Raw genomic sequence first — 277,723 nt, forward strand, 5'->3', positions numbered from 1 at the left:
CTCTTTAACCTCCCCCCACCCCGAGGGAGGAACAACCTTGGCAGGCCACAGAGGAAGACAGTGCAGCCAGTCTGATGAGATAGCCAGTCTGATAAGCTAGGGTCAGATGGAAGGGGGGAGGGGCATAGGAGGAGAAGAGGGAGGGTAGGATTGGGAGAGAATGAGGGAAGGAGCTACAGCTGGGATACAAGGTAAATAAACTGTAATTAATATAAAAAATAATTTTTTTAAAAGATGCAAAAGAGATACGGCTACAGCCCAGTGTTGGTGGTACACACCCTTAATCCCAGCACTATGGAGAGGGAGGCAGGTGGATTTCTGTGAGTTCAAGCCTGGCCTGGTCTACAAAGGGAATTCTGAGCCAGCCAGGGCTGTTCCACAAATAAACACTGTCTCAAAATAAAAAGCAAACAAATAAGGGCTATGGAGCAAAGCCCTGTTTCAGAGATAGAGAGGTAAGATTTTTTTTTAATAGTTTCTTTTTAAATCCCGTATGCATTTTTTTTTTCATTTAAAAAATAAAAAAGTAAAACTGTGGGACTAGAGAGCTGGCTCAGTGGTTTAGAGCATTGTCTGCTCTTCCAGAGGATCTGGATTCAATTCTCAGCACCCACATGGCTGTTCACAACTGCCTGTAACTTTAGTTCCAGGGGATCTGACACCCTCACACCAACGCACATAAAATTAAATAAATTATAAAAACAAAGAAAAAGAAAAGCAAAACTGTACAAAATAGGTACGGTGCTTTATTAATTTTGGAGTCAAGGGGTGATGAGCTCAAATGATTGTTTCCCTCTGCCAAGGAAAGCGACCCAGATTTCCGTGCAAGACTTCAAGACCTGCCAGGGTCTTCACCTAACCCACCTTTACTTACCTATCACTGTCATATCACTACACCCGCTCCCCGTGACAGACACGGCACTATGATGGGTGCCCACCTTACCTAGCATGCTTGAACTCCATCTCCAACCATTTAATTATTTCGGATTCTTCCAGATCTGCCTTAATCCACTTTCAACGGCAAATTTAAGCTGCCTCTGTAACTAAGGCAGTCAGAGGCTGATGTTCACAAAGGTCTGGCTCCCTGGCCATTTATTTTAAAGACCATACACACAGACACACACACACACACCTGCGCCATGTTGCTTACATATAATCTTGTGTGCTACAGTAGCATCTCTGTGAATCAGAGAGCACCAAATCCAGTGGAGAAACTGAGACCCTAGAGCTTAAAGCACTTTCTGGAAATTATGCTAGTTAACGAGAGGATGAGCAAAGTTCCTCGCTTCTTTCTCTTCTTGTTTGTCTTTATGTCACACCGTGCTTTTGCTGGCTACCTGGAAGGACAGACCTCACTCCAACCAGGGGATCACATGAGACACTTAATTCTCGGTAGCCCATTCCAACCAGTTCCGGAGGGTGAAGGCCTGCAGCATCCTGGAGACAAGGAGTACCCTCTGGCCTCCAGCCCGTCATTCCCCGGGATCCCATCCGGTCTCACACATCCTCTCCCCCCTGATGGAGGTGACCGCTGCTGAGCATCCTTCATGGTGAATTGAAAGCCAGGTCCTACGCTGAGTCTGACGGCTCTGCATGAGCCGTTTTTGTCTCTGGTGCCGTGATGGAACCCAGGTAGCACACACGCCAGGGCAGTGCTCTACCACTGAGTATATTTTTACCCCTTAGATGCTCATCGGATTTTTTTTCCCCTCTGAAATCAATGTTTGGATTTAGAAGCCCCGGAACCTGTATCTTTTCAGTATGGAATTCTTCCGTTAGCAACAGTCATTCAAAGCCACAAGCCATTTTGATCAAGTCATACATCTCTAAATAGAAGGAGCTAAGATGTCTACAGTCCACTCTGATTTCTAAGCCATTAAAGCACAGCCAAGGAAATGAAGCCCGACCGCTACCTTTCTTCTTCCTCTCCTCCTCCTCCTTTTCTTCTTTGACCAACAATTGCTATGATCCACACTAATGAGGTAGAATATGTTAGGAACTTTCTTCACTTAACGTTGCTCATTATTAATAAATTTTGCACTGCCAAGTCTAAAGCGAACACTTTGGATTTATGCACCTAACCTAATTACATATGCCGCATGTACGCATTTCATTATTTACTTGACAGATTCATTCCTTGATATCATAAATAATTAAACAAGAATCAAATATTAACAATCAGATACATGTTAATTCTCCTCAAATCTGAAGAAACAAACTATATTTTTTATCTTCAGCTCAACAAGCACTGATTAAAATTTCTTCATTAGGCAAATTTTATAAGCAAAAGTTCTTAATCTACTTTTATTTCATCAAAAATTAAACCTGGAACAAATTATTCCAGGACGACTTCATGAGCAGAAATGAACACAGCAGCCTCTCAGCAAACTGCTAGGTTCATAATCTCTCACTTGCAGGTCTTATGTATGAAACATGAATCGGTGTGTGTTCGTTAATTTTTAGATGCAGTTTTTATTATGCACTGGAAGCCAGTACTAAATTGGCTGCCGGTAGCAACAATCCAGAGATGCTGTACCTTGTCGGGGCAATGGTTTTAACCAGTTGTGTTACAACATGGTTGACTTCCGGGGGACTGTGGGTATGGGCGGCATTGAATGATTTCTGGCTCAGTTTCCCCCAGCTGTTGCTCTTCCTGCTTTCCTGAGCTGCTTTAAGGTCTTTCAGTCATGTGCATCAACATCTTCCTTGATCAAACTACTCTCACATTTTATCTGATTTGCTTTGGCAGAGCACACCATGCAATTTCATCATTTAAGGAATATTAAAGATTCATAGATAGCCACATTACTCAAAATACAAGATTAATGCCAGGCTGACAGGTGTTTGTAAAGATCTGCCTTTTTTTCCCCCTCAGTGCACACACCGTATCTATGTAAGATGTACCTCTGATGTTGCATATTGATCACCCCCTCCTCTTCTCTTTGAGTGCTAAAGAGAGAATATTATGGAATGATTGTCAGGGTCAGTGTGCCTCTCACCTACACGTGTATGATTAATCATTTATGAACTGACTTGAAATATAGCACCAGGAAACCAATGGATGACCATGGCTGCTGCCTAAGGTGACAGATTAGGGGTTTTCAAGGTATGCACCCACACTTTGAGGCTGTTAAAACATCTAAAGAGACACAGACACTCCAAGCGTCAGGGCTAGCTGAATGTATGAAAGACGCACTTTTGCTAGAAGTGCATTTGTCTCTTTCCATCAGGTCCTTTCTACAACATGGAGATTTCCTTTTAAAACTATTTAATCGGGTTGTTAACTCCTTGTGTCCATAAATAGTGCAGTCTAAATCCAAATAGCATGGGAGATAAACAGACAAAGGCCAGCTCTTTCTCCTTGTTCCCCCGGGGTCTTCACACACAGAGGTTGTCCGGGCTGTCTCTCTCCAGACTGTTTTCTCTGTTTGTGCAGGTACAGAGGGGGTGGAGATTGGGTTCCCCTCTGTGCTCAGAAACGGCATGGAACCTGGCATGCTTAATCCTCCCACTCACACAGCGTAGCAATGGATACCCCTGTTTATCAGCTCATCCGCCTGCTGCTCATTTTTAAAGCCAGTGTTCCATTTGAAAGAAGCCTTGTGGCCGGCTGGACTCTACCCTTCCCAATGCATTGCTAAGTGTTTGGGGTTTGTTGTTTGTTTGTTTTTCAAGTACAAATCAGTGCCAGACTGTGACCCCAGCGCTTGAAAGGCTGAGGCAAGAAGATTGGGATTTCAAGGCTAGCCTGAGCTACAGAGCAACACTGTCTAAAGAAAAGAAAAGAAAAGAAAAGAAAAGAAAAGAAAAGAAAAGAAAAGAAAAAAAAAAAAAACAATTGTCATATATACTGAATGTGCATTTATGAATTTGCTGACCTCATGCACTCTGTTAGATCCCTATTAGAGTAATCACTAGGACAATAATTGATTTTTGAAACTCCTTAGCCCATTAATTAGGCAATAATTAAGAAAACCCTTATTTGAGCTTTAAATAATGTATTGTTTCATTAATAGAGGTGCCCATAATATTTAAGCACACTCTAAGGGGATGTAGTTTCAAAAACCTTAATAATAGACAATAATGAGGAAAAAGTTTTCAAGCTTCAGTTTCATTAGCGTTATATGTGAGGAACTCCATGCAAAAGCAAACTGAAGCCTACGTGTTTGCTGCTTTTTTTTTTTTTGTCACCAAACTCCATGTCTGTATCAGTCATATTTAACATCAATATCCAAGGAGCCAGTCTTCATTTCAGCCATGCAACATAAAACTAACACCTTAAACATCTGTTTATAGGAATTGACAACTGTTTAATGCTTTTCAAAACAGACTCAAGGAATTCTAGCTGTGAAAACATTCCATCTAGAAATTCAAGTTAATAACAATGCTGTTATCTTTATTCGAAACCATCACAAGCAAGTATATTTGTAAAATTCTCTGCACTCAAATTGTTTGAAGCCTCCTACCATCGCTGTAGCTGTACCTAGAGTGTCTGTCAAGTTCTATTACCTGAAGAAGAATATGCTTTCAGAAAAGATGCCCTGCATTTGATGACAGGCACTTCCTATCTGCTAGGACTCATAAAAATTGGAACATTGATCATTTCTTGTAGAGATTTGCTTCAGCAAGAAGATAAAGGAAAAACCTTGTTATGCCAAATGACTGACTAGTCAAAAGTAGCCAGGACACTGAAACCTGAAAACTAGTTAATGGTTTGTAACAAGTCAGAAATAAAGACATTCAACCCAGAAAGTGACATTAAGCAGTCCTGGCTGTAAGAGGGAAGAGCAGCCTGTCAGAATCACGCCAGGGCTGTGGTGACAGCTCAACGATAAAATGGGATGACACTGCTTCCTCTCAGCAGGGGCGGCTGCAACAGCTGCCTCCTGGGAGTTTCCATGCACTTCCTCCTAGGAAGCCTTCCCTCTAAAGATGGCAGCAGACCCCTTGGAGGCCTTATTAAAATTCTCTTTCTGTGTTACAAAGTGTGTCACATAAGGCTGTTGACAGTACCCAACAGTTCATTCTTCAAGGAACAATGGAAAGGGGGAGACGCCAGTCACACGCGTCAGGTACCTCAGGGGCTGACAAGCCAGTAGCTTTGCACAGTGGGTTTAGTGGAAGAGGAAATGAGCCTCGGGGAAGGTGGGCCACAACCCCTAAGATGGCAGACAGCATGAATCCAAACAGAAGCGGTAAGGCGCGGGATGAATATTGCCTGCGTAGACCAGCGTCTGTTATATCAGCAAATGAAATTCAGATACTCGATAAAGCCCTCACAGCGTGTGATCCAGCAGCGCGGTTGAGATGGAAAAGAACAGGGCACAGAGGAAAGACAGGAACCAGAGAGCCCAGTGGCTGGTCGAAGATCTCCTTCGTAGGACTCATTTATACGTTCCAAAATAACACTACTGCTGTTCTGTTCTGTTATATGGCTGGGTTCTAGTGTTGATCCATCATTTCATATGTCTATTTAAAACGTTACAATGCCTCTAAACTAATTTCCAACAGAGTAATAGCTGGTAGAACCGTCCCTAAACCATTTCTCTCTTTTTAGGCTGTCCTCAGCATATTTTAAGCTGTATGACAAAATAAACATTTCATAACATTTTTCAGCTAAATTTTTTTTCTACTAATGTCATCTCAAGCAGTGGGAGGTCTATATTTTCCACACAGCAGTGCTACATTTAAAATTATTTCTGCTATAGATTAGCTGTCCCTTAGTGAGCAATGAAAGATAAAATCTTAGCCTCTTTAAGCCCATCTTGTTTGACAGCATGCAATATTTACGTGAAATAAAAAGCAAATATTTGTTCTTTTCATACAAGCTGTCAGCACAAAGTTGGGTTGTTTAGAAACCTGTTCAGACAAACAGAATTGGTTTTTACTACATGATCTATGCTAAAAGGTCACCAACAGGTAACACTGAAGCTTATTTGAAAGAAAAGGAGATTTACCACACATTTGTGGAATCAAAGGTGACTGTGCTGTGCTTTAAATTATCCTTCGTTATTGACAGTTAAAACTGTTTTGTTTGCTCCTTAGGACAGCATAGGTTGGGCTGCTGAGACACCTCAGCGAGTAAAGGCATTTTGCTGTGCAAGTATCGTAATTTGTGTTGAATCCCCAGAACCCAGGTAAAGATGGAAGGAAAGAACCAACTACAGAAAGTTGTCCCTGACCTCCACATGTGTGCCACGGTATGTGTATGTGGGCATGCATTTACACATACCATATACACATACACACTCATTGATAATTTTTTATTTAATTTTTTTTCTCTTAAAAAAAGAAAGCACGGCTTAAAGCTATGTATAGCTTTGCCTAGTGGCGCAGGCCTATAATCCCAGTATTCCGGAGGCAGAGCCAAGGGCTGCATAGCAAGACCCTGTCTTAGAGCCTTCTCCCCACAAACCAGAATGTAAGGGCTTCAGTGTTAACTTTGTGCTTGCCAGAGTCTTGACTTCAGGGGTACCACGAGGATGCAAGTAGAAGAAAAGTTTGCCTCCTTGAAAACAAACAAACAAACAAATGAAAACAAAACAAACAAACAGGTTAAGCTGTTTTGGATCTCTGAGGAGCCTGCTAGCAGCTAATAAAAGCACACCCCTGGCATGAGAGGCTCCCATGGTGTTGTTACCCAGTCAAGGTCACAAAGCCAGCCCAGCTGATTGTGCAAACAAGTTGTGTTTCCTCTCCTCCTCCTCTTCCCTCTCCTCCTCCTCCTCCTCCTCTTCCTTCTCCTTCTCCTCCTCCTCCTCTTCCTCCTCCTTCTTCGGGACTTGCTCATTTCTAAATACACAGGAGCAGGTAGCTGTTCACCCGTCTCATGCTAGGCAATGCCTCAGGCCGGGGGCACCTTTCTCAGGTCCCAGACAGAATAATTTCTGAAGCCACGAGAACAGAGCTTGTTCTGTCCCTGCCCACGGTGTCCCATCTGCTGAACAGACATTTAATCCGCAAACTCCATCTCCAGGAATAACACCTATTGCTATTAACCAGAAAATAGCATTTTTACGAGACTCCCTGGAAAGAGCCCCTGTCAGGGCCGCTCAGGCTACCTCCAAAGACAAGTCCTTGTAATTACTTTCTCCCCTTCGCTGCCCTGTCTGGAGAAAGCAACAAGAGAAGGAGAACCTATTCATTTTCCCCAGATGCCTTCCAAAACGCACATCTGCTTTGCAGGCTGGATCAGAAATTTCATTATCCGTATTTGTATTGGTAATTCACTGCACAAAGAGAACAGGGGCCAGAGGAGGAGAGCGGAGCCTGGGAGCAAACATAGACAGACAATTGTATGTATGCAAATGCTTTCAAATTTCTGCCAGCCAGTCCCTGTGTACAACCAAGCAACCAGGAAGTGAATTCATCTCTCTGACTTCTCTGCTTAGTAAACACGATTGTGATTTTTGAGAGAAATATCAGAAAACCTTGATCTTTCATACATAGGGACAGAATCTGACTCAAAATCTATATCAAAAGTGAATACAAAATAAAATCATGGATTTTTTTTTAAGACGGGAGATAATAAAGCTTCTTTTGAAAACAAGATGTCCTGTGAGGGCTGGGGAGGGGGATGCTCCATGGGGCTTCCCAGCCTGGTTGGCAGAGAACTAAAACGGTGTCACTGGGGTCGTGCGTGTGCACAAACAGCCTTGGCAGAAAGGCTGAGGACAAACCAGAAACATGCACAATAAAAAAAAAAGTCCAAATTCAAACTCATAAATAGAAATGCTCAATCTCAAATAAATACGCAAGACTCAGCATGTATTTTGTTTGTCTTGAAATTGATTATTTCAAATAATAATGGCTACAGACACTTGCAGGACTTTCTTTGGCCTCGCTTTTCTTTCTTCTATCCACTGAAAATGCTTATATGGGTACAGTAACTCAGCTCATCCTTAAAATTACACTTGAGGATCGGGTCACTTGTAGTCCTCTTGCAGGCAAAGAACTGAGGCTCCAACGTTCAGAATTTACTCAGATTTGTATAACCAATAAATAACAAGCCTGTTGTTCAAACTTACCCAAAGGACTTTGAATGTCAAGTGCCACCACAGGGCTAAAGTTTGAGTGTCCCTCCAAACCATGCTGGAATTTGTCTGCCCTAGGAAAGCTTTAGGGGTAGGACCTTAAGATGAGATTAAGTCATTAGAGCAGCAGCCTATGAGTGGATTGAAGCTGCTATCATGGGAGTGAGTCCGTCGGCCCAAGGAAGTGGATTAGTTAGAAATAGCCTCCTAAACTGTGCGTATGGGTCTGCAGTACCTGAATGTGGGGTTATTAAAAAAAAAATGGCAATAGTAAAACAAAACAAAACTCCTGAATGCACAATGACCATCATTAATTTATTAATTATTATTATATTATTAATTAATCAATTTGGTGACCATCATTAACTAAACATGTATAATGAACCCAAGAAGTCTCCAGTAAGGATCGCCTACCTATGTTGTATCTCATGGCATCATGGCAGTCTTGGTGCTGAGAACACAATGTGAGCAAGACAAAGAACATAATTCATTCTGTCCTGTAGTGTGGTCAGATACTTTCATGCGCCTGCCCTCAGACTGGGAGCCCTCGGGACAAGGAGAGTATGTTTACCAATGCATCCCCTGGGCCCACAGCCAGTCCTCTGCAGACACACACTCAGCCAATGACTGTATGGATGAACTGATTCATTAAGCTACTCTAGACTCATTCTTCTGCTCATTTCAAGTTCTAGGACATCTTATCTCTTTAATCACACAAAAATATGCAGCGTCTCAAACCCCAATGGCGGAAGCAGATATGCTGCTTTGTCACTTACACAGCTAGTGACCTTCTCTCCTCTAACTTCGGATTTCACACAGGTGAGAAAGGAGTGCAGCTCTGCTTTCCTAAGTCGCACAGGTTTTCAGTGTTGTTTCCATTCAGCAGATGCTGCATTTGCTAAAAAATGCATAGCACAGGATTCGCTGTGTCCCCTCCGGAGACCTCCGTGTGCAGTGTCACCGTTTGGATTCTACTAGCGTAGGAATGACCTTGGCCTTTCCTTGGGTAATTTAATTTCAATCTAAAGCCCTTTTCAAGCACCGCCATCCTCAAATTTTATAATCCCGGGACTGAGACACCATGCAAGCAGGAGGACTCCACACCAGTCTGCAGCATCCGTGTAAAAAGCTGGCCCTTGGTGGCATGCCTGTAACCCCATCACTGAGACATGCACCCCAGAGTTCACCGGTCAGCCAGCCCAGCCTCCTTGTGAGAGATCAGGGGCAGTCCCTGGACTCAGGAAACAAGGAGCTGGAACGATGGCTCAGCTTGCTCCATCATCACAAGGACCTGAGTACAAACTTCAGCACCCACATAAGAAACGAATAGTCCAGTGCAAGTCTGTAACTCCAGTTTTGAGGCAGGAAGAGACAGAAGGCTCACTGGGGCTTGCCACCTTCCAGCCTAGCCAAGGAACCACATGCCTCAGGTTCAGGGAGAGACCCTGCCTCAAGGGAATGAGTGGGGAGTGACAGAGGACACCCTTCCTCCAGCCTCCATGAGCACACAGTTGCACAGACAAGCACACGTATCCATACAGACAGCAATACACACATACCATCTAGAAATAAATCTCCCCAAAAGAAGATAAAAACAAGACAGACCTCCCCCAAGAAACAACCCAAGATGGACACCTGATTTTCTCCACACGTACACACCCACACATACATACATACAAAAATTCTGTGATCCTAAGACTGGCCTTCTCCCTTTCTTCCTAGGCCTACATCTGACCAACCTTGCTTGTGGCTCCAACGCTGTGGCCATTGGCAGAGTTCTCTGTGGCTAGGTGTGGCCATGTGACAGAGTTCCCATCAAGTCATGGAGAGATGTGTACAATTTCCAGGACATCTGCTTAAAGATGCCTGGGGCTTGATTTTAAATAATTGAGGAAGAGGGTGGGGCATGGGGCATCTTTGAAAGATAGAAATGGTCGATGTGGGTTGGGCACATGTTGTGAGGTATGCTATTACATCATCTCAAATTGTTACTTAAAAAAAAAAAAAACCAACTAAGGAACCAATGAGATGGTTCAGTGAGAAGACCTGGCTTTAATTCCCAGAATCCATATGGTGGGGGGAAAAGAACCACCTTCCACAGGGGTTGTCCTCTGGCCTTCACACATGAGCTGTGGCATACATGTACACAATTGAAGGATGGATGGATGGGTGGATGGGTGGATGGATGGGTGGGTGGATGGATGGATGGGTGGATGGATGGGTGGATGGATGGATGGATGGGTGGATAAGTGAGTGGGTGGATGGATGGGTGGATGGATGTGTGGGTGGGTGGATGGATGAATGAATGGATGGATGATTAGACAGACAGACAGAAAGCAATGGAAGAAAGAAAAAATTAAAAAGCACTTGCCCCATTGTGTTCTTCCTTCCTTCCCACAGGCTGGATAGAGCACTGACTGGACTAACTGTGGAAAGACACACTGAAGACCAGCAGGGCCCCTCCTGCCCCTGGGTGCCGTCTTGGAACCAGGCTTGCCCTCCTGCCCTGGGACAGTTGCCTGAAAGAGAAACTGGTTCATCACCCACGCGAACCATTGGTGTCTCCTAACAGACTCGGGCTCTCCAGTAAGCCAGGCTCCTCGTTTGTTTCCGTTTGATTTAAGCCAGACTCCTTCACTCTAACAGTAGCATAACCCATACACTCTCACCGGCTTTCACCAGACTCCTTCGCTCTAACACTCACCCATACACTATCACCGGCTTTCACCAACCCTGTTCTTTTTTTCTGCCTGTCTTGTGGGCCAGTGCATGTTAGAACACCGTAAATGCTCACTGTGGTCACATATGCTTGACAGCCACTGATTCTCCTAAGGCGACCTTACCGTATTTCTATTGCATGTGTGCAAGTGTGTGTGTGTGTGTGTGTGAGTATAGGCCCGCGGCACACACTTCTGGAGTCGGCGCTTGCCTCACTCCCTGCTGCGGGGGGGCTGTGCTTATTTCTGCGGCTCCCTGTGCACTCTGGCTGTGCTGCCCCTCAGGCTCCTGACTGTTCTGTCCCTGCCTCCCAGCTCGTGATAGCGGCATGCCATTACAGATGTGCACCGCTAACGGTTTAACCCGGTGACCAGCTCCCTGGCCTTATCTTTTACTTTTGTGTTTGTCCGTCTCGAGATAGGATTTCACTCTGTAGTCCAGGCTTGCCTAGAGTTCCCTACCTAGCTGCCACAGCAACCTCAACTTAAACTGCTCTTAGCCAGGCGTTGCGGTTCACACCTGTCCGTAACACCAGTGCCACAGAGACCAAATCAGGAAGATCCACTATGGGTTCAAGGTCAGCCTGGGCTATACAGTGAGTTCCAGGAAAGCCTGGGCTGCAGGGTGTGACCCTGTCTTCAATACAAAACAAGCAAATAAATAAATAAATAAACCGCCCCTGACAAAACTCACTGTTGAAGTACTTCACACAAACATCACATTGGAGCTTGGAGCGTGATTCGTTAACATAGCTGGAGGCAAACTTTTGATTCAGAAAAAAAGATATGTCATAAAACATATCAAAACTAAGGATGAGAGCTGGGAATGTAGAACACTTGCTGAGAGTGCAAAAATACCAAAATGACACACACAAACACCAACAGCAAAGAACAACTTAGGGTGAAATAGTAATGTTGAAAATATTTCAACCAGAAAAAGAAAATGGTTAAGAAAAATTTCAGCTGATCATGGTGGCACATGTCTTCAATCCTGGTACTTGGAGGCGAAGACAGGCAGATCTCTGTGAGTTTGAAACCAATGTAGCGTGTAGTCTGCGTGAGTTCCAGGCCAGCTGGGGCTACATAGTGAGACCCTGCCTCAGAAATAATAGATAGATAAATAGATAGATAGATAGATAGATAGATAGATAGATAGATAAAAAATAGTTGTTCGCTGGAGAGATGGCTTAGCAGTTAAGAATCTGAACTGGCCAGGCAGTGGTGGCACAAATTTTTAATCCCAGGACTTGGGAGGCAGAGGCAGGTAGATTTCTGAGTTCAAGGCCAGCCTGGTCTACAGAGTGAGTTCCAGGACAGCCAGGGCTGTGACACAGAGAGACCTTGTCTCAAAAAAAAAAAAAAAAAAAAAAAAAAAAAGGAGGGTGGGGAAGTTTGTTTTCTCCAACAGAGTGTCACTGGAATGGCAGGCCTCGTGCCCAGGAGCAGCTGGCCAACACACAATAAATTTTATGGTTGTTTTTGTTTTGCTTTGCTTTTGGTGGGATTTTTGTTTAATTATGTTTTATGGGGTTTTTTTTCCTGTCTTATTGGTGTCTTGCACATGGGCTTGCAAGTGTGTGTGTGTGTGTGTGAGTGTGTGTGTGTTTGTGTGTGTGAGTTGGGCAGGTTCAGAAGTGAGGAAGGCCTTGGAGGAGTTGAGAGGAAAACATGATCAATATATATTGTATGAAGAAAGTAAATAATATTTTTTTAAAAGTGTGTACCGCTCTTGCAGAGAACCCACGTTAAGTTCCCAGCACCTAAGTTGGGCATCTGACAACCACCTGTGACTCCAGGTCCAGATGCTGCATCACCTTCTGGGCTAGGCTGACACCGTGCGCATGCGCACATACCACCCTGCGCCCGCCCCAACACACGCGTTCACTAAGAATGAAAACAGCACAGCTGTATTATAAACCGCCCTGTAGCCGGGCAATGGCGTCTGTTTGTTTTCCTCTCTGTAAATTGGGACCAGCTCGACACCGCTTTCAGCATCTGTGCATTCCCGCGTGCTGAGAGGGCAGTCTGTCCACCCTGGCAGCCGCAGGTGCTACACGGAGGCCTGAGGCTGCTCGTGGAGCGCGGGTCACGTGGATGGAAGGCACGTTCCGACAGGATTTCTCATCCTAGTCGTGGGTGCCAGGGATCACGTACTGCATCCGGGCATCCTGATCTCAGGAGCAAACCTGACAGATTTGCAAAGTGGAACGAGGAAATCCGATGCAAGCAATGTTCATTAACCGAAACAAAACGAGCTATCTGGCTGCAGGCTGAACTCTGCTCACTGCCACCGGTCACCTTGCACGTGCATATGTGCATACGCACACGCATGCAACACACATGCAACACAGACTCACAAACATAAACACACAGGGACACACACACACCTTCCACCCTTCCTCCCCCTCAGACCACTCCTAAACTGTGATTGGTCAGGGTTGGAATTACTGTGGGAGTGAATGGGACTGAAGACTGCAAGTCACGCGTGTGCCCTACTGCGAGAGAGAGAGAGAAAGAGAGAGAGAGAGAGAGAGAGAGAGAGAGAGAAACAGGGGTGGCCGAGAAAAGAGGACAGAGCAGAGATGGTGAGGCTGGGGCTGGCGATGTAGGAAAGGGCTGAAAAGCAGCAGCAGCAGCAGCAGCAGCAGATTGGTACGTGCGTGTGTGCGTGTGTGTGTGTGTGTGTGTGTGTGTGTGTGTGTGTGTATTGCACATGTGTGTCTGTGTCTTGTGTGTGCGTGTGTGTTTGTAGAGAAAGACACAGAGGCCAGGCTTTTAAGAAGCTTAAGGGGTTAAGTAAGATTCCATTGCTCAATGCTATTAGATTTTCGCTAAGCTCCTTCAGTGAGTTTTTCTTTTATTTTAATTTATTCATGTTTAATTTTATTTATTTATTTTGTTTTGTTTTGAGAATGCTTCTCTGTGTAGCCCTGGCTGTCCCGGAACTCACTCTGTAGGAACTCACTCTGGCCTCAAGAGATCCACCGGTCTCTCCCTCCCTTGTGGGCCTCTGTGACATGACAGCAGACACTTAGAGAAAATGCTCGCCCGTCCGCATAGCTGAATATTTCAACTCGCCACCTCCTTAGTAAGTGTCCATGTTACCTCATACACAAAAGAGGTGACTCCTCATCAGGGACGGACTGACCTGGCCCAGCAAGAGGTTCCAGAGAAAGACCAAACAATTCTCCTTGGGCAAACAAGAGCAGTCCCACGAAGATTATTGTTTTGACTACAGCGTCAACCTCATGAAATGAAGGACTTCCCGCTTCCCAGAAGGGAATGGAAACAGATGCTCAGGTGGGTTCGTTTGCCCCCAGGATAGCTGGAGATACACACATCCAAGGAGGCTCTACCCAGGGTCTGAGGCCTGCTGCTGCCAGATGCGCCACAGGAGAGGGGCTTCGGGGCTGGCCCACGGGCCCCTGGCTGCTCTGGGAGTCCTCCACCGTGTGCTCTGCCCGCATCAGCTGCGGCGGGCTGGCGACGCGGGAGGAAGAAGGGATCCACGGTGAACCGCGGGCCCCATCTTCCTGCGGCTTCTGCCTGAAGACATGCGTGATCAGGTAACAAAGCAAGCGTACCAGTCCTGAGTGTTTTCAGAAAAACGCCCGGCGATGGGAAGGCGGGGCTACAGAAACAGGGCGCCCCACTTCCAGTGGGTGTGGTCAGAGCCTCAGGACCTCTCGTCCGGGTCATAAATCACTAATAGAAACGGGCCAAGTTCAGGGGCTTCGAGGAGGGCACGGGGGAGTCCTTTGCAAGAAGAGAGATCATACACACCTTAGAGGGACTCCACCTGCGCTGACCACTAGCTCTCACGTGGTCGGCGCCGCCATCTTGGATCTCCCCAGTAGTGTTCTCAAAGAAGCAAAATCAGAATGCTGGTTAAGTGACTGTCCCGGGCGCTCACTTTAAACTTACCCCCATACTCCCTGCCTCTCCAACAGAACCTTGGCTTGAAGGGAATTACTTATGAGACAGAATGCCGTGCTATCTAGACTGGCCTTGAACCCACTCTGTGGCTGAGGATGACTGGATTTCTGCCTCTATTTCCTGAGCATGGGGTTTACAAGGATGCACCGTGGTGACAGAATTGGAAAGGGTACTCTCTCACAGTTCCACCTGTCCCTTGCACCCTGGCCTCAAGCACACCAAGAGGGAATACAAGAGTTTCCGAATTGTTCTGAGAAGAAATCTGAAGTATATAGTTTCAAAGATGTTTAGATTCCCTTCTTCAAATCAGTTTAGGAAAGGGCTGTGCACCATCCCTTCCTGTTTGTGACACACAGATTCACAAGCTATAGCAACATGCAAAAGGCCATGAGAAGTCCTGTAAAGAGTTAAAGTTAAACTTTTCTTATTCCAGTGTGCCTGGAGCACAGCTGGCCATTAAAACCTCCATCCCTTTTATTTCAGGGAAACTTACTTGGGTCCCTCAGACCCAACACTCTAGGGAACATCTGTAGGGCACCCTGTGTGGAGATCCAGAGAGTTAGGAACTATGCTTGAGTACAATCCAGCAGCCAAGCCAGAATCTGGGCTTGTCAAGACTTCCGGGTCAACACTGTCTCTGGTTAACTAGGCCTCAGTCTGTCTGCTCCATAAACGGTATATCCGGAGAGTTGATAGCGTCACAGTTGTCAAATTACACACTCATTCCCCTTTGTTAAAAAAAAAAAAAGTACAAAGACATCCTTCTATGAAATCTGCTATCGTACATAAACTGCAAGCATGTTCACCCACACTATTAATAGCCCGTCAGGTTTGTGCCAGTTGCCCAAGCCTTGATATCAGTTGTTTATCTTCATTGCCAGCCCACTGAAATAATAATACGAATCACAACTGCTAGCGCTGTTCCCGCCCGGTGTGACGGGTAACGTTAATATATTGATGCCGAGTGTTTGTCATTGCGCTTTCATTTCAACGGAGCCAGAGATGAAGAAATCACTCCTTAACGAGGCCATCCCAAACAAATTTCTCACCCAGTACTTCATGGACAGATCAAATCCTATTAGCATTCACTAAAATTCTACGGCACTTGGTTGGAATCAAGACAACAAAACTAACAAAAATTCGGGGCAGGGCGGAGGGGGGAGGTTGGACTAGAAATTGGTTCCTTTTCCCCAAAGATTTATTAACCGTATTTATTCTATTAAAGCATAAGTTTGTTACAGTGGCAGGAATTTTTTAAGGTGACAATTACAAATAAACTTCAAGAGCAGTCAATATTCAACTCTGAGGAGCATTTATGAATCGTAACGCATTAGGAGAGGTCAAGGGGGCTCCTGGCCTAAAAAGTTAAGTATTCCATGTCTCTGCTCAAGATTTGTTTCCAAAGTCTTCCTTATCGGCAGAAGAAGGCAAATGATCCCAGCAAATGTTTTAAATGTGCAGCTTTGCTTATCTCCTGGTATTAATGATGCTTATGGCAGTTGTTGTATTAACCTTATCACACAGAATAGCAATAAGGGAGGCCTAATGTGCAAGAAAGGGGAAAAAAACATTCCGTCTAATCTCGGGGACCTTTTTCTAACCCTAGCAATTTTCTGACTGTCAAGCAGCGTTAAAAAAAGAAAAGAAAAGAAACAAAGAAAATGAAAGTTGGGCTTTTACTGAGTTGTTTTTAAAAATCACAAAGAAGCCCAGATGTTCTCAACGGGTGACTCACTCAACGTGATCCAGCTTGAACAGAACCCAGATTAGATTATCCACTGAACACACAACCCTGGTTTGGTGGGCTCTGCTAAGGAGTGCTGACCAGGAGGCAGGAAGGAAGTCTCCCTCAGGGTTCGGAATTGCTCATCTAAGGACAGGCACCACCAGACCCCCTGACTGCCCCGGAAAGTCCTTCTTGATGCGGTCCTGTCCACACAGAGCAGGTTCCAAGACTCCCTCTTTTAATTCCTCCTTAACTTTGACAACAAAAGAACCTTGACCCCAAGACTCTTCTCTCTTTTATCTCCGGGTACTTGAGAAACAACCCAACTTTAAGATTGAAATTAGTATTTTCTCTCAGTCCCGAGTGCTTGCACTCACCACACACAGCGGCAGGGTGAACTGGGCCCCTTCCACTTCCCATGCCAGGTAATTTTATTTTTCATTATCCCCCTAATGCAGAGCAGGGCCACTGATTACAAAAAAAGCAGTTTGACTCTAGCAATAGGTCTTCTTCAGTAATCTTCACTGTCATGGAAATTCCAGCGGCTACAAGAATAAGAGGCTCAATCCATATTTGCCAGCTCTAATATGAAATCTGTCAGAGCCCAAATTAATGAGTTCCAAATTCCTTACATCACGATAACAGGTTAAGACTGGTCAATTAATTACATAAATCCTTCCCGATTCATTGTGCGTTTGCAGCCCAGGCTGTGTCTTACATTACACCATGACACAAGGCCTTTTGGCTCCTGTTGTTCCGAAGAAAGGCCCCATTTAAGTGGAGGCTGCCTGCCACGGCAAAATGTTAAATGTCACACGTTAAATGTGCACTTTTCGGTAATTGCTTTTGTTAAAAAAAAAAAAAAATTAAAGTACAGAGCTCCTAACACAGCACCGTGCCTGAGGGCTGGGGCTCTGCTGAGCTCCAGCATGGGCAGGTACCTGTGTTCTGGATCCAACAATTCAGACTCTCCTGTTCCCGTGCTTTGCACCAAGAGGCCAGAAGGTTGTTTGTGAGAGTAAACCCAGTTCCCCTAAGATCGATAGAGGCAAAAATAGATGGTTTAAGATTCCCTCTCTGTTCTCTCTCTCCCCCCTCCCTCTCTCTCTCTTCCTCAAAGATTTAAGGTCTGACACCAGCTTCTCCTGTCAGGCACTCAGGGCACTATGAAACGTACAACCCACGGTGGACTAGTTAACTCGAAAAGGAAGGCACATTATACAAGTGTATACGGTACATGTGGAGTTGTCACCAGAGAGGATGCTCCTGATGGCCTTGCTATCTAGACTTGTACCTGATATGCACCTACAGAGGGTAGAATTGAGGATAAGGAGAGCCACAGAGTCGCCCAGTCCAAATGTTTTGATTGGTTAGAAACAAAAACAAAAGTCCAAACGAGCTTGGAGTCACAGCCAGAAAGACCACGACTCCTAGCGCCGTCTCCCCTTCGCCCCAGCGGCTTGCTTTGTGGCCGGATGCAGAGATACCGTTTCCTGAACCATCATCTCACCACAGGCTGGGGTCTGGCGAGCACAGGGCAGCAGATGATGCTAGCTCTGGGCAGAGCCTGCAGGGTACCAGCTGCTCCGTGCTGCCCGACAGCGACCCCGTCCGTCCACCCGTGGCCTTGCACCACCGGTCATCCTCAAGTGACCTGGCTCGGCAGCTTGGGGGACCTGTATCTCTCTCCACGCGAGACACACCAGCTTCACCCAGGACCCAGAAGCACGCGATTCTTGTCGAGAGGCAATCGTCACGCCACCGGGCACAACCGGATCAGACAAGAGAAGGACTTGAGTGTACTGGGTCCCGGCCTGGAAGGTTGCAGGCTCCTGGGGTGCGCGCACAGCCCAGCGTGGGGTCAGCTAAGGCTGGGGCGGACGGAGCCATGTGCACGCTCTGGGCGGGAGGCGTGTGAGGAACAAAGGCCCACGTGCCTCTCCCACCCGCTCCTGGCACGTGTGCGGAGGCTTTGTTTGGTCCTCACTGTCCGGATGCGGGATGCCGGCGGTGCCGGAGGCAGGTGGGCCGTGGCAAATCGCTCTCCACCCTCCCACTCCAAATGGCTTCTCCCCACCCCCCTCACCCGGTTCTGCAGAGCAGTTGCTATGGGTTACCAGGGCGGTTGCCATGGGTTACCGACCGAGAAAGCGGGAGCGTGCGTGGGATGGCGGGAGCGAGCGTGCGGGCTGCTGAGCCGAGGCCCACGGGGGTGGGGGCTGAACTCTAAAGAAGGCCCAGGTAAGAGACGCAAATCCACGCCGTCTGCCACGCAGAGCCTGCCTGCTTCGGCAGCGTCCCCACCGCCCCTTAGCCGAAGGCCGGATGGACTCCGCAGAAATGTTTGTGGCTTAGTTCTTGTCTCTCCCTCTTTTATTTTCTATCTTTCGAAAATAAGCCTTTGGCACTTCCAAGAAAAGGGGTCATAAACTACCAGGGTTTACGTAGCTAAAATAAATTAGTGTCCAATGCACTGTTCTCAACAAGGACCTAAAAGTTTCCAGCAAGAGGGAAATAATTGTTTGACTTAAAAGGGACAATGGTGACTCAGCTGTAAGATGCTTACAGCCAAGAACAAAGCCCCAAATCCGCTGTAAATGTATCAAAATCCAAAGGAATTTTTTCTTTACATGCTAATTTTTTAGCTTCATTTTATGAAAATGTCTGCATCTCTTGCGTTCACTTGCAAAGAAAACTATCATGCCGTCAATGAATGTCAGTTGCCACAACTAAGTTCAGACATTTTATATTTGAAAATGTGCTCATAGCAAATTAAATTATTTTCTTCCAAAACAAAACTGTATTGAAATAAATATTTCCTCTGTGGAAAAGATGCTACATTGTATTTATTCATCGGGTACTAGCTAACCAATTTAAATATTAAGGGGAAGACAATTCAGAAACAGAATAAGCCTTCCTAATTTTTTTGCACTTAAAAAAAAAATTAGGCCTTTCATGGAAAAAAGGCTCGGTCCTGAAAACTTTACTGTACACACTCAACTTATTGATGAATCCTTAAATCACAAACACAAAAAGGCTGATTTCAAAACAACACCCAGCTACCACTGTTGGATGTAACATGGCTAGGCTAAACAGATTTAATTCTTTATGCCATGTAAGAAACTTTATGCTTATACTTCCCTATGTTGAAAATAATGCAAATGACTTGTTTGTGTTAAACTGTTAAACAACATTTGAGGTGGACCTGCAGGGCTCTGGCAGGATACTTCGTATTTTAAGGAATGACAAGTGATTAAGGACAAACATTTGTGGTTTCCCCTAGTGGTTTTTTCAACTGAAAGTTTTAACTAGAATTTAAATCTCTTTTTAGCAAATGAGACTTTAAAGTCTTAAGTAACAGGTTGTCGGCTTTCACTGTCAACGCCTTCAGCTACCTATAAAGCCAGCTTTAAAACGAAAGACACAGGATTGTAATCGTCCAGGTGTACGGGTCTACCCTGGCACAGGATTCTAGAAAAACAGGGTTTGGCTGAATGTCAATCACAAGGCATCCAGAATTAGGATTCCTAAAGCTTAATTCACATTAAAAATAGCACCAAGTGTCCATGTAGTTACATGTGTAGTTTACCTGTTTTCCTACAGACATGAAAATGTAAAACAAAGCAAGTGACCCAAAGTGAGGTTCATCTAAGTATCTCGGCCCCAGTATGAAGCAGCAAGTTCTCAGATGCTGTAACAGTTCAAGCTGAGCAAATCCAACTGCAGCGAGCAGCAAACCAAGTCTTATCAAAGCCCTTCAATAAGACATCGCCAGTAATTGAAAATACACTGAACTTACAGCTAAGTCAGAAGAGATACATTATCTCATGTAAAATAAGTGATCCAACAAAGGGTTTTTTTTTTCATGTTTAATGTGAAAACAATGACCTTGTAAAGTTCACAGAGCAAATATTAAGCATCACTTAATATTAACTTTGATGCCTACATAATGTCATCAAGAAACAATATGATAAACCGGTGGCACATGTATGCTTTTCAGAAATGCTAAAAAACACAAATGTTGTGAATTCATATGCTACTGAGGAGTGGGAACTGCTCTAAAACTTTACATATATACAGCAAGATAAGCAGCTGCTGAATGGTTTTCTTCCTGCAGTAAAATAATGACTATCAGAAAACAGGGTAACAAGATATATGATACAAAATCAAAATATTTACAGAAGTTTACTGTTCAGACAGAACTATAAAACAAACAAACAAAAAAAACGAAGAACTCATTCTTCTTCCAAATTAAATTTTGTTTGTTTTCACCAGTTCTCTGAAACAAGCATTTCAAAAGACAATTCAATAACTTTTCACTAATACAGTAACTCTTAAACACCCAAGTAAAATGGCTGCTTTTTGCAGCAGCTTTTGCACCCGGTGAGAGTAGGAGCCATTCACTGAAAGCAACAAGTTATCCTACTTCAGTGAAAATACCTTCTGTTAGCTCCCAGAGATGAACAAGCTCCATCCTGACTGGAGAGGACTTAGCTAATTATCCCAGGAAAATGCCGCCTCATCTGCAACTAAAGTTCATAGTGGACCCAAAACATCGTATCTTTGAGCCAGTTAAAAAAAAAAAAAAAAAAAGCTATTTTATTCAAATTAACAATCTTCAGGTAGATACCTAAAAAGAAAAGGCTTCTAAACCATGACCATGAGCTCTGACATTAGCCACCTGATTTCCACTCCAAAATTACTGAAATTTTTATGTGTAAAATTCACTCTTGTTAAAAATAAAAAATTAAAAAAAATCTCTAACTTAAAAATAGTGAGGAGCCACGGTGAACAAAAGTTACCTGTTGATTTTTTTTATGCACGTTTTTTTAAAATGTCAGAAGATAAGTCATAAGCTGTGACTGTAATTACACCATAGTAGATGAATGAATGACTTGTTGCCCGAAAGCACATTTAAGCTGATTTGGGACAGTGAGGATGTGTTTCTAAAGCTACATGTGGCAAACTTCAGCGGAATTACGAACACTTCTTCTGGTTCTCCCCCGCCCCCCCCCCCCCCGAGATGTAAACATAATTTTAGTACGTCTCTATTTATAAGACACATTTCCCATTTACCTGTGATATACTGGAAAGCTTAAATACTCTTAAATATTTCAATCAAATACCTAAAAGCAAAGTATTTTCCAGAGTAGGGAAAGTCTCCGCAAATCCAGAGCCGCGGGTCAAAGGGCCAGGCTCCCGGGCCGTGACTGTACCCTGGCTCCAGCCACACACTGCCTTTACAGTAACTTCCTCATTGATACGGAAATAATGCTCTGTCCGGGTTTTGAATGCTACCGGTACACCTAGCTATTTAAAATTCAGTTAAGAGCAACTGGACGGATATATATATCTCCTATAACTCATTTCACTTGGGAGCAGGATCATATTTACAAGTATTATATGGCAATAAAGGGTTGTATAGCATTCACAGATCTTATAGCTTCATACAGAAGCTTGGCTACAATTAAACAACATAAAAATACTAGCACTAATAACCCACCACTTTAAGAATTTAACTACCTACGATAGTGACAGTGGCGTTAGGTAAGAATCTATTGTGAGCAAGCATTCTTTCCCGGCTGGGCACAATTTTGTTCTAATGTGGTAGCCCTAGAATTCCTTCTCAGGACTCCTGCAGAGCTGGGCTCATTTTACATCCATGTGAACTGCTGTCATCACTACTGTGTCCAAGCCCAGAGGATGAACTGGAAAAGAAGAGAGGGGGAAAATAATAAAAAGAGGAAATTGGTTTTCACAACACACTCAAAGCCTGAGTAACAGAGGAGAACTTTAATTATCTCCAGTCACAAAGAGAGACAGGAAATTTGGACTTTTAATTAGCCATTTGGAGTGCAGTTGGATATTTTTTTAGCTAGATAATTTAAACGCGAATAATTCAAGTCTGACTAAATGAAAGTCACATAATCAGAATGCAGATAATTGAATTTCTGCTGCATTCATTAATTCAGTGTGGAGGTGTGTGTGAAGACCACTCTGATGGGCTGTCACAGCTCAATAAAATCTCAGTCAATTAATTTTTTCATTATCTTAGTATTACATCAACAAAAAGCAAAATGTGCATGTCTCTCTATGTGCACGCACACAGACACTATGTGTTATATAAATATGCCCGTTAAAGCACAAAGAAATACCTTTCTGAATCATAGTCTACATCGTTGTCTTTTTTCCCTTCTTTGTCTTCTTCCGGGAACCGTCTATTCATCAAGGCAAACTTGTGAATTGCTTCTTCCACCGAATACTTGGTCTGCCCAGAAACACACGCTTCAATGTCCTCGGAGTTCAGATGGCTCTGCAGGAAGAGGTGGAGGCTGCTGTCGGAAAGCAACAGTGCGTTCTGCAGGACTCTGTGCCAAAATTTAAAAAAAAAAAAAAAAAATGAAAAGGAAAAGAAAGAAAATAACTGATGAGCAGGCACGGGCAGAGGTCGGGTAGAAGACAGGAAACCCTTACAGCTGCCCTGCTGATCTCTCCGCCAGGAGAACTTTGCCCGCTGCTAGGCTCTACCCACTCACGGGATGAAAGCATAATGCTAACTTTTATTCAATTATTTGGACTCTTAGGTGAGTAAAAACATGAGGCTAATGGTTAAGATCATTTGCTGAAAGAATAACTTGAAGGACATTTCTTCAATTTAACCATCTGTTAAGACCATGTGGATTAATTATGGGAATATTCTGCTTATACGGTGATAGAAATTTATTCTACTTTTAAAAATTTATGGCCAACAGCATGTCAGAGCAGCAGTCTTTATTGGGTAAGCTGTCACAAACATCAAAACTCTCAACCACAGTTCAAATTACATGGAAAGTCCAATGGTCTGCTCAGCACACTGTACACTTTAGAACTTTGCTGGTGCCACGCGTACCTAGATACCTGTTGACAGGAGCTGACTGGAAACGTCTGCAAAATCTTCAGCAGCAACGCATATCTATGTTGCCAACACAAGCAACCAAGTAAACCTGACCCCAAGCCATTTTCCCAAGTAAGAGAATTTGGTGCTAAGGACACACTATTCATCCGACAGGACAGACTGAAGTGTGTTATAAAGACAGCACAAATTTCAGCGGAAGCGTCAGAACCAGATGAAGGGTTAAAAACAGACTCCACAGAAGGAATCTCACACGGTCAACCGTGTGCATGTTTTTCTGGAGTGTCATAGAACAGGAAATCAGTATCACCTCACACTTAAATAAAAACTCACGTCCACCCTTTTAGCAAATATTTTTGATAGTTGATATTTAAGTCCTTATTAACAGCTCAATGGTGCTATTACAGGATATCCCGGGGCCAGAACGTAGGCAGTAAAAGGAAGACACTACAACAACCCATGAGCCATTTTGTCTAACATGGGATTTTCTCATGTGGAGAATATGAAAACGAGATCATACATTTCAGATCAAACAAACCTTGCTTTATACCTTACATGCTTAAACAAGCAACAAGAAAAGAAATTCTCTTCTGGCCATTAATGCCAATTCGGTTAAGTACCAAGGGCACCACCACACCATCATACCCTCTTCTTCCAAATAGCACAGCTGTTTCTTGAAGGCAGATGCCGACGAACACGCCAAGTCCCCTTTGCTTCAACAGACTTTTAATCGGAGCTCGAAGGGAAAGGGGCTCTTTAGTAAGAGCAGAAGCAAGACTATCGTGCTTTGCAAAGAGCAAATCACAAGCAAAGGCTCTAAGCGCCTCAGCTCTGCATGTCCTCTGCCCTGGTCCTCCCAGAAGACGGCCACGCTGCACAATAAAGGCTCATTTGCCACGAAGTAAAAGCCTTGGACTGCTCTACAATCTATCTCCCTCATTTACAAATGCTTCCCACTCGTGTCCTTAATAGTTCAAATCAGGAGAGAGTTTTATGACACCAAGGCCCTGAGAAGAGCTCAGACCCTCTGTGAAGCCCAAGCCCAGTGTTCCCTGTGGCCTCCTGTTGGTAGCCACCAGCCAGCAGACATGTGGCTGTTCATAGGATTGTACAGACGGCTCTGTTTCTGCTGGAAATGTGTTTTATTTTCTCTATAAAATAATGGGTGATCTTTAAAATTGATTTTAGATGGTTTGAGGCATTACAGCACAGAAGTAATGTGCACTAATGGCAACGATATTGGACACAAATTCATTTTAGCTTTATTTCACGTCTGAAGCAATTCTGCTGAGCCCTGAACTGCTCACGTGCTGTTATTAACTGGCTGGGTACCTAACACATGGGTACCGCAAACAAAAGTGATCAGAGTCCAGGCTGATGGAGACCTCAAGGCTACTGTCCCTTTTCTTCTGCTATAATTCAATTTCCAATTTGACTGTGCACTGGGCGCCTTGGTTCCCAGTTTTCTGCTGAATACTGCCACCTGGAGGACACAGGGTAAAAAGCGAGAGAACAGGCCTCCAGGTTCAACAGGAGGAGGCCGGTAAAGCGGGGTTGGGAGATAACGCTCATTCACAAGGTGGGGGGGATGGACCAGCATGCATGCTGAGCAGGGGTTTTTTTTGTTGTTGTTTTGTTTTGCTTTAATTTTATTTTTTGTGTCTTGATAGCCAATCTTACAGCTGCCAGGTCTGCTCAGGTATGAATTTGAAAGAAACAAAGAAAAAAACTACTTAAAGGTCTATTCATATTTTCATTTTGTGGTCAGATATCTTAGGAGTCCGGAGTGGTGGAACTCCCCTACAGTCCCAGCCCTTAGGAAGCTGAGGCAGGAAAATCAGGAGTTCCGGGCTAGCCAGAACACCACTGTGAGACCATCTCAAATAATACCAATAATAGCAATAATAACAGTATTAAAAATAATATGTTAAATCTTTTTAACTTTAAGAAATGGAACCTTTGGAAGGAATGGAGGGCATCAGTGCCCCCCCCCCGGGACATTTGTGTTCTTACCTATCACAGGTGCCTACCACCATCTTGCCAAAATCCTTTGCTTTCTTTGGTCATATTTGTGCCACATTTTCCACCAACAAATCAATCTGATTATAGAAAAGAATCAACTTCAAGCTTACTACAGAGAGTAATCTGTAAAACAATAAACTGTAATTGTTAGAAGCCTCCATAAAAATAAATGTATAGGGTAGGAGGCGCTTGGGAGGCAGAGGCAGGCAGAGCTCTGAGTTCAAGGCCAGCCTGGTCTACAGAGTGCATTTTAGGACAACCAAACCCACATACTGAGACCAGCTCAAAAGAAAAAAGAAAAAATTAAATAAATAAATTATTAAATGCATATTATTTTCAAGCCTTTACAGCAGGAGTTTCACATACCAGCCTACAGAATTTTAAAGAAATTTTAAAAAGCGTATTTACAATGCAAGTCAGAAGTTGCTCCCAGCCCCACAGTAACTATGCTAGACAAAGCAAGGCCTGCTTTTCCTCCAAACTGGACACAGTGACGTCCGGTTTCCCCTAACGGTATCTTATTAAGCGTGTTGTATCGTGGTTCAGTGGAAGACCAATAAAGCACACAAAACCATTTAATTCTACCAATGCCCTGGCTCTACGGAAGCGCCCGTATAATGACAACCCCCCGCCCTGCCGCCCACATCTGGGTGGCGTGGCTTGAGGTTGGAAAGTTACCTCAGCCTATTCACTTCTTACCAAGAGAGAAATAAGTTCAACCTACGAATTTTCATTGAAAAATATTCATAATCTATGCTGTAGTGCCCTCTATTGAACAGAAAGATTTATGAAAGAGTTGTGTGTATCATGTGTTTGTGTGTATCGTGTTTGTGTGTGTGTGTGTGTGTGTGTGTATCTGTGTGCATGCCTGTGTGTACGTGCCTTCTGTTCAAAACACTAAACTTTCCCACCATCGTCAGGTGTGGCGGTGCACACCCAGCATCTGAAAAGCAGAGGCAAGAAGATGAGAAGTTTGGGGTCACCTTATACTGGTAGTTCAGGGTCAACCCGGGCTGTCCCAAAACAACAAAGAGAAGTGGATAAAAAAATCACGCAAAAGCACAGCGGAAGGCCTGTCTGCGGGTGTGTATGCTATTGCGGAGATGGCTCCCGTTGGTAGCGATTAAACCGAAGACGTCAGGAGCGGTTTCTAGCACAGCTGGAGACGTGCCCTAACCTGTAGCTTCATGTCTCTGTTGCTATTATAAGAGCTTACAATTTAGAATCAGGAGAAAGACTGCACGGAGAACACAGCAGTCACAAGGGAAGAGGAGTACTGGAAAAGCCCACGGTCACAGAGGCCAGTTCAGCAGGCGGCCACCGCTTGGCTGATCACAAACAGCCATCCCCGGAACACGGGACCTCCGCCGCCCTCCAGTCTGTACAGCTGAGACGCCTCCCGCCTGCCGAGACCGGAAGGGACAGCGACAAGGCACCCACCATGTCAAGCGTGGGCGAGACCAACACATGATCTTCCAGCCAGTCAGAGAAGCAAGCCTCCAATTCCTCCGCGAGGGGAATTGGAATATGCCTGAATATGCATTGTGCCCTTATTAAGTACATATTATTACACAGATGACCTTAAAATGAAATTTTCATTTTACATTATGCACACGTACATATGCAGAGACATTCCGCTTTGATGGAATTTTTAACAACCTCAAAATTTACATTAAAAATGAAAAAAAAAATTAGATACACGCTTACAGCCCCGTAAACCAGGGCGTGTCTCATTTTAACGCTATCAATCCCAGGCCTCCCACCCAGCGAGGGACCGGCCTCGGATGGATGGCCCAGTGGTGCCTCCGAGGATGCCAAGGTGAGGCCGGGCAAAGGGCTGCCCCAGGTGGCTCAGGGCTGAAGGCAGGAGGGACGCCGGGAGGTGGGAGAGGCATGGGTGGTTTCCACGCATGCCCAACCCAGAATAAACAGGAGAGCTGTGCCGGGGAATGGGCACAGAAAGGAGGGCTCAGGCCCTGGGCCCAGCCCAAAGCCAACTCCATGGCTCGGTGGGGGTGCGAGCGGGACACGGCGCGAAGCTCGGAGACCGGAAGACGTCCTGCGGAAGTCTGTTGCCGCCTCCCCGCCGCCAGGCTTGGCTACAAACACCTCTACCCACCCTTATTTTTCCTTTTAACTTTTAAATTAGTGCTCTTCGGTTTATTCTGTGAGTTGGCAGAGACTGACGCTCGCGGGCCGCAGTGGAGGGAACGCTATCAGGGGAAAGCGGTCTGCTCCGTGACCCTCGGATGAAAATCAATAGCCAGGGTTTTTCTCAGTTTAAGGCTTGCTTATTTTTACTGTTTGTGTATGAGTGTTTGGTCTGTATACAGGTATGTGCGCCACGTGTATGCCTGGGGCCCAGGGAGGCTGGGCCTGGGCTTTGAGCCCCTTGGAACTAGGGTTTCAGAGGTCGTGAGCCACCATATAGGTGCTGGGAACTGAACCGGGACCTCTGGAAGATCAGTACATGCCCTGACTACCGAACCATCCCTCCAGCTCCCAGATCAAATTTTAACTAGTTCAGACACAGCACCAAGAGCTCCCAGTGAGACGGGACGCTTCTAGAGAGTAACAGCTTAGAAGCTCTCTGCTCAGTCCTGTCCTAGGTCTGTGCCCATGGCCCTGGCACACAGTGGTGGGGTGACGGCTCGGCACACGCAGATCCTTTCCAAGCAGGTAACTATCTGACCCACACAACGACCAGCGAGCAAGGACACCAGGGCACTGGCTGCACCCCTCCACTCCACAGACAACCAAAGGAATTAAAGGCCTCCAAGGACTCCGAGTTCCATAGCTCGGGAAATACCAAGAGCCAGGACTGATGGGAGATTAGACCCAAGTTCTTTGAGCTCTCTCGGGAGGATGCTCTTCCCTCTGACTTACGTGTCTAACAATGAACGCAGAGCCAAAGGGTACCCAACACCTCTGCAGACGTTGGCACACTAACGGTGGGAGCACCAGTGATTAAAAACAGTGCAGGAGCAGAGCCAGCACGGAGGCACACACCTGTGATCCCAGCCATCTGGGCAGGTGACCAGGAGTTCAGGGTCAGACTCAAGTACATGGTGGGTTTGAGGCCACTCTAGAGAGCCTGAGAGCCCATCTCAAAAGACCAGCTAGAGCGGCATGATCAGTGCCCTGCATTTACCTAAATCAACACAGGTGCTTGCTGTCCCCGAACCTGCAACCGCCCAGGGGCTCCCCGCTGCTAGCCAGGCTGTGGCATTCATCTGCTCCTGCCCAAACCTCCCAGGTGGTGGCCAGGCTGAGGCTTCCCTGGGGATAGCATCTGGACTGGAGACTGCTCTGAAGACATGAGCTAGATCCTAAGGAAAAAGCCATCAGCCACCTGTGCGCCTCAGAGACGGTAATCAACAGAGCAGCAGGGAAAAATCAGAAAAGTCCTGACCGGCTCTTTGCTGTGACACACTCGTGACACCACAGAGGACATTGCTAAGATGTTTTCAGAGGACGCAGCTCAACAAATGGCTATACCCCATACAGCCATTTACATACGTATATATGTGTGTATGTGTGTACACCCCATATACCCCACAAATGGGGTTCCCCTGAGTTCTTCATAGCGATGTCCCTAGTGTCTGTCTTCCCCTGCCTTCACTCAGTACACAAGCTTCCAGGTTTCTGCATGTCCCTGTGACCTCTTTGAAGGAAAGGCACCGTGTTGATCTGACAGAAATAAATATTAATATTCGTGTGCATACTTAATACCCAGGCCCTTCATAAGCGAGCCATATGGGGGAAAAGCAGCATATTATTTCAGACCAGCTCGACGTCCTACCTAGTGAACTCAAACAGATCATTTCAGATCCCAAAGCCACTGGAAGAATGGACACTAGGGGCCCTGCCTCTAACTGGTACCCACCTGACTCCGCCGACTCCCTTGTCTAGAATATGGGAAAGGAAGCTCACGGCTATTACAGCCCCAAGCTATAACAGCACTAAAATAGTAGTAATGCTCAGCACTCGGAAATTAGGTTGGCAGACACCGCTGTGCCTTCCACTCTTTAGCCTACTTAACTGTCTCAGTCCTCACTGTCCCCGTTTTATAGACGGCACAACAAAGGCACAGAAAAAGGAAAAGATTTGCCTGACTCCCAGCTAGTAAAGTGGCAGAACCAGAACTTGAAGCCCAGAAGCCTAGCATCGGAATCTGTGTGCGGGCCAGTGCGGAACAGCCCTCCTCTCCCGGCCTTCCAGAGAGCCAGTGAGACAAAGGGGGTCCTAGTGGTGTGGACTCAGGCAGCTCTTGGGGAACTGTGGCCCATCACAGAAGCCTACAGAGACTACTCAGACGACAGGCACTTGACGAAGGACCCCCCGCGAGGAAGAACGAAGCCCTTCAGCCAGAGAAGAGCCTTCAAGGCCCTGATACACACGATCCTGGCTGGGCAGTACTTAATGCTGTAACTGAAGCCAGTTCAAGACAAGTGCTTCCTGCAAATAATAAGGCACACTTACTTCCTGGAAAATATTACCCCTGTCAGCCAGACTCCCGAGTAACTTGTTTCTGCTTTACTTTTGTTGCTATTTGCACTGGGTTGGTTGTCGTTACTGTTATTTGGGGGTATTTGTTTGTTGCATTTGTTTGACAAAGACTGGCCTGGGCCCGGCATTCACTGCAAAGCCTCAAATTCACAGAAGTCCTCCTGCCACCGCAACCTCATGAGTTCTTCCATTAAAAGTGTGAGCTGCCACCGTATTTCCTTCACTCTTGAGAGCCCCTGTGTTGATTCTCCGATCCAGTCATCCATTGTTTCCAGAATGCTCTGTTCACATCTGTACCATTAAATATCAACCACAAGATGGCGCCCGAATACAGGATATGAATGCACGTGGTCCTCAGCCTCAGAGATGCAGCTCCAACCCAGGCTCCCTCTCCCCACATCCCCAGCCCGGGTACAGACCCTTACTCACTTTCTGAGGAAATCTTCCAAGCCCTGGCGGCGCTGGTCGACATGCTGGCGGTTGTTCATGTTGAAAAACAGGTTTTTAGACGGAAGCTCTGGCACTTGTCTGATGAGAAAGAAAAAAGTCAATCACCGAATCAAGGTGCACGGTAATGACCTTCACACAGCTATCACCTAACTGTTGAAGCAGAACGGTGACAAAGGAAAATCTGTCCTTAAACACTTCTGGGGCCGTTCACGACCGGCACCCATAAAAGGTGGATTTTAAATTCAGATGTAGTGGGCACAGAACTGACTAGAGGAAGCAAGCCTATACCCTGTTCTTAACTCGTGCACCTTTTTTTTTCTTTTAACTGGTGCACCTTAATACCATCAACTTCCAGTTCCAGACTGTCACGACGGGCTCTCGGTAATTTAAACTACGAATCACTTACACCAGCAACGCGTTGCTTTGGAGCCTCTGCCTCAGCCACACGAATTCTCGGTACCTTCTTCGTACACAAGACGTTTTCATCGTAAAACACATGCTGTTGGTCTGCACAGAAAGAGAAGAGCATGGGCCTCACCCAAGGGAAGCAGCGCCTTCTTTTATGTCCATAACTCATAAGGCGACCCCCCCTCCCTCTATAGGTAGGATGAAAACATGAAACGAGCGGTTCCGTTTATGTGGGCACGGCAAAACCTTACCTGTAACTCGTCGGTCTCAGCCCTTCATGAAGAAGCCACAGGGACATGAATGAGCAGTGTCAGCCCTGGGCCAGCATGGCCAAACCCTGACCACAGTCCTGAAGGGGGCCTGTGCTCTCCCGACTACAAGCATTGTTCCAAAGGTGGGTCATTAAGAAATAAATTCTGGGGGGCACAGTAGCCCACAGCATCACCTCAGACTCAGGCTGCTCAAAACCAGCCTAGGCTACACAGTGAGACCCTAACTACACACACACACACACACACACACACACACACACACACCCTAAAATGTAAAATGCTTAGGGGCAGCCACTGCGTTTTCAACACCACCCCAAAGCTTTTGCGGCCCAGAGCTGACTCGCCACAGCCCTCCCCAAGGCATTGCAGATGTGGGCATCTCAAGCTGGGTGTCACCAGTCCCTGGGAATCCTGAAGTCGCTGCTCACCTAGACATTTTCTCAGCCCACTAGACAATGACAGGAGGAAGGCGGCCTGGGTCAGGGACACGGGTGGGGTTCGGCGGCATCCCCCGTGACGGGCAGACATAGACGGCAACCCCTGGTTCTCCCCCAGGAAAATGACGTCAGCTCTAGTTGCCCCGAGCTGGGGGAACAGGGCGGATATGAAGATGGACAGAAAGCACCTGGCGAGCGTGGTCAAGACTATTCGTTACCAGCTGTGTGTCTCCCTGCAGCAGCCCTGAGACGGTCTTGGGGGAAAACAGGCCCAGAGTCCCCAGCCGAGCCTAAGCCACAGTGTCACTCCCGTGGGTAAAACGCACAGCTGACAAACATCTGCATCTGGCCACCTCAGCTGAGTGAGCTGGCTCACACCTATAACCTAAGGACTCGGGAGGCTGGGGCAGGAGGAGTGCCACCTGTCTGGGGCCAGTCTGGGCTACAGAGGAAGATCCTGTCTAAACTCTCAACCACCCCTACAAACAAACAAACACACAAAAACCTCTATGCATTTTAAATGAACATCTACTTCGTAATCATTACATTCCTAAATGAAAAGTTAACTTTTGCTACTAAGATTCATATTATTTCAAAAAACCTATCCTGCCAATGAAGTTCAGCCATTTTCTTGGAAATCTGAAGGACTGTGTGCAATAGTTCATAAGCAGTCCCCACGAAACACAGGGCAACATTCCCGGATGCGGAGAGGTGAAGACTCACCTGCCAAGGCCAGGGCACAACATGCAGCCACTCACGCTGCTACCAAAACAGAACCTACAGGAGCCACCAACTTCAAAGCTGCGGTACAACTTCAAAGCACGCCACTGCTGACTCCAGTGCACCCCTTGGGGACGGAGGCAGGCTCGGTCACAGTGGAGTTAGGGCCCTAACAAGGCCCAAGCAGGCATCCTCCTGGCACTGCCTCCTCAGAGAGTACCAGGACACCGCAGGGCCTCACTGCCTGTGCAGGCTGGAACCATTTAAACCCACTTTCCCGGAGGCTCACGATCACCACGGGCGTTGGTAACAAAAATCCACCTGATACTGAAACCAGCATAAAGTCCATTTGTGAGTCCTTCAACCACAGGGTGGGGTGAGGAGAAGATACTCGGGGGACCAGCCAGCTCCGACATCTGCTGGTTTATAACCCCAAATACATACGGGCATTCCACACTCACCCCGTACCACTGCCCATGAGGTTCATCTGAACAGATTCCCAGCTGAGGCCCTCAGAGCCAGCTAACGGAGGCTCGCCAAAAGCCTCATTCTTTCACCCACTTTGAACTGTATGCCACAGGAGCAGGTCTACACTAGAGCAGGCTCAGTTCCTCATGCCTGTCTCTGCCTCCACCAAGTCACAATTTACTCATCGACATCTGACTGTTACTTCAGAGAAACACCACCAAAACGTTATGGCTCATGAGACCAAGTGGATTTCAGAATTCCTATCATGCGATTTATTAGCACAGAATAATCTATATTTCATCATCTCCTGAAAATAAGCAAAAGTCATGATGCCCTCAAGTACATGATGAGGGCTCACCAACATTCTGAGACAGTTAAAGGGCAATTAAATAATTTCATTTTGTTTCAAATGTTTTGGGTTTTTTTTTTGGGGGGGGGGGGGCGGGGGGTGGTCAGGGATTGTAACAGGTTCTCATATAGACCAAGCTGGCCCTGAACTCACTATATAGCTGAGGATCACCTTGAGCTCCTGATCCTCCTGCCTGCCTCTCCCCGACGTGCTGGGATCACAGGTATCACCGCCATATCTGGTTCAAATGCCTATTCCTTTTTTAAAATATTTATTCACTTAACTTCCTGTTTATGTCTATGTACCACAAACACACAGAAGCCTGGGAAATTCAGAAGAGGGCTGGAACCCCTAAAATGAGGTTACAGCTGCTGTGAGCTGCCATGCGGGTGCTGGGACCTGAACTCTCCGGTCCTGAGCAAAAGCAGAAAATACTCTTAACTGCTGAGCCATCTCTCCAGCCCAGATGCCTGTTGTTATAAGCCCATAATTTTGCACACAGAATGCATCTTCGGTGTGAGCTTTTGAGTAAAACAAAAGCAAAATAACAACAACAATGGCTCAGAGAGAAAAAGGAGGGAGAGGCAGTTCAGAGTTTTTTACGTAGAGTATTTTCTAAACTGGGGACTCCTGAAAGAAAAGGTTTTAGAGCGGTGTTCAGACCTGCCAGGCCACAGGGAATGGTGACCACATGCTACTTCACCGTGTGTGACCACATGCTACTTCACCGTGTCGGGTACCTCAGATCCCTGCGTCAGATACGGCCCCAGATACACCAGATCTGGACTAAGTGAGACAAGAGTTAGAAGCCAGCAAACTGCAGGGTCTGAGGCCAGTCCGCCCACAGCAGCTGCCCCGGGCATTTCCAGGAGGCCCCATGCAGGACAGGCTTGCTGACCTTGTTCACCGTGAGCACAGCAGGCTCCGCCCCACACAGGCACGTGGGAAGCTTGCAGGGGGGGGGGGAGGGGGACAGGATGTCTCCTCTAGCTGCTTACTCTTTGTGCTAATGACTCAAAATCTAGACTAAGGCAAACTAATTGTACATATTCATTTCCATAGTTCTGGTTCTCCATATAAGATAGTTACAACAAAGTATAAAGGCACATATGAATAAAAATGCTCCAGTGAGACCCACCACCACGGGTTAATTTAAAATGGCTACTAATATATTTCTTTTCCCCCAAAAGTCCATGTCCCCTCAAAGCTTACTATTTACCAAATCATGTTACCTCGAAATATAGTATCACAAAGAAATACCACTAATACTTTTTAAGATACTTTTTAACCACTAATGTTTAAAGTATTCACACCTTCATAAGTAAAGGTGATAAACACTGAAATATTAATACTTTTAAACAAGTACAGTATGAGCTTCAAATAAGCAATTCTTCAACTTCAAGAATCATCTTACTGCTTCATTTGTGATACAAACTTAGCTGGGATTATCCCAATTCAGTTCTTTGAATTATGGAGAATTTTTTTTTTTTTTTTTAGTTCTTAGTATCATTATGTCATATAAAATGTTCACCACCTAAAATCCCGTTTCCTAATGGCCGTGTACTTACGTGAATACAGATCTCATAGTCGATGTAAGAGTGCCAAAAGTCCTCCTTCTGAATCCTGGGGTCCCGGACCCAGACGCTTACAAACTCCTGTAAGGGCATTGGGAACAAAGCACAGTGTCAGGATTATGGAAAAGGCTGGCAGGAGCTGGAAGGGCAGAACCAGAACTACCAGCCAGGATGCTCAACGCCCCTTGGAAAACAAGAAGTAGACATCGTGAATCAGATGTCACTGGAGTCCAGAAAATACTTCACCACAGATGGAAATTTTTAAATAATGCGAAACGGAGCAGAGTGCTGATGGAAAGTGTTACAGGTATCTAAAGAGGATCAAGAAGATACATTCTAAAGCAGGTTCTTCATACTCATTCCTGAAAAATAAGTTGCCCTTTGTCTCAGCTTTTCAACGCAGCAGCTGCTTATATCATCTCAAATATCTATGACCTGTCGAGCAAATTGCTTTCTAGGCCACAAATAAAGAAGCGGAACAAAGGTTGGGTGAAAAGCAAGTACCAGGGGTTGAAACTGTCTAGCCTAACACACGCCATCTTTCTCAGCTTTTCTATTTTTAAATGTATTTTCTATACAGCAAACCATTTCACCTTCATCTTTGTGTTATGAGTAAAAGAGATGTTTGGGGGCTTGTGTGTGTGTGTGTGTGTGTGTGTGTTTTGTTTTGTTGTTGCTTTTTACACAGGTGTGCACTGCACACCTGTAATCCCAGCACTTGGGAGGTAGAGGCAGGAAACACGCCATGAACCCCAGCACAGGCTTAGCCACAGAGCAAGAGCCTGAATCAAAAACAGCACACACACACACACACACACACACACACACACACACACATTATAAAGTAAATACACAAAAATGACATTGTGGACAATTCTGTTTGTTTTTAAAGATAGTAAGAGTAAGAGGAGCTGCAGAGATGGCTCGGCAGTTAAGAGCATTTACTGCTGCTCTTCCAGAGGACCAGGGTTCATTTCCTAGCACCCACAGGGTAACTCCAATTCCTAGGGGATCTGTCACCCGCTTCTGGCCTTCCTGGGCACTGCTTTTATGTGGTACATAGATATACATGCAGGAAAAACACCCATACAAATGAATATTTTTATTTTTTTAAATATTCAAAACAGAAGAAGAAGGCAGGCCATGGGTTTCCACAGATCGATAGACCTACATGCTGTTGTGCAGATAATAAACAAGATGTTTTCTTCAGGCCCTAAGATATTTTTCAAAAGCAGAAAAGCAGTCCACGTTCCCTGAAGGCAGCATTGTACCCAGCACGTCTTGTCTTCATGGTAGCATGCCTCTCTCCCTGCACTGGAGACTGTCTCACTGCATGTCCTCAGGACCTAGGGACTATGAGCACATGTACCCAGGAGGCTCATTTTTAAAGGTTTTCGCTGTAGTTCTCCCCCTGGGACACAGTCTCACTCTGTAGCCCAGGCTGGCCAAGAACTATGTATAGATAGCTGAAGCTAGCTTTGAACTCAGCAATCTTCCTGCCTCTCCAGAGTCAGCATTTAGGTCTAAGCCATCACATCCTGCCACCTTTGTCTCCTGAGACAGGTGCTTCTCATGTGATCTGGGCTGGCCTCAAACTCATGATTCACCCTGCCTCTATCTCTCATTTTAAAAATCATTTCAGAGACAGTCTAAAAATCAGGTAAGAATATAACAAAGCACACATTTTCCCCGTAAAATTTGTTTATTAATTTACTTATTCTATGTTGTGTGTGTTAAATTGATATTCCTGTGGTACTTCACATATTTGCAGGATTTATTAGTTGGGAAGGGATTTTATTTTTAATTATATATTGGGAGCGAGATGTGTGAAGAAACTGCAGGTGCCCTCAGAGGCCAGAAGGCAGCAGATCCCCTGGAGACAGAGTTACAGGTGTGTCTCTGTGTATTTGATTGTTAATTGCTTAACTGTCCGTGAGCTAAACGTGAACAGATTCTGCTACTGTCAATGCTATTGAGGAATCTCCTGTCTCCGTGTTGTGTGAAAATTATTCCCCAATCATCTCCGATTGGTTAATAAAGCATCTAAAGAGCCAAGGACTAGGCAGAGGAGACTGTAGGACAGACTTCCGTTCCCAGTCTGGGGGTCCCAGGTGGAGGAGAGAGAGGGAGGGGAGAAGAACTGCATGGGCCATGAGGAGTCGCCATGAGGACAAAGATGGAGCGGAGGCAGCCAGGGCAAGGCCAGAGGTAACAGGTCATGTGGCTGGGAAGTAGGCCAGATTAGCATAGATGGGTTAGAATACATCAATTATCTGCCCAGTTATAGTGCTTAAAGATTATTAATAAATGTAACAGGTCTCCATCTCATTATCGGGGAGCTAGAGAGAGCATGGAAAAAAACTTTAATTCAATACATAGATACATACATACACACATACATACATACATATCTTAGACACATACATACAAATAATCATGCTTAGCTGGTGTAAAGAAGCCTCCACTAATATTTCAAAGCCTGTCTTTCACCTGAAAGTTCACTCCTGTGATTTTAGAAGAAATTATAACAGTGTCACTGACCCTCAAAAGTAGTGCTCTCCATGGCACTGGGACTGTGCCTCGTGGAGGACTACGGGATGTCTGAGTCACCATGTCCTGTGGAAGCCACGTTCCCACGGAGGGGGTTGGCAGCATCGGTTTTCCATGGAAGAGGCGCACATTCTCAGATGAGCTGGACAAAAGCTAAGCGTTTCCAGCCACTCAGTGTCACACGCTGGCAGGAGACGGAAAACATGTGCCTGCTATTGAACTGGAGGATCCTCGCACATCGTAAAACAAACGAGGAAACGGGCCATGGCTTCCCCTATCTATAATCCCAGCACCTGGGAGGCAGAGGCATAGGCAGGCGGATCTCTGCGAGTTCAAGGACAGTCCAGTCTAGAGAGTGAGTTCCAGAACAGTCAGGGCTACACAGAGAAAGCCTGTCTCAGCAGAAAAAAAAATAAACAAAAAACAACACATACACACACACCCCAAGGAATAAAAAATAAATAAATCTAAGCCAGGCCTAGCCATACACACCCATAATTTTAGCACTCAGGGGGATGAGGCACAATCACCTCAAATGTAAGGCTAACCTGGTCTACATGGTGAGTCCCAGGCCAGCCAGGACTGCATAGTGAGACTTTGTCTCAAATCACCATCATCAATGGCCCTTCCTTCCTTCCAAGTCAGGATCTTACTATGTAACCCAGACTAGCTTTGACCCCTGACTCAATCCTCCCCCCAACAAACCTTTTTTAAGGAAAAAAAAAAAAAAAAAAAGCCTGATTATGGAACTTAGTAGCAAAAACCCAACAGTGTAGTTTAGTTCTTTGGCAAAAAAATGGTCGAAAGGTTGAACTGCACTTGTGAGAACGGGTCCTTCCCGGTATGTGCAAAGGGAGAGCACAGTGACCAGCTTTTGAGGAAGCCTCTCTTCCTGTCGGCAGGCTGGAACCTAATCTTTGCCTGCAGAAGGGCACATTCCAAAGCCGGGCCAGAAGACAGAAGCGCGTTTTAAATTTTGTGCACCCAGAATTCACTGCGGCCCTACGCCTCTACATCATTCTTTCAGCACTGAAAGTCTTCACCCTGACTGACCTGGTGCTGGAGACCTCAGGGGAGAGGGAACCTTAATAACAGAACTGCCTCCGTGAGACTGGCCTGTAGGTACATTTTCTTGATTGACTGACTATGGGCGACACTACCCCCTGGGCAGGAGGACTGGGCTGATTATGAAAGGCAACTGAGGAAGAACAAGGGAACAAGCCAGTGCTGGCCTACGATCTTGGGAGTGGTGGAAGAAATAAACCTTCTTCTCTCTAAACTGGTTTTGGTCAGTGTTTTTGGCTTTTTTTCTTTGTTTTATCACAGCCACGTGAACCAAACTAGAACAGCTGTGGTGCTAACCCTCACCATTCTTCCGTGGGTGGTAGGCTTGTGTCCGCTCCCTACTCCTAGCTATGTTGCTGCCTCCCTGCAAGCCATACCTGGTTGCTGCTCTTTACAGACTTACTTCTGGTCTAGGGTGACCTCATCTCCACCCCCGCATCCCCCTACACACACAAAACCACCCACGTGGGCTGCTGGTTCCTAACATTTCATTCCAGTACTGGCACCTTTGTACTGTGCTGAGCCCCACCCTGATCCACAGGAAGCCCCGTGAGTACCAGATGCCCAAGCTCCCACACCATTCTGTCCCCTCAGCTCAGTACACAGCATCACACCAGTCCCAGCCAGACCCAGTTCCTAAGCCCAGACTTCTCTGACCCACTGCTCCAGCATACACTGGTCCACGCTATCAGACTTTCTTCTTCTGTACCTACATCCTCCCCTTCACGACATTCCCCCCATGCTACCCCTCACCCCACAAAAGACAGAGCCTCCTGGGATGCAAAGCTAAAGAAACCCATGAGGATGGTGGGGGAGACCGACCCAGAGGGGACAGGAGCTCCACAAGGAGACCAACAAAGCTAAAAAATCTGGGCCCAGAAGGGTCTGGACCACGAATGGAGAGGACCTAGACCCCCTGCTCAGATGTAGTACACAGACAGCTCAGTCTCCATGGGGGGGTTCCCTAGTAAGGGGAGCAGGGGCTGTCTCTGACATGAACTCAGTTGCCTGCTCTTTGATCACTTCCCCCTGGAGATTCGACCTTGCCAGGCCACAGAGGAAGAAGATCCAGGCAGTCCTGACAAGCTAGGAACAGATGGCAGGGGAGGAGGGCTCCCTGTTTCAGGGGACTAGGGGAGGGAGATAGGGGGGAACAAGGAGGGAGGGTGAGACTGGGAGGAGATGAGGGAGGAGAATATAAAATGAATAAATTGTAAAAAATAAAAATAAAAAAATAGTAAAGAAAGAAACCCATTCTTCTCTATAAAAAAAAAAAAACCAAAAAAAGGAATGTACAAGGCTCAGCTTTCCAGCTGTTACGTAAGTGGTGACCACAGCTGTGGTGAACAGACGGCATTATGGCTGCCTAAGGTTGCCCACGGAGCTCCAAGGTTTCAAGCGTGTGTGGCGTCTTGATCACACTGCTGTTCCTGCCTAGATTACCAAAGCCAGGCCATTTCTTTTTATTTCTTTATGTTTCCTACCCCAAATCCCACTCCCTTGGTTTTTAGAGGCAGGGTTTCTCTGTAACAGAGCCCTCTGGCTGTCCTGGTCTCTCTTTGTAGACCAGACTGGCCTTGAACTCACAGAGATCCACCTGCCTCTGCCTCCTGAGTGCTGTATTAAAGGGATTAGAGGCACACGCTGGCCCGTTCTCTCTTTTTGTTCCATAATCCAAGCATTTTGCAAATACAGCTTGTCAGCACTCCTCAGATTCTCCTGGAGTGACTTATGTGTCTGTCCTCAGAGTGTGTCCTGGGAGTACCTCCTGCTCCCTGACTCTCAGAACTGCACACGGGCCTCCTCTCCTGGATCCTACAACAGGCAACTTGGGCTGGCTTTCAAGATGCCACCTCCAGTGGTCCAGAGGTCCAGAGGTCTGCTACCTCCAGACCCCAGACATCAGTCGCCCATCAGAGAGCACTTGCAGAAATGAGCAGATTGCCTTCGGGGGGATAAACTACATTAAACTTGAGCTGGAGTAAAAACCTCTTCCACCCTGGCCTCCTGGACACCACTTATCTTTGCTAAGTTAGTTCACAGATGGCCTCAAGTTTATCTTAATTTACCAATCCCATCCTCAGAGGATCTGCCAATTAACCGCAGAAGGCGGCCAGCACAGCATTTAAGATCTATGAGAACAAACTGTCTTCAAGCACCCTAAAGAATTTCAGAAATGCCTATTTACATAGAAATAATCGAAAATCATTCTGATGCCCTCAGTAACTTCATCCCCTAAGACTTGTGCTGGGCCACAATTTGTTAGCCTCGTTGGAGTTAAAATATGTACTCGAATGTAATAAAATGCATTTATTTTAAAATATTCCCTAATACGGACGGACCTCTCCTCCCCCACCCTGTAATTAGTAGGAATTAGTGAAGTTTCAACACACTTCCAGCCCCGAAAAGCGCACACAAACCGCCGAGATTCACCTATAATCTCTTAATTGGACACATCCCTCACGGCCTGGCCACCATCCTTCACAGGGATGCTGACAGGCTGTCTGCCACAGCGGACAGCCCCATGTCCCATACCTGGAATCATATGGATTTCCTATGGAAATGGCTTCCAAAGGCGCTGTTAGTCAATTTAATAACCTTATTAAACACTTTAATGACTTCTTGGGCCTAATGACTACATCTACTATGAAAGGAAACGCCAGGAGGAGTAGAATTAAAAATTTAAAATAACTGCTCCTTACTGTACTCCATGAGAAAACAGGCCATAACATCTGTGAAATGATTTTCATGGCCCCTGTTCCTCCCTGACCCCTGACCCTGGTTCAACCTTATCTGCCTGCCCTGTTCCCCTAACAGTTGGGTAATATTACCCCAATATTACAGATAAGAGAAGCTTAAGCAACTGGCCCAAAAGTCAGATGACCAGCAAGACCGGGTTGTTTGTAACTGGGATTTGCCTCTTGTCCAAAGCCTGGTCTCTAGCGGTATGATGTCACTGTGTCCTCTTCCAGTGGGGTAACTAAATGGCGGTTCTGCTCCAGCCATCACTCCCACCCAGGATGACACATGTCTGGTCATCTTGTCTCCTTTAGGCTCCTTTAAGCCTGTGGCACTTTCATAGACTTCCCTTGTTTTTGACGACCATGACGACACTGGGAACGTGTTGGGGCCTTTGTGGATCTTCCTCAGTCAGGGTTTATCTGGTGTTTGTCTCGGGACGAGACTGGGGTTCTATGTGTTTGGAAGGAAAAACACAAGAGATAAAGGTTCATCTTTAATCACATCAAAGGCATATGCTGTCACTGGGACTCTTCGATGCTCTTTGATAACCTGGCTGAGGCAGTGACTGGCAGATTTTTTGATCATAAACATACCATTTCTTGTCTGTTAATAAACTGTGAAGATAAATTTATGCTAATTTTTTCCAGTCACTTCTAATTTAGTTGTAGCTGGCCAAGTGGTTCTAATAATTAAAATGTATTAGAATGCTAACCTGAAAGAGTGGAATGCTAAACTATAAATTCTACATGGTCTCCATTTTCTAAAACTACACACACATAAGTGTATGAGAGGGATGAAAAGGAATAGCCCAAGCTTCTGACTTTTTCCTTAGGACTTATATCCTATAGTCAACAAATCTTTTCAAATATGGGAGATGGAAATAAAATCTTTCTTTGAGACTCAGACAGAATGAGACAGAGGCCTCAAGTGACTGTCACACAAACAGGCTCAGAATAATAGCAACACTCATCGGAACCTTCGGTGTGAGGGAAGACTGATACACCAGGCTGCTTTGCTTTCCTAACTGAAACTATACTATTTTTTTTATATATTTATTTTATTGCTAATGGGTGTTTTGCCAGAATATATGTCTGTGTACCACATGCTTGCTTGGTGTAGGAAAAAGGCCAGAAGAGGGCATTGGTCCCCTAGAATTGGAATTACAGGAAGTTGTGGGCTGCCATGTAGGTACTAAGATTCAAATCTGGGTCCCCGGGAAGGCCGAGCTATCTCTCCAACCATTGCATGCCAGCGGCCGAGAATAAGAAGAAAGGGGAAGGAACATGCAAGGAAGAGAGAAGAGAGTAAAATCTAGGTTTAAGTGAATGCTTAAAGGGCTCAGGGTCACGAGACAGAAGGCGCTAGTCTCAATTTTTTTTTGGTGACATTCCTTAATTTAAACCCTAGTCAGTTTCCAATCAGGACCCAGTATCAAAAGCCACACCCCTGTGCTGTCAGGCTGCAGGTGCAGCTCTGTGGTGCAGGGCCACGTTTGCCAGGCCTGGCACTGCAAGCACACGGCAGAAACAGAATACCAAACCCAGTGCAGCGGAGCACACCTGTAATTTCCAGCACTTGAGAGGCCCAGGGAAGAGAATCACTGCGCATTTGGGGCCTCTCTAAGCTACACAGTGAGTGGCAAAGGCAGCCTGGCTTTTTTTGTTTTGGTTTGGTTTTTTGTTTTGTTTTGTTGTTTGTTTTTCTCAAGACCGAATCTCTCTGTGTAGCCCCGGCTATCCTGGAACTCACTCTATAGACCAGGCTGGCCTCATAGAGATCTGCCTGCATCTGCCTCTCAAGTGCTAGGACTAAAGGCATGCGTGGCTACCACCCTTTCTTAGAGTGAGTCCAAAATGTCCCCACTGGTGAGTGTAGATTAAACATGTCCATTCATCCGTTCATTAAAGCTACTCATCCAAAATGGCAACCGATCCCTCCCATCTCCGTAGCACTCTTTCTTCCATGGTGATGGGGTCCTGGTGGTGTGTGGAACTGTCTTGGGACACTTAGGCTTGCCCTATTCTGGGTATTCTGTGACAAAAACACTCAAGCCAGGTATCGTGGCACAAACCTTTAATCCTAGCACTCAGCAGGCAGAGGCAAGTTCAGGTTTCTGTGAACCTAAACACATGTTCAAGGCTAACCTGGTCTACATAGAGAGTTCCAGGCCAGCAAAGGCTACATACTGAGGCCCTGTCTCAAAAAGCCAAAAGAATAAAAATAAAGAACTCATTCAATCCCAGTACTCGAGAGGCAGAGACAGGCAGATCTCTGTGAGCTTGAGACCAGCCTGCTCTACAAAGCAAGTTCAGGACAGCCAAGGCTACACATAGAAACCCTGTCTCAAAAAACCAAAATAAAAATAAAAAGAACTCACTTAAGTGTCAACAACTGGTTGACACTGTTATTCCCCAATGTGAAGTAAAGATGCTTTGAAGAAGAACATTATCTTTACGATGTAAGTCGTTAAAGCAGCGGCTCTCAGCCTTCCTGATGCTGCAACCCTTTAATATAGTTCCTCATGTTGTGGTGATCCCTAGCCACAAAATCATTCCGTTATTCATAGCTGCAATTCTGCTACTGTTCTGAATCATCATGTAAATATCTGTCAGGCAGAATACCTGATATGCGACCCCTGTGAGAGGGGGGTCTTGACCCACAGGTCACAGGGAGAGTGCAGCTCTCATGATCCAGGAAGTAGAGCTATACACACGTGTATACATACACACAGCTACGAAGAAAAGAGCCTCATCCCCTGGCTGAGGTGCTCCGGTTCCAGCAGCACCTGAGCCAGCATTTGCATGGGGAACAACAGCCCAAAAGTGTCAAGAAGAGGATGTGAGTCTCCAGGAAACAGTCTGCGTCCTGAGAGGAGGAGCTTTGCCCCTTCAGAAAACAGTTTCCCAAGGCAGGGGACAAAGGTCCTCAGTGCTGTGCAGAAATCACACTAGTCCTCCCCAGCATTAGAATATAAAAAGGGCAAAAACGCCTGACTCCACAAAGATGCTGTCTGAAATGTGTCCCCTGTCACACCCACCTGCCTTTCCATTTGGATTCTGGGTTCTGTCTCATTAAACACAAGGGTTGATTCAGTTGGGTCTGTCTAATTATTCTTATTAAAATATGTAACCATAATATTTTAATTGTAAATTAAAGTTGCATGCATGAATGAGTTGAATTCATTTTAATTTTACAATGGCCCAATGCCAAGGCCTTTTTATAGGAACCATCCATCAGCTGAGCTACTGCTCTCCTGGGAATTCAAACCAGTGTGCAAATGGAACACATTTCACTAACAGGAGAGACTCTCGCTCCTTCTCTCCTCTGGCTAGATTTATTGTGGTAATAAAGCTGCTTCGACAAGAGAGACTACATTTCCCAAATCTTAAAAAAAAAAAATTACCAAACCTCAAAGTTGGCCAGCTCTAGCTGGCAATGTCACTCCTGGACATCTGCACCCTGAACAAAGATGGCAAGTAGGTCTTAATCCACACGCCAATCCCATGATTGCTATCTATAATGGCTGCTATCTATGGGCACCAACTGGTAAGTGCTTATACAATCACTGGTCTAGCTTCTTAGACAACCAGTGGTTCTGCATTTGACCTTTGCATGTGTGATTAGGGGGATCTTGACTTTCATTAAACTACATACAGCCTTCACTAGGCTCTATAGACTTTTTTAACTCTAGCTAACCTTGATTGTAGGGTATTCTTGGGATGATCAAGGAGATGAAAATACCTTTTTGTTTGTTCAGTTGGCTGGTTGGTTCATTGTGCAGCTCTGCCTCTCCTGGAACTCACTCTGTAGACCAAACTGGCCTCAAACTCAAAGATCAGACTGTGTAGACCAGAGGCTGATCCAATCAAGAGATCGGACTGCCTCTGCTTCCTGAGTACCGGGATCAAAGGCGTGTGTGACAATGGCTGCCCAGTGAAAACACCTCTTAAAATGAGGCTGTTGGAAGTCTGTTTTTGATTCCCCACTGAGGCCTGAAGGAATAGAAGGTATCAGCCTTCATCAACAATGTATGGAAGCAAGGGAAGGGCTGAAGCCAGGAAGGAAGGCACTACTAGAAACAGCCCAGGAGCCAACTGCACAGAGCTATCGAGACTTCAAAATAAGCTCAGAAGCAGGGAGCAAGAAGTGGCCTGGAGTTGAGGAAAATCGTCTGGAAAAAAGACTTTGGTCCTGCAGGTACCTAGAAGCCAAGTGCAGGAATGCTAGTTGAGCCCTTGTCCATGCGGAGAACAGCCAGAGGTTCCACTCTAGCGCACATGGGATCTCAGCCCTGTATTTTTATTTCTTGCTGACAGCTGCCAAGCTAAACCCTTGAACACTGTATCCCCACCTATTTGCAGTGTGGTTTTTCCCTCTTTCACTGAAGAAACTGCCATTTTTAAATTCACTAATGACATAAGACTGTATGTAACCACTTATGGGAAAGGACATTTTCCAGTTCGCTGATACTTCATCTTTGTACAGCTGGTGTGATGGCTGAGACTGAGCGTCAGCTTCACGCATGGAACCTCCAGGCATGCCTGTGAGGGATTATCTTGACTAGGTTAATTGAGGTGGAAGTCTCACCCGAAACATGGGTGTCACCATTCCCTAGGCTTGGGTCCTTGGCTTCATAAAAAGAACAAAGGTGAACATGAGGCCTCATAACTCTCTGCTTCCTGACTATGGGTGCAACACAATCAGCTGTCTCAGCTGCTGCCACCACGGTTTCCCCTACCACGACAGAGCCTGGGAAGACAGCCCCGCTTATAAAGCGTTTGTCGTGCAAGGATAAGGTCCTGTGTTTGATCCTCAGGATCCACATAAAAAGCAGGCCATGCTGGCCTGCATCTGCAATCCCAGACAGGAGGACTGCGGGGGCTCGGTGGCCAGCCAGTCCAACCTAACTGATAGACCCCAGATAGCAGAGACAGATTCCTAATATACAAGCCAGACAGCCCAAGGTTGACCTCTGGCCTCCACACACATGCGCATGTACCCACACACGCACCGGTGCACACACACAACTGGAAAGAAGCTTCACTTCTTCACAGTGCATCTACAGTGAGCTACACAGTGCCTCTCTACCAGAGATACACAGACTTTTTTATTTTTAAGATTTATTTATTTACTACGTATATAATGTTCTGCCTGCATGTATACCTGCAGGCCAGAAGAGGGCACCAGATCTCACTACAGATGATTATGAGCCGCCACGTGGTTTCTGGGAATTGAACTCAGGACCTCTAGAAGAACAGCCAGTGCCCTTAACCTCTGAGCTATCTCTCCAGCCCTTGTACACAGACTTTTTTCTTGGCCATTCTCCCCTAAATGATATAACTATTACCATGGCACTTACATGGCATTTAGCATTATAAGTCTTCTAGAGTATATGGGAGTGTATGGAAGGCTGGACACGGGAAGGGAGAAGCAGAAGGATCGGGAGATTCAAGTCCTGGTCTTGGCTGCATAGTGAGTTCAAAGCCAGCCTGGAATCCTGACTTAAAAGGGTGACTAAATAAAGTTCGTACATACCTGAAAAAACTGGGCAGGTTACACGCAAATACTGCACCATTTTACATGATGGGCTTGAGCATCCTGAGATGCTCTGGTATCATCCGAGGGGGATAACTTCCTAGAACCAATCCCCCGAGGGTAGCGAAGGACAGCTGAATTAGCCCTACCCCAGATGGTAGCCTGGAAAACTGGGCTTTGGAGTCCTGTAAGTCTAGGATGCAGTCAGGAAAAGGAAGTCTGGCTTGAGTTGTATGGGAAACAAACAAAAAAATCAAAACAACAACAAAACAGAGCTCTAAAAGGCAACAAACAGGTCAGGCTGAAACTAACAGCAGACACTTTTCCTGGGTCCCTAGTCAAAGCTGGGATTGTCCAGGGATGAGTCGGCAGGCAAGCAGAGTGTAAAGAGATGCTCAGGCCAAGGGCGAGAGGCAGAACAGGAAGAGTTCTGGCTCTGGGAGCCCGTGTTTCAGACACATGAATGGGTGGAAGCATGCGCCTGCTGCGGCCTAGTCACAGAACCAGGGCGCAACTAGAGTGGGGACAGGGAACGTCTGCCTTCCTCCAGCCCTCTTCCGAGATGTCACCAGTTTCCAGTTACTTCCTGGACCAATCTGTAATGAGGCAGAATTCATGGGTTGCTAACCTTCAGCTTTTCAGCCCAGACTGTCCCTAAATGAAGAGGTAGTGACTTACCCCTTTCTGTTGCTCTGGAAACATCTTCGGCTCAGGACACGATCAACCTGAAAAATAAGGTATCAATGCTGGTGACATCAAACATTCATTCTAGAGTCCCCCCTATTCCCCAGACTCTTCAACTCGTGAAACTGAATCTTTCATTCACAACTTCCCAGTCCCCTCCCTCCAGCCCTGTAGGAACAGCAGATGATTCAGATGTGATGTGTGGTCAAGACAGACAGAACCCTTAGACGAGGGTGGAGCTCACGTGTGGCTGCCTAAAAGACATTCCTACCCCAGGTCCTGTGAATGTGGCTTTATTTGGAAAGACAATTAAGAGTGCACAGGTGGGCTGGAGAGATGGCTCAGAGGGAGAGAGGGAGAGAGAGAGGGAGGGGGAGAGAGAGAGAGAGAGAGAGAGAGAGAGAGAGAGAGAGAGAACCCTGTTCTGCTTCATTTCTCTAACAGGGCAGAACTGTGGGGCTTTTTGTGTAGTTCCACTCTGAAGGAGGGCTGACATCCTCACTGCATGTAGCTGAGGAGTTAAATTACACTTGCCCAAGGCCTTGAAAGGAAGAAAAGTATCATTTCAACTCAAGCCCATCTGTTTTCCCAACTCTAGTGCCTGACCCTGGCTCCACGATGATGTGATAGAGATAAATGGGTCAGAGGTCAGGCCTTCAACCCAGCCTGACTTTCACTCACCCACACATTAAGTACGGATAGGATAGGTTCGTACCTAACCTTAGAGCGGAAAGGGCCTTTTTAAGACACAGGGAGAAAAGAGTGGGTGTTATTATTAAAGAAACAAGTCTTCTCTCTTTTATTGGCTGATTTATAGAGATACAGGTGACAGCTTAGTCAGGAAGGTGCTCGCAAGCATGAGGTCCTCAGGCTGATCCATAGCACTAACATAAAAAGCCAGGTAGGATGGCATGCATTGACAGTCCCAGCTCTGGGAAGGTAAAAACAGTCAGAGCCCCTGCGGAGCAGAGAAAGAGGGGGGAGGGAGACTATGAATGAGAAACCTCCAACAAACCCTTGACCTTAACTCCCTTGTGGATGTGGGGCCAGGTCCCAAGAGCTGGGTGCCTGAGGCTAGGGACAAAGGGGCACAAACACGCCGTTCCACTGCTGCCCTCCATGTCTCCCCATCTTGCCCCGACACCGTCTCCTCCAACATGCACCATCCACTCTTCAACAACACTGTTGTATTCATCATGAATTGACTCCCAGGAGACAACTGTATCGGTCATTATAATTCTGCCTGCAGCAAGGTCGTTGCTATAATCTAGATCTTAAGCAGCTACCAAAGCCCCATGTGTTCAAAGCCCCACGTGTTCAAAGCCCCATGTGTTGAAAGCCCAGCTCCAAGTCTATGTGTTTTCTGAAGTGCTAGATCTTCAGGAGATAGGAATTAGTTCAAGGAAAACAATCACTGGAGGCACCTCGACCCCAGTCCTTTGTGTCCCTACACTTCCAGCTTGATTCAGTGTCACATGCCCCAAAAGCCACAGGACAGTCAACCATGGACCTACAGCTCTGAAAACACGGACCAAAACAAACTTCACCTACATGTAAGGTTGCCAGCAATGATAAAAAGCTGAACAACAAAACCATTTTATTTAAAAAAAAAGTTATATTAATGAATATTAAAAAAAAAAAAAGCATGTGGCAGGAAGGTCCCTGTGGGACAGGATGCTTATAATGGGTTGGGAAACAGACTGGGCCAGTCTCAAGGTTATCTAAGAAAGTAAGGGGCTGCTTCCACGGCATCAGAGGGCTACGATGGCTTGACGTCCTCAGAAACTTCTCACTCTCAGAATGAAACCTCCTTACCCCAACACCCAGGGGTTGAGAAGCACTTCCTCCAGAGAGCACCCAGAAGGGAAAGCTGTGCTGCGCCTACACTGGACCTGACCAGCTCACTGCCCAGCAGAGGCTGTTCACGCAGCAGTTAACTGTGGCACTGTGCTAGGAAATGCCTCTAACAATGAGGGCTCCTAAGCTACCCATGATACAACGCAGAGGCAACGGGTGCTTGCAGCGGAGCTGGCGGAGCTGGTGTTTGACGACCTAGGAAAGTGCAAAATCAGCAGGAAGACTGAGAAGCCAGTAATTAATACAGGCACATGAGAATTTAAATCTGTGGTTTTTCTAGGAAAAAAAAAAAAAAAAAGGACAAGACATCTGGAAAGATGGCTCAGCAGTTAGCAGTGTCATTTGCTCCTGCAAAGGACACGGGTTCGATTCCCAGCACCCATGCCTGGTAGCTCACAACCATCTTTTGGGATTGTAAACTCCAATTCCACAGGTCAGACGCCCTCTTCCGGACCCTGCAGACACTGATGCACACACAGACAACCAGGCACACACACATCCGAATGAATAAAATAAATTTACCACAAGGTTAAATAGACAAGTCAAATAATGAAAACTGTTTATGACGTGTGTGACAAAAGATGAACACATCACTTCGTGAAATGCTCTAATGAGACTCTGCCCAAGAATATTTCTGTCAAAAGGTGAGCAACGGTTTTCAACATTCAACCCATAAAACTAAAACCAAAAGACACTTAAATACAATTTACAGAACACCTCTGATCTCCTACTAGGCTCAACAGACCGATCACACCAGAACACCGTTCCCCTACCCAGTGCCAAGCAGTCAATGAACTTTGGAATGGACACCAACGACTCACAAGCCTCTTTACGCAAGATGAGCAAGCCCATTCTGTTTTCACCAGCGAGGAAGCGATCAGTCTACTGCCTGCTCCTCGTTCCCGCCTCTTGCAACACGTTTCTTCCTTCAGCCCTTCCTCGGGTTTGCCAGTTTACCCTCTCAGCTCATCGGGGCTCATCGTCTGGCTGTACATGTGCACGGTGCCAGGAACTGCACTCAGCATCCTACAAGTGCCAGGCAGGTGTTCCACTAACGGAGCAATGGCTCATCCCTCATCTACTCTTTAAGTAATATACCCCCTACTTAATAATAATAATAATAAGATATTTTTGAAAATATAATTCACACACACAGGTTTCCGCTTCTGAGTATACACTTAATTTTATTATGTTTTCTTTTATGCATATGGGTGCTTTGCCTGCATGTATGTCTGCACACTACATGCCTGCCTGCCGCCCTGAGAGGTCAGAAGAGGGTGGCGGATCCCATGGAACTGGAGTTGCAGACGCTTGTGCTCCAGGATGTGGGTGCTGGGAATCAAAACCAGGTCTTCCGGAAGAGCAGCCAGTGCTCTTAACCAATGGTCCATCGCTCCAGGCTCTGGTTATGTACTTTTAAATAAACTGAAAGTAGGCTGGGTGGTGGTGGCTCACACCTTTAATCCCAGCACTCAGGGAGGCAGAGACAGGTGGATCGCTGTCAGTTCAGGGCCAGCCTGGTCTACAAAGCCAGTCCAGGACAGCCAGGGTTACACAGAGAAACCCTGTCTTGAAAAACCAAAATAATAATTTAAAAGGAAAAAACAAAACAAAACAAACAAACCTGAAAGTAGGATCTCAAGGAGATATTTATACACACGTTTATAGCAGAATTATTCACAAGGCTAAAAAGCAATTAAAGTGTCTGTCTATGGATGCATGAACCAATACGCAAAATGCTACCACATAGATGAACCTTACAGACAGCACGCTAATTGAAACACTTGCTCACAAAAGACGATTCCACCTGTATGAGGCTGTGTGTGTGCAATGTATGTGTGAGTACGTATGTACGTGTGGGTGCACCCCGACACCCAGCTGTTGGTGGGCAGAGGTCGACGTGGAGCTCCTCTATTCCCTTCATACTTCTAGAGACAGACTGGCCAGCCAGTAGGTTCCAGGGCTCCTCTTGTCTTTGGCCCCCGACCCTGCATGGGTGTTACAACCACGTGTCACCACACCGGACTTATTACGTGGGTGGTGGCGATCCAAACTCGGGTCCCCAAGTGTGCACGGCCAGCACTTCAGCAGCTGAGCTGCTGCCCACCCCCTCCTGCGCAGCTCAGCTCGTAACCTGGTCAACAGAAACAGGAAGTAGGCGGGGCCGGCGAGCGAGGCGGAAATGGCACCCTCTTGTTCTGTGGACGGGGTTTCGGTTCTGCCAGACAGAAAAAACTGGAGGGGCGTGGCACACGAGGTAACTTCAACACCCACGACTGAGCTGGGTGTGCACGAGGACGAGGAGTTTCACGTGACACGCTTCCTATCACAGGCACCAGATACCACGGCTGTCCCTTTTCAGTTAAAGATCTGGTGCTGGAGAGACAGGTCAGTGGGTAAGAGCACTGGTGGCTCGTCCTGATTCCCAGCACGCTCAAGGTGGCTCACCGCGTTCTGGAACACCAGTTTCATGAGCTCTGACACCCGCCTCTGGTCTCTTCCAGCATCAAGCACCCACAGGGGCTCAAAGACATACATGCAGGCAAAAATCCACAGACTTAAAAACTTTTAAGAAAAATCAAAGTAGAGATCTGACAATAATATTCACTACTGACAAGAATCATTAGAAATGCAGGTTCAATACTACTCGTAGGAATAGCTACGTCAACAACACGAAAAATAATGAGGCCCAAGCAGGGTGTGGCTACGTACACCTGTTATCCCAGCACGTAGAGGTCTGAGGCAGGAGGATCATGAGTTCAAGAAGGGTCTGAGCTACAGAATGAGACCATGTCTCAAATGCATTCTAAAATGACAATTGAAACTTGTACTTCGAAAGTATGTATAAATTGTGTACGTTCTTTAACTGAATGAACTGACCTCAGAAAACTCAATCTGAATAGCTCAAGGCAATTTGTGCAGAGTGTATGCACACCAACCGATATCCCCAATGTGGTTTCCCTGAAACAGTACATCCTAGCACCGGGGAGGCTAGGACAGGTAGACTGATGCAAGCTCAAGGCCAGCCTGGGTTACGATGTGAGACCCTGTCTCAAAAATCAATAAAAAATAAAATAAAGCCAGGCCATGGTGATGCACACCTTTAATCCCAGCACTCAAGAGGCAGAGGCAGGCAGAGCTCTGTGAGGGCAGCCTGGTCTACAGGACAAGTTCCAGGACAGCGAAGGGTACACAGGAAAACCCTGTCTCGAAAAACGAAAATAAATAAATAAATTTTATAAATAAATAAACAGGCAAATAGCAAGGCATGGTGGCACAGACCTTTAATCCCAGCACTGAGGAGGCAGAAGCAGGCAGATCTCTGAGTTCAAAGCCAGCCTGGTCTACACGGTTCCAGGCTGACTAGGGGTACACAGTGAGACTCTTCTAGGAAAAAAAAAAATGGGGTTGGAGAAATGGCTCAATGATGGTTTGATTTCATGGTGGCAAACAAATCGTCTGTAACTCTAGTGCCAGGCAGGGGCTCCAATGCCCTCTTCTGACCTGTGTGCTCCAGGTAGGCTCAGAGTACACATTCATGCACGCAGGCAAAACACGCATACACATAAAATAAACAAGTCTTTCAAAATTAAACTACAGGGATGAGAAGGATGGCTCAACACATAAACATGCTCACCACCAAGCATGACAACCTAAATTCAATCCCCTGGACCGAAACGGTGTGAAAGCCGACTCTCCTCAAGTAATCCTATGACCAAAACATACACAGCGTTATGGCACACTCAAACATACACACAAATGGAATCATTTTCAAAACATAAGTAAACGTCCATAATCAAATTAGGGAAAAATGAGTTACAGTACAGTTACATAACAGACCACCTCATAACCGTTATAAATGATGTTATTAATGAACATTTAATATGTGGTACCTTTGCCTGTAATCGCAGCACTCGGAAAACTGAGGCAGAAATATCTGAGTTTGAGGCCAGCTTGGGTTACATGAGCTCTAGACCAACCAGGCCAATGTATGAGACCCTGTCCCAAAATAAAAGGCAGGGGAAGTAAGGCTCAGGATGGTCCAGTGGTACAGCATTTGCCTAACATGAATGAAAGGCCCCAGGCTCTATCGATACAACCACCAGAGAGAGAAAATAGGAGAATATAGAACAGAATGTTTGGACCTACCAGGCAGCACTCAGTGACTTTTTCAAAGTATGTGTTTGTTTCTTATTTCCTTAAAACTGGATCTTATGTGACCAAGTTATCACTTCTGGGCAGAGGGCTACCAACTCAAGCACATCTCCACAGCTATATTGTTACTTTTAAAATGTTACACTCAGGAGCGGTAAGAGGATCTCTCAAGGTCAACCTGGGCTACCATCACTACCACCTGCCCTCCAAAACCGTCTAAGACTGGAGCTGGGAAGCATGGCATGTGCCTTTAATCCCAGCACTTCGGAGGCTATCTCTGTGAGTTTGAGGCCAGCCTGTTCTACAGAGTGAGTTCCAGGGCAGCCAAGGCTACACAGAGAAACCCTAACTCACAAAAACAAACAAACGAGCTTGTCAATTGTAAACACACAAATACAAAGAACTAAGTCAGCTTCTCTTTTCTGTGCTCCCCTGCTTTTTCTAATTTAAAGTTTTAAATTACTGCTGACTTCTTACACTCATGTGCTCAAGAACACTAGATATTTCATAGTTTCCTGAGGAGCAGTTTTCTCCCTGCTGTCTCCGCCCTCTGCACTGGACTCCTCCTCTGCTGAAGAGTTCAAGTTAGCCTGGGTATAGTTAGCCTGAGTATTACTCCATTTTGAAATAAAGAGCCATCTTGACTGGCAGCTGAATTCAGGTGCCAGGAAATATCACAGAATGTGCACCTGCCAGAAAACAAAGTTAACTCTCCTAGCAACAGCCTCCAGGAAATATAACAGAATAAATGCTTCATAGAAAATAGAGACAAACTCCCTGGCAATAATCAATGGGAATTGGATGGGAATCTGGTGGGAGAATTCTCCCCAGTGTTTCAGATATAGTTTAGAAGAATAGCCATTGTGATTATATGCCTTAGCCATTGTGATTATGTGCCTCAGAAAAGGTCACCCCACCCTGCTACACTTCACCCAATTCTGTAACGCCAAGGCTTGTGGCCCCCCTGCTCGTTGCCATGGAAACCCCCTACTCACAGACTTTCCCTTTAAAAACCCTGTTAATTCAGAGCTTGAGGTCCCACTTCTCTACTGCTGCATCAGTGAGACTTGGGTCCCAAGTTCAATCACTCTCTTAATAAAGCTCTCTTGCTATTGCATTGAGTCCTCTCCTGGTGGTCTCTGACAGTCCCGTGAACTTGGCATTACACTGTGCCCACACAAGCACTCTCCCACACAGGTGGGGGCTCTGAGGGGGAGGGACCTGTCTGGAGCTGCTTTACCTTAATGCTACTTTTGTTGCAGCATCAAGGATGAGTGTTGGACTCCAGAGAAGGCAGCCCACAGCCTGGGCGGCCTCTGGTACCACCCAGTGGATAATGATAGCTCCCTCCCTGCGTTTGAACCAGGAAACCCTGGAGCACCACTTGGAAGCACTTAGGGAACAAAAGCTGGGAGGTGATTAAAGAAAACTGCAGAGGTAAGGACAGCCCATCTAAAGGGCTCAGGTCAACTGTGAAAAGGATGCAGAGGAAAGGTACTGAAGCTGTCTGAAAGCAGTACTGAGTCAGGAGTTTACCAGTGTGTGGTTCCAAGTCCGACACAGGGACTTTCCCATGCTAAACTGGCGATCTACAGTTTAGTCTGAGCCACTGCTCTATTGCTGCGAACAGACACCATGACCAAGGCCACTTACAAAGAAAGCAGGGTATGGTGGTTGTAGTGGTGGCCCACGCCTTTAATTCCAGCACTTGGCAGGCTCGGGAGGATCTCCGAGTTTGAGGCCAGCCTGATCTACGGAGTGAGTTGAGGACAGCCAGGGCTACACAGAAAAGCCCTGTCTCAAAAGCACTAACTGGGCTTGCTTACAGTTTCAGTTAGTCCTCAGTCATCAAGGCAGGAAGCATGGTGGCAGGCAGGCATGGCGCAGTAGCTTACAGCTTACATCTTGTCGGCAAGATGGAGGCAGAGAGCAAGAGGCTTGATAGCGGTTTCTGAAACCTCAAAGCTCATCCCCAGTGACACACCTCCTCCAACAAGGTCACATATCCCAATCTTTCCTAAACAGCTCACTGACTTGGAACCAAATATTCACATATGTGAACCTATGGGGACCACTTTTATTCAAACCGCCACAACTTTGAAAGGTTATTTGTATGAAAAAAATGAACAAAAGTACTAACGTTCAAATCTCTACAACATGTGCTAGAGGTTAAATTTATGGTGCTAAACATGGCCAAATTTAGGGTTTTAAGCTAGGGAACAACAACAACAAAAAAAAATTTACTTCACAATTATTTTGACAATGTTCTAGTTGGAACTGGGCGCAGATATACAGGCTGAGGGTTGGGCCTCTGAGAGGGAGAGGAAGGCAGGAAGGCAGGCAGGCTGGCTGGCTGGCTGACTGGCTGGCTAGGAAGAGCACAGAAAAGCCAGGGCGGTCACCAGAGCAGGCGTGCAGGCAATGAGGATGCTCCAAGAATGGTGACATCCTCACTCAGAAACAGAACCCCACCCACCTCCCAGATCGAAAGTACCACATCCCCCTTCCCAGTGCTAGCAGGGCTCCCTCTGTTATGATTTGTTTGAGCTACACTTGTTTGTTTCTGTTTTAGAACAGCCCGTAAGAGCAGCAGTGATAGCGCATGCCTGTAACCCCACTCTTCAGGAGGCTGAGGCAGGAGGACGATGCCTGCCTCAAGCTGGCCTGGGCTACCGAGTGAGACCCAATCTCAAAAGTAAGCAAGTAAATAAAAAGAGGGGTAACTGACTGAAAGTGAGGTGTGTGGAGTTCTCTAGCGCCCTTCCACACCAAGGGTCTCACCGCACATGCAAGCTTAGCACTTGGAAGTAGAGGGAGATCAGGAGCTTCATAGTAAGCCCCAGGCAAGCATTGACGGCGTGAGACTCAAAATAAAATGAAATAAAAAATAAACTAAAAATAGAAAGAAAAAAAAAACATACTTTCAGAACTAACAGACACAACCCTTAAAACGTAAAAGAAAATCAGCACTCGGATGATGGGAGGGTCAGGAGTTCAAAGTCAGCCTCAGCTACATGAGACACTGTTGCAACAGCGCTTCCTTGCCCCACAAAAAGAAAGTTAAAGGAAATTTAAATGAGTAGAAGCCATCCTATGTTCATGGCTCAGAGCACAGACGAAAGGCTGCCTGTCTGCTGATGGACACTCTCACTAATCCCAAGTGACTTCTTTCTTCAAATGACTTTCTGAGCTGAGTGTGGTGGCTGACACCCATAATCCTAGCACTACATTTATAATCCCAGCATCTAAGTGTCTGAGGCAGGATGACGACTGTAAGTTTGAGGACAGTCTCAGCTATATCCTGAGTTTCAGGCCAGCCTAGATTATCCCATATTAAAAAAAAATAAAAAATAAAATAAAAAATCTTTTTACTTGCTGACAAGAGACCAGATCTAGTACAGTCAAAACAACCCTGAAAATGATCTAGGTGGGAGGCTCCTACTTCCTGATTCCCAGACTAACTACAGAGCCACAGCCCTGTTAACAGTGGTACAGGCACACGGACAAATGGAGTAGGTACATGGATCAAACAAGCGGGACATAGAGCCCCAAAGTAAGCCTATACTTGTGCTCAAAGGATTGTTGACAGGTACACGGGCTGCTTTTCTCAACTTGACACAAGCCAGAGTCATCTGAGATGAAGGCATGAGTGAGAAAATGCCTCTAGCAGACTGGCCCCTGGGCAAGGCTGTCGAGGAGTTTCTTGATTAATGATTGAGGCAGAAGGGATGGCACTGTCTTTGAGCAAATGGTCCTGGGCTCTACAAGAAAGCAGGTTGTGCAGGCCACAGGAGCAAGCCAGGAAGCAGCACCCCTCCATGGCCTCTGCTTCAGGTTTCTGTCCTGTAGTACTTTGGGCAAGGCAAAAGAATGTCACCTTCTGTCATGTATTAAACTCAACTCCAAAAGTCTAGGAATGTAGTTCAGTGTCAGAGTGCTTGCCTGGCAAGCAAAAGATCTAGAGGTTAATCCCCAGTGTGTTAAATTTTTTTTTCTTTTTTTTTCTTTTTTTTATTATTTTTTTTCATCAGTTACATTTTATTAACTCTGTATCCCAGCCGTGTCCCGATCCCTCATTCCCTCCCAGTCCCTCCCTCCCTCCCTCATCTCCACCGTGCCCCTTTCCAAGTCCACTGATGGGGGGGACCTCCTCCCCATTCATCTGATCCTGTTTTACCAGGTATCTTCTAAAATTTTAAACCTATTAGGAAAAAAATAAAAAGGGAGTGAATTCCCATGGCAAAGCATTTCCAGGAAAGCCTGTTACAGCATGGATGCGGTGTCCCTTTATTGGTCAGAGAGATGTTCTCCTGAGGTACGCCCATGGCCAGGGGTCAAAGTGTAGACTTTACATGAGGGTATAAGGAATTTCGACTCAGGGTGGCCTTTTCTTTTCTTTTCTTCAGTGTTTTGGGCAACGGCCTAGATATCATTACCAGTTTCCAGAATGCTCAAGGCCCTCACTTCCAGCCTACAGTTGGCTGCTCAGAACAGTCAAGGCACTAAGTTGTCAGTCAAGACACAGACACTGGATGAATCAGGTAAATTCACTTTACCTTCTGAATGGCTTACAGTCTTACACACACCTGTCTCGTGTGCAATGTCCCCTGAGCTGGTAGGAACGGTTGTGAAACACTGCAAACAGCTTCCACACCAAAAGTAAAAACAGGAACCTCTTACAAGACCTAAGACCACAACTTTGTAAGGGGTTTCAGGATTGAAGCAAGATTCCTAGAAACTCTGTAATCCCTTCCTTCCCTGATCCCATGCGCCATCCGGCACCAGGAGTCCCCTCGGCGCCTGCCACAGCCCCTCCTGCCTTCTGGGCCACCAGCCACCTGTCCCCTGCACGGACAGCTGACCAAATCCGACCATTTCCTAAGTCTACAACGCCCTCCACCGTCTGTGCCCCTCACCCCATGGCACACACTTTAAATAGTTTCAGTTTTAAAAGACTAACTGCGTTTTTAACGATGCAATTACCCTTTAAAGTACCGTACACTTGTGTGTGGACACGTGCGGGCACCCCGGTACACACACGGAGGACAGCTTTCAGAAGTGGGTTCTTCCCTGGAGATTTAACGCAGGAGGTCCAGGCTTGAAGCAGGCACCTTAGCCCACCCATATCTCCATCTCAGGAGCCCCTGATTTTATTTATTCACACACACACACACACACACACACACACACACTGATTTTGTTTCAAATGTGACCTAAATGTGTCCTCCGGATGCCTCGCTACTAGCAAGCTATGCCCAAGTTGAATATAAACCTGCATTTGACAAATGTTAGGAGGAAATATGGGTCAAAAGAGAGAACCAAGCTAGTCAGGATGGCAGACACCTTTGATCCCAGCACTCAGGGAGACAGAGGTAGGCAGATCTCTGTGAGTTCAAGGCCAGCCTGGTCTACAGAGTGAGTTCCAGGATAGCCAAGGCTACACGGGGCAACCCTGTCTCAAAAAAAACAAAAAGAGAGGAAGGGAGGGGAGAAAGAGAGAAAGAGAGGGATGAGAGAGAGAACCAGCCATTAACCTTTTACAGTATTTTGGGAAAAAGGCAGATTGCAAGCCTGTGAGGTCCTCTAAATGACCCTGGGCATCTTGAGCATGTTGTGACCTACAGGCGTGGGAGAGCCACCACGAAATGTGAGAGCTGGGCTGTGCTGCACTGGGATGCCAAGGCAGGGAGGCCTACGCAGCTTCAACTCTCAGCCAGATTAAACTCATCTTCTGAAGCAACTGTATCTGACACTTTTCAAGGTACCAAAAGACAAACAGAAAGAGAGACAGAAAAAAAAAAAAACTTTCCTATTTTGCGACAGGAAACAGGAAATCTATAACTTAAGCTGGCTTGAAACTCTCCCCAGGAGAGCCTTAGTGATCCTTCTACCTCAGAGTCTCAAGTGCTAGGAGTACAGGTTTGGACCACCACACCCGATTTAGAACAAGCTACCCCAAATGGCACTCAGGATCGTAACTCTCGGGATTTTTAATTAAACTGTGTGTAGTTATTGTGTGTTCGAGCAAGTGAGTATGTGCGGATAGGCAAGTGCCACAGTGCATGTGTGGAGGTCAAAGGACAGCCTGCAGGAGTAGGATCTCTTCTTGTATCCTGTAGGCATTGACCTCTGGTACCCGCGTGGCTACAGGTACCTTTAACTGGAAATCTCTCTGGCCAAATAACTCAGTTTTTCAGAGACCACAGCAAGATGGGAAAGGGAAAACATGCATTAAATGTTTTATTATTAGTTTTTGTATTAAACTATTTTATAAAGCTAAAGGACTCAATTAAATTAAAATTAATTAAAAGGGCTTTCCTTTAGCCAAGACTGGTGGTCCAAGCCTTTAATTTTAGCCACCAGGAAACAAGAGGAAGACAGACTGTCAAGACTCAAAGCCAGCCTAAGCTTCGTCTCAACATCCTGTCTCAAAATGAAAAATAAAAAAAAGTAACCAGGCAAAAGAGATGGATCAGTTGTTAAGAGTATTGCTCTTCCGGAGGATCCAAAAGTTCAATTCCCAGCACCCACTCTCAGGCAGCTCCAGTAACTCTTAAAGGAATCTAATCAGGCCTGCATCACATGCACAAACCTACACACAGATACTACACACATATGCACAATTGAAAAACAAAAAATTATATAAGCTGAGTGATGGTGGTGCACTCATTTAATCCCAGCACTCGGGAGGCAGAGGCAGAGGCAGAGGCAGGCAGAGCTCTGAGTTTGAGGCCAGCCTAGTATACAGAGCAAGTTCCAGGACAGCCAGAGCTGTCCTCTCAAACTAGCCGGGTGTGGTGGCGCATGCCTGTAGTCCCCGCACTCTGGGAAGCAGAAGCAGGTGGATCTCTGTGAGTTCGAGGCCAGCCCAGTCTACAAATGAAGTCCAGGACAGCCAAGGCAACACAGAGAAACCCTCTCTCAAACAAAACAAAAAAACAGGGGGCTGGAGAGATGGCTAAGAACAGGTTAAGAACACTGGCTGTTCTTCCAAAGGTCCTAAGCTCAATTCCCACCAACCACAGAGTGGCTCACAACCACCTAGTGATATCTGGTGTTCTCTTCCTGTGCACAAGGCACATGTGCAGGCAGAATGCTGTGTAAATAATAAATAAATAAATCGAAAGAAAGAAAGGAAGGAAGGAAGGAAGGAAGGAAGGAAGGAAGGAAGGAAGGAAGGAGCAGCCAGTCAGTGGTGGCACACTTCTTTAACCACAGCAGAGGTAGAGGACAGCCAATGCTACCTAGAGAAACCTGTCTCAGGAGCAGAGCAGGAGTTCAGCTGAGCACTGTGCTCAGTGAGGTGCAGCTAGGCAGAACCCAGAATGGCTACTCGTGCGCACCTACGTCAGAGAACGACACTTCGTGTCGGCGGGTGGGCTGCTCTTCCCGTTCCCCGCCTCATGGATGTCTCCCTGGCTCCACCTTTACAGTTGCTTCTTCTTTCAAACTACAGGGTTTACCACAAATGTCTGTGCTTTACACACTCTTGTCCTTACTAGTGGGCATTTCAGGTATCTCTCAGCCTCGTAGGCTATTTGTTTTGTTCTCTCTGTAACAAGAGCCCTGGCTTCCTGCAGACTCCCGAGCTCTCAGAGATCCGCCTGCTTCTGCCTCCCTGAGCGCTGGGTTGCAGGCGTGCGTCACCGCACCCGGCTGCTTTGTAGGTTATAAACAGGGATGAATGGGGGTGTGGCTCAATGGCAGAGCACCTGCCTAGGGTGCACAAGGCATTGGTTAAAACTCAACTGCCTCTAAAAAAACAAAAACAAAAACAAAACTCAATCGAAAAACAGGGCTGCAGTGAACATCCCTCGGGGCAGCTCTGGGCCCTGGCTGGCTTCTGAAGCCTTCTCTCTTAGACATGGTGATTCTGGTCCAGGTTACATAGTGGCTGGTGAGATGGCTTAGTGGTTAAAAACACTTGAGCTCTAGACTGCTGACGCTGCCTTCTGAGGTGGCCTGTCTGAGGGGCACTGTGTCATCCGCTTTAGCACAGAGCGCTGAGCCCTGTGTCCCGGCAGAGGCATTCCTGGAGGATGATGGCCCCACCCCCGCCCCACCCTACCCCGCTCTGGTCTTATTTATCTTCAGGGACAGGCTCCCTAGGGGCCAGAAGTCCTTCAGGTAGACTGGCCAATATTCCTTGGATCTAAGATGGCTGCCAAAGTGACCACCAGGCAACCTCTCACTTCTTTTCTTTCTTTTTGCTTTTTGGTTTGGTTTGGTTTGGTTTGGTTTGGTTTAGCTTCTCCATGCATGCAACCCTGGCTGTCCTGAAACTCACTCTGTGTAAACCAAGCTAGCTATGAACTCACAGAGATCCACCTGCCGCTGCCTCCTGGGTGCTGGGATTAGAGGGATGTGCCACCACAGCCCGGCTCTCTCCTGTCTTTCTAACTCTGTACTTGATAAATGACACAGAGTGCTACAGCAGCTGACAACTGCCATGACAGCAACTGCAGAGAAGGAAGGAAAGAAGGAAGGAAGGAAGGAAGGAAGGAAGGAAAGATGAGAAAGGTCCAGAAAATCTGTACTCCACCCCCGGAAAAGATAGGATGCCCCCCCCCCTTTGTTAGCCAATTCATCCCCCTCGTTGCCCTCAAAGGTGGACAGACTGATGCGGGGGCCTCTAGCCCACACCTCCTATTCTTAGCCAAGAATAGACGTCTCCTTCACTGCTCGGTTGCTGTCACGGGTTACATGATCCGGGGAGGGAAAGGAAAGACTCAGTTGTGAGAAGAGGACTCATAACGTGATATATACACTCAGATGCTTACATATGCAAAGATGCAAATGTATGCATACAGCAGGATGTGTGCCAGCGTCAACAGAACCAGGGAATTATACCCTCCTAGAGTATCAAAACTTTCAAACGCCAACGTTACTTCTGTAAGTTAAAAATGTCATTACGTAGTGGCTGGCGAGATGGCTCAGTGGTTAAAACACTTGCCCCTGTTCCAGGAGACCCGCGTTTGAGCCAAGCACTCACGTGGCAGCTCACAATTACTCTGTGAAGTCCAGTCAGGGGGATCCAACGCCCTCTCCTGACACCTGTGGGCGCTGCATGCACACAGGGCACAGGCTTACTCGCAGGCAAGACACTCATACACGTAAAATAAAAATAAGTAACAGACATCGGTCAGCACTGTGCTGAGCGTGCCCGTGAGCACTCTCTCTCTCACCTCTCTCAACTGCTCGGAGTGGCTCGTTCAAGGTCACCAGCTCATCCATAGACGTCTAACCCTCTGTAACAGTTTTGCACTATTCACCCTCAGGCTGCTGGTTCTGCCCACTAACCCAGTGGAGCCTTCCCAACAAGGAGGCTCCGATGGTAGGGAGACTGAACCTGGAGTCCAATCTCCAGGAGAGAACTCCTACTCGTGTGTTCTCACCGCCACATGTATGCTGTGGTGTGTGCACTGCCCCTCCAAACAAAAAGAAATAAAATGCAATCTTGCTGTTGTTGGAAAGGTTCTCTCTGCATACTCCTGGCTGTATTGGAACTTGCTATGTGGACCAGGCTGGCCTCAAACTCACCCTAATCTGCCTCCGCCTCTCAACTGCTGGGATGAAAGGGGCGCGTCACCACGCCCAATCTTCAAGATGCAATTTTTTTAAATTCCGAGATATATTTCCGTTGTATAGCCTCTCGTGGGAGATCTGATCACAATATTTTTAGCCTTATCTGGTAAACACTAAATTACAACCTGCCTCCCACTAACCTATAAAGTCCAAAGAACACAGCTTCTCTCCATCCTTGTGTATTCAGGGATCTCTGCTCGCTTCCTTAGTGTCACACAACGAACTCCCAGTCACATTACACTGACAAAATGGTAGTAGTGAAAGACACTGCTCAGAAGTCACCCCAGAGCCGAGGGACCCAGTATTCACCATACGCTGGCACCCCAAAGCAAATCTCAAAGTATAAACCCTCACAGCGCTGCTGACTGTGGACAGGCAAGTCTGAGGTCTACTCAGCCACCACCCCCGGGACTCCTGCTCAGCGACCCTGGGCCACCTGCTTCACTTCTACCTGCCCAGGAGCCTCACACAGAAAACAGGAGCTGACAGCGGAACCTGCTTCCACAGTCCCTGGGCAGCAGACAAATGGACTCAAGAACACCTCAGGCTAAAAAGTCTTCCTATTAAGAAGCACGTGCAATTACCACTGCTAATGTCTGTTATTAGGTTTAAAAAAAAAAATACGGAACCACAGGCAGTAAAGGGCTGAGGAGCTGGGGCCTGCTTTTCCTCTGATCACTTAATCCACAGCTATTGTTTAAAAGATGAGGTCACTGCACCAGTGAATCATGCTTCCCAGCAATCACTGCAATTCTGGGTAACCCTGGACATGTGACTGTAGGTATATTCACTTAACCCAGCCAGGGGTCCCACAGGTATCACCTGCTCACGGAAACAGGGCTCCATTTGTTTACTCCAGGTACAATGCCAAACAGAATAACCGGATGTAAATAGCAAAATCTCAAATTGGACAGCTTCAATTCTAAAACACCCAAGAGAAAAAACATCCTTCTTCACAAACTCATTTGATTTGTTATGCCTACTAGCTATCTTGGAATTAAAATATTATCAAGTATTTTGTGCTTTTAAAAAGTTATAGAACTGCTGGAGAAATGGCTCAGAGGTTAAAAGCACTGGCTGCTAGGTCCTGAGTTCAATTCCCATCATCCACATATGGTGGTTCATAACCATCTGTAACGAGATCTGACGCCCTTTTCTGGCATTCATGTAGGCAGAACACTACATACATCATAAATAAACAAACAAATAAATAAATTCTTTTTTTAAGTTGTATTAAAGGGGGGCTGGAGAGAAGGCTCAGTGGTTAAGAGCATACACTGCTTCCACAGAAGCTGCATCTATTCACAGCACCCACAGCGGTTGGCTCCCGACAACCCCCTGTAACTCCAGCTCCTAGAGTGTGGCCTCTGGCCTCCTCAGGAACCACCAAATGCACACCTACACAGTCACCCTAGGGAGCTCCACCTGGAACTCGACACGCAGACTAGGCTAACCACAACCTTGTAATGATCCTCCTGCTGCCGAGTGCCGGGGCTACAAGTCTGAGGCACCATGCCTGGCTACAGACTAGACTCCTCAGTGCACACTAGCCCGTTCTGCATTTACACACCGATGATTCACTCCTCCACAATCCAGTTAGCGCTTCTGCTTGAAGTGCTCTCCCAATCGGGGCTGTTCACTCTTTTCATCGAATATGGCTTCTTAATATTTGGCTGTTTTAATCTGAGAGCCACCCTCCAGCCCCCACCCCACCATCCCCTCAGCCCCCCTCTCCCCACTCACCCCCACCTCCTATCTTTTAGGCAAACGGAGTCCATGGGCTTTGCCTGTGACAACAGGCTATGAAAGTGAAAGCAGATGCAACTAGGGGAAGCTTCAGAAGGGAAAAAAAAAAAAAACTGGTTTCTCTTCCAGGATCCTGGTTGGGTTCCCAGTACAGGTGCCCAGTGGCTTACAACAACCTGTAACTCCAGCTACAAAGGAGAAGAAGCCGTCCTCTGGCCTCCACAGGCACCACCACACAAGACATGCACTCACACACACAAACAGAATAAAAACAAATCTAAAAAAAAAAGAAAAAAAGGAAGGAAAGAAAGAAAGCCGGGCATGGTGGCGCATACCTTCAATCCCAGCACTCAGGGAGGCAGAGGCAGGTGGATCTCTGTGGATTCCAGGCCAGCCTGGTTCTACAGAGCAAGTCCAGGGCTGTTACACAGAAAAACCCTGTGTTGAAAAAACAAACAAACAAACAAACAAAAAAGGAAAGGAGGAAGAAAGGGAAAGGGAGGGAAGGATGGAGGGGGAGGGGAAAAGAGAGAGGGAGGGGAAGGATGAATGGAAAGTGAGGGAGGAAGGAAGAGAGAGATGGCCCAGTGGTTAAGAGCACTTGATGCTCCTCCAAAGGACCTGAGTTCATTTCCCAGCACCCACTCCAGTGTCTCACAACTGCCTGCAATTCCAAGGGATCCTCCCAGAGTGCCTGCCCTCATGTGCACATACCCACACAAATAAATTAAAATAAAATCAATCGTTTTTAAAAACCATTATTAAACTCAGCGCTCCCTCACAACAGGCCACTACGACGAGGAAATGGCTTTGCCATATGCAAGGTTTTCAGACCAGTGTATCTTAAACAAGCCCCCCAGAATCACCACACAGTCGCTCAATCACACACCAAAAACACCCAGCGAGCCAAGGCACCAAGCCGCTCCCAGGATGGGCTCTGAAAACGCATCCGAGGAAACAAGCCCCTCTGTCTAACAAAGCAAAGAGAAAGTTGAATGTCTACCTCTCAGGAGTTCTTAGGGGCTCTGGGCTTGCCCTTCAGTCTGAGGACAGACTGGACATCCCGGGGTATTTTGTTCTTTCACAGTGTACCCGCCTGAGCCTGAGAAGAGGAAGAAGGCGGGGGCAAGCAGGGGGTGGGGCTTGTTCCAGGAATGACGAGGCAAAAACAACCTTAGACACACTGCTTTCATTTGGCTGATGCCTAATGGCTTAACTCTTAATGGCTGGCAATTGTCCTATTCCTCTGAATGTTCTTCCCACTCCAAGGCAGCTCCTCGGAGGCCTCCTCCACTGGCTAAACAGCTATGCAAAGTGAGAAGGCGCAAATGCTTGACACAGAAAGTGTTTCTGGTAAAGGTGAGCAACAGCCCTGGGCGAAAGACATCAGGTCAGAGATCCTGCTGACATCAAGTACACTTCATTGTTCACAATGTGGTTCCTGGGCTAAAAGGCTTAAGAGGATTAATCTCATGTTAACTGTTCCTCCCCATTTAAAAAAAAAAAGCAGTCAGGGCCAGGCAGGTGGCACAAGACTTTAACCCCAGCAGAGGCAAGCAGGTCTCTGTGAGTATATGAACTCAAGGCCAGCTTGGTGTCCACTGTGAGACCCATTTCAAAAATTAATAGTCAGAGATGGGCACAGTGGCCCATCCTTGCCATCCCAGAACTTGGGATATAGAGGCAAGAAGAGGTGGAGTTCAAGGACATCCTTTGCTTCAAAGTTAAGGCCAGCCTGGGCCACATAAGACCCCGTGTCAAAGTAAGAACACGAGGCTGGAGAGTTAGCTCAGTGGTTAAGAGCACTGGCTGCTCTTCCAGGAGACCCAGGTTCAACTCCCAGAACGAGGATGGCAGCTCACAACTGTCTGTATCTCAGTTCCAGGGGATCTGATACCTTTTTCAGCACCAGTCACACACTGTGGCACACACACACACAAAATAAAAATAAGTACATCTTTAAAAATGAAAAGAGAAACCAAGTAGGTACCATATGCTGAGCAGTGTTCTCCTTAGCCCTCAAGGGGAGACGAAGAATGAGAAACACCAGTATCCCCATAATGTTGCCGTAGACCAGTCTCACCCAACTTAGCGACTTAAACAGCAGAGATTCCTTTTCGCACTAAGTCACCGTTGGACATGGGGCTCTCCAAGCTGAAAAATCTAAGTGTCCACAGGTGCCACAAGGCCTGAGGTCATTTCTCCCTCTGTGCAGTCAGGAAAGCTTGCCGGCTTTCAAGGACACATCTGGATAGCCCAGAATAGGACCAGCAAGATGGCTCAGCAGATACAGGCAACTTCTGCCAAAGCCTGCTAACCTGAGTTCGATCCCTGGGACCTACTACTTTGGAAAGTTATCCTCAGACCTCTGCACACATGAAATGTGACTTGCTCCTTGAGCTCCTGCTGCTGAGACCCACCTGATGGACTGTGACCTAGAACTGATGCTGATCAGGCTAGGGCTGACAGAAGAATCAGCTACCGTTAACAAGAGCTCAGCATCACTGAAGGGAAACCTTCTATGCTTCATCGGAACAAGAGAGAATTACTTCCTGAGGTCAGCCCACAAAGGCTCATACAGCTGGTCCAAGACTACACCTTGAGCTGAACTTGACAACGTTAACAGTCATGTGTATTTCTGGCTTTGAAGGGCTCAGAGAGAGCAGCTGAGGCTTGACTCAAGGCAGGGCCAGAGTCTTTCAGTGAGGGCCTGAGGGGCTACTGATAAAGATGGATCTCTAGCTGCTATGGAAATGCCAAGACCATAGGACATCCACCTAGGACAGCTACAGATATGGGATGGAGATGGCCTAAGAGACAGACTTTGGGTGCTGTGGATGGCAGAGGTGGAGGATTACAAGCCTCAAGGAGGCCAGGCACTGAGTTCCAGGATTTTAATTTACACTGCTGGATTTTGGTTTTGCTTTGCTATGACTGTTTTTATGCTCTGGCTCTTCCTCATCCTGGCCCATGTACACAGCACCTTCACACTCACACAAAGTACAGTAATAATTTGTACTTTTTTAAAAAATCAGGGTTTTTTGGCCAGGCATGGTGATGTACGCCTTTGATCTCAGCACTTGGATAGCAGAGATAGGTAGATCTCTGAGTTCTAGGCCAGCCTGGGTCTGCAGAGCAAGTTCCAAGCCAGCCAGAGCTACATGGTGAGACCTCATCTCAAAAAAAGAAAAAAAGAAAAGGAAACAAATTAAGTTTCTTAACATAGGCACATCCTATAAAGACAGGCTTTTTCCAACTAAGTAAATGGATTCATATGGTTCAGGAATGAAAACCTGCCTGAGATTTTTTTTTTTTTCTAACCTGTAGTTACCCTACAGGAGCATAAATGATAGGTTATTTATAAGAGCATGGGCAACTTATAAGTAACCACAACAGTAAAACAATGTCCCTCTTACCTACCTCCAGAGACCAGAGAGGCAATGTATGAAGACAGATATGGTGGTCATGCCAGTCACCACAGCACTTAGAAAAGAGGCAGGAGAACCAGAAACTCACGGCTGCCCTTATTACATTACCAATTACATATTATATAAAATAATATTACGTAAAGTACATACTACAAATTACATACCACACAGACCAGGCTGGCCTCAAACTCACAGCAATCCACCTGCCTCTGTCTCCCTAAGTCCTGGAATTAAAGTCATGCTCCACGCCCAGACTTAGGCCAGTCTGCTTTAACAAAGGAAAATAGAAGTTAATTTTTGAATACAGTGGTCCACTGATGGGTGTGGAACTGATACTTTCCAGCTGGGCCAGTCCCTAGATAGGTGATCACATGACCTGCCCCCCCCGCCCCGGATAGGTGATCACATGACCCACCTGTATCCTCTGATTATGTTGTCCATTAGTCCTGTGTCCCCAGACTACCCAAGAGCTGCCCGAAGGTTGAGCCTTGGTCCCCCTCAGCAGTGAAAGCTGTGGCGCAGGAGAGACACTGGACACTGGAAGACAGTGCAGCCCTGGGAAAGCACCACATCCACCGCCGTCCCAGCTACTCTTTGCTGTCTTTTTACAGCTCCTAATTTACCACATTTAGGGGATGGTGAGATGGCTCAGCAGACAGAAGCCCACACTGCTCTTGCAGAGGACCGGAGTCCAGTTCCCAGAACCCACGCAGGGCAACTCACAACTGCCTTTGACCCCGGGTTCAAGGAGGATGTGATGCTGCTCTCCTCTACAGGCACCTGCACACACAGGCCTGAGCAAGCTTGTGCACATACGCATACACACGCTTTTAAAAGCAGATTCAGCAGACTTGTTTACTTAATGGACAAGTGTTTTGCCTGCACGTATGTGTGTGCACAATGTGCGTGTCTCACTCTTGCAGAGCTCAGAAAGCATCAGATCCCCCGAAACTGGAGTTACGGTCAGCCACCAGCCACCATGTGAGTGTTTGGAACAGAACCCCAGGCCCCCACAAGAACGGCAAGTGCTCGTGGTCTTCATCTAACATCGTAAGAGGGGAGAGCCACACCCTCTTAACATCTCTCCAGCTCCCTCCTATACACCTCGTTTTCTTTAATAATAAAAATATTTTTGATTTAACCCACTTGGAAATGTGACGAAATATGAGTACAAAATGAAAACTCCCCCTACCCCAGCCCTCTAGTTTTTAACACTCTTCTTCTTGGGTCCTTCTTGAGGCGCTCTGTGCATGTGCAAGCAGATACACGTTTATTTAAGACCTTTCCTGCAAATGGTCTTCCTGGGCCTCGTTCCTAACACTTAACAGTGTAGCCTGCACCAGCTACCCACAGCCAGAGAAAGTTGCCCTGCTTTGCAACTGCATTACTACTCTGCCACGAAGATGTACTCTGCCCATTTCACGAGACACGCACTCTTACCAACAGCGCCCAGGGACTACCCTCACAGGTACATCTGAGAAATGAAGATCTACAAGCAGAAATTGTGGGTTCATGGGGTCAGGTGAGCTATTAACCACGACAGATATGTCCCCGCTGCAGACAGTTGACAGCTGAGTTGTCTTCCGAATATTTCCTCCCATGGTAAGTTCCCACATTTTTTCCAGGGAAGCAAAGCAAGTCTGCATGACTGACTTGCTTTAATCATGTTTATCCGTGGCTTTCGTGTGGAGGTCAGAAGACAACTCATGGGAGTCAGTTCTCTCCTTCCATCACGTGGCTCCCGGAAGACTGAACTCAGGTCATCAGGCTTGGTGGCAAACATTCACCTGCTGAGTCAGCCTGCCAGATCTACTTACGTAAAAGTTGGGGGGGGGGGAAGGTGTTTGTTTTGGTTTCGAGGGGGAATATTTTTTTTTTTTAAATATGTCCACTGCCAACCTCCTTCTGCTATACTTAGGAACCACTAATTTCTTTGCATGGATTGTTTGGATCCTTTCGCCATTTTTGTTGAGGTATTCAGGATGACCTTGAACTCTTGATCCTCCTGGCTCAACCTCTCCAGTGCCCACACAACAGGCCTGCTTCACAAGTGTGGCTCTCAGCTATCTTCCTCAGAGTGCTTGTTCTTTTCTTAGCTGATTTGTAGGGTTTTTTTTTTTTTCTATTAACTGACCCTTAATCAAGAGTATGAACTACAAATACATTTTCCTGGCTTGCAGGGATTTGTCTTTTTGTGGGTTTACTGTTTGTTTAAGTAAGGAGTTTTATTTATCACTCTATTCTTTATGGCTCCCACCACACACAGAAAGGCCGATTCTGTCCTAAATTTACAGGAATGTTTCCCTCTGAGTCTCCTAGAGAGAAGCCAGCTATGAATGACATTCCACCATGCTCATAAGCTACAGCTTACCCTAATATGCTCCCAGACATAATGTATGGGGAAAATGACTTTGTTCATAGAGCATCTAGGTTGGTCTTCAGGCAGGCTGTGCAAGCAAGCCTTACCTGTCCTGCTGTAAAAGAGGCACGGAGCTCTCACACAAGCCCCATGTGTTTGCTCTTCCCTCCCGGTTCTGCACGGCCTCTCTTACCACACACACAACATCCCCAAACACTAGACTCTGGGAGGGATCTAAGGCAGGAGGTATATAAATCACAAAGACCCAATGCCCCACACTGCAACTGTTGCCCAAGCACCTCATGCCTCTCCAGTCTATCTACCATGAAAACCCTGCCCAAGCTCCCTTCCAGAGGTAGGTCTTATCTGTGGGAGCCCTGAAAGCCACACCCCTGGAAGCCCCGAAACTATGCCTACCTCTTAACTTGTGCACATGCCCCATGCCATTTCCACCCATCTCAGTCCTCAACCTTCCTCCTACCAAAAGCCTTCTGTGCTTCCTATGCCTTTGACAACACCCCCCACCCCCCTTCCCAGACCACATTCACCACAAAGGCTCTTTCCCATTCCTCAGACAGGTCTATCCACCACCTCAGAGAGGCAATGCCTCATTTTATTAAACCTTACCTTTATTGCAGTTGGTATTGTTTTAACCATTAATTTATTTCTGTGTTTATTATCTGTCATCTCAAAAGTTCCCAGAGGCCGGGGGCCTTGTCCAAATCACTTATGCTTTAAAACCCAGAATTCACTTAGCAGGGTGCCTGGCAAAGAGTCAGTAGTCAATAAATTCCGGCTACATTGAACATGACTGAATGCGGTCCAGAAAATTCCATTTCTGCTTGCATCAAGTTTCTGAAAAGCCCCACCACCTGGGATAGAAAAGTGGACATAGGAACAGTATGGCAGCCTGACAGCCTCCCATGCCAGCTTGCCTCCCACATTCATGGTTAACCCTTCATCACGTGATGAGAGAAAGCATATCCCCAGCACCGCTTTAGGCTCATGTCCATAAAGAACACACTGAAACTGTAGGCAAGCCCACAATTAAATGCTTTCTTCTATAAGCGCTCCTTTGGTCACGGTGTCTCTCCACAGCAATAGACCACTAGCTAAGACAATGGAGGAAGGAGAGACATTTTTCTCAATGTTCTACGCCATTGGTAAGGTGCTCACAGTCCTGGAAATGACCCTCACCTATGCTTCTGTACATAACCCATCAAAGTACAAGAGGGAAGAGTTTGGAAAGAGAAGATCAGCAGGAGGGGTCAAGAGACAGTCGTGGGAAAGAATATGATCAAATACACTACATAATAAGCCCTTGTAAGCATCATACATGGCTAACATACATTAACATGACATCTTTTAAAAAGAGAAAAGGGGGTGGCTAAAGATGTGTCTATTAGCTAGGAAAATGTGAAAAGCCCTGAGTTAGATCCCAAGCACCACACAAATGGGGCATGGTGGTCCATACCCATTAATCCACCACTCTGGAGGTAGAAGCAGGAAGATTAGAAATGCCGCGGTCAGCTATGTAATGATTTCAGGCCATTCTGGGCTGGAGAAGACCCTGTATCAGAAAAAGAAAGGCCGGCAGGAAGGCAGGCTGGTGGCCAGCTGCATTACAATCCAGGCCTTTAATCCCAGCGCCTGGGATGAAAAGACAGGCGGATCTCCGGGAGTTCCGGGACAGCTTGGTCTACACAGCAAGTTCAAAGGCAGCCAGGACTACTTAGAGAGCCCGTCTCAAAACAAAAGAGGGATGGTAGTGAAGAGGGAGCTCAGGAGCACTGGCTGCTCCTTTGGAGGATCCTGGTTCGGTTTCCATCATCCACATGGTGACTCAGCAGCTGTAACACCAGTCCCAGGGGATCCAATGCCGTTTTCTGGCCTTGGTGGGCACTGCATGCATGTGGTCCGCAGGCATACATGAAGGCCTACATGCAGACAAAATACCCACACACAGCACATTATATATATATATATATTTTTTTTCTAGTTAACCTTTTCTATTTAAAAAGAAAAGGAAAGAAAAAAAGTGGGTTGGTGGGAGGGAAAAAGGAAAGAAAAAGAAAACATGAAGCAGACATAGTGGCTCATGTCTGAAATCTGAGCATTTAGGAGGCAAAGGCAGAAGACCAGTTCAAGTTGAGGGCCAGTCTGGTCTACACGTCAAGACCCTTTCTCAAAAATGGATGGTGGGAAAAAAGTAAAGGTTGGGCTAGGGGTGTGGCTCAGTGGCAAACACTTGCTTGGAATGTCAAGGCCCGAGGTTCAATACTGAGCACAATAAATAAGCAAATAATATAATTTTACAAGCAATCAAACATAATTTATTATTTGAAGCCTATAACATGCACTAGCTTGTTGGATTCCCAGGCAGCACACAAGTTACACACCATTATTACCTTAATTTTTAAACTACAGATGTGAGCGTCGGTTTGGTAAGTGAAGAAGCTAGATCCATGGCCAGATGGACTCAGAAAATCCCTCATCCTCACCACATGGGAATCCTACAACCCACAGGCTCCCTAAACTTGATCTTCAGATATAAATGCTTAAAGAGAGGCACAGTGATATACACCAAGAACCCTAGCACATGGTTGTACAGCCTGGGCTACACAGAGAAACTCTATCAAAGAGGAAGAGGAGGAAAAGTTTGAGATAAGGGGAGGGGATAGAGGAAAGGAAGAGTGGAAGGATGGAGAGCAAGGAGGCTTCAGAGACAGCCAGGAATAGGAAATATCAGCCTAAACTGTGGATTATTAGCAAATATTCACATGCCTCAGGATAAGAGGCAGGTCAAATTCTGTCCATATAAGAAGCTGGAAAAGCCAACATCTAAATTGGACACCCTCATCCTCAGAGAGGCAGTAACCCATGTCACAACTGTTCAGGGTCATTAGCTATGAATTGGGAAGGATAACCAGTCAACCTACTGCGTAATCACTGAGATTTGCTCCCAATAAGTGACAATGCCTGGCCTAAGTCCCAAAGATGCTAAGATAAAAACAGGTCACCCGTGAAGCAAAGCTCACGGTACCAAAAGATGCAGCACCAACAGGAAGGAGGAAAATGGAGAGAGAGGACTGTTCCAAGAGAAGGCAGGAGCCAGGTAGCCCCGCCTTTAATCCCCAGCACTCAGGAGACAGAGGCAGGTGGATCTCTCTAAGTTGAAGGCCAGCCTGGTCTACACATCCAGTTCAAAAACAGCCAGTGCTACATAACAGACAGTCCCTGGAGAGAGAGGGTCTCTCTCTTGAAACTGTGTCTTGATGCTGAAAAAGAACAAGTGGGAAAAACAGGTCCAGCCTGGGGTTCTTAAGGAGGTACAAGGCAGTTGGCCAGATAGCTTGAAGAGTAAAGACATTTTTCCATGCAAGCCCAGTGGCCTGTGTTCAATCCAGAACACACATAACGGTGAAAGGGGAAAACAGATCTCACAAAAGTGTTTCAACCTATGGCGTATGTGCACACTTATACAGACACACACATATGCAAGCACATGAGCACACATATTAACAATAAAATAAATATCTTGGAGGCTGGAGAGATGGCTCGGAGGTTAAGAGCACTAGCTGTTCTTCAAAGGTCCTGAGTTCAATTCCCAGCAACCACACTGTGGCTCATAACCATCTACAGTGAGATCTGGTGCCCTCCTCTGGTGCGCAGGCACACATGCAGAAATAAAAAATAAATATTTTCTAAAAATAACATAAATATCCTAAAGCAGCAACATTCTGGGCGAATGTGAAGACGCAGCTCCTGTGGGCATGTACTGGTGGGATACAGCTAGGGGCATGTCACAATGGCTGTAATGGGCATTTCAGGACAGGAGAAATCCTAAGTTACTGGAGTTTTACCCTGCTACAAGGCAGAGGCGCCAGGTCCGACACCACCCCCATACCCAAATTCAAGGCTTAAGTCCTTTCACATCCTGCAGACACCTGTACAAACCCTCCTATAGAACAATCTCTCAACGGGTTTTCTGGGATTTTGAGTTTGGACCCAGGCTGGCTGCAAACTCACCACATAGGCAAGGGTGACCTTAAATTCCTGATCAACTGCCGGGGTCACAGGTGTGGGACGCTGCATCCGGTTTTGTTTCTTATGACAGCTGCCACAGCCTCCACACACAGCTTCAGTTCACACAGGCATGTATGGAAAAATAAATCAAATTTAAAAAGAAAGAAAAAGAAATGAAGACTACTAGGGACAGGGAGGAAAGGGAGCATCTCAGGGGAGGTGGGGGTGAATAGGATCAAAGTACACTGTATGAGGTTCTCAACGAATTAGTAAAAGCTTTTACAAAAGGAAATAAAGGCCGCTAAGTAACTGGAAGAACTTGGAGAGAGGACAGGATGGAAAAAGGAAGTCAGGTGACTCAAAGACCAGTGACTGGAAGAAGGCTGGTGTCACAGGCAGCATGAGGAGGCTGCAGAGGGGACCTTCTGCTCTGAGATCAGAGAAGGCACACCTCAAGAGCAAGCCAGCATACAGGAGGACACTTAGCATCCCTGCTTAGACCATATCCTTGGAAAGGGAGAGGTGGGGCTGGGAGAGGCGGCTCACGCCTGTAATTCCAGCTCTTTAGAAACCACCAAAGGAAGGTTTTCTCAAATTCAAGAGCAGCTTCGCTGATAACAAGGTGAGTTCTACAACATCCTGAGCTCCAGACAGAGATACTGCCTTAAAATCACAAGATGAAAAAGTATCACAAAAGAAAATAGGACTGCAACACATATGCGATCACCAACTTTTACACTGGCCACGGATACCAACAGCTAGTGCTGAGAAAAGATTCGGTGGCCTGAGAAACCAAAAGCGAGCAGGAATTACAAATGACCTCCTTAAACAAATTCAAACCACCCACAGAATACTGCTCCAGTGTGATAAACGGACCAGCAAGAAGGAAGGTTTGCCTGGCGAACCAGGTGATGGCCTGGTGAGTGAGCAGGGTGCTCCTACACTCAGCCAGGGATATAGTAAATGGGGGGTGAGGCTGTTCACTGCCAAACTCCGGCTGAACCTTCACATTCCGCCCGTGGACAAGGGAAATCGTTTAATATCTCTGTGCCTCAGTTTCCTTACCTATAAAATCAGGCCAACTGCGCTCTTCATGGATCTGCTGTAAAGATGCAGTGAGAAACTATGGAGGCTAAGTGCCCGACACTAAGCCAGCTCCCATCACTAGTCACTTGGTCTTTTAAAAATAATTTTCCTTCAGGTATCCTCTGTGTCAGATAACAAGGTTTAGAAGGTTTTCAATTAATATGTCCTGAGGTTCACAGGCAAGTGTGAAGCATCCATCACGGCCGTCACCTTAGTCAGATCACTAACTCTTAGACATCCAAGGCCTGGCCTGGATCAAGAAGTCTAGCGTAAAACACATGGAAAGTTCTAGAAGGAGGCGAAATGCTAATCCAAGGGCATCCATCTGTTTGCGGGCTCAAATCTGCCAAGATCTCAAAACAGAGGTCATAGGTTTTCACAGTTTTCCACCATCGCTCAAACATCAGAGAAATGAACTGACCATAAAAAAAGTCAACAATGGCCAGCACCAGGATTCAAATCATGACCCTGATTCCCCATGAGAGAGGCCAGAAGGAGCTTCCCAACACCTCATCACTGCTAGGCAAACATAAAAGGTGCAAGCTAGTTACTCCTTCTGAGACCCACACTGCAGCCTTCCAACCTGAGCAGAGCCCCAGCCTCCTCACACAGCAGGAGCAGCTGCCTCCCCACCTCCTTCAAAGCATTCTACTCCCTGCTCTGCCAGTAAGAGTCACAACTGAATCGTAGCGCCACAGAGAACTCCTGGTATGCCACCCTGTGACTTCATGGAGTATGAGTTCCCTACATACGAAGCCCTGTGTTCTGCCCTGTGCATTAACCATGTAAGTTAGTGCTCACAGAAAGGAACTGGGGGATGGCAAAGATGACTCAGCAGATAAAGGAGCTTGGTAAGAAACTTCATACCCAGCATGCCTGATGACCAGAATTCAATCTCTGAGATGCACAGGTGGAAGGAAGGAGAGAATTCCCACAAGTTGTCCTCCGCCCGTAACACTTGCCTGCCGGGGCACACATGCACACACAAATAAGCACACACAATGCTGGCACATATGCCATGTCTTAGTTACTGTTCTGCTGACCAAGGCAACTTATAAAAGAAAATACTCAGGGGCTTGAGAGAAGGCTCAGTGGTGAGGAGCATTGGTTGCTCATCCAGGAGACCCAGGTTCAATTACCAGCACCCACACAGTGGCTCACAACTGGCGGTAACTCCAGTTTCAGAGGATTCATCCCTTCCTCTGGCCTCCAAAGACACCAAGCACACATGTGGTAGACAGGTTATATGCATGCATACATACATATATAATATATATATATATATATATATATATATATATAATGCAGACAAAACACTCATGCACATAAAAAACAAAAATAAATTGTTTGTTTGTGTAGCTTTGGCTATCCTGGACTCAATTTATAGACCAGGCTTGCCTCGAATTCACAAGAGATCCACCTGCCTCTGCCTCCCTGATTGCTGGGATTACAGGCATGTACCACGGGGCTCAGCTCAAAAATAAATCTTTAAAAGAAGAAAAAAAAGCTCTTAGTTTGGCTTATGGTGTCAGAGGGTGATAGTCCACGATGACAGAGCAAAGGGAGAATGGAGAGCTCCCATCTTGGTCCACAACCACCAGGCAGAGAGGAAGAACACTGGGAATCACAAGTCTTTAGAAACCACCACACCCACCTCCAGGGGCACACCTCCTCCAACAAGGCCACACCTTCTAGTCCTTCCCAAACAGTTCCACCAGCTAGAGGCCAAGTATTCAAGTCTATGAGCCTACAGCGGCCATTCTCATTCGAACACCCGGAATGCCTTTACATACACATAATAAAGAAGGAAAGAAAACTACAAAAATGAGGGAGGAACCGGGTGGTGTCCACAGTTACAGAGCAAAGGTGATGGAACTCAGGGAGGCAGGAAGAAAGAGAGGGACCCGGAGCTACAAAGGTGGCTTCTCTTTTAACCTAGGAGAGTCAGTCGACTGACAAAGCCTAGAGTAGGGATAAATTTCCCCGTCAGTGAGGAAGGGGCTAAGTGTGTGAAACGAAATGTCTGAGAGGGCCGACAAGATAGTCTAGCAGTTAACACCTCTTGCCACTAAGCCCAAAGACCTGAATTCAATCTCTGGGACCCACATAATGAAAGAAGAGAGCCAACCTCAACAAGCTGTCCTCTGACCTCCACACCAGCATGTCATGGCCCCCAGGCATACACACATACACGCACACACAAATGTTATTTAAATTTTTTTTTAATGTTTGAAAACCACAGATCTAGAGAGATAGTGTAGACACTGTAGACACTGAAGAAGGACGCATTGGGGATGGGGGGGGGCTGAGAGAAGTAGAGGATCGGGCTGGAATGAAGCACAAGAGGCCACAGAAGCAGAGGGCAACAGAAGGACCCGGAACCAAAATGCAGTCGGAGAAAGACTGAAAGCATGGTGAGTGCTGAGCAGAAAGCCACGTGTGGTCAGTGCCAGGCCAGCCACATGAGGCACATGTAAACGGATCCCAGGAAGAGGCTGAGAAGGGACCCAGGAGCCTTGCAGCCCCCGGGAGACAGGGGCTGTGTGCTTGAATCTCAGGTTCCAAGCAGCTCTCTCTCGGCAGCCTGCCTCATCCTCAGGCATGCTCCCATTGCTACTACCAACGCCAAAGGTCCCCCTTCCCACACCAGCAACAGCACAAAGGGTAGAATGGACTGCTGTGAATCCTGAGAAACAGCAACAAAGCCCTTCAAAGCCAGCTGTGATCTGCCAAAATTCTCCCTCTCTACTGACCTGAGCTGAGGAGAGCCCAGATCTCCTCAACTGAGGAGTGTTGCCTCAACCTCCTTTCCCTTTGCCATCTTTTGTAAGCATAGATACATATGGAGCCCAACCTGGCCCCAAACTCAAGATCTCTCTGCTTCAGGAAGTGCTGGATCACAGGCATATGCCCCCATGCTGGATAAACTCTGTGACTCTGTGACTGTGTGTGTGTGTGTGTGTGTGTGTGTGTGTGTGTGTGTGACTGGAGTTAAAGACCAGTCAGAACAACCCCATGTGGGTGCAGAACCTAGGTACCCATAACCACTGAGCCACTTCCCTGCCCCAACCTCTGAACAATTCTGTCAGACCTTGCCTCTGAAAGCAAGCACGGCAGCAGGAATAGGCCAGCAGACAGCTGGGGTTCAAATCCTCTCTTCATTTGTTCAATCTCTCTCTGTCACAGGCAGTAACAATTCCCACATCACAAGATTAAATAACATAAACCAAAGTGTCCAGGGCAGTGTGAATATCTCTCCCACCACCTTCGTAAATCGTCTCATCATGCCAAACAAGCATCGGATGTTTTCGGAAGGAAGAAAGCTCCGTCATACCCCTTGGTCGTGGCAAAGTCGGCCTCTGTCCTTTGGTGTCCCCTTCGACCCCCTCATCCCCTTTTCTATCTTTCTACCCCCTCCCTAATCAACAAGGGCCCCAGACTTCCTTTCTTTCCGCTGTGAGCTGACCCGTCCTCGTTTGTGACTTACGGCTTATGACTGGCTACCTTCACAAGCTGAAGGGATGTACGCAGTGCACAGATGTGCTTGCAGGTCCATGGTGCAAGTGGCAGCGTGCTGAAGGCCTGGAAGGGGATGGAGCATGCACATCACGTGGCAGGCGGGACACTGAAGAGCAGTGCAGAGGTCAGCCCCGGGCTCTCAGAACAACCTTCCCACAGGAGATTTAACTCAGGGTCTGGGGAGGACTTCCTCTGATCCCCTTTAAGAACAGGGGCCCCCAGTAACCTAAGGACTTCCACTGGGCAAGTTTTACAGCCTATCATGGGTTCATACTGGGGACAAGCCTTTAATCACCCGGGAGACAAGCAACAGCCATGATACAGCCAACTGATTCAATATTAACGCTGACAGATCAACCAAATCTACTACGAATATTCAACTTGATTCCAAAAGCAGAACGGAAGGAGGCTGGAAGAACCTGCCCCTTGAGGAACAGGACTGGTAGTGGGAACAGACCTGGACTAGAAGCTGAATTCTTTGCAAATTCATGTGTTTTAGTTACTGATAAATCATTAACTCAATAATGTATTCAACAATCTTATCAAAATCATAGCATTATCAACAAAACAAAATTACCTTTCATTATTCAAGATTTGGGTGTGGAGGCACAGAACTATAACCCCAGCACTTGGGAGGTGGAAATAGGGGGAACAGGAGTTCAAAGCCAGTCTCAACTGCATCAAATTAAAATACATATATATGTAAACCGTGTGTGTGTCTGTGTGTGTGTGTGTGTGTGTTAGACCAGAGAGATGGCTTAGTGTCTGCTGCAAAGCCTGGAGGCCCGAGTTCATTACTCAGATCCACAGGATGGAAGGAGAGACATGGCTCCGGAAGTTGTCCTCTGATTTCCATTTACGTGCCAGGGCACATGCAAACCCACATATGAATGTACACACACAAGAAAGGAAGGAAGGAAGGTGTAATAAAAATACAAATACAGCTGGGCTCAGTGGTGCACACCTGTAACCCTAGCACTCTGGGAGGCAGAGGCAGGCAGATCTTTGTGAGTTCAAGGCCAGCCTGGTCTATAAAGTGAGTCCAGGACAACCAAAGCTACACAGAGAAATCCTGTCTTGCAAAACAAAATAAAACAACAACAAAAATACACAAAATACAAAAAGGAAAGCTTCAGGGCCAGTAAGATGGCTCAGCAAGTAAAGTGTTTGCTCCCAACCCTGACAGCCTGAGTTCAATCCCCAGCACCCACGGCTGTACCACAGCAAGCCCTCACAAGTGCATCCTGAAAGAGAAAACAATATTAAAGCTGAGAAGGCAGGGCCTGGCATGCATGCGTCCTAAATACCGTTACTTTTTTATAGAAACCTGCAACACATTTGCTTGGAGTTTAAAACTGCAAGCTGAGTTTAGATAAAGCCTTAACACCTGGCTGCCTTAGTTTCCCCAGATGGAAGCTGAGGAAAATAACAAAACCGGCTCACTGAGCTTGTCATATGACTTAGTAAGACTACCACATAAAGCTCGAATTTCCTTACTTTGCCATTCTGGGGATCAAATCCAGGTCCAGGCAAGTGCAAGATCACAGTTCTACACCCAGTCCACTCATCCCCCTTACCTTTTCCTCCTTTTTTGAGACGGGGTTTCTCTGTACAGCCCTGGCTGTCCTGGAACTAGCTCTGTAGACCAGGTTGACCTCAGACACCCTCCTGCCTCTGTCTCCTGAGTGCTGGAATTAAAGGTGTACGGCACCATCAATGGCCAGAAAAACCCCCTTTCAATGGGCGGGTGGTAGCACAGCCTGTAATCCCAGCATTTGAGAGTTCAAGGCCATCCTCATCTGTATTTTATAGCAGTTCATGTCTGTGATCGAAGCAGGTGGGAAAATCAGGAGCCCACTGCAAGTTAGAGACCAGCCTGCACTATAGGAGACACTTCTCAAAAGAGAAAACAGAGAGAGAATCGGGCTATCATGGTGACACATTTAATCTCAGCATTGGGGAGGCAGAGGCAAACGGATCTACATATTCCAGGACAGCTGTTTTGTTATTTTTGAGACAAAACGCATGAGGCTACGGATGGCCTCAAACACCTGATCCACTTGCTTGCACCTCCCAAGTGTTAGGATTACAGACACACACCACCATGCCTGACTCTGTCAGCAATAATTTAACAAGCAAACAAGGGCACCGGATTTCAACTCAGAAGGGTCGAAACCAAAAGCTGTGGCTATCTGCACAGTCCTATATAGCTAATGCATAGTCCTATACAGCCTCCGGCTGGAACAACGTACGGAGAGCCTCCGAGTTAACTCATGCCTATTCCATTACTAAGAAAAAGACCTTTGGTGATAACGGCCCTAAAAATCTGGGGGACTCTGTCTCCCATCACCTTAACCAAGGCCTTTTTTTTTTATAGGCTGGACCCTATTCTCAAGCAGTAATCTGCCTTTCACAACTGATTGTTACATCACAGCCCTGATACTAAAAGAGGAAAGAGAAACCAATTCCCCCAAGGGCTTAACTCAGAATGAAAGTAGTGCCTTGCCAGGGCTGAAAAAAAAATGAGAGCAAGCATGCTCTAGCTAGAGGAGTGCCCTAGCGGAACAGAAAGGCTTTAATAACTAGCATGTTGAAAAGAAGGACGGTCCTTATTTCTGCTTTCCAGACACCGATCTCGGAAGGTCTTCGTAGAAGCGATATAGAAGGAAGCCCGGAGCAGTGGAGAGAAAAGCATGACGGCCCAGAGACCGTGACCCCACCCGACCATCACCGGCACACCTCTCTGTACCAGTTGGGCCCACTTCTGTAACCAAGAATGCACGGGCAGAAGAACCCAGGTGGATGGTCGGTTAACTAGAAGTAGCTGCTAATGAAGTCCTTCACGTCTCCACACAGTCCCTTCTAAATATATCGACATTTATGTCGTTCTTCGGAAGTCGGTCACTCTCAACTCTACGGCTACTCCTTTAAAAATAAGTAAACGCGGGCTGGGGTGCAGCTCAGTGGTAAGGTGCCTGATAACATGCTCAAGACCATGGCTCCATTCCCAGGACCAGAAAGGAGGGAGACACGGAGAGGTCGGGTGAGACCAGAATGACGGTCCCGGTAGCATCCTTGCCTTGGGGCCAGGAATCAAGCGAAGTCATGAGGACTCCTCAACCTAGCCCAGAGATGGGCCAATGGTTGGAGGAGTCCCCTAATACGCCCAGCCCCCTTCCGGCCACGCCCACAAAGCCCACTCCCAGGACGAGAGGGATTTTCACCCACCCCTCCCACCGGGTGCCTGCCGCTCCACCCTCCCGGACCTTGGTTTCCCGGTCGCAAAATGAAAGGGTTGATGGAGATCACGCAAAACCTCCCTCTGCTCTCAGTTTCTAATTCATCTCTCTCCACGCGCTTGTGGCTTGCGGAAACAGACATCGCGTGACCGTCCCCTTAACAATCCCTGTAATTTTAGCAAAGTGTGATGCGTCCAAAACCGATAAGCAGGCTGTTGCTTCCCCGTGTCATCAAACCCGAACATCATCGGCGTGGGTTTCCTCCGCGGCCTTTTCCATCAATCCCACAATCCCATGAAGGGAAGAAAAAAAAAAAAAAAAAAAAAAAAAAAAAAACACCTTTTCTGCTTCCCTGTCTGCCCCTCCCAACCTCTAAACTCAAAGGTGGCCGGCCTCGCATTCGGGGGTCCCGGGGATGGGGATCCCGCCCTCGCCAGCATCTCCTGGTCCCCGGCCGGGCTGAGCTGGTGCTGGAGCGGCCGCGGCGCCCGCCGCCCGGCTCCCTCCCTGCGGCTCCGCTTACTCACGCGCGGTCCTGGGCGGCAGCGCCGGGCCGGGAGCTCCGCGGAGTTTGCTGACTCAAGGCGCGGCGGCGGCGGCGGCGAGCGGCCAGGAGCGCACCCGAGGAGCGCAGCCCCGCGTCCGGCGCACGCAGCGCCCCGCCCCGCCCTGCGCGCCCGCCGCCCCCGCCCCGCGCCGCTGCGGGCCTCTTGCGGGAAAGGGGGAACAGCCACCCAGAGGGTAGGTCTTTCTAGCCAGCGGTGAGGAGGAATCAGGATGGGGGAGGTCGAGATCAGACAGGCGTTACTCGGTGTTAACAGCGGGATCTCGATGGAGGGCCTGTGACTGCTCTAAAAAATGTTTTTAACTTCTCTGTAATTTCTTAAAAAAAAAAAAAAAATGCACATTTCCTAAAGACCATTTGGGCTGGATCTCACCCACCTGTGTGCTTGGGTTACCTCAATGGTTCGGACTGGGCAGATGGCCCAGCGTTACTAGCACTTTTTGCCCTTACAGGTGGACCTGGTTCCCAGCACTCACGCCGCAGCTCCCACCTGCCTATAACTCCAGTTCACGGGCCTCTTCTGTCCAGGCACCCACTTGGTGCACATACATAGAAACAGGCAAAACATTAATTAAATAAAAAGAATAAATCTAAGTACAAAAAAAAGAAAAAAGAAAAGAAAAGAAAGAAAGAGAAGAAAGAAGAGAAAACCTGGTACCATCTAGGAGCCTCCAGGAAATGTCCGTGTCTGTATTCCACAGCTACACTAATGTGCTGAACAAAATTTACCAATGTCTTATCTTGGGCTTGTATCTCTGACCTAAAATTGCACCTAAGCGATAACGTATGCAACCATTGCTTGCTTTTGTTACCTTCACATCCTTGTCTGAGTGACATTCATTGCCCGGAAAACAAAATACGATATATCTGAGATCCTGAGTGCCTGCTAAGTCCAGACTAACCAAGAACGTGAGTTCTGTGTTTGATGGAGCTCGCTGTGTAGACCTAAAAAAAAAATAAACAAATCCTAAATTAACAACAGAACCAAGGTGGGCACCAACACAGTACATACACAGCCATGCAAGTAAAATACCCATCACATAAAATAAAATAAACAAATCTTAAATTAAGAAGTGTGTTTTGGTCTAATTCAGCAGTGTGGCAACTGCATCACTTTTCTGGGTGAAGAATCATAATTTACAACCTGAATTCAAGGAACTGTTACAGCCACCTTTTAAAGGCTGTGATATTCTTGTTAAAGTATCAGTGAAAGCCAGAAAAGTTTGCACTCTATTGTAGCTAAGAAACACTGGGCCTGAGCCGGGCATGGTGGTGCATGCCTTTAACTTAGCACAGAGGGGGGCAGAGGCAGGCAGATATATCTCTGTGCATTAGAGGCCAGACAAGAAACCTTGTCATGAAAACCAAAAAGAAAAAAGAAAGAAAGAAAAAGAATAAAAAAGAAAGACAGACAGACTGGGCCTGGTGTGCACACCTTTAATTTCAGCACTCAGGAGGCAGAGGCAGGTACATTTCTGTGAATCCAAGGCCAGCCTGGTCTATAGAGGCGATTCCAGGAAAGCCAGGGCTAGATAGAAAGACCCTGTCTCAAAAAACATAAAATGAATAAAGCTAGAAAAAAGGACAGCCTGCTGGGGGCCGAAGATGGCTCAGTGGTTAAGAGCACTGTCTGTTCTTCCAGCCCAAGTACACGTTTTTAAGTAAACAGTTTGCTGATAAAAATGACCATAAAAATGTTTTTTTGTTGTTGTTGTTTTTCATTTTTTGTTTTGGGGGGTTGGTTGGTTGGTGGGTTGGTTTTTTAAGACAGGGCTTCTTTGTATAACAAAGCCTTGGCTCTCCTGGACTCACTTTGTATGAATGCTGGGATTAAAGGCATGGGCCACCTGGCCATATAGAGACGTTCTTAAGAAAACAATACAAAAACTTTACTGTGAGAGCACTTATCACTAGAGGCTGAGAATTGAGGATGTGATCTTTATACAGTTCAAGCCTACGCTGTCACTGTATTGTTTTAAGGAATCTGGGCACATTTCAAGTCTGTGTTCAAGTAATGTTTACAAGAATTTGCCTCTACGGAATAGTCACTTGCATTGTTCTTTAACTGTTTAATTTGATAGATGATTTTAAGTTACAGTGTGCTAGTATACAGTATTGGAGTACAACAGAAATTTTTTTCTGTTTGTTTTGTTTTGTTTTTGAGACAGCCTCATTATGTAGCTCTGGCTGTTCTGGAACTCACTCCGTAGACCAGGATGACCTCAAACTCAAAGAGATCCACCTGCCTCTGCCTTGCAAGTCCTGGAATTAAAGACTTATGCCACTATGCCCAACGTTTGGCAACAGAATTTAAGATTTACAACATTTGTGAAGCTAGAGCATGGCATTGTGAGAACTGAAACACTCATAATCTCAGCGTTCAGGAGGCAAAAGCAGAAGCTGGAAGCCAGCATGGTCTCAATGCTGTATTAGGTACCAACTTCTGTCTTAGTTACTTTTCTATCTCTTTGATAAGACACCTTAACTAAGGCAACTTACAGAAAAAGAAGATTCTATTGGGCTTACAGTTTGGGATCATCTTGGTAGGGAGAAATGGCAGCAGGCAAGCAGGAATGGTGCTAGAGCAGTAGCTAAGAGCTCCTCTTATTCCAGAACTGCAAGGCATAGAGAACCTACTGGGAATGTTGTCAGCTTTTGAAACCTCAAAGCCCACCCCAAGTGACATACCTCCTCCCAAAAGGCCACACCTCCTAATCCTTCCCAAACAGTTCCACCCACCCAGGGACCCAGCATTCAAATATGTGAGCCTGTGGAGGCCATTCTCATTTAAAGCAACACACACACACACACACACTCAAAAGATAAGTAAAATAAAATTTAAATCTAAATAAGCATGCTGCTAAACTTGTAACCTAAAAAATAAAACTTGTGGGGCTAGAGAAATGGTTCAGTGGTTAAGAGCACTTGCTACTTGTCCAGAGGACCCAAGTTTGGTTCCCAGCACAACCTGTGGGAAGACCACAATTGCCTATAACTCCAGCTCCAGGGGATCCAGCACCCTCCTCTGGTCTCTTTAGACACCCACACAGGTAGCATATAAATACACAGACAGACATACACATAAATAAAAAATAAGACTTTTAAACTTGTAACCACAATAAATGTAATAAAATAAAACAGCATCAAAATAGTATTTTCTGCACACAAAATTACTCTGGCATTAAGAAATTCACATTGAGGCTTAACCTCTGAGGGATGACTCAGAGGTTAAGAGCACTGCCTGTTCTTCCAAAGGTCCTGAGTTCAATTCCCAGCAACCACATGGTGGCTCACAGCCATCTATAATGAGATCTGGAGCCCTCTTCAGGCCTGCATGCATACATGCAGACAGAATACCGTATAAATAATAATAAATAAGTCTTTAAAAAAGGAAAAGAAAAAGAAATTCACATCAACAATCATTATCACATTCCTCTGTGTGTGATTGCTGCGTGCTGGGGACACAAAGTATTTTTACATCTGTGTTGATGGGTATTTTCTCAACTCTGTATTCATTTCCTTCTTATATTTGTGCAGCTGTATCCCCGATAAGCCTTCACTCCACTTTTCACCTACCCAATTCCACCCAGAAGGTGACTGTTAGGGGATTCAAATCCTGCCTTTCCCCTATTTACTTCAGGGTCATGGCAAAAATAACTTAAGCCTTCCAGGTTTGTTTCCCCTTTTGAAAGGGAGGTGGCAAACACAGAACTGGGTGCATGGTCATTTTTGCCCTTGTGATTCTTAGTCTCTGTTTTCTGTCTATGTGCCGAGGTGCATGCGTGTGCACACATATGTGGAGACCAGCAGACGACGCCAGGTGCCGTATTTCTCGGGGTTCTCTAAAGGAACAAAACTGATAGAACTTACACATGACTTCTGAGATTCAGTTACAGCTGTAGCCCGTCCCACAGTGGCTTTCTCAAAGCAGAAAGGCCGAGACTCCAGTTGTTCATTTCCCCGGGGCTAGATGTCTTGGCAGTCAGGTGCTGGGGTCCTGGGGGATTCCCAGAGAGCTGCTGTCTTAGTTAGGGTTACCATCGCTGTGGTGGAACACTGTGAACAAGGCAATTCATAAAAGAAAGCAGTTAACGGGGGGCTTGCTAAGTTTCATAGGGTTACTGCATGACCATCGCAGCAGGGATCGCGGTGGCAGCCAGATGGCACGCACTAGAGTGTGGCTTGAGAGCTCACTTCTGATCCGCAGGGAGAGAGACCTGGCCTGGTGTGGACTTTTAAAACTTCAGCCCCCTCCCCCGGCTTCCTATCTTCTCCAACAAGGCCATACCTCCTCATCCTTCCTAAACAGTCTACTAGCTGAAAAACAAATACTCGAAAACATGATCCTACGTGGGCCATTCTCATTGAAACCACCATAGCAGCTTGTCTTCCGTTTATGTCAGGATCCCAAAGAAGTTAGTTCTAACACAGGTAACACACTGTCTCAGCAGCAGGATAGATGAACCTGCCAGCAAGAGCGAGGACAAATAGGCAAAAAGCAAAATCTTCCTTCTTCTGTGTCCTTTTACGTGGACTGCCGCCAGAGGTGTGGCCCAGACTCAGGGTGGGCCTTCCCAACTCAACTACTCCAGTCAAGAAAATCCCTCACAGGCACGCAAGCTGGTTGAGTTTTAGTTGATTCTACATGCAGTAACTTTGCCAGCAGAGATAGCCATCACTGGTGTCATTTCTCAAGAGCTGGCCACCTTTTGATTTTCTTTCTTTCTTTTTCTGAAGCAGGGTCTCTCGGTGCTCTAGAGCTTGGCAAGTAGGCTAGGCTGTCTGGGCAGTGGGCTCCCGGGAACCACCTATCTCCCTAATACCAGCAAAAACAGTGTACATCTTTGCCACAGTGAACATCTTTTATCTATGTGGACTCTGGGAGCCAGCTCAGTCCTCACACTTGTAAGGCAAAGCTGAGCTATTTCCCCAGCCCTGTTGTTCTGATTTTTGAAACAAGGTCTCAATATGTATCCCAGGCTGACCTTGAACTCATCAAGTAGTTCAGGCTGGTCATCAGCTTGAAGGGGTGCTCCTGACTCAGACTCCCAAATGCTGGAATTTTAGCAATGTGCCACAGTGCTGAGCTCATTTTAACTGAGCATAACTTTATCCTCTAGTCTCTTACATCTTTTGGCCAAATGCACTAGATACATGACAGAAAGCCACCTCTGTTTTGCCTCCGTTTATTCTGTCTCTGAAAACTTGCAAAATCTGTAAGGCAGCAAAAAACAAAAACTGTCCTGCTATGGTGGTACATGACTTTAATCCTACCACTGGGGAGGCAGAGGCAGGCAAGAGTTCCATGAGTCAGAGACTAACTTGGTCTACATAGCGAGCTCTAGGCCATCCAAGGCTACATAGTGAGACCCTATCTCAGTGGTCCTCAACCTGTGGGTCGGGACCCCTTTGGCAACCCACTATCTCCAAAAATATTTACATTATGATTTATACCAGTAGCAAACTTATGGTTTTGAAGTAGCAACGAAATAATTTTATGGCTGGGAGTCACCACAACATGAGGAACCGTATTTAAGGGTCACAACATTAGGAAGGTTGAAAACCACTGCCCTAACTCAAAACAAAAGCCTCGTCCCTTCAAACAATAGGAGGGTTCAGAGGAGCAGACGCCACCTCTTCAAGCAAGCTTTGCATTATCAAAATTAAAATTTATATTTATTTATTTTTGTTGGTTTGTTTGTTTTAGACAGGGCTTCTCTGTGTAGCCCTGGCTATCCTGGAACAGCCTCTGTAGATCAGGCTGGCCTCACAGAGATCTGCCCACCTCTGTCTCCCGGGGTGTTGAAATTAAAGGCGTGTGCCACCATGCCCACATTATTTATTTATTCTTTTGAGGGGGTTGGGATTGTAAACACAATACCCTATTCACTTTTATTTTATGTGGCAGGGTCTCATGTGGCCCAGGCTGGCTCCTGCTAGCCCTGTAGCTTAGGATAACCTTGAGATCCTTCCAAGTGCTGTGATCACTGACTTATGCCCAGCTAAAAACAGTTCGTTTTAGAAGTCAAGGCCTGTGAGATAAATAAACGTTAGTTGAAGTGACAAATTCGATGCAATTATCACAAACTAAAAATTAAAAAATAACAAACTCGTTAGTTAAAACTGACAAAGACAAGCAAGGAGCAGAGGCTCCTGCCATTAATTCCTTAATTTGCAAGCAGAGGCCGGCTAGTCTGTATGAGCTCAAAGGACAGTTTGGTCCACATAATGAGTTCCAGGATAGCCAGAGCTACATGGAAAGACCCTGTGTCAAACAAACAAACAAAAACTGGCCAAAAACAAGTTCAGTGTTACTGAAAAAATCTCAGACATAACCCTTTAATTCTTGTACCTTTGAAATCAGTTGCAGTGTGGTATAATTAGTACCAACAAAGCATAAACAAAGTCTGGCAGAGAAGCCTTTTTCTCTGAGGCAGGGGTGGTTGGAATGAGAACGGCCCTCACAGGCCCCTGTGTTTAACTGTTTTTGTTTTGTTTTTTGAGACAGCCCTGGCTGTCCCGGAACTTGCTTTGTAAACTAGGCTCGTCTTGAACTCACAGGGATCTGCCTGCCTCTGCCTATTCAAGGATAAAAACTCTATGAAGACACAGAATTCTTTTTTTTGTTGGTATTTATTTATTTACTTACTTTTAGCAAAAAGGTCTCACTGTGTATGCCTGCATGGCCTGGAACTTGTTATGTAAACCAGGTTGGCCTTGAACTTGAGAGACCAAAAGGATTAAAAATCAGTGGCTATTATTTTAAAGTTTAAAGCACAAGCCTGAACAGAGGCCAGCAAAGGGAGATAGGTCCAGCCACCTTCTGGGAAGAACTAACCTTAATGCCTTGAGGGGAAGAACTAGCTTTACTGCATTCTTTCCTGCCCACTAGTTATATAGTTGCTAGGAAACTGGCCCATCCCCCTAGGAAGGGATGCCAGACCATTAATGGTTTGGGGGCTTTCCTGTAGCCAATCAATTCAAAATGCAACATCTCCTTTTGTGTTTCAACCAATAGATGCTTGCCAGGCAGGAATCCCCCTGCTTTGGGCGTGCTGGAAGGGACCAGAATCTTTAAATCACCCAACTAACTTGAGCACAGGGCTCTCGGCTCTCACTGTTTCTGAGGTGTGGGGGGAGGGGGTGAGTCCAAGTTGCAGCTTGTAATAAAAAGATCCTCATGTGTTTTTCAATGGACTCGACTCCTGGTGGTGGTCTTTGGGGTCTCACAAATCAGGCACAACAAACTCCTAGAGATCTACCAGATTTTGCCTCCTGAGTGCTAAGAGTAAAGGCATGTGCCACCACATGCAATCACAGAACTGTTATAAACAAAGGTGAGAAGTTAAGGCTTGATGTGATGCACATTTGCTATGGAAACTGAGGCAGAAGGATCAGGAGTTCAACTTCCAGGCTTACTGTTTGGTTACTTAGTGAATTTATGACCAGTTCAGGCTACTGGGGAACCTCAAAACAAGACAGTACACGGAAATAAAGATAAATCTTAAAACAGAACTTGAAATCAAGAACATTCTGTGCAGATCTTTCTAGAATCTTATCTTTTAGGTCTCTTACATAATTCAGTAACTTCTTTGCAGTTTACTATTCTTTGTCCATAGAGTGAATAAGTAACTGACTCCAACTATGTCTCTGGACCTTCAGAGCCTATAGAGACTCCTGTGCAGTTACAAACTTGCTTGCTTATTTGTTTTTGAGACAGGACTTCACTAGCCCAGAGGAACCTTGAATTTGTTAAATAGCTAAGGATGACTTAGAACTTAATCCTCCGACTTCCGCTTTCTGAATCCTGACATTATAGGTGCGGGCCATGCTTGGCCTTCATTTGTATGGGTATATAAGATGGCTTATCGAGTAAAGCTGCTTTCTGCCAATCTTTATGAGTTCAATCCCTGGGACCTACATAATGGACGAAGAGAACCACCTCCTGCAAGCTGTCCTCCAACCTCCACACTTCTGTTGGTGGAAAGGCATGTAAACACATAAATGTAATAATAAACACATAAATCTGTAGTGAACATTTTGGCTTATTAAAAAACCCAGTTATGTTAGGTGAATATGTTTTTGTTTTAATCCCAGGTGTGGAATATGAGGTTGCTTCAGATTGTCCACAGCTGTGAACTATGACTGTCTCATGCTCTGGCAGGAGCATGGTTTGGCCAGCTGCAGATAGTTTATGTTTGGAATTCTGGGGACCCTTGAAAGGGTATAAACCCGAGAGGAGCCAGGGATGCTCTGAAGAAGAAGGAGGAGGAGGAGGAGGAGGTTACTGCTGCTGGTGGTTCATCCTGCTCCTACGTTTGTTACAGTTGGTTTGCTGGACTGCTGGATATCCTGATGACAAAGATTGGACCTGCCCCAAGGAACTACTTCCCTATTCAGTAGGAAGTAACCTATAGAGGTCTACGCACTGCCACCCCCTTACCCTCCACCCCTTTCTAACCTTCTTTCTCTCCTACCTATTGTGGAGGGGTTGGAAGGGATTTGGGTGGACAGGGTTGGAAGGGAGGTAGAGGTATAAGAACCCAATAAAATAGATTTTTAAAAGATGCCTGTGTAAATCTGAACGCATAATATACATTGTTGGTATTGTGTTCTAAGTTTACCATTGTTCATTCACATGCTGAGTTCTCTACCCCACTGTCTGGTTTCAATCCCAACATTGCATTGTGATGCTTATTCTAAGCATCACCAGTCTCAAGTTTGTGTAAACATGCTTACTTTACCATTTGTTCTCTGTATTGCCAATAAAATAACCAGCCAATGCTGAGCAAGGGAGAGAAGAGGGTGGGACATCCTGGTCCAGTGGGGAGGAGAAAGAAGCAAGTGGGAGGAGGGTCGAGAAGAGAGATCTGAGAGGAGAGGACCTGGAAACACCAGGGGAGATGAACCGGACCTAAGATATGACTAAAAGAAAGTATAATGTGGGAAATCTAAATGGGAGAAAGCTATGCGGGCTTGGAGGTTTAGGATGGAGTAATTATTGCCCAGTACTGTGCTCTAGGTTAATTAAATACATCCTATGCAGGAGCCTGCCAGCAGAGTCAAATGGTTCTTGAGTCAGGAATGAGGATTGAAAGAAAAATTAATAAACCAACACATAATACATGGGACCTTTCCAAGAGGCTCTAGTAGAAGCTAGATGCTAGATGCCTTGTTTTATTCCAGACTCCTTTTTAAGTCAGAGCAAAAGCACCTTAGTACAATAAATGAATTCACAAGGAAGTCAAACAAAAGGCGTGACCCTGACAAGAGATCCCACCTCCTGTCTCAAACAAAAGGAGGTGGACTTGGCATCTTCTCACCGACTCCAGTGAAGGCGAGGCTGAAAGCAGTCTTTCCGCTGAGATCTAAATACCAAAGCAGCCTAGCAGACCAGTGGCTCCCAATAATCCAAGTCTCTGTGTGGTGATTTAGGTATGCAGCTGGTTTAGGGATAACCACTGTTTAACTAACAATAACTCAATAACAAATATTAATAACCATCAACAACACCTGCATGACACACACCACAGACATACACCACACACACCACACACACCACACATACACATACACCATACATACAATCAAAAAAAAATTGTTATTTACCTACCCTCCCTGAGCCTTGACTTTTTTTTTCCTTTTTTGTTGGTTTTAGTATTCATTTCACAGAGTTGGTGATGCTCTGCATGACCTTGGGTTTAATACGGAAGCATCTGCCACTGAACCAAACCTCAGCCAAAGCTTGGATTTTACAGGTTGCGTTACTGTCCTTCTACAGCCTGCCCTTTCTTTCCAGCCTCTCTGGTTCCCAGTTCTCTGGTCCTCCACACCACCTGACCCTAAGAGAGGGAGTCAGCTTGTTATCCTTGGCGCCGCCCCTGCTGTGACTGGACAAAGATCCCTGAGATCTTGTTCAGGAATCCTTGGGTTTTCCAACAATAGTCTTGTTCCTTATCTCTAAGTCACCCATTGTTTCAGCTTGCAAAACTCCTCAGGCCAGGCCTTTGCCACTCCCCACCTCACCAAAAGAGAATTTTTGTTAAAGCCCAAAAGCCCATTCCAAGCTCACAGGTTCCCAGGGCCCTGGCGGGTCGGAAAATGAAGTCCTCCCAGATGGGGCTGAGAAGGCCAGGCAGTGCTCCACCATGGCAAATTCTCTCACAGGAGCCCCACTATATGCTCAAATAAAGGTTCTCACCTGGCATGTCCAGCAAAATAGCTCAGTGGCCAAAGGTTCTTGCCACCAAGCCTGATGACCTGAGTTCAATCCCTTGAACCCTCATGATAGAAGAAGAGAACTGATTCCCATGATGTACTTCCATGGAGCACATGCGCATTCACACCCGCACACACGCTCACACACACAGACAAATAAATAAATAAATGATAATATGTTCTGTTGTTGCTGGGTTTTTCGAGACAGTTTCTCTATGTAGCCTTGGCTGTCCTAGAACTTACTCTGTGGATCTGACTGGCCTGGAACTCACAGAGATCCACCTGCCTTTGCCTCTTAATGGCTGTCAGGAACACTAGTTCTCTCTGGAATGGTTTTCAGAATGCTTGCAGTAGGGTGCAACAGCGCCCTCTTCTGAGATATCCCCTTCAGCTCGGCGTTACAAAGGGTGAAAAGTCCAAACTAAGGAATAAAGAGAATTGTTCAAGCTAGAAAAACGCACTGAAGCTGGAATTTGAAAGAGCAGACAATGTCCCAGGCCAGGTCCACGTAGGAGAGAGCCATAGGAATCCAGCAGCAGGTTCCCTTAAAGCTAAGTCTGAGGGTTACTATCGCTATGATGAAATATCATGACCAAAAAGCAAGCTTAGGAGGAAAGGGTTTATTTGGTTTACACTTCCACACCACTGTTCATCACTAAAGGAAAACTGGAGGCAGGAGTTGATGCAGAGGCCATGGAGGGGTGCTGTTTTCAGACTTGCTCCTCGTGGCTTGCTCAGCCTGCTTTCTTTTAGAACAAGGACCACCAGCCCACTCTACCCGCAATGGGCTGGGCCTTGCCCATGGATCCCTAATTAAGAAAATGCCCTCCAGGCTTTCCTACAGCCTGATCTTATAGAGGCGTGATCTCGGTTGAGGCTCCCTCCTCTCAGATGACTTCAGCCTATGACAAGTTGACATAAAACTGTCCTGTTCACTGTGGTTCTTTTCTCCCTGGCCCCCTGGCTGCAGAGGTGAGCTAATCCAACCAAACTGATTCTTTCCCACTTTCTAATCTTTTTACGCCTTTAATTCCAGCACTACGGGAGGCAGAGGCAGGCCGCTCCCTGTGAGTTTGAGGCCAGCCTGGTCTATAAAGAGAGCCCAGGACATCCAAGGCTACACAGAGAAACCCTGTCTCAAAAAAACAAAAAAGCAAAACAACAAAAAAGGAATTAAAATGTATCCAGAAAGCCTTGTGCAAGGGTGGAGAAGAGTTGCAAGCCCTGGAGTGAGCCAGAGGTGGCGCTGTCCCCTGAGGAACCTGCTTACCCTGCCTGGTAATTCATCTCACCACTGAGCCTGCACCCCGCCAGAGAACCTTTCATCTAGAAATCACAACACAAGCAATGCAGAAAGAAGCTGAGGGCTACTCTCTCCCCAGTTCTAAATTCTAAATAAAAACCATCTCTTGCTTAACCAATTCCCATCTCCAGTTTTTCAGGAAAGCAACAAAAACTCAAATCTGGTTAGATCCAGGAAGAAAATGATATCCCAGACTCTGTGAGACCCTTTTGGTTCCTTCCATCCATGCAGGGCCAGAGGAAATGACAGAGTTTATGCAGGGACCAAATATGAGTGACCGTGGCTTGAGAACAGTCAGCAGATCACAAGTGTCACGATCCAACACGGTTGCAGTGTCACAGGTATGTACAGTTACAGAACAAAGCAGTCACAAATGAATGTGCTTCTCAAAATTAGTGAGAACACCAGGCAAGCAAGTTATAATAAAGGGGCGGGGGGAATCCCTACCATAGCTTTGAGTATAGTAAAAGAAGGTCTCTACCATCGATTTGAGACACTATCTGTCACTGTTCTTGGCTTTGGGGTTGGTGAAAAGCAGTGGTCTAATATAGCCCAAAATATTTCAGCTGATCTTAGGTCACACAGAGTTGGGCAATAAGCAGCTATGCAGAGATCAAAGATTGCTCAAGAAAATTTGTCTCTGCAGCTGCGACATTCCAAACCTGCACAGTCCTGAAGTTCTAATCAGTCATCTCTGTAGATCCATTAACATAAGTGTGGCTTCCCTCCCAACCCCTCTCTCTGGGACACTCAGTTCATACTCAGCTGGGAGGCAGAGAGAAAGTGAAGCTGTGTTTAAGTTGTGGGACTGGCCCCCACACTCAGGACTAGCCACAGTGGACCGCTAAGGCACGATAACACTTAAGGGGTTGCCTGGGAAGGTGACCGCTTTGGTAGAGTGCTTGAGTAACAGGCAGGATGCCCAGGTTTTTGTCCTTGAGTACATAAACTGGGCATGGTGGTGCAGGCTCTTAATCCCAGCACTCAAAAGGCAAAGGCAGGCTGATTTCTATGAGTTTGAGGTTAGTGAGTTCTAAGGGCTGCACAGTGAGACTTGGTTTCAAAAAGAAAGAATAAATAAAAAGACAACATCCCCGAAAGCTCTGGATCAAAGGGCACAGAGCAGGATCTAGACTCTGCAGTTTTATATTCCTTCTGGGTGATTGCGGTAGACAGCCAGACATGAGAACCATCAATTTAGCCGGCTGTGGGGCTCACGTCTCTAATCCTAAAGCAGGATCAAAAGACATGGAAAATTAGGGGAACTCAGGAGTTGGGGGAAGGAGTCTGACTGAAGGCTCTCAGCGACCAAGACCCAAGAGCGCTACACAGCTGTCAGCACTGGCCTCCAGCTGTCCAGCAGAGATGTAGTACTTCCTTCAGCATGGAAATATTTTCAAATAACAATGCTAGATTAGCCACAAAGTCTACTCAGGATCAGAGCCTGCGTGACCTTGAAGAAGACCATACTGTTTTGTTTTCTTTTCTTTTATTTTTTTCCTGCATTTTCTGGGAATCTCAAAAGCAAGACTAAAACCTCTTTTACAATTAAAAAAAAAAAAAAAAGTCTGAGTTTAACCCAGCATGCCTTGCGGCCTAGGGCTTTACCTTATCTGCAACTCCGTTCCTGCAAAGTAGATAATTGCTTCCGGCTAGGTGTGCAAGAATTTTTCTCTTCGGTGAAGTCAAGAATTCCATCTTCACCTAAGTAGAGCGATCTCAGGAAGAGGGGTGGCCAGGGGGCTCTTCAGGCTGCTGCAGGAGCTGTGTCTCAGGCCCGCACCCTGCAGCCATTAATAATCCCAACACCACACCGGAGAGCCTGAGGCAGCTGGTGGAAGGTGGAAGAGAGAGAACTGTCTCAGCTCTGAGGCTAGCCTAGGCTACAGAGTGAGATCCAGTCTTGTAGGCTTAGGTTTTTCACCAAACCTATTCTATTTAGGTCCTAAACGCTTCTACCTCCTTTCCACTCACTGACCAGAGGTAGGGGAGAAAGGAGGTTATGGGTAATAGAAGTAGTTCTTTGGGATGAGTCCACTCCTTGTTGTCCAGACACCAGCAGTCCAGTCCAAAGGCCAACACCAAGCAGCAGCACAAATCGGCACGACTCGGAAAATCGGGACAAGTCAGTGAAAGCTGAAAGGCTCAGGTGGATTGCCCCGAGAAATTCTCTGGAATGTTTCTCTCTGCAAAGTCAAGTGTCAAGCATGAAGATCAGCACAGGGATGTCTCGCTGTCCCTGTGCTTCTCCTCTCCTCAGAGTCAACCCAACAGGTATTCTCAGCTGGCCAAGGTCACGCCCCTTACAAAAGAGAGCTTGCAGCAAAACAGGCGATGCTCTCTCACAAGCCGGCTTCTACCAAAATATCACATGACTCAACTGAGTCTTCCAAGAAAACAGAAACTTCCACTTTACAGTCTTAAGATAAAGAAATAGGTAGGTCTATAGGAACAGCAAAGGCAGCAGGGTGCTTTCCATGCAAGCTTGAGAACCTGAGTTTCATCCCCAGCACCCATGTAAAAAATAAAATAAAATAAAATTAAATTAAATAAAAAACAAAAACAAACACACAAAGCAGACAGGATGGCATGTACCTGGAGTCCCAGACTCAGAGGTAGAGATGATGGACCCTGGCTAGCAGCTTAGCCTACTTGGCAAGTTCCCAGCTAATGAGAGACTCTGTCCCAAAAACAAAACAAGGGGCTGGAGACAGGGCTTAGTGATTTAGTGCACTGGCTGCTCTTTCGGAGGACCGGGGTTTGATTCCTAGCACGCGTATGGCAGCTCACAACCGTCTGTAACTCCAGTCCCAGAGGATCTGATGCCCTCCTATGGCCTCCACGGGCACTGCATGAACCTAGTACACAGATAGACACGCAGCCGAAACACCCATACATATAAAAACAGAAAAACGAACAAATAGATGAAAAAAGAAAATTTAACAGCCTGCCCACAAAAGCAAGGTGGATGGAAGGATCTCTGGAGTTGATCCTTGCCCTCCACAACAATGTATACATACTTGCACACATGCCTATATCCTCACTATATCCACATAAACACACACAGACAGAAAACAAAACAAAACAAAACAAAAACTACTCATATATTGGATAACATGGAAATATTTATGTTAAGTTTAAAACATGACAAAACTATGCATAATGATAATTAAATTTTTACTAAAATATATATAGAATCACACACATATATATATGTATATATATTCTACAAAATTATACATACATAAGGATGGAGTGTTGGCTCAACAGTTAATAACGCACAAAATTGAAAAAAAAGTAAATCTTTCAAAAGTCAAACATACAAGCCAGGTTTAATGGCATATACCTTTAATCACAGAAGTAGGTAGATCTCTGTAAGTTTGAGGCCAGCCTGGTCTACATAATGAGCTGAAGACCACCCAGGCTACATAGTGAGATTCTGTTTCAAAGAAGTGAAACAAAATAAAATAAAAAGTAAAGCACAACCAAAAACAAATAAAAATACCCTGGGGTGGGGGGGTGTCTACTAGGTCCAAAGTGGATTCCCAAAACAGCAGTGCCAGGGTCAAAGTTCTAAACAGAAGGACTCTGGCTGAGTAAGCAGGAGATTGTTATTAGGAAAACAGCAGGCTAAACTCAGCACTCCTCAGGAATCTCAAAAGCCAGGTTTCTATTTGCCAAGAAAACTGCTGCCTCCCTTCTCTGCCCCAAGGGCATCTAGTTCCTGATTAATCTGAACAGCCTGTGTCAGACCAAAGACTCTGCCCTGCTAACTGTCTATTTGTACTTTCTAACAAGTACAAATCTATTTGTACTTTGTAACAAGTTGCTGTTCTGCATCCCGGAGGGCACCCACAGTGTGTTTCCCCAGGAAACTTTTTTTGTTTGTTTTGTTGTTTTTGTTTTTTGAGCTAGGGTTTTGTTTTGATATTTGTTTGTTTGTTTGCTTGTTTTTTGTTTTGTTTTTTCCTACATAGCCCTGGCTGTCCTGGAGCTCACCCTGTAGACCAGGCTGGCCTCAAACTCACAGAGATCCATCTGCCTCTGAGTGCTGAGATTATAGGCGAGCACCACCACCCCAGCCCCAGGAAACTTTTTTTTCTAACCGTGACAGAGACCAGGCTTTTATTTTGTTGCATTGTGCCATAGTTTAGATTCTAAATATCTTCCAAACGTTGGTGTTCAAGGTTTTGTCTCTAGTTTGTAGGCTCTCGAAGGTGGTGAAACTGAGACAGACAAGCATAGGAGACGGTTAGCACCCCAGGACCCTCATTTTGTTCTGAGTTATGTGAGCTCTGCCCCTTGCAGAAATGCTTGTTTTAACATACCCTAGTACCTTTACCTGCACACACTACGCACGCACCGCACTGCAAACAGTGCAGCGTAGCAGCCTCCTTGAGACCGGACCTATATCAGGCTCTTCATACTCTAGATCTCTGAACAGTAGTATAAGTTTCCCACTCTTGGCAGCGATTAACTTTAGGCAGTTTCTATTCAAATATATGCCCAATGTGTTCCAGGAAAAAGAAAAGAAGGGCTGAGTCAGCCCAAACAGGTTTGGAGGACATGTCCAGCTCGTCCCTCAAGTAAGTAACCTTTCAGAGAGTGCTCCTTAGTCAACCTCTGTTGTTATAATGAAAGAAAAATCCCAATCATTCAAATTTACCAATAAAGACTCAGGAACCATGTGGTGGGGTGAAAACCTACTAGCTCAGAGAGGTAGAGAAAGCACCCTACTCAGTTCACATCCCAGAAGGAAAAGGCAAAAAACCCCTTCTTCTTCTCCATGCTGTCTTAAATACCCTTCTATTCACTGTCCCTCCTTTCTGTTTACTCCCTGTCAGCTGTTTGCTTGCTATGCCTCTTTTCTAGGATCAAGTTTATTTTATCTTGTTTGCTTTGTAGAAAGCTCTTAGATTAAAGGTCTGTGCTAGGGTGAGCCAAAACTACAAGTACTTGTTTACAGTAAATAGAAGCTCTTGGGTTAAGGGTGTGTGTCAAGGCTGAGCCATACCAAACAAGAAACAGGTTCTTACATTTCACAATCTCAGGGTTCACAATGGGATCAAATATTTTACAATATTTTCCCCTTTTAGTCTAAATAAAAGACCTTTTCTCTAACATCAAATAAATTATATACTATTGGGTAAAAATGACATTCTCAGTGTCTAGTCCATATGTATTTAGCAACTTTGAGGAAGGTACTCTACTATCTATTCTGTCTTGGTGTGTTAAAAAATCTGTACCTAACTCAATTTCTATCATGACTTGCATAATTACCAATCAGAAAACATCTTTTTCATTTCCAACCAAAAAATATCTTTTTAGACCTAAAACATCTTCTTAAATACTGAAGAACTAAGCTTAATTGAAAGCCTATATGTGAAATTTACCAAAAAAGACTCAGGAGCCATCTTATGATGAACTCAGAAATATCTAACCTTAGCCCAATGGTGGGTAACAGAACCCTTGAGAACCTAGTTGAAAGTCTTAAAGTTACTGGGGGTATGCCCTTAAAAGGACAATCAGTCCCCTAACCCCTTTTTTGTTTTGAAAAATTATTATTATTATTATTGTCTCACTATGTGTGTAGCTGTGGCTGGACTGAAGCTAGATATATAGATCAGGCTGGGCTTGAACTCTAAGATCCATCTGCCTCTGACTCCCAACTGTTGATATTAAAGAATATACCACCATGCCAAGCCAATAGTTTATTTCATTTTTTGTGTATGAGTTTTTATCCCTACATATGCCTACACATGTGTGCCTGGTGCCCCCAGAGACCAGAAGAATGCATCAGATAACCTGGAGCCAGACTTACAGATGGTTGTGGGTTACCACATGTGTGCTGAGACTCAAACCTGGGTCATTTGTGTTAGATTTCTTCATACAGAGTTGGAAGACAGAAAGAGGCGGAGTCAACTGTAATCACGTAGAAATCTTGTTTTCTGACCCACTGTGCCTCCCAGTGAGCCCAAAACAAGGACCAAAACCTCAAAACAGTGAGCTAAAATAGACTTCCCAGCACATAACGTGGCAGCTCACAAATGTGGGGTACCCAACAGAGAAGACTGCTTGGGCACGGGCTTAAGCCAATAGAAAGTCTTTATTAGCCAGCTGGTGACTGTCGCTGAGTGTTTGGGATCCCTGTGTAGCCCCAAGACTCTCAGGGTGAGCTTTTAAGCATAAAAATCATGTCCTGGGTCAACAAATTGCAATTAACAAGAACAGTTAGCCAGAAGCAAAACTACAGAAGCTAAAACACAAGGTTAGCACATTCAGAGACTTTTCCAGGACTGTGGATTCTGACGGATTAGGCCTTTGTTTTAGTTTTTGAGGGTGGTTGGTCTACCTGCTCAGTTTTATGGCCAGCATGGCACTTCCATCGCAGAGTCAGCTGTGCTAAGGGCTAGGGGCCTACTAAGGTCTGGGGCTGTTACAACAACCACCCACTTTAACTATTTATGTGTGTTCTGCCTACATGCATGTCTCTGCGTCTTGGGCTGTGTGTGCATGGTGCCCAGGGAGGGTATCAGATTTCCTGGGACTAGAGACATAGGTGATTGTGAGTCACCATGTGGGCTCTGAAAATTAAATCTGAGTTTTCTAGGAAGAGTAGCCAGTGCTTTTAACCACTGAGCTATTTCTCCAGCCCTAACCTTGGATTTCTAATCTTCCTCCCTACCAAGTGCTACGATTTTAGCAGTACACCACTGTTGTAGTAGGAGATTAATATTTACTATTTATACAGGATTCTGCCTGCAAGCCATCATGTGGTTTCTGGGAATTGAACTCAGGACCTTTGGAAGAGCAGCTAGCACTCTTAACCTCTGAGCCATCTCTCCAGGGCCCTAATATTTACTAATGATTATCTTTTAGTAATGCTGCTGTTAGTCCTAAACAGCTGTATAACCAAATCACCACACACAGACTGGGTTTATTTAGTTAACCTAGAACACAATGCTGGGCAATAGTTACTCTCTCCTAAACCTCCAAGCCCTCATAGTTTCCTAACATTTAAATTTCCCACATTATACTTGCTTTTAGTGATATATTAGGTCCAGTCCATCTCCCCACGCTGTTCCAAGATCTCTCTTCCAGCTCTCTCTCCTAACTCTCCTCTCTCCCCTTCTCTCCCACTCATTTCCTGCCCTCTGGCTCCTCCCCTCTTTCCTGTCCTCTGGCTCCTCCCTTTGCACAACATTGTGGCTAGTTGTTTTATTTTGGCCTGTTTACACACAGTTGAGACAGGATACTCAGAGTAAGTATCGCAATGCAAAATCCAGATTGAAACCAGAGAGTGGGGGAGAGAAATCAGCATTTGAATGAACAAGGGTAAGGTGTATACATTTTAAAAGAACATTATACCAACACACCACCTTGCTCTATTTATGCAGTAGTGGGGATTGAACTGAAGGCTTCATGAATGCTGAACTAGCACCCTCCATGTCACATTAGCTATATCCCGAGGCTCAGAGTTTAAGATATCTCTCTCTCTTTCTTTCTTTTTTTTGTTTTTTGTTTTTCAAGACAGGATTTCTCTGTTGTGCAGAGCTGCTTGCTTGGCAAGCTGCTTTGTTATTGAGTATTCAGGAAAAAAAATCAAAAGCAAACAAACAAACAAAAAAACCCACAGCCTTTACCTTGAAACAAGAGATAAGCAGGATGTTTTGCCAAGTTCCTTTAGTGTGTTCATGTGACCTTGGACCATTTCTGCTATACAGAGAGGTGGTCTGCGAAAACAAGTCTGACTGCTTCATGAATCCCTTCCTTGTATTGATGTGACTCGTTTTGCTTTTCGTATGAAAAAGAGCTGTTGAATAAAGTCAGGGCTTCAGTATTCACTGACAGTCCTCTCAAGCTGACCCCTTGTGTCTTGCTTTATATCTTTCAATCCCACTCCCCACTCAGGTACTGTTCAACTTTCCAGGTGGGCTCTGTGTAGCCTTGGCTGTCCTGGACTCACTCTGTAGACCAGGATGGCCATGAATTTACAGAGATCCGCCTGCCTCTCTCTCCCCAAGTGCTAGGATTACAGGTAGGCATGTACCACCATGACCAGCTAGAGTTTAGGCTCTCAAACCATATTTTTTTAGATAATAACAGTTTATCAGGGTAATGGTTTTCTTTGCATTCATTTAGGTTTTCTTTAATTCCTTCCAGATCTTTCATTCAATTTACTCTTAGGGTCTCTATTTTCTTATGTCTAATGATATTGCCCAAGCTGGCAGAAATGAATTATTCTAAAGAGACCATTGAAATAAAGGACCCTCGGGAATTAAACTCTCCCCAGGAATCTCCTACTGGGAAAAGAAATAGCAGAATCCCTGGGAGCAGCCAGAGGAGGGGCTTGTCTCCTGCAGAAATATCTTAGAATTGATCAGATGACCCTGCAGGAAAGACTGGGACAATAGCAGTCCACACACCTTGCTGGGCTATTTAGTTATGGATATTTCTTACTTTCTATTTAAACCCTGCCCTCACATCACAGGACTATGCCCTGCCTCCACACACTCCCAAACCTTTCCACACTTGCACAAAGTCTTGCACAAGTAATCATTGCTCTTATGAGTTGGTGGATGCAGCAGCCATGCTGTGGTCAGAAGCCAGAATTCCGTACCACTCCCCCTTTTCCTTCAGTCTTTGTTATTATTAATTTAAAATTATGCATCTGTTGTGAGAGGAGTGTGCTTTTGAACACAAGTGCCCTGAAGCTGGAGTTACAGGTGACTGTAAGCCACCTAATGTGGGCAGCAAGAGCTCTTAACAGACCTCCTTCCTCAACTCTTTTTTTTTTTTTTTTTTTTGAGACAGGGTTTCTCTGTGTAGCCTTGGCTGTCCCAGACTTGCTTTGTAAACCATGCTGACCTTGAACTCACAAAGATCTGTGTGCCTTTGCCTACCTGAGTCCTGGGATTACAGGTGTATACCACCACACCCAGCTAAAATTTTTTTCTTTTCTTTCTTTTTCTTTTTTTTTGGGGGGGGTCAGTTTGAGACAAGGTTTCTCTATGTAGTCCTGGCTGTCCTAGAACTAGCTCTGTAGACCAGGCTGGCCTCAAACTCACAGAGATCTGCTTGACTCTGCCTCCCAAGTGCTAGGCTTAAAGGAATGTGCCACCTTTCCTAGCCTTCTTGGTGGTTTGAATAAGAATGGCCACCATAGGTTCATGTATGTGAATGCTTAGTCATCAGGGAGGAGCACTATTTGAGAAGGATTAGGAGGTGTGGCCTTGTTGGAGTATGTGCGGCCTTGTTGGTGGGCTTGGAGCTTTCAGAAGCTCATGTTAGGCTCACTTCTCTGTCTTTTCTTCCTCTGTCTCTCCCCTTATTCTCTCTCTCTGCCCACAGATCAGGATGTAGCTCTCAGCAACTGCTGCAGTGCCTGTCTGCATGCTGCTATTCTTCCTGCTATCATGATAATGGACTAAACCTCTGAAACAGTAAGCCAGCCCCCAGGTAAAATATTTTATTTTATAAGAGTCTGGGGAGTCCCTGCAAGCCCTGGTAGAGAAATGATCCAAATAGGGTGAGAGGGAAACTCAGTTCAGCATGACTTAGCTGGTACTGGTTTAAACTTCTGGAGTCTGACACCATATCAGTTTATTTAGACATATTTAACTCTAGTACAATTTTGGAAAAAGAGTTTCTGTTATCAATTATCCCAATCCCATGTGCACAATGAAGCTTAAGGCATGGCTACAACAAAACTCCTTTGCAAAACACATGATCTGTACCACAAAGATGTGTTTTATAGCTTAAGGGCCTTGGGGAGGATCTGACATCACCGTGCTATAAAGCACATTTGCCTGTCCCCTAAGGGTGGGAAAGATAAAGGTTTAGGTGGGGAGAGTCAAGGGTAAACATTGGGGGGGGGGGCTGGTCTTACAGGTAGCAAGGGTCATCAAGCCATTAACAACATCCACCCCAGCCTTCTGGTGGGGAACAGGCACACCTTCCTCCACTGGGGAGAGGACCCTGCATGATTTCTTGTTGGTTTCTTGAGCACTTGCCCGTGCCTTCTACAAGAGGTGTCTTGGTCTTAGTGTCTCTTAAAAACAACAGAACACTGACTAAGACACTTTTTTTTTTTCGGTGATTGTGAAAGTTAGCTTTAATTGTCAGCTTGGCACAATCCCTAGAATCATCTGGGAAAAGAACCTTACTGAAAGCTTGTCCACGCTGATCTGATCTGTGGGAATGTCTGGGGAGGGAGGTCATCTTGACTGCCTTATCGATGGGGGAAGGCCCACCCTAAATGTGGTGAACCTTATGGTAGCATCCCGGGTGAAGGGACCCAGAAGAAGCAAAGCTTTATGGTATTTTTTTCTGGGCCTTCACTCCAGCTGGTGAGTGAACTCATTTGCTGCCGCTCATTCCCCTTCACTCCCGCTGGGGAGCTCATTTGCTGCTGCTGCTGTGGTCACCAATTTCTTCACTGATACAAAAAGCTTCTGGTTGTCAACTTGGACCTGTGGCTCTCCAGGAATTCTCCAGGCCTAGGGCTACAGAGGCCCCCAGGTTTGTTGTAGACTGAGCAACTACTAAGTGCTCAGCCTCTCCAATGTAAAATAACTATCATTGGTTTACATACTCCTGGATTATATTGACCATATTGTGTTGAAGGAGGAAATAAAGTAAAAAAAAAAAAATGAAGGGAGAAAACTGAACTGTAGATTACCTAGAGCAAACCATTACTGACATCCATCTCGGGAAACAGATGCCTGTAATTATGTTTTACAGGAAGGAAAAAAAAAATGCCCTAACCTCAGCATTCTATCTGCTTCTGTGAACATGCCTGACCACAAGAAAGAGATGGTTCATTTTGATCTTAGTCCTGATAGAACCCTCTAAAGCTGATAGAAAGTTAAGCCTTCCAGTGATGAAGTAGTTAAAAGTAGTGCAGGAAAACAAAAGCAAAAACAAAACAGAACCCTCTGTGTGGTTGCTTAGAACTCCAGAGACAACTCCACTGAGCTGTCCCCGTAATAAACTTTTCCTTCCTCCACTCTGGTTCCGGTGCCTGTTTCAGTGTGGAGGCTTCCCCGCTCCAGTTTCCTGAAACAGTATAAGGCAGCTTGATAACTCCTCATTTAATACATACTCGTGTTGTTAGTTCCATTTCTCTAGAGAGCCCTAACCGGTGCAGGTACAGTGACGTCACCCAGCCTTGGCAGGGTGATGTACCTGTCCCGCTTAGGGCTGCACATTCGTCCCCTGGTCACTTACTCTCAGAACTTTGACTAGTTACGAGTCTCTGCAGTAACCGCCCCTGCCCAAGAAGCTTCCTGACCAAAACTGTTGGCGGCGCCAGTCTACGAGCAGGAACACAAATACCCAGGAGGCTGGGTCGATGGGCACAGCATCTCCACTTAACAACAGTGGTGCCTTCCCTCCAAGGGTGTGTGGCCTCCTTACCGTGCTGTATGCTACTATCCTTTCACACTCAAAAATATTTTTCAGGGTTTAAAGTGTGTGTGTGTGTGTGTGTGTGTGTGTGTGTGTGTGTGCAAGCGTATGTCATGTGTGTTCTCAGCTCAGAGAGGTCAGAAGAGGGCACCAGGGTTCCCTAGATCTCTAGTTACAGGTAATTTCACTGAATCCTCTCTGTAGACTCTATGTTTTTCACTTGTTAAAAATTACACTTACTGGCCTGGTGGGGATCTGAGTGCTGGGATTAAAGATATGCACTCAGCTTAAAAAAAAAAAAGACCAAGGGGGGTTCTCATCATGTAAAAGCTCTTGTCTCCAACCTTTGTCAAACCTGGAACCAACTCGGTAGAAGGATAGAACCACCTCTTTGACCTTCCCATTCGTGCTGTGGCTCATGTACCTCTCCCCCAAACAAACAGACAAATAACAAATAGAACAAGAAGGTAAAAATGTTTTCAATTTTTGTTAACAAAATTTATTTTTACGTGTGTGTGTGTGTGTCTGTGTCTGTGTGTGATCATGTGCACGTGAGGTCAGGCAGCCGCAGACTTCACCAGAGGACGTTAGCTCCCCTGGAGCAGGTGTTGGAGGCAGTTGTGAGCTGCCAGGTAGGAGTGCACTACATGATCAGTGTATGCTCTTAACCACCGAGCCGTTTCTCCAGTGATAGAGTGCCCTGGTTGTAATTGCACGGGACTCCTGTGCAATTGTCACCCCAGAGAGGAATGTCTGATAGCCTGTCTCATCTCAGGCAAACGACTTCTGGAAAAAGAGTCTGCAGGAGAGTCCTCGTCCCCTACAGCCCCAACAGTTTCCTCACCCTGGTTCTTCCTCACCCCACCCCACCCCCACCCCCACCCCACCCCCGGCTGCCCTCTTTGGTTTTCCGTGGGAGAGAGGCTGCCCTTGGCTGCGTACACTAATACACACACTCCCGTCTGTCGAAAGCCAGACTCTGATCTCTCTCTACCTCTGTCTCTTGACTTTTAAAAAACAATACATATTTTATGTGCACGAATGTTTCACCCGAGTGGATGTGTGTGACACATGCCTGGTGTCCCCCAAGGCCAGAAGAGGTGTCAGAGGCCCTGGAATTGGAGCTACAGACAATTGTGAGCTGCTGTTTGGGTGCTGGATCCAAATCTGGGTCCTCTACAAGAACAGCGAGTTCTCTTTCCCGCACAGCCATCTCTCCAGCGCCCTCCACAGATAGAAGGCTCCATCTGTCAATGGAAACTTCTGAAAAGATGCTGTGTCTGCAGAGACTCGTGGGCTGATAGACTGTGGAGTTATTGCAACGTTCCAGGTCCAAGGACCAATTGCCTTATCTTGGGCTACATTCTGGGCCTCTGGAAGAGCCATAGCTTGCCCTCCACTGTGTGGGAACTAACAATTTGTGATAATAGATAAACGCCCGTTTGGTTTGGATTCTGTTAACTTAGCAGACCACTAGGCTCTGCCAAACCAAAAACTAAGAAATGTCCTCAGATAGCATCTTGAGCCTATACGAAAGCTCCTTTCATCTCACGGAACCCATCTCTCTGATTCACCCACTAATGTACTTTAAGCTTGCTTTGATTTATTACTTTCTTTATTATGTAAAACTATAAAGACTTCATGAAACTGCTTATACATTAGAATGAGTAATTTGGGGTAAGCCAAATATCTGTACGCCAGGGCCACGATCACACAACACGACTCCAGAATAAACTATCTCTCATTACCTACGAGATGATAGCTGGGGTTTTCATGTTGACAATACCTAAGATTCCTTTACGATTTGATGCTTGTGCTGTATAGCTGTGGTGACTGGGTGTCTGCTCCGCATAGGAGACAGAGACAATACATGATCCATTCCATCCATGTTCATGTTCTGACAGGCCTAGCTCATGCAGGAAGGAGCTAGGCCTGAGGTATCAGTGAGATCACTTTGGATTTGGGGCATGAACATTTTTAGGTGTTGTTAAATTGACTTATTTTTCCCCTTTGATGACTCTTCTCCTGCATGTCAAACAGCCGAACAGGAGCGTGGTATTACAATCAACAATTCCATGGAGATCTGAGGACTGCGAGTATTATGTGATTACCATTGGTGTGTAGGATACAGGCTCAATCCAAAGCATGACCGCAGATTTCTCTCAGGCTCGTTTGCTGTCCCCATTGCTGGTGGTGGTGGTGGTGAATCTGAAGTTGGTATCCAAGAATGGGCAGGCCCATGTGACCCGGCAAGTTTCTAGTTGGAGCTGGGATAATCAATTGGATCCAAGGGCTAATGTGCTTTGTCTCAAGGAATGAAAAACCATCCATAGAGATTGAAGGCTAGTGTAACATACTGTACCACTATGCCAACTGCATTGCTTTGATTTGTTTTTTAAGACTCTCACTATGTAGCCCAGGCTGGCCTCCAACTCATAGTAACCTTCCAGTTATGTTGCTCATGTAGTAGGATTGCAGGCAAGCATGTGCCACTCTGCCCAGCTGATGAGCAAAACTTTAAAAGGGTGTCCATGTTAGAAGAGATGTTGAGAAACAAGAATTTTTCATACTCTTTGGGAGAGGTAAACCATCATTTCTGTGGATAATCTAGGCACATGCAACAAAACTATACTTGTGCTTATCCTTAGTCTCAGTATTTTCATTTCTGGGAACTGAAGGAAAAACTAATTGCATATGCATAGATGAATACACAAATATTAAACATAGCTCCAAGTAATAATAATTGATTATTGACAACTCACATAACTTATACCATATGTGTGCACACCTTTAATCTCAGCGCTTGGTAGGTAGAGGCAAGTGGATCTTTGTGAGTTTAAGGTCAGCCTGGTCTATAAACTGAGTTCCAGGACAGCCAGGGCTACAGAGAAACCCTGTCTCAACTCCCCCCCCAACAACAACAAAAAAAAAACAAACAACCAATCTATTGCTGTGATGAAACAAACACCATGACCAAAAAGAAAGTTAGTTGAAAAAGATTTATTTGTCTTATATTTCCACATCATAGTCCATAGTGAAGAACATCAGGACAGAAACTCAAACAGGGCAGGGACCTAGGGGCAGAAGCTGGTGCAGAGGCCATAAGAGGGGTGCTGCTTACTGCCTTGGTCCCTATGGATTGCTGAGCCTGCTTTCTTCCTTCCTTCCTTCCTTCCTTCCTTCCTTCCTTCCTTCCTTCCTTCCTTCCTTCCTTCCTTCCTTCCTTCTCCCTCCCTCCCTCCCTCCCTCCCTCCCTCCCTCCCTCCCTCCCTCCTTCCCTCCCTCCCTCCCTCCCTCCCTCCCTTCTTCCTTATTATTTATTTTTTTCCAAAACCGGGTTCTCTGTGGAGCCCTGGATGTCTTGGAGCTCACTGTATAGATCTGCCTGTTCCTACCTCCCTTGTGCTGGTATTAAAGGTGTGTACCTCATACACACCTCTCCCCACCCCTGCTCAGCCCACTTTCTGATAGAATCTAGGACCATAGGCTAAAGGATGGCATCACCCGCAACAGATTGAACCCTCCCCCACCAATCAGTAATAAGAAAATGCCGTATAGGCTTGCCTATAGACAGATTTTATGGAGCCATTTTATGGAGGGTTGATTTTTTCAGGACAGGGTTTCTCTGTGTAACTGGCTGTTTTGGACTCTCTCTGTAGACTAGGCTAGCCTCAAACTCAGTGATCTGCCTGCTTCTGTCTCCCAGAGACAGGTGTGGGCCACCACACCCGGCTTAGCCTATTTTATTTTTTTAAAATTGGGTTGCTTGTTTAGGGTTTAGTTTTCAAATTCTTTGTGTATTCTAGAAATTAGTTGGTCAGTCCCGGTCTGTTTCTGCTCTAAAGTTGTCCAGATTCTAGGCTGGACTGGAATAAATGAAGCTTAGCCCGGTAGGTGAGTCTCTAGGACCTCGGAGGGGAGAAACAGCCTTCTCCAAGACCCAACACAGTTTTCAGTGAAACAGCTCTCATTTATTGAGGGGAGGGGCTTTATAAACATTGGGAAGTGGCAGGGGTTTTCAGGGTGAGTGTACATCATTGGCTGGGGCTGAGGTGCTGGGAATGCTCCATTTGCATAAAGAGGAATTCTTATAAGGAAATAGAAAGTTTTAACCCCAAACCTGACCACCAGGCTTCGTGACTACCTCAAGGGTGTCAGAGGTGGGGGTCACAAGGCTACGTGGACTAGGGCATGTTCAAAAACAAAACAAACAAAACCAGATACCTAGGCTACATAGCTAGGCTCTTCTCTGGCTTATAGTTTAAAATAACCCATTATATTAATCTATCTTCTACCAGGTGGCTGGCTACCTGAGCTCAAGCACCATCTTCGTCCTATCTTGCTGGCTGACTCTCTCACCTGGCTCTATCCCAGAATCCCTTCTGCCCACTGGAAATCCAACCTGTTTTCTCACTCAGCCATAGGCCATAGGTGGTGGTTGTTCTTTAATCGATAGGTGTTGCATCCATACAATACACAAGAAATTCCTTCCACAAGCACTACCACTAGACAGCTGCTCTCAGATTGTAGAAGAACCTGAGTATTTTTTTTTAAATGCGCGTTCCTTTTATTTATTTACTAGTTTACAGTGCTGAGAACTGAACCGAGGGACTCATGTTTGCTAGTCAAACACTCTACCACTAAGCTATAACCCCAGCCCCTGAACCTGAGTATTCTAAGCATGAGTCAGTAAGCAACATTCCTCCATGATTTCTGCTTCAGCTCACTGATGGACTGTGACCTGCAAACTGAAAAAAAAAAACAAAACAACAAAATCCTTTCTTCCCTAAGTGTTTTTGCTGTGACGGTGTTTGTCACAGTAACAGAAAGCAAAACCGAATGACAGCTAGTACCCAGCTTTTTTTTTTTTTTTTTTTTTTCCAGAATCATCTTGCTAAAGAGGCTATCTTTTTCTCTGTTAGGTTTTCAGGAAGAAGCAGAGTTCCAGAGAAACTCCAAGTTGAACTGTTCTTCAGGGGAAAAAACCAGGTATGATTTTCAGAAACAAAACTTCAGCCTGCCTAGAACAGAACCTATTCTTTTAAGGTCCTTTAAGAGAATAAGGGGGAGGGCAGGTGTTGTGCCACGGAAAATGGGACCAAGTTTAGTTAACATTATCTAATTTGGCCGAGACAAGTATTTGAAAGTCTCAAGTACATTTCTGGATAAGGGGCATCAGACATGAACAATGGGCTTAGTTCATCTGTCCTACCTGTGGCTCTTTTGTTTATGGCTTTGCTATCTGAAAGAGATCCTTCCCAGGAACAGCTGTGAGACAGAGAAGGACTTGGATATTTGTGAAAGCAGGGAAGGCAGACTGCAGCTGGAGGTGGCCTTGCCAGCTGTTTGCAGCAGCTGAGAGCGGAGAGCGTCCGGGTTCTAACATGCTCCAGGATTTTGTCATCTTTGTCAAATACCAGGTGGTTGCAGCTTCACAGATCTGTATCTGGATCTTCTGTTCCATTTTTTTACTTTTCTGCTTTTGTGTCAGTATCATGTTGCTTTTGTTATTTTGACTCTGTAATATACTTTGAAATCAAGTTTATGGTCATAATTGGAACTATATTATTTATTTTCCTCTTAAAATACATCATTTAGTAAGGCATGATGATACATGTAGTCAGGTCCAAAGGCAACTAATTCTCCAAACTGCAAAAGGCAGTCCAAATATCCAGAAATGGGCTCAACCTGGACTATAGAGGATTTCTGGCAGTCATATAAAGACAGCTCACAAACTTCTGACCCTGGTTCCCAGCTGCCAAATAAGTCCTTTCCTTTACCTCTGCAAGCCAGGCACTGGTGGTGCCTATCAGCATATCGATGTGCATGCTGGCCACCAGGCTTCTTCAGCATCTTCTCGGCCTTCCTCTAAACTCCCTCCAGCTCACAGGATTACTTCCCCCAGCTATCCCTAATCCTTATAGCCCTGCTATTGTTTTCTCTCTGCTTTGCTTTCTCTGTTCTCTATCTGCTGTCTCCCCTCTCTTACATAGCCTTGGCAAGATCCAGTCTGCTGGCCATTTAGTCTACTGTCTTCTCTAGGCTCTTCCAGATACCTCTGGCTGTACTGTTTATACCGAAAATCTTCCCCTTCACTATATGATGGAGCAGTTATGTTTAGACACACATGCCTTTAATCCAGCATTCAAGAAGCTACTATCAAACCTTAACATGAACTCACAAATGATATATATGCTACAACCACTCCCAATAATGCCTGTGTAAGTATTAATTTTTTTTTTTTAACTTGAAGACAAAGAAAAAGTAAAATGTTTTCTCATAATTTTTGGCTATGAGACTGAGTGGTATATTTGAGACAAGTAAATAAAAATGGTGTTTTATCAGAAAAAGAAAAAAAAAAAGAACATTTAAACCTGCTTCTGGTATAGTTTCCTTTTCAGCAAGTCCTGCCTAGTTAAGACCCTAAAAAGATAAATAGGTGTAAGATTAAAGGTCAACTTGATGGGCTTGGAATCAATAGTTCTGTGTGGCTTTATGTGGGAATTAATAAAAAGAACTGAGGGTGAAGACTCTCCCTAGAGTGGGCAGTCCTTCCAACAGTGACCCAGGTATAAAGAAGTCCTAGGTGGGATAGAGAGATGGACAGATCAGCAGTGAGAAATACTTTCTGTGCCTCCAGATAACCTGAGTTCACTTTTCAGCGTCTCCTCCAGGTTACCAAAGTTATTCCCTAAAGGTACTGGCACTCACTGTCCAACATAATTAAAAGCAACATCTTAAAAGACACAAGGTGGGTGGCTGGAGAGATGGCTCAGAGGTTAAGAGCACTGGGTGCTTTTCCAGAGGTCATTGAGTTCAATTCCCAGCAACCACATGGTGGCTTACAACCATCAAAAATGAAATCAGGTGCCCCCTACTGGCGTGCAGGTATACATACAAACACATTATATACATAATAAATAAATCTTAAAAAAAAAAAAGACACAAGGAGGGAGATACAAGGAAAAAGAAATATTGCTTCAGGCTTAGTCTATCCTGCTGCTACCATAACATTCTAGCTTCTCGGGCCTCCCAACATGTACTGAAAAGTGGCTCCCTTCAGCACCAAGAGGGGATGGCTTCCAGCTTCACGAAGCTGAAGGACTGTTGGCCTCTCCATTGTGCAGTCACTGTTTACACTGATTACACAGCACAGACAAAAATAAGTAAATAAACGTGTGTGTATATAATTAAGATGTGTGTTGATATAGGTCTGTGGTCCCAGTACTCATGAGGTAGAAGCAGGACACCAGAAATTTAAGCCTAACCTGTGATATATGAGGTTATATCAAAATAACAAAGCAAAAAAGCCTTTTTTAGCACTTGGAAGGCTGGGAGAAGACTGTTCAAAGACAGCATAAACACAAAGGACCTGACTCAAAAAATAAAATGAACTGTAAACATTACAAATTAAATCAGACAATGACAAAAAAGTCATCACATAAAGGAATATAAAACTATTTATTGACCACTGTTCACCATTATTTACAATAAAGTAAATATACAGTTGGATGACATTCTGATACTACAAAGTTACTTTTCTGGCTCGTTAAACCAGAACCAAATACTGAAAAGATTGATCCTACCAGTAAGGACTGAGTCAGGGTAAAGAAAAAGCATGCAGTCATTAATTGACATTAGCAAATTTTGTTCACTATGTCAGCATGTTTTAAAACTGCTAACATCTCTAACCATGATCCCATTTCCACAGCAAACAGATTCCATGAAACATAACCTTTTAGTACCGATTTCAACTTTCTACAAAGGAATGCTCACCAGAGGAGCCTTTACCACATCCTAGCTGACCTAGATAGAGCTCTGCAGACCAGGCTGGCCTCTAAATCAGAGATCCATCTGCTTCCAGTGTGCAGGGATTAACAGCATGCACCACCACACTCCGCTTAAATCTTGTCATTAAATCATACTATTTTGTCTAAGTCCATTTTCTGAAGGGGCAGTTAGTATGGACAAAATTTTGTAAATAAACTACTGTATTCACATGATAATACAGACATTCTGGTGGTTGCTTTTAAACTATCCAACAAAAACTGTCCAAGGAAGTAGAGAATCTGCTTAATTTGAAAGGTTATAGTTTCAGGAAAATGTTCATAACAATGGAATCTCATCAACTTGTATTTTCATCTCTAGTTCTTTTGAGTATTAAAAAACAAGACAAAAGAAAAAACAGTTACCTAAGTGTTTTATGCATATACACGCATACAAACAAAAAACCATGAATGGTCCTTCCGTGTCCCAGTTAAAAATAAGTTCCAATAGAGTACTGACTGTAAAATCTCCCTAGCATTTAAGAAAAGCTGTTCTTCAAAGCTGAGGAAATACAACATGGTATCAAATATTCTATTGTTAAAGGAAGCAACTACAGAAAGCTCTTATTTGCTCAATGGAATCAGTGCCTTTTGATGCAGAACAAAACCCAAAAATATCCCAACTACTGTCAATACTTTCAAAACCAGCATATCAAACTTGATTTTCATTAGAACGCTATTTTTTCACACTAGTAATTCAAAACCCAAGATCCAGATTTTATATATATATAAATATATATAAAAATGCAAACAATTATTGCGCTTCATCTTCAGGACAAGAATGCCAAGTCAGCCTCTCCTCATAAAAGGCAATGACAATCTGAGGACACTTCATATTCGCCTCCTTTGCCAGCACCAAATCAGCCTCATCTGAGTCCTTCCTGTTGTGAGGAAAAAGAAACTGGTTAACAGTACACATCAAATGAGATCCATTCAATAAATAGTACTACTAGAAGGTTGCATAGTAGCTGTGGTTACCAAACTTCATTCCTATTTATTCATTATTTATTCATTCATTCATTCATTTATTTATTTATATCACAGATCATTCATTTGTATCCCAGCTATAGCTCCCTTCCTCTTTCCCTCCCAACCTCCTTCCAAGTCCACTGATAGGGGAGGTCCTCCTCCCCTTCCATTTGACCCTAGCTTATCAGGTGTCTTCAGGACTGGCTGCAATGTCCTTATCTGTGGCCTAGCAAGGCTGCTCCTCCCTTGGGGGGGGGGGAAGAGAAAGCTCAATGGGCCAGTCATTGAGTTCATTGTCAGAAATAATCCTTGACCCCTTACTAGGGACCCACTTGGGTACTGAGCTACCATGGGCTACATCTGAGCAGGGATTTATATCCATGAATGGTCCTTGGTTGGAGAAACAGTCAAGACCCCTGTGCCCTGATATATTTGGTCCTTGTGGGGCTCCTGTCCCCTGTAGGTCATACTAACCCCCCCTTCTTTCATATGATTCCCTGCACTCTGCCGAAGGTTTGGTTGAGTCTCAGCATCTGCTTTGATACACTGCTAGGTAGAGTCTTTCAGAGGCCCTGTGCTGTAGGCACCTGTCCTGTTACTTGTTTTCTCCTACATCCAATGTCCTTCCCATTTGTCTTTCTAAGTGAGGATTGATCATCTTACCCCAGGTCCTCTTTCTTGTTTATCTTCTTTAGGTGTACAGATTTTAGTATGTTTATCCTATTTTATAGGTCTAGTACCCACTTGTGAGTATATACCGTGTGTCTTTCTGCTCCTAACATACCTCACTCAGGATGATCTTTTCTAGATCCCACCGTTTGCCTGCAAATTTCATGATTTCCTTGTTTTTAATTGCTGAGTAGTATTCCATTGTGTAAAAGTACCACAATTTCTGTATTCATTCCTCCATTGAGGGACATCTGGGTTGTTTCCAGGTTCTGGCTATTACGAATAAACAAACATGCTTGAGTAAAGGTCTTTGTTGTGTACTTGAGCATCTTTTGGATATATGCCTAGGAGTGGAATAGTTGGATCTTGAGGTAGCAGTATTCCTGATTGTCTGAGAAAGAGCCAGATTGATTTCCAAAGTGGTTGTACAAGTTTACATTCCCACCAGCAATGGAAGAGGGTTCCCCTTTCTCCACAACCTCTCCAGCATGTGTTGTCACTTGAGTTTTTGATGGGTGTAAGGTGAAATCTCAGGGTCGTTTTGATTTGCATCTCTCTGATGGCTAAGGATGTTGAGCATCTCTTTATCTGCCATTCTATACTCTTCTACAGAAAATTCTCTGTTTAGCTCCATACCCCATTGGGTTGCTTGAGTTATTGCCTTTTAACTTCTTTGGTTCTTTATATATTCCGGGTATCAGCCCTCCGTCAGATGTAGAGTTGGTCAAGATCCTTTCCCAATCTCTAGGCTGTTGTTTTGTTCTGATAACAGGGTCCTTTGCTTTACAGAAGCTTTTCAGTTTCATGAGGTCTCATTTATTGATTGCTCTTAGAGCCTGCGCTGATGGTGTTCTGTTCAGGAAGTTGTCTCCTGTGCCAATGAATTCTAGGCTCTTCCCCACTTTTTCTTCTAACAGATTTAGTGTATCTAGTTTTACACTGAGGTCTTTGATCCACTTGGACTTTAGTTTTATGCAGGGTGATAAATATGGATCTATTTTAAAAATATGGAACGCTTCACAAATTTGGGTGGTGTCATCCTTGCACAGGGGCCATGCTAATCTCTCTATTGTTCTAGTTTTTAGAATATGTGCTGCAGAAGCAAGCACACTTCATCTCTCAAAAGAGGCTATGCATTTAAGTTCCACTTACTGTGGCAATCCTGCCTCAACCTCTTGAGGGCTAGGATTACAGGCACAAACCACCATGATCAGCTAGTTACTTTCCATCTTATGATGAGAACTAGTTAAGAAACCTTGTTGGGGCTGTTTGTTCTTCCAGAGGTCCTGAGTTTAATTCCCAGCAACCACATGGTGGCTCACAACCATCTATTATGCGATCTGATGTACATGTAGACAGAGCACTCATATACATTTAAATGAGTTTACAAACAAATAAATAAATAGAAACCTTGTATATAACTTTCAAGGAATTAACTTCCTTTGCCCCCAATCCCAGGCCTTTAATCCTCATACTTGGGAAGCAGAGCCAGACAGAACTCTTGAGTTGAGGCCAGCTTGGTCTACATAGAGAACGCCACAACAGACAGGAATACACAGTTAAGACCCTGCGTATCTCCCACCAACCCCAATTACCCTAGTGCACGGGCCTGCGTGCACACTCCCACACCCATCCCTAACCAATGAATGTACCCATCCTTTCATATTTACTTTAAACGGTACTGAGGGCCAGTAAGATGGCTAAGCAGATAAAGACATTTGGCAGGTTCTGAATCACACCCAGGTGGAGAACGGACCCCTCAAAGCTCTCCTAACATGCACCATGGCACACCCACTCCCCTTCCCATTATGCATGCACACACAGCAAAAGTGAAACAAAACAAACAAAAAATCCAGCAAAACTATTACCTTTGCACTTACCATTTCATGAGAAACATTAATTCTCCACTGCTATCTGTGGCACCGATTATTCGTTCAGGATCAAGACCTCTGGCAAAGCCCCTTGGCTTGTCAGCCTGTTTATAGGGGGTTAAGTAATAGACTGAATAAATACTTCCACACAACAAATAACATTAAACATTCTTTATGAAATGCAACTTTCATCAGAACTCCCTACAGTGAGCCAGGAACAAGTATCCAAGTTTGGTAAGAACACCATGCTTAGGGCTGGAGATGTAGTTTTACTGGTAGAGAATTTGTCTAGTATTCAAGAATCCTGGGCTTGGTTCAGCACTTGGTAGCCGGAGGCAGAAACATTAGGAGTTAAGATTAAGCCTGGGTTAGAGAAGACCATTTCTTAATAAAAATAAATAAGATTAAAAAAAAAAATCTTCCTATGTAGCCCACATTAGTCTCAAAGTTTCAACTCTTCTGCTTTAAATCTTAGACTATTAGAACAGTATGCGATAACATACTAAGCAATTACACACTCTTGAAAATTGAATTCTAAAAGCCTATAAACCTAGCACTTTAGAGGTAGTGACAGAGTAAGTTCAAGGCTAGTCTGGGCTATTTATAGTGAAACTTGACCAAGAACCACTCCACCAATGAAAAACAGAAACAAGTAAATAAATATTCAGCCACTTATAATAATCTCAGTACTAAGGAAGACTGTAAGTTTAAGTGTACCCTGGGCCACATCGCAAGATGCCCTAAAAAGTATACATATAAAAAGGCCCCAAGGGACTGAAGAGATGGCTCAGCAGTTAAGAGCACTTGCTCTTATAGAGAACCTGGGTTCAATTTTCAGCACCCACATGATGGCTTACAACCTCCTCTAACTCCAGTTTGGGGACTCCCTCTTCTGACTTCTGTGGTAGCTGCACAAATACATATACTCAGAAGATCCCATACTAACATTTTAAAGAGAATATTAGTTATTATTGCTGCACATGGTGATGCAAGCCTTTAATTCCAGCACTCTGGAGGCAGAGGCAGGTGGATCTCTGAGTTTGAGGTGAGCCTGGTCTATAGAATGAGTTTTAGGACAGCTAGGGCTATACAGAGACCCTTCAAAAAAAAAAAATTAGTTATTAGAGGTCTATTTTGAGTTACATGACTTGTGATTGTCTTTACACATTTCTCCTAAAATATTTCATACATCAGTGATATCACAGCAAGCCACACATGGTGCCATGAAGCCCTGGGATTGATCCAGTACTTGGTAGATGGAGGATAGAGGATCAGGGTGTTAAAGGCTAGCCTGGGCTATACGAAACAGTCTCAAAACATAATTACCTTATTTTGGAGACAAATTCTCTGAAGCCTGAGATAGCTTCAAAGTCTCAAAGCAGTTTTCTTACCTAAGTATGCTGGGATTATAGATATGAACCAGCATGGCCAGCCCGACCTCCTTAGAGTAGACACTATCTCTCACAACATGCTTAACACCCAATAGGTTTGTTTTATCTATATGCATGCTTGTACGTATTTGTATAAAATTTTTGTTTTTTAAAGATAGGTTCTTAATGTAGGCAAGGCTTACTATACAGCTAATGACCTTGAATCCACCTGAGTGTTGGGATTACAGGTGAATGCCAGTCTACCCATTTCCAATCAGTTCTGTACTTAAACTACCATTATTTAGTTTTTTCTTTTGGTGGCATTTACTTTTAAAGTTATAGGTATCTTTTGGAGGGCAGAGAGGGCGTTGAATCCCCTGGAGCTGGAGTTACAGACAATTCTGAGTGCTTACACAGGTGCTAGAAACTGAGCTTGGGGGTTTCTGTAAGAGTAGTCCATGTTCCTTAACTACTAGTACTTGAAATCTGTTATCGTTAAAAAAGATTTATGTGTTTCAGTGTTTTACCTACATGTATGTCTGTGTACCATGTGTCTGCTTGGTGCCTCCGGAATACAAAAAGGTGCTGGATCTTCTGCAATTGGAGTTACCAGACTGTTGTGAGCACCAAGTGGGTGCTGAGAACCAAATGGATTGGTCCTCTGGAAGAGCAGCACGTACTCTTAACTGTTGACCCAGTTCTTGCCCTAAAGTTGTTGATCTTCCCCTTAGTCCCAGATACCACAAAGGGTCTCACTATGTAGACCAGGCTGGTCTGGAACTCAGAGACCTGCCTGCCTCTGCCTCCCCAGTACTGGGACTAAAGCCACGCCCCACACCTGGCTATTTTTCAATTTCTAAAACAAAAAATATTGGTAATTACAGCCTACACAACTCCAGAGTGTAAATATTTAATAATCGAAAATATCAGTAAACTAAAATTACTAGTTTCACATCAGTGTAACCAGGTCAGACTATCTGGGTTAGAATACCAATCTAGCTCTTTAGCTCTGTGGGTTTGGGTTAAGTTAATTAAGCTTTGTGGTTCAGGCTTATTATTTATCAAAGCCAATTAGTACCTATGGCATTGGTTTTTGGTAGTGTTTCAATATAAAGTAGGCCTTTTAGAATACTGCTGGCTTAAGTTCTGCTTCCCTTATACATACACTTTACTTTCAGATCTCCATCCATCTTGTTTTCTCATCTATACAACTGGATCATTACCTAGACTTAACAGCGTTGGCATTAAGATTTAATGTCCTATGTGCAAAGTTATTGATACCTAGTTCAAATGACCACATTTGAAACCCAGTCTTTTACCAATTAAATGTGTGCTGAATGCTTTGAGTATGAGCCTAATTCAGTTCCAACACCTGTCCTCCAATTATCATACTAGGCCAAGAGACAGGGTAAATACAATCTGTTTAAAGGCAAGGGTAGAGGATACCATTTTTGCCACCTGTGCCTGGCTCTGTAAAAGGTTTGTTTGTTTCTTTCTTTTTCTTAACTTGAATTTAAAAGCAATCTAGGGGCTAGAGCAGCTAGATGCATTTGCTCCACTAACAAAGAATCTGAATTCAACTGCCAGCACCTACAATGGTAGCTCACAACCACCTGTAATTTCAGCCCCGAGCTATCTGATATCTTCCTCTACTCTAGCTTCTGGGAACACCAAACATGCATGCGGTACACAGAGCTATGTATATGGAGGGAAAACACCCCACACAAGAAGTGTTCTAGTTTTAGTTGGGCATGATGGCACATGACTTTAATTCCAGCACTTAAGAGGCAAAGGCAGGCAGATTTCTGACTCTGAAGCCAGGCAGAGCTACACTGAGAAACCCTGTCTCTAAAATACCTCTTCTATTCTCCTTTTTAAGTAGAAGTCATAGGAATCATAATGAGTGGTTCAAGGCCACTCTGATACTTGAGACCTTGCCTCAAACCCACCCTTCAAAAGGAAACTAGCCAGAAAGGGGAAAGGACAGGTAGATTAAGTAGAATAAAATATAATGGTAACCATGTATGAAAATAACCACAATGAAACTCATTATTTTGAATGCTAACATAAAGAACAAAATATGAGTAAAAAAAATTCTAGCTAAAAAAGAAGAAAAAAAAAAAGTCAAAGTGATTAAAATTCAAGTTTTATCAACTTCTGACAAGACCCAGTCTAACCAGCAGTACTTTATACTTACAGCATCTCTTTTCTTCTTCGATTTGCTATCATCAGATTCACTGTCAGATAAAGATTTCCTTTTTGTACCATCTTTTTCTTTACCAGCTTTTTGAGAATTAAGAAATGCTTCAATTAATTCTGGACAATCTAAATTTTCTTCTGGTTCCCAAGTATTATCAGCACTGTGTTCAGTTAAAGGAAACAAAAAGTTGATTCAATTAAACATTGTCATTACCTAGACCTGTTTATAACTATCTGGAAAAAGTTTCCATATGACAAACACTAAAACTAGGAGAATAGTAACAGAAAAGAATGCCCTTCTATTTTAAAAACGTCTAAATTCTTAAGTGAGCAATCTGCTATTTTACCCCAAAGGCAGTTGAATACTAATATTTTTCTGTTCCATAAACAGCTTACTTTATGTAACCCTAGTTGGCCTCTAACTTTTTATGTAACCCAGTTCTAATCCTCTGTTTCCACCTCCCAAGTACTGGGATTAAAAAGCATTTTCTCTCACATGCAGCGTACCTGGCACTGGGGAGTAAACCCAAGGACTTGTGCACTCCAGGCAAGCACTCCCCAATTGGTAACATGTACTATAGGCTGTGAACTCTAGTACCAAGATTACAGTGGCTTGGCTGTCCTGGACTCACTCTGTAGGTGCTGGGATTACAGGTGTACACCACCACAGCCCTGGCTGAGATAGTCTCAAATGTATAACATTCATTTTGTGGCTGGTACTTAACTTGCAACACCTAGCCTGCTGTATGGTTTATAAAGCATCAAAACTATTTTTCCCTGGTCTTTTAAAGATACAGCTTCGGGGCTGGAGAGATGGCTCGGTGGTTAAGAGCGGTACGCTTCCAGAGACCTGGGTTCAATTCCCGATACCCACATGGCACCTCACAACTGTTCATAACTTCAAGATCTGACATTCTCACACAGCTATACATGCAGGCTAAACACCAATGCACATAGAATAAAAATAAATTATTAAAAAAAAAAAAAGATACAGCTTCACTATGTAGGCTAGGTTAGCCTCCAACCCTGCTTCAGCTTCCACAATGCTGGGACTACAGATTGTACAATGCTCAGGCCAACTTTTTTTCTTTTTTTTAAGAAAAAAAGGGGGAGCATTTGGAGGAAATAAAAATAAAAAGAAATTTAATTGCAGAGTTCAGTTGTCACTGGAGCAGCCATGCTCACTTAACGCAGCATCCACTCTGCTGCTCATGCAGAGGTAGTAAAGACAGATCAGTGGTCCACAAAGCCTAAAGTAGTCACAAATACGAGGTGGCACCACATGATGTGAGGAATGGTGCCATTAATAGCAGACTTGGCCTACTGATATCTTTCTGACTATAAGATTGGCAAAGTTTAATTTTGGGAGGAGGGCTGATGCCTCATATTTAGTGTTATTTTCAGTATTGTCTTCTGTATTATAAATATGATACAGAGCACGTTAGACTCTTAGCCATAGATACTAAAATTAGTACAATGTTTAATACATTATAATGCTTTAGTGAAAGAACACATTAGTACATGAAGAGAAAAGGATGGGGTAGAGGTGGAAAGGAAAGGAGAATCCATTACAATACACTGTTTAAAAATGTCATAATGAAAAAAAATGTCATCATGACATTTAATCCTTTGCATGCTGGTTTAAAAGTTAATGCTTCAGTGTACTTTAGTTTTCTAAGTTTGACTCATAGCAATAAATTAAACTCTAATATGCTAGGTTTCAACTGCTGCTAATTTTCTTTAAATCTTAACTTTTTAAGGGTATGAACGTTCTTCCTGCAAGTAAGCTCGCATTTGGGATCACATATGTACCTGGTACTTTTAGAGGTTAGAGATGGCACTGGACACCTTGGGATTTGAGTTATGGACAATTATGAGGCACCACGTGGGTGCTGGGAATTGAACCTGGTCCTTCATCAGAACAAATACTCTTAACCACCGAATCATCTCTCCCGACCCCCGAAGACCTAAATAAACCTCAGACAAGACAATTCTGCAATCAAAACTGGCTTCAAACAGATCTCTGGGCAAACTGGTAAGCTATTTCTGCTAACAGTCACGCTGAAGGCTATTCTCAGTATAATAAAGAGTGCTGGCCAAGCACACACAGGATCCCTGGGTTCAACCCCTGGACCACATAAACCGTGTGGTGGTGCATGCCTATGCAGTGGGTGGTGGAGCCAGAAATACCCGAGTTTAAGGTTATCCTTGGCTATAAAGCAAGTTCAAGACCAGCTTGGCATTCCTGAGACCTTGTCTCAACAGAACAAAAAAAGTGAGGCACGTGAACACATATAATTCCAGCACCTGGGAGGAGGAACAGGAGCCCAAGGCTAGCCTGTGCTCCACGAGGCACCCTGGCTCAACATGGCAAAAGCAGAAGAAGTACTGAGGTTTCTTACTCTGTGAACCCCTTCCACTTGAGGAAATACTCCACCTTCCCATTCACTACACGGCGGTCCAGCACTTTCTCTACCACAAATTCTTCAGGCTCTGCCTCTTCAACTTTTTTACTCTTCCCATTCTGTTTCTTTCCCATTTTTTGCTAAAACAAAAGAGAAATTAAGAAAAATTTAAAACTTGAGTACATTTTAAGGCCAAATTGTTTATCTGACACATTTTTTTTACTATTTAACCCTCCAACCCTTTAAACTTTGTGATCAGGGTAGGACACTCCTAGAAAGTCAATACAAAAGCTTTGCTGCACTGATTTACACTTATAACCCAATACCCTTCAACAGCATGACAGAATTACTTTTAAAAAAATATACCACCTGAGAAACAATTTAGAATTTCAGTTTTATTTCCAGGATTCTAGTTTATCAGAATTACCACTCATTTTATCACAACAAAGTGACAAATAACTAGAAAACATTAGATAATGATAGAGAATGGAATAAATATTAGTAGTTGTGGTTTGAGTAAGAACGGCCTCTGTAGGCCATATTACTGGAATGGTTGGTCCCCAGATGGTAGAACTATTTAAGGATTGTGTGGCCTTTTGGACAAGGCATGTCACTGGAGGGGGATGAGACGGTGCTTAGAGGCTTCAAAGTCCAGCGTCATTTCCATTTAGCTCTGCCTTGTGCTTGTGGAGCAAATGCAACCTCTTAGCTACTGCTTCAGTGCTTGCTATACCTGCTGCCATCTTCTCACCAGGATGGTCATGGGACTCACCCTCTTAAACTATAAACCTCAATAAACTCTTCTCTAAGTGGCCTCGGTCATGGTCATTATCACAGCAATAAAAAAGCAACCAAAACTTAAGTGTGATAGTTAAAAACAAACAAACAACAAAACAGCCAAGACAGAGTCACATGTAGCCCAGGGCAGCTTCCAGTTCACTCTGTAGGCAAGAGGAGCCTGAGTAAGCCATCTTCCAAAGCGTGTGCCCCAAGCCTGGGATTTACAGGTGGGACTGACAACACCCCATTAAGTGAGGTACTAAACACAGCAGAATAGATTAGAAACCCAGCTCCAAGACATTCCTCTCCCAGCATCATCAGTTTAAAACCAAGTCCCAAAGATCAAAACTAACTGCAGAATCAACTACAGGATCAACCACGGAGACCGTAATTATCATATATAGCTAATTTTCCTGACCACTCAAATAAACCCAAAATACTGTTACTTTCAAGAGTCCAAAATGCTGGTTTATTTCCTCTAGTGGGAGACAAATTACTTCCTCCCTGGGTTATCAACCTAGAATCTTAACTGGACACCAGCTCAGTTTATTTGAAAAAGGAGCACAAGGCAGGCACGACGAGCAAACTAGTAGCACCCAGGAAATCGAAATTGGCTGTTACCATGGGTCCAGACCTGGGCTATGGAGGAAAACCTTGTCCCAGAAAACAAGAAAAGTGCTTTTTCTTTTTTGGGGAGATGAGTAGGAATAACATTATTTATGAGTTGTTTTGCAGATTTGTTAAAGTGAAACTATGTGTTTTAAAAACCCTGAAATGGTTAATTAGAAAGCAGTCCCCATGTAATACCAAAATAACTGAATAGAGTATGCTCAAATCATCTCATCTCCACAACAGTACTATTTGTCCTTTAAAAATTTTGAGATACTAGCCCAGTCTAGCCTTTAATTTGCTGTGATCCTCCAGACTCAGCCTCACCAGATGCTGAGACTGTATGCATGCATCACCATGCATAAGTTTAAAAAATTCACAGGACTCGAATAAAATCAAAACAAAAAAACCCTTAAAGGCCTAGCCCCTCATACCATCTACCAAATGAAGGATCCACACAGGAAAAATCAGCAGCAACACCTCAAGACCACTAGGATAGTTAAACCCGTCGGAATATAAGGGCATGGAATTTACCAGATGACCTATGCTTTTATCACTTAAGGCTTTAGCCTGTACTTGCTCTTCTATAGAACAGAAAGGCTTCAGATCTAGTCTGCTCTGAAGAGGAGTTGAAGTCATGTATGCTATAATGATGGCACAAATTGGCCAGAACTCAAAGATCAAAACCTATGTTCTGCTTTCCTTAGGCATTAATGCCCGCCTTCATAAGCTTGTGATCAATGTGTCAGAATTATTGTAGAACCATAACTGTAAATGTCTTTTTTTTTTCTTTAAGAAAGGGTTTCTCTGTGTAGCCTTGGCTGTCCTGGACTCACTTTGTAGACCAGGCTGGCCTCTAGCTCTGAGATGAGCCTATCTGCCTCCCTGAGAGGTGAAACTAAAGGTGTGTGCTACCACAGGCCACTTGTGAATTTTATTTTCTTATATGAATCTCTTTCCAGACAGGTTTTGCCATGCAGCCCCGACTACCTAGTATTTTAGAATTGCCTCAAACTCAAGGCAATCTGCTTGCCTCAGCTTCTCACAGGCTGGGATTACAAATATACATACACCTTCAGACCCAGGGTTTCTCTATGTAGACCAGGCTGTCCTTGAACTCACAGAGATCCAGATCACCTGCCTCTGTCTCTGGAGTGCTGGGATTAAAGGTGTGTGCCACCACTGCCTGCCTAACCCAGTTTTAAGCCTTTTAAAAATTTAATTTGACAAAAAATAAACATGGCCTTATAACTGCCTAACTTGCTAGAAAACCTAGAATATAAACATTGGGTTTAGCAATAGTCTGGAAATTGCTTAAAAGAAACAGAAGTGATCTACTGCTTTAGTTCCTAGACATAGTTTGTAATTCTTGATCATGGTATAACACAATGCAGTTGTATCTGGTTCACTCTAAGTACACAATGTATCTTCGAAAATTCTGAATACTTCGTATCTCTACAATTCAGCACAGACTTAAAGGGTAATCAGGCCAATCAACAAGACTGTATTATGGGTGGTGAGCAGCACCTGTGTGGAAATCAGAAACAATCTTGTGAAATCTAGCCACCTCACCATACCCAAACATGCATTTTAAATCTCAAAACAAAAGCATCCAGAGAAAGCTGTACTATGCAGTACTCCTAAGATTAAATTTTTAAAAAATGCACTGTGACCCTTCTTAAGGAAAGCCAAGAACACTTCAAAATTAACAACTCAGTTTTTCTTTGGAGTGCTGTCAAGTGCATGGATGCAATTCACCTGCCTCTGCTGGGATTAAAGGTGCACCCAAATCATGTCCTGACTGATTTATAACTCTCCCAAGCCCCAACAGGGTTTCTCTGCATAGCTGACTGTCCTGTAACTCATTCTGCAGACCAGGCTAGCCTCTAACTCAGGGATGTGCCAGCCTCTGCCTCCTGTGTCAGAATAAAGGTGTGGGCCACCACCACATGGCTTCTTAGTTGTAATTTTTATTTAAAGAAAAAAAAATCCTTCAATTAAATTTCTTACAGGTTTTATGTTTTCACAAACTTACCAATGTAGTTTTATTGGAGGCCATTTTTTTTTTAAATCGGAGATTTGAAGAGCTATTGCAAGAAAAAAATGTAGGAGAGTTAAATTTTCACGACACACAAAAGGCAACTGCAAGTTTTGTGTGGATTTCAACTTGCACATTTCAGGTAAAAATGCAGGGAAGCAGTTCGGAGCTCCTACGCTTTTAGTGTTAACACACCTGAGTATGACAGTGATTCAACCAAGTCAGTAAAGATAACCTTACCAGACGCACTGGTACCTCAGACAACCTTACTTGGTGAGTACTTTTCAATCTAAGTCTTATTTGCAGCAACTTTAATGTTTTATTTTGTATGAAAGACAAGCTTCTGACTATTTAACTTCTATTGGTAAATTACCGTTAAGAATTTTTTTCTCTAGATTTATGAATAGTCCAAGTAGCTCCTCTATAATTCCATCCTGATTTTTTTTCAAAAGCCCTCCCTCATCAATCAAGATGTAAAAAGAAAAACACTGAGATGTCTCAGTACTATTTCCTGGCCATTTGGTGGTGGTGGGGGGGGGAGTATCACTCTCTATAGTCCAGTCGGGGCTTCAACTCCATGCAATCCTCCTGCCTCAAGCCCCTCCAAGTACTGTCCTGATAAAGCTAAAAGGAATTGACCTCCTCCACGGCCGCTCCCCTTCGAAGAGGCCCCCTTCCCTGCTCGATTCCCAAGTCCAGAGGCCCAGGCCGGGAGCCCGCCCCCCACTCGGGAGCGCGGGCCTCGTGGCCAGGGCGTCCGCGGGGGGAAACAAAGGCGGCGGCGGCGGGGGCTCAAGGGCACTGCGCCACGAGTCCGCGCCTCCCCCTCCGGCGGCAGCCACGTAGCGGCGAGCGCGCCCCGGGCCCAGGCCTCGGGCCTCGCGGCTGCACAGCCCTGGCCGCTCGCCCCGCGGGCCCGCCGAGCGGCGGGGGGAGGGGAGGCCCGCGCTTTGTCTGGAGCCTCGGCAGCTGTCCCCCGGCTCCCACCCTCCCGCGCGACACTACGACGTCCCCGGGCAGCGGCGCGGCGGCGCGGCGAGAGGCCCCGCCGGCCTGCCCGCGGCCCCGGGCGGAGCGCGGGGCCCGCAGCCTTCCCCCGCCAGCCCAGGCGCACAGAGCATCCTGACCCCGACCGCCGCGCGCCACAATGGAGAGAGCAAACCACCGACTTCACCGTTCAGACGCCCAGGGCCGCGGATCCTGCAGAGTCTCCCGGCTGCGCGCTACAGCTCAGCCACATCCGAGGGGAGGGGGCGCGCGGGCAGCTCGGCCGAGAGGCGGGGGGGAGGGGAGGCGCCGCCCACGCCCGGGCCGCGCGGGGCCCGCCGGGAACGCGGCCTGCGGGGGGCGGCGCGCGCGCCACTCACCGTCCGCAGCGTGGCGCCCGGGGGGGGTCTCCTGCGGGAGGGGGGCGGCCGGCGGGATTGCGGAGGCCTCGCTCTTTCTCCCCGCGTCGCCCAGCGCGCCAAGCTTGGCTCCGCCCACCTCCTCGCCCGGGGCCTTCGGGGTGGGGGGGCGGAACAGCGGGGTCCCGAGGCCTGGGGCAGCGCGTGTCGGGCTTGGAGCTTCAGGTCCCTCCGGGAGGGGCCGAGCCCGCGCCCCTGGGGCCGGGCACAGGGGTTGGTGTGGCTCGAGCAGCCGGAGATGGGACGGGCGAAGGCGTAGCCGCGGGGAGCGCGCCGGGGCGGAGAGGGCCGGCCGCCTGCGCTGCGGCCCAGGCCCCGCCTGCCGGCGTTAATTTCAAACTGCGCGACCGTTTCTCGGCTCCCTGCGCCGAGGTGGGGGCCGGACCTAGTTGCGGACGTAGCGACACGCCGGCCGCGCGCCCTCCGCAATTCACTGAAGGCAGTTGCGCAAGTGATGTAAAGCAGCCCCGCTATCCCTGAGGGGGGAGGAGCGCGCCCTTGGCGTAAGGGGCGTGTGGCGCCTTCCCGCCATTGGCGGCGGTTAGGACGTTTACGTAACGGCCTGACGTCAGCGGGGACGCGTTAGTGGGGGGAAGGTTCTAGAAAAGCGGCGGTCCCGGCCCCAGCGGCAGTAAGCAGCGGCGCCGGGTCCTGTGTGCAGGTGCTCTGAGCGGCGCAGTTTCTCGAGCGGCGGCTGCTCTCACCCCAGCGTCAGGACGAGTCCCGTGCGTGTGCGTCCGCGGAGGTCTTTCTCATCTCGCTCGGCTGCGGGAAATCGGGCTGAAGCGACTGAGTCCGCGATGGAGGTAACGGGTTTGAAATCAATGAGTTCATGGGAGAGGGCATGGCGAGGCCGCAGGCGCCGCAGTGGAAGCCGGCCGTTCGCCTCGGAGGGCGGGCGGGGGGGAAGCGGCCGCCGGAACGGCGGTTGGCCTCGGGTACGCGGCCGGGGAGCGCCGGCGGAGGCCCGATTGTCCGGGCGCCTTCCCCGCCCTCAGCCGCCGGGCGCCATTTCCCTCGGCCGGGGTGGGGGAGGGGGCCCGGCGGCCGCGGCGCGGCTCGCCCGCTCGGGGCACTCGGGAGCGGGCCGTCGTGGTCCCCGGGCGGTGTGCGCGGGCCCGAGGGCCGGGGCGCTCGCGGCGGAACGTCCGGGCGGCCGGCGGGGCCCCGGAGCCGGCCCGCGGAGCGCCCCTCCCCCCGCCTCCCGGGAACCGGATTCGGCGGCCGCCATTTTCCCGTCTCCTTCCTCGCAGAGGTTTTGCTTCCACCAGCCCTCGGGGCCGCTGGATTGTTCCCTCGACCACCGCGTCCGAGTGGCTAATGACTTCTCTTTCTTTTCGGGACGTTTTCCTACCGCCCCGAGGTGGATTTCGAGTGTTTTGAGCTTGATCTCTAAGAGTCCTGCGCACCTCGTTACAGGCGCTCTGCCTTCCCCTCGATGAAATGGCGCCATTGCGTTGAGGAGCCACACAGAAGAGCGGGGTGGGGGTGCGGGCGCCGCGCGAGCCGCCCTGGCACGGGCCAGGAGAACGTAGTACCGCCAAGGCCCGAGGCGCTTGACGAAGAGCCTTGCCGCCCGGAAACGTTCCGTTTTTCTTAGCCCTTAACTCGTTTAAGGGATTTGTGAGCAGGACCTTCCTCATGGAAAAATCGGGGTGGGGGGGGGGCTCGTCCGTGGTCGTTAGGGATGCTCTGTTACCTTGGGCGGAGATTTTTTTTTTCTTTTATTTTAGGATATGTTTATTATCCTAAAGGATCTTTCTGTTCGCGATTATTTTTAAGGGAAGCTAGGATTTTTGGTTAAACAAACAGCTCCTTAACACGTGGTGGCCATGTTAAGGAAATTGACTTCATAGTTAACGGTTGGTTGAAGCATGAATCAGTGAACATTATCCATGTAGTAGGTACATAAAAACAGTTCTGGGCCACAGTGTCTTGAACTTTGTTATTTGGTTTTTGATTTTTTTTTTTTTTTTTTTTTTTTGCAATCATGGCTGATCATTGATAAGGTTTTAAGTTTGAGGGTTATTGGTTATTTCTTTGACCCTAAGCACCTTTATAAAATAACCTTGTTTATAATCGATAGTGGACGTCGGGTAAGTTTGGAAAAAACTGAGGTAAGTAATGAGCTTTTGCTTTTTGTTGGTGTTATGAAAAAATTTGTAGGTGAATTTTATATTTGCAATTTAGATTTAGGGAGGCGTATTTGCTGACAAGTAGAATTACCTCGAAACTCCATTTGCAGTCATGCTAAGTAATTAAAAAGGCATTTGAAACGTTATTCCGTTACAAACAACGTATTTTGCTCATTTTTATTTTTCTTCAAATTTTGAAACCTAAAAATTGTAATAGACATGAAAGTTGTCTTTTTTTAGAGTATTTTGAAGAACCTTGTAAAGTTTGGATTGAGCAGTAATGAGGTTTTTTTTTTTTTTTTTTTTGTAATTTAAATTTTCTCTTCAGTTTGTTAGGCAATCACAGTAGATCCTGGCTAGTATGATCTAGTTTATGAACGTCTTGATATTTTTGTAGCTTAGTTATTGGTAAGACAGTAATAAACAGTGTGTCTTCACTTGTCCCAAAGTAGTGTTATGCATTACATTAGCTAGCCATTTTCCAAATAGTGAGATAATCAGACTTTTTTACTTAAAATTTTTAAGAGAACCATTTCATCCGTAGTTTATCAGATAGTCACTAAATTGAGCAAGTTAAGCTCCCTTAATAAACAGTAACCTTTAAAAGTGAATTTGGAGTGGTGGATAATGATGTGTGCTTGTTAGATTGTACTCCAGCCTGAAAAATGTATAAGTGCTTGCCACAATCACAATAAACCTTTGGAACTTTACATGGTGATGGCTACAGGACCAAATTTTTCTAAGAAAACTATTTTAAGGTGGTATGTATTATCTGGAGTTTTCAACTTGATGGAGCTTGTTTCAGAGTTGGAGGATTTCCTCCTCCCCCTTGAGATACTTACAATTAACACCAGAGGGGGCAGTTTAAGGAAAAGCAAATATGCCGCTTTCAGAAGCTGAATCCTGAACTGGCAAATTTGGAAACAGGAGCTGCCTTTTTTTTTTTTTTTAAAAACACAGTATGAGTAAAATTCTGTGCTTGGGTTGTAGAATTTAATGAAGAATTTCAAAAGAATTCTTTAATACAGCTTAAGTGACCACAGAGTTGGGTATGATGTTTTTTAAGTCTGATAAGATTAAGATAATTTGTCAATTAAAGTTAGATTAGGTTTTAATGATTTTGAAATTTGTGTAGTTCAGCTGAGGCAATTTTTGGTGTAACACAACTAATATGCAGTTTAACATATGGTTTAAATTTGATGTAAGTTTTTTTTTTCCCCCCCAGAAAACTTTAGAAACTGTTCCTTTGGAGAGGAAAAAGGTACTCTGCCAGCAGGTCACCTCATATTTAAGAATTTAATTTCCTGCATACGAAGAGAAAATGTGAATAAAAATTGAAATGATATTTTCCTTTGCAGAGAGAAAAGGAACAGTTCCGTAAACTCTTTATTGGTGGCTTAAGCTTTGAAACCACAGAAGAAAGTTTGAGAAACTACTATGAGCAATGGGGAAAGCTCACAGACTGTGTGGTACGTTAACTCTGAAAGTCTGGGTGGAGATTGTAGTTCTTATGCATATATTTTGGGTTGTTAATCATATTGAAGAAAGTCAGTGTTAAAGACTTACTGCATAACACATGAAATTAGATGCTAACATCTTCTTTTGGTTTTAAAGGTTATGAGGGATCCTGCAAGCAAAAGATCAAGAGGATTTGGCTTTGTAACTTTCTCATCCATGGCTGAGGTTGATGCTGCCATGGCTGCAAGGCCTCATTCCATTGATGGAAGGGTAGTTGAGCCAAAACGTGCTGTAGCGAGAGAGGTAGGTGAAGCACATTGAATTTTTTTTTTTGTTTTGTTTTGTTTTGTTTTTAAATGATGGCTTTTTTTGAGACTAGCCTCTTTGAACCTATTGCTGTATCTGGAGGAATTTGTCCTAAGACAGGAGTGTTGATTTTGATGTACTGTAAATTATTTATCTGTCAGGGTAACTTTGTCATCTGTTACAGGAGTCTGGAAAACCAGGAGCCCATGTGACTGTGAAGAAGCTGTTTGTTGGTGGAATTAAAGAAGATACTGAGGAACACCATCTTAGAGATTACTTTGAGGAATATGGAAAAATTGATACTATTGAAATAATTACTGATAGACAGTCTGGAAAGAAAAGAGGCTTTGGTTTTGTTACTTTTGATGACCATGATCCTGTGGATAAAATTGTATGTAAGTGTCTCTTGCATGAGGTGTGGTTTGTATATAAAATATGGGATATATTAGTATCTATCCTGTTCGGAATTCCTTGTTAGAAAGTTTTGATAATGGTTGTCAATTTTTTGTTCCAGTGCAAAAATACCACACCATCAATGGTCACAATGCAGAAGTTAGAAAGGCATTGTCTAGACAAGAAATGCAGGAGGTCCAAAGTTCTAGGAGTGGAAGAGGAGGTAACAAATTATATTTATATGTGTTATATATGTATATATGATTGTTTGTCTGAGTGCTTGCTACTAATTAGAACATATGTCCTAGGTAACTTTGGTTTTGGAGATTCTCGTGGTGGCGGTGGCAATTTTGGACCTGGACCAGGAAGCAACTTTAGGGGGGGGTCTGGTAAGTTTGTGTTTTGAGTCTTTTTGAAGGGTGCGATGTACTCAGTTTTTAATAAAATGTTTTTAGATGCAGGCAGACATAAGTAGGGTTTAAGTGACATGCCTTTGGCATCCACTTAGCCTAACACCTAAAAAGCAGTTATGAAAACTTACTGCTTCAGTACTTGGGAACAAGAGGTAGGAGGATTAGAAGGTAAAAGTCATCCTGAGCCATGTACATACATACATGTAGAATTCAAGACTAGGTTAGGCTATGTATGTCTGTCAAAAGATTGAAGCGATAAGATTATTCCTTTTTAAGGTGTTTCTGTTTCAATGAATGATTGTAGTAAGATTTTCCTTAAAATTTGGTGCTAAATACTTCCAGTCCTTCATATTAAGAAAAACATAAATGTGCCTGGTGGTGTACACCTTTAATCCTAACAGCCTGGGAAGCAGAGGCAGGCGGGTCTCTTAAGAGTTGGAGGACAGCCTGGTCTACAAAGTGAGTCCATGACAACCAAGGCTACACAGAGAAGCACTGTCTGAAAAAAACAAAAAAGAAAGAAAAACCATTTTTGCTTTTAAAGTTAAATGAGGCTTTCTGGGTCCAAACCTATGTTTATAAAAGTGACGTTAAGTGGAATTACCATGCCTTGATGTTTTTTTCCCCCATGAATAAACTTGCAACATTTTTGGTCATCCTTATTCTGAGATGCTAGTAGATAGTGTAGAGAAAAATAACTAACTTGGCTTTTTTTTTTCTTTTTGAAACAGATGGATATGGTAGTGGACGTGGATTTGGGGACGGCTATAATGGGTATGGAGGAGGACCTGGAGGTCAGTTTTTTTAGTTTGATTTATGTATCTTAATATATTTAAATAGCATTGTATTTGGTGCTTGATTAGATATGTATATCACTTTTGCTTGTCAGTGTTTGGGTGATAGTGGTTATTTGACTTTAAAAATGTATTTAGAGTTGTTACTAAACAATATGCCTGTATAACTACAGTACAGTGTAAAGTTCCATTTTAGGAGTTTTATATACTTGTTAAAAAGCCAGAGTATTTGAATATGAGGTCATGGTGATAGGGGGTAAATATATTGAGTTGTTAGTGCTGGTGGGTCCCTTAGGTAACATTTTACCTAAAGGACTTACTCAGAGCCTATAAATACTGGTTTTGTTTGTTGTGGCACACGGTCTCTCTGTAGGTAGGCCTGGGTGTCTGTAGACCGGTGTGCTCTAAAATGCAGATCAGCCTGCCAGAGTTTATAAATCTACTGGGATGCTATCCCGTATTTCTTCCTCAAACTACAAACACAAATTTTAAATATTTCCTGGTTCAAAGGAGAGTTGTGCTATTACCTACCGGTTATTGTAAGTTACCTTATGTAGTGGTTTGTACCCTAGATGGTGAATATGTTTAGTCTAGTCTAGAATAGACTTTATGTAGCAAATAATTCATCTTTAAAAGTTATGTGTTTTTGAAAAAAACAAATGAGTGTAATAGACAATTCAAATGGAATTGAGAGATTTAAGCAATTACTTAAAGGCTTATTTTATAATAGGTGGCAATTTTGGAGGTAGCCCTGGTTATGGAGGAGGAAGAGGAGGATATGGTGGTGGAGGACCTGGATATGGCAACCAGGGTGGGGGCTACGGAGGTGGTTATGACAACTATGGAGGAGGTAATAAATTCATCTACAACCTTTATGTTGGAATTTGGATTAGAATTAATGACATTTATTTTTATTGTCAATTAGATGCTTTATAAATTGTAGGATTGTAGATAGGTGTAATACATTTATTTTTGTAGAACATTTGTCCTCAAAGCTAAACATTAGTTTTAGCTCGATGCTTGTGTTTTCCAAAGGTCTGTTAGCTGGTATTTAATTATTTTACAGGGAATTATGGAAGTGGAAATTACAATGATTTTGGAAATTATAACCAGCAACCTTCTAACTATGGTCCAATGAAGAGTGGAAACTTTGGTGGTAGCAGGAACATGGGAGGACCATATGGTGGCGGTAAGATTTTCTAAAGACTTTGAATTCTGCTAGATGGTTTATGGGGGCGGCGGGGGATAGAGGTCAAAATAGTTCAGCAGTCTTTGACAATCTGATAAGTACTGTTAGGTTATTCAGGCAATAATGTTAAGTGTGTTTATTTTTGCTGGTGGTGGGTAGGGATGGCATTGTTTTTAGACAGTATCTATGTAGTCTAAGCTGTCCACCATGCCCAGTTAAGGTAGGTGAAAAAGTTATTACTGCCATTAATCCTGCCAAAGGGGAAATGGAGGCAGAAAGATCACCTTTTCAGGGTTGCCCTTGTCCTTCATATGAAACCATGTCTCAAAATACAGTATTTGCTTTTCATTTAGCTTATTGAGGCTTTTAAAATTTTTGTTCCAATTTTAAGACAATTTTTGTGTTTAATTAAAAGTAGTAAGCTTAAGGTGGGTGTCTGTCACATTTCACATACCTTTAATCCCATCACTCATAGCAAGGCATAGGTTCAAGACTGGATACATGCAATTAAGAGACCCTCTGTCATAAGACCAGAAGAAAACTTAAGTTGCCAACATGTACTAAGCATGTTTTCTTGCTTCTCTCAATCATTGTAGGAAACTATGGTCCTGGAGGAAGTGGAGGAAGTGGGGGCTATGGTGGGAGAAGCAGATACTAAGCTTCTTCCTGCTTACCATGGGTAAGTAGTTTTTGAGTTTTACAATTATTATTATCGTGGGATAACTAGCTGCAGGAGTAAAAGCATTTTAGGATCATGTTAATCTTTCCTTAAAACCTGGGTAGATGGATAATTTCATAACCTATTTTTTTTTACTCTTTACTTCTGTTGAAACAGGCTTCACTGTATAAATAGGAGAGGATGAGAGCCCAGAGGTAACAGAACAGCTTCAGGTTATCGAAATAACAATGTTAAGGAAACTCTTATCTCAGTCATGCATAAATATGCAGTGATATGGCAGAAGACACCAGAGCAGATGCAGAGAGCCATTTTGTGAATGGATTGGATTATTTAATAACATTACCTTACTGTGGAGGAAGGATTGTAAATGCCTTTGAGACAGTTTCTTAGCTTTTTAATTGTTGTTTCTTTCTAGTGGTCTTTGTAAGAGTGTAGAAGCATTCCTTCTTTGATAATGTTAAATTTGTAAGTTTCAGGTGACATGTGAAACCTTTTTTAAGATTTTTCTCAAAAGTTTTGAAAAGCTATTAGCCAGGATCATGGTGTAATAAGACATAACGTTTTTCCTTTAAAAATTTTAAGTGCGTGTGTAGAGTTAAGAAGCTGTTGTACATTTATGATTTAATAAAATAATTCTAAAGGAAATTGTGTAATTATAGACTTTTTATTTTAAATAAGTTAAGGAGTGGGTAGTATAATTAAGGTCCATTGCAAAGCTGTTGTTGTATTTGTGTAAGATAAATGCTGGTCAGATTTTTAAGTGTGTTGTCTGCAATTCATCAGGATTAAATTATCTAGTTAACTGAAGGGATATCTCTGCAAGGAGAAACACCTTTTTAGATCTTTTAGATGCTGCTTCTTCAATGCAAGGAAAGGAAATAACCCCAGCGAGGTACTCTTCAGGGACACAGGTCTAGTACAAGAGAACTCTTGACGACTAAGCTCAGCCAGTCTTAAAAAACTGTGCTGTATCTACAAAGCTTTAACTACAGTAGTTGATAAGGATGCCAACGAAAGCTGAGGGTGTAGAGCAAAGTAGTTCTAAGCTTCAGTTAAACTTCTTTAGGTAAGATCTTATTTACTTTTTCTTTCTTAATTTTCCTCCCTAAAAGATAAACTAATAAACTCTTCAATGGTCTTTCAGTATAGTGGTTCTTACGTAGTTTAACATAGCTATAAATTTGAGTTTAACAATAATAAACTCAAGATAATTTTATAAACCCTGTTTTCCAATCTGTCATTTACTTAAATTATTTTGGTTGTTTTCCCCTTTTTTTTCCTTTCTTTTTTCCCCCCTCCCTCTCCATGAAGATTCAGGTGCTTAACATATCATTTTTTTCCCTGCTGGAATTTTAGCATTGCTATGAACCATGGACAAGTAAATTCTGCTGCCACAAAGACTGTAAAGTGCTTCATTTCAACAGCTGAGGCAAGCCAAGTGATCATTAATAAAGCTTTTCTTGCTTCCTTCAGTGGTGTTGGTAGTAAAATGGTAGGTAAAAGTTAGGCTGCAAGTTCAATAAATGAGCTTTACCTATCACTCCACCCTTGTGTTATTTATTCACCTATTCTGGATCAAGAAGTTTGAGTCAACTAGGAATTTTAAGGCATTGTTTCTTATTTCTTTGTGGTCCTAACTTTACATGCTAATCAGGGACGAGGCTGTGACAGGTTAAGGATAGTGTCTTAACTACATTAGAAATTTCTGTACAAAAACAACCAAACCCTTTTTTGTGTACCCTGTACTAAATAATTGGGTTAAAATGCGGTAGTAAGTTTTTGCCCATTGTCCTGCCCTAAAACACTGTAGGTTGGCTACTGAAATTCCTTTCCTAAAACTGCCCTCTGATTCTCGGCTTTATTGCCTTTTCAAAACTGTGATGTTCAGTGCTTATACACATCAGTGAGTCTGCTTTAATTCTAAAAACACCACTGAGGTTATTTAGGTTCTTTGGACAAACATGATAAACTTCTTCAGATACTTTTTTTTTCCTTTGGCAGGAAGGTGTCTTGCTGCAGGTAACTAATGAAGAAGTGGTCAACCACAGAATCTTCAAGAAATAAGAAATTCTGTACCATCTGAAAGTAGTTCTTGTGGTGCCTTCATTTAAGAAGCACTTTTAAGATAAAAGGGAATGTTTTCTGATTAAAAATTTCATTTAGTACAGGTTCTTGATAAAATTACAAAATGAGTACTGTTTGTAAAAAAAGTAACATCAAATTAGCTAAGGATAATGTGTTATGTTTTAAATTAGGATTTGTGAGTAGACAGAAAAGCTCTATTTTGAGTACAAGTTTTATAAAATAAATACTTTTGTATCCAAATACCTTGGTGTAATGTTTACACAAGTGTGAATCTTGTTCTGTCAACATTCAGTTGTCTACAAGATCGTCATCCCCTTAGATTTTTAAATTAGTTTTTCATAAAACTATACATTTATAGCTTTCATTCTATATTAATAGAGAAATGAGAAGAGGGCATTATTTGCTGTCTTTAATAAAATGCTCATTATGAACTGCATATTGCTACAACTTTCTCTGAACATTAATGGTGGCATTCTGAATCCATGGATTTTAGCCAGGTAGAATGTTTCATGTTAGTTTGCATTTGCAAAACACCAATGATCTTAACAAGTATGAGTTCTACTCCAGTTTGTATTTGTGGATGAATACCAGTGGTTAAACTCAGTTTTGTGGTTTACACTTACTAACCTGGTTTGGTTTTGACAATAAGGTAGTGTGTACAGGTAAGTTAATGGGTAATGAATGTGAGCTGTTAGCAGCTTGAGAATTAGTGTGTATATCAACAATCTGTCCAGATACATGGCTTCCAGTTACCAAAACCGAAAGGTAGAGTGGCAGAGCATACCACTTAGTCACAGCACTTGGGAAATTGGGAGATCAAGGCCATCATGGTCTACATTGGGTCAGCTGCAAAATGAGAGCTCATACCTCAATAAAGGCTTAAAACACTTAAATCTGCATTGCACAAAATAAGGAACATGACAGTAAAGACAATGCTATGAAAAGAATGAACTGATGGTTCTTGGAAGGTATGGTTTTAAGGTACAAAGAAGAGTTTGTTACTGAGGCTTAAACCAGTATGGAAGGATCACTGAAGGCATTTGATTTACCATTGGGTTTTAGTTTGTCCAATCTTGAGTGTTGCATACATTGCTTTTGGATACTCTGGGTCTAGATGGAGTTGCCTGTCTTAGCTGTGCCACTGGGAACTGAACTTGGGTTCTGTGGAACAGTTATTAAAAAATAATTATCTTGGTGATTCTAACAGTGGTGTAAATGACAAGTGGTGTGTAAGTTAATTGATCTGCATTCTGGTAACCAAATGTCATCCTCAGACTGGCAAAAGGACTTTGACCTGAGTTACCAACTCTGAACATTAGGTTTTTATTACAAAAAAAATCACAAAATGGTAACAACTTTGTATATGTGGCTTGGTATATCCAATACATGGTAGGTAGGATTGGCCTGGAATACTATAGTAAGTGGATAACATGAGGGGATAAAACATAAAACACCTTGCTTTATAACTGTCAAGATTTCCTTTAAGGAGTGCAGATCCCAAATGGTCTTGTAGATAATCTTGTGCAAGTAGTGGGAATTTTAACAGATGTGTTAAAGTTTTACTTTAAAAATAACTAGCCAGGTATTCAAAGGGAAATTAAAGGCTACAGAAAAACTGTCGTGAGAGGTGATTATTTTCAGTTTATGGTGTTGTGTATGTCTAGCATATGTGTAATGCTGAGAATCAAGCTTGGGTCCTTGAGAAGAGCAGCCATTGAATGCCTGTTTCTTTTCCATTCCCCATTGCTATAATGCTAATCCTGGTTTTTACTTTCACATGCTAGGAGGGTCCTTTCTCTACCACGGTTGGGTTGTTAGTACAAGTGATTCATACTCATGATGTGTATAGAGCATGGGTTTACATCCCATGTACAAAATGAGGTTTACTGTGAAACTGCATTTAACTGCCACATACACTAATTTCAACCTAAACCTGTTAACATTAAGCCTTACAACATTTAGGAAAAGACTAATTGTTGACTCCTTGCAATCTTACTATAAATGGTGACAGTTCAAATTATAACAAAATCACCTGTTTTAGTGAACTAGAGATAATTTGTTTAATCTGGTTCATGTAAATTTTTTAAACACCTGTGTTTTAAGATGGTAAGCTTAGTAGCTGTTCATCTAACTTAATATTTTAGGTTGGGACGTTATCACTACAGAGTAGTGCTACTGTGTACTGATTCATAAAGCTAGGGTACTTTGGTTTGAAGCTTGACAGTAATTAGCCTTAGAGACATTGTTAAGAAACTGCATTTTATGGACAAACAAGGAAAACTTACTTAGGACTTTGGCTGAAATATTCAAATATAAAATTTATTTTCACACTTTCACAAGTTAAATATTAAAAAAAAAAAACTTAAGAAAAAACTAGGGCTATTTCCACTTAAAGCCGAAAACATCTCAGCTTTTTCAAATGAGCACCTTATCAAAAGGTGACTATAAAAGTTCTGGGAGATAGGTATGAGTTGTAGTGCAGTAATGGTCCATGAAAATGTGTGGATTCCCCAACTTCACAGAAGCATAATCCTCAGTCCTAAACATTTGTCAATTCAAACTTGTAGCCTTAACTAAGTAGCAGTGCTTTTTAAAGCTTGAAGTTTGTAATGGAGGTCACTGGAGCTGTTCAGTTTCTTCTCTCTTTCCTTTTGGGGCTTCCTTTTTATGGCTTGATGGTACCAGTTCTTTGGGTACAATCAAAACAGTTCCATCATGGCTGTACTGAAGTGCATAGTGGTTTGGATTGACTGGCCTACCTTGGTCATCTCTTAACCTACTAAAAACATCATGGTAGAGGTCATGCAGCTTCTGTCTCATTATAATAATAGCTTTATTACGTTGCGCTTGCTCGCTCTTGAGGGCTTCCTTCTTTGCTTGTAAATTACATATATCATCTTCTAGATTTAATATGATGTCTAGTTTACGTTTACGGCAGTTCTGAGCAGCAACTTTATTTTTTCCTCTTCGTCTGATATCACGGATCAGAGAAACTTGCAAGTCTGTCAGATAGTGTCTGCTTAACATGCTGTTAAAAGAGTCAACAGGCATGCGGACAATTTCATCTACAGAAAAGGGAATATGCAGAGCTTTAGCACGTTGTTCATCACGGCTCAAGTTTCTATGTGGGTCATCAAGGCACTCACTGATTTTCTGTGACTTGCCCGACCATGTAAAAGATTGAGGTGTGGGCTCTGGTACACCTGACTGTAAGTGGTAAGTGTGGTCATGAAATACTTGCTGACATTCAAGATCCCCATGAAAGCCAGATACGGTCCTGTGATCCGTGTGACAATGTTTACAGGGTTCTGGGTAGCAGCCTCCCACGGCACCTAAATCATGACAAAGAGACTGAAGGTCACTACTGTAACCTACAGCACCATCACACATGCAGTGAGAAGAATTAGACTTGGTGATGGAGGTGCTATTGTAACTTAATGAGAGCACAGAATCAGAGTCCGGTTCTTCAAAAAGTTGAGAGACTTCCAGTGGACTGAAACCTGTGGCTAATGACATTAGGTTTATTCCATCAAATATATTTGAGTCAAGGTCATACAGGACATCTTGGCTTGTTAGATTCCTCATTTGATTGTCAGTAGGTGGAAGAGACACGGCAGGGATGACTTGCTCAGGGTTGTTATGAGAACTGAACAGAGCTGGTTCTTGTGCCTGTGAAGACCTTGCTGTTGGATCTCTTCTAAAGGTAGTGTTGGGGCACAACAGCATGGCTTCATGAAGATTGACATCATGGCTTATAGCTTGGCTCAAATTTGTGTTATGTGCTAAGGAGTTCACACTCTCATTGACACTGCTCAGAAAAGGTGGAATATCTTCCAGTGAGATGCCCTGAAGAACAAAAGTTATAATTTCAGAAGGAGTTCCATTATTTAGTAAAACCTCACATTTTTTTGTCAAGTTTATCTGCACTAAATGGATATACTATTGACTGAACAACTCCCTGCTTAAGATATAATGTGATCTCAAATCAGAAATGCTGCTGTTCCTAGGGCTAAGAGGTCTTGAATAATCAGGGAATTAAGCTGGCTATTTCAGTTATTAAGCCTTGTAATTTTAGGATACAGATCTCAAAGCATTTGGAGCTGAAATCCACATTGTGAAGGGTCAAGGATAAGCAAGTGAGCAATCTTGAGGAGAGGTTAAAGAGACATTCTACTAGGAAAACAGTTAACACCAGAATGGATGGTCTAAATGTGACAAAATGGCATATGTTTTAATTCTCCAAGTGGTTGTTTCTATGAAAATTAACCCTTTGAGCTTTATAAATGTACTTAGTAAATTGCTATGTCTTCCAAGTAGGATTCCTTAATTTACATAGACATCTGTCAGCTCAAGGTTTGTTTTGTTTTAAGGTTCTTTTTACCTCCAGGGAATGTTCAGGCTGTGATGAAAGCAGTTGAAATAAATCTTCCAGAGAGAAAGATGTATCTGACCAATGTAGATGGCTCTGAATATAAACAGAAAATGATTACCATTAGAAAAACACTGAAATCTTAGAGTTTTTTGTTTTTGTTTGTTTTGAGAGGGCCTTATAAGGCTGGTCTGGAACTTATGGCAATCTTCCTGCCTCAGCCTTTTGTGTGCCAAGAAATCTGGCATGTACCATCACCTCTGGCTCTTATTTTAAGAGTTTTTTTTTCCCCCCAGGAGTCGGGAGGGATTGGGTTTCGAGACAAAGGTCTTTCAGTGTAACAGCCCTGGCTGTCCTGGAACTCGCAGAGATCCACCTTCCTTTGCTTCCCCAGTGTTGTGTGCGCCTGTTACCCAGCTTAAAAGAGTTCATTTTTGCTGAGAGCTATTTTGTCTAAATCTTCTGCTTCAAGGGTTACTAACTATAGACTCATTTTGACTATGTATCTAAGGGTTCTGATTTCTAGCAGACGATTAGTTCTGTTTCCCATTAGCATTTTATGTTAGCAGTTCATATCCCCTTGGACATGGATTTTTGAGGTCTTAATCTCTAGTATCTGCCTTCAAACCTGGTTCCAACCCTTTTGATTTTAGTTCCCAATTAAATTCTAAACTTCATTCTTGTATCACTATTTTAAACTGTCCAGCAAGGACGGAGGAATGGTCCAGACGGTAAAGCCCTCTCTTCTCAGCACAAGTCTGACAACCTGAGTTGGGGCTCCAGAAACCATGTCAAGGTGGAGGCAAGAACAGACTCCACCACATAGTCCTCTGACCTCCTACACATGCCTGGCACACACAAAATAATAGCCACTCAGAAAGCGCTAGGATATCTGTTAGTGGACACAAGAGTCTATTAAAATGTGCTACTCAAGAGAAAGCCTGGAAAACTGGCTCAGCACTTAAAAGACCCTCTTGCAGAGGGTCCAGGTTCAAAACATACGGTGGCTGAAAACCACCTGTAAACTCCTCTTCCAGGGGATCTGAGGCCCTCTTAGGACCTTGGGAGGCATCAGGCAGAGACATACAGGCAGGTAAAACAGCATACATGCAACATTTTTTTCTTTTTCAAAAATGGATATTGCCAGTGGTATTCTGAGAAATACTGCTACTATGGAGGCTGCGGTGGATCACAAGCACACACATTTACACGTTTGAGACTAACTTCGGCCACACAACGTCTCAAGGAGAACAAAGGTAAAATTTGCAGTACACAGTGACCCAGGCCAGGGACATGAGTCTGGTAAGGCATGACAGGGAGTGATAGCACTGCCTACAATCCCAGCATTTGGGAGGATCAGGAATTGGGCTATGTAAGACAAAGTGCCCTGCTTTGGGTGTTTAATATGTTCTGCAAAGTTTGAACCAAACTGCTGTCTTATAGCTCTCTACTTTATCTCCATATGTAACGAGTCTACCATTTCTAATAGTGATTTAGTTACCACAAGTAATTAAGAGAAACTTTCCTTCCTGGAAAGGCCAATGAGGGAATAAAGGGAAAGACACCAACATGTGAGGAGAAATAATAACCATTAGCACGAGGCAATAGAGAATTGCATAGTAAATTAAAGAACAGTAGAAACAGCTTTTTCTTCAGCTGACTGAGGCACTACAGAAGGTGGATTGAAGCATCTTTGTCTTTTGAGATGAGGTCTTAGTAAATTGCCCTGGTTGGCCTTGAGCATTCAGTCATACCTCTGGATCCCAGGTCACTGGGATTATAGGCCTGTACTATGGCTTCTCGATTTTAAGAGTGAAACTAGGCTGATGAGGGTTGAAGCTGGAGAGGTTAGCGAGCAAAAGGCAGGTGTGTTCTTCCTTTCAAAAAGGGGGGGGGGGCAAAAGAAGCACTAAGGAGATCATTTACAGATTGTTAAATGTTCCCTGAGTGAGCAGGTGTCTAGAGACATGTTAGGCAGCCAAAGACCACCCAGATGGGGAGGCATGCCACTGAACCTTCAGAAATCTAAACAGGACCATCTGGGGGCAAATGAAAATGTCTACAGATATGGAACAGTTGCCTATAAATATCCAAAAGTTTTATATATATCCCATCAGTAAGTGAAAGCACTACCTGCTGGGCCCAGTCAAACACCTTCCTAAGCTCTTACTATCCTTGACCCTGGAGGAAATCAGCCTCACCAGCAGGGAGGACAATCTTGTGACCTCAGTGTGATTTGTCAGTTGAGGGTGCAGCAGATGAGGAGGTAGGGTATTGTACTTAAGAGCTGCTAAGCTACTACGACCTGAGAGTGTTTTGGCTTTTGTTCTTGGTAGTGTTCAGGACTGGACTAGGGCCTCATGGTGCTAGGCAATTATTCAACCACTGACCTGTATTCCTAGCCCAACCAGAGAGTTCTTTTTTGTTTTTGTTTGTTTTGTTTTGATTTCACAAGACAGGGTTTCTCTGTGTAGGTAGCCTTGGCTGTCCTGGAGTCTGCCTCCCTGAGTGTTGGAACTAAAGGCTGTGCCACCATGCCCAGCTCCCAGAGGGATTTCTTAATGTGAATTTCTAGAAGCTATGCTCCTGGCCTAGGTTTTACCGTAGTATAAGAACAACTGCGTTCCTAGAAAGAGAAAGGCCAGAAGGGGGTCAAGAGTGGTGGGCAGATAAAGAGAGCACCCTCTAGTTACCGTATCTTGGGCTAGTTCTAGCCCTCGGAATAGCCATTCCTTACGTGGCTATTCAGAACTAACCTGCAACTACCAGATAAAACCTTTTGAGACCTATTCACTTAGCAGACCACTAGCTTCCACCAACCCAAAAGCTCAGCTAGCATCTGGGTGGACCTCTAGAAAAGCTGCCCCCATCTCACTGTACCTGCCTCTCTGATGTACTCATCAAACTTGCCGATATGGAAAAACCTTCGTGAAACTGCTTCCACGTTGGAACATGGAATTAGAAGTAAAGTAAATCTCTGTTCCTGGGCCATGGTCACTCAAAATGACTCCAGAATAAACTCTCTCTTATTCCCTTTAAGATGAGAGCTGTGCTACATCTGTGCAGGGGTTCTAGGTTATCTCCATGAATTGTCCTTAGTTGGAGTATGAGTCTCTGGGAAGTTCCCTGTGTTCAAATTTTCTGGTTCTGTTGCTCTCCTTGTGTGGTTCCCATCCTCTCCAGCTCTTACTATTTCCTACTTCTTACATAAGATTCCATGCACTCTGCCCAACAGTTGGCCATAGTTCAGTGTCCAAGTGGGTTCCATAGTTATGGCAAGAGGGACTGCCTCTGACTTAATCTGATTGGCCTGCTCTTTGATCACCTCCCCCTGAGGGGGGTGCGGCCTTACCAGGCCACAGAAGATGACAATGCAGCCACTCCTGATGTGATCTGATAGACTAAGATCAGAAGGAAGGAGAAGAGGACCTCCCCTATCAGTGGACCTGGGGAGGGGCATGTGTGAAGAAGGGGAAGGGAGGGTGGGATCGGGAAGGGAGGAGAGAGGGGCTTATGGGGGATACAAAGTGAATAAAGTGTAATTGATTAAAAAAAAAAAGATGAGAGCTATGGATTTTACATCAACAATTCCGCAGTCATTTTCTTGGTGTGATGTTACATGGTGATGAGGGCTGTGTAAGGGCCAGGGGATGGGACTCCCCATCATCTAAGGGTTTTCAGGACTGAGCCCCAGACTCCACCTCCCAGAGAAGGCAGGTACTGCAGCTGGTCACGGTGAAAAAACCATCAGGACAAGGATGCACTTCTCAGGTGAAAATGTCATGCGTGTCTGTTAACCACCAGGTCTATGTGGAGCAACTCTGACAGACTTGTGGCTAGGACCTGGGGAAACACTGACTGTAGAGAATCCATCTTCACCCTAGTTCCTGAGGGTCACCCTGTTCAGTCAAGAGAACAGAAAGATACCCTTTAGGAGGAGTCTGGACCTCGCCCTTAGGTGAGGGTAGAGTTAGGAAATGGGCTATTGGACACCAGTGTTTGGCCTGACCCACTGACAGACTGAGGACTTGGGTCTGAGCTATGGAAATTGAGAGAAATGTTTCTAAGGATGGCCCTTCGTTTGATCTCCCAGACCTAGCCAGGCTAGTCTGGATGCCAGCTATCATTTACTCCTTGTCTTAGCACACATAAATAACATACCTGCTAATAAGTTCTGTCTATAACCGGAGAAAATGCTTTGGGCTAATTGCTTTGTAAGTACAACTGCCACATAAAACCTTTTTTTGTTTGTTTTGGTTTTAGCTTTTCGAGACGGTGGTTTCTCAAGATAGTTTCTGTGTCACCTTGGCTATCCTGGACTCCATCCTTGAACTCACAGTGATCCACCGGCCTCTGCTTCCCTGAGTGCTGGGATTAAAGGTGTGCACCACCATGCCTGGCTCACACACAAACTTTTAAATGTGTTTTTATGTCAGTGTATACTTAGACACAGAACCCATCAACAACACAAAGTCCTTATAAAAGGCAAACGGCAAGCCGCCTGAAACCTTCTCACCTGCTTACCTCGTTTCTAGACTCAGTGATCTTCTCTGCTTCCCAGTCAGGTGTGTCTGTCATTTTGGTTTCATCTTTCTTACTCTGTTGTAGTGATTTTGCATGGCTTGACACCCCTTCCTCATTTTCTTCATGCTGGGAACTGTGATCCACAGCTTCACTCTTTTCTTTCAGTAGCTCATTCTCCTGTTTAAAAACAAAAACAAAACACCCCAAAATGTGCTAAGCAGAAAACCATTATCAACAAATATGAAAAATCTTTAGAATGGCATTGTACTTACTGTTGAGTGAAACCCAGTTATCAGCTGAGGCTAGCGCCTCATTAGTCACTATCAAAGAAGCATTCGATTCTAAAACAAAGGACAGTTTTGTGCCCCGCCCCCCTTATGCACTCCTGAGACATCTAGTCTCTATAACCCAAATTGTATATATCTATAAAGCCCCTAAATTGAAATGATGAACAAATTATATTACATTTCAAAATCAATGTTCCCAGCAGGCAGTTTTTATTTAATTCTTAGTTGAAGACAGATCAAAGACATAAGTTGCAAGCAAATACTTATCAAATATAATACACATAAATACATATATGTATGTAGAAAAATCCAGGAAGCAGTATTTTACAAATTATGTATTGTGTTCTCTCTGAAAGGCAGATGGGGTGTGGACAGGCTGGGAAAGGGTTTGATTCACTTTATAGACCAAATGTATACTCCTTTTACAATCAGAAAACTATTTTTATTTTGGCTTAGAGCTTATTTATTTATTTGTTTGTATAGCCTTGACTTGGACTCGCTTTGTAGACCAGGCTGGCCTTGAACTCAGAGATCCACCTGCTTCTGCCTCCCAAATGCTGGGATTACAGGCATTTGCCACCATGCCTGGCTTCACCCCCTCACCTCCTTTGGCTTAGATATTTCATTTTCACTTATTTACCAAGAAGATGTTTGCTTTTAGTTCACTTTCTCTAAGACAGTTTTTTAAGTGGCGAGAGGCTCTTCTAAGCCAGTCAAAGGTTACAGTGGAGGAGGCACCAGCTGCCGACACGTTCCACTATGATACCAAAAGCCTGAGCATAGTTCACTCAACTGTTACATCACTCAAACATCTCTTCTCAATTTCTTTTTCTTTTTGAAACAAAGGTTTCACTCTGAAGAATGGAACTCAGGCTGGCCTTAGCCTTGCTGCAATCTTCTTGTTTCAGCCTTCACCCTCAGCAGTGGGATTACAGACATGAGGCTGCCTCAACCTCTCTTCTCCCCCCTTTCCTTTTATCCATAAGATCTCTCTGTGTAGCCCAAGCTGGTCTTGAACTTGTAGCCCTCTTGTTTAAACCTGCGGAGTATGAGACTTCAGGCACCTGCCACCACTCTCCGGAGCAGTTTTTTCATTTACGGGAGCCTGATGCTAACAGGGATAACCCAAGGTTCCACTTCCTCCAACACACAGAAAGGTTTAAAAAAAAAGTAAATGTCAATAAAACAAACACCGCCGGTGGGGGTGGGGAGCAGGACAGAAAACCAATGTCCCGGTGACACTTGGTTTTCTTGCGCCGTCTCTACCGGTCCAGCTGTACCTCACTCTGAGATTCTCTACTTTCCTTCCAGACACGGAATGTTTTGTCCCCAGGGCAGTGGGTCTCTCCACGAGCACGCTTCTCAGGACACTGATGTTCACAAGTGGCTCCTGCTGCTCTCCTCCTCTCTGTTGTTGTTTCCCACCAATGGGCAATCCCCATTAGCCACCTACTGTGTGCAGGAGCCTCTGACTCCATAACATTTCCCTTGGTCCCTTATCCCCTCCCTTTAGATTCCAACCCATTTTTCTGCACACTTTTATGGGAAAATTCTTCAGGAGTGATCTGCACCCAGTGTGCTCTCTCTCAAATCCATTTCAATGAGGAATTTTGTTCCACTGAAGCGGTGTGCCAGGGTGTTCCGAATCTAAAGGCTCTCCATCCTATGTATTTATTTGTTTATGGTCTGCCCCACTAAACTGGTAGTTTCTCTGTGTGTGAGTGTGTGTGTGTATCTGCACACATGCGCACATGCACATACATGCAGAAGACAGGAAGGTGCTGGGTGTCTTGTTCCCTATCACTCTCTGCTTTATTTCCTCTCCTTGAACCTGGTACTAGGCTAGCAGCCATCAAGCCAAGTCCCCAAATTCCTCCTGTCTCTGTTCTCCATGACACTGGGTAATAGGTACCCAGTGGCTGTGCCCAAATTTTACATGGGAATTTGAATTCAGGTCTTCATGCTTACAGGACAAGCATCCCTGCCCCCTCACAGGGTCTCTCTGTGTAGCACTGGCCATCCTGGAACTCATTCTGTAGACCAGGCTGGCCTCCAATTCATACAGCCTGCCTGCCTCTATCTCCCAAGGACTGGGATTAAGGCATGTGCCACCAACGCCCTGCTAGGACAAGCACTCTCACCTAGCCATCTCCCAGCTCCCAATTTTTTTTCCTTTTTTACTTACTTTATTTTTATCTATACAATCTCTCCATCCATCCATCCGTCTAATTATTTATTGGAGACAGGGTCTCTTTCTTTTATAGCCCTGGCTGTCCTGGAATTCACTCTGTAGACCAGGCTGGCCTTCGAGAGGAAGACATGAACACTATTTTGTCACCATTTTAGGACCAGGCCTGACATTAAAAGAAAAGTCATCAGTCCCAGCAACTAGGCCATAGGTCACCAATTCCAGGAACAAGACCATAAAATCCCCTACCCAAGGAACAGCCTGGAAATAACCACAAGAATGGGAAAACATCTTGTCTCAGGATGGGGCATCTGGCTGGGCAGCCTTGTCTCATCCTGTAGTTAAACATTCATGGCACAGGAATGCTGCCCACTGACCACCTGGACTCAAGCCAGTGAGGAACTGGCCCTTGTAACTTACCTGGCACCCACCAACGAGGTCTTAGATTACCTAACCTTTGCTAGAATTTCCCTAGTTTCCTATAAAAAGGCCTGTGCACCTTTGTCTAGGGTTGCCATTTTGTAAAATGGTTTGACCCCTGCATGCAGGTTTTTGAGAAATAAAACATTCTTGCCAGTTGCATCTGTGAGTGGCGGTCTCTGCTCGGTGGTTTCGGAATTAATAACCTTGAACTCACAGAAATGCACCTGTCTCTGCCTCTACAGTGCTGGGGTCGCCAAGGCTGACACCAACAGTAGTTTCTTGAAGGCAGGGACTCTGTGTGCCTGCTGCCTACTCCAGAGCCTGTCGTTTATTACCCGTTAGCAAATATCTGTTGAAGGCAACTCAAGCACAACCTCCTTAGACTGTGGCAGGAACCCTTCTGTACCATAGCTTAGAGTCTTCCCTAAATTAGGGAGGGAGGGAATAAGGGAGGGAGAAGTCACTGATCACCATTTGTTCTACTGTTCATCTTTTGTCCAGGCAAGGCTTCTTTTGCTAACCCCAAATGTTGGATTCACAACAAAGGCTTATTTTGTTTATAAAGCTGCTGTGGTTGGACAAAATTTCTAAAATCTGTAATGTGTGAGGTAATTCAATATACAAGAACACCCATGCTAATATGTAAACAGAAGTACACGCCCATGACATCACATACAGCACACATAGGCTAGATCAATCCCATACAGAAACTGATCAAAGAAGCAATAGTCTGGGAGGCTCTGTGTGTGTGTGTATACACAGTGTATATGAGTGTGTGTGTGTATACACGTGTGCACCCATCTGTGTGTGAGCGAGTATATGTCTTTTACAGTATGATAGGCTGGTAACCTTCTGGATGATTCAGGAAAGGAGTTAAGTTACAGAAATTCTACATGACCAGAATAGCAGTGCAAGAGGCCAACAGTTGGTTAAAAGCTCTTTCAGGTGGGGCTGGAGCGATGGCTTTGCAGTTAAGGACGCTGGCTGTATACTTCCAGAGGACCTGGGTTCCATCTTAGCACCCCCATGGGGGCTCACAACCATCCATAACTCCCAGGGATCCAACACCCTCTTCTGGCCTCCTAGGGCACTACACACACTTGGTGTACAGACTTACATACAGGCAGAACATCCATACACACAGAGGCAGGGTGAAAGGAAGGCACAGACACACACAACTTTAATTCCAGCACTTGGGAGGGTGAGGCAGGAGGATCTCTATGAGCTCAAGGTCAATCTGCTATATGTACCAAGCTCCAGGCTAGCTAGTGACATTCTATCTCAACCTCCACCCCTCCACCGGAAACAGGAAGAGAAATCCTATCATCTGATGGTCAGTCACAACTCACTGACTAAAGAGCTGAACAAAAGGACAAATCCACTCAAGAATAAAATGACCAAATGAGTGGGACAAAAATATCTCACAGTAGACTATAACTAAACAAAACAAAACGGTGATGCTAAATATAATGAAAAGACATTTAAACAGCCTCAGAGTGTCATTCTGTAGATCAAACCAAAACAACCACAAAAGAACCCCACATCACTACAGAAGCCTGGCAGACACCATCTTAAGAAATGGCCTACTATCATCTATTGACAGACACCATGCCCCCTGCTATGAAGGAAATGATACTTACTCAATCTAATGCTGAGGAGCCATTCCAGAATAAAGGTGTCTGACGTGTGTGATCAGTTAGATGCTACCAGGACATGGGCTCTGAATGCAGCCAGCTAAGACAATGATCCTAGATTCACAATAAACTTGCTCACTTTTTTTTCCCTTCCTCATACAGGGAGGTTTATTTGAGGGAAGGGAAGGGAAGGAGTCAGGGCCTGAGTGAGCCATGAGGGTGGGGAGAGAGCGAGACAGAGAGATAGTGGGAGAGCATAAGAGAAGGGAAAAAGTAAGAAGCAAAATTTCCTTACTTTGGTAACTGGATACAGAAAAAGAAAAATCACTCCTAGGAAACACAAATGTATCCAATATTAAGTAAGAAGTCTGTCGTGCTGGTTCACTCTTTAAATGTGTAAAAAAAGAATTATGTGTTTATGTGTTCTGACAGTTATTAATATACAATAAAATGGGAGATTGTAAAATCTTGGTAAAGGACATTATTCAATATTCTTGCTTAAGTTTCTTTTTGAGATTTTTATTTTATGTGTATGAGTAATTTTGCCTGCATGCGTGTCTGTGCACCATGTGTGTGCAATGCCCACAGAGGCCAGAGGAAGGGACTGGACACCTTGGGATTGTATAGATGGTTGTGAGCTGCCACGTAGGAGCTAAGAATTGAACCCGGGTCCTCTGGAAGAGCAGCCTGTGCTCTTACCCACTGAGCCATCGCTCCAGCACCACCCCACCCCCTTTTCATGCAGACAGGACCTCACTATGTATATGCCTGGCTGTCCCAGAACTTGCTATGGAGACTAGGCTGGCCTGGAACTCGCAGAGATCCACCTGACTCTGCCTCCTGAGTGCTGGGACTAAAGGAATGCACCACCACATTCAGACTTATATTTAGTCTGAAATTATCTTCATTTTTAAAAAATTATTTAATTTTGTTTTATATGCATTAGTGTGAAGGTGTCAGATCCGTTAGAAGTGGCATAACAGACAGTTGTGAGCTGCCGTGTGGGTGCTGGGAATTGAACCCAGGTCCATTTGGAAGAGCAGACAGTGCACTTAACCACTGAGCCATCTCTCCAGCCCCTATCTTTATTTTTATTATTTCCAATTATTTACATTTTGAGGTAAAAGATTACCCTAAAAACGTCTATTCAGCAAAATGACTTGGACAAGGGATTGGCCAGAAGAACGTCTCTTCATCACATTCCAGTGTCCTGGAATCCAAGCACGTGTTTCGGAAGGACTCGGCAGGTCTGCTACAAAGATGCCTCAAGGTAGTTCCAGCCCTACGAACCCGTGAGAATTGCTAATAGGCTGTAGGCCTTCAACACTGCTTTAGGGTGGAAGCCAAGTAGCATTTGTGAAGAGTAAATGAGAGGGGACAACTAATAACTATGCCACCGGACAGGCCATCCTCTCAAGATTCAGTCATGGGAGGAGTGGAGACATGAACCCAAGACAGCACTTTTTGTTCTAAAGATAAGAGATACTAGGGCAGAGGCAGGAGGATTGCCACAAATTCTAGGCCAGCCTGGAGTTTGTACTCAGACCTATTCTCAAAACCACCACCCGCAAAAAGCAGAAACAAAATAAAGGGCTGGAGAGGTTCCTCAGCTGTTAAGGGCACTTGCTGGTCTTGCAGGTGACTCAGCTTTGATTCCTTAAACCCACATTGTGGCCCACACAACCATTTGTAACTCCAGTCGATACCCTTTCCTAGCCTTCGAGGGGACCAGGCACACGCGCGCGCGCACACACACACACAGAGGCAAAACACTCAAATATATAGAATAAAAAAAAATAAAGCAAATCTTTTAGAAGGAGTTTAAAAACACAAAAACATCTGTATAAATAAATACATTGAACTCATAGTCGTAGTCCAAGCAAGACTTGAACTCATGATCTTTTTGCCTTTAGATCCCAAGTACTGGGACACAAGTGTGTATCGCCACACCAGCAGCTATATAAGCTCTGGCAAACAGAAACATCTTGACTGATGCCCACCAGGGCTAGGAATGGTTTCACTTGCACAGCAACAGGTGGTCAACAGGCGTCTTCTCAGAAGATCCCTGTGCATTCATTCATCTCATTGCTGGCGGCAGATAGTTAGGAAGCCAAGAGGTACCGGGATCCTAATAAGTGAGGAAGTCGAGGGATTACCCTGGGTTAGGGGCACACATGAAGATACAGACATCCCGACAGGAAGGACTAGTGATGGCTGTGGGTGACCTGAGGCACCACAGACAGCTGTCTCTCCTGCCCTCATTTAAGATCAGGTCATGCCTTCCCAAGCACCTTCATTCTATGACTGAAAAGGTCAAAGTGGGAAGGGGCAGGGCCGTAACAGCTCAGCGGAACACTGACAGAACAGTGCTGAACTACCCTGCGTTTGGGTGCCCTTTCTAAATGTGAACGATGAACTTAGCCTCAGGGTATGCTTTCCAGGACAGCCCAACAGCTAGCAATTCTGCCCCGGGGCCGGAGAGGAGGAGGTACCCATGGGGAGAGGAGCCCCTGTTACAGTATTTGGATTTACAGAGTGAAAAGAGGCCACTACTATGGGTTGGGTACAAAACCTATCACGGCTTGCAAAACCCAGGGTGACATAGTAGCAGGAGGTTTAGCCACAAGCTGACTGAGGGAAAAGGTCTACCCTGTCCCAGAAGCTGTGTAAACTTAGACTACTTGCTAACCCTCTTTGACCCTCAGTTTCCCGAATTCCGAAATGAAGGGCTATAATGGAATTTGTATTTTAAGTATTCGGGGAAATGCCCCTTCAAACATTTCTCTTTCTCTCTCTCTCTCTCTCTCTCTCTCTCTCTCTCTCTCTCTCTCTCTCTCTCTCAGATTTATTTATATATTTATTATGTAGACAATGTTCTCCCTGCATGCGCACCTGCACGCCAGTAGAGGGCACCAGATCTCATTTTACATGGTTGGGAGCCACCGTGTGGTTGCTGGGAATTGAACTCAGGACCTCTGGAAGAGCAAGCAGTGCTCTTGACCTCTGAGCCATCTCTCCAGCCCCTTCCCCCTTTCATACATTTCAAGACACACGAATCATCCCTTTTATAGCTTCTGACTCGGGAGCCTTGGTAATCTTGCTAACAGTTGCCAAAACAGTCAATTAACGTTCCAAAAGAAATTGGGCAGCTTGGCCATCTCTGCTCCTGCCTTTCCAGCGTCTCAGCTCGCTCTCAGCTGAGGCATAGGGGTGCTGAGAGTGCTTCTGTGTTGGAGGTCTGTGGCCTATGCTCTCATAGCACAGGCCAGTTAACTGTGTCATTGAGTTACATTAAGTCATTTGTGTGTGGGTGAGTTTTACTCTCGTGGGCAGGAACCTCACTATGAAATAAAAAAAAAAAAAAAAGGTTCCATGTGTGTCCTAGGAAGCCAGCATGAATGTGTGTGGGCCTGGGAGGGGCGGGTCACTTTATGTGATTTTTTTTTCAGATGCTGACGCTTGCAGGAAGGCCTGTCCTACCATATCCTGCTCTCTTTCTGTACAAGGAACCATCAGAGCCTCAGTTTGGACCTTCTCACCAGCCTGCCTCCAAAGTCTCATGATTTTCTCTGTGGCACCTAGGTCTTGTCTTGTTGAGCCTTTTCTTTCCTGGTAGGCTATTAGCTTATGCTGCCTGTTCGCCTCTGTCACCCAGGAGAGTTTACAGAGGGAAGGCTTTCTGTATGAGTGATAAGCAGGGTGTGGGGGAGAGAGATGCAAAGTTGGTCTTTTCTCCTGAGGTTTTGCTTTTTCTCTTGTAAGGCCTCTGGAAGCCCCTGTCTGCTGGCAGCTTGGGCTTACTCCACTGTACCGGGTCCGAGGACTGGGTGGAGCTCTTCACTCCTGACCTGCCCTTTGTGAGCAGTTGCGGCTGGCCTAACTGGCCCTTTCATTTTCTCACCTGGGGGAGGAGTGACAAGACCTGCTTTGACTCTGAGGGTTGGGTGAACCTTCAAAGACAAAGAACAGAGCACTGTCTGTGAGTGGGATGACATCAGAGGGAGCTGAGAATCGAGGCCTGTCTCTAGGCTGCAGGCAAGCTGGAGTCATCTGGCCTAGAGAACCAAGAAGCCAGATAAAGACAGCCTGTGTCCTGTTTGGCCTGGGGCTTTTTTAATAGCAGTTTAGAATAATTACAGCTCATGTCTACCACGTTCTCCCTGTAGGTACCATGGCTATTACCTCATTTAAGCTGCCCAGCATCCTGACAAGGTACGTACTGTTAGCATTCCTTCCACAGAGGAGGAAACTGAGGCACAGAAGTCCAACAACTAACCTTCTGTCACACAGTGAGTGAGTGAATGACAAGATTTGCATTTGGCTCTGGGCATTTTCATTCCATTGCCAGCCAGAAGCCTGGTCTGAATTCCTTCCTTCCTTCTTTCTTTTTCTTTTTAAATTTTGGTTTAAAAATAAAATTTAAGCTGAGCGCAGTGGTGTACACCCCTAATTCCAGCACTTAGGAAGCAGAGGCAGGCAGACCTCTGGGTTCTAAGCCAGCCTAGTCTAAAATTTGAGTGCCAAAGCTACAAAGAGAAACCCTATCTCTAAAAACTAAAAGAAAAAGAAATTAAATTAAAATGTAAACTACATAGGGTTGCTCTGTGTAGCCCTGGCTGTCCTGGACTCTCCTCTGTAGACCAGAACAGCCTGGAACTCAGAGATCCACCTGCCTCTGCCTCCCGAATGCTGGGATTAAAGATGTGCACCATCACGGCCTGGCTCTGGGTGCTGATTCTTTTTATTTTTTTTAATTAATTTATTTTTTTATTAATTACAGTTTATTCACTTTGTATCCCAGTTGAAGCCCCCCCTCCCCTCCCAATCTCATCCTTCCTCCCTCTTCTCCTCCCATGCCCCTCCCCCAGTGCACTGATAGGAGAGATCCTCCTCTGCTTCCCTCCGACTGTAGCCTATCAGGTCTCATCAGGACTGGCTGCATTGTCTTCCTCTGTGGCCTGGTAAGGCTGCTCCCTGCTCAGGGGGAGGTGATCAAAGAGCCAGCCACTGAGTTCATGTCAGAGACAGTCCCTGTTCCCATTACTAGGGAACCCACTTGGACACTGAGCTGCCATGGGCTACATCTGTGCAAGGGTTCTAGGTTATCTCCATGCATCGTCCTTGATTGCAGTATCAGTCTCAGAAAAGACTCCTGGGCCAATTTTTTGGTTCTGTTGCTCTCCTTGTGGAGCTCCTGTCTCCTCCAGGTCTTTCTATCTTCCCCTTCTTTCATAAGATTCCCTGCACTCTGGCCAAAGTTGGGCTATGAGCCTCAGTATCTGCTTTGATACCCTGCTGGGTAGAGTCTTTTAGAGGCCCTCTGTGGGCTCCTGTCCTGTTCCCTGTTTTCTCCCTCTTCTGATGTCTGTCACTTTTGTCTTTCTGAATGAGGATTGATCATCTTACCCAGGGTCCTCCTTCTTGTTTAGCTTCTTTAGATGTACAGATTTTATTATGTTTGTCCTATTATATATTATTATATTTATATATTGTATATAAATATATATTATATATATGTCTAATATTCACTTATGAGTGAGTATATATATCCTGTATGTCTTTCTGCTTCTGGGATACCTCACTCAGGATGATCTTTTCTAGTTCCCACCATCTGCCTACAAATTTCATTATTTTCTTGTTTTTAATTCCATTGTATAAATGTACCACAATTTCTGTATCCATTCCTCAGTTGATGGACATCTGGGTTGTTTCCAGATTCTGGCTATTACAAATAAAGCTGCTATGAACATGGTTGAGCAAATGTCCTTGTATACTTAAGCATCTTTTGGATATATGCCTAGGAGTGGTATAGCTGGATCTTGAGGAAGCACTATTCCTAATTGTCTGAGAAAGCGCCAAATTGATTTCCAAAGTGGTTGTAAGAGTTTACATTCCCACCAGCAATGGAGGAGGGTTCCCCTTTCTCCACATCCTCTCTGGCTTGAATTGTCACTTGAGTCTTTGATCTTAGCCATTCTGAGGGATGTAAGGTGAAAGCTCAGGGTCGTTTTGGTTTGCATTTCCTTGACGACCCTTGAGCATTTCCTTAAGTGTTTCTCTGCCATTCGATATTCCTCTATTGACATGTACTGATTCTTTAATGACCCTCCCGATCCACGTGTACATCCCTTAAGCTCCAGACGAGTCAGGACTCATTATGAATTAGACATTCTGGGGGTGGGAAAGAGGTTTGCTTTCCTAGTTCCATTTTCTCAACTTGTAACATACGTTAGAAAGTTTTAGTAGCAAAATGCAAGGTACAGAAATCCACGTCTGCAGGCCCCTGGAGGAGGCTGTGAGCCAGCTAGACAGCATCGGACCCAGGCAGCCAAAGCTAAGACACAAAAGGCCCACATCCAATGTGGGAAGTCCAGTACAAAAACAAAACAAAGCCAACCCAAAACCAGGCCAACTTTCAAACAGAAGCCGTAACATTCAAGACACAAGGACACACGCCCCAACCCCCAAGAGCCATTGCTTTTGCATGCAGCCCCTTAGGCTGAAGTTTACTGGGAGTGTGTGGAGAGGGGTATGTGTGTGGGGGAATATTGTTCCTTTATTGTCTATTTATTTAATGTGAGTTTATCCCAGCCCAACTGGTCCTCAAAATGGCAGCTCTCATGTAGCCCAGGCTGGCCTTAAACTCCTGCTCCTCCTATCTCCACTTCCTGAGTGTTGGGGTACAGGCATGAAGCACGACACGGGCTTTGGAGCTGGTGAACCAGGGCTTCCTGCTAACTAGGCATGCACTCTACCAACCCTCAATTATTCACCTTCAGCACGTCTCTGATCACAGTTTTGGGGACAGGATTTGCAGAGGTGCAGACACATACTCTCAGATATTCACTGTGTCACATGGAGGCACCTGTGTAACCTGTGCCCCAATTATGACAAAAGATGCTTAGCAAAGTTCTCTCCTGTCCCGATAGTTTACTTAAAAAATGATGATATTTAAGCCAGGCGTGGTGGCAGAGGAAGGTGGATCTCTGTGAGGTCGAGGCCAGCCTGGTCTACAGAGTTGAGCTTCAGGACAGCCAGGGCTACACAGAGGAACCCTGTCTCAAAACGAAACAAAACAAAACATGACATTTATTTATTTGTGTATGATTTCATATGGAGGTCAGAGGACAACTTGCAGGAGTCAGTTTTCTCCTTTTACCACAGGGTCCCAGGGATTGAACTCATGTCCTCTGGTTTGCTGGCAGAGGCCTTTCCCTAGGGCACCATCTTTCTGGCCCCTCATCATGAGTGCTAATTTATTTGAAAGCCAGCTCCTCATTTCCCAGCCCATTCCACTTTCATCCAGGGGAATGTTACCTGGAATGTGGGAAATGAAAGGCGTTTGAACTTGGAAACGCCTGCTGGGTCAGCTAACACACTGTTCCTGAGCCTCCTGCTCTCCCACTGCCAGTAAGAGTTCCCCAGCAGGAAAGAAGGCGTTCTGTCTTACTGAGGTTGCCAGCAGTCGCCTGGAGAGGATGATGTTTCCCGGAGACCTGACGTGGTGTCTGTTAAAACACAGGAACCCAGCAGAGCTCTTCCACTTAATCCTCACAAAGACGCTCCAAAAAGGATACAGATATTCTCTTCTCACCAACTCAGAAAGGCAGGTTTACAGGAGAAAACGGGGCTGAAGTGGCTTTACTTGTCTTGTCGAGGAATCCAGCATCCACGGTCTCCAGCGCACACACGCTATTCGCTCCGTAGGAATCGACAGGTGTGGTTATGCCAGCTGACTTGAAGTGTCTTCAGCAAGTGGCCACATCCCATCGGTCACAAGACTTCAGGAGCAACATGGAGGCTTCCAGGAAGGGAAATCCGGCCATAAGCCTGCAGCATCCCGGCCTCTGGTGAGTTGCCCGGGCACTCTACTGTCCTACCGTCTGCATGTGCCAGTCCCTACAACTCTGTGCTGGCCTGATTTGTCTGAGTGTGTGTGTTTATTCATTCATACTCTGCTCATTCCATTTATCCCGACAAAGCCTGGCTGAGAAGATGGGAACCCGGTTCTAGGCCCTGGAGGCTTCCCAAGGCACGGGCACATTCTGCCAGCCACCACCTGCTACCCAACCTAAACAACTGGGGCGCATGCCTCTGCCACCTCCAGCTGCTCAGAGTTGTATGAGCTGTCACTGTCACCGCAGCTGCGTCGGAGGAGCCATTCCACACAAAGCTGCCCTCAATGGGAACGGGCTGTTTTTCCCTTTGGAGTTCCCAAGTGGGTGGGAGACGTGGCTTACGCAATGCTTAGGAACAGCAACCAGTTCTACTCCAGGCAAGGCCGCTAACTTGCTCTGTCAGCTCATGCAGCCCTCAATCTCGACACCTGACCCAATTACAATGACAACTTGAAAGTCTGCTCTTCAGTGACCCCGCACACTTGAGCAGCTGACAGGAAGTGGTCACGGATTTCAGAGCTCGTCTACTTTCTACCTGGTGATCTGGCCTTGAAGGACCCCACAGCTCATGGCAGTCATGGCATCCACCCAGCGCAAGCCTCAGCAGACTGACCCTGTAGACGGTACATGCCGCACTGCACTGTGCTCCTGGTCTTGGGTGGACTGAAGCTGCCACACTCTGGACACTGCAGTCCACAGTAGCTCTGTGTGACAGAAGAAAGGCTACGGGGTGCAGTGTTGGCTCAAGGGAAGGGGAGGTGTTTTGCGGACTGGGTGACAGCTGAGCCCAGCCTGAGGATTTAACAGTGAAAGACACGAGAGGAATGAAAGGCTGGCATTCTGGGCAAAAGATAAGGGACGTAAAAGTGAGCCGGGGATTGTCTGGGGAGAGCAGGGGAAGGAGGTTTGGGCTGGAAAGCAGGTCAGAGGCAACTGATGAGCAGGCTATTAGTTCAGGAAGATCGGTGTCACAGTGGCCACACCTGGGGAGCCTTGAATGACAAAATGTGGACTAGAAGGTAATGATTTGCTGGTGGAGCCTCCTCAGCAGAAGTAGCCCTGGCAGCAGAACAAAGTGTGTGTGTGGGGGGGGGGGACACGACTCTGGAACCCTGCCAGGATGATCGACAGTAGCAAATTCGAAGGCCAGTGGCATACCAGCTCTGCTTAGCCTGACTGGCACCATGTCTACAACCAACCCTGTTAGCACCCATTTTACAGAGACGGTGAAGTGTGCGGCAGGGAGGACATGCATGCAGTGGAGACAATCTGGTCGGCCTGGCTCGGTGCTAGCACTGTGACTCCAAGACTGGCCTCCCTTGACCCCTGTGCCCTGTATACTAGACTCCTACTATGTGAACCAAGCAGCAAGACAAAGTGGGGAATAACTGAACAGATAGAGAGATTTCTCTGCAACCCAGCAACAAAACAGACAACAAAACGACAGCGACAAGGGTTTAAAGTTCTCCTCAGGACACACGCATTGAGTGCTGCCACAAACAGCCCGTACAGAAACTGACTGACTCCGTGTCTAATAGCTCAAGTACAAGCAAGCTGTACACCTGACAGAGGGCGATCGGACTGGTTTAGGTCAAGCTGTCCCCTCCACAGTTCCCTTTAAGTCCTAACTCCTAAGAAGGCAGCCATATTAAACCGCGTCACTGCAGATATAACTGGGTAAAAAGAGAGCCGGGTGGACGCCATGTGACTGCCCTTCCTACAGAAGGGAAACATGGGAAGGGGAAGGGAGGCAGAGACTGACTGCGCAGCAGGAGCCACAGAACACCAGCAGCTCCGGCAAACCACCAAAATGCAGACTCTCCCATCCGTCCTTGGAAGGACTCACTCTACTGATACTCTGCTTTGGACTTCCTGTCTCCCAATAAGTCTCTATGCAAGCGCCCAATCTGTGGGTCTTGTACAATGGCTACGTGTGGGGAGCCGAGACTCAGATGCCACTAGCTGGCGCTGACATCTCGCCCTCAAAACTTAAACCTTCAGGGTGCACGCGCAGATGCGTATACACGCTAAAGATTGCGTGAGCACGCTAAGGATTGCGTAGGCACGCCGGTAAGAGTGAGCAGCCAACCAGGGTATTGACACGTCACAAGGCCGCTAGCATAATGGTCCTAGTCATCAGGCGGGGTAAAAGTAAGCAGCCAGTCAGGGTATTCACACGTCACTCAGGTGCGACCCCAGCTTATATAAACAGCGCCACATCGGGGGTCTCTCTCTCTCCCCTCTTCATCGCGTGACTAATAAAGTTTACTGCGGAAGGATTCCTGTGGTCGCGTGCGTTTCTGCCGGCGAAACATTCACGCGGCGGCTCCCAACATCTGGTGCTGAAACCCGGGAACATTGCTGGGTAAGGAGGGCCCCCTTTAGTGGGGAGGAATTCAGAACCGCAACATTAAGGTTTGTCCTGAAAGACATGTTCGATCTCGACTTATCCCGTTTCTCATTTTGGCTAGCAGAAGCCCTTATGGCCTTCTCTGCTGTGATAGCCGCCATAGCTTTCCTTTTTTTGGTCTCGTGCAAACTCAAGGACTGCCTCGGGAGAAAGAGGAGTAGCAGGAGATTAAGGATAGGGAGGTTGCAAGACAACATGCCAGAATCAGGACATGAGATGAGGTTAAGGGCCCCAATGGATAGAGATAGGGACGTCTCTAAGAAAAAAGACCCTTCTGTGGACGTTAAAGCCACGGAAGAGAGAGGTCAGGGGAAGAACACCCTGGGATTTGAGCAGCTATATCCCTCCGACAGAGAGGATTTGGAGGAAGAAGCAGCCTACTATGAGAGAAAACGATACCATCCGGATGAGCGGCCGTCACTATTATATCAAAAGCAAGGTAGTATGAGGAACAGGAAGGGCGCACTTTCTCAATCGGCCGCTCCGGTTGTCTCCAGTGCTCCCCCATCCTACACTGGGAGGCACTGTCCTGATTCCTTTTTTTCAACAGAAGATAGACACAAGATTTTTCAGACTTTTCCAGTATTTGAAGATGTGGAGGGAGGCCGTGTCCACGTGCCTATAGATTACCCTCTAGTCAAGGAGCTGGCAGAGTCAGTTAATAAGTACGGGGTGGATGCTAATTTCACAATTATGCAGCTTGAGAGGCTAGGCTCTACAGCAATGACCCCAAATGATTGGCAGACTGTAGTGAAAGCTGCCCTCCCTAATATGGGAGTATATTTGGAATGGAAAGCCCTATGGTATGATGCCTGCCAATCCCAAGCTAGGGCTAATGCCAGTGCAGAAGACAATCAACGACACTGGACATTCGAGCTACTAACAGGACAAGGTTCACATGTCCAGCAACAGACAGATTATGATTGGGGAGCGTATGGCCAAATATCCGCTGCTGCCATTAAAGCATGGAAGGCCCTTTCAAAGAAGGGTGGGACCGAGGGCCATTTAACAAAAATTATCCAGGGTCCTCAGGAGTCATTCCCAGAATTTGTGGCCAGAATGACGGATGCAGCAGGCAGGATATTTGGAGACCCGGAAAGGGTCCGGCCAATGATAGAACAGCTGGTGTATGAAAATGCTTCACCAGAATGCAAGGCAGTCATTATCCCCAGAAGGAACAAAGGACTGACAGATTGGATAAAGGTTTGCCGAGGACTAGGAGGCCCGCTTACCAACACCGGGCTGGCGGCAGCTATATTACAGAGCAATAACCGCCCAAGTTCTGAAAACAATAAAGTTTGTTTTAATTGTGGTGAAATGGGTCATTTTAAGAGAGATTGTCATGTGTCTGTGCAAAAGAAAGTTCCTGGGCTTTGCCCTAAGTGTAGAAAAGGCAATCACTGGGCTAATGAATGCCGTTCAATTAGAGATATTCAGGGAAAGCTTATCCAGCATGAGAACCCCCCTGATGAGAGGAATGAAAATATTCCAAAAAACGGATTTCAGGGCCCCAAGTCCCAGGGCCCCAGAAAAAATGGGGCACAAACAGACAGCAGGAGGGCTTATCCAGCTATAGAGCAACCAGAGGATCAGCAGGCCTGGACCTCCGTTCCACCTCCCAATTCTTATTAATGCCACACATGGGGGTGCAACCTGTCCCAGTGGAGTTTAAAGGTCCCCTGCCTGAAGGGAGTGTCGGTCTTATTCTGGGTCGCTCCTCTCTCACTTTAAAAGGACTTATGGTCCATCCTGGAATTTTAGATCAGGATTTTACAGGACAGCTCCAGGTGCTTTGTTCCTGCCCCCAAGGTATATTTTCTATTTCCCCTGGAGATAGGATTGCTCAATTAGTCTTCCTCCCAAGTCTTCACGACTGTTTCCCATCTACCGAAACACCAAGGGGCGCAAGAGGGCTCGGTTCCACAGGAACAGATTTTGCTCATTTGGTAGTTGATCTTAAGACCAGGCCTACCTTACAATTACAGATAGAAGGAAAAGGTTTTACTGGTATTTTGGACACCGGGGCTGATAAAAGCATTATTTCTTCCACCTGGTGGCCTAAGGCGTGGCCTGTTACACAATCGTCCCACTCCTTACAAGGGTTGGGATATGAGGCCAGCCCTGCAGTTAGTTCACGTTCCTTGAGGTGGCAAGCACCGGAAGGTCAAACAGGGAGTTTCATGCCATATGTTCTTCCTCTCCCTGTCAATCTCTGGGGAAGAGATATTTTGCAGGATTTAGGATTAGCATTGACCAACGAATACTCTCAACAGGCAATTGATATAATAAAGGGGATGGGTTATAAGGAAGGAAGAGGCCTTGGAAAACAGGAACAAGGGAGATTGCACCCAATTTCACAGGAAAATAATACAGGAAGACAAGGCCTGGGTTTTCATTAACTGCCATTGGGGGTTCTATACCCATATCTTGGCTCACAGAGGAAGCCATATGGGTTCCCCAATGGCCCCTTTCCTCTGAAAAGCTAGAAGCCGCTACAAGGCTGGTTAAAAAACAGGTACAGCTTGGTCATTTGGAACCATCTACTTCCCCCTGGAATACACCCATTTTTGTTATAAAAAAGAAATCAGGAAAGTGGAGGCTTCTCCATGACCTGAGGGCTATTAATGCACAGATGCGATTATTTGGAACAGTCCAACGAGGCTTGCCTCTGCTCTCAGCCCTACCTAAGCAATGGAGAATTATAATAATAGACATCAGGGATTGTTTTTTCTCCATTCCATTGTGCCCACAAGACAGACAGAGATTTGCCTTTACCCTACCTGCTGTTAATCGCCATGAGCCAGACCAGAGATATCAGTGGACAGTCTTACCTCAAGGCATGGCTAATAGCCCCACCATGTGTCAATTGTATGTGCAGATGGCTCTTGAACCAGTTAGACAGCAATTTCCTTCCTTGTTACTGATTCATTATATGGATGATATTCTCTTGTGCCATGAGAAGTTAGCCATCTTACAAGATGCGTATCCTTTATTGCAAAAGGCCCTGCAACAATGGGGATTGCATATTGCCACTAAAAAAGTCCAAATTTCAGAAGTGGGCTCCTTTCTAGGGACTGTTATTTATCCGGAACAAATAGTTCCTCAAAAAATAAAAATTCGCAGGGATCATTTACGTACCTTAAATGATTTTCAAAAATTATTAGGTGATATAAATTGGCTTAGGCCGTTTTTAAAAATTCCTTCTGCTGAATTAAAGCCCCTATTTGATATTTTAGAAGGGGATGTTCATATTTCTTCACCCAGAGCCTTAACACCGGCTGCAAGCCACGCTCTGCGAGTGGTAGAAAACGCTTTACAGGATGCCCAATTAAAACGTGTAGATGAAACTAAGGCCTTTGACCTGTGTGTCATTAAAACTAAACATTTGCCAACTGCTGTATTATGGCAAGGTGGGCCCTTAGTGTGGGTTCATCCCAATGCCTCTCCTACAAAAATTATTGAATGGTATCCGGATGCAGTCGCTCAACTCGCACTTCGTGGGTTAAAAACAGCCATTACATACTTTGGGAGGGAGCCAAAGTCTTTAATAGTGCCTTATACGGCTCACCAAGTTCAGGTATTAACTGCTACCTCTGATATTTGGGCGGTGCTGGTTACCTCTTTTAGTGGTTCAATTGATAATCATTACCCAAAACATCCTATTTTGCAATTTGCCTTAACTCAGGAGGTAGTCTTCCCGCATGTAACGTCCCAAAAGCCACTTCGGGATGGACTGGTAGTCTATACAGATGGGTCAAAAACAGGAATAGGAGCTTATGTGGTTAATAATAAAGTTATTTCTAAGCAATATCATGAGACCTCGCCTCAAATTGTGGAATGTTTAGTGGTGTTAGAAGTTTTGAAAAAATTTCCAGGTCCCTTAAATATTGTTTCTGATTCTAGTTATGTGGTAAATGCAACCAAAATCTTAGAGGCTGCTGGATTAATTAAAGCGTCTAGCAAGCTTGCAAAAATTTTTCAAAAGATTCAGTTTGCCTTAATTACCAGAAGATACCCTGTTTTTATTACACACATCAGGGCTCATTCCGGTCTACCGGGGCCCATGTCCCGTGAAAACGACCTGGCAGATCGAGCCACAAAGATGATTGCATTTGCCCTCCTTTCAAATTTAGAATTGGCTAAGGAGTTTCATAAAAGATTTCATGTTACAGCTGAGACATTGCGTAATCGATTTAACATAACTAGAAAGAAAGCTAGAGATATTGTTACCCAATGTCAAAATTGCTGTCAGTTCTTACCTGTGCCTCATGTTGGGATTAATCCCAGAGGGATCTGTCCACTACAAGTGTGGCAGATGGATGTCACCCACATTTCATTTTTTGGTAAACTTCAATACTTGCATGTTTCTGTTGATACTTGCTCTGGAGTTATGTTTGCTTCTCCCCTGACTGGAGAAAAGGCAGCCCATGTTATTCAACATTGCCTGGAGGCATGGAGTGCCTGGGGAAAGCCCAAAATTCTAAAAACTGACAATGGGCCAGCCTATACTTCTCAAAAATTTAAACAGTTTTGTCATCAGATGGAAATAACCCATCTCACAGGGCTCCCCTACAACCCCCAAAGCCAGGGCATCATTGAACGTGCTCACCGCACCCTAAAATCCTATTTAATAAAACAAAGGGGAGGAGTCCAGGAGGCTCTGCCCTCAGTGCCACGAGTGACGGTTTCACTGGCACTCTTCACTCTCAATTTTTTAAATCTGGACAGTCAAGGCCATTCGGCTGCTGATCGCCACTGTTCAGGGCCTAACAGGCCCAAAGAGATGATTATATAAAAGGATGTCTTAACTAGACAGTGGAAAGGCCCGGATCCTATTTTAATAAGATCCAGGGGAGCTGTCTGTGTTTTTCCACAGGAAAAAAACAATCCATTCTGGGTACCGGAGCGCCTCACGCGAAAGCTCGTGACAGCTAAAGATGATCTTCCAACAGACACACCTGCTACTGCTAAAAGAATCAAAGACAGCGAGGAGGACCACTAATTCTACTCGAGTGGATTCATTGCCCACAGACTGGCTTTACCCTGGGTTTCTTCTGCCTTTTCTTACTTCAGATTGGGTGGGGGTCGGAATGTTTGGTGTAGCATTGTGTCGTGGCTTAGTGTTTTTTACTCTGGTTGTTCTGCAAACTCTATACCCAAAACAAACGTGACTAGGTCGCAATCGCGCAAGCACTAGCACCCTTGGAACAAGGATCGTCTCCCAAAAATTTGGTTATCCATGTTAAAAAATTAAAACAGACTGTGACACTCAGTCGATGCACCTCAGGGGTTTCACCCATTGCACTGAGTCGATGAGTGATCCAGGTTAATGTTGCCTTTGCCTAAACGGTTATGGTACCTAGACAGGAGGGTGACAGCTCTTGCACTCCCTGGAATTTTATTCCATTGCACGGGAATGAGTGTCACCTCCTTTCTGAGATGTGGTACCTAGACAGGAGGGTGACAGCTCTTGCACTCCCTGGAATTTTATTCCATTGCACGGGAATGAGTGTCACCTCCTTTTAAAAATCTTCTCCCCTAGCCCCTGCACCCAGAGGACTTGTTTCCATTGCACCTGGTGGGGTAAGGGAGTAATCTAAAGCTTTTGATCGCTTACTCCCCAAAGAAGGAGTTTGCTTGATCGAGCTTAGGGCCCTCTTGTACCGTGCTCATAGGCTTTTAGGCAGTTTTCATTTATTTATTTATAACAAAAAGGGAGATGTGGGGAGCCGAGACTCAGATGCCACTAGCTGGCGCTGACATCTCGCCCTCAAAACTTAAACCTTCAGGGTGCACGCGCAGATGCGTATACACGCTAAAGATTGCGTGAGCACGCTAAGGATTGCGTAGGCACGCCGGTAAGAGTGAGCAGCCAACCAGGGTATTGACACGTCACAAGGCCGCTAGCATAATGGTCCTAGTCATCAGGCGGGGTAAAAGTAAGCAGCCAGTCAGGGTATTCACACGTCACTCAGGTGCGACCCCAGCTTATATAAACAGCGCCACATCGGGGGTCTCTCTCTCTCCCCTCTTCATCGCGTGACTAATAAAGTTTACTGCGGAAGGATTCCTGTGGTCGCGTGCGTTTCTGCCGGCGAAACATTCACGCGGCGGCTCCCAACAGCTACGCCGTTCTTTCCTCCTCAAGGGGCCAAGGTATAGCTATACACCGCCCACCAACAGCAAAATGAAAACCCCGCTGTGGAACCGCACCTCCGTGAATGAAGACCAAGCCTTTGCTCCCCGCCTCTGACCAACCGCCTAGGCGTCAGGAGATAGGTACCTTTGATTCTGAAATGGAAACTAAGTTTACTTCAATTCAGAGACGGTCTTTCTCTCCCCATCGTTCTTCGGATGATCCGTGGACCACAGTGATTCTACGAACCAGAGGAACCATCCTACAGAAAGGCAGGACGTTTGGTAGGGTGGCCCACACAGCGGAGGGTTGCTGTCTCGGGAGACACGAGACAACCACAACCAACTCGGTTGCCGACAAAGCTCTCTGAAATGCTGACAGATAGTTAACTCGACAGAACCATTATTTTAATTTTTTGTCATTTTCTCTCATGCATTCGGCTATTTGCTTGCATGTATGTCTGTGTGCAGTGCAATGTCTGGAACCAGACTTACAGATGGTTGTTAGCCACCGTGTGGATGCTAGGACCCTAATCTGGGTCCTCTGCCAGGGCAGCAAATGCTTGCAGTGCCTCAGAGGGAAGAAGAGGGTGTTAGAGTTACCCGGGCCTGGAGTGAGAGACAGTTGTGAGCCCCCACCTGGGAAAGCCAGGTAGCTTTATTTCTTGAGCAGCCACAGTTCCCCGGGCGGAGCACGGGCTCCGCCAGTTCCAAGTGAATGGCCACCATTATAAAAAGGAAGCTGTCAGTTCTGGGGAATTCCAGAGTCTGTTTTCATGATGACTGCCACTCTAAGAAGGGAAATCAAAGCAGTGCTTACTTCTGATACTTTGAAAATCCCCGACTCCAAAATGTTTCTGCATGTGCATAAAAGCTATGAAAAATTATACTCTAAAACCAGAAACGTCCCCCAACTCCAACGTAAGTCACTGGAATTATTGATCAGTTAGCTAAGTCTCCTCTCACATTCCTATGGAGCCTACACTCCGCTCCCTAGTAAGCTGGATGGAAACAAACAAGGCCAGGGGGAAAGAGGCAAATGGGGACAAGCACAGGCTTTAAATGTAGGGAAAGGACAAGTGCCACCCAGGCACCAAGCTGGCACCTCATGCTCGCTTTTCCCATTCACAGCTCACCACCCCTCCAGGAAAACTTCACTTTCCCACTTTTAGTGAGATCCTGGGACTCTGGTGAGTCACATAAGCTACGGAGGAAATGGCGTTAGTTCCCTAGGCTGTCTTCCCCAGAGTCCTGATCCTCATCATGAACGCACAGCCTGCTTTTTATTTTATTAAGATTTTTTAAAAGATGTTATTTATTTTTACCTAATGTGTATGGGTGTTTTGCCTACAGGTCTGTCTGTGTGCATGCAGTGTCCTCAGAGGTCAGAAGAGGGTGTCAGATCTTTCTGGAACTGGAGTTACAGATGGTTGCTAGGCACCATGAGAGTGCTAGGATTCAAACCTGGGTCCTCCACAAGGGCAGCAAAGGCTCCTAACCACTGAGATCTCTAGTTGATAACCTGCCTTTTTTTTTAAAAAAAAAAAAGCAATCCAAGAATCCAAGCCAGGCTTGGTGACACACACTTGTAATCCCAGCATTGAGAAGCTGGGACAAGAGGCCTAAGAGTTCAAGGCCAGCCTGGCCAACAATACTCAATAAAGCTAGCTGTGGAGGTTCATGCCTGTAATCTTAGCACTAGAGAGAGGGCAAAGGGTAAACTTCAAGGCTTCAAGGTCACCCTTGTCTATATAGCAAGTTCAAGACTAACGTGGGACACATGACACCCGACCACAAAACCACCACCACCACTACCACCACCTACCAAACAGACCACAAGCAAACAAACAAATCCAGAACCAGAAAGCAATTGTCTTGGGGCCAGAAGACAGGCTGAGTCAGGGCTGACTCATCCTATCCCAGATGCATTCTTATAGACAGAACTGGAGTACAGCCCACAGTACTTAATTAATATATGAATCTGGGAGACGGAAGACTCTGGAACTCAGTCCACTTCTGGCATTAACCAATGTGTAGATTTAGCCAAGTTCCTTGACCTCCCTTGGGTTTCTTTCCCTTAAGTACAAATCGGACACGTACCGCAACAGTGACCTGGCTCCCAGAGTTCTAAAGGGCTCGGCAACTGATCATTGCTTGATTGAACAGAGCCAAATCTCACTGCTCCCATGGGTCCAGCAGGGACACATGCCAGCCCAGCCAGGAAAGGCACTGCCAAGAGAAGTGTTAGAGGGTGGTGGGAGACTGGAGGAGGTGGACCACAATGGCTTTAAGAAAGAGGGTCTCCAGGTCCTCCTTGTGAGGACTATTGGCTGACCCAGAGGGTAAGAAGAGAAAGATAGCCGGTGTGGAGGTGCAAGCCTGTAATTCCAGCATGTGTGGAGGCTGAGGCAGAAGGATTGCTGTGAGTTCGAGGCCAGCCTGGTCTACAAAGCAAGTCCAGCACAGCCAAGGAGAGAGAGAGAGAGTCTGACACCTGGATTCAGATTCCACTCTCCATCACTAGCCACTTTTGTTACCTTGCAGAAGGTTTTTTTTGTTTGTTTGTTTGTTTTCTTTTTGTTTGGTTGGTTTTGTTCTGTTTTTAAAGACAGGGTTTCTCTGTGTAGCCCTGGCTGTCCTGGAACTTGCTGTGTAACTAGACCTCTGCCTCTGAGTGCTGGGATTAAAGGTGTGCACTACCCTCTCCTGGCTTCCAGTTTCTTACCCTGTGTTTCAGTTCCCAGGCCCTCAGAGCTGCCTCCGAAACGAGCCCACCAGCCTGCATAGGTATCAACCAGGTAATGATGGGAAGAAAGTTCTCAGAAAAGCCTCCCTTTCCCCTTCACAGGCTTGTACACTTAGCTGGATGACATTGGGCTGTGAGAGCGGTGCGGTGCCACCTCGTACAGAATCCACCTTGGAGTTCAAATCCACACTTTACGGGACCAGAGAAGGCAGAGGCGCCCCTCTGGGGGTGACAGCCCTCTCCCTTGGACTTCAGATCTGTGAAGTGGAATGGGGCACGGCTTCCTGTCTGTGCTACACCAACAGGAGCCTACCAAGGCTAACACCGGCCCCCACCCCATTAGTTCCCATCCTTGGGAGGAGGAAGGGATCAAACCAGAAGAACAGTGAATCACCAGCACCTCACTGACCCCTCCAAGAAAGGGTGGAGGAGCCTGTCAGGCAAGTGCCTACACAAACAGGGTGAATCTGAAGAGCCGCAAACAAACCAGTTCAGCCCCATTTTGCACAAGACTGCTGTCACAAAAACAACATCCTACAAACACTTGTGGATTCATTTCAGTTAACATCAAGCTCTGGGCCTAAGGAAACTCCCGGGGAGGCAGGAGCTCTCTAGCTGCAGAGGTCTTTCTGGTTTCAGTTTACAGATCTTGTGGAACCCTTTAAAAACAACAACAAAAAAAGTTCATCTGAAGGGGAGAACCGGCAACCAAAGGACACTGGAGTGCTTTGTGTATGTTAATAAGGGATCTTACACGTTTCCAGTAGGGAGGACTCCCAGGCGAGGAAGTGGATGGTTAAATCACAGAGGGACCAACTGCACTGAACACCGGGGCTCCCCTTACTCCAGGAGCACAACAGTACAACCATAAACAGGCTACAGGTAAGGTTAAATTCAAGACCAGGGCCCTGCCTGAGCGGCGTAGGGTGCGTGGTTCTTCAGAGAGATGCGCGTCTTCTCGGAGACCGGGGCCTCCTCCAGATCTTGCACAGGTTCCCCACCAAGACATCTTTACGAATTCGTGGTACGGATTAAAGATTAAAATGCCACGGTTTGGACAGCACCCTCCCCCTCTCGCTTCCCCATTACCAAACTACCCTCTACAGCCATCAAACACAAGGAAGGGTGTTCTCCGCACGCAAGTGGATTCCATCCACTTTCCCCAAAATCAAATTCCATCTCCTTCATTCAAAAAGAGGTGGGGCAGATTTGTTCCACAACCTACAACTACCTAGGGTAAGCAGAAAGGAGAGAGTGGGTGTGACCCTGTGTAGCCGTCGCGACCCTAGGGCTCCGGCCGGTCCTTCCAAGCCCGGAGGGCGTAGACCTAACACTCGCTCGCGTCCCTTTAGGTTACCTGGCTCCCGCCGGCGTCTCGCACCTGCGCCGTCGGTTCTGCCGCCTTCGCCTCCTCCTCCTCCTCGGCGGCCAGAGGGCTGCTCTGAGCCGCTCGAGGGTCCCCGCCGCCCGCGGGGGGCGCCTGGGCACCGTCTCCCACGGCCGACGAGGCGGCGGTGCCGAGCAGCCCGTGGGCCCCGTCTGCGTCCCCGGTCGCCACGCTGTGCACTAGCCACGCGTCCACGCGGGTGCAGGGGATGAAGGGTACTCCGAGAGCGCGCACTTCGCGCAGCAGCCGGCCCTTGGCAGGCAGCTGGGGGGGACGTCCCCAGCCTCCCGAGGCCGAGAAGAGACTAGAAGCCGAGGCGGGAAGGGTGGGACCGAGTGGGAGCAGCTCTTCCCAAAGTGCGGCGGCCGGCGACGGCAGGCAGAGGTCCAGGTCCACACGGAGGCCGGCCAAACTCAGCAGCAGCGTGAGGTGCAGGAGGCCGCCGCCCGCCCACCACGGCTTCGGGAGCTTCGGGAGCTTCATCTCCCACGGCGCGCCTGGGATGCGGGCGCCCACCCGGCTCGGCGCTGCGGCGGCCGCGGTGGCACCAGCCGGGAAGACAATGGACCGGGGCGTACAAGGGGCGGTCGCAGCTTCACCCCAGCCAGGCACAAAGGCGCTCCCACGGCTGCAGGCACAGTGCCTGGCGCGGCCGGGGACCGGGAGAGGCGGTGGAGGAGGCACCTGCAACGACCCGGCTCTCCGGGCCCGCCCCACTGCTTGGCCACGCCCCACAGCCAAATCCCGCCCCTAGTTAAGCTTCGCCCCGCCCCGAGCCGCAGGCATCGCCCGTGGGACACACCCATGTCTGGCCTGGGCTCCAAGCATTTTTATAGGAGGGGCCTCAAAACGTTTTGGAGTGGATTTGGGGCTCCCGGACGCCTCCGGCAGCCCTGGGGTACCGAGCTCGACCATTCTAGCTAGAGGTGGTAATGGAGGAAAGTTCGGGGAGTTGAGTGGGAAGAGACAGGGTGTGTAAACTAGGGGGAAAGTGGCTGGACAGCTTTCGAGGCAAAAAGCCCATGCGGGGACCACTGCCCAGCACACAGGACCTTGAATTCAGATTGCACCATCACCAGACAGTTTTACGAGTCTGCATGGGCTTCTTAATAACCTGTGTTTCTGTTCCCTTTTCGATAATAAACAAGGATAATAGCACCTCAAACAGGGAATCAGGGAGGTCAGATGAACTACGCAAAACTCAAGAATCATACAGATCCCAAGCCTCCTTTTCAATGAAAGAATATTAGGCAGATGCACGCACGCATATTTCTACACCTTCACAGAATCTACACTCTTTCCCTAGACGGACTCTGCAATTTGCTAGTCTTCCCTCATGGCATCCTTTGCTCCTTACCTGAGAGCTGAGAACAACCAGCTCTATACAGTATCTGTGTGTGTTCAAATCTACCTACCCCAACACTGCTTCCTCACACTCTCTCCGTCTTTCCCAGGAGACCCAGGCAAAGCACCAAGCACGACTGTCAGAGAGTACTGTGTTATCTGTGGGTTGTTTTCCCCCAGCTCCTAAGGGCTGTCCCCCAATACTACATCCTCCGCATACTCAGCTTATGGGAATTAATCTCTCCTCTATCTGTTCTCCCACAGTGCTTTCTCCAGCTGCCAGCATTTCGACACCTGGCGCATTCTACTTTGTGCTTCACGGAGCCTGAGGGTTAGTCTGCTTTGACTATTGTAAATTCTTGAGGGCCAGGAACCTGTTTGGTTCACCTTTGTGCCTGCACAGTACTCAACGTGGGCTTTGCAAGCAGAGATTATTTTTAAAAACATTTTTTAAGACTTATTTATTATTTATACAACATTCTGTCTGCACAGGAGATCTTACTTTAGATGGCGAGCCATCATGTGGTTCCTGGGAACTGAATTTAGGACCTTTGGAAGAACAGTGTTCTTAGCCTCTGAGCCATCTCTCCAGCCTCACAAGCAGAGATTTTTACCCACCCCTTTTCATTTCCTTTGGGGACTCTGGTAGAGAGAGGCCCCAGTGAGGGTTTGTCAGTTAAGAAACTTTGCAAGGCTCCATCTCACGATCTGGCTCTCCCCTGCCCCCACCCCTGGGGGCTATCTAGTGTGACAGAGCTTGTCCAGCAAAAGTCAAAGGAGCAAAAGCAGAGGTTTTTGCTGTTGTTGTTTTGCTTTTGTTTGTTTGTTTGGTTGGTTTGATTTTTTTTTTAAAGGAGGTGCTAGGGATAGAATGCACTGAGCTACATACACACCCAGTCTTTGGGGTTTTTGAGCAGTTTCAATATGTATTCCTAGCTGGCTTCAAATGCTCCAGCCCCCCCCTCCTGCCTCTACCTCCCTCCTACTGTGATTGCCAAGCAGAAGGTGTTTCTACTTTAAGCCTTGAATGACTGTGGATGGGGTGGGGCATGGCGAGGATGAAGAGAAGCAAGACCATATAGAAGTCTTGGGACAGAGCCCTGATCACAGCATTTAGTGTCTGAATAGAGGATTCAGAATGGTCTTGGCTCAGTAAATGTCAGCCATATTGAGCTTTTTATAGAGCGATTTTCTTCCTGGTGTGCTGTTGGAGACTGTGAGGAATATGAAATGGGATGACTGAGTTCAGAAGCTTGTAGCTTGTTTGGGAGCATGTATAGAAATTTGTGAAATTCTTAGAAACCAAGATGACACTTGAGTTCTAAAATATTTTGATGTAAGTGACTTAAGGGTTTCTCTAGGACATGCTGTGAACCAAATGAGAACATAGATGATCCGTTAGCCATGGCAGTAACTTCCTGAGTCTTGTACATAGTTGGTGCTCAAAAACGTTTCTTTTCCTCCTTGGGTTGGGATGTAGCTCAGGTAGTGGAGTTCCTGCCATGCAAGCATAAACCCTGGGTTTATTACATTTGTTTATTTATTCTATGTATGAGTGAGTGAGTGAGTGAGTGTAAGACAACTGGCAAGGGTTGGTTTTCTCCTTCCACTAGGTAGGCCCCAGGGACTGAACTCAGGTTTTCAGATTTGGTGGCAAGCATGTCTTCACCTGGTGAGCCACACCCACTGTCCCAGCTGTGGAGTTGATTCCCAGCAGCACATAGGCATTCAAAGCCAGACTGGGCTACATAATAGTTTGTCTAAAGAAAACAAAACAAAACAAAACAAGATTAAAAAAGTAAATGCCATCAGGAAGTGGTGGCATATGCCTTTAATTCCAGCACTCGGGGCAGAGGCCGGCCTCTGTGTGTTAAAGGCCAATCTGGACTACAGAGTGATTTCTAAGACAGCCAGGGCTATACAGAGAAACCCTGTCTTGAGCCCACGCCCACTCCCCAAAAAGAAAGTGAAAGCCTTTTCTTCATTTGTATGTATGAGGTTACCCTTAAGATAAACTTTGAGGAGACCTGAAGAGAGTAGGGACAGGAAAGCTACTTTCTTCTTTGGTGGTGGTGGTGGTGTGTGTGTGTGTGTGTGTGTGTGTAGCTGGCCTGGAACTGACTATGCAGGGTAGGCTAGCCTTGAATTCAGAGAGATCCAGATCCATCTGCCTCTTCCTCCTGAGAGCTGAGATTAAAGTGTGTGCTGCTACATAGGGCAGGACAGGCATTTTAGAAAGTCACCTGTATTTATAAAATCCTTAAGTCAGTGCCACTCAAAGGATCTGAAAACTCTGATCAGAGGAAGTGTCTCCCCTTGACTTCTTTAGATCAGTTCTGAGACCTTCTCTTTGGGGTACAAATGTCATCTGGTGTTATAATTCCTTTTTTTTCTTTCTTTTTTTTTTTTAACTAATAAGATGGTGGTCGGTCTCTACCTATAATTCAGAGTGCAATGCAAATTCATAGAAACAGCTGCTTAACTTTATTGTTCATAGACTAAACTTGAGAAAAAAAAACTGTACAAGTTCAATGCTGACAACCTTTTCAAAAACTTCTGCTCCATGGTTGGCTGAACCTGCAGGTACCAACATAGGAGGTCGATGACGATGGAATTGAGAGTGTTCCTTCTCCTCAGAGCTCTGTTCAGCAACTCAGCCCATTTTTTAAGTTACAGTTTGTTCATTTGTTAATTCTCTGTGTGTGTGTGTATTGAATCTGATTCTGCTAAGATGGCCAGTTTCGCACTATTGAATCTTCAGTCCAAGAGAATGGCGGGTAGCTCCACAGTCTATAGTGTCATCTTCAGTTTCTCTCTGGAGTGTTTTAAAGTTTCTCTCATAGAAGCTGTCCACTTCCTTGATTAAGTTTATTCTGAGATATTTTTTATTAACTTTTATAAAATAATTTATTAATTTTTATTGTATACACATTGGGGTTTTGCCTGCGTGTTTGTGTGTGTGAGTGTTGGATCCCCAGGAACTGAAGTTACAGACAGTAGTGAGCTGCCATATGGGTGTGAGGGATTACACTCAGGTCCTCTTGAAGAGCAACCAGTGGTCTTAACTGGTGAGCCATCTCACCAGCTCCTTTTTACTGAATTTTGTTTCCCTGATTTCTTCCTCAGTATGTTTGTCATTAGCATACAGGCAAGCTTTTCATTTTCGTATGTTAATTTTACATCCTTCCACTTAGCTGAATGTGTTAGCTCTAAGAGCTTTCTGGTTATTTCTGTAAGGTCTCTTTTGTAACTACATTATTTTTTTTCATATGCTATATTTTGATCATATTTCTCCTCCCCTAAGCTTCCTCAGTTCTTCCCTACTTCCTTATCCATCAAATTCCTGTTATTTCTCTTACCTCAAAACAGAACAAAACCAAAGAAAACAAAACAATAACCAAACTGACAAAAATATTAAACCGTAATAACAACACCGACATCAACAACATACACACAATATAGAGTCTGTTGGTCCAACTGTTTCTAAGCATGAGATGTCCCCTGGAGTATAATCATTACTCCATTGGTAAAAACTTCCAAAAGATATCAATTACAAATGGCTTCTTGGTTAGGGGTGGGGCTTTGTGCCCATTTTCCCTTTTCTGTGCTGGGATTTTGTCTGGTTTGCATTTGTGCAGGCCTTGGGCATACTGCCACAGCCTCTGTGAGGTCTTCTTTGCATCAACACTGTTTGCTGTTTTCTTGGAGTCATTGACCACCTTTGGGTCTTAAGATCCTGATCCTTGAGAGGAGGGGTTTGATAAAGCCATCCCATTTAAGACCGAGTGCTCCAAAAATCTCAGACTGTCCAGTTATGGGTCTGGATTAATTACTATCTGCTGTAAGAAGCTTCTCTGATGAGTGTTGAGCTATATGTTAAACTATGGGGATAGTAATATATCACTAGGAATCATTTTATTGCTATGTTCATTTAGCAGAATAATAATAATAATAGGTTTTCCCCAGGGTCCATGACATAAACTAGTGTTAGATTTTTGGCCTCAATAATGGTTCAGGAACATAGTTCCATCTCATAGAGTGGATCTTAAGTTAAAAAAAAAAGTCATTGGTTGCTCCCATAACATTGGTGCCATTACTGTACCAGTATATCTTGCAGGTTGTAGGTCTGTTTGGTTGTAGGTCTCAGGGTTCATACTTGGGTGAGACTGATGATTACTTTTCTCCTCTAACGTGGTAGTTTGAATAAAAATGGCCCCAGAGTTACTTACATATTTCAGTGCTTAGTTACCTCGGAGTGGCCTATAATGAAGTGGAAATTAAACTACAACAAAATGTTGGTTCTCCTTCAGAGCCATTTGAAGAGCAGCACCCTGTGTGGCCTCCCTGAGCAGGTGGTATCTAAACTGATTGCCAGTGTTTCTGTGCTTTTGATGGTAGGCTGGACCTGGTGTTTGCATCTAGGAAGCAATATAGCAGAAGTGACAGGGTACATTCCCTGAACTCAGAAAGACGCAGCGGTAGCTGTCTTAACTTACCTTTTCTCTGTCTCTTGCTTCTTCCCTCTGGAGCCCTGTTCTGGTGGAAGGAGAAGGCTCACATGGCAAAGCCCTGGTGTCATTGGCCAGCAGACAATGTGAGTCTGAGATCCACCAACAGCCAAGAGAGCTTGGAAGCAGACTCGTCTCTGCTTGAGGCTTGAGATAAGTAAGTGTGGCTTTGCTGACTCTGCTAGTGAGAGAATATGTCTATATTGCATATGGAGTCTGGATTCAGAACTGAGTCTAAGATTATATATGTTTCAAGTATGACATGTGGAAGATGATTTGCTCTATGGCCATTGACATTCACTAAACGCTGTGTTGGAGGGAATGCAGACTAGAAGAAAAACAAGAAGCACACCTGCAGTATTTTTATACAGTAAGTGATAAATCCGATGAGCAATTTATAGCTATGAAGTAACATTACATCAGTGCATTCTATTTCCTCGATGCAACTATCTGGCTTAATCCTATAAATATAAAATGATGACTTGGTATGAAAGGTATTCACCACTTAAAGCACAGACTCGTCTACTGATTGGAGGTAAGCACTCTACTGATAGGGATAAAAACACACAAACAAACAAACAAACAAAAACAGGGCCCAATGGCAATCCTAGATAACAGAAGCAGTGTAGGAGAGCTCCAACAGTGATCTGAGCTCTGCTGCAGCAGCAGGGGCTGGAGAGACCCTGAAATCGACAGGACTTTACAGCATCAGGCTGCCATTTGATAGCCCAGTAACTGAGTGCAGGCAGACAGCCCACAATCTGAGTGCAGGGAGAGACTGGGCTTCTGCCAACAACAGAAAACAAGTTCCAGTTCCCAGGCATGATGGGAGAGGACCTTCTCCTCCTTTCCCTACTTCTACTTTGGCATTGGCAGGAGTGAGGAGACAGCAGCAGCAGCCTTAATTGAGAACACCTTCAGGGGTTGGAGAATGACGTTGCCCCAAGCCAAGAAATGCTGGAAGCCAACAGCATCTGGAAGAGGCAAGGAAGGATCCTTCTCTGGAACTTTCAGAGAGGGTGTAGTCCTGCTGGTACCTTGATCTGGGGTTCTACTCTCTAGAACTGTGTGAGGAAACATTTCTGTTGTCCTAAGTGTCAAAGGCTATGACCACTTATTATGCCCTTCCTAGAAACGGATGCATATTTGCTTTGCATTTCCCTTCTGCTTTGGTTCTGCTCCTGTTATATAAAACTATTCTTATAAAATATTATTCAGCTATGAAAAGAGAAAGATATTCTGTCGTTTGCCATAGCACAGATCAATTTGGAGGACAACACTGAACGGGCTCTCCTGTAGAGAGCCAAACTCACAGATGCCAAGTAGAATGATTCTTACCAGATGCTGGTAGGGGAAGACGGGGAGATGCTCATCAAAGGGACAAATTTTGTGCTGAGATTGCTAAGGCTCTGTGGTGGTCTGAATGAGAATGCCCTCCACAGGCTCGTGTGTTTGGATACCTGGTCCCCATCTGGAATTGTTTGGGAAGGATTAGGGAAATGGCTCTGTTGCAGGAGGTGTGTCACTGTGAGACACACTTTGGGAGTGGAAAAGTTCACGCCATTCAGTTAGCTTTACCTGTCTGCAACTTTTGGATCAAGATGTAAGCTCTCAGCTGTTCCTGCCACCATGCTTTTGTTCCCACATCATGGACTCTTAATTCTCTGAAACCTTCAGCCCCAAATAAGTTGACTCGGCCATTGTCTTAACATAGAAATAGAAAGTAACTTAGAAAGAAGTTGGTTCCTGAGCATAGGCTGTTGCTGTGACAGGCTTGATCATGCTGGGTTTTTGAGGCTTGTGGAAGACATTGGGACTTTTGTTGTGGGTAATTAATATTTATTATTTATTTAACTTTTAGTTAAACACAGTTATTCCTAAACCATCTGTACACCCAAATCACCACACAGAGACTGAGATTAATTTAGTTAACCTAGAGCACAATGCTGGGCAATGATTACTCCATCCTAAGCCCCCAAACCCCCATAGTTTCCTACCATTCACATTTTACCCATTATTATTTGCTTTTAGTCATATCTTAGGCCCCATTCATCTCTCCTCATGGTTCCAAGTCCTGTCCTGCTGATCTCTGCTCCCCGATCTCTCCCACTTGCTTCTCTCTCCTCCCCTCTGGACCAGAATGTCCCACCTTATTCTCTCCATTGCTGGAACAAACAGTGGCATGTTTACACAAACAAATGGTGGCATGCAATGTCCAGATTGAAACCAGATATGGGGTAGAGAAATCAGCACTTGAATGAACAAGGGTAAATTGTATACATTCCATAAGAACATTATATCAACATTTCTCCCTTTAAGTCCAATAAAAGGCTCCTTTTCTTTCAATACAATAATAATTATAAAAGTTATGAAAACTATTAGGTAAGATTTACATGTGCCATGTCCAGTTCACATGCATTTGGCGACTTAGGAGAAAGTACTTGATTATTTATCCTATCTTGACAAGTTTAGAGTTCTATAGCTAAATTAACTTTTATCCTTATTGGTATTACCTATATGAAAACATTTTCTTAAATTCTAAACAACTCAGATGAATGTGGAGGAGGTCCCCCCTATCAGTGGACTTGGAAAGGGGCATGGTGGAGATGAGGGAGGGAGGGAGGGACTGGGAGGGAATGAGGGATCAGGACACAGCTGGGATACAGTTAATAAAATGTAACTGATAAAAAAAATAAAAAAAATCTAAACAACTTAAGCTTAATTGTGGAAATATAACTATTTGGTCTTCAACCCCACTAGAAACTTGAGAAGGAATAAAATTAGTTACTGGAGTAAATAGGAAGTGCATGTTAGCAGCTTCCAAAAAATAAAAAATTGACAGAGACAGTTTGCTGCCTGAACAATCACCCAAAACTCTCTATAATGTTGGAGCATCATCTTCAGCCTTCTGGCTCAGTATATTTGACAGACATCTATATGAAGCAGGAACTATTTAGGACTTGCTTACCCTGTCTTGGCAGAGTTCAGCAGCTGACTTGTCCTGCATTTAAGCTTGCCCATTTTTGGCAGAATTCTGTCTGTCATGAAGTGAAGGTATTTTCTTTGCCCGAGTGGCTTGTTTGCCACATTTGAAGCCATCTCCATATGGAGGTTCTTGGATGCTCATCATCATCTTTGAGGGGAGAGGGTGCTGCCAGGAGATGACCTGTCTCATTGTCAAAGAATTCTTAAAATAATAAAGACACTTTTAAGTGCCATATTCTGTAGGTCTCTGAAATTTCTGAAGACTTACTATCCTTTTATAATCAACCTGTCTATAGAATCATATCTATCTGTTAAACCTAGGATGTATACTCCTGTGATAAATTAGACTAGTGTCTGACATGACTATAAGTTGATTAACTAGCACTTAACTTGCATTACCTAATATCCTAAACAGTTTATAATAGCAGTTTAAAAGTATTGGAAGTGAGGGGCATACGTGAAGAAGGGGGAGGGAGGATGGGATCAGGAGAGGAGGAGGGAGGAGCTTATGGGGAGATACAAAGTGAATAAAGTGTAATTAATAATAAAAAAATAAAAGAATAAAAAAAGTAATAGAAGTATCCTTGAATTTGTATCAATATACTAAAATTTACCAATGTTAAAAATGACCTTATTTGAAAATAACAAATGAAGCCTTAAGTTGAATAGATTCAATAATCTACCTTTGTCTTATTATTCCCATAAGATATTCCTGTATTCCCCTTTCTTTATTTTCAACCCCTTTTCTCCTTATCTAAGAAAGATAGAGAAAAGAAAAAGGAGAAGAAAGAAATCCTTGAGTCTAACCTTGTTTTCTCTCTGAACTAGACCATTTATAATTTATAACCATCTCCCAATGACAATAAACATTCATAGCCACAGAAAACAACCAAAAACCTACCCAACTCCCTTAAAAGAAATTGGATGTCATTCTCATGAATTTTTTCCAGCTGACTTTCTGGACATGCAGAAATCCTGTTAGGGCAACCAAAGGAAATTAGGAAAAATGGTTAATTAATCAAGAATTAGCATTTGTGGTCCAGTCTTTGAATGTTGAGAAATTTCAGGCTTAATAGAAGTCCTGTTTGGAACAGTCTAAAATGCTGAACCAATTGAGATGAGTAGCTTTCTTCAAAGGTCTCTTGGGAGCAGCCTTTGATGAGAAACAGCAATTGAAGCAGGTGAGGCAGGAACAAGCAGAATGCTGGAACATGCAAGATGCTGGAACAGATGTGTCAAAGTCTCAGCATGCTGGAACGAGGATTCTGTCAGGTTTGATCCAGCGTCTCCAGTGTCCAGTCCTTTTGTTCTGTAAACATATAATTTCTCAGAAGCACTATACAGTCCTAAAATTATAAATGTATGAGAGGTACAGGATGAAACTAAACTGTAAACCAATTTTATCTATGCCAATTAAAAGAATGCCATAATGATTTCTGAGGATATTGTAGCCAAGGATTTATTTGCCATGCAGTGTTGAAGTTCTGGCTATGTCTCAGTCAGTTTCAGAGTTGTTCCCAAGGGAAGGGATCATCAATTTATGTTACCTGTTTTTTTTTTTTTTTTTAGTCTTCTTGATTTCTCTCTTCTTGTGTGTGGCCAAGATCTTCAGGTAGTCTTCCTCTGTCATATCTGTTTTTTATTAGTTTTGATGGAACCCATAATTTCTCTTTTCCTGTATGAACATATGCAAAACCTGTTCCCCAGTGTTACACATCCCCTGTTCTCCATTTTTGAATTAGGACCTTTATAAGCTGCTCTAATTCAGCAGTCCTTTCTAAATTCCACTGTCTTAGTAGCTGTGCTACTTATCTCATTTAAACATTTTAAAATTGATAAAGCATTATTTAATCTATTTTGGGGAAATGTTTTATTTCCTTTCTGTTTTATGACCATCTTTTTAAAATTACTGTTAGATATTTTCATAATTGTTTGACCTGTAGGATAAGTTATATCTGTAACAGGTTTCATGTCATAATGTCTAAAATATTACTGAATTCCAATGGATATATATGCTGAAGTACCATCAGGCCCAATTCGCAAAAGCATCTCCAAAACATTCACCATCTCTAACAAATGTTGCTCTCCAGAATTTAAGGCAAAAGCCCACTGGAATTCTGAATATAAATCTATGACGTGGTACACGTATTTCAGTCCTCCAAACTCTGTAAAATGGAGCACACCAGCCACTGTTCCGAGACAAGACTAAAGAGGATCAGCATTTCTACTTTAGCGTATAGACCTTTATCCAGCAATTGAACCTTGACAATAAACATATAATATCCAGTCTGACCAAGTTGGCCTATTGCTGAAGACTTTCTTTTCAGCATTTGTTGGGCTGCCATTTTGCAATATCTTCAAGCCTCTGTGGACTTTTCTCATCTGGAACCACCTCTTTTGGTGTTATTATAAATACCAGATTGGATTGCTCCTAAGGCTCTCTATTTTGATTCAAAGATTACCCCAACCTCTGTTCTATGGCCTTTAATTTAGCATCTATTTTCTCAGTCTCTTCTTTCTCCAAGTCCGTCTTATCCAGATCTCTCCAAAAAAGGATATACAAAATTGAAAACATCAGTGAAAAAACTACTTGTATGCTAAGAGAAACAAACTCAAATGGTATCCAGAAGCACTGTGTCATTGTGTCTTTCTCCATTCTTAACACAGAAAATTTTTAAATCTCAAAACCGTTCCCTAAGGACTTTACTTTCTTAGACCCGCTTCCCCTCTAGACCTTACCAGTTCAGATGCTTGAGGCTTGTCAGTCTGTCTCTGGCTCCTGCTTCCACGGAGAGGTTTTTTGTTTGTTTGTTTGTTTGTTTGTTTTTTCTGCCTCACTCACTGGATCCTGACCCCTTCCTCACTCTGGGAAGTTACTGGGTCCACAATATTTGTTCCTCAGACCACCAAGAACCGCTTCTCAAAGGCATTTTGCTTTCTGCCTTGGCTAGCAAAGTCCAGCTTTGAGAAGCTTCCTCGTTAAAGAGCCACCTTTTTTCTCTATGTAAGGAAACTGCCTCTCTGAGGTTTATAGGTATCAAGTTTTGTTTTTCTGCAGCCTGCTGGAGGCTTTGCTGCTATGTGAGCGCCTTGTTTAGGAACTGCCCTTGCTTTGTTTTTAAGGAACAGAACTAAAAAAACTGCTCTATAGTTTTACTTGTAAGTTCTTGCTAGATTACTGTAACTTCGGCCACATGTTGGTATGCCATTTGTTGTGGGTTGTTAATATTTAATATTGATTTATTTTTTAGTTTAAATACAGTTATTCCTAAACCATCTGTACACCCAAATCACCACACAGAGACTGAGATTAATTTAGTTAACCTAGAGCACAATGCTGGGCAATGATTACTCCATCCTAAACCCCCAAACCCCCATAGTTTCCTACCATTCACATTTTACCCATTATTATTTGCTTTTAGTCATATCTTAGGCCCCATTCATCTCTCCTCATGGTTCCAAGTCCTGTCCTGCTGATCTCTGCTTCCCCGATCTTTCCTACTTGCTTCTCTCTCCTGCCCTCTGGACCAGAATGTCCCACCCTATTCTCTCCATTGCTGGAACAAACAGTGGCATGTTTACACAAACTTGAGACAGGTGGTGCTTAGAATAAGCATCACAATGCAATGTCCAGATTCAAACCAGATAGCGGGGCAGAGAGATCAGCATTTGAATGAACAAGGGTGAATTGTATACATTCCACAAGAACATTATGCCAATGGACTTTGGGCTAGGAAAGCAGTTGAACACTGTAGTTGGGGCTTAATGGGCCATCGCAGTAGGAGCTCGGAAGGCCGTCTTGCTGAGTGCCGTGCAGACTATGGAGGCCCAAGAGGTTCCAGAGGGAAATAGTATTAGCAACTGGACTAGAGACCACTTTTGTGGTGTTTTGGCATTGAATGTGCCTCACTTTCTGCCCTTATCCTAAAAATCTGCTTGAGGCTAAGTTGAAAAGTAACAAACCAATTTCTTTGGCGGAGGAGATTTCAAAACAGCCTAATATTGACTCTCTTGCATGGTTATTAGTAATTTCTCTTATACAAGTCAACCATAAAAAAGGGCAAGCAGGGAAAAAAAAATCCAAAATGTATAGCTAGAAGTAAAAAAGAGCACTCGAAAATGTAATGTCGGAGCCAAGGCTTGTGCTGAAAGAGAGGGTAGAGAAAGGAAAGGCCCCCTCTGAAGTGAAATAAAGGGGGGTAACCTCAGGGCAAGACCCCACCAGCTAATCTTTCGATTCGTAAAAAGGAAACGCCTGAGACAATTTCTGTTCCTAAAATGCAACAAAAGAAGCTTCGGCAAATGTTATTTAAGGGTCCAGGGTCCACCCTAAACAGGCAGTTGAACTTGGCAGCATTGTGCACGTGGTTCTGGCTTTAGAGTCATGAGGGATACATGACTGCAGAGGTTGTGGAATCTACCTCCAGTTACGGAGAGCTGGGAGGCCAGGGGTGTGGCAGGGGAGTCTCTGCACGGAGGCCCAGAAAGGCTGTTGTGCGAAGCTGTGAAGATGGAGCCTGAGTGGCATTCAAGACTGCAGGATGTTGGAGACGCTACAGTGCTGGGTGCAGCCAAAGGGAGCTACACGCAGGAAGTAAAACCAGTCCGAGAGGCAGCAAAGATGGAAGAGTGGAGACATCTTATCCCTCTGACGTCAGACATGGAGCTACATACAGGGTTAGGTGTTTGCCCTGTTGAGTTTCAGTCTTGCTTTGGCCCATTATTTTCTTACTTTTGGAGGCCCCATTTCCTCCATTTTAGAATGGTAATGGATATTCTGTGCCATTGTATGTAGGTACTAGCTTTTATACTATATTTGGTGTTCCTTACTCTCTCCACGTCCCTTCTAACCCCCCAACCGTTGGTAGGAGAAAAAGAAGGTTTGAAGGAACAGGGGACACAGACCTCTTTAGACTTAGTTTCGGCTGGTTAGGGTTGTCAGGTTCTTTGGGAAAATATTAAGATCAGTCATCAGGATGTCTAGCAGTCCAGAAACAGCAAACAGCAAATGCAGCAAGACAAACTAGCAGCCTCCTTCCTCCTCTGTCCATCTACTTGAAGCCCCTTCTTCTCGCCAGCCCTGGTATTTATACTCTCCTAGAATCCTCAGAATTCTGCTAGCTCCAGCTGGCAAAGACCACGCCCCTCTCTGAGCTGCATCTCGAGGCAGTTATCAGCTGTGGACAAACTAAGGCAGTCCCATAGCCCACACTCGGGATTAAAACAAAAGCCTGTTTACATAACTGGGTTTTTAAAGAAATCGAAACTTCCGCTACAATTGTGTGTTAGAAGTATGCAATTTGCTGAATGCGGTAGTGTGCCTGTAATCCCAGCACTGAGGGAGGAAGAGGCAGGTGGATAGCTGTGAGTTTGAGGCCAGCTGGTCTACAAAGCAAGTCCAGGATAGCCAAGGCTACACAGAGAAACCCTCGAAAAACAACAACAACAACAAAAGTATGCAATTTGTGGTTTGCTTTTGGTTTTAGAGATTGCCTTGAGTCTCAGAGGAGACTTCAGACTTCTGAAGTGTGGAGACTGTGAGAGACTAGGTGGAGTTTTGAAACAGGATCAAATGCTTTCCGCATTACGATGTGTCCCGAAACCTAGGGGGATCAGGTAGGAGGATGTGGTGGTTTGAATGAGACTGGACCCCACTGGCTCAGCTGTTTGACTCCTTGATCCCCACTTGGTGGAACTGTTTGGGAAGGATTGGCAGGTGTGGTCTTGTGGCTCTTGTTGGTGGTGTGCCACTTGGGCAGTGCTTCCAGGTTTCAAAAGCCCACACCATTCCTAGTTAGTTTTATCTGTGTCTCCAATGTGGGGATCAAGATGTAGGTTCTCGGCTGTTCCTGCCACCATGCCTGTGTTCAGTATCATGGACGCTATCTGAAATGTAAGCCCCAAATTAAAGACTTTCTAAGCTGCCTGGGTCAGTGTCTTATCATAGCAATAGAAAACCAATGAAGACAAGCTCTAACGGGTAGCGTGGCACAATAGTGGTTATCTTGTAGCTTAATTTTAAGTGTTCACACAGACAGACACACACAGGGGAATGTACACCTCCCCACCCCAATATACACAGTCACAGGTACACTGTTACTCGTTGTGTGAATGGATTTATTAATTATGTTAATGCGGCAACCATTTTACAGTGTATATTTCTATATCAAATGACCATATCATATTCCTTGAATATGCACATTTTTAGTTGCTGGCTGTGTCTCAGTAAAGCCAATATACAAAGGATTGGTCTCCTGAGTAAAGTCTGGGTTACTGTAGGTACCCCCGGGGCAGAGGTTGGGGCAGCCTGGGAGCAAGGCATGGCGGGAGGCTGCTGTCTTGGGAGCTCCGCTGTCAGCACAGGGAAGGCCTGTGCGTGTGCTGTGGTGGTGCTGACAGGTTGGGGCTCTCTGCTCATGACCTGACCCGCAGGTCAGTCGAATAAGACCCTAAGAGAGTGGATAAGAATTGGGGGAACAAGAGACACAAAGAATGGAGACAAGACAGGTTTCTGATCAAGTCTCAATTTACTGAATGTACAATCAGCACTTATATAGCAAAACATCACAAGTAAATCTCACAAATTTGAGTCAACTGGCAAGGGGTCTGAGAATTCGCTCAAGCCTACGCCAAAATTACTATCTGGTTCTCAGAGTTGCACGGAGCTTGCTCTGTAGTTCTCAGGCTCAGAACACCCCGCAGGAAAAGTTGCCAGGGTCAGTCTCCCAGAGGTTGCCAAGGCCAGTCTCTGAGAAACTGAGCTTTAGATAAGACCCGCATCTGCCAAAGCCAGGAAGCAGAATCCCAAACACCAGGCTCCTTCAGTTCTCCACGGCAACAGCCTGTCATCTGATTTACGGGAAAGTCCTAGCTGGCAGAAATATAGTTAGTTAGTAAAGAAAATGGCAATGACCTCTAAAATGGCTAAGCTAGAGACAACCAAAATAGCCATGTCAGAAGCAGCTTCCCACATGCTCAGATGATTGGAACCTTGTCTGTGGGGATTCCTCAGAGAGATCAATCCTTGTCCCTTTCTACTCACTTGCTACAAAGACCAAACAAATGCTACCTCAGGCCACCCTGAAAAATTAATTAAATGCCACCCGTGGCTACTTTCAGAAATAGAAGATGACATTTATTTCCTCCTGGCTGTAGATTGCGCGTTTGGTGTTCTTCACAGACACCACACGGAAAGCAATACGAATTTTCCATGAACTAGAAATCTACCATCCAGGCTGCTTTCTCCTATGTAACATTTGCACATTTATCTATTTATTAGCTTCTAAAACCGGCTTTCATAATAATTAGCCTAAGACAGTCTTGAACTCAACAGTGCTGTTCCCCCCACGCATTTTCTCATTTATTTGTTTGTATTTTATGTGTAAAAGTGTTTTGCCTGTATGTGCTTGATGTGCATGCCTGAGGGAGGCAGTAAGGCATTGGATTCCCTCAAGCTGTAGTTATAGACAGTTGTGAGCTGTCATAGGGTTGCTGGGACTTGAACCTGGGTCCTCTCGAAGAACAGCCACTGCTCCTAACCACTGAGCCATTTTTCCAGTATTTCTGTTTTGCAAGTGCTGAAATGAGAGGTATATGCCACCATGTCCAGCTTTGAATTCTAGAATTTTTCTAAAAAGATGATAATTTTGTTTTGTAACATGTTTTAATTGCAACTTATTTATTGTGTGTGTGTGTGTGTGTGTGCGTGTACGTGTGCGTGTGTGTGGTGTTCATGAGTATGGGTGCATGGATGCAGTGACTGTGGAGGTCAGATACACCGTAGTTGCACTGCTCCCATTATGTGGGAAGCCATCAGCCTTGGTGACAAGTGCCTTTACCCCATCGGTCATTTCAACATCCGAGCATCTTTTTGATGATTCCTTAAAAACAAAAACCTGAAAGTAACAACAGCCCCTATATCAATGCCCTTCTTCATGCCATGATTTTAACATGCTGCCTGTAGGGTTAACAAACGTGCTACTTCCTCCTCCTAGGGAAGGAAACTCAAGCGCGCTTCAAATCACACCAGAAGTGAGCCTCCCTCTCGCCGGGTGTGTCAAGTTGGCATCCACGGACAGCCATCCCAGCCGTTCACCACTCTGTCCCCAAATGATTCTCTCTGTGCAAGGACACGACCCAGCTCTGCCTCTGTGTGTCCCTGGCCAGCTGTGTCCAGCCTGGAGCGCTCTCCCTCCTTGCCTGGGCTCCTGCAGCTCACCCTCAGCTCCCGGGGGCCTGTCTGAAGTTCTGGCCTTTGCCTGGAGTGCACCACGTGAGCATACTGGTTCACCCTGTAAGGCCACAATTTAATGACACCATAGATTTCTCAGCATGTTGGCTTACACCAGGTCATCTCTTTCCTTCAGGCAGCTTAGAGCCTTTCTCCTTTCTCAAAGCCAGGCTCTCTGCCTGCCTGTCTGCTTCCATGTGCACCTATGCTCACACACCCCACTCTTCCCCTCCCCTTCATCCCCTGCTTGATTTTTCTTTCCAGTATGCAGTGTCCTCCAATGGATTATTTCCTTATCTGTCTCTGCCAAATGGGTTACCAACTCCTCAGTCCTGACGCTTTATTTTATGCAAAGACCAATGGTCTCAGAACAATGCCTAGCGTGCAGTAGGTGGTCATCAAGTATTTACTGAAATAATGAATCCAGCTCAAACGGAAAGCCGATGAAATAAAGTTCCCTGTGTACCTCTAAGAGAGGATCAATGTGTTTACATAGTGGCTGAGGTTCTTCTGGATTTCCTGCGTCTTGCTAAACTGGACAAAACATGTGCAGAGACCTGAACACCTTTCTGGAGGCAAGCTGTGCTCTTCCAGCCCGTTCCTGCCTGATGCAGGGGCAGCTGGAGCCTCGGGCCCGGGGCTCTCCCTGAGTCTGGGGTGGCTGCTTTGTCCTGGGGAACAGTGAGATTAAGTGAAGGGCTAAAGGGCAGCAGCTGCGTCTGAGTGATGTGAACCGGGAGGTAATAGCATGGCTGAGCAGAGTTCTGGAGTCGCAAAATACTGCAGAGGCAGATTCCACAGGGGATGGAGTCCCAGGATTCATCAGTTTTCAGGGACTAGCTAGACGACACATGGACAAATTGGAGATTCTACAGGGTAAACATCCCACAGAGTGGTGTACTTACAGAGCTCTGGTCCTGAAAGCTGAAAGCCTGGCGCCTGTCACTCCTGCCCAAGATGACCTCTCCAGTCTTTTTCTAAAGAATCTGAGATTTCTCCAGAGAAGTCCAGGAGGCTAAGACCCTCTCTTGGGACACGTTTCAGCAAAGGAGATGGGCATTGTCGTTTCAGCAAAGGAGATGCCGCTGGTGACATGAGACAGACCCTCATGTACTAATCCTTATGCTTGGCCCTCTGCAGGAGCAGGAAGGTAGGTAGAGGCCACCAAGGCCACACACACACAGGAAATGGCTGCCTTGCCTGAGATACCAGGGCCAAGTCTAGGTACTCACCTTGTGTTGAAACATTCCCTCCTGGAGGAAGAAGAGAGGCTCATTAGGACTCATGAGCACACAAAGGGAGGCTCAGAAAGCTGTAACTTACAAGGTCACAGGGCACTCCCCAAGGTCAGACACCAGCAAATAGCTGCTTCAGGGAGAGGACTCAGGCCTGGCTGAGTTGCCCACAACCTCAGCAGGGAGCTTCAGGGATACAGCCTTTGCGACTTGTCACCCACTCCGGGGTGAGCTTTGTGGGGATTCAGCTGCCTTCTAGTCACGCACACCCTGTGACTCCTGGCCCTTGCTTTTTGTAAGAAAGCTTGAGTTGGGCTTTGGTAGAGCTGCTGTTTTGGCCTGTTGCTGGTCCCCTAGCTGTAATGAGTGAGTAGACCATTGCTCGAGTTTCCTCAGGAAAAGGGACACAGCAGCCACAAGCAGTCAACCTGAGCTGAGAAGTGGCTCTGCCCCAGAAAGAAGTTGCCTTGAGAGAGAGAGCAAAAGGTCACTGTCACACAGGCTGGTAGTATCCAAAGGAAGCGGCCAGCTTAGGGTACACAGGGAGGGAGGCAGTCAGTTGAAAGTCAGAACAAAGCAGTGGGTAATGAAGAGGGGACGCTCTCCTGAGCCAACCTGCTCACGGGTGACCTACTCAAATGTGGGTCCTTACACGCAGCCACCTGGTTCCTGCGCTTGATCTGACTCGCACAGAAGCACTGAGCTGGATTTAGATGGCTCCCCCTGCTGCCACCGGAAGTGAAAGCTGGGAAAGTCTGGCGCCTGGTGCATGGTTTCAGAGGCTCCCGTCCTTTCACCCAGTCAGTGTGGGCCTGTAGCAGGGCAGAGCACACTGGCAGGGAAGCAAAGCTGCCTGTCTCATGGAGGACAGGAGGCAGAGAGCAAAAGGAAAGGGCCGTGGCAAGGACACACCAAGGCAGGTCCCCAGTGATCTTCTTCTTCCCACTAAGCCCCACCTCCTAACATATTCCGCTATGGACCCATCTGTGTACTGATATGGTTGGCAGTCACGTGATCCATTCATGTCTCAGTGCTACCAGATGAGGGTAGAGCCTCCAACACACGAGCTTCTCGGGAAGAGGACTGGGAGGGAGGGGCTTGCTTCATATTCAAACTACATAGACACCGTCTGGAGGACGCCAGGGAAGGAAGAAGAGAACAACCCCATCAGCCCTGTCATCTGATACTTCTGAAGGCTTTCCCCTATAGCACATATTTGAGCTGACAACTGCTTTCTACAGGGTTGCTGGAGAAATGTGTTGGCATACACTTAACATTCCAAGTTTGCCAATTTAAACTACAGCCTTGTACTGTGAGTCCCATGACTGCTGAAAAAAAAAGTTTGAGTTAGTGTACAGCTGCTTTTGGGGTCAACCTGACACAGGCTGGAGTCATTAGATAGGAAGGAACCTCAGCAGAGGAAATGCGTCTGTGAGATCCAGCTGTACGGCGTTTTCTCAATCAGTGATCAAGGGGGGAGGGCCCAGCCCATTGTGGGTGGTGCCATCCCTGGGCTGGTAGTCCCAGATTCTACAAGAAGGCAGGCTGAGCAAGTTAGAGGAGCAAGCTAGGAAACAGCAACCCTCCATGGCCTCTGCATCACTTCCTGCCCTGTTTAAGTCCCTGTCCTGACTTCTTTTGGTGATGAACAGCAACGTGGGGAGTGTAAGCTGAATAAGCCCTTTTCCCCTCAACATGCTTTTTGGTCATGGTGTTTCATCACAGCAATAGAAACCCTAGCCAAGACAGACAGTCACATGACCATGTACGATTTTCATTGATGTAATCACTGCTTAGCAAAGAACTTGCTAGATTTGGGCACTGGGAAACAGCCAGGGACATCAAATATCACATGACTCATAAGGGTCAAAAGTGACTCATAAGCTCACTGTTGATCATTCAGTGAGCTTAAAGTGGCATGTGATTAACTGACTTGTTTTGTGGTCCCTTTTAAAACTCTGTTACTAGGCCGTGCGTGGTGGCATATGCCTCTAATCCCAGCACTCAGGAGCCAGAGGCAGGCAGATCTCTGAATTCGAGACCAGCCTGATCTACAGAGTAGTTCCAGGACAACCAGGGCTACACAGAGAAATCCTGTTTTGAAATAAAACAAGAAGTGTTCTCTCTCTCTCTCTCTCTGTGTGTGTGTGATGTGTGGAGAACAACTTTCTGGAGTTGGTTTTCTCCTTCCTCCATGAGTTCTGGGATTGAACGCAGGTCCTCAGGGCCTCACGGCAAAAACTTTTACCCACTGAGCCATCTCCCTTGTGTCTCTTCTTGTTTATTTTCTTTGGATGGTGCTAAAGGAAATCTGCCTGTGTGTGGCCCTTTATACGGTTCTTATCCAGAACCTATGGAATCCTATAAAATGCAGCAGGACTTTCAGCTGTAGACGGAGTTCTTTCAAGTGCTTGCTAGAGAAAACCTTGAAAAGGTGGCACACCTGTTAATAGGATAAGTAGCAGACGAGGGCCCATCTGGAGGAGGAAAAGAAGACAGGTCGTATGCGTCTGCTCCGAGCAGCTTTTATGAGTGGGATCTGCGGTCGACTTCAGAAGCGGGGCAACCTCAGCCTTGGCAGCAGCCTTAGTACTTCAGGGGCTGCAGCTTGTGTGGAAAGGGCTCGCCTGATTCATGGTGAGATCAAAGTGAGTGACAATTAGAAACTGCACCTCAACTTAAATGTCGGCTGAGAGAGTCTGAGACGGCTGGTGCTGGCAAGGGCCCTACGCGCCCACTCGCCTGCATTTGAATCATGCTCTCAGAGCAGGCAAAGGTGCCCCTTGTTATTCTCTCTGGCTTCCCAAACTTCAGATGTTGGGATCAGCTTTTTGACAGGCTGGTGGTTGAGTCCAGGTTCTCAGAGGGCCAAGCCCACAGGTGTTCACTTGCTTCCGGCTTCTGGTTTCTGAAGTCGCCTTCTTCCCAACCCCAGAACCCCAACCCTGGGGCCTGCTCTCTGAAACTTCCCCCAGTGAATCCAATGTCTATAAGGATGTTTTCTAATATTTGAAGTTAGGGCTCTTGTATCCGCTAATTTACCCTTTTCCTTTTACAGGCTATTTCTGTGAACCTGGCGCCTCCTGATGTTACCCATTTAATCAGGGATGATGGCCTTCCTGGAGAGAAGAGTGGAGTTAACTAGCATCACTGAACTAGAATCTTCCAAACACTCCTGTGGCCCTATTCAGCCTGTTCAGCTGCTCCTCCCTGACAGGGTTTCTAGAGTATCTGGAGGCTTTCCAGGCTCCTTGGGGCTGGCACACTTGCCTCTCCTTACTGTACTTCCTTAAAATTACCGTGCTGGGAGGGATTCATCTAGAGAAGAGGAGACTGGTTGGCACGGCCTGGGCTCTGTTCAGCATCCTCTAGAAACAGGATGTCTCTCGATACTTTAGCCCAGTGATTCACGTTCCATGGGGCCTAAAACACAGGGAAGGTTGTATCTGGGGGTCTCTCAGATGTGGTCCAAGGGGAGCATGTGCAAACAGATTTCATGTACCTCTGGTAGATTTTCCAAGCCCTGGGGGATTGGCTTGCAATAAATTCTGACATTGTTTTGGCCCTTGTTGCCTCGCTGCAAAACAAAATCCTCCTATTGCTTCTGTGGGACTGTTCTGTCTCAAAAAACTGTGATCAGCTGGTAACACAGCAAACCTGTTTCGTATATCCTGGAGCACATATCCTGCTTACACGGGCACCCATTAGCCCATGGCTTCAAACTAGATGTTCAACAAAATAGTGAAATGAGGCATGTAAGTCCGCTAGACCTCTTCCCTGACGATGTCCTTGCAGATGTCTGGGTAAGTTGAGTGATTTACCCCATACTTTGGCTGTAAATTAGCATTTCCTGGACATCTTCTGTAGCCATAAGGTTATTGTGTAATTCAAATGCTGATTTTTGTATCCCCCACCCCCAAACTGGTTGCAATCCTTTTTCTGAGAATCTCAATGTGTAAACACTGCTCTCCAATTGTCCCTTGATATGCCAATAAAGCAGCTTACAGTGGCTGAGCAGGGGAGAAAATAGGGCTGGACTTCCTGCCCTCCAGGGGAGGAGAAATTAGAGAAGGAAGTAAGGGATTCAATCAGAGGCAGAGATTCAGGAGACATCAGAAGAGATGCAACTGAGCAGAGAAAGCCATAAAGTGCAAGAATCTTGGAGATTTATGCCGGGAGGAAGCCAGACTAGCTTAGAGGGTTAAAAATAGAGTAACAACTGCTCAGTTGTTGTTCTGTGAAGCTTGATAAACAAATAATAGTCCCAGTTATTTGGGTGATAAGAGAGAAACTGAGAAACATTTTATAAAAATAACAATCTTCTACAAAATGTTTTTTATATAATATAATATAAAATATCTGTAGCAGTACATATTATCTGTAGCAGGATAATCTTGAAAAACAAGTTGGAATAGTAAAGTTGACCTATCAATTTTATTTTTGGACATGGACTCTTACTATGCAGCCATTCACTCTAAATTGAAACAGTCCCTCTAAGGAGAGATGAGCTTGAAGAAGACATGGAAGTAAAGAAACTCACAGGGCTGTGAAAGGAAAGAAACCATATAAGTCTTAGGTAGCCCTGAAACATACAAGATTAATAAGGCCCTACCACCAAGGTTATGTAAGGGGCAACATTGCTGGGGAAAGGAGACTCTGATTGCTGCAACATCTAGGGCTGCAACTTCTGTGGGTTGTCAGCAATCCTGGCGTGGTCTTTTAGCAATGCAGCAACCGTTGATGCATCTCTGCTCCTGCAAGTAATCTCAGCAAACTCACGGGTTCACGAAGCTAGACGTGGGTGAAATTCTTTTCTTTTTCTCTCTCCTGGGTGCTCTGTCTGAGGTGAATAGATATCTGTGTCTCCCCAGGAAAAGTTCCACAACAACGCTACAAAATTTCTTGCTGGTATGTACCGGGGACATGTAAAAAAATGTTGCTCCTTATATAACCTTGGTGGGAGAGCCCTGTGAATCTTGTATGTTCACGGTAGTGTTGACTGCAGTAGCTATGAAAACAAACAAATGAACAAGTAAAACTCGAGCTATCACAAATGCCTATCAACTGGAAAACCGGTAAGTATATTTTCATTTCTTTCTATTTGATATTTGGCAAAAAAAATTTTTTTTAAATCATTTTAACCGTTGTAAAGTTAAGTGGCACAAAGTATGCACACATTATTATGTGACCACTATAGTCCTCCATCTTTAGGTAAGTTTCCATCTTTAGAACTTCCTTACCTTCCCCACCTGAAACTGCCCATGCAGCAGCAGCTCATCACTCCACTGTCTCTGGCTCCTGGAAGCCTCTGTTTTAATTTTTGAATAATTATCAGCCAGCAGTCTGTGTTGAGCATGGTTCCACCTGACTAAGAGAGAAACTGGTACCAGAGGTGGGGTGTTGTGATAGAAATGATCATGCTGCTTGTCGGAGGAAGATGGATATTGGGATTTTGGATTAGAAAAGCACAACTGCTCTTAAGTGGAGCTTACTGGACCATCCTAGGAGGAGCCTGGGCCGTGGTGCTGATAGCAAGGTAGATTAGGATGGCCCAGCTCAAGAAGTTCCAGAGGAAAGAATGTTTGTAGGTAGCCCAGAGATATTTTGGCAAAAATGTGGCTGCTTTTGGTTGTGTTTTGTTTTGTTTGTTTTTTAAATCCTTGCCCTAAAAATTTACCTCAGGCTAAATTGAAAAGTTTTGGATTAATGGTGTTGATAGAGGAGATATCAAGACAGCCTAATATTGACTGTGTCATGTGGTTTTTAGTGTTTGCTCTTAATGCAGATCTATAATAAAAAAGATCAAGCAGAGAAAGAAAGAATACAAAATGTATAATGTAGTGACTTTTTTTTTTTTCAAGACAAGGTTTCTCTGTGTAGCCTTGGCTGTCCTGGACTTACTTTGTAGACCAGGCTGGTCTCGAACTTGCATCAGTCTGCCTGCCTCTGCCTCCATGAGTGCTGGGATTAAAGGCATGCACCACCACGCCTGGCTGTGTAGTGACATTTTTAAGAATTCTGGAATTCTGGTTTAAAAACACACACACACACAGGCCAGGTACCTGGCAGAGGTGTCCCTGCCCAGAGTGGCCATTGTGGAAGCTGTGAAGGTGAAGCCTAGAGCATGTTGGAGACATCAGAGTTGTGGGATAACTGTCAAGGAAAGCTGCAGAACGGTGGGTGTAACCAGCCTAATGTGGTTCTGAGTTCTGCTCCATCCCTTGGGGTGTCCAGGCACCCGACACTGCGCTGGGAAAGGATGAAGCAGAGTCTGGAACACGTAAGCTCTGCAGGAGCCAGGTTCAGCTGGGAGTGCTGTGGAGAGAAGGTCTTCTCCGAGGATTTTAGCATCACTCCTCTTTAGCTTCGTGCTATCCCAATGAAACAGCAACTCTTAGACCGGTATTTAGTGAAGCAGCTTGTGGCCCTTTTTGAGGTGGACAAGGACTATAAAAACCTTGTGGAGTGGGAAGGGATTAGAGGGTGGGTGCATATCATTGGTTGGGGCTGGGATGCTGGTGATGCTCTCTTTGCATCCAGTTGCCAGGCTACGAGATCACCTCGAGAATTTCAGAGGCATGATTTGACAGCTATGTGTGCCAGGGCATGCAGGCCGAGAACAGGAAGGTAGCAATCCTTAGTCCTCTGATCTTAAGAAAGAGATTTCTGTGGTTTGGCTCCATCTCTACCTCACTCTAGCTCCATGCCAGGTTCCCTGGTGGTACAGACCGCCTGAGGGAGAGAAATGTGTTGCAGTCAACAAGCTGCAAGGAGCTGGAGATCTGTAGAGCCCTTTGATATCAGACATGGAGATGAAGAATTTGAAGTTTGCCCAGCTGGTTTTCAGTCTTGCTTTGGTTCAGAGTTTCCTCACTAAGCTCCCTTTCCTCCCTTTTGGAATGGTAATGTATACCCGGTGCCACTGCATGTTGGAAGTATGTGATTTACTTTTTCAGTTTTATTTTACAGGGGGTTACAGTTAAGAGATTGATGTGAGGCTCAGAAGAGACTTTGAACCTTGGACTTTTAAACAGCGTGGAGATGGTAATAGACTATGGATGAGACTTTTGAAGCTGGACTAAATGCATTTTACACTATGATATGACAACAAGCCTGTGGGAGCCAGGGAGTGGAATGTGGTGGTTTGAATAAGGACCCCTCATCCCCCATAGGCTTGTATATTTGAAACCTTAGTCATCAGAGAATCTTTGATAAGATTAAGGAGGTGTGGCCTTGTTGGGGAAAGTATGTCATTGGGGGTGGGGCTTTGAGGTTTCAAAAGCCCAGGCCAGGCCCAGTCTCTCTCTCTGTCTACAGATCAGGATGTTGCTCCCGGCTATTGCATGATTCTGCACCTGCATGCTGCCGTGCTCCCTGCCGTGAACATCATGGACTAACCCCCTGCAACTGTAAGCAAGCCTCCAGTTAAACGCTTTCTCTTGTGAGAGTTGCCGCAGTCATGGTGTCTCTTCCTAGCAATAAGAACAGTTACTAAGGCAGTGGTCAGCAACACTGAACTTCAGAACAGGGCGTGAGGACTAGGTCAGGTATTTGAAGCGGCTCACACTGAAGAGGGAAAGTCCCCAGTGCCCTTTAGTCAGGAAGCTACTCGTAGGTGTGGATTGAAATTCACACTACGTTAGCCTACACCATAGGCTTCATAGCCCAGAGAACCCGATACTGCCAAACAGAAGCACATGCCCTTCCTCATGTCTAAAGCAGAATGGAGTAAAATTGATTGTCTATAAAATATTTATCAGTGCCAGGCTAGTGCTTGAATTCTAACAGCTCCTGCGGGCTCTCAGATGTCCTCTCTCTGCTTATCTCATTATTGATTAGGCAGAGTTTTCACCTAAGACAATGAGTGTAATGTGTTTACTGTGGTTAATTTACTCACCTTGAAGGAGTAACTTAATTCTTTCGTGATTTTTGTTTTAGAAGTTTTTTTTCCCCAAAGGATGGTATCCACATTTGTTAGATTATTATAATGATGGGTCACAATAATTTGGATGTAGCTGAATAATTTATACCTGTGTTTTCAAGCCTGGCTTGCCCATGAGAATTTCCCACGGAATGTATCCAAATATGAATATTTTATTTAATTATTTAAAGTCTTAAAAAACAGTTCTACCCCAGACTCAGTGACTTGGGGACAGATGAGGAGTTTTGCACTGAAGGATGTTACCTACAGATTCAGGGGCAGCAGTCTTGGTCTGTTGGGTGAGGCTTTGGCAACTACTTACCCTTGCTCCTTTTCTTCATCCTTCTCTTCCTCCCAAGAAAGTTCAAGTTCCCTCTTGTGATAGTTTGAATAAGAATGGCTCCCACAGGCTCATAGATTTGAATGTTTGGTCATTGGGAGTGGAACTATTTTGAAAAGATTAGGAGGGCCTCTTTGGAGGGAGTGTGTCACTGGGAGGTGGGCTTTGAGGTTTCAGAAACCCAAACCAGGCCCAGTAGCATTCTCTGCCGCCTGAGGATTTGGATAGAGAACTCTCAGCTACCACGTCTACCTATCTGCTGCCATGCTCCCCACCATGGAGAAAATGGACTACCCCTGAAACTGTAAGCCAGCCCCTACTAAATGCTTTCTTGGATAAATGTTGCCATGGTCATGATGTCTCTTCACAGCAGTAGGACACAGACTGAGACACCCCTCTACATTAGGAAGGAAGAGCAGAGGAATGAGCCACAAGGTTCGGAGAAGGTTTGGAGCAAAGCTGTTGCTGTGAACCTCTGCTGGACAAGGTTGAAGTCTGACATCCGGATAGGCAAACTGAGCTTGGTCTATTGTGGTAGACCCCCTTTTCTCAGCAGGGTTCCCCACCCCCATGTGGGTGACCCCAGATTTTGTAAGGAGCATCACATAGCCCTCAGGGCAGATTACAGGCCAGACCCTTTCCTGATAAGAAAAGGTCCAGCAAGCATCTGGGAATTCCTGTAAATTCTCCAACCTGTTAAAGAGATCTTAGTTTTCCACAGCGACCTTCGATTGTACTTGGAGATTCCCCTACCCATAGGATAATTAAGTGCTGTGCTCTTCTTGTGATAGGACCCTGCTACTACATATAAAATAGGCACTGTGCCACTGTATGTAAATCAAGTATCCCTGAACCCCTGACCCCGTCGAATCAAACCCTCTCAGTGATTTCAAATAAAGGTGCTGGTTGAGTGCTACATGATACCATCAGCCTTCCATCATGGCCACCTGAGATTCATCATTCCTTCTGGGGGAAGAAGGGCTCCCCCCTCCCTGGGGTTTCATAGCCCTGACCACTGTGATATTCTGAACCTGGGACTTGAGGAGCCATAGCAAGCTTCTGCCCGCCCTTTCAAGAGCCTGTGGAACTGCCTTGGCAGCTTCCCGCTGGACCTGCATCTCACCAGCACTGCCTCTGGCCTGCTGGGCCTGGGCCTCACCAGGCCTGGGTCTCAGCTGCAAACCCACCAGGCATGTGTGTTAGTCCCTTGTTTTTGTTATTACTTTTGTCCCCCTGCCTCAGCTGTTGGAGTAGCTTGTGGCACCGGGCCTTGCTTCTTCCCTTCTTTGCTACTTCCTGGCCATCAGGGAGCTGGGGAGTGGCTCAGCAATTAAAAGCAGGTACTGCTATTACAGAGGACCTGAGTTCAATTCCCAGCACCCACACCCAGCAGCTGATGGAGGCCAGATCTGAAAAACTCTCCTGGGCTCTCTGGGCACACAAACGTACCTGCCTATGCCCACACTACACACAGACACATAAATATAATTAAAAATAAAATCTACTTCCGGGTCACGAGCTGAGTGACTCCACTGAGTGCTTTCCACCACCATGTGTCTGGTCACAGGTCAAAGCAACAGGTCACACGGTAGACTGGTCATGGACTGAAACGTGCAAGACAGAACTAAAATAAACCTTCATGGTTGGTGGGTTGACCACCACAGCTACCTGCTCTCTTGCTCCTGGGTTAGGCACCTGAAGATCTGCCATGTGCAGTGATACCACATGCTTTCTGGCCACAGGACTTAATAGGCATCAGCCCATAAGTGTAACTGATGAGTAGAGACGGAGGTATATTATTCCAACCTTTTTTGAAAGTTTAACTTAATTTAACTTGCATGTAGGCTCAGAGGATTCCTTGGTGCAATTGGTTCTCCTCTTTCTCATTTATATGGGTTTGGGGGATCAAACTCAAGTCATCAGGCAAAGCAAAGAGAAGGCATTGCTTCCTTCACCTCAATGTCACCGAAAAGCATTTTCTTTCCTGGCAAAAGCCTGTTGTCCATCTATTTTGAGATAAGAACCAGTCTGCTTTGACCAAGCCTTTTATGAAGATAAATTAATATATTAGGAAAGACTCCTCTGTGCTGCCAGAAGTAAGTCGCATTTCAGGGGGATGCAGACCACTCCAGCATTATGAAAGGAAAATGGTAACATACAAAACTCCTTTCTGTCCTTCTCAGGCCTCATTTTATAAAGACGCCATGGAAATTGGTTTGGCTTAATTTTTTTTTTAAACATTTATTTTGTGTAAGGGCTGCTTAGGCTGGCCGAAAACTCTCTCTATAGCTGAGGATGACCTTGAACTTCTAATCCTCCTCTTTCCACATCCCAAATGATGGGAAGGTAGGTATGTACCACCATGCCTGGCATCTTGGCTATTCTTTTGGGGGGCGGGGGGAATCACATACTAATTCACAGGTATACAGGGATCTCGGAAATAAAGTTGTCGCCAGCCACTTGCTGTTGTAAAAATGCCCTGATGAACAGACGGATGTTCATTCCACATCCGTCCCGCCACCCACGGGAAGCTATAATTGAAGGGTAGTTTTTGGAAGTGAGGCTTCAGGGAGGCTGTGACAGACAGCCCACATCGCTCCTAGTCCACCAGTTACCAGCAGCCCAGGGCAGCTGTTTCGGGAAGGGCTGTTACTGCTTCTGAATGCCTTTTGGGTGGCATTGTGTTTGTGGTTTTCGTCTACAGGAAAGGATAGTTTTACTTCCTTATCACTGGTCTTCCTTTCTCCTTTAGCTCCCCAGCCCTTTCAGACAGGATCTCACTGTACAGCCTAGCCTGACCTTGAATGCTCAGTCCTCTTGCTTTGGTCTCCTGGGTTCTGGACTGCAGTTGTGCCACTGAGTGTGGCTTCTAGAGCAATGCTGAACAGCAGTGGTGTCTTTTTTTTTTTTTTTTTCTGACTCTTACGGAAAAGCTTCCATTATTTCTCTTTCAAGCATGAAATTAAAAACAAACAAGAGAGAGGTAGCTCAGTGGTTGTTAAGAGCACTGGTCGGTCACCCTTGAAGAGGATCTGACTTCAATTCTCAGTTACTGTATGGTGGCTCTCAGCCATCTGTAACTCCAGTCCCAGGGGACTGTCCTCGCCTCTACAGGCACTGCATCGATGTGGTGCACAGACATACATGCAGAAAGAACACTTAGACACGTAAAACAAAATAAATATTAAAGGACACTCATTAAAAATCTTTTTTTTTTTTTTTGCTTTTTCGAGACAGGGTTTCTCTGTGTAGCCCTGGCTGTCCTGGACTCACTTTGTAGACCCGGGTGGCCTCAAGCTCACAGAGATCTGCCTGTCTCTGCCCCCTGAGTGCTGGGATCAAAGGTGTGTGCCACCACGGCCTGCTTTTCATTAAGTCTTTTAAAAAATAATTTATTTTGTTGTATGTGTACGGGTGCTTTGCCTGGGTGTTTGTGCACCACTTGTGTATCTGGCGCCACGAGGGGCCAGCCGAGGACATTGACTCCCCTGGAACTGGAATTACAGACAGCGGTGAGAAGCCATTCGGCTACTAGGAATCCAACATGGGTCCTCTGGAAGAGCAGCCAGGGTTCTCAACTGCTGAGCATCTCTTCAGCTCCATAAATCTTTTTATTTTTAAAACATAAATGAAGCATTAAATGTTGTCACATGCCTTTTTAAAAAAAATTACATAACTTTTTTTTGCCAGAAATAATTGTTTTTTACATTAAAATTATTCAGAAAGTCCAAGTCATATTGTTGCCCCGAGTCTATGTGCAGAGTTATGGTTGGGGCCGGAGAGACCTTTCAACACGCTTACATACTCTTTCTGAGTCCTGGGGTTGGGTTCTGGCTTCACAATCTCCCTAATTCTAGTTCCCAGAGATCTGATAGCCTCTTCTGGCCTCTGAGCATCCACACACAAGTGGCATATCCTCCCACCCCCAAATTAAAAAAAAATAAATTTAAGAAAAAGTAATGCTTACAACTTTATTTGTAAGATGCCACTCAAGATATCTTGTCTCTTGACAGGGAAACGGTTCAGTGCACTGTAGCGCTTTGATGTGGCTGAAAGCTGTGCAGCTCTTTAAAGAATCGTAACGCGGGTTATTTATACCCAGATTGGTCTGAGGTTTGAGGTCAGGTGAGAATGAAAAGTGCATAGTGCTGTGGTGGCTCTCCGGAGGCAAAGAGGTAGGTGGATCTCTGAGTTTGAGGTCAGCCTGGTTCATAGAGCAAGTTCCAGGACATGCAGGGCTACCCAGGGAAACCCTGCCTCAACAACAACAACAAAGACAATGACAAGTGGGTACAGTGTGTTTCGCACTTGCATAAACAATAAAAGAGGTGTGAATACAGTCGCGCATAAGCGGGAAGATTCTAGAAGCCCAGAGAACACGTCAGCGGTGTATGCTTACCAGCTAGGGATAAAGCTCTACTGCCAGAGAACAAAAGACTCGGCCGATCCTTGGGTGAGGTGGCTTGAGGCCAGCCGCGTCTCCTCTAGAATACCCTCCCAAAGGGTGAGGTGGACCCGGAGGAAAAGACAACGAGCCTTTAATAAAACAGGAGGAGACATCGTGGAGGGTCTAAGCGGGCACACCAGAGAGAACAAGGCGCCAGGTCCCCGAGTCTTCCGCCATCATGGCATGGTTGAAATGGGCATTCCGCCTGGTGCCCGGTGGGGGGGGCCTCGACGTGGCCCACTGTACTCGCCCACTCCCCACAATGCACCAGGGAGGAAGTCATTAGCCGCTCCCGCCGGTGTGGGTATCAGCCTTGCAGTCAGAGGTCGTTTTTGTGGTCAGAAACCCAGGATACGGATTTGAGGGGAGATGAGCTGGCTACGTTTAGGACGGCCAGTTTTCCTGCTACCTTTAGTTTTGGAACAGGGAGGCTCCACTAATCCTGTTTACTGCCACAGATTTACCCTTAGGTGTCGTGGCTGCTTTGGGGACCCAAGTTCCTCTTAGGGTCAGTGGTTAAACACGTTGAGGGTTGAGGGTTGCTTTCAGAAATGTTAGCTTCCTCTTTGAGGTTCCTTTTCTTTCTCAGTCCCCCAATTCCTTGCCAGGCCTAACAGATCTGTGTGTCTGAGATGACTTGCTGCGCGGTTGATAGCAGGTTTGTAGTTCTTGTTTTTCACCACTGCGGGGGAGCCCAGGGCGTCGTGAATGCTAGACAGGTTTACTCTGCCATCGAGCTCCATCCTCAACACTGAAGCTTTTTCTTTTCTCTCTTCCTTTTTTTTTTTTTTTTTTGTTAAAAACGTGTATTTATTCTTCTGTCATTGGATACAAATATAATGATTATGGTTATTTTGGAAGAAAAACACTTAGTTCATGTTGGGTGTTTAAATGCTACCTACTAGGATGCATGAACCTGCACAGGCTGGTTATCCCAGTGCTCCTGAGGCTGAGCTTGCAAGATTTCAAATTTAAAGCAGCATTAGAAACTTAAAGGGGCAAGATGAGTAATATTTTAAAAATATTTTAGATTTAAAAATTTTTACATGTATGAGAGTTTTGCCTTTGTGCCTGTATGTATACCATGTGTGTGCCTCTTCATCCTCAGAAGTTAGGAGCGAGCCTTAGATCTCCTGGAACTGGAGTTCTGAGTCATCTCCATGTGGTGCTGGGAATTGAACTCAGGTCCTCTGTAAGAACAGGCGCTCTCAACCACTGAGCCATCCCTCCTTCACCCAAGGTAAATAATGTTAAATATAATGAATTATGGGCAGAGCCTGTCTTTAGAAGAGTTTTATTCTTTGTTTATTTATTGGCTCATGAAATTGGTTGCTTCACTCCTTTCGTCTGGGCCTTGGCTCCCTGACAGACCCCATTGCTCCTGGAGTTCTTGGGAGCTCCATGTTCCTCTGCAGCAGAAGCTCATAGTCTCTTGCTTCCAGAGCAGCCTATAAGATTGTTTTCTTTTTTAAAAAAAAATAATTTATAATTTATTTTTATTCTGTGCGCACTGGAGTTTTAACTGCATGTATGTCTGTGTGAGGGTGTCAGATTCCCTGGAACTGGAATTACACACAGTGGCAAGCTGCCATGGGGTTGCTGGGAACCGAAGATTCTTTTGGAAGAGCAGCCAGTGCTCTTAACCTCTGAGCCATCTCTCCAGCTCAGTCCATATTTTTTTTCCCTTTTAATAGCAATTGTCTTCTGAATAGAACTCCCAACTACTAGAAGCTTCTTTGATGTTTTATCAGGTGAGACTCTTCCCACCTGGATGAACAATGAGGAAAGAATTTACCGTTAAAGAACCAACCCTCTGGGAGCATACACGTTTGTTCGATGTCACTATTGCGAAGCTTGTAGCAGGGGAAAATGCTCACCGTGTGAGTGAAAATGGGGGACAGACAAGTCATGTGCACACGGCCGATTTGTATTCTGTGAAAGTAACAGGGAAGTGTAACTTGATTAGGCAGGTAGCTGTCTTCCTGTTGCTGTGTTAAAATACTACGGCCCAGAACAACTTGCAGAGGGAAGAGTTCATTTCCGCTCACAGCTCGGAGGGATCAGAGTCTAGTGCGGTGGGGAAGCGTGCCAGCGAGCAGCAGGCATGGCAGCGGAAGCAGGAAGCTGAGAGGTCACGCCTCCCCCACTAGGACAGAGCAGAGGCTGACCTGGAAGCAGTGTAGGGCTTTTACTCTCAAAGCCGGTCCCCCTAGTGACGTACTTCCTCCAGCAAGGCGGCACTAGTTAGGCCTCCTTCATAGCATCGCCCGTGGGGACCAAGAATTCAAATGCCCAAGAATATGGGAAGCATTTCTCATTCGGGCCACCCCAGGAGCGTGTGCCTGTCGACGTACGCTGTGAAAAGAGAGGGGGGAAGGTCTATCATTCTTGAGGTCCACATTATGAAATGTGGACGGGTATTTTGTGTCCTATTAAAGTGTGGAGGCAAGAAGTTCCCTGGTTCCGGGTCACAGGAGGCGACGCAGGAGTTTATGAAATGACTTCGTGTCTGCATTCCAAAGCAAACGAACCCGGTTTCTGCCCCAGCAAGTTTGAGCATGTCATCCTGAGAACTCCACTGGGCGCTTCCTGTTGATTGGCTGCCACATGCTGTGCTTTGGGTTGGTGATGGTCCCTGCAGCTCATTTGTCGTCCTCAGGTTACCTGCCTTGCCTCGGCTCGGTGCAGCCTTCCCCTGGTGATATTTCCTGAAGCTATTCTTTAGGTTGAGGGACAGCCGTACAGCGAGTTAGAGAAGGCTTTAGAAAGCTCTCCCTGAGCGGCCAGGCCCGGACTCTGGGAGATCTGATTGGTCACTATTGGAGAGCACAGTTTCCCCAAGTTGCTGGCCATGTTTCTCTTACCTGCAGCACTGCGGTAAAGAGCGTCAGTTTGTGCACATTAATTACTGCGTATCAGGCCAGAACACAGTGAATGCTGACTTTCTCCGTGTTTTAAGAAAAGAAATAGCGGCTGCAGGTGACATTTGCCCCTCTTCTCAGGGTGTAATTTTACATAGGCAGACATAGCGCGCAGCCCCTTAGAGCTTGCGCTGAGCTGTTTCGTTGAGAGACTGGCCTTGAGCCAGAACAGATCTCCAAGCTCTTAGCAATGGAGCCTTTGAGAACCACTGTAAAATGATGCTTGCCCTTTTCTTTTGGCCAGCTCAGAGAATGACATGATGAAGGGAGGAGTCTGTAGCAGTGAACCTTATTTATTTATTTATCCAGGCTGGGGATTGAACTCATGTCCTTATGCATGCTTTACTCACTGTACCGCTTTAGGGTCTATGGATTTAAAGTTAGAAGGTTTTTTTTTTTTTCTTCTTCCCTGTGTTGCAGAGGAAAGTAGAGCCTGCTGTGCCAGCACCTGTTTGTAAAATTTGAGCCTCAGCTCTGCGAATACATTTCTGTTGTTGATAAGCCTCTCAGCACCTGCTGCTTGATTATAGCGGCCTCAGCTGATAAAGACAGTCAGCCGATCCTTTGCACGATGGCTGGGGGGCTAGACTGAATCAGAAAGCCAGCTGTGCCTTCTCAGGCAGGACTCCAGGCAGGCTAGTTAGCTTCACTACGCCTTAGTTTCCTTGGACTGGAACAGGGATGGAACTCTTTCTGTCACGGTGCTGTTGTTGCGTGAATCAGTGCAAGCGTGTGAGGTGGAGCACTCACTCGTCAGGAAATGCGGTTCTAACAGCACTGCTGAGTTTCAAGGTGGCTCATGGGTTAAGCGCACCGGAAGGTCTTGAAGAGGACCCAGGTTGATCCATGTGGCGGCTCACAACTATCTGTAATTCCTGGCATGGATAAGATGCACGTGCGTATACGTAGACAAAACTCATACACATAAAATAAAAATTAAAAAAATCTTAACCATTAAAAAAGAAAAGTCATTTTAAAAGAAAACAAAACAAAAGCCAGCCTAGTGGGAGGACCAGAGACTTCAGCAGTCCAAGATGACATGCTGCTGAGGCCGCGATGAGTGTCCTCATGATAGTTCTTCTCTTCAGGGAAGAGGGAGAAAGTTCAGAGGAAGCTGGCGGTGAGGTGTCAGCTTGTGTGACAGCAGGGCCACTCACCTCCCCTGCAGCTGAGCCGTGAGCTTGGGAGCTGAGTAGGAAGAATACTATACTGGGATCAGGGACTGCAATGGCTTCTTGTTGGCCTGGGAGAGCGGATCTAACAGCACGGAGCATTCATAGGAAGTCAGGCTAGGGAATATTCAGCAGAGCGGTGAGCGGGGGAAGGGGCAAGGCTCGTGGAGATGAGCCCAGTGTCAGCTCCTTCTGCCTGTATGTCAGCGTTGGGATCCAGGCTTGGATTCCAGACAGTAGCAGAGTCATCAACCAGCATTTTGTGTGTGTGTGTGTGTGTGTGTGTGTGTGTGTGAACTTGAAAAGAGCACACTTTGTTTTTAATAAGAAAAATAATAATCATGGTTGTTTGGATTAAAAGCTAAGCTATGGTCCAGGCAGGTATTTCTAGCCACTTGGGAGGTTAAGGCAGAAATATCACAAGTTTAAGAGTCATCTGGGCGACTTAGATCCTGTCTTAAAATAATAAAAATGTAATTGTAAAAAGTAGGGCTGGACCACACAGTCAATGGTAGAGTGCTCTGGAGGGGGTTAGCCAGGAAAAGGGTTACTGGAAAGGTGTCGTCGATGTGGCCTCCATGTCAAAAACATGCTGTAAGCATGTGCTGGTGTGACGAGTCTGTGTATTAAGGACACTGCATAGCCGACATTACACAAGTTAGTTACACCAGCTTCTCTGGCGGACACGGCTGTCGTCTTGACACTGGTGTCTGGTTGGGTGTGACTGTGGGAGGATATGGGGTCTGGCCAGTTCTATATTGGCCCTGGCCTTGGGGTCCAGGGCTAGTACAGAGGTTGTCTTTGTCTAGAGCGGCCAGTCTTCATAGTCCGGTTCCGTTCTTCCCTTGACAGTCTGAAGTCATGTTTTTAATGAGGCGGCTTGCTCAGCCCGAGACTGTTTTGTTCATTGAGAAAGGCAGCTTCATGGTGTCCTGGAGATTTGTGCTAAGCTTCTAATTGCATAATTGCGAGAATGAGGGATAGAGACTCTCTCTGGTGTTCCTCGGTTGCTAGGCTCACAATTAAAGAACCTTGATGAGTCAGGAGGTTCAGACTCTGGCCCGCGAGCACAGTGGTTCTGTGGTTCCGAGTGCTACAGGGTTCCTTCCAGCTAAGCATGGACTGAGCATCCTAAAGGCTTAGATGTACTTAACTTATTTTGGACCTTTTGTTCCTTATAATGTGATATCATTTGGTTACTAAGTGATAACTAGGTGAATATAGATTTAATCTCTAACTTTACAGGAAAATGTCATTAGAAATTATCCTTAAAGTGAAAACAGCCCCTGCAAAAAAAAAAAAAAAAAAAAAAAAAGCCAGTATGGAACTTTTTCTTTCTTTCTTTCTTTCTTTCTTTCTTTCTTTCTTTCTTTCTTTCTTTCTTTCTTCCTTTCTTCTTTCTTTCTTTCTCTCTCTCTCTTTCCTTCCTTCCTTCTTTTTTTTTTTTTTTTTTAGCTTTTCTCGAGACAGGGTTTCTCTGTGTAGCCTTGACTGTCCTGGACTCACTTTGCAGACCAGGCTGGCCTGGAATTCACAGCAGTTTGCCTGGTTCTGCCTCCCTGAGTGCTGGGATTCTAGGCCTGTGCCACCGTACCCGGCTCGATACGGAACTCTTACTGAGAAGTAACCATTTTCTGGGCATCCACTCACTTGGGTAGCCTGGCGCTCAATAGATATTTATTTCTCAAGGAAGGAAACAAAGGAGTGTGGGAAGCGAAGCCCAGAGAAGATTCTTATGGCTTAGGTCAGTGTGTGGAGGGCAGGGAAGATTTTGTGGGCCTTCCACCCCAAGCCCTGGGGCACCTTTAGGGAATAGTAAGGAGCCAGGATGGCTGGCCTCTGGCTACATGTCTGGAGAGGATGGCCTAATTACAGCCATGGCAGGTAGAGGGTGGGGCCGAAGTCTGGCCATTGGGATTGCATCAGAACCTGGGCCGGCAGCTGGGGCTGGGGTGGGAACGGTCTGGGAAAGCCGCCTGCTGTGGACCAGGTGTGTCAGACAACACAACCCCGTGCTTCATTCCTTCCTAGGCGGTGGGATAGGGTCAGGGTTAGGAGTTTTTCACGAGTCCTCTCATTACCTGCATTTGGTTCGACTGGCAAAAAGTGAACGTTGACCTGTTCGGGGCAAACAGAACCCAATATTCTGAAACTGTCCCAAATAGAGCAAGATGACCTGCGCCCGCAGCTGTGTAGGGTCCCAGCCGTTGCCAAAAGGTCAGGGTTCCTTGTGTTTCCTGGGGAAGCCCTGGGGCCTTCGCCTTAAACAGGCTCTTGAGGTGATTTTGATGTAGGGACACGTGGCCCCTGCCTTAGTCAGTGTCCGTTTAGTTTCTAATCGTGTGAACCCTCAGTTGACCTGGGCTGGCTAAATAAAATGTTGAGGTAATGAATTAGACGGCCAGATTATCTTTATCAGTTGCCTACCGCAAAGGGGCTCTGCTCTGGGACTCAGCAGGAAAGGTAGGTCTCTGTCTCCCTTGCTCTGTGCCCCACATCCAGCGACTGTAATCTTTTTCCTGTAATGACACCTTTCACGGTGCCCCAGTTTTATTCACTGGGTACTTGTATTGGTCTCTCACTCCAAACTCCATGCTGGTATTTGTCTCTTCCTGAGTCTGGAATTTGGATTCCAAGCTGCCCTCAGGACTTGGGTCTCCAGGGATCCTTGCTTGATCCCTGCCATGGAGACCTCCTGAAGCTTAGGGATCCCTGGCTTTTGTGGCACTTTGCTTGCTCTCACTGTGCTGGCCCCAGGGATCTCAGAAGGTCTCTCTCCAGCAGTAGCTGATGGGACGAGGCTGACCTTAAGTCATCCCCATCCTAGCCAGGTGAGAGGCACGCGCAGCCAGGAGAGAAGAGCTGGGAGACAGTCTAGCAACAGCGGTTAAAGACCGCATGAGAAACCTTGCTAATAGTTCTGCAGCTCCGTTTGAATTACTTGAAGGCTGGTTGCTATTTATCTAGCTTTGATAAACATGAGAGACACAAAGGAAGAAGAGACTTGCCCGAGCTGAGCAGCTGCCACCCCTCCCGTCCTGACACCAAGCTGCCCAGTTTGGTGTGGGACTGCAAGCATGCACGATGTCCTTTCCATAAACCCTGTTTCCTGAGGTGACAGGCCCCGACTAGCACAATCATCTACTTACACAACTCCCCTCCCCCACCAGGCTAACCAGAAGTCCAGGCCGCATCACAGCAGTGAGTGAGCTCTACAGGAAGCTTTTCTTGTCCCCAGGTACACGCCCCTCACCTGTGTGGGCTGTGGCCCCAGGAGCTCAGGTGCCTTCATCCGTGCTGAGCTCATCCCATGACCAGCCCTGCCTGCCCCTGAGGGAGCCCAACATTCAGGTTCCACTATAAGATCTTAGATTTTTTTGATGTGCTTTTAGAAAGATTTATTATTTTTATTATTAATTATGTATTTGTGTGACTGAATGTGTGTGTGTGTTTATGTACAGTATCTACCCTCAGAGGCCAGAAGAAGGTATAGAATCTGGAGTTATATACCAGTGGGTGCTGGGAGCTAATTTGAGTTTTCAGCAAGGCCAGTATTTTTTTTTTATACTTTGGAAAGTGATATCACTTCCTAAGTTATTTATTTCTTTATTTAAATTTTTTTTTTTTCCTTGAGACAGAGTATTTCTGCTGTGTAGCCCTTGCTGCCCTGGCACTCCATCTTCTAAGCCAGACTGGTCTCAGACTCAGAGATCTACCTGTCTCTGCCTCCTGAATGCTGCAATTAAAGGCGTGCACCCCCGCCACCTGGACATCTCAGTCTTAATGTCTCATAAAGTGACTGCAGTTAATGTATCTCTGTTGATAAGTTCATCACACATCTTCTCCTGGTTTTTTACCCAGGGGTTTCCTTCATTAGTGTATCCATTTCTCCAGCTGATTGTTCCCCAAGCCAGTGTCTTACCCTACTGTCACAGTTTGCATCCAGAGTGCTGTGACCTTTGCTGGGCTCTTTGGGTTCTTTCCAGCCAGGAGGCAGCATTCAGGGGCTGTTTTCTTGCTGCCTGGGACAGCCACAGAGCCTGGGCTCCTGATTTATCTCAAGTTGGAAGATGACTCCACAGAACATGCTTATGGGTGAGTTAGAATTTAATGTTTATTGATTGTGAACTGAGATGCTGTGAACAGGCCAGTTGCAAGTTTTCTTGAAGGGTATTTTACAATATTTCTTATTATTAAAAAAATAGTTGTGCCGGGTGGTCATTGTGATTTTTGTTGTTGTTGTTGAGACAGGGTTTCTCTGTGTTGTCTTGGCTGCCCTGGACTCACTCTGTAGACCAGGGTAGTCTCCAGACTCACAGAGATCCACCTGCCTCTGCTTCCCTGAGGACAGGGATTACAGGCACGCACCACTGCGCCTGGCTCACAGTGAACGTTTTTAATCCCAGCACTCAGGAGGCAGAGGTAGGCAGATCTCTCAATATGAGACCAACTTGGTCTACACAGTCTGTTCTAGGACAGCCAGGGTTACGTGGAGAAAACATGTCTTCAAAAACAAACAACAAAAAGAAAGAGGTTGCAAAAATAAAAAATAACCAGAAGCCAGCATACAAAAAAAAAAAAAAAAAAAGTCTAAGAGGCCTGCCTGCTGTCATACAGGAGAGGTAGGCAGAGGCACACAGAGAGCCCCCCCCCACAGTGTTTCATGGCCCAACTGCAGCAGGAGCCACCATGATGTGCAAGTACATGGTGGAGAGATGGGAGAGAAAGAGAAACAGAATGGGTTGAACACTATGAAGAAAGGCAGAACTGAAGGTGCAAGGGTGGAGAGGAATAGCCTGTCATGGAGCAGCCTGGTGTCACCTGAGGCCATGGTGAAGTCCCAGCCCATGCTGCCACTGAGGGCCGTGTCTGGGTCCATGACCATGCAGAAGCAGGGGTCTTTGTCGATGTCTGTGACTCACATTACCACTAAAGACCATGTTGATGTCCTGGGCTGGGCTGCCACCTGGGGCCATGTTGATATTCTAGGGTTGTATAGTGCTGGCCCTGCCCCTTACTGGTAAAGGCACCCTGGAGAGCTGGCCCCACCCCATGCCTGGGCAGCAGGGTAGAGCTGACCCTCGTGGCTGGGGCACAAGTGAGCTGGCCCTGAGCGTGCGAGAGCAGGAGAGCTGACCACAACCCCTTGCCTGCTTTGGCTTTGGGTGAGCTAGCTGGGGCAGTGCTCGAGAGCTGGCCTGATGGTGAGGGTGTGGGAGAGCAGGAGGGTTGACCAACTCAGCTACAACCAAGGCCCAGATCCTGGGTTTAAGGTGGCCCACCACAGCATCTACCCCATCTGTGAACTGCTAGAGCACGCGAAGGAGCTGATCCTACAGATCGAAAGCTTCAAGATCTGCATGACACAAGGCAACAACAGGCTATCCGAGAGGAGTCCTGGTGAGGGAGGATCCAGTGATGGTAGTGTAGCAGAAGCCAGGGGTCTCGAACCAGACCCATGACGTACTGCAGCGGACATTCGCAAGCAAAGAAGTGTGGATAAAGGCTAAACTGTGGGACACACTACAGTTTCCATGATAAGATTTTTTTTTTTTATTTCTTTTTCTTTTTAGGGGAGAGGTTGCGAGGGTCGAGGGTGGGTTTGGAGGGATGGAAAGGTGAGTAGGATTGGGGTGTATGATATAAAACTCACAAAGAATCAAGAAAAAGTTTTAAAAAAAAAGTCTCCAAGCAGACTCTTAAAAGCTATGCTGCTCTATTTGTCAGCTTCCATGGCATATGTAAGGGAGAAATGTAAATGGCTTCTGTAGAACTGTAAAATTCTAGAAGCTGTGGCTCCTACACTCTTTCCTTCCCCTCTTTCAGTGTTTTCTGAGCCTTAGGGGACAGGTCAGGAGACATCCCAGTTAGGGCTGAGTGTTCCAAGGTCTTTCACTCTCTGCATAATGTCTGGCTGTGGGTCTCCACATTTGTTCCAGTCTGTGGCAGGAGGAAGTTTCTCAGATGATGGCTGATTAAGCCACCAGTCTACAGAATGTCATTAGGAGTCATTTCATTGCTATGTTCCTTTAGCAGAACCAGTATTTGGGTTTACCTACACCCCTGGGTTATTTGGTCTCTGGTTCTTGGTATGGATTCCATCTCATGGAGTTGACTATTGGTCAAATCGGATATTGGTTGGTAACTCCCATAAGCTTTGTGCCACCATTGCCCTAGTGTATCTGCAGGCAGCTCACCATTATAGATTGAAGACACCAAAGAAACATCCTGTAAGTCAACAGGACTGACACACACATGAGCTCACAGAGACTGAGGCATGGTCTGCGCCTGATGGGGTCCTAGAGCCGAGTGGAGAAGTGGACACAGGCCCCCATCCCTAAGGCAGACGTTATATCTAATTGATAGCCACTTGCAAATGAAAGTTTAATTTTCTGCAAGGGAGTCTTGCTGGGGAAACAAGCTACTCTTAAGGGAAGGCTAGATGGCCAACAGAAAATGAACTCAACAGAACCTTTGGAGGTTCCTTATCTTATAATGTTGGTCAGGGCTCTTTTCCCCTCTCTTTTTACATTTCATTCATTCATTTATTCTCTCTTTCTCTCTCTCACCTATACACACTCAGTCACTCCAGATCATTTGTGTATATATTATGGCTTCCAGTTTAGTGTTTTTATGGGATTCCTGAGTGTGTGAATGAGTGCATCTCCATATCTTTATCTTTTTTGTCTTGTCTTGGGCTTTTCCCCCTCTTTTGTTTTGCCCTATTCCAATGTGTTAGTTATGTTTTATCACATTATGTTAGGTGATATTGTAATCTCTTGGAGGCCTGTTTGTTTTCTGATGACAGACAGAGAGTGGGCGGATCCAGGAGGTAAGGTTCTGAAAGACTGCAGCAGAGGGAAGGGAAAGCATAATCGGGGTATATTATATGAGGAAAACAAAACCCAACCTATTTCTAATAACAGGAAAGCACAATGTAGACTCTGCAGGGCACTTGGAATATCCAACTTTTAGCTTTTTAGGTAGGCTGCAGCCCACACTGAGCAGCTTATACCATGATCTCTAATATCTGTTCTTCATTTTGGTTCATTAATTAAAAATATCATTCGCAGTTCCAGAGAGGTGGCTCAGCAGGCAGCGATGCTTGCCTGCATACCCGGTGATCTGAGTTCAATCCTTGGATCCCACATAGTGGAAGAAGACGCTCAAATCCTGCAAGTTGTTCTCTGGCCTTCACATTTGGGTAGTGGCACGTGTGCCCGCACCCCCACCACGCATACACAGTAAGTCTATGTAACAGAAATTAAAAAGACAGGATTTGCAGTCTACTCGATCACTTTATTTCAGTGAAAATCGAGCTGTCTGGAGTGTAGAAGCTCTGATGTGGCCAGCCCTACCCACGGGTACTGCATCTTCTGCCCTCACACAGGCGCCTGTTTCCTTGGCCCAGCGGTTTGTCCCGGATTGCCTGGACTGAGGGTTTTCTGTGATATAGACTTCCAGTGCCCAAACTAGGACAGCTGTGGGCAAACTGGGGTGGCCACTCTCGGGGACAGTTATCCTCCGCCACCTCTGGTAGGTGAGTAGGTAGCACCTAAACCCCATGTGCAAATGCCCTTAGGCCCAGAGGGCAGTTATTTAGATCAAGTGTATACCTTGACGACTACTGGGGTGGAATGCATTTCTGTAACACATCATCCATCGTATGACATCAGCCCCTTCCTGCCTCCTGTCTCTGTTATTTTCCAACATTGGCTTAGGACAGTGCAGTGGCCTATAGATGTAGCAGAAAGCCACTGTAGCCATCTTTTTTAAAAACTCTACTTTATTTGGGATGTTTAGGCCTCATCCTCCCTTCCAACCCCCCAACCTTGAGAGAGAAAAGGTTAGTGGAGAGAGGGGACCAGACCCCTTTATTTCTCCCGGCTATTTAGGGTCAAGGGGTTCTTTTAGGGCTCTATACCAATCTCTGTCAACCACAGACACAGCTAGCAGGCTCCTCGATGCTGCTGTGCCCCGGAGAGTTTCTCTCTGTCTGTCTGCTCTAAACCATCTCTGGCCTCTCCACATCACAGGTCCACACCTTCTCCTTCTCGGCTTTATACTCGTAGAGTCCTAGCCCACACCCCTCTCCCTGTACACGTGGAAGGCACAGCTGGCAAAGATCTCACCCCACATGTGACAATTAACAGGTGTGGACAAACTATAGCCCAACTAAAAATACCACACTTGGGATTAAAACAAAAGCATATTTATGTAACATAACCGAAGTTATGAAGAAACCAAACCCTCCATTACATAAAAATGGCATCTGGTTGCTAACAGGTGTCTTTTTCATAGGTTGTTGATTTTCTGATTAAATGATTGGGTAAAATAGACCAATAGTAAGAAATGTGAGAAACAACCACTGACCCTCTGGCTACAAACAGAGTTTGGAAGATGTTTCTCATGGTCACCCCTCTTGAGTGTCCTCCATGGAAATGTCAATTCAAGGCAGACGGCTTGTTTTATTCAATGCTTCAGTTTTAGCTTCTAGAAGAATGTTTGGCATTAGGCAGTCTATGTGTTCATTGGATGAATGAATGAACAAATGAACGAATAAAATGAGGGTCAGAGTGCATTGTTTTCCTCCATTCCCACTGGTGCCTACTTCGGGCTTGTCAAATGACCGTGTGTGTGTGTGTGTGTGTGTGTGTGTGTGTGTGTGTGTGTGTGAAGGTCTAAAGCTGAAGCTTGCTTTCACCTCCTGACCCTCCTGCTCATGGCTTCTGCCTCTCACACCTTGGATGGTCAGAAAGCAAAGAGCCGGACAGGAACTGGAGCTGGGTGTAACCTCCGAGGCCAGCCTCCAGTGACCCATTTTTCCAACCAGGTCAGACGTCCCGAAGGTTTCAGCACCTCACGAGACGGTGCCACCATCCGGGGCCCAGCTGTTTAAACACGCGAGCCTGTGAGGACATCTCAACATCAGCCGTGGCTGCGCTCGCAGGCCAAAGCAAGTAAAGCAGTGGTAACGGCTGAAGCCCAAGGCCCAGGTGGCAGGCACACGCCGTGCCCTGCTTTATTGTTCCGTCCTCCCTGTGGGAGTGGAAAGATTTACCAAACCTACCTTCACCAACTGTGTCTGAGCTGGGTGTGGCGGCGTATGCGGGTAATCCTGGCACCTGGGAAGTGTGGGCAGGTAGGTCAGGAGGTCACCTTTAAGTGTATATTATCTCAAGGCTAGTGTGGGCTACCTAAAACCCTATTCCAAGCAAGGACAAACAAGCCCTACCAAGCCAAAGATGGAACAGAAGCCACTTCTGAAAGCACTTCTATAAAATCTTCTTTACAGTTTGAAAGCTCTGCGAGGAGAGGATTTCCATTGTATCACGGCCACATCCCCTTCCAGTTAATAACTCAGACTGTTCAGACTGTTCCGAAAGTCCTTTAGCTAATTTACTTTTGAGATAGGCTCTCTCTACGTAGCCCTGGCTGTCCTGGAACTCACGATATAGAACAGGCTGGCCTCCACCTCACTGAGATCTGCCTGCTGAAATTAAAGGCACACGCCACCATGCCCAGCTTTCCTTTCGCTGTTTTGAAGAATCGCTTTTGCTCTCCAAAAATGAAGATTTAACACTATAGAAGATACTAAGTAACAGGCTTGATTCTGTGTCAAATTGGCAAGGAGAGACTTTAAAAGGCTTTGAGCCATGACACAATATTATAATAGAGGTATGGCCGCCTGGCACTGGAGAGATGGCTCAGTGGTTTAAGGGCACTTGCTCTTCCAGGGGACCTGAGTTCTGTTCCCAGCACCTACATCAGGCCTCTCACAACTGTGAGTACCTACAGATCCAGGGGATCTGAACCTCTGGCTCTGTGGGCACCTGTACTCATGCACACACACTCGTGATTACAGCATAAGCCAGAGTGCTTATTTAAAACAGCAAAAGGAAGCTGGGCGTGGTGGCATGTGCTTTCCTCTCAGCAGGCAGATCTTAGTGAGTCGGAGCCAGCCTGTTCTATCCAGTTCCAGGACAGCCTGGGCTACGTAATCAAACACACACCTACACATAACTAGAATTAATTAAAAAAAAAAACTTTAAGAAATATGGCCTCCCAAGTGTGTTTGTGACAACAGCATGTTCTGATGTGCTTAGCTGCATAAAGTTTCTCTTTCTATAGATAAAATAATACCAATAATGCAAATTTCAGCTGAGATTGCTGTCATCTGAAGCACTGCCTGCAGCTTTGGGGAGCTCTTGTGGTACTTTATTTTTTCCTGTATTTATTCTATGTACATGTAGATTTGTGTGGCTACACATGCCACAGTGGGCATAATAGAAGGCAAAGGACAACTTGTGGGAATAGGTTCTGTCCTTCCAACACGGAGCTCCTGGACAGTTCAGGTCATCAGCCTTGGCAGCACTCTCCTTTATCTTCCTAGCCACCTGACCAGCCCAGCCTCCCTCTTCTTAATGAAGCATGAGCATTTTCAATAGCTCCAGACAGTCATGTCTTCTATTTCATTATATTCTTCATCATCGTCTTGGGATTTGAAACTATTAGGGCAATCTGGTTCTTAAACCTGTTTCATAAACTTGAACAAATACATTAATTGATTGGTCTCTGTAGCAAATATTTACTGAGCATTTAATATGTGCGTGGGAGCAGAAACTTGAATGCTTGCAGTCTTGCTGATCTGATATCCCCTGGTAACCTAAGCCTGGGATAGAAGTCAAGAATTGTGAACACTGTTCAAAAGAGAGCAAAAAAGTCCCCACAAGCCATCTGTTAGAGAAAACCTTCTACCCACATGTGCTCATTAGTTCTCTGTCAACTCCATACAACCTAGCTTCACCTAGGAAGAAGGAACCTTGGTTGAAAAATACCTCTATTAGATTGGCCTGTAGGCAAGAAAATGTAGTGGGTTTGTTTGTTTGTTTGTTTTATTATTATTAATGATTGATAGAGGGGAGCCCAGCCCACAGTGGGTGGTGTCACTCCTGGGCAGCTGGCCTTATGTGTAACAGACTGAGCTAGCTCTGGAGGTCAAGACTGTAAGCAGTATTCCTTAGTGGTCTCTGCTTCAGTTCCTGTCTTGAGTTCCTGCCCTCAGTGAGCCACTGTGACGTAGAAGTTGTAAGATGAAATAAAACCTTTCTTCCCCAAGTTGGCTTTGCTCAATGTTTTATCACAGAAACAGAACCAAACTAGAACACCAAAACAGGCAGGATAATTCTAGATGGTGCGGGGTGTGTTTTTCTCCCTCAGCCTCCATTAATCAAAGTAGTAACTCATCTTGGACAAGCCTTACCCAGCTCCAGAGACTTTCATCCAAGACGCCAAGGCTCCCTATAAATGGCAATTATGTCTTTTAACACCCTTCTTTGCCCCATTTAATGGAGAAGAAAAGTGAGGAGGAGAAAGATTCATTGCTTAGGGAGGAGCCACCAACAAGGGATGATGCCTGTGGCCTGCTGAGACCAGCTCTGTCAGAGAGTAAACAAAAGGTGCCCAGTAGCCAGCTTCCCCAGCCAGAGGCTCAGCAGTCAGCTTGCTCTACCATCCTTGATTCCCTGAGCACCTGGGTTCACAGAGAGGAAACAGCAGGAGATGGGAGAGATCCCAGGAACTCCTAACCAGACCCCTTCTCTTTGTAAGATACAGGACAGTTACTTCTTTGGTCTCTGTGGAGAAAGATAATCAAATAGTATTGACCATATTTCCAGAACCCAAGCAAAATATATGACCTGAAAAATTGCATGAAAATTAAGAAACAGTGGAAGAGAAATTAAAAATTGAGGCTGTAATTGAAAACCCTGTAACACATGGAACCCTGGGGGCTCACATAGCCAAGGCTAGCCTTGACCTGCTCATCCTCCTGTCTCTATCTTCACACTGCTGGGTGTTGGGATCAATAAGCAGGCACTTCTACGGCCAGCTCCAAGGGACCTAACTAGTTATCAGGCATTTGTAAAGACACCTAGACCACCTGCTGATCACCTCAAACTACCTGTGCATGTCCCTGGGTCACCCTATAAGAGAACTGGGGCCCTCCCCTTTCGCTCTCTCTCTTCTTCCTCTTCCTCTCTCTGGCTCTGTCCCTCTCTCTCTCTCTCTCTGTAACCCCCCTCCCCCTAATAAACCTCCCACGTGGAACCGATCTCATGGTGTGATTTGTGGACCCGCGTGTAACCCTCACATTTCGCATATTTCCTAACACTGGGATTATAGGAATGTGCCTGTATGCCTCCAAAAGGGATACAGATGACACAGATATGACTTATGATGCACCAATAAGGCTGCACATGCCTGTAATTCCAGCCCCCCAGGTCAGTCTGTGTTACACTCTGATACCTTGTCAGGAGGGTCGGGGCAGGAGGTAAAGAGAGAGAGAGAGGGAGAGGGATGGGGGAGAGTACATATGCTTGGGGAGTAATTTTGCATCTCATCCCAGCTAAAGGTGATGATGTGGTGTGAGGGAGGGTCAGGAACAAAGATTGGTGAAAACAAAGACTTAGGTAAAAGAGTAGCCTAGATAGAGATTCGTGTCCGTGCAGAAATGGGAAGGACATGGGGATAATTCACGACCTCCCTATTGAAGAGGCTGAAGTCGGCCAAGTATCTGTGCTTGGTCTATGATGATAGACTCCCTTTTCTCAGTGGGGTTTTAAACCTCTCCCCTAATCTGGGTGGCCCCAGGTCCTGTAAGGAGCATCACAGAGCTCTCAGGGCAGATTACAGGCCAGACTCTTCCCTAATAAGGAAACTGCTCCAGCAAGTATCTAGGGATTCCTAGAAACACCTGATCCCGCTAAGGATCTTAGTCCTGCAGTGACCTTCATTGTACTTGGAGATCCCTCCCCTACCTTCATAGGATGATTAAGTGCTGTAGTTTCCTTCTTATGAGAGGACCATGAAGCATCCCTGACCATAACCAATCAACCTCGAAACCCTCCCTCCGCTCAGGGTTTATATCGCCCTTGATTTCATACGAATGAAAGCATGTGCCTTACTTCAAGACTGAGATTCCTCATTATCCCCAGCTGGCTGTGTCTCACCAGGTCTTCCCTCCGGCCTGCTGCACCTTTGCCTCACCAGGCCTGTGTTTTGGCTGCAAGCTGACCAGGCATGAGCTTTGGCCTGCACCCTGCCATGCTCAGCACAGCAGCTTGACCAAGAGTTGTAACACTTTGGTATCTGCCTTGGGCTTTGGACTGCCTGAGCTTCCATTGCCACTGGGGATGTCATGCTAAAAGAGCAAATTTGTAACTCTGTGGAAAACCTTTTCCACACCCTTGCTTAGCACACCTGGGCCTCACCCTAAAGCATTCTAGCTGCCTGTGAGAGAAATGGAACCCCATTCTCCATCCAGAAGCCAAGTTCGTGGACATAAGAAGCAGCATTTCCCTAGGCCCATGTGGTTATGCTGAAAACAGGGTCTAAACATGCCTATATGGGGTGGGGTGACTCACAAACATGGGATTGTTTTCCTGGATTTCCAGGTTTAGAGTTCCAGGGGAGCAGCTCTAACAGGGAAGGACAGGATCTCTGTCTCACACAGTGGGAATTCACTCTGTTTTCTTAACCCTGCACAGGTGAGCCTCGGGGGCTGGGGTGCCCTCCATCCCAGCACCTTCGACCAGCTGGAACTTTCCTACGAGCTCCAAAGGGGCAGCTGTGGAGGAGACGGATGGTACTCACCTGCCCCATCAGGGCTAAAAATAAGAAGGGAGGCTACGGTGGGCTGTCACTGTGGCATAACCTCACCGACTGACACATTCCAGTTGCTGCTTCCAGTGAAATGCTCTGTCTAAGCACGGTCGACTCCATCATCCAGCATGGCTGGAGATCCTTCTGGTCACCTATTAGGGCACTCTCAGCCGGAATGGGGGTGGGGCCACTCAAGAAAAGGACACCGAAAGCAGTGTCTTCTGGAATACAGGGGAAGGCGATACCCCGTGAAGGAGTGAAATCTAGACTTGCTTAGCACACGCTGCCTGAACCAGCGCTGCATCCAAGCCGCACAGTCCCTTCCATACACAGAGGAGGTGAGTAATAAGTCTCCAGCAGCCTTCTGCCGGGGAAACACGAAAGCGCTGCCTTCCTTTTAAAATGCATGTTTTCAACAGCACTAGCTTTGGTGAACTGAATTAGAATTTTAAGTGGAATTTTGAGCTTCTTCAGATAATGTTTCAAGTTCTCAGGGCAGGATGTTTAGTCTGGGGCCTTCCCCTATCAGATTCTGACTGAGAAGGTTTTCCAGCAGAGCTGGGCAGCAGGAGGAACAAGAGTTCAAGGCCAGCCTGGGCTGTATGGAGAGACCCTGTCTTAAACAAATGAAATAGTGTCGCTCCGTCACAAGCTTAAATGTTCTCTTCGGTGTCTTTCTCATCCCTAGGACTTGTGAAGGAGATGTTTGGCCTCCTCTCAAGATGGGCTTTCTTAGTTATTGACAAAAGGGGCCCATTCGTTCTGAGCACCCGATGTCAGACTGTCACCCCCAGAATCTATTTTCCTAGGCTCACATTGCCGTCTCATGAGTGGGTCTTACAATGGGGACTATTGATGAAGCAGCAGTATTTCTTAGCATTGAGTTTTGTTGTTGCTTTTTTTTTTTTTTTTTTAGATTCTATTCAAAAGTTTTATTGTGATAAAACACACATAGCATGGACTAGAGAGATGGTTCAGCCATAAAAGAAGGCTCGGCTCACAACTGACACACCAAAATACAGATAGCATAAAATTTACCATTTTAACTATTTTCAGTGCACAGCTTGGTGGTGTTAAATGCATCCCACGGTCCATAGCCATAACTCTTTTCATCTTATAAAATAAGAGACTCTACCCTTATTAAGTAATGATTTCTCAATTTCCTTCATCTCTGGCCCCCTGCAACAACCAGCTTGGTTTTATAAGATTTCCTAGAAAATGGGATATAAGACGTCAATGAAGGTTTTTAGAGACTATGGACATAAGTTTATTATATTCCTCCATTTAAAAAAATTTAAGGAGGAAGAATTCCTTTGTCTCGGACCAAAATTAAAGTCTCTAGGGACAAGCCGAGAGCGGGTGGGTTGTCCAACTGCACGCGGTGGCCAAGAACAAAGAGCCCTGTTCACACAGGCAAAACAGCGACACCTGCTGGCGGATCGCAAAACTACTTTTCAGACAGTCCCACGGCGGCTGAAGGTTTTGGAGAGAGACAGACACGTCCTGTCTCACTGTGCGCCGGCTCCTGTTGGGAAAAGCTGCCGTCCAGTCCTGGGCTACGACTGTTCTGGGAAAGAGACTGCACAGATAGTTTACCGCGACGTGCTGCTTTGACTGCTCCCCGAGGCCAGAGTTCTTTGAGCTAAGGCAATCTTTCCCTGCCGTGTTTCCCCCATTGTTTTTAATCCGCGGACCGTAGTGAAAGGCCCTGCTGGCCAGCTGCTAATTCTGCCGTGCTGGACCGTCCACCGCCACTTCTAGGACCACAACATCCGGCGGAGGGGCTTTTCGGAAACATAGCAGGTGAAGCTTGGCTGCTTCCCTTCTCTCAACAACCTCCCCTCCCCCACCTCACACACAACCTCATCTTCTAGAGGGCCAGGAGCCCTAAGCTCAGAGATGCCCTGTTCCCTGTCCAGTCCTTCCAGCTCCCTGCACAGACATGACTTGCTATTTACCCCAGACACAGTAAACCGCCAACAGAATGTCTCCTCAACTGCTTCCCTGTCTGAATGCCTTTGACAATGGCGCACAGCGCTGCCAGTCATGTCAGTCTCAATGCAGGCTCCAAAGCCATGGCCTCAGTTTTCCTTTCTTGAAAATGGGGAAGATAATCCTAATCCATTTCCTGGGGATGCTTACCAGGTGAGCACATGGGCTTCCGTCACACCCAGCCTAGCTGAGGTACACAGTGTGGTTATTATTATTATTATAGAGTTATTGTTTGAATACAGTCTTTTCCTCACTTCTGTTGCCTCCTGGACTTAACCGATACAGCTGTGGACACACAGGCTCCTCCCTGCTGCCTTCTCCCACTGATTCTGTGGGCTGTGTCCACCAAACTTTTTGTATTTCTTCTTCTTCTTCTTCTTCTTCTTTTTCTTCTTCTTCTTCTTCTTCTTCTTCTTCTTCTTCTTTTTCTTCTTCTAAGACAGGGTTTCTCTGTGTAGCCCTGGCTGTCCCAGAACTCACTTCTGTAGACCAGTCTGGCCTTGAACACAGAAATCCGCCTGCCTCTGCCTTTTGAGTGCTAGGATTAAAGGTGTATGCCACCACTGCCTGGCCCCATTTTGCTTTGTTTTGTTTTTGAGACAGGATCTTGCTATATATAGTTCAAGCTGGCCTTAAACTGACAGCGACCTCCTGCGTCAGCCTCCTGAGAATGGGGTTACAGTAGTGCTATACCCAGCTAAACTAGTACTTTTTAAATTCAGTTCTTGCTGGGTTACTTCCTAGTCATTCTTCAAAAATCAGCTAGACTCTCTTGCCTACCTATGACTTCTTTACAGCCCGACTTGTGCCTGTATTTGCAAATTACAGCTTCACTAGTCCTCCAGGCACACTGTCCATTCCAGGCAGGGGAACATGCATTTTCTCTCTCCCCTACCCCCCACATGTTTTGTTTTCTGTTTTGTTTTTTTTTTGTTTGTTTGTTTTATTTTTGTTTTTCTTTTCCAAACAGGGTTTCTCTGTTTTGGCTCTGGATGTTCTGGAACTTAACTCTGTAGACCAGGCGGGCCTCAAACTCACAGAGATCTGCCTGCCTCTGCTGCCCAAGTGCTGGGATTAAGAGTCATCCACCCAGTTGTGTGTGCTCTCTTGATTCTGGCTCCGTACCTTTGTTTATGTAGTCATTTGGTTCCTTATCTCATCATCATCATCATCGTCGTCATCGTCGTCGTCGTCCTCGTCCTCGTCATCATTACTACCAACATCATCAGTTCGTTTTGAGATAGTTTGTTTTGTCACATAGTCCAGGCTGACTATCTGATCCTCCTGCCTCTACCTTCTGAGTTCAGAGTTGGAGATGTGCTGAGGTTCTTGTGTACAAATCCAGTGCCCAGCCACTAGTGTTAACAGCGTTAGTTTTTATTGTCCTGTGTACACACACAAGGGAACCAAACAGCTTGTTTTATGATTAGTCATGCGTCTGGGCAATTCACAGCCATCTGATGACACTGTGTGGCTTTTAAGCAGGGCCTGGATTCATTTGACAAATATTTATTAAGATCTGAACTGCTTCCAGGGACTTCCTGTAGTGCAGGTGTGGATTTCAGTTTTGTTATTAGTATTTTTTTCACATGGTATGGCCAGCCAACCATTCATATCCAGAATCAATAGGCACTGCAAATACACTGGTAAAGGGGGCTTTGAGTTCAAGTCCTGTCTTAGCCTTGGGCAAACAATCTGCCTCAGCCACGCCCCATTTCCTCCACTGTGGAATGGGCTGTTTTCTTATTTGTTGGAATCAACTTTGGGTCTTGCCACGCAGTGGCCAGGTAGGTACTGACCCTCTCTCAGATCTGGTGATCTGGTACTCCTCCAGCTTGTCTGTGACTTCTTGCTCTTCTCCTTCCCCTCTGTAGAGAACAGCCTTCCTGAGGCCCCCTGACCTTGTTCATATTTGCCCTCCTTTCCATTGTCTTAGGAAAGAGAGGCTGCAGCTGCCACCTCGAGCTCTCTAGGGGAGGAAGAACATGTGTGTCTTTTCCTCCTTATCTTCTTTCTCTTTTTATTTCCCTGACCTTAATTAAATCACACCTGTATGGGGCTGCAGAGATGGCTCAGAGGTTAAGAGCACTGGCTGCTATTCCAGAGTTCCTGAGTTCAATTCCCAGGAACCACATGGTGGCTCATGATCATCTATAATGAGATCTGGTGCCCTTTTCTGGTGTGCAGGCAGAATACTGTAAATGTAATAAATAAATAAATAAATCTTTAAATCACACCTGTGCATTCTTTATATGCACACACACTTCGACTTACATGTATGCGCCTTGAGGGAAGATCCCGTGATATGTTTAAATCCAAACCATACCCGAATGTCCCTAGCACACTCCCAGCCCCTGCTTCCTGACAGATGGAAAGTGCCTGAGCTACTGCTGTCATGGAACACCTCCCCCAGCCCCCAACAGCTTCCAAGTTTGGGTGGGTTGTGAACTCTGCCACCCCCACCCTTTCCTCCCCTCCCAACAGAATCCGGATTTCCAGAGCTAGAACTCAGGAACCTGGATGTCTGACAAGCACCCAGGTGATTCCTCTCTAACTTGCTACGTAGCCAGTGATGACTTTGAACGTCTTTTCTTTTTGTGTGTGTGTGCATTTGTGTGTGTGTTTGTGTGAGAGAGAGCATGTGCACAGCATGTGAAGGTCAAAGGCCAATTTTGATGTCGGTCCTGACCTTCGCTTTGTTTCCCAGAGGCTCTCCGATGGCTTCCGCTGGGTGAGCTGGGCTAGCCAGGGAATGCTGTGTTCTCTGCTTCCCCCTTGCAGAGCGGGAGCGCTGTTGTGCTCAGTTTTCAGTTTCTCACTGGCAGGCGCTTTTCCAGTGAGTTATTTCCCCACCCTCAACCTTGAACTTCTGATCCTCCTGCCTGCTTTGCTGCATGCACTGCTTTAGCGGCGCATGCCTTTCCTTGCCCAGTTTATACAGTGCTGGGGATGCAAGCTAAGGCTTCTTATTCCCAGTCGCCTGAATCACAGCTTGAGAAAATTTATGCTGAGACTTGGGGCCTACACAAAAACACATACACAAATACGTCCAGTAAACAATCTCATGTTTGGACCACTGATATTTTTCTCTCCCGTTTCATCTTTCGCAGCAACATCGGGGTCTAGAGCCCTCGGCAAGAATCCACCAATGACAGCGTCCATTCCACCCTTCACTGTTTTCCCAGTGACAGCAGTTCCTCAGCAGCCCTGGCCCACACACCTTCCTGCCTGGCCCCACCAGGAAGGAATCTGTCTGCTGGCGAAGGAGGGTGGTACTGTAGCTAACACTTTCCAGATTCGGTCACACAGCTACTCCCTAGATAGGTGCAGACCCAGATCGATGTTCAGAACACCTGGGGCAAAGTGGAGGCTCTCTACCCAGTTCGGAGTAGCTGAAAAACATTTCCGGTGGACTGCACTGTGAGTTCAGGGCTAACCTGGGTTACACGAGGCTCTTGTCTCAAAATCAAAAAACTGTTTGTAACTGTTAGAAAGTTGCTCAATTTTTTCACTGGATGTGTTGCTTCATGCTTATAATTCCAGCATCTGGTAGGCTGAGGCTGGAGGATTGAGTATAAGTCATTTGGGTGCTAGCTTGGGCTACATAGCAAGACCTTGTCTTTTTTTTTTTTTTTTTTTTCGATACAGGGTTTCTCTGTGTGTAGCCTTGGCTGTCCTAAACTGGCTCTGTAGACCAGGCTGGCCTTGAACTCACAGAGATCCACCTGCCTTTGCCTCCCAGGCGCTGGGGTTCAAGGTGTGTACCACCAACACCTGGCACAAGACCTTGTCTTAAAAATACTGTTTGATTCTCTAAATCCTCAGTTTTCTCATCTGTAAAATGGAGACAAGAAAGTCACAGTGTGACCGGATTGGGAAGAATGGAGAAGACAGGCCGTTTACAATACTTAGCAGTCTGAGTGTATGCTGACTTGATGAATTTTGAGTGTTGTTGTCTGTTAGCTGACCCTAGCCATAGAGTCCCTTTCCCTTCTCATATTTAAAAAAATATTTACATACGTGGGTGTCTGTGTGTGTATATGCCGCATGTGTGTGGGTGCCTGCAGAAGCCAGAATCTAATGTTGGAGTCCTTGGACTTACAGGCAGTAAGCCGTCTAACATGGGTGAGGGGAAACAAACTCAGGTCCTCTTCAAGAGCAGCAAGTACTCCTAACCACTGAGCCATCTCTAGCCCGTGTTCTCATATTTTGACCCAAAGGACAGAAGCACTAGAAGCAATGGCCGTTAGCTTGCTGTTCTCAGCCATTGCAGAGTCTGGCAACTTGTGCAGGGTCCGAGTGTGGCTGAGCAACCAAACTATGTTTGTTAGCAGCTAAGCCCCTTCATTTCACTCCTGAGTAATGCTTTCCTCAAGGGCTCTAATCTCTGCTCCCTCCCCTGTTTGTTCTCTATCATAATCCCTCTGTGCTCCTCAGCTGACACTAATGAGCAGCCTAAGAAACTGGAAATTCTTGAATGGCTGCACGGGCAGTTCTGCCCCCAGACTTTTGACTTCCTGCAAATCTCTGTCTTTGGCAGGAAGAGCTATCAGCTCCTGTGGCCTGGCCCTTCATAAACGTGGTCAGATTTAATTGTGAGTCACGTCAGCTGGCTGCCTTACCCTTTTCGGTTAGCGTGGTTATAAGGTAGATTCCTTTGCTTTTGGTTAAATCATGGGAAGGAAGTAGATGTTAGGCGAGGATACAAAATGAAGATTTTTGGCAGCGGTGGCCACACGGAATCGGATTCCTTTCCAGACCCTTATCTGAGAGGAAGACTGAGTTCTAACTTGGGGCGGGGACAGTGGCGCATGGAAGAGTCACATATGTCGGTGTCTAAACACGTTAGCGACCACAGAGAGCGGACGTGGGACATTCACTCTGAGCTTAGGCCGCTTCTCATCTTAACCCTACAGCGACCTGCCCAAGTTTTACAAATGAAAAACCTCAGTGACCCCACCCACTGCTAGGCGCTGAGTGCTCAGAATAAACCATTAGCTAGATGCTGGATCTGCTCGCTTTGTACAGGGATGAAAGCACAAATACGCAAATGAGTGGCTGTGGCTATGTTTCGATATAGACTGTTATGGACAGTGAAATTAGAATCTCCCATGATTTTGACATGTTAGAAAATACACTCTTGTTTTGGCATCCGCTTCCTTCCCCCCTCCCCCCCCCCCCCCCCCCCGTCACTTAAATGATTCTTAGCTCGTAGGCACAGAGCAGATCGGCTTGGCCCTTGGGTCAAACCTGATCAAGATGATTGCCAAGTAGAACAGGCCTCCCACCTGCGAGAGCCTGGCCATCTTGAGATCGCTGTCATCACTGTGTGCCTGGGGCACTGCCTCCAGTGAGGAGAGGGAGGGATGGTGGGTTCCTTATCTCCTTGATTCTCACACTCAGAAGTTTTTTTTAAAACTTTTTTTTGTCAGTAGGCTGACGATTGTATGCTGGTTACTCTTATTTTGATAGCTAAGTGTGCATGCATGTGATGTTTGGACCCTAAAAGCGACAGAATTTTGCCATTGTAGTTTAGTTTTCTTAGATTTATTTTCTGTCTTCAGATTATGTCTGTTTGTTCATTCTAAATTTCCTTTTCCTGTGTTGGGAAGGAAAAAAGAAAAACTGAATAGTTAACCGTGATATTATCTGATGCTCCTGTTTGACTTCAGGATGGAAACGTGTAGAACAGATATCTTTCTATTCCTGTTCTTCTTGGTCAAGCCGAGCATCCAGATGTGGCCTGTGACGTCTTTGTACTAAAGCACATTGATACCGAGTGACATTCCGCTTTGGCCTCTGTGGGGGAAGCCCTGTTCTCAGCATCTCCTCCCTCTTGGAGATGGAGATTGCAGACGAAGCCTAGCTATAAAACTGTGGATGGCTCTGACCTTGGGAGCCTCTCTAGACATTCGGGGGCCGAGCAGGCTTTTGTAAAGACTTGTGCTCATTTACTACTCCCACAGACTCGTCCTTGTTTGTACTCCGTAACAGACAAGATAAAGCCCAAGAGCATAAGAGGCCCACTTGCTGCACCCACGCCCACGCAGACATAATTCTTCAAGTATCTAGGAGAGGGAGAAGTGTCATTTAAATCTGTGTTTAATTAAATTGCCCGCATAATCAATCTAAGGACCTTGATGTTGCTATGGCGCTGTCACTTAGTGTGACGATGGTATCCGGTAACAGCAAAAGTTCACGGAGCGCCTACTAAGAAACCGCACGCTAGCTCTTCAGTCCTAACACTGACTGGGCAAGATGGCATTTACTTCATCTGGCGGACGAGAAAACTGAGGCTTAGCGACATCCCGCCGCCTGTGCCCCCATCGCACAGCCAGGGACCCGCAGAGCTCACCCTACCCGGCCCCAGGCGCCGTCAGCTCCGGGGCCCCGCCCACCTGCTCCCGCCGAGCTGCGCATGCGCCGCAGGAGCGCCCCGCGAGGCTCTCGCCTCTTTGTCTGCGCCGGGGTCTGCGCGTGGCCACGGCGGTCCGCGCTTTGTTTTCCCGCAGCAATGTTTTCCTCGCGAGGCCTTTTACCCCCGGAGTAGGTTTCTTGGGTTCACAGATGAGAAATGTAATCCCAACGAAACCTGTGTTCAGAATCTCCTTGCGTGAAATGCTGTGTGGACTGGGACGGGAAAGCTGGGTGACACAACGGACTGCTAGGGCTGGCCGAGGGACTTGCTACAGAAATGCAAAACGCCGAGTTACGGCGTGTGTGTGTGTGTGGGGGGGGGCAGAGGGAGGCTACTTGGTAGAAAATTTCTTCGCTGTAGCAACACCTGACAGTGGTGCTAGCACGCCTTTGACTTTGTGCTTCAGATTTGATTTTACAACACAGGAGCTTGCAGATTTTGTTCTGTGTTTCTTTTTTATTCCTATGTTTTTTAAACGTCCTGCCTTATTCCTTTTTTTTTTCTTCTTTTTTTTTCCCTATCAAATATCAATTAACTTTATATTGCTTTGAAAAGCATTTGGGATGGCTTAGTATTTCTGAAGCTAGCTTATCCAGGTCTCTAGGGAAACGTCCATTCCTGGGTCTGTGCTGGCTAATGCCTCCGTTTTAATTTCTGTGCCCATGGATGCTAACCAGAATCTTAAACAGAAAACCACGAAGTGAGCCATGAAACTGGGAGAGACGAGTTTTTTAATTTGTTCAGTCGTTTTATTATTATTTTTTTCTTTTTAAAATATCTATCTATTTATTTGAAACAGGCCTTCTACAGGACAGGGTACTTTAAAACTCCCTATGCAGCTGAGGCTGGCCTTGAACTCCTGTTCCTCCTGCCTCCCCCCTCCCCCCTCCCAAATGCGGGAACTACAGACATGCACCACGACCTCCAGCCAGTTATTTTATTTTAAGAATTACTTTCCGTGATAAAACCCATTCACTGACTGTCACTGGTCCTCAACCTTCCTAACGCCCTTTAACGCAGTCCCTCATGGTGTGGGCATGCTAACCATAAAATTATTTCGTTGCCACTTCATAACTAACTTTTCTGCTGTTAGGAATCGTAGTGTAAATATCTGATATGCAACCCCCGTGAAAGGGTCACTGCGCTAGAGGACTCAGCTTTGATCCCTAGTACTCACATGGTGGCTCAGAACCGCCTGTCCCACGGGACCAGTAACCCTCACCGGGCCTCCGTCGGCACGACTCACGCTGCAGGCACGTGGTACCCAGCCGTACATTCAGGCAAACACATACAGGTAGAATGAAAAAATAGAATCTCAAAACCCAGAACAGACAAAACCCCTCCCCCATGTTCCAGTGGACCCTCAGTTTCCGTTTCTATCAATTTTGGTTTTGTGCATTTAAATTTCCTAAAAACTGTAATAAAAATCAGCATCTTAAATACTGGAAGTTTAAACCATTTCTTCCTTTTCCCTCCCTTCCTTTCCTTCCTTCCCTTCTCTCTTCCTCTCGTCATCTTCCCTCTCCTTTCCCTGACCAAAAGACAGCATTTTAAAAAATACTCAGTTTATTTAGAGACATCACCTGTGACGACGTTTTCACGTGTTCCTTTATACCGAGGAGCTGGGATGTTTGTCTTGGGCAGGTCCCTCGGAAGTCTCCAGGGCAGAAGACATACTTTAGTTAGAAGGCACCTTAGAGAGACTCTGATAGCAAATGAACGGAAGGAAAAGGCTATCTGATGGGCAGTCAGGGCGTCATGTTATTGTCCCGCTGTCAGTGTAACCTGGAGTGATCGATGGCTACCTCTCCCTGGCACGGGAGATTAATGAATCGACTCTAATTCTGCAGCCTTTGTACGCTGAGGTGGGAGTGCCACGTACTCTTTTGATTTGTGCGAGTGACAGCGCGGCCGAGCAGAGCATGCGATCCTCCGGTCGCACTGGTCATGTTTGCAGTGCTGCTTGAGCTCTGGTTGGTGCAGCTGCCCTGTACATCCACACCCCATATCTGTCCATGCTTCCACGGGGTGACACGGCCTCTGCAGTCCAGCTCAGCTCTTTTGTAAGAGGTGTGTCCAGTCAAGAACTGTTCTCGCCAGTTGGTTAAGAGTTCTTAGGTCCTATGGCTGGTTTTATAGAGATGGCCTAGGGAGCAGGGAGAGCACGTGTGAGCATGAGCACTTGTGTTCGGGATCCCAGAGCTTACGTACAAGCCAGGCAGGGTGGTGTGAGTCTGTAACCCCAGTGCTAGGTTTGGGGCAGGAGTCTAACCAGCAGTCTAACCAGACTGGTGAGGACCAGGTTAAGTGAGAGAGCTGGTCCCAAGCCATAAGGCGGTATACATGTAACACGAGCCTCTGGCCTTCACATGCATGCACAGATACCTACACGGGTCTGTGCACACATATGACACAAAGGAGTCAACTTTAAAAGTGAAACAAGACTATGGTGTCATCTCTACTCCTTTAATCACTCATGTGAGATTTTTCCATTGTCGCCCATATGACATTCAAGGCAATTATTTTCTTCTTAAATTTTTCTTTATTGCTGTGTGTGTGTGTGTGTGTGTGTGTGTGTGTGTGTGATATGCACCATAGTCTATGTGTTGAGCTCAGAGGACAACGTCAGGGAGGCTATGAGGAGACAACGCAGGTTGTAAGACTTGGAGGTCCCTAATCTGCTGAGCCATTTTGCTGGTGCCACATTTTTTTCTTTCCTTGAGATAGGCCCTGTGTGCTATAAAACACAGAAGAAAATTTTTTTCTTTTCTTTTTTTTTTTTAAACAGAATCTTATGAATATTTTTGTTAGGGCTGGAGAGGTGGCTCAGCAGTTAAGAGCACTAACCAGGTGCTTTTTTAGAAGATCCTGGTTCGATTCCCAGCACCTGCAAGGCTCGCAAACCTAAGTAGCTCCAGTCCCTAGAGATCCTATGCCCTCTTCTGGCCTCCACAGAGATGATGCATGCGTGTGGGGTATTCATCCATACACATAAAATAAAAAAAATGTTCTATGGATTTCCCTAACCAGTCTATGTTAACAAAACTATGGCTGGCTAATGGCCACTGACACTTTAAGAAGAAACAGGAAACTGCTTATGGTGGCTTATGCCTATGATCTCAGTACTGGGAAAGTTGAGGCAGGAGGATCACATAAATTGGAGGTCAGCCTGGGCTACAGAGTGAGACTCGGTCTCAAAAAATAAAACAAACAGCTGGGGTGGAGGTGGCACACACCTGTAATCCCAGCACTTGGGGAGTCAGAGGCAGGCAGATCTCTGTGAGTTCAAGGCCAGCCTGGCCTACAAAACAAGTCCAGGACAGCCAAGGCTACACAGGGAAACCCTGTCTCAGAAAACCAAAATAAATAAATAAATAAACAACGAAACAAAACAAAGACACGAAAGAGGCCAGCAGGCACTGTGGCCCTTCTGATAGCTGTATGCAGTGGGTAGTGTTTGTCAGCAGCAAATCTGAGTCTTTGGATCTTTTACTTCAGCTTCTCCGACATGAATAGCACAGAGGACAAAACCCAGAATGTGGGAAACCACAGGCAAAATGACTCCATGGCTTCAGCATGTGAGCCTCCTTCGAGAGCATGCCGCATGGAAACCGTAGGTTAAAAATAGGCTCAAGAGATGTGGCAACTATGTGGCAGCATGGGGACCTCCTCTGAACCTTATTTAGGAAGAACATTTAGGAGATGATTGATAGACGGAACCAAGGAATGCACATTTGGTGAAATTAAATAATTTTATAGAGATGATAATTATTTTGAGTTGGTTTTTTCAAAAGCATTAAAAAAAACCCACAAATGAGTGAAGTGTCTTAAAAACATGTACTTAAATACTTAGCTAACATCTGTGGATGAAGTGATACAGTGTCTGAGACAAGATGAAGCAAGGGCAGCACTACTGTGGTAGGTAGATGGAATTAAACTATGATCCCTAGTTTAATATATGTTAAAAGTCTTTCACGAGCAACAGACAACCTGATGAAAACAAAGCAAAACAACCACCAAACCCAAATTCTGTCAGAATCTAGCGTGCCTTCTTTGTCCGTCGACACCCCAAGCCATTTCTCCCACCAGGCTCTGCTATCCTTAACGGAATTTGAGAAGATGGCTGTTTTCAGGCTGCTTTCTGTCACCCGCCTCTGAGGTCAAATACTGCTATCAGGACTTGACAGTTGTTATTTGGCTCAGAGCACTTGAGGTCATGATCACTGCATTATCTTTCCAAGACAGTCATTTCTGAAGCCGCTTTACCGGCTATCAGGTGCTCAGTTGGTCATCTTTTTATAGATGACATCAATATCAGCTGGATATAAAAGCTTTCCCAACCACGATTGCCTTATTAATCAACTCATAAAGCTGATCAGGAAATTGTTACAGTGCCTGGTAATGCAATAGGAAGAAAATAAATCTTAAAACCCATTTTTGTTGGGTAAGTAGGTGTTTGGGGAGGTAGGAATGGGTACAAAGTTCAGTGCAAAAGAATGCATCTTGTTATTTAGTTTGCTTTTCTGCCTCTTAACCTATGCTTTTGTTCCAAGATGATGTCTTTAGTGAGCAGCTAAAATACATCTAAGTGCAGAAAGGAATAATTTGACAGTCTGGATTTCTTCTGTTGTTATTTCTCCATCTTAGAAAAACTAAACATATGGTTATAAGGTTATTAAAATAAATTTTATGCTGAATGATCATACGTATTTTGTATTTTGTAATAAAAATTTCTGGACATTGTGGTGCATGTTTGGGAAACAGAAGGCAGGGGATTGACACAGTTGAAGGCCAGCCTGAGTTAGATACCCCTGTCTCAAAATAAGTTCCTGCTCTCTTGTTGGCATTGGAAGTTTCTGGAACTTCAGAATTCCATGTCATCTCCTTCCTATGCGTGTGTTCCTGTTATCCTCATGGTAGGCTCAAGGACAGCTTGGTCGGATCTCAGTAGCTTAGGAGTCTTTCTCTGCCAATTCTTCTGTCTTCTGTTAGAGCCTGGCTAAGTGTTATTTCTTCTGCTGAGTTTTTCTACTTTGACACCACATCATCTGCAACTGAGCTAAACTCACCTCCAGCACTTAATCCGATGTATAAACCGGATTAGAGTTCAGACCATTGTTTACTCTGTCCCCAGCTCTTACAGTTTGCTGCCTCAGGAGCCCTAAGGCCTGACCAGGTTTCAGGGCCGAGGTTCTCGAGGCAGTCTTTCCTGTTTCCACCTCCTCCTGTAGTTTGCCTTTGGAACCTTTCTTGGGTTTGCAGTCATCTGGCCATCTGTGTACAACTGGCTTGCCACTCAAGAATCCTTCAGTGCCTCCTACCAACCATGGCAGGAGAGTGCCAAACACCTCCACAGAGGGCCTACATTCAGTTTGTGAAAGAAACACAAATACACCCTAGATTGTCTCCGTTTTGGAAGTTGGGGTGCTGAGAACTGAATAAAACATAGGGTCAGGCCTGTGGCCAATGGGTTAGGACGGGAAGCCTCAGGCTGCTCTGCCTTTTGGGGTAATGATGTGACTAATTTCAAGGCTGAAGTTAGATGTGTTTCTGTACACACCCCGCCACCCAGCTAAAAAGGATTAGAGCAAGGACCTGGTGTGTGATTTGCACATGAATCTGCAACTGGTTTACAATAATCATGTAATAAAAATTGCTTAGCCGAGAGCCACTGTGCAGCACTGTTTAGCTGCTTGCTTCCAATATTGCATTTACAGAAATTACATATTTCATATAATCAGGCCTGTCTCTTACTTAATCATCCCACACATCATATAAATCTTTAAAGCGGACAGGTCTATAAATCACTAGCATTTTTCATTTACCACTTATTCTAAGCCAGGCAGCTTCTTATTTAAATTGCCATATGGATAAATCTAATAATCCCTATTCACTTACATCATCTGAAACTTTAAATCTTATTCCGGCTGAGGTCATAAGTGAAATCAGTATTGAGGGCAGAACTAGCAGCTGTAACAACTATAATAGCTTTCCAAATTATATTAAAGGGCCCAAATAACATTAAAAAATGAGGAAAAATTGAATTACATTATTTAAGTGTGATCTGCTGAATCAGGCAGATGTAGGGCCCGAGCAGAGTTCGCAGCTGGGGTGTGGCTCCCAATGGGAGCCCATGGCCGAAGCCCTCCTCTTATTTGCACATTTCTATACAGATTTGGATTAGGGCTTCTCAGCTAGGTACTGTTGACTTTTTTTTTTTGCTCACACAATTCCTTGTTACTGGCTGTTCTGTGCACAGTAGCTTGGCAGGCCACCACCCGCTAGATGCCAGGGACACTCCCTGACCTCAGTTGTGACAACTGAAAATGACTGTGCTGGTGGGGGACTCCCCGCCTGCCGCGCTGCTGGTAACCCCTAACGCGAATAGTGGGAGAAGGGTGAATTGGCTCTGGGTCTGTGCTCTCATCTCCTTGGCCTTGGTGCCGCTAGGTCAGTGGACCCAATGCGTTTCTGGTGTTCCACCTAAGGCTGGTCCGGGAGAGCATGCGCAGAGCTGAGATGAGGAGAGTTGGGAGTCTTCCTAGGAGAAGGAAGGGCGGATGGGACGGTTTGTATCCTCCCCTTTCTCAGGGGATGCGGCGGCCTGCGTTCCCTGAACACCCAGGGGCGTCACAGTGTTTGCATCGGTGCCACACACTGCATGTCCACAGCACGTGTAAAAGTTTTAGATGTATCAGAGATGGCTAGGAAGGACAGTGTGATTTTGTGACGACTGAAGGAAAGTTAGCGAATGCTTGGGGAGGAGGCATTTGACTCTCTGCCGCTGGCTCGTGGCGAGTTCGCCTCCTCAGAACTAATGTGGAGGCTTAGACGTCGCCTGCCCCGCTTCCTACTGTGGGTTGATTGTGTCTCCGGGTGGCTGGCGGACTCAGTTCATCTCAGAGCTGTGGAAGGAGCCGGCTGCAATTAGTCTCCCAGAGAGATTCTGCCAGGCCTTTGACAGCCCGAGGAGTTACCCCGTATAAATCACCCCCGCGCTGCCATCTTAAATGCATATGCTTTTCCAGAGAGGCATCCATCCTCCGTCACTGAAGACCGAATAAAGCGAATGGTGCCATTACAATTTGGAGATGAAACTCGCTGACAGCACGGTGTCACAGATTGCTGGGGGAAGAGATCTGTAATTATGGGCTGGCAGCACCCCGTGCCTAACTAATGGGAAGTGTGACATCATTTATACTGGGGACCAAATAGACAGGACTAGGAAACGATATTGGAATGAAACCTGCTCTGTCCGGGAACTCTGCTTTCTGAAAGGCGTTTGTCCAGCGCTGAGATTGACAAAGTCTTCCCGGGGTCTTCCAGCTGTGGTGATTTCTGACGCATTGAGGTGTCAAGCTGTTTCACTTAGTATGGGAAAAGAGGCCATTCATCCAGCTCAATTTTTACCTATAATTGGCGGAGACTCGCACCATCTTTCCCTTTTATTTCTCTGTATAAAATATTATTTTCATTCCTATTCTTTAAAGATGAGATTACAGCTCTTGGCTACTGCGTTTAATCACCCCAAAGCCGATGTGGATCATACCCCCGGTGTGTCCCCACCTAATTAAAGCCTCCAGGGTGCCTGCTGTGTGAGATGGCGGCATCACTTGAAACGCACAGAGTATAAATCTTCCCCTGGATGACTTTCTACCTGTCCCCAAGGGGACAGACAGGCAGTGTGAGACACTCTCGGGGTGTCCTGGGCCGTTGGTATAGTCAAATCAGTCTCTCCGCCCCTACTCCATCTCTCTAGGGACCATGAGTGTTAGTTAGGAGGGCTTGGCCTTGCTGTTTCCAGCGTAGATGATGGGTCTCAGTTGAGCGTGTTCATGCGTTTTCTGACTTTTAGCACAAATATTCTGTGACTCCAAAGCCAGTGACAAAAAGAAAAGCAGAGACAAGGTTTCTTGGCTTCTAATTGGCAGTGTCCGTGAACTCGTGTTCCAACACCCTGTCCATAGCCAAGGCTGGGTATCTTTTTAACCTCAGTCTCTTGAGTACTGGGATTCTAGGCACACACCACCATGCTCACCTGGAAAAATTCTTTCTTCAAATGAGTTCAGACACATAGTCAGCTGTACAAACGATATGCACTAAATCAGCCCTTAAAGGTATTATTTTTTGTGTTCGCACGTGTGCAAGCGCAGGCGTCTCTCTCTCTCTCTCTCTCTGTGTGTGTGTGTGTGTGTGTGTGTGTGTGTGTGCGCGCGCGCGTGTGTGTGTGTGTGTGTGTGTGTGAATGCAGGCGCCTGTGGTGGCCAGAAGTGTCAAATCCCCCTGGAGCCAAGTCACAGGCAATTGTGAATAACCTGTCACCCAGTATGGGCTCTAGAAACTGAACTCAGGACTTCTGAAAGAACAATACAAACTTGATACACTGGGTCAACTCCAGCCCCAAGATCGTTGAACCATTTTGTATCTCACATAATAAAGAAAGAAAGAAAGAAAGAAAGAAAGAAAGAAAGAAAGAAAGAAAGAAAAAAGATTTCAATGACTCTTTTGTTTTGTTTGAGACAGGGTCTCACTGTGTAGCTCTGGCAGGGCAGGTCTGGAACGTGCTGTGTAGATGCCAAGAAATCTGCCTGCCTCTGCAAGTGTGGTGACTAAAGGCATGCCCCGTCGTGTCTGGCATTTGGCGCCCCTTATATTCTAGGAGACTAGAACATTTAAAGGCAAGGTTAGCTCTCTCTTCTGTGTAATCGTGGATGCGTGATGGGGTAGCAGCCATGCTTTCCCTGCAGCGATCCCCATCCATGTGGAAGGATAAAGCTTGCTAGAAGATTCACTCCAGAAGCCGTGGAATGCGTTGCAGCTAGAAAAGCCTCTACGCTGCCTGCTGCTTGGATCGGAGTTTATGCTCTTCTTACTCACGCCCAGCTCAGGGCCTGTTATCTCTAAGAACAATGGTGGCTTTGTCAAGTGTGATCACAAGCCAGGCACATTGCTAAGCCCTCCGAATGAGGGTAACTACTTAAGCTGCATGGCAGCTCCATAAGGCGATGGCGATCCGCCGTTTGCTCACAGGTTCCTTCCCTGGCTCTTTCCGGTCTCGAGGCTAGGAGAGGAAGAGATTTGGTGCCCCCCCCCGCGCCTTGTCCCAGTATAGCCTTAGCTGTGGATGCAGCTGTGTCTCCTTCCTGGGGGCCGCTCCTCCCAGCTCTGCTTCCGTGGCCTGCCGTCACTGCCTGCTGTGGCTATGGCCCAGCTTTGCAGTGGCATCCTGAAGCAGCTCAACTCCACGTGTGATGGTTTGAGGGAGAAGTGTCCCCCTTTAGTGGCTGGCATTTGGATAGTCCGTCTCCCTTTAGGGGTACTGTTTGAGTAGATTTGGGCGGTGTGGCCTTGCTAGAGGAAGCCTGGGGAGTGTGCTTTGACACCTCAAAGCCACGCTCTCCATTCTCAGTGTGCTCTCTCTCACTGTGCCACCGGCTGCTGTGTTTTCCTGCCATGATGGACCCTTATTGTGTGGAACTGTAAGCCCAAATCCTTCTCTCTCTGGTCATATCAAGTTTCCATGGCCATAATGTTCTATCACAGCGAAAGAAAAGTTAACTAAGACACCATGAGTCTCACAATCCCATTTGGCTTTTTTTTTTTTTTTCTTCATTTCTGTATGTATCCCTGTCTTTGAAACTCCTTGGGTGGTTTCTTCTTTCTTGGTGGGTCTGAATGATGTAGAACACTGTATCACCCACACTCTACATTTGAGGTTAACATTCCCAAGTCTGATCAATAGTAGCTCATACCACTTAACCACAAGGCAATTCTTCCTGAATGTGCAAATAAGTATGAGTGACTGGCAAAGGAACTCTTGAAGCTGGTTTCATTGGGCTAAGAAGTTACTGGCTGCACATATGCTTGCTAGGCCTTCTGTGAATAGCTCTGTGCCCTAGCTATATGCTGACTCCAGCAAGCTGTAGGATTGGGGGGACATTCCTGACTGGTTACAAAGCTATCATGTGACCTCACAGGGCAACTGCACTGTGAGAAATGAGGTAGGAGGTCTCCGAAATTTGTGTCTTCCCATGAGTCCACACCTTGGAGGTGGCATCTTAATTCGCTATGAAGTTTTTATGAAGGGAATGCTGTCCATTTCATTTGGGTTCAACCACAGCGTGACAAATACTTTTGAGGGTCTACCGTAGGTGGGACACTGCTCTTGGCCCTTGGCATCAAGCCGTGAACAAAATATTAAAATTTATTCTGGAGCCCGCTTTCTGTTCCATTATGTCAAACATATTCCTGGGCTAGGGAGATGGCTGAGTGGTTAAGATCACTGGCTGCTCCTTCTGGGTTCAGTCTCCATCCCTTGCATGGGAGCTCAGAACCATCTGTAGCACCAGGTCTGCGGGATCCAGCAGCCTTTCCTGGCCTCCACAGCTTGCCACTGTGATTCTTAAGCTCTGCCACACAGAGAGGCCCTAGAGGCCTTACGGCCCCGCGTCACTGTCATGTACTTCCAGGTTGGAGCATCATAGAAATTTGATTCCAAGATCCGACTGCAGGTTTGCTGAGACTTAACTGTGTTTCTGTGTATCAGGCAACACGGGCTCTACATCCTTTGTTCATGGAGACTTGGGTATGTTAGAGCATCTTTCCTGACTAGACCAGTCAGTCACCTCAGGTATGTGAGATAATGGCGGCAATGCAGTGCCTCCTAAAGAGACATGGCGAACTTGATCACACTGAACGGCTAGCCTGTATTTTGGCTGGTCCTACTGGTAATAGCAAAAGTTCCTAGGCTCGACATGATGACACACACCTGTAAGCTCAACATTTGGGAGGCTGAGGAGGGAGGATGGTGAATTTGAGATTAGTTCAAACATATGGAGATCCTGTCTCAAAAACCGTTAAACAAACAAACAAACAAACAAAACAATAAAACAATTGGGTGTGACAGGCTCATTCCTATAATGCCAGCACTGGGGAGGCTGAGGCAAGAGGCTTGCTGTGAGTTTGAGGCCAGGTGGGGCTACATGTTCCAAACTAGCCCAGCTGAGTTATCTGAAGTGGGTCCTGGGAACTGAACTCGGGTCCTCTGTAAGAGCGATGCACACATTTCTCCAGCATGCCAGCAGTACTGCTGGTCCGTGTGGAGTTACTGGAAGGATCAGATGATAGAATGGTGAGAGCAGCTAGCTCAGTCTCCCCTACTCTGACTGAGAGGGAGCATTTCATGGACTCCTCCAGGCGAACCCTGACACTTTCAAACGAGTAGTCTCATTGATGTGGGTTATTGATCATTTCTTTCTTGTCATCCTCAGAAGTTGTGGCTGTCCTCGGTCTCCTGGAACTCCTCTGCTGTGTGCCGGTAATCCTTTCCAGGCGTTCATTTCAGTGACTTCTGTGTAGACTCCAGGCACCTGCAGCTCCATCAGTACAGTGCCGCTGTCGGTTCACTGGGGTCAGGGCATGCTTGTTCCACATTCATCATGACGACTGGATCACCGAGGGCCCCGTGGAGACAGAGCTCGCTGAGATGAGAGGGAGAGCCCAGTGTAGTCAGCATTTATACGGAGCACAGGGAAGGGCCCTGGGAGGGCCGTAGGGACTAGGACAATGTGTAATAATTTATACATTGAAAACACCACAATCAAGGCTGGCGGGATGGCTCAGTGGGTGATAGTTCTACCCATGATCCCTGACAACCAGAGTTTGATATCCGGTCCCTTACTGGGTAAAAGAAGAGGATTGACCCTTACAAGTGGTCCTTTGACCACGCATGCCTGCATATATGTCACACACACACATAAAATGTAAAAAAAAAAAGAGATGAAACACCATAGTAAAACCCATTCATTTGTATGCTAACTAAAAAGGTGATAATGATAATAATAACAATGATAATCATCATAATAATGATAACAATAATAAATAAGCTTGCATAGGGCCAAATAGGCATTAACCGTCATCCTAATCTATATTTTCTGGCTGTCTTAATTACCTCATCAATGATTCACCTCGTACCAGTTTCCCAGAGGTTCATTCAGTCAGTGAGCTTTGCTGTGCTCCTGGGCCAGCAGTGCGTAAACAGGTATGACCTGCCTCTCTGAGTATCTGAGGCTTAGGGCACTGTCGGTACGGTACGAAATACATCCCTGTACCAAGAAGGGCACATCTCCTCCCTGATCACTCATGAGAAGATGCTCCGGCCTGGTGGACGTGCACAGCCCTGTGGCTATGGAACCCCGGAAGCATTTTTCTCCACAGTGTCCAGGATTCTCCAGGGCCACTGTTAGCCCTCTGCCCACATCCCTCAGTTGCAGGAGAGGGCAGGTGGTGCCAGGAGATGGCTGTTTACCTCTGAGATGAGAGGCAAGGGAAGCCCTGAAGAGGCTGCTGAGGCCAGTCTGAGCGGATGGGTGAGAGGATGGTGTTTCTTTGTGTGCTGGGCTCTGATTGGATGCATTCATCTCCTTGGGAGACAAATGAAATTAATCCTCTCTCCAGATGGCAGCAGAGTGACAGGAGCGCGCAGATTAAAAGAGATTGTGAGGTTATATGGGTGACAGCAACCATCAATCGGGTTATGAAACCCAGCACTGTGCTCCCTACAAAGGTAAATGGCCCGTCTCAGCCTTTGCAAGTCTGATAGGTTCGGGTCCTGTGAAAAGACCCTTCCCTATTGACTTTTCCTCCCACCTGACTGCTTTAAATTTCAGAATTTACCTTTATAAGGCTATTTTTATTCATCTGCTGCAGGCAGCCTTTCTATTGAACCTTTGTGATATTATCATTCTTGTTTTTCCTTGACTTCTATGTCAATGCCCTGCACCTAAGTGGAGGTTACCAGGGCGGTTTCCCAGGGTCCCCTTCCTTCCGTCAACATCAATGTGTGAAGGAGGGAAGGAAGAGAAGGGCACAGGACAAGCAGATCGAGGGGTAACTATCCTGCCATCACTCTGTCGCTAGGGTGGTCACCGGAGCTGGCCGGCCCTTCTGAGTTGCCCTTCTTGGGGGAAAAGTAATAGGTCTTTATTAAGCAGTCATTTCCATGGACTGCCCCCACGAAGGAGACAAGGCCTAGGGCAAGTGACTTTCTCCAGGCAGGCAGTAGGGACTGACAGTCTACGACCTTTTCCCCTGTGGTGGGAACACAACCTGAGCCATGAGGTGGGGCTCCGTCGGCAAACACAGCATCCATGCTGGACACTCAGCGGAGGCTCTAGGGATAAGATGCGCTTGTGGTCTCTCCTCAGACCCCACCCACGACTCCCAGAAGCAGCGGCGTCTCCATCTCCTTCATAAATAATACGCTGTTCTTTCACAACATCCTTGACTTTTTCTTTTCCCGTTTTTGGTGTGGGGGATCAAACCCAGGCCGTCGATATGCTGGGCAAGTGCTGTACTACTGGGCCTGCTTCCCGCTCGGCTCTCATGGTTCTCCCAGTCACCGCCCTCCTTTGCCCTCCTTCGGAGACTGTCCCCACAGGAAGTGCTTCCCAGTCTGTTTGCAGGTGTTTTCTCTCTCTGTTTGTGTCTCCATCTGGCGTTTTGGAACATCTGTCTACTCTAAGGGCTGGAGAGGTGGCTTGGAGGTTGAGAGCATTTGTGGCTTTTGTAGAAGACACGGGTTCAGTTCTCATCACCCATATGGTGACAAAATAGTCATACACATGATTGGAATAAATCTAATTAAAAAAAAGATTCTTTAAATATTTAATTATGTGTATGAGGAGGTCTGTGCTTTTGAGTAGGGTGGATCCAGAGATCAGAAGAGGGCCTCAGACCCTCTGGAGCTGGAGTTAGAGGTGGTGTGGACTGCCCAGGGGTTCTTGGGACTGAACTCAGGCCTCTGAAAGGCCCACAGGGCATCTTCATGGTTGAGCCAGCTTTCTAGACCCTCTCTTGAAAGTTTAATTTGAGGCGAGTCTACCTTATTTCCTCGGGTTGTCTGAAACCTCTGTGAGGGCAGGACTATCTATACCTCTTCTTTGAACCTCTGGTGAGATTCATGAACGAATTGTTGGAAACACAGCATCAATCGCTCCCAGCGGCCCTCTCAGATTGCACGTTGGCAGTCACTGTTCCCTGCGGCACATAGCAGGGCCTTTCACAGTGAGAAAGAGATTTAGTTAGGTCCCTGTTCGAGCCTTCTCCCGGATTCCGCGGAAAACCAAAACTGCTGTATCCAGGAGGCGCCAACTCCCACCCCAGCACTCCCCACGCTCCCCCTCCCACCAGCCCCAGGGCTCTCCTGGTGGCCCCGCCCCCTGGCCACAAACCACGCCCACAGACAACCCTCCGCCTTTTTTCGGGTCTACGCCCCAACCTCAGAGCTGACTCCGCAGCCCTTCTCCGCTCCCTTTCTCTGCGCTCCTCGTAGGCTCCACCTGTGCCTGACCTTCAATTTTTTTTTTTCCAGCTGTTTGGTTCCCCGTTTGCAGTGTAAATTCCTATAAGGCAAAGACCTTGTCTGCCTGCATCGTTTAGCATTGTCTCCAGAGCTAGAACGCTGGCTGGCAGTAGGAAGCCTCAACCCCTTCTGGGGCTGTCTGCAGGTCCGCACCGCGGACGACTATCATCCGGGCCTCCGGGCCTGCTTCTCCTCCGGCCAGCAGGGGGCTCTTTGAATTCAGAAGAGCAGCCGAGCACTGCCTAGTGGGGCACCTGAAATTCTGCCTTCTCCTTGGGCTGTGCCAACCCAGGCAAATACCGAGCTCTGTGTTAACAAGCACCTTTTGCGTTTCGTAGGTGGTCTCCAAGGCCTTTCTGGTTTTGGTTGTTGAGGGCGTAAGGTTTGCTGTTGGAACCTCCATTTAAAAAAAAAAAATCTCTCAACAAAGGCGGCCACAGAAGTAAAATGTGGGCGGGACAACCGGGCAGCGGCCGGGAAGCTATATGTCAGCGCTTAAACTCCGCGAATGAAACAGCTGACTGAATGAGGCCAGTCAGCTAAAATGTGTATTTATCCGCTGGAAGGGGAGTCGCTCCCGCCCACTCCCTCACCCCCTCCCTTTCCAACAACAATAATCTGGCAATATTACCTTGCTAAATATAACTTCTTTTGGAAAATATACACTCCCTTAAAATAGGGTGGTTTTAAAGTTTCTATCAATTTAGAAACTGAGCAGTCCCCGCCGAAAGAACTCGCCAGTGTGTTTGAATGGCCTTATTGTCCGTTGGCCCTTTCCTTTAGGGTAGAGTCTGGCAGGAGGGCCAGCTTCGCTGCCAAGACAAAAAGAGCTATATCTACCGCTCACGCTCAGCCAACACAAAGCAACCTTAGTTTGGCAACACTCGGCGGTTGTCGGGAGGGCCCAGGTATCGTCGTTAGGCCATTAATACGGCTTGTGCGCTGTTACTCATGTCTATTTCTGTACAAATGCTCCTTAACTCTGTACCCAGGAAAACTTGCCTCCCTGGTCAGGCAGCAGTTTCCTGGAAAAACCACAGTAACCTTCTGTGAGTGAGGCATAGTGAATGGATTCTTACAGAGGAGCGGGGTGTGGAAGGCCGCCTCTCAGGTCTGAGAGTCTCGCCCTGGACGGTGGAGCTGGGCGGGTACCGTCGGGGTGAGTCTAACAGCACAATCATTGAGAGCTTACGTTCCGCACTGCCAACGAGCCAGCCCGGGTATTTTTCTGTATTCCTGATGGTTTGGAGAGGAAGAAGCAGGCCGAGGCGGGTGTTGAGTCTAGGGACAAACAGCAGGCGCTGATTAAAAGGGTGCCCCGGAAGGAGAGCACCACAGTGCCAGTAGCAGACAGATGGTGTGTGCAGTGGGAGACCAACACAGTGTGCAATGTTTTCAGACCAGGCCCTGGCTCGGAGAACTTACGAAACCGCACAGAGGAGGACGCGAAGTAGCTGCCACCCAACGGCCTCATTCTCAAAAGTGAAATGGGCTGAAAGTTGGGTATATCTGATCTCTGGAAAGAACACCACAATACATCTAAAGACATTTAACAAGACAACACAGCAGCTCTCCTGAGCACAAGGGCACTGCTTTGTCCGTCTGTTTGATAAAAGAAATCAGGTGGTCAGGTGGCTCAGTGGATAAAGTGCTCGCTGTGCCAGCAGGAGGGTCTGAGTTTGATCCCCGGTATCCGTAAAAGCTGGTTGTGGTGGTGACTCCAAAACTGGGGAGGGACAGTCAGGTGGATCTGTGGGGCTGGCTGACCAGTGAGCTCCAGGATCAGTGAGAGACCCTGTCTCAAAAAATAAATTAAAAAAAAAAAAGGTGAGCATGAAAGAGGAAGACAGTGTCAATCTCTGGCACGCACGCGCACACACACACACACACACACACGTGGACACATATGTACCATGCACACACATGGTATTAAATGGCAGGTCATTTGTTTCCCAAAGTGTTTACTGAACACCTACTATGTGCAAGGCACAGAACTTAAAGGGTTGAGTTGCTCAAGAGATGTAACAGATGCTGAGGTGGGTGTCTGCAGGGAGGGCATAGGAAGTGTCGAGGGCCCTCAGAGGAGAGAGCCATCTCGGGGGGTGGATTCTGTGTGACAGACAGCACTGGAGCACTTCTGGACAGCCACCAGCCTGGGCCTGAATACAAGAGAAACCTGTTTAACTCCACTCACCACCTTCCCCATTCACAACTGTCTGTCAAATCTTCAGTGATATTTCTTTAGGATTAGCGAGTCTGCTAGTTCAGAGGTCATTTCTTCTGCTGGGAATGAGTGAATAAATAGTGTGCATTTTCCTCCATTGGGGGGTACTTCTTATACACATGGAAACTGTCCCTCAGACTCAGACGGACCCTTTGCAGACGTGGCACAGCTCTGATCCGAGGGGAATGAGCCCCAGGTACTTCAGGCTTCTGCACTGCCAACTCTCATGACCACCCTTGTTGCCATGAGGGAAACCGAGACCTGAAGAAAATGCTCACACCTCTTGGCGAAGGAAAAAAAGAGAAGGGTGTTGGGCGTTGGTCTGATGCTTGTATTTTGATAATAATTACTGGCCCTCAAGATCTGGTTACTCTCTGGATAAACATATCCTTGTTGTGTAAACCTGCCTAAAACATTGTACCTGATTGGTCGATTAAAGGCCTAAAACCTAGGCAGAACAGAATGGGGTAGGCGTGGCTAAGGTTTCCGGGCTTTGGGTTCGGGTGAATCATGGGAAGAATACAGAATGACAGGAAGAGAGGAGGAAAGCGGACATGATGATGGGTTAGTGTGGAGAAGGAACCATGTGGGCTGGGAGGAAGGACTCTGAGGATGGTGTTGTTGGAGAAAACACCAAAATGAAAAATATGAGCAGGTATTTATAAGATTATGGATGGGAGGTAGCCCGGATAAGAATGGTTAAGGCAGATGGCATTGGATGGGGGCTAGACGGAGAGGTTATTGAGACAGAATAGGTATAATATCTGCCCGGCCCAAGGTAAATAGGCAATTATAAAATCTAACAGGTGCCTGTGTTTTATTTAATGGTGGGTTAAATAATACTACTACAATAATTATAGGGTTAGTAATAAACATTATAAAGCCCAAGATCATTTTTATTTACAACAGAAGGGAGAAAACAGAATGAGCTTCAGGGAATGAAACTTCTGAATACCAAGTTCCTAGGAGGCTGTTAATGTCTCTGTGAGACCCAGGCACCCATAGGCACACCTGGATCTGGAGTAGATTCATAGTCCCACTAGAAATCCTATTTTACATAAAACAGTAAGAAGGTTGTTGTGTCTGATTTGCTTGACCCCCCAAAGACCACCAGGAGTTGAGTCTGTTGCAAAACACATGAGGATCTTTTTATTACAAGCTCGAGCTCGGGTTCACACCCTCACCAATGCAGCAGTTGAGAGTAGAGCCTGGAGCTCAGGGTGGGGGGGGTGATTTAAAGGTCCCAGTCTGTCCCAGTCTCTCCCAGCGTGCCCAAAGCAGAGGAATTCCAGCCTGGCAAGTGTCTATTGGTTGAAATATAAAAAGGGGATATTGCATTTTAAAGTGATTGGCTGTGGGAAGGTGCCAAAACCATTACGGTCTGGCTTGCTAGGGGACAGGGGTGATTTGGGCCAGTTCCCTAGCAACTGTATCTCTGGTGGGCAGGAAAAGAATGCAGTAAGGCTGGTTCCTCCCTGCATGTGGCTGGACATGTCTCCATTTGTTTGGCCTTTGTTCAGGTTTGTGCTTTAAACTTTGATCCAATAACCCAAAAAAGTAATTTTTAATTCTTTGGTCTCTCAAAGGTAAGCTGGAACATATGTTGGAAGGACCCTGCTGTTCGAGGCTGCAGTCCTCCCAGTCCAGATAGCCGTCCTGAGCTTGGTGTTGAGGTGCAGGACTTCCTCTCCCCAGCAAGGCCTCCTGCTCTCTGCCTGACTTCATCTGGAGAGTGTTTTGAGACACAAACGCCCCTAACCACAGTTGATATATGACCTTTGGACACAGCTCCCTGCCAGCTCTGCCCTCCCCGTGCCTATAGGATAATTAGGCACTGTGTTTCCGTTCATGTGGAAGGAGTGTACTGTTTAATGCCAATCAAGCATCCTTGAAGCACCTAGTTTTAATCAATTATGTACACCTACCCCTGGAGCCCCCTACCCATTCTCCAAGGGGTATACAGCCTTTGTTAGACCCATTTCATGGTATATAATCTCATTAAACAGAAAGCATCTACCTCCGGCATGCCTTCGCTGTTGTTTTCGGTGTTGTCCTCCCCCTTCCTTGTTCATCTTGTTCATCAGTTGTGCAGCAGTAAGCTGTTCACGCCTTAATGTCCCCGGATCTACGTACAGCCTGAGCCTCACCTGGGGTGCATGACTCGTGCATCTCGTTCCTGAATCCTTCTGCAACAGCAATTTTCAGTTTGTCACCCATGATGGTTTTCCCTTCAGGATGGGTTCTGGCCTCATTCTCTGGCTGTGTAAACACTGCTACCTCTTGTGGACACACAGAAAGAAGTGTGTTTTTACCCTGTATTTCCTTGGGCTCATCTAATAGTGGAGTTAGAGCCTTACAAAGAGTCATGAAATGTTCTTCCAAAAAAAAAAAAAAATAGCACCAGGTTTCATTTCATTATCTGTGAGAGCATTAGGGCATTAGGTGCTACTTTTGCTAAAGGGCAAAATCCACATTTTTTTTTTTAAAGGATCTATTGCTTTTAAAGATGTCTAGGTCTTGGGTGAAAGGCGTTTCTGCAGGGCTCGGTTCCAATAGTTTCTTTGCCCAGTTATTAGCATCAGTTGGTTTCTCCTTTCTTTAAACCTATTTATCATTTGTGTAAATATAGTATTGGGGGAGCTTCCTGCATTAGATCATCTCTGATCATCTCAGTGCCCTTGACATTCACAGCACTTTCCTGCTGGGGCTTGGTGAGACATAAACGCAGTGGCATTTGCCATTCCAGTTCTGCTCAGAGGTCTTTCACTGCTGTTGAAATGAGATATGACAATTTTTTTTCTTGGTTTTGTTCCATGTAAAACATTGTCCTCTTTCTCTGTGGGGGTGACTTTTTTTTTTGTCCTGAATGTCAGTATTGTCATTTACAAACACTTTTTTTTTTTTGCTTCATCTAGTGCAAGGCTGGCTAAACTGGGTTCTAGGGCTACCAAGCAAGTTATGGGCCTACAGTCTTCCAACTCACCCCGGAAGGTATCTCCCCTGAGAAGTGCTATCTGTCACCAGCTCACCTCACACAGTGTGAACCTTAGTTACTTCTCTATTGCCTGAGAGACAAGATGCCTGAAAAAGCAGCTTAAAAGCGGAAGGATTTATTTCACCTCAGTCCGCTTTGTTGGGGAAGGCTGGTGGCAGGAGGAGGAGCCAGCTGGTCGCATGTGTCCACAGACAGGAAGCAGAGAGAGATGAGTGTTGATGATCGCTTCACTTTCTCTTTTCTGTTCAGTCTGGCACTTCAGCCTCCTCACAACATTCAGGGGGAGTCTTCCCACCGGAGCTAACCCAGTCTATAAACTCCCTCATAGATATGCCCAGAAGTTTGTTTCCATGGTGATGACAAATTCCACCAAGCTAACAGTCAAGAGTAGCCATCAACAATACGGCACTGGGCTCTAAGGTCGCTCCTAGGATGACATCTCCTGATATTTACATCCTTTATAATTTCTTCTTCTTGGGCGAGGGCAGGACATCTGGCTTCTAACTAATAAAGCATGGTACAGGCCATGGGCGTCATTTCCATGGTTACAGCCCCAGGATTGTGATGTCTGTCTTGCTGAGGTTGTCTCTTCCTTGATAGCTTTGATGAGGAGAGCAGCCATGTTGGAAAGGCCCATGTGGCAAAGAAATGAGGGTGGCTGCTGACTGCCAGCCATCAAGGACTGAGGCCCTTATTTCCAACACCCAACAAGAAAGGGAATACTCAAGTTCAGTTTGCAGAGCACATTAGAGTGGAAATGACCTGTCCACAGCTCTGGCGCTGCCATGACAGAAACCCTGCAGAAGACCCACTTGCTGAGCCACACTTGCATTTCAAGCAGCAGGAGCTGAAGAAGTATGTCTTATTAAGCTGCTAAGTTGGTGCTACTGTTGCTATATTGTTGTAGAACACCATATACATAGCTTATTTCTTATTTCTCTCACTTCGGGGTGCTTTGTATGTTACATGTAGCTTTATTATACACTGAGATCATGTTATAACCTTTGTTTGGCATATCTGGTTTTCCCGTATTCCATAAGCATCAGGTAATTGCCACTGAAGTATGCAGAAATGTATTGTGAAGCTTATAAATGTATGATCAGGAAAACTGACTCTCCTTTATTTCCTTGGTCTGAGGCTCCATCTTGACGGATGTGTGTTGGGGGTGGGGCAGAAGTGTGTCTCAAACTTTCCAGTAATGTCTAACCCTTTACACTGGGTCTGGTTGACTTGGTCTTCAGTCAGGTTAAATTCGACAGTCTAATTTCCTTTCAAGGCTTTCTCCATTCTTTAAAGTCCCAGCAGGCAGTGGGGAGGTCACCTATCTCTGAGAAATGGGGGAGAATGGCTATCCAGGAGATAGGTCCTGTGCTTTGCCTGCATGGGCTCAGGAAGACTAAGGGGAGGGGTGTGTGTGTCCATCTCTGTACCTGTGGGAAAGTCATTCTCCACGCTGGATGAAGACTTTCATTGTGGCTGATTTGGGTCACCCACACTTCAGTCAGAAACCCCTCACCCAAGCTCTTTAAGTAAGCCCAATAAACTCATTGGTTCCCCGGGATGAATTTTGGGTAGAAATTTTGTTTGCCATTGGGACCTCATGAGGAAATGCAGGAACAGCTCCTTCAGGGGAGGGATGTCTCCAACAGCGGGGAAGGTCATCTCAGGAGAATAACTTTGTAAAGATAGGGTAGAAAGACTTTCAGGCCTCTCCTGTCGGGGTTGCTCTGGAGTTACTGTGCATTCAATATTAATTGCTTGCCCCTCAAGATCATTACTGTCCTAAGACGAAATTTTCACGTATCCAAAATTTCATTGCGTAAACCTTGCCTCCCAAATTATCCCCAATTGGCTAATCAAGCTGCCTACAGCCTGGACTGGGCAGAGGAAAGGGAGACGGGGAGATAAGATTCCTGGGCTTTGGGGTTACAGAAGGATCATGAGGAGAGAGAGGAAGGTGGAAGAAGAGGGGGTTAACAGCGTGCTCTGAGGACTGGCATGAAAAATCAGAAGCTGCCTAAATGGAAGAGATACAAGTATTATGTGGTTGTGGTTGTTTTTTGGTAGGGAAATGTACTCCATAGCTTAGAGGGTTGATTATCCGCTGTAGAGGTCTAAGGCTTGAATTAAATCTAACAGGTCTCTGTGTCTTTTATTTGGAAAACAGTGGGTTAAGGTATAACTTGCTGTATTAATAACCAACTTTAATAATTATAAAATAATGTATCCATTTTATACTAGCCTACCCCCTATGTAGTCTGCAAGAGACTCAGATGACCCGGCGGGCTCTCCCAGACAAGCTAGATGACCTCCATAGAGCTGACATGGCCAGTGTCAAAATGACTAGTGACAGAAACCTGAGGTGGACATCCCAGGCCAGGCCTGGATAACACCCTGGAAGCCAGCATGCCTTCGAAGCCAGCAAAGGCCAACATGGACTTAGGCCCTGTGGCTCCTGAGCAGACCGACAGGTAGACCATGGGTCACAGCAGCTGCAGTCTTCCTGAGCCTAGACCAGCTGCTCCCTGAGAACCCTAGGCCACAAGCAAGTAGGGAGGAGTCACCTCCTCAGGCTGAGGCTAACGCTGGATATCCAAGTGAGGGATCAAATGGCCAGCCCCACCCGGGAATATCAACAGGCTCCAGCCCCATAGTGAGGAACTCTTAAAGCAGGTGTTGCTGATCTGATGAGGGTGGGAGACTTTTGGCTTCAGGTGTCTTTCAATGCTCCAATGCGAAGAAAAAGTTTCTCAAGCCGCAGCACCCCCAGCCTCTGTGTTCTGTGCTCTACTGTGATGCTGGTAAGAGCCCAGGGGAAGGCAGAGGCTCTGAGGGGCTCAGGCCAGCTTTTGGCTTCCTTCCCTCCCATCCGTCTCCTGGAAGGGCTTCCCCACACTTGTCCTTTTTCTTCCCTCCTTCTCTTGGTTTAGCTATGATGGGCCATAGGCTTCAGAAAATAGAACCACCTTCCAAACAAGAGAGCTGCATCAGGATTTAACATTTCCATTAAAAATGGGAGGAGATGAGAGAGGAGGCTACAACTGAGATACAAAGTGAAAAAAATTGTAATAATAATAATAATGAAAATTTAAAAAAGAAAAACTATTATCTCCATTAAAAATCATGGTGTGAAAGAACAGATAAATATATTTTACTCTATTGACATTAAAACCTTATATATAGGAAAAGATTCCAGATAGAGATAAGACAGGGTCCAAAGATGATATCTGCACACATACAACTGACAAATAATTCAAACCCAGAACATGTGGAGTATTCTGAGAAAGCAGAAGGAGAGCAAGAATGGAGGGCCTGAGTCTGATTCCCAGCACACGTGCTGAAAGCTAGACATAGCAGCATGACACCTCAGCTTCACCATTAGAGCAAGAAAACAACCCAGAATAGATTATAATGAAAAATGTGTGTAATCTTGCAGTGTGTAATCTCAGCCCCAGTGAGATCCTGGACAGGACGATCCTGTCTGGCCAGCCAGTCTAGTGCAATTGATGAGGTCCAAGTTCAGTGAGAGGCCCCGACCTGACAAATTAGGAGAGAGATGAAGCATTTACACAAATGAACACACACATGGATGTGTACCTTCATGTCCACACACACACACACACACACACACACACACACACAATGGGGAGGACTAGAAGAAGACAGACTACCTAGCAGAAAAATATGAATGGCAAAGAAACAGGACACTTACAGAAGTAGGGTGAATGGCCAATGAACACATACAGATAGGCCCATCTTTTTATCTTTTTTTGGTAATTGATAGGATTCAGAACCTTTTCACAGGGAGATATTACGCCCATCAAACTGGCAAAGTCTTACGTCTGAAGCTACCCAACCCCAAGCGCGATGGCATCTCCTTTACGGGGGAGGTGAGTGTAGCTAGGCGTCCCTTGTGAAAATGAGCTGGTGCAACCCAAATGAGGCTGCAGATATGCACACCTAGAGTTTCCACAGCCAGACCTGGACACGCTCTTGCACACAAGCACCGGGAGACCTGGAGAAGATCTTCACGGCGAAGATCTGCAGGAACGTGGGGGACCCATCAGTATGAGGGCGGAGAAAGAAAGAGGCTGTGGCATGTTCACGCAACACTGTGCCGTTCCGACCTGAGGTGGAACGGATGAGCTTTACATGCTGCTGAATTTCAAAACGCTGCAGGGTGAGGAACGGAAACCACAGCATGGGGAGACAAGCAAGCAAGGTTTTATCTAAAGGCTGGAAGCTCGGGAGCAAGCAAAGGTCTGTTCAGGAGAAAGATAGTAGAGTCAAGAACCAGACAAGGTGACAGGAGAGGAATAGGGGCAGAGGAGCAATGAGGAAGACAAGCTTCAAAAGCAAGGGTGACTTTCTGTTTATGTTGCAATTTGCCAAACTTTCTCTACAGAAAGCCAGAGAGTAACTGAGATTTTTCAGTCATATCATTCCCACTGTGACACCTCAGCTTCACCATTAGAGCAAGAAAACAACCCAGAATAGATTATAATGAAAAAATGTGTGAGGCTGTGTGTCAATAAAACTTTTTTTTTGGTGGGCATAAATTTTAATTACATGCATATTTCCCACCATGGTATATTTTTCTTTTGATTAAAAAACATTTAATAGCATAAAACTACTAACTTATGAATCATAAAAAAAGAAAGAAAAAAAAAGAAAGGGCCTCTAGAATTCTATATGTTTTCTGTGTATAGATTATATACATATGGGGATTAGTCAGTCTGTCTCCAGAGAAACAGAACAAGCAGTATGAATATTTATTAAAGGGGATATTATTAGACTGGCTTACGTGACCAAGGAGCCCAACAATGGTTGTCTCACACAGGAGCAGCCAAGAACCCAGGACATAAGTCCATGATGTCTTTTCAATCCCATTCTGGCACTAGAGGCCTGGAGGATTCCTGGAGAGCTGCTGGTCTTCAGTCTACACTGGAAGCCTGAAGTTGGGTCTTGATATCAGCTAAGGAATGTAGCAGCGGTAGCAACAAAGTAGATGAACTTGCCAGTAGAGTGAAGGCAAGCAGGCAAAAGCTAAGCTTCCTTCTTTCATCTTTTATCTAGGCTGCCGCTGGAAGGTACAGCCCGCAGTCAGGATGAGTCTTCCCATTGCAAATAACATGACCAAGAAAATCTCTCACAGGAATGTCCGGTGGTTTTTAGCTGATTCCGGATCCGGTCAGGTTGATAAGCAAGGTCAACTATCACAGTATTTGTGTATGTGTTTAATACTATTTATAAAAAAAAAAATTACATTTTAATTGTTTAATACTGTTTATAAGAAAAATCATGTTTTAATTATTTAACTCAATAATTAAAATTTGTGTGTATGTACAGCAAATGTTTGTGATTGTGCGTATGCATGTGTGGAGGTCAGAGATCAACCTTTGATGTTCTTCCTTAGGCACTGGCTACCCAGTTTTCTTGAAATCTCTCACTGATGTGAAGTTGACTGGCCATAAAGCCCCAGGGATCTGCTTGCCTCTACTTCCCCACTGCTGGGGCATCTCTCTAATGACATTACTTTTGATGCTAGAGCTACAAGCTACAATCCTCTGCAAGAACAGCCCGCATTGGGCCATGTCTCCGAGTCCATTTTATACTACTGATAAGACAAACTATTCTCAAGGTTCTAAATTTAATTAAGAGCTTGTGGAGGGTAGGATGGGGAAGTTACCACCTGACAGCAGTAGGTAAAAACAGCAGAAACGGTTCTTAGTCCTGAATGCATGCTAGAACCCCTGGTAGGAATCCAGGTGCTATAGCCCTCTGTTCACATACTCCCTGTTGGCCCAGGAGCAGTTACTATGTCTCTTTAGGAGCTGCCATCTTTCCGCCAGACTCCCTGCTTTCTCTTATCTGGCCCTCTTGTATACGGTTTATTAAGCCCAACGTAAGCGACTTATGTTTTCTTTCTCCGGGTTTTGCTCAGCAGGATAGATAGACAAGGCTGCTATTTATCCTTGCTGCAGGGGTTGTGAAACTCCTCCCAGGACCTGGCCCTTTCCTGGCTCGCATTTGCAACCACTCAGCACACCTTTCTACTGCCGAACTCCCCAGGTCTCAAGAGCTTGGCTTTGAAACACTAGCAACTGTAAATACCTTCTTAGTGCCAGGCACCACAGCAGGGGCTATTCCAAACTATTCAATGGATACTAGCGCCAAAAAGCTAGTTTAAATTTTTTTTCTTTGAGGCAGTAGAACCAGCCACATAAATGACTTGGACAAGGAGCTATAGGAGGTGAGGGATGTCCCGGTACCCAGCTCTATCCCAAACTCATATTCTGCCACCTGATCATCCTGTCCTGACATAGAACCTTTGTCCCACTCATCTCTGTATGCCTTGGCCATCTTAGATCGTAACACATAGCAGTGTTCATTAAACTGCTCTCTTACCCTGTTCGGCTCTTCTGGAGAATTTTAATCACTTTACCTGATTACAAATGAACACAAATGAGGGCTGATGCGGCCCAATTGGAAAAGGACTTGCCTACGGCGCTGGTTTTGAAGGATTGGAAGATGGAAGATGAAGAGGGATGCAGAGAACAGCTGAGGCCAGGCACTGAGTAGGTGGGGCTGAAGTCTGCCAGCAGGCCCCGAGAAGCCATTGTGTGAAGCTGGGAAGATGAAGCTTCAGTTACAGTGGAGACTTCAGGATATTGATGGTGTCAGGAGCCTGAGGTATCCAAAAAGGTAAACTGCAGGTGTGGAGTGAAACTGGCTTAGGACTCAGAGAGAGGCTGGGTACTGTATGTGTCAGAACGGAAGGGCTGGGCTGCTCTGCTCACACCTGTTGAAGCCCAGGGTTCCATCACTATGGCAGTTTTCCTGAAGGGGGCTCAGGATGAGTGACCAGGTGGCGGGGCAGTGCATCACTCCGCCTCAGTCTTGGGCTGTTGCTTCTATGGTCCCAGGTGATGGTTATCGCTGATGTGTTCTGTAAGTTCACTGGCTGAATTTTCCAATATGATTTTGGTGTGCCCATATGTTCCAGTTTTCTCTGCTAGGTTGATAGGTGATGCCTCTGGACGAGCAGGAAGAAGTTCTTCTACACCTCGTGGTCTGTGAGGGGCAGGTGGCTGCTGGCTTGCACCCCATAAGATCCTCATCCTGCTTCAGCATTTACCCTCTGAAGCAAATTGATGTGGAGCCCAGAAGATTATGTCAGGAGCCCCAGATGCAGGACAGGGAGCTAAAGGTTTTGGCTTGTTCCTTGCTGGATTTTACTTTTGCTTTGGTCTGATTATTTTATGCCCAGTTCTTTCATTTTGGCACAAGAATACTTACTCTGTGATATTATATGTTGGAAGTATATAAGTTGCTTTGACTTTATAGGAGCTTGTGGAAACCTGCTTTTAAGGTTGAAGTCTGGCATTTCCAGATAGCCTCTGAGCCTGGTATAAGACAATGAACTCCATTGCTCAGCTGGGTTCCCTCTCTGCCTGATCTGGGGAACCCCAGATCTTCTAAGGAATATCACATAGCCCTCAGGCAGATTACAAGCCCAACCCTTTTCTGTTAAGAAACCCATTCAGGCTAGAGATATGACTTAGAGGTTATGACCACTGCCTGCTCTTCCAGTGGTCCCGAGTTCAATTCCCAGCAACCACATGGTGGCTCACAACCATCTACAGTAAGATCTGGTGCTCTCTTCTGATGGTTAGGGTTGTCCTTGGGGAAAGTCCAATCTTTGTTTCAGGATATCTTCAGCTTCTCGTCAAACTCCGTCCATAGCAACCAGGAGCAGGAGGTGGGGGGAGGGAGCAGCAGCCTTCTTTCTCAGAGCCCCTTTTCTCTCTCTGGCCTTTGGCCTTTATTCCCTCTTTAGGGTCCTCAAAATGATCTGCAGCTGACAAAGAGCCCCTCTCAGAGGCTGCATAAGGGAAATAGTTTCCTGCTGTGGACAATCTGAATCAGTCCCATATCCCACACCTGGGACTAAGACAAAAACATGTCTACGTATCATAAACCAAAACTTCCACAACAGTGTCTTATATCAAACTCAGCTCACACGTGCTCTCAAGTTCTCTTGCCCCCTGAACTGTCTCACTGGCCTTCTATTCTTCATGTTATCTTGCTTCTCCCCTTTCCTGGGCCGACATCTTTCCAGGTCAGTGCATAGAGAGCTGTTGCAATTTTTTTTTCATGTTTCCATGTGACCCTAATTGCATGGGTGTGCTGTAAATTGTTTAACCAATTTCACAGTGGTAGCCATTTAAGCACCTGTTCAGCTTCTAAAATAACCCTGTATAAATAGGGCTGGCCACACTGGAATATTTTCTGTACGCAAAATGCTTACTCATCTGTATTTCTTGGAAAGAAATTACTGGGTCAAAGATATCTTCATTTAAATTTCGAAGGACTTGATAACTTGGAAAAATATTTTAAAGTTGTGGACTTCTGAAAAAATAGCCGGGGGTGGTGGCACGTGCCTTTTAATCCCAGCACTCCGGAGGCAGACGCAGGCAGAGCTCTGGGTTTGCGGCCAGCCTGGTCTACAAAACGAGTTCCAAGACAGCCAGGGCTACATAGAGAAACCCTGTCTTGAAAAAAAACAACAAAAACAAACAAACAAACATTAAACTAGATTCTAGAAAACAAGCAGTGAATGGAGGTTGGAGAATGAGACTGGAAACATAGTGACATATGTGATTTAATCTCTTGTGCCTCAGTTTCTTCATCTGCAAAGTAAAGAAGAGTAGAACTTGTGGTGAGGACTATATGAGGCACATATAGTCTGATAATTCTGAGAATCCTGTCTGCATGGAGAAGGGGCTTAGAAGGAGTACTGCTGTGAGGCCATGCTAAGCCAGAACTGCCACTTCAGCATGGATAGTTGCTGCGTGACAAACTTTTCCTGAGGAGATGCAATACACATGTCTATTCACTCCAATAGGAAACCCATGACAGACTAAAGTATGAATATCTCCAAATTCAACTTGGGACAAACCAATGAGTTTATTGGGGTTGCTTACAGGCATATGGGTGAGGGGTTATTTACAGGAGCAAAAACGACACAAAGACAGCTGCATCACTGAGGCCCATCCCAGCAGAGGTGAGAGCTCACAAAGCTAGGAACCTGAAGCACGCTGTAGAGCTTGCAGGCAGCTCAACAGGTTGGAGAGCATCTTCTCCAGGTGCCTCAGTTGGTCTAAACCTCTTCCAGGCAGTTGGGCTGGTTTCTATTTCTTCCAGGCAGCAGGTCTGGTCTTCTTAGCAGCTTTGCTTGTTTGAGAGTCTTTTGTGCAGCTTGGCTATTCTGAGAGGGACTCTCAGCTTTTATTGCTTACCGTGGCAGGGAGGAGCCTAGTAAAATCTGGCCTGTTTCAGGGACTTCCTGAAGCTCTTTTGAGTCATTTACCTTTATGTGTAAGGAGCTTCCCTGTAAGAATGGAAGGTTTCAGTCTCAGAGGAGATTATTACACAACACTAGTTTATTGATTCCAGGACGTTATAGAGCTAAGCATGGGGCCAGACCCCCCAAGGAAGCCATCCCAGCAAGAACTATCCAGACATAATTTAGACAACCTGATTCTTCTCTTCCTCTTCTGTAGCTCCAGGGGATCATTGTCTAGTCCATCTGTGAATTTGATATTTGAGGAACCAAAAGCCTTACCTTTGGCCTTGCTCAGCCTCTTTACAAGTGGGTACGGTTCTAAACTCCAGGAAGGAAGAAGGCTGCCACAGCCCTGCGGTGTACTACATTTTATTACACCTGTAAAGAGATAGCCAGGAATTCTTGAATTTTCATAGTAGGACATAGCAGTTGGAATGTGGTGGCCCAGGCCACACAGAAAATGCCAGAGCAGAGACTGGGCCCAGGAGAGCCCTCAAAGTTGCTATGGTCCCACAGTACCCCAGCTCTAAGGCTGGAGAAACACTTTACATTCTTATCTGGGGCAGTATGGCTTAGAAGAATATCTGGCTGTAATGTGTGAAGTCTTTGGTGTCGGATGCTGGTTTGTATCTTTCGACAATGAGGTGACCTTCATAGATGGGTTGAGGTTGTCAGTGAGTCTCCTCATCGCAGAAGCTTCGTGGGAGAGGCTCCTGGACGTGCCCTTAGTCACAGGGGTGTCTTTCACAGGCAGCATCATGTGAAGGAAACTCTCACGTAATCACTGGGTTTGCTCTGGATAAGTGGGCCTTGCTATCCTGTCACATTGGTCATGGTTTGAGTTGTTTATTTCCATAAGATGATCGGGAATAGGACAGTTCCAGCCCTCGAGAGTGAAGCAGAAACTTCCGGGTTTGCTTTTCCATCATCCAAGCGATTATTTACAGATCTTTATCAGCTGGCCAAGGATTCGTGGGTAGGCTGCCATGCTCTCTCTGTGCATTTGTGACAGATGGCATCATTCCACCTCACCTACACTTTCGTCATCCCTCTGGAGAGGTGTCAGTGTTCAAGCTGCTGGCCCCACAGCCTTAGCCACCTAGAGGAACGCTTGAGTCCAATAGGTCCTGACTGGTCTTTGCACCGGTGGGTGTTGGCATTGCCTGCCAATCTGTCCAATTTCCTTCTCTAGGTCTTTCAATAAATAACACCGACATGAGCTCAGACTGCCTGTCCTAGTTAGGGTTACTATTGCTGTGATGAAACACCATGAGCGAAAGCAAACAGGGCAGGAACCTGAAGGCAGGAGCCGATGCAGAGGCCGTAGAGGGGTGCTGCTTATGGGCTTGCTCCCCATGGCTTTCTCCCCACCAGTCCAGGGACGGCACCACCCACAATAGGTGTCAGTCACTAATTAAGAAAATGTCCCACAGGCTTGTCTACAGCCTGATCTTATGGAGGAATATTTTTATGTGAGGCTTTCTCCTCTCACATGACTTCAGCTCGTGTCAAGTTGACATAAAACAATCCAGCCCTACAATTCCCTTTTTAAACCCTTTCTTTTGATGCATCCAAAGAAGCTGGCTGTTGTCTCTGCTGTCCAGGAGAAGTGAAGGCCTGGAGATGGCTTTTTCTTCCTCTCCAGAGTGGGCACTGCTATTACCCCTTCTTACTGTACTTCCTGCACAACTTCCTGTCTGTTTCCTGGAAGGACAGCTAGTATGTTTTCTTTCCTTGTGGTTTCTAAAGTGACCTGTACTTGGAAACTATCACTGAAATCTCCCTTCCACATGTGTCTGGCTGAGCTCCCTCATGGACTTCAGGGAAGGGAACATTGCAAAAGGTCCTGAGGAGAACTTCTCTCTCCCACCTTCCATCTTGAATCCTCATTCACTAAGTAAATGCTTAGTAAACATGTTCTGTGTGCTTAGTATAAACTGAGATGTTATACATGACAAGACCAGCCAGGTTCTCTCTTAGACAGAGCTCAGATTCTATCGAGGCCTCACTGGAGGGTGGAGCAGGTGAGGAGCTATCAGGCGAGCAGGCAAGGGAAGCAAGATGGTACCACCTGTGAAGAAGACACCGAAAAGGATATCACCACAAGGCACCGTGAAGAGGGGACCACAGCCGTAGCAGAGGCTTCTCTTGACTGATGCTCAAAGGGTGCAAAGAAGCCAGCTACATGGCAAATACAGGTAAGATCTCTCCAGGCACAGGCACCAGCCAGTACAAAGGCCCTGAGGCAGGACAGGCTTGGTTTATTCAGAGAATTAAAGAAAGAGTAACAGGGGCAGAGTTCATCGGGGCTTGAGAGACGTAGGGCCTGTGGGGTCAAGACAGGAACTTTTGATTTTTGGTCTTCTGTGCAGTGGAGTAGGGTGACCTGTTCTTGTATACATGTGTATTCATGTGTGTGAATGTAGGATCATGTGTGCATGGATCTTTGGGCACACACGTACATACATGCAAGTTTGTTTAACTAGAGAGAGATGACAAAGGGTCTTTGGTGGCGCTAGATTCCTGAGGGGTTAGGCTGAGCTTTGGATCTCTCCTCCGCAGGGTGAGGATACTGAGGAGAAGGGAAGAAAATGCTGCAAAGCATCAAAGTCTGCTGATGGGGTTCCAGCTTCCAAAGCAGCTTCAGCTTTCCTCCAGTGCATAATTGCCACCCACAAGCACGAGGGTCGTGCGCTCTAGACAAAGGACACTATTCTACTTCTGTGTGATCTCACGCTAACTCATGATACAGGCGGTGACCAAATAAAGTTACCTTGTGAGGTACTGGTTAATATGACTTCAGCATATTTGTTTGAGGTGGGGAGGGAGGCGGGCAACATTATGCGGAGCTCTACCCATTTTCTACAACTACCCAGCTGCTTAGAATAGCTTGGAAGCTGCGCCAAGATCGTCGAAGTCCTCAGTGCCACGTTCCCACCACCGACCTGCTTAGCCTTTCTCAAATCTTTCCCTCATAATTAGAAAGCTTGCCCTCACTCTGAAGATCTTTAGGCCATGGTGGTTCCTGCCACAACGCTTGCTTAAAGGCAAGCAGTTGTGCTGCTGCAGACTAGCTGAGTAGGGAGACTTTAGCTGAGGCTCAGAGCGCAGGGGCCGAGTTCCAGGTGATGCTTTCAGCTTGCCAACTAACCGGAGCACTTCTGAGTTGAGGTGCCAGCCCGGTAAAGCTGGCATCCCCTAACGGTTCCTTCCACACCCTTCCCAGACACAGGCAAATATGCTGCTCTGTGCTCAACCTGCTTCAAGCATCTCTCACCATTCCCGTCCTAGCAAATCTCTTAAGGTTCCCATAGAAACTCTTTGGCTCACTCTTCCGGTGTGAGAGGTGGGAGGTGAGTTTCTCTGCCTCATCCCTGCATCTTGCAGTCATTCAAAAATTCACCACTGAACAATTTGAGTCAGTAGTGGGGCTGTGCTTAGAGAGCTGAGAAGACCAAAGAATCAGGATTAAAAAAGGTTGCAATTGACCTTGGATCAAGGGCAGAGCACACCACCACCCCCTCACTCTTTTTACAATGTTATTGCTTAGGTTGCTTCTCTGGCATAGAACCATACCCCATTCCATCCTCTGCTTGTCCTTCTTGGGAGCTAAGTTCCTAACTGGTGGCCACAGAGGCCCAGTTCTACGGTTTCTGCCTGGTGCTTCTCTGCAGATTATGTCCGGGCCCTGGTATGCTTTATGGTCTGTTTTCAAAGTTGCATCAAGCTGGCTGTTCTGTCCCCCACCCCACCCTGCCCTCCAACCATCCCGTCGGCTCACTCATAGCAGTCTGAGCATCACTCGACGGCAGCATTGCTGTTTAGGTGTGTCTCTTCCTCTGTTTTAGCAGCTTGGTGATCTGAGCAAGCCTCTTGCTCACCTAAATAAGATTCAGCACCCCATCAATTCCCTGCACCCCTGATCCTTACAATTAAACACAGCCATTTAAAAAGGAGAGTGACGTTTGCCCCTCAGCCACAAGGGGCCTCAAGCAAAATCTGAAGGTATTCTTATGGTGACACCGTGGCTGCCGCTGGCACATGGTGGGTAAAGACTGGCTGTTAAACACCCCACAGTGTACCTGATTGTGTCTGTCTCCCCTCACCCCCATTTCTGTACCAACCAAGTCTGACCTGCAAACCCCACCAGAACCGAGGCTGAGAACCTTAGCTGAAAAGGACAATAGATAACAAGTACATTTTAAAAATTACAAAATTATATGTGGTCCTTACGGAAAAATTGAAAATATAGATAACCTTAAAAAAACATAAACCTCTTAGAATGCCAAAATAATACATTTTTGTCTTTTGGTTATTATTATTATTTAATGACAAGACATATAAAGAACAAATTGAACCCTTTCTCATTTTAAGCGAAGTTTATTTATTCTTATTCATTTTTTAAATCCAGTGAACTTAAAAAAGTGAGTTGGCTGATGTTTTTATGGGTCATTGGGAGAGAAAAGCAAAGTTACAAAGAAGCACCAAATCTGTCTCTACAATGCGGAAGACAAATACCAGATGCATCTCCAGGTAGAGGTGACTCCAGACTGCAGAGAACTCTGCCAACTTCTGCCCTCAGAAGCCCTCACCCCTACCCAGGACCTCCCCAGAGCATGAACAGATGTTAGTACAAAGTGGACACTGAGACCTCCGGGCTTCAGGAGGTAGAGGTTGGCCTTAATTGCTATTTTAAAAAAGGAACGTATTTTAAAAATAGTAAGATGCTAAAATAATGACCCATGGAAGAGAAGATGCCCTTTTGTGAGCGAGAAACCCCAGACAATGTGGCAGCAAGCTGAGAGTCTCTCTGTGTGACATTTGGCTACCCAGGAAAGTGGGCAGCTTCATGAGCATGGTAAAGTGGACATCTATAGGATTGGGTCTGGCAGAAACTGAAAATTTTAGATGACTGTGGCTGACGCGTGTGGTCAAGCAAGAAGTGAGTCCGAAGCCCTGCTGCCCTCTGGAGTAGCTCTGAGAAGGGAAGGGTGGAGATGAAGGACTGTGCGCCACAGACGGCAGTCTGTGAAGCTCCCCTCTGTGAAGGCTTTGTGCTTGTCTGAGGTGAAGAAGACAGTTTTCTGAACAGGAAGTTGCCTCCAGTTCACCTATAGTTGCTGGTGTTCGGGACTGTTGGGAGGCTTTCATCAGAGTAGGTCTTCGCAGAGCTGATTCTCCCAGACAGAAGCTGTCAGGAGCTAATTCAAAGCACGGCAGAAGGGGGCAGGCTCCCCAGTGAGAGAGTAAAGCAGAGATGAATCAAGACAGGTCAGCTGAGGAGGGTTTGCAGAGCTCTGAGATAGGAAGGAAGCCACGGCAACTGTGTGAGTTAAAACTGAGGCACCATCAGTGCAGTTCCAAGAGAGATGCTTTATAATGTGACCTAACCAACTACCGTATGATTTTGAGCCTTATTATGGAATCTCGGCTGTTGCCTAGAATTCCAGTGCTTAGGAGATTGAGGCAGGAAGATCATGACTTTGAGGCCAACCTGAGCTACGTAGCCAGACCCGGTTACAAACAAACCGAGTGAAGAGAAAAAAGAATTCTTATACTTTTTAAACAGAAAAAAAAAAAAAAAAAAAAGCAGCAATGATAGTGTAAAGAAGGGGGTGGCCTCATCACCTGGCCATCAGCTTTTACTCACAGCCCTGCCCCATCTAGTCCCAGCGATGTTCAAGCAAAGTGTTGATATCATATCACCTCATCTGTAAGTATTCCAGGATCTATTTCTAGAAAGAAAGTAATTTGAATTCTTCATAAAGTATATAACTGTAGTCGGCCTTTGCTACTTTGTGGGTTCTTCTCGTTTCCACTCTTTACTACCCGAGACTCCTGTTTCACCCCCTATTGCTAGATAGGAAAGAAAGAAGAAGAAGAGAGAGAGAGAGAGAGAGAGAGAGAGAGAGAGAGAGAGAGAGAGAGAGATCCTTGCATCTAGTTTGCTTGTACCTGGTCTTTGGTCTTTGCTACTTTGTGGGTCCTTTTTCCCACCCTTTATCCCCCCAGCTTCACCTCCTATCACTAGATAGGAGAGAAAGGAGGACAGAGGGAGACAGCTAGATAGAGATAGAGAGAGATCTTTGAATCTAATCTCCCTCTTCTTGTTTCTTCTTTGAGCATGGCTACTAACAGACTGTAACCAACTTCCCCTGAACAACCCCACCTCTCAGGGCTCTAGCATTTGTGCATCAGAGCCAGCATCTGGCTCTGAAAAGCTTCCAGAATTCCAAACGTCACACAATCCACAGTCGTAGAAACTGTCTGCAGCTGACAAAACCACGCCTCTGCTAGAGCACGAGGCAAATCACCAGTCAGCTGCTGCAGACAGTCGGAAGCAGCTTCATATCCCCGCACCTGGGATTAAAACAAAAACATATTCTTATAATATTTGTTTTTTTTAAAAAGAAAACAAAATTCAGAATTGCTCTTTTTTTAAATGGCTGTCGCTACTGATCTGAAGACCCTAGAAGCAGTAGCACCTCAAGTAGTTTCTCTTTGCTCCTCCCCATGGCAAAGCAATGCTTCTTCACCTGTGCTATTTGTACCTGGATGTTCCTCTCTCATTGTCCCCAACAACGTTTCCTTGTCTGTGCCCTTCACTAGTGCATTGCTGGTTTTTAAAATGTTTTTATTAGCATATATTAATTAAACACAATGGGTTTCATTATGGCCTTCTCATGCATGAATATGACACTTTTTTTTTTTTTTAAATATATTCACCCTGGGATTAGTTTTCTCAAGACATGGTCTCTGGCCCAGGTTGTTTTGGACCTCCTTGTGTAACTGAGGATGACCTTGACCTTCTGACCATCCTGCCCCCCGCCCCAAGCAGCGTTGTTACGGGCATGAATCCCCATGCTCAGTTTATGTGCTGCTGGGAATGGAACCTAGGACTTCAGTTGTCTAGCAGGCACCGTACGGCTGAGTTACACTCCTCCCTGTACTAATATTCAGTAAACATCATGTGTTACTTAATGTTTTCCAGGATCCTTTGGGGTTCAGTGGGAGCCATGTGTTTACTTCAGGACAATGAAGAAGGAGGAGGAGGAGGAGGAGGAGGAGGAGGAGGAGGAGGAGGAGGAGGAGGAGGGAAGAAGAAGAAGAAGAAGAAGAAGAAGAAGAAGAAGAAGAAGAAGAAGAAGAAGAAGAAGAAGAAGAAGAAGAAGAAGAAGAAGAAGAAGAAAACCCTGTTTTTCAGGAAATCTTTCTAAGGAAGGGAACGTATAAAAGTAAGAAAGAAGAAAGCCAAAGACCCCTGGAAAGCAAGAAGGGATGTCAGCAAGTGAGCCTGAACTGAGGCCCCAAGATTTGAAATTCTGAGTTCAACATTTCTGACTATTTGAGAATAAATATTAGTAAAAACAAACAAACAAACAAACAAACAACAACAAAAAAAAACTACTGATGAATCCATCAAGAGATCTTCAGAAGTTCATGGATGTTCTATCCTGAGAAGAGCATGTCATGTGATTGCCAGTTGCACAGTTATCTATGGCTTTCATGGACCTATTTGGTTCACATATAAAACCGAGATGTGCGACCAAGTGTCTCCTGGGTGCCTCTTCCAGTGCAGGGACCTCCCGAGAATCTTCTGGTGCTTGTCACCATTGCCTTCTTCCATCTTGCACTTGTCTCTCTCACCCTAAGGCTCCCTGTCAACCTTTCATGAGCCACACAGTGCTTCCTGGTGCTGGGGACATAGCAAGGAACAAGAAAGGCTGCAGCCTGCTCCCTCAAACACACAGCAAACTGAGAAGACAGTTTGTAAACAGTCTTAAGAACGTGGTTACATCCTAGAAGGAAGCTTTCTAGAACAAATACCACTAGCATACCCTGAAGGGGCAGTTATTTAAGGGAAGAGCTGTATTTTCAGTGAGTGTATGTGTGTGTGTTTGTGTATGTATGCATTTTTGTGTGTATATGTATGTATAAGACTGTGTGTGTATACATGTGTATGTTTGTATGTGTGTGTGTTTATGCATGTGTGTGCAGTATCTTCAGAGGCCAGAAGAAGGTGTTGGACTCCCTGGAGTTGGAGCTACAGGTAATTGTGAGCCACCCCACATGGTGCTGGAAATTGACCCTGTAAGGGCAGTTAGGTCCTCTGTAAGAGCAACAAGTGCTCTTAGCCGATGGGCCACCTCTCCAGCTCCCTTTTTGTCTAGCGATGGTGTCTTCAGTCTCATCTGTTCTGTGACACACTTCCTTCTGTTTTAGGAAGGACTGCCACAGTCTAGTTCCCACCATAACTGACAGGTCTCTGGGAGACTGTATGCAGGCATGTATGCCTGTGCAGGATGAGCGACCACGCTCAGTCCTCCAGGCTCTCCAAGTCACTTTTATGCTGATGGGCTTGTTTCAACGGACACAATATAGTTAAAAATCGTCACAGAAAAGTTTAGTTTAAAGTTATACAAATATGACAGTATGTGTTTAGATGAGAATCCAGTGTTCATTTCATTGCACATTTTTATTTACATTTTTTTAATGGTTTCTAGATGTCAAATCTACCTTGTTCTAAGAACCATTTGCTGGTGAGGGACAGAAGCCCATTCAAACCATCACAAAGGAAGATCACATAAAGTCTACATGTTGGAAAAAACAAATCAGGGGCCCACTGGGCACCCCTACCACCACTCTGCTTTTGGCTTTGGCCTTTCCTCCTGAACTCACTTCCAGGCTACCCTGTCTCCTTCTGTGTCCTGATTGCTGGATCAGTCTCCTGGGGCTGCTGCTGTAGCCAAGTATGGCACACTGGTGGGCTTAAAAAACAGGGTGGGATTTGCTCACAGCTCAGAGACAGGAAGTCAGAGATGAGGGTGTCTGCAGGGATCTCGTCACCACTGGCTTCTGGGGAATCTCTGTGGGAGGAGTTTCCTTTGCCTCTTCACATGAGCCACAATCCTGAGTACCAGTTAATTCTGATTGTGCGGGTCTCCCTGGCTCTGGCTGCCAGTTTTGCCCATATTTCTGATCTATAGGAACACTACAAAAGGATGTAGAGGATTCAGCAACCACCAGAGGTCCAGGAGACACCAGGAGAGAGATGCTAGAGCAGGAAGCCGAAGAGTGAAAGCATCTCAGGGATTTACTCTGAAGGAAGGCAGATTAGTTCAGAGGGTTAAGAATGGAGAAATAACTGCATAGTCACTGAGCTGTGAAGCTTGTTAAAGTAATACAATAGAGTCTCAATTATTTGGGTGATAGCCGGGTTAATAGAGAAACTGATAAACAAAAATAATTTTATAAAAATAATGATAACATTTTGGTACCCAATATGGGGCTGAAACATGCTCTACCAACTGAGAGAGCCAGGCTTATGGCTCGAGGGGGCTAGAGTCCATTACCTCCATACTTCCTCTAACAGGGCCAGACCTTCTAAACCTCCCAAACAGCAACATCAACTGGGGATCAGATATTCAAATACACAAGCCTAAGGGGGACATTCTCATTCGAATCACCATGGGACCTGACGGCTGAACTCATTTTAACATACTTTTATTTGCAAAGATCCTGTTTGCAAATAAGTTTATGGTCACAAGTGCTGGGGGACATGTCTTCGGAGGAGGAGACTTAACCCACAGCCAACACTCGAAGCAGATTTTCTCTTCCACTGTTTATATTTGACCTGCCCATTCACCTTCTCCAAGACTTTTCCTAAATGTAGTTTCTCAGGAAGCCATGTCCTCAAGGGAAACCACTCCTGTCACCCTCATTTCAAACTGAGACCTGTCCCAGCTGTTCTGTATCGACAACTTCTAGATCCTTCAGAGCTGTTCTTCCCCCCAGTGTGTATCCTCCTTTGAACTTACTAGATACCTTCTGTGTTGGGTCGGTTTAATTTTTTTTTTTATTTTTCATTTTCAAGGGAAGACATAAATCTATATTTTCGGGTGTCTACTATTTTTTAGTATCATTGTCTATTTTTTAAAAAGCAAAATTTCAAACTGATGCCACTTGCTCTGTTTCATGTGGCATGTGATTAAGACTTACGCCAGCCTTTTCCTGGGTGATTTTTCCATACATTTGGTATTTGTCCTGGATGCTTTAAGAAACGGCAACACACATAGTTACATTTCTCAATACCAAAGTATGTAATCGTCTTGGGCTGTGGTTTCAATTAACATAGCAAACTCAGTACATACTTTCTTCTTGGCATCTAGATTAAAGAGGCTGTTTTCACTTTCTAGCCCAGCTCTTCTTTCTTCTTTTCCTTACTAAAAATGTCCGTGGTATCCACACTGTGTTGGTAATTTAAAAAAGCAAGCAAGCTTCACAAAGAGCCTACGTTACGATTCCATTTTTGTAAATGAAGAACCAGCAGAGGTATACATGGTATATGTTTTATATAAAAAGAATCTGGAATCAACTGCATTAAACATGTACGTTTGTGTATGTATATACACAGATGTGTTACTCTGGCAAGGACTGAGAGGCAAATGACATGTCTTCCTTTAGGCAGTGAGGTTTCCATGGAACAGGACACCAAATGCAACAGCCTGCAGAAGAAGTCTAGCGCGTCTCTCTTTACTGCCATGGAAACTAACTGTTAACATGAATACAGACTTTAGCTCTTTTTTTAAGTGAGTAGAGGAAGCCTGGAGGGACTAGAAATACAACTAATGCCTCATCTGGGGTGGGTTTGCTGATAATTGCTTTTATTTATTTATTATATTAAAACCATGTACCTGGATGCTTGTTGGCAACTGAGGACAGCTCTGAGGGTCTTGGGGTGGGGTTTGGGGGCCTACGACAAGCCTTTTTTGCCTGCATAAAGATGGGGGCATCTGTGTTCATAGCTTCATCCTTGGATGTTGTCCCCAAGACAAGCAGCCATTTTTTAGACTACAAACACAGCTCAGAGCCATTAGAGACTTAGAACTCAGTCTCAGGACTGATGAACATCTTCTTAACCCTAAGAACATTCAGAAAGGAGCCAAATTAATGGGTCTTCCCTCTTCCTGTTGGTACCACAGATATTTCCCTGAAATCATTTAGAGTTGGGCAGGCAGATGGCCTGACACCATGCTTGGAATAACAGAACCTAAATTCCGGGAGCATCTGTTGTTTTGTGTCTCTTATGAGACAAAATGGGCCTAATGGAAGATGGCAAAGTGCACTGCCAGGTCTTAGGCTAATGCCTTAGCTCCTGACCTCTGGGTTTGAGGTAGAGGTTGTCAGAGCAGAAGTTCTGTTGGTAGTCTCACAGTCTGTTATGCCACTGAGTCACGGCCCCATGCACAGTCTGACTAAGACTTCACTACTTGTGCCTAGGAGTCAGAATTTTATTTTTTATGTTTTTATTTGTTTGTATGTAGCCCAGGCTGTTGTTAGGTTCCTTATCCTCCTGCTTTAGCTTCAGAATGCTGAGCTGCATGTGTGCGCCATCATGTCTGGGTTAGGAATGTGAATTTTAACTAACGTCCCTATGCTGTTTTCTAACACTTATTCAGCACTCTGCATCACCGTCAAGCTTGGCTTTTTGGATGTACACTCTCCAGATTTGAGAACTTACTGGGATGACTCAGAGATTCAGAAAGCTCTTTTCTTATAATTATCATTTTATTGTTAATGTTAATGCAAGAGTGGCTACCTTGGAAAGATCTACAGAGTGAGGGAAAGGACAGGGCACGGAGCTTCTGGGCCCTATCTAGATCATCTTCATCCAGAGCATCAACCAGTTCTCCAGCACAGAAACTTCCTGACCTCCATTCAGAAAGTTTTAATCTGTTCTTACAGAAGTATGATGAATCAAATCATTGGCCACTGCTGACTGAACTCAACCCCCAGCCCTTCCGAAAGTTAGGAGTTGGCTGAGCTCCTTCAATGGCATGGTTAGTCTTTTGGTAGTGGCTGACCCTTCCCTTAAAACGGGGGCCCATTTTCTCATTCCATTTGTACTGCTATGAAAAAATGCTGTAGACTTGATCCTTTGTAAGAATAGGGATTTACTCCTTACAGTTCTGACACTGGAAAGCGCAAGCTCAAGATTGTTGCAGATCTTTGCTTCCAGGATAGCACTTTGCTGTTGTGTCATCTGGATGGGACCGGCCCTGTGTCCTCTTGCAGAAGGGTGAAAGAGTCTGTCTCATTCCTTGAAGCCCCTTTGTCTGGGTGATAATTTTACTCATGGGATTTCCACTTAGTCAGGAGAGCTCTGCTCTGCCTCCTGATCCTGACACACTAACATATGGGTTTTTGAGGGACACATACATTCAAACTATAGCACTGCTAAGAGCCATCTTGCTAGCTAGCATGCTTTGTAAAGTGCTGTGTGTATGTGTGTTACGTGTATTCATTCATGTATGTACATATGCCTGTGTGAAGGACATAGGTTGATGCTAGATGTCTTCTCTAGTCATTCCCCACCTTATTTTTTGAGCTAGGCTCTCCCTCAGGAACCCAGAGGTCTTCAGTTGGGTAGACGGGCTGGCCAGCCAGCTCTGGAGAGCCTTCTGTTTCTGCTAGCAACCCTGTGTTTTATGTTAGTGTTTGGGATCTGAACCCAGGTCCTCAATCCTCAAGTTTGCGTAGCAAGCATTTCCTGACTGCGTTGGCACCCCAGCATTCTGCCATAAGGTGCTCTTTATATACCATGAAAAGTTGCTCCTGGGGCTGAAGAGATGGCTCAGCTGTTAAGAGCACTTGTCGATCTTCCTGAGGATTCTATTCTGAGAGTTCTATTCCATATACCCATATCAGCCCACTGTAGACACACACACACAGATGCACACACAAACATGTACTCATGTATACACACATGAACAAAATAAAAACTACGACAAAACAAAGAAGATGCTGTTATTACTTGGGAAGCTCCAAGAGTTTTAGTTGTTCTGTAACCACGACAAAAACCAAATGAAATTGAGCATTTCTTTACCATGCATGGAGATAACCTGGGACCCCTGCACAGAAGTAGCACATGGCAGTTTAGTGTCCAAGTGGGTTCCATAGTAATGGGAAGAGGGATTGCCTCTGACATGATCTGATTGGCCTGTTCTTTGATCACCTCCTCCTGAGGGGAGAACAGTCTTACCAGGCCACAGAAGATGACAATGCAGCCATTCCTGATGTGATCTGATAGACTAAGATCAGAAGGAAGGAGAAGAGGACCTCCCCTATCAGTGGACCTGGGGAGGGGCATGTGTGAAGAAGGGGGAGGGAGGTTGGGACTCGGAGGGGAGGAGGGAGGAGCTTATGGGGGGATACAAAGTGAATAAAGTGTAATTAATAAAATTAAAAAAAAAACCAAATGAATTTTTACTCTACCACAACCCTGGGTGATCCTGGTGCCTATGGACACAGACTGTGAGAACTACTACGTGAGGGGATGCTGGTAACGCCTGAAAATCCCCGGCATCAGCCCCACTGTGGTGAGCAAAAATCCTGTTTGTAATGTAGACTGCTCTCTGCACGGTGGTCTGATGCCTTTCCTTCCAGTCAGACCCTTTCAGAACGACAGCAGTGCCCCTCTGAGTTCCCACTGAGCCCCTATTCTTGTTATTCCGTCTTGGAGTGCTCATTTGTAGAATCCTCTTGGGCCCTTTGCGTGTTTGTGATGCTTCTTAATTCTTACGTGCATCTGGCCCATTCCTCCAGATGCCTGCAAACTCTGCTGCACGTTTATTTAATGGACCTTGATGCAAAATTTAACATCCTTAGAGCATATACTGAAATGAAACTCTCAATAAATATTTAATGGGAAGAAGTGAAGGCAGAGATGCTGGGTCTAACACAGATGGAACGTGCAAATGGTTTGTGTACAATTTGGACTTAATAATTTCTCACCAGTCACCTGAGAAAGTCTAATACAGATGCAAAATTCCTCAACATGAGCCAGATAGCTTGGAATGAATGTCCAAGCCTTCTTTGTTCTGGAATGACCACAGTTAACCATTGGTAGCCAACTTTTGTAAGGAGCACATGAAGTCCCGAGCAAATGTGTGTTGTCTCACATAGACATGGCCCATGTCAAGGACCTCAGTGCCCCAGACCCATGGGAATGACAAAGCCGAGCTTCGGTTTAGCTCACAGGGATGGCAAAGCCTTCCTCAGGTCTAAGTGTAAGTGTTGACAGTGTGTGTGTGTGTGTGCAGAAAACGGCCACCACAGTTTCCTCCCTGTGGAAGTTTAGAGCCTGAAGAAATGCGTCTGCACAGAGATGAACTGCCCTGCCTCCTTGCTTATCTGTGTGTGACAATCCCACCTGCTTGTTGTATGCCGTGACTCTGCTTCTCGCTTCAGCTGTACATAATACACACCCTGAGCTGCTAGGGAGCCGTGGCTTCTCCAGCAGAGAGCCGGGCCGTGCAAACTCTGCTTTTCTGTCTGTCCTTTCTTCATTCCTTCTTTGCCTCCAGTGAGGGCTCCAGAAACCAAGCCATGCAAGGATTCGGCAAACTTGGGAGACATGTTGCAAGGGGGAGACAGGGCAATGAGCGGTCAGCATGCAATCAGAGGATCAGGACTCCCAGCCTCACTCTGCGGAAGCTAAGAGACTATAGAGTTGCTTGTTGACATTTTCGCTTACTGGTCCTTGACCCACAGAACCATCTGAAAAAAAAAAACAAAAACAAAACAAAACAAAAAACCCGAAAGCAAACAAACAAACAAAAACCCCAAAACAAAAAATCAGTGTGCCGGATACTATCTTACACATTCTGTGCGTGACTTCATGTGATTGGTCCAACACTCTAGACTGTGTAATCATCTTCCCAATGTATACATTAGAGATGAAGAAAACCTTCCCTGCTGCGCTGGCCTCTGCAGATGGACCCTTCAGTCTCCAGGCAGTCTTCCCAGGGTCCCTGACTTCTGAAGTAGTTTATGATTAATGGCCTCTTCGATCCCTGAGTCCACAAAAGGGAACAAAACCTGAATGGCATTTTAGAGTGGGGAGAGCTGTGAGAAAGATCGAATTCACCTGATCTCAAACTTGGGCACGGGTGGGGCTCTCCCGGATGTCCTGTTTCCTCACTCTAGGCCTCCTTACTTTGGCTTGCCCCCTTCCTGGGGAATGCTGTGAGATCCAGAGCACTTGGAGAGGCTGCCGACTCTGAAGTGGCCACTCAGACACTAATAATGGAAGCAGAAAGCTGGGGAAATGGCTCAGTGAGTAAAGTGCTTGCTATGCAAGCTCGAGGACCTGAATTCCCATCCCTCACACCCACTTCATGCTCTGTGTGTGATGACACACAGTGCCAGTGCTGGTAAGCCAAAGGGAGGAGGGTTTCTGGGCCTTGCTCTCCAGCTAGCCTAGCCAAATGGGTGGGGCTCCAGGTTCCCTGAGAAACCCTGTCTGACTTCTACACACATGCACTCATGCAGAGAGAGGGGGGGGGGCAGGATCAGTCATGGTCTCTGCTTTGTGTCTGACACTCTCTCTACATGAGTTCTGAGAGTTCCATTTCTACATCTGACTAGTGTGCGGGGGAGCAAAGTAACCACAAACACGTTACAGGCAAAACAAACAAACACAAACAAAACCAAACAAACCTTTGTGTACTGGGGCAGGAAGGGAAGGGGGCAGAAAATATTCCTGCCTTTGTCAGAAGGAACTTTGAACGTTCCTCCTAAGCTGGTGTAAATTCTGCAGGTTGCTGCACAAGAGCATTTCTTGCTGTGAGCAAGGTTAGTGGACCAGAGCTGAAAACTGCTGCCTGACAGAATGAAACAAAGGCAGCGTTTAACTCCCCCCCTTTCAACATAGGGGCATCTGTTGCTGTGTTAAAAAAACAAATGCTGTGGAAAGCACAGTCCCACAGGGACAGTTTGGATAGTGGGCTCCACTCCTTCCACCCCCAGAACAAAACCAGCCAACAACAACAGGAATCCGACAGCTGGAATAAATTCTGGATGTCTGCTCCGAACATTTCACCCGTGATTATATTTGTTTCCACAATTCTCCCAAACTCCTAACATGCATTTAAAATCAAGAACCCCCCCCTCCCAATTCCCTTAAATAAAAACCTAGTTCATGAATCATATTCTTCATCCAATTCAAACTTAGTGGCCGAGGAAGCAACCACTGACTGCAATGTGAACCCAGAAGTGAGGTCTTCAAGGCGGGTTCGTACAGCACAGTCTTTAATAAATCCCGAGAGGTAGGCGTCGGCGTGGGAGGCTCTTGAGGAAGAGCTCTGGCTATGCAAATGTGTGTTACCTCTGGCCCTGGGAGTAACAAAGTGACCTTTCTGTACCCTCCGGATTCTTGTTTTTTTGGAATCAAGGTGGTGGGGGTATTTTCTCTATTTTAAAGCTTGTGTTTTATTTATTTACTGGGTGTGGTGGAGGAGGGTATGTGTGCACACGTGCGCATGTGTGGGAGTCGGCTTTCTCCCTCCACCGTGTGGGTCCTGGGGCTCAGACCCCATCGTTTGGCATTAAGTCACACAAAGAATGATTTTATTTTCCCGGGGCCCCTCAGGTCACGTGCAGGAGAGAAAGCTTATGGGACAAGGCAGAACATCGGCCGGGGAAGGCGGATGGACCCATGGACGGTGAGACCTTATGGGTTTAGAAGAGCAGCTTTCTTCATGGAACCAAATCTCGCCTCAGGCTTGTCCTGTTGCTGAGAAATCAGAGATCTCGGCTCTGCACGGACGCTGGGGAAATGTAAACTGTACATCTGCTCCAGGGCTTTTCCTCAACTATCTGAGCCTGGACAAACACAGAACTGCATTTCTTGGACTCAGACCCATCTGAGTAGGGAAGCGTCCTGCTGCATTGGCCAGACATCAACCGGAGGCCACAGGAGAGCGAGCAAGAAGAATGGCCTCTTATCCACGGTGGGAGAGGAGGATTCGAGGTCACGCCTCACGGCCGGGAACACGCCAGTCAGGCTGGGCAAGAGCCCGCCCTGCTCTTGTCATACTACCTCTGTAGGCCAGATGTCACCATTTAGAATCAGTCTAACACCATAGTTGAGAGCCAAGAAGACGAGGCTGGTCTTTTTTTTTTTTTTTTTTTCCAAATCCAGATTGCTTCACAGCTTGTCCTTGAGATGTTCCCCACCCCTGACTGGGTTTTTCTGAGTGAAGTGAGGAGGGTCTCCGGCTCGCCATAGTTGTCAGGGCAAGGCAGGAAAGGTAAGCGTCTCAAAGAAACATTGATGGTCCAGGGCTGACGGACTGCAGGAAGGTCTAAGACTAGGTCCAATTCGTGTCAGCCCAGTGGCAACAGCACTCCAGTGTGTGGCCCCTGCGCCTGTCTCCCCACTGCCCAGGCTGGTACTGCTGGAGTCGGCAGAGCGCACGGGCTGCCGGGGGATTCCTGCATACCGTGTTTACCGTAATGCTGTTAGCGGCAGGTGACATTAACAATCCGGCAGCCTCAGCATTGCTCAGTACCAGGTGGGAGCACCGGCAGAGCTGTGAGTGTGCTCCATGGATTCCTTTAGTGTCAGGCTCTGTGCCGGGTGTGGATTCCCGGGCTTTCCCCGGCAGCTGCCTTTTACACAAGAGTACACCAAGACAAGGAGAGGTGAGGCCATCCGCCCAAGCTCTGAGACAAGATCCAAACTGGCCGACTCCAGGTCTCATCCGCTAAGAATGAAGAAGAATGAAGAGGTGTCTTCTTGGCAACGTGCATGGGCTGTGGGGTGGTATCCTCAGTTTCCCCACACTGGGCATTTCTGTTCTGTAGCACTGAAGGGGCTGCATGTATCCAGGAAGCCCCTGGGTCAGACTTCTACGTGGGTCTTCTGGAGTTCTGCCCCGCTGAGGGACAGGCTTTTAAAGCCACTGGACAGGGGAGGCAGGAGGCAGGGTCAAGGCATAGGTAGATGATTCCTGAATAGCTGGCAAATGGCAGAACCCCCCTTTCCACTGCTCCAGAGCTTCAGCTCCATTGCTGGAAGTGAGGGTCATTGGCGAGCCTTGGACTGAGTCACAGAGTGTTCTCTGGAATTCTCGTGGAGAAGGTCAAGGGCTAGAAGGTTGCAGTGTTCCGGTTGTGAAGGTGGAGGGGAGACTTTCCAAACCATGGAAGTCACATATTCCCTTTAACAGCTTATCTCACCAGAGCAGAGAGCAAGGAGAGAGAGGAGAGAGAGGGTAGAGGCCACAAAGGCCCAGGATCACCCCTCTACTCATTTCTCTAGAGAGGGGGGCTCCAGGCTTTTCAACCCTGGAGGAGCTGCCTCATCGAATGAAGCCAGTGACCACAAGCCATGGGAGGGAAAGGGCTTTCCCCCCACTTGTAGCCTTAGCTTGCTTGTACCTTTCTTTTATCATTTTATCAAATAGTTAGCAGACAAAATGCTGGGTTTCATTAAGACATTTCCATCCCTCTGCACTATCCTTAGCCCATATTTGTCCTCACATTTCTTTTTCTCTTTTCAGACTTTCAGAAGTTCTTTCTTTCAGTAGACACAGCACAAAGGAATCTAGTGTTAAAATGGATGTTATATTTCATAACTAAAGCACTAGAAGGGGACATTTCCAGAGGACCTGGGAAATGCAAAGACGTGACCACATTGGTTTCTACAGCAAGACTATAGCAGAAATGCAAATAGCATCTCCATGGTTTAGCAGAAAGCAGGCCTTAGAAATTTAGCTAGAGCGGCTCCTTAAAAGCAACTGAATTTTTCCAGTTCCCACCAATGTGGAGACAGAGATACTTTGCTGGGTACCAAGGCACCTCACTAGAGGGCATGATTCAGCTGGGGAAGAGCTGGATCTAGCCCAACTCCTGTGGAAAGTTCTAGAGCAGTAGAAAGACAAGATTACTTATGCAAATGCCAGCAGGTCAGAGACTCAGAGTTTCGACAAGGCAGGTGCTGCTGGTGTGTCTGCCTGAGATGTGGTCTGCCCGGTGGGGCCCCTTCTGTGTAACTGGTGGATCTGAGCCATTTGTCACATCTCTGCTGCTTGTACCATCAGTTGGTCTTTCAAGCCTCCCAGTTGTTCTTCCAAATTCTCATCATGAAGAACTGGCTTTTGGCTGACTCTGACCCCATCAGCTATTTGGTCTGAAGCAATTTTGAGATGGTAGGCACTGCTAGGAAATGAGTACCCGGGTGTTCGCCAACCACCCACCTCTCTGCTGGGTTATCGCAACAGCTTGCCTGCACCTTGTAGGCTTCTTGTTTAGTGCTAGGAGCCCAACCCAGGGCCATTCATATACTCTGTAAAAGCTCCTCCACTGAGCTCCAGGCGCAGGCTCTGTCTGGCTTGTTTCCTTTTCTAAGCCTGCTCATTTCACTGAACACCCTGACGGGCCCATAGCTGCTCTGTTCCCGTCCTGGTCTTACTTCCTCCTTTCTTCCTGTTCTCCCCAGACACTGTCTACCCTTCAGCATGATGTAAGTTGATCTTTCCCAGGTTTTTGTGCCTGTCTGTGTCATGGGGATGCAGAATTCTCTGTTGCCTTCTTGGCCTGCATCAAGCAATGCCTGGTCATAGCACACTGTAGATACTCAACAAAGTATTGGCTGGATGGACGAAACCCAGACACACACCTGGGGGTTCTAAACCCAGGCTATTCCATCTCACCAGCCACGGTATGGGTTGCTTTTTCTAAAAGTCTGCGTCATTGCTGCCTCTGCATTTTACACTCAGGGTCTGCAGGATTCTGTCATCAAAGTTCTGAGCTAAGATTGCAGCAGGCCCCAACCAAGACCATGCCTGGAGAGGACCTAAAACCCTGACTCAGGTGTAGCCCATAGACTCAGTCTCCAAGTGGGATCCCTAATAAGGGGAGCAAGGGCTGTCTCTGGCATGAACTCAGTGACAGGCTCTCTGATCACCACCCCCTGGGGGGTGCAGTCTTGCCAGGCCACAGAGGAAGATGATGTAGCCAGTCCTGTTGAGACCTGATAGGCTAGGGTCAAATAGAAGGGGAGGAGGACCCCCCCAATCAGTGGACTAGGGGAGGGGCATAGGAGGAGAAGAGGGAGAGAGAGGGTGGGACTGGGAGGAGACAAGGGAGGGGGCCACAGCTAGAATACAAATTGAATAAATTGTAAAAAAATATATAATAATTTTTAAAAAGGAAAAAAAAAGATTGTAGCAGGGAACAGACTAACAAGGACCTGCCTTCCATCCCTGTGCAGCATTAAATCTAAGACGAAAATGCAAAAGGGATGCCTCCAAGGAACAGGAGACAGACATTTCTCGAAACCGACCACGAGCTCATTATTTCTAACGCCCAGAGGCTAGTCATTTAGCAAACCACAGGTAAGCCTCAGCTCCCCACCCCCCAGGCAGGGTTTCTCTGTGTAGCGCTGGCTCTCCTGGACTCACTCTGTAGACCAGGCTTGCCTCGAACTCACAGAAATCTGTCTGCCTCTGCCTCCCAGAATGCTGGGATTGCAGGAATACACCACCTTGGCCCGGCTAAACTACAGTACATCCTGGGCATTCTTCCTACTGTGGTCTAAAGCTCCGCCTGAATAACGATCAGTTTCCAGAGCAGAGGCCAGGGTGAGTGGGA

The 277,723-nt window shown here is 45.8% G+C and overlaps 4 protein-coding genes, 1 long non-coding RNA gene and 1 other non-coding gene across 27 annotated transcripts; 2 read left to right on the plus strand and 4 right to left on the minus strand.

The window, feature by feature from the left end:
* Positions 1-21,142: 21,142 nt before the first annotated feature.
* Snx10 (sorting nexin 10) lies at positions 21,143-82,763 on the minus strand. Of its 3 annotated transcripts, none has more exons than XM_021632773.2 (7): positions 82,617-82,763; positions 47,084-47,130; positions 34,508-34,594; positions 30,692-30,792; positions 30,265-30,363; positions 22,568-22,780; positions 21,143-22,120 (listed from the first exon to the last, which is right to left on the minus strand). In XM_021632773.2, exons 2-7 carry the CDS (start codon positions 47,105-47,107, stop codon positions 22,039-22,041), a joined length of 606 nt encoding a protein of 201 aa, XP_021488448.1. In that variant the 5' UTR covers positions 47,108-47,130; positions 82,617-82,763; the 3' UTR covers positions 21,143-22,038. The 3 variants fall into 3 exon arrangements, with proteins under 3 accessions (XP_021488448.1, XP_060235981.1, XP_021488449.1); XM_060379998.1 differs by lacking the exon at positions 82,617-82,763 and adding an exon at positions 78,819-78,882; XM_021632774.2 differs by lacking the exon at positions 82,617-82,763 and adding an exon at positions 65,436-65,523.
* Positions 82,764-113,021: 30,258 nt separating this feature from the next.
* Positions 113,022-128,235, minus strand: Cbx3 (chromobox 3). 8 transcript variants are annotated; one of them, XM_021632792.2, is made up of 6 exons: positions 127,688-127,818; positions 126,318-126,369; positions 122,891-123,033; positions 120,487-120,649; positions 116,929-117,023; positions 113,022-114,291 (listed from the first exon to the last, which is right to left on the minus strand). In XM_021632792.2, the coding sequence occupies exons 2-6, from the start codon at positions 126,339-126,341 to the stop codon at positions 114,165-114,167; spliced, it is 552 nt and encodes a 183-aa protein (XP_021488467.1). In that variant the 5' UTR covers positions 126,342-126,369; positions 127,688-127,818; the 3' UTR covers positions 113,022-114,164. The 8 variants fall into 8 exon arrangements, with proteins under 8 accessions (XP_021488467.1, XP_021488465.1, XP_021488466.1 ...); XM_021632790.2 differs by lacking the exon at positions 127,688-127,818 and adding an exon at positions 127,490-127,643; XM_021632791.2 differs by lacking the exon at positions 127,688-127,818 and adding an exon at positions 127,495-127,641.
* Positions 116,050-116,157, minus strand: LOC132653266 (U6 spliceosomal RNA). Its single transcript, XR_009591047.1, has one exon. It is a non-coding gene; the product is annotated as a U6 spliceosomal RNA (small nuclear RNA).
* Positions 128,236-128,302: 67 nt separating the features above from the next.
* Positions 128,303-137,418, plus strand: Hnrnpa2b1 (heterogeneous nuclear ribonucleoprotein A2/B1). Of its 13 annotated transcripts, none has more exons than XR_009590721.1 (13): positions 128,305-128,532; positions 131,087-131,122; positions 131,220-131,330; positions 131,476-131,622; positions 131,810-132,020; positions 132,140-132,241; positions 132,327-132,407; positions 133,163-133,225; positions 133,956-134,075; positions 134,292-134,414; positions 135,011-135,093; positions 136,450-136,585; positions 137,095-137,418. XR_009590721.1 is itself a non-coding variant. In XM_060379999.1 (12 exons), exons 1-11 carry the CDS (start codon positions 128,527-128,529, stop codon positions 135,070-135,072), a joined length of 1,062 nt encoding a protein of 353 aa, XP_060235982.1. In that variant the 5' UTR covers positions 128,305-128,526; the 3' UTR covers positions 135,073-135,093; positions 137,095-137,418. The 13 variants fall into 13 exon arrangements, 10 of the variants coding, with proteins under 10 accessions (XP_060235986.1, XP_060235987.1, XP_060235982.1 ...); XR_009590722.1 differs by having other exon boundaries at positions 136,450-136,522; XM_060379999.1 differs by lacking the exon at positions 136,450-136,585.
* Positions 137,419-139,463: 2,045 nt separating this feature from the next.
* Positions 139,464-171,886, minus strand: Nfe2l3 (NFE2 like bZIP transcription factor 3). The gene is made up of 4 exons (XM_021631082.2): positions 171,150-171,886; positions 146,072-146,248; positions 141,560-141,643; positions 139,464-141,024 (listed from the first exon to the last, which is right to left on the minus strand). The coding sequence occupies exons 1-4, from the start codon at positions 171,660-171,662 to the stop codon at positions 139,795-139,797; spliced, it is 2,004 nt and encodes a 667-aa protein (XP_021486757.1). The 5' UTR covers positions 171,663-171,886; the 3' UTR covers positions 139,464-139,794.
* On the plus strand, positions 158,614-166,978 carry LOC132653065 (uncharacterized). The gene is made up of 2 exons (XR_009590720.1): positions 158,614-160,866; positions 165,788-166,978. It is a non-coding gene; the product is annotated as an uncharacterized LOC132653065 (long non-coding RNA).
* Positions 171,887-277,723: the final 105,837 nt, after the last annotated feature.

The sequence above is a fragment of the Meriones unguiculatus genome, chromosome 3 (genome assembly GCF_030254825.1).
Source record: "Meriones unguiculatus strain TT.TT164.6M chromosome 3, Bangor_MerUng_6.1, whole genome shotgun sequence".
Lineage (NCBI taxonomy): Eukaryota > Metazoa > Chordata > Mammalia > Rodentia > Muridae > Meriones > Meriones unguiculatus.

Bases quoted from the DNA above. Each gene is read 5' to 3' on its own strand.
- Snx10 (XM_021632773.2), bottom strand. From the start codon at position 47,107: ATGTTTCCAGAGCAACAGAAAGGG. The intron at 34,595-47,083 runs GTAAGTCACTAC...ATGCCCTTACAG, and splicing joins TTCCAGAGCAACAGAAAGGG to GAGTTTGTAAGCGTCTGGGT. The intron at 22,121-22,567 runs GTATTTCTTTGT...CTTCTTTTCCAG, and splicing joins GTAGACTATGATTCAGAAAG to TTCATCCTCTGGGCTTGGAC.
- Cbx3 (XM_021632792.2), bottom strand. From the start codon at position 126,341: ATGGCCTCCAATAAAACTACATTG. The intron at 123,034-126,317 runs GTAAGTTTGTGA...CTTTTGTTTTAG, and splicing joins CCTCCAATAAAACTACATTG to CAAAAAATGGGAAAGAAACA. The intron at 120,650-122,890 runs GTAAGAAACCTC...AACTGAACACAG, and splicing joins AAGTGGAAGGGGTTCACAGA to TGCTGATAATACTTGGGAAC.
- Hnrnpa2b1 (XM_060379999.1), top strand. The intron at 131,123-131,219 runs GTACTCTGCCAG...TTTCCTTTGCAG, and splicing joins TTCCTTTGGAGAGGAAAAAG to AGAGAAAAGGAACAGTTCCG. The intron at 132,408-133,162 runs GTAAGTTTGTGT...TTTTTGAAACAG, and splicing joins CAACTTTAGGGGGGGGTCTG to ATGGATATGGTAGTGGACGT.
- Nfe2l3 (XM_021631082.2), bottom strand. From the start codon at position 171,662: ATGAAGCTCCCGAAGCTCCCGAAGCCGTGGTGGGCGGGCGGCGGCCTC. The intron at 146,249-171,149 runs GTAACCTAAAGG...GTTTTTAAACAG, and splicing joins GAGACGCCGGCGGGAGCCAG to GAGAATGAGCTACTGAAAGA. The intron at 141,025-141,559 runs GTAAAAAGAACC...TTTGTTCTTCAG, and splicing joins AGCCTGAACATTCCCTGGAG to GGCATCTCACTGGAAGATAT.